Source organism: Nelusetta ayraudi, unplaced genomic scaffold (genome assembly GCF_046127955.1).
Source record: "Nelusetta ayraudi isolate G7.1 ecotype Tasmania unplaced genomic scaffold, CSIRO-AGI_Nayr_v1 ptg000048l, whole genome shotgun sequence".
Lineage (NCBI taxonomy): Eukaryota > Metazoa > Chordata > Actinopteri > Tetraodontiformes > Monacanthidae > Nelusetta > Nelusetta ayraudi.
Window position 1 is genome coordinate 12,699,951 of NW_027466098.1, and position 275,165 is coordinate 12,975,115.

Here is a 275,165-nt window from a genome sequence, read left to right on the forward strand (position 1 = left end):
GTTCAAGGGGGTGTGCGAGAGATTTTAGAGGGATTGTGAGTTTATGTGATTAGTTTTGACATTTATCTCTAAACGTGAGAGAGAGAGATTTCATTTTGGATGAACCAGTGGATTTTTTTTTATTTTTTTTTTAAAGCGCATGCTGAATCCATTCCAGGTAATCCATCCAGCGAAAGAAGTTCATGTGATTTTCTTCTTACAGATGTGCTGCCTGCTGGATTTAATCCTGCAATTTGATTCCATCTCTGATGTTGTAAACTTAGCTCGAAAATCACAACCAAGGAAGGGCAATTGCACAACAGTTTAACATTTAACACCTTCTCTGTGTTCATCAGGCTACTCTAATGAGCCAAATCAGACCAAATCAAACCAAATGAAGACAAATTGGATGGATTGGAATTTAAAGATTGAAATTAGATGGAAAATTTCAGATTGGAAATTAAAGTATTTACACAATAAGCCATCGGCGTGATCGGTATTGTAGGTGTGCATGATCAAAAGTGTTGAAAGGTGCAGAGCAAAGCAGAGGACTGGAGGGCTGAGAAGCAGCAGCAAGAGGGCAGTTAACCTCCAGGCAAACTACTTCAAGGCAGGAACCTCTGGACGCCACAGGTGTTCTCCATTCCTGAATCAGGTGCCTGCAGAGGTTAGTATAGTATAGCGCCCCCAAGAGGACCCCAGGCGCTGTCTTTGTTCAGTTTGTGCAAATTGTACCATTAGTATGAATGCAGAGCGGATGCAGCTTTTGCTTGACTTGTGTGTCTGACGACGTGACACACCACACTGAACACTTTCTACACTAATTGCCAGTTAAAGACCCCCGTACAAAGCCATGTCAAAGTGCCATTAGATTCCAGTGGCAGCTCTCAGCAGATGTTACATTCTTTTGTCGCAAGTGAAAGGAAGCTCATCGCTCATGGAATCCAGCTGAAAACACTTTCAGATGGAGCTTGGCGAGATGGCTGCGAGGGAATCTTGCCCATCCAGCTGCATTGGAGCTGCATCTTGATCGATTGAATGGTTGTGGACATTACAAGGAGAAGCATGTGCGAGTCATTAGGCAGGAAAGTTCCTGCAAATTTGCTCATTTCAGACAATCCGCCGAGTCCCACAAAAAAAAAGGAGAGTCACATTAAAGAGCTTTGGGGTGATGCAGGTTGAGCCCCGCCTCCCCACACATTAAATGGAGTAATCGCACAATCCTGATCTGCACTCTGTCTCGCCCGGCCGCTCTCCAGATGTAATTATCCAGCTGTTTTCAGGCCGTGTTTTCTTTTCATTCAGCTGGAATAATGAGCGCTCTCCACGTCCTTGAGGATGATGGGAGAGTTGGACTTCGACCGAGCTGGGGAACAGGTACAGATCCCACGACGCAACAGTGAAATATACCCCCCCAAAAACCTGGCTTTTATGGCGTCTCTCATTCTACCACGCGGTGACGTTCTAATCAGAAACAGGCCGGGAGTGGATCGGGACCCGCGATGTGGAGGGCCGGATTAGAAAAGCTGTGAACAATTAAGATGCACGAGGGCACTGAGAAAAGGACTAAGGGTATCTGCTTATGTTAATTTCTTTGGATTAATCTAAGGAGCTTTTGAGTGCACTTCAGCGGGAGGGATTCTTAAAGCAGAGTGACTCTTCTCCCACTTTGGAGTCTGTCTGCATTAGTGGAGCCCAATGTGTTTGAGCACCAACTCCCCAGTCTGTGTGTGTGTGTGTGTGAGTGAGAAGTATGGGCGGCAAAACTCCTCCTTCCTCATGTGCCACCACAGGACAACAACTGGGGACACGAAGGGACGAGTGTGTGTGTGTGTGTGTGTGTGTGTGTGTGTGTGTGTGTGTGTGCGTGCGTGCGTGTGTCTGTGGTGTTGGCTGGCGCCGCGCTCGGCCCCGTGGCTGCAGCTCCAGATGTGATTCGTCTCTCTCGCTCTCTCACAGCAGAGGACGGCTCAGCACGCCCAGAGGAAGAGGACGAGGACGAGGAGGGGAGCAGGATGAAGAGCGAGCGCTGCAGGGAAACTGAGACGTGACCTCCTCCTCCTCCTCCTCCTCCTCCTCCACCTCCTCCTCCTCTTCTTCCTCCTCCGCTTCCTCCTCCCCCCGTGCAGCTATGTGACACATAACTCACCACAAGAGAAGTCTGAAGCTTTCAGGGGACGGCACAGAAATTCTCCACTTGGGTGGAGTGAGACTTTTTTTTTTCTCCCCCTTTTGTGTTGTTCTTTGCGAAAAATGCGACGCCCGTCACGCTGCGACCAGACTCCCCTCCGCTCTGGAAACGCAGCCCAGCCGTCACAGTGGGATGACAAAATTATATTTGTGGACGTTATTTTAGAGAGAGGAGAGAATGGGGGCGCTGCGTTGCATTGTTGTCTGTTTTTGTTTTTGGCGTCGACCGCACGGATTTGGCAGGACGGACCGCTGTGTGCCAAACTTTTCTCACTTGTCATTATCCGCTGCTGCGACGCAAGGACAATGTGATTTACGCCCAGGCTGGAAGTGTGGTAACCATCTAGTCACAATGCAGAGATCGGGCTTTGTAATTTATTGTACAAGTATAGCTTTTTTTGTTAATGCTTGCGTAACATTTTTTTTTTTTTTTGCAGTTTGGAGGGAAAAAAAAATCAAGATCCTTTTGAATCCCGCAGGCGTCGAAACCCAAAAGTGCTCATATTTGAAGAATCCAGTGCGGCGTCCGGGTCCGACGCTAACTGAAAACGTTGCGCATTTCTGTTTTCACCTCGAAAACAATTTACAGAGGTTCCACTTTCATTTTGTTTGAGACCATTTCAGCCAATCTCAGAGGGCAGAACGGTGGCCTGCCTGTGAGTGTGGGCGCCACCACCATGGCCCCCTTTGTGACATCACAACGGGCTGTTTTCCAAAGCTTGAAAGCAAGCCAAAAAAGTAAAGGATTGATTTTCTGGTTTCGGAGGAGTTCGTCATGCTGTCAGAAAATGAATGACTTTGAGGATCACTGATTAGGTTCGGCATGGCCGACCTCAGGGCAGAGGAATGTGGACGTGCCCGTGTCCGCTCTAACTACCATTAAACAATGATGTGCGCCGAGCGGCAGGCCCGCTTGGTGACACATATCAAACACACCTTGATGTTACTGATTAACGAGTGACGACACACTGTCAAAAACGCTGACTGCCAATGTGTCAGGAGTCGATGTCCTGACTTACCAGCACACCCAGAGACGTCCAGTCAACTGTCAGGCCTGCTTGTATAAGGGAATGAAGGTTTATTATATAAAAAAATGTTTTTTATGAGATTTTTGTGTGTGGAAGACTGGTAAGATTGGTAACGAACCTGAAATGTTTTTAATTTTCGAAGGTTTAATCACCTTTAATATGCTTGTTGTTTTAATTGGTTTGGACTGCTGATATATAATTTAACGATTATGTGTTTTTATTGTGGCTTTTTTTTTCTTTTGTTTTGTCTGTGTCCACTGGTTATGTTTGGCGAAATGTATTTATTATGTTTTTTATGAAAATGAAATATTGAAAAAAGATTTTTCAGGGTTTTGACTGAGCACTTGAGCTCCAGTGATATCAGACATACACACAATGTGCGGACACACTTGCATATGCTTCGTCACACAATGGATCCTCCCCCACAAAGAAACAAAAAGCGTCACCTAACCGCTTATGAAAATTGACATAATCCTCCTCCTCCTCCTCCTCCTCCTCCTCCTCCCCTTTTTTCTTTTCCTGCTTGATAATTGTCAGACAGTCCCCACAACAAACAGCGTAACGAGCCCAAGTCTCGCTTTAACGATGTGGCGGCACGTTCGAAATTGTAATAAATTCAAAAAGGCCTTGTGTGTGTGTGTGTGTGCGGACACCGGCCAGTCCTGCTCCAGATCCACCGCGCCGGACAGATTTCTTAATCCTATTAACTCAACACTCTTTGCCGGGGGCCAAATATCGCTAATTAACATGCCCAATTAGCAGTGGTGCAGGAGCGAATTCCTGCACGACAATGGTTGTCATGGTCCGAATGGGTAATGCAATTAGAGATGATTGTTTAAGCCTGCCCACCCGATTCAATTACACTCGTGCAGCTGACAATTACTGCCTGGCTGTTTGAGGCGCGCGGCTAACGAATGACATCAGGACGAGCCTCCACCTTGCATTAGCGCGTTCCGGCATGTGTTTTCACAAGTTGGCTGTCGAAGGGACACCGCATTTCTCTCAAGTTGCACAGTGAGTGAGATCTCCGGCCTTCCGGGTGAAGAACAGAAGCCAACGAGATTTATGGCAGATATTTCAGCGTTGCGACTGCCCCGGCGTGTGAATCTTTGACACTGTTTTGAAACAGTGAATAAATAAAAATCCTTCCACCGCTCGCGCCAGGTTATAAAATTTGTAGTGGAACTTGAGGGGACGCGGCTCTCGGCGGAGAAGAATGAGCTCATTGTTTTTCGTCTCCGGCCCTCGGTTGAAAAAGATCACGTCCCACAGCTTCAGACATCCTGGAATCGCGGAGGGATGTGATTTTTATTAAAAGCAGGGAGGGTCTGTTTGTGTATGAACTGCTCAGATTTAATAAAGTCCAAAAGAAAAATCTATTTCTCTCATCATATACGCCTGCGAAAAACCCACAGCGCAGAGCAGCCTGCGTACGGGCTGAATGCGAATGTAGATTTTCTTTTCCCCTCGCTAAAGACGAGATGAAACCGTGTTGAAATCTGCGACTGTGTCCACTTTAGGGAAACATTTCTGTGTGGCAGACCGTCCTCTGTAGTCCTCAGCTGGGGGGGGTGGGGGTCGGAAGGGGGTTGCTGGACCAATCAAAGCACGGCTGCCGATGCACATGTGTTTATGTTTTGCTTTTTCGTCAGAAACTGGAGCATGTGACCCGTCTGCTCCCCGTCGCTTCCTGTAGAAAAAGGAGCAGTTCAACTGGTTTCGTTTGCTGTTCGCATGTCGTCGTCCCAGCAGTGTTGACAGTGAGGGGCCGTGTGTACGTACGTGTGTGTGTGTGTGTGTGTGTGTGTGTGTGTGTGTGTGTGTGTGCGTGTGTGTGTGTGTAGAGAGTCACATTTGTTTTGTTAGGAAATGGGCTCTTGTGTGTCTGTGTCTGTGTCGTTCTCACGGTTCACATGTGAACCGCTGCTGTTGTTGTTACTGCCGCTCGGCTCTACAGTGCAGTGCCACCAAATCCAATCCCAGTCGGTTCAAACGGCATTCGGCAAGATGGTGCAGGATCAACAATACATTGTTCTTAATGCGGTGATGAAAAGGCACATTTTGCGTGTTTATCACCCATCACTGATTCTCATTAAGATGAGAAACAAAAAGATCCTTCCTGGATTTTTATTTATCTTCTATTTTCTTTTTTCTTTTTTTTTAAGGTGTCACCTTCTAAAATCCGAGGAGCAGCTACCCGCCGCCAGTAATTGCCGGCTTTGTGTCAGGGGCAGCTTGGCCCCGGCAACAAAAACATCAATTGTTTCCAATTGGCAGAATTTCCTTCCCTCAGCCGCGGCTGTGGCCAATCAGGGTCCGGCACGGTGGAGACGGAGCGCCGCTCACTGTGGCAACCTCCTCCTCCGTCTCATTTACACCCCTCGCGCTCACACTCAGCCTCCACCTCTCCGTTTTTCACCACTAAACGGTACTGGGGGGGGAGAGAGTAACGCGGAAAAAAAAAAAGATTCCTCACCTGGCCGAAGGAGGAGGATGAAGCGGACGACCTCTTTCTCCCAACAAACCAGGGAGATTAAAGGGTCCGTGTTTATCGCAGAGGATGACGACTGCAAAACCAGTAAGACGCAGAGCGCCCCCTGCCTGCCGGCTGTCCGGCCGGCCGGCCAGGCTGACTGATATGTGGGCGGCGTTGTGCCGTTTTCAATGCCGCTGGGTTCAAAAAGACAAACTGCGGGTTATTTGAGTAACCCCTCGCCTGACCGCGCCGACGCACAGGAACAAACACACTAAACACACGCGCTAACATTAGCATGCAGGCTGGAAGACTGGGAAGCCCCCACACCGTCCCCGCCCCCCTCCACCACCACTACCGCTGCCACCCCCCCCAGTGAGGAGACCTGTTTGACACTGGGCTGCAAGTGTTTATTCCCCTGCCCCTTTGAAATGACTGCGTTTCCACGGTGTGCCTGTATGTGTGTGTGTGTGTGTGTGTGTGTGTGTGTGTGTGTGTGTGTGTGTGTGGTGGGTGGGGGAGGGGGTAGAGGGTAGAGGGAGCAAAGCCATGTTTAGAGGATAATCTTGTCTGGACCATCTGGTCAAGATTTCACTCACTTTTCTTTGATTTTTTTTTTTTTTTGTCGGCAATTTTTCATTCCTTGCAAAGAATGAAGACATTTTGCTCGCAGCCTCGATTGACAGCAAAGAATTTACACGCAGAAGAGGGACGGTGGCGACTCGGACGGCAGCTTGTCCGGCCGCCCCTCAGCGGCATAATCTATACTTACACCATTACTGATCACTTGCAGTTGCCTCTGCCCCATCTGGATGCTGCGGCAATCCCATTGGCCAGCGGGCTTAATCACTGTTGACAGAGGAAATTTAATCTAGATATCTTGGTGATGATGAAAGTGGTTGTAATAGGATTAAAGTGGGCTCGACAGGCTTTGGACATGGCTACAGGGCATTACTGCATGACGACAACGCGGCGCGGTGCGGCGCAGCGCGCCGACGATAATGTGCAACCGGCCGCGCGCTTGCTGCAACGGCCGGCGCTGGAAACCGCGGCGTGCAGGCATTCGCTCGGTCAAATTGAACTGTGAAGGTGGAGCCAAGCCGCTTGATGGACGCCAACTCGTTCCTCAATCGATGAATGCTGAGAGTTTTTTGGCGCCGCCGTCGAGACCAGCTGGCCAACTCACAGTTGATGATTTGAGATTTGAAATAAAAAATGATGACTAACTTTCTAGAAGCACTGCATGCACATCCTATAAAACTGTTGTTTAAAGAAGAATTCGCCCAATCTGACTTTTTAAAAAAAGCACTTTGATTGTTCACTTTCTTCACAGCCCATCTGCTCACTCTTTATTTTTCATCTAATCACTCTGAGGAATGTGCTGCCTCTCCTGCACAATATCCAAAAGTGTCCTCTGCTGCTCAGTATAAAGATGCATCCGAACTGAAACTCGTTGGCCGGTGGGTCTTTTTTTTTGTTGTTGCAGTAAATGAATATCACAGCAAGGTGAGTGACTTTGTCTTAAAACGTCCACACTGTGAGACCAATGCAACAACCAATCAAAGGTTTCGCACAACGAGTTTCCTCCTCCGTGCCGACAATATCATCAGCAACAAGCCGAGATGCTGATTATTTTTGACACAAGTGATAAGAACATCAATCTTGTCGCAAAGGATGCATATCAGCTGAGCCAGTAGCTGCTGCTCAGTCTTCTTAAATGGGCTGTTGAATAATAATAAAATACATTTCTGCAAATAACACTCCTCACATCTGTCCATATGTCTTGGTGTGTCGCTGCAGCCAAACCATCTGAAGTGGGCGTGACAATTTATTCAGAAAACACAGTGATAAAATCTGAATTTATGAGTTAAGTTTCAACTGGACATGTTTTTCTTCCCACCAGCATCAGTGGCAAGAAATACAGTGAACGATATAAATGTAAACTACATATAATAAAAATAAAGCACAAACGTGCCTGGACTGAGCAAACACAGCGTGAGGTTATCAACATTAGCGTGCCAGCATTGAGAGCAAGTGGGAAGTATGATGACGGGCTACAGTAGATGGGGGACGGTCCATTTTGTACCAAAGGCAACTTTATATTCTGACACAAGCTTTAAATGATGGTTATCCTACAAAACGATCAGTTGGACCCAGAAACGAGACGCAAAAATAGACCCAGTGGCCGTAAAAAAAAGTCTATTTTTGTTCACATCTCTGCCATGTGGCCTTTTACCATATGAGCAGATTATGGGTTGGAGCCTCAGAGAGCCACTGCTTAGGGCACAAGGGCTGGATTTGGGCAAGGGAAGAACTCCAGCACATCACACAGCAATCTTTATTAGTGAGAGACTTTGAGTGAGGCATTGAATTGGTGAAATGTGAGCTTTAGCTAGTTTAATTAGCATTGATGTGTGTTTACTTGTTCTTTTTAGTGATTATTTACACATTTTCCCACTTGGCTGTGTCTAATTTGCAGTGTGTTATGTCCCTAATGAAGAAGAAAGAAAGAAAAGCTCTACATTTTTTTTAATCATATCAGCTGCTAAAGAAAATTTCACAGTTTGTGAGCTAAGGTATATGGCACTTGTATATGTTATACAAGTGCATTTATATATTTGTCCAAAGAAAAAAAAAAGAAAAAAAAAAGACTCATCTCTCTCAACTTAGTTTCACAGATAAACTCAATGATTTTTAATTTGGTCATGTCCTTACACATTTAGGATGATTAGGGTCTCATAGTAGAGTATTTTTGTATTTATTCATATACTGTATGTATATTGCATTGTATCTCTTTTTTTTTTTGTTTCATCTAATATATTTCTTTCTGAATGTATCAGCTTGAAATGTTTTTTCGAAGTTGGATTGTTTTTGTTTGTTTTCTTTTTCAGAGAGATTTAATGCAGGATGGCGTCACAACTGTAGTTGGACCTGCACCCAATTGCACAACTCAGATACAAGGTCCGCCAACATTATTTAATCACAAAGTCCAAATTGAAAAAAAAAAACAAAAAACAAAAAATCAACGTCAAAGAGCAAAACAGTCCAACGGAAATGGTAACGAAGAATCTAGTCTGTCATCATCATGTGTGGCTCTGACCGTATGTCCCTCTTTGAAATGATCAAATAAGACTTATTACTAAGCAGCAGTAGGAGCGTGCAGCACAGTCACAGTGACATTCTTTATTGCCCTGCTTCTTTTTTTTTTTTCATGTGGATGAGCAGGAAGCCTGGGGAGGCTCTCATGCTGCAGGGACGATTTGTCATCGTGTCTGTCGACTCATGTAAGCAGCGGCCACTGAGGAGGCCTTTCAGGTTCACCGACTGCGACAAGGTAAACCTCCCGCGCACACACGCTGCACACAGCCGTGCAAGTTAAACATGCACTTATCTTTAAAAAAAAAAAAGCCACTCATTAAAATACCAAACCGTGGGAGAGAACTTTATTCTGGGACATATGCAGAGAAAATGTATTCTCACAGTGAGGAGAAATGTTTGTCCCGAATGAATGTTTGACCTTTGCCCTGCTTTATTCTGAAAAACGCTTCAAGCTATTTTTTTTTTAATTTGCTCACTTGGATATCATGCTCAATACGGAATCCAAGATATTTTTATTCAAATTAAAGTTATTGTAATGCAGGCAAAAGAACATACACTCCTTCAACAAACACACACACACACAACAAGAGAACAGGCTAATGCTAATGACAACCTGCCGGACAAAAAATACAGAAGGAAAAACCAAGGTGAACGCTCTGGCTGCAGTATTATGTACTTACTTTATCACTTGACATTGTCCATATGTCCACAGAGTGGTGGTGGTCCTGGTATGTCCTTGTTCTGTTAAGGTTCACAGCGGAGATTCTGATGGTTGGACAGAAAAGCAGGTTTGTTATGGTTGTACATGTAGTGCAAAAAAATACAATCTAGCAGCAAAATGACATCACATCCTGCCCTTTTCACTTTGAGCAGCAGCAAGGTAGCACCTCCATAGAGGCTGTGACCTTTTTTTTAATATACATTTTACATCAGCAAATTCTAGTAGATGAGTTATGATGCAAGAAAAGAAAATGGAATTTACCAAAACAACATTTTACCTTGCGTATCTACACTGTTATCGTGACTGTTTGCTCAAACGCAGTATAGTAACTAATTTCTGCCCCTAAAATCCTGTTTTTTGTGAAAATAATACATACATCATGTGTCTACAGAATAATCTAATAACCTAACAAATGGGGAACTCTTGTGTGTTTTGGAACCAGACAACTTTACTTATCCCGAAAGCAAGTAAAGCAACCACTGTTACAATCACAAACACCAAGCACAAACTGAAAAGATTACAAGTAAATGAATGAGAGTGGATGGAAGAAATGAAAACAGTGATAATAGTGAATAAGTGAAGCTGTGATTTATGGGACATTCTTTGAAATTGCGAAGAAACGAAACAAAAATAGTGACTTGTTTTCCTCACTGCGGCTGTTTCAGGATCTGTTCCGGTATCTTGGAGCAGAGCCTGACGATACTGGCCTTATTATCAGTCCCTTTAATGCAGCTGCCCATTACCAAGCGTTCTCCTCCAGACCAGTTTGTCAATCTGTTAGAGATTAAGCTGCTGGCAGCTCGCCAAGTTGTCGGAGATGGAGAGATGGAAAGTATCATCCTACACCCTGGATGGACGGCTGCACTTTGCAGGCACAGGATTAAGTCCGTCCAGTAGGTGGCTGATGCTGCCTTCTTCTTTCCCGTTCGGAAAATAAGTCCAGCCTTTCCGATTTGATGACTTCTGTTTCTTGAATTGTGCAGCCAGGACTGTGAGATTAGACTTTATGGTAAACATTTACGACCCGGAACCTCTTGACAGAACCCAGTCTGTGATCTAACACATAAGGTGCTTGGAAACATTTGGAAGGGGTGTGAGTGGGTGGCAGGGGCATCTCCACTATCTGTGGTGTGGAAGCTATTTGATCTACAGTGGCGGAAGTGTTGAGCTGGCAGACCATCAAACTGCTGATGACTCATGTGTGGCCAGACGGGCAAAGTGTTTTATGATCACTTTTTGAGTGATTTACTGTAAGGGCAGGAGTTGAGCACGCTTCCTCGTCACGTCGACTGTGCAGTATTTCAGGTGTGACGCGCGCTCAGTTTACACCTTCACGGCTCTTCTGGCCCGGGGTGGATAAGTCTAATTACAATAATGACTCAAAGCCTGCGTGACTTATTTTTCACAGCTTTTCACCTACGTGGGTTGGGCGAGGTGACACTGCCAGAGGATTAGATTGAAGTTATTCTGAGACACTTTCCAATAGGGTTAGATTACATAATCATCTACCTATGAATGTAGGTGGTAGTCAGACTTACGCAATGGTGACGGTGTCTTAAGCAATCCAATGTACAGTTGGAGTATGACGTGTGAAGTAATCGATTCAATGTGAGAAAGGAATCGAATTAATATCAGCTTGAGTGTTGCTGTATTTGAATACTGAAGTATTGATACCCAGATACTACTTGATTACAGGGCAACACTTTGCTTGTTAAATGATAATCAGTTAATAAACCTACAATGTGTCATTTTACAGGTTGAGTTAAAAGATTGATGGACAAGTCAATCTTAATCATAGTTTCCTTGTACCTCTTCAGAAAATGTTTTCAGTCCAGGAAATATAATATGTGTGACGTCACAAAGGGCACTAATCCCTTACTGGTGACTCCTCATGGTCTCCTTGTTTCCTTCCAAAAATGATGGAAAGTGCATCAAAGCATCAGCGCAAGTGGAGGGGTAAAAGAGGTCACAAACAGAGGGCTAAGCATGATGTTCCCTGGAGATGTGTAGCTCTATTTGGGGTAATTTGTCATGGGAGGCTGCTCCACTGGAGTACAGCATGAAAATAAAGACCTGAACTCGGCTATAATGTGGGAGCCTGACTAAAGATCCTTAACTTATGGTTTGTTTTTTGAACAATTTACACGCAGCCGTGTTCAGTCCCTGCACTGTGGGGCAGAGCTGCATCGCTCCAGGAGGAGGGACGACAACATGGCACCGCTTCACAAACTGCTGCTCCCCTTTGATGTGGAGCCCTTTTCTTTTTTTTTTTTATTCTTCGGTAAAGAAAAAGCCTCATGGGTTGGGCTTCACCACCGCCGCCACTAACACCAACATCTCCTCCTACTCCTTAAACACAGCAGCTGCCTTGTGAATGTCGACATACGCCGACCAAAGGTTGGGCCGAAGCTCAGCCAGGAACCAGGAACAGGAGCAGGAGTGTGTTCGCATACCTGCAGCTTGTTTACCGAGCGAGCCGAGAGCTGAGAGGACAGCTTTAACGCCAGAGCAGAGCCAGAGGGCAGCGCCGTACGGCGGGCCGCACGTGACCCACTCTGCATGGGAAACATGCAGGGAGTTGGCTAACGTGTAATTAGCAGTTGCTATTTTCATGCTGCATCGCCCCGGAGCGACTCCAAAGCTGCCGTTTGAGCACAACATGCCAGGAAAAGGCTGAGAGTTTGTGCGAGGGTCTGAGGGAGAGACGGGATGGGACGAGCCAGGCTGGAGGACCCCTGTCAGAAAACAACTTAATGGCTCTTCTCACTGTGAAGAGAATTCATTGCAGATGCCCAACATCAAGATAAAAGTTGTTTCTTTTTTTTAATGACGTCGGTAAATGAAGTGCGCTGCATGGCTAAACCAGATGTTCACTTCTTGAGTGGAAAAAGTAGTTTGAGAGAAATGAAAAGTCGTCGGAAGATTTTGGCCCCCACGGTCGCGGAGAAAATGAAAAACAGCTCCGTCTTCCTGAGGGACCTCTCGACGACTTTCACATTAAAAGCTTGTTTTCCTCCTGCGCTGAACATCATCCAAACTGCCGTCTCATGCAAACGCCTGGCACGGCTTCAAAGCCGGGCTGGTGTCCGCCTCGCTTCCTCTGCTCTCCCTGGCTTCCTCTCGTCTCGACCATCTTTGGAACAGACTGGGGGGGGGAAAAAAGCGGCCGGGTAGAGAGCGACTTCACCTCTGACCCAGATCACCAAGTGAATGGAGGTAAAAAAAAAATAAAAAATTGCTGTGTTGCGTTGGTCTTGGAACTGGAACACAATCTCAGTTTATTCCGATAACTGATTTCGTTTTAGTTTGCCAACAGCAAAAGCCATCATGTGTAATGTGTAAGGGAATCTCCTGGAGATGCTGTCATATTAATCCAAGTCCTCCAAGGGATAGAACACTCAGTTGATGCGGGGAAGTTGCACTGAACCGAGCCAACCTTCCAACCATTTTTATAGCACTGTTTATCCTGGAGATGGTGCTGGAGTCTGTCCCCATCTTGGGGGAAAAGGTGGGGAACACGCTGGAAAAGTCATCAGTTTTTTTTGTTTTTGTTTTATTTTATGCTGAGAGGCAAACAAACGTCCACAGTCACAGCTATTGAAGACTTGGAGCTGCTGTTTACTCTAAAGTGCACGTTTCTGGACTATAGGAAAAAGTGAATAAGTCAAAGTACCTGGAAAGAATCACAGCCAGACTCAGGGAGCAGAACAGCCTCCACACACACAGAGTCAGAAACCTTCTTGGTGTGAACACTGCAGAGCAGTGACTGGCATGAACTGACCGCAGACGGCGAATTGACAGCGTGTGTTTCTCTGCCCTCACCTTTGACTCCCTGAGCAGGCGCCGCAGCCGTTAGCGCTGTCGCTAGCATGTGAAGCTAGTCCTCCAGGGCCTTTTCTGCATGTTCTCCGTGTGGTTCTCTTCAGGTTCTCCGGCTTCCTCGCACACGACACACACGGCAGGCTGACTGGCAACAGGAAATTGTCTGCAGGTGTGAGCGTGGGTGTGGATGGCTGCTGTCTCGAAATGTGACCCTGCGATGAACTGGCAACCTGTGTGGGGTGTAACCCCGCCCCTAGAAGACTGCTGGGATTGGCTCATGCAGCCACATGAACCCCAAGTGCAGGAGAGATACTGGTAGAAAATGGATGGATGGACATTTTCATTTCTAAAAGTGTTGTTTTAAAAAAACAAAACCAAAAAAAACCCCTGAAGTCTAACAAAGTTATGTAGCATGCTAACCTGCTGACACGCTCACACGTCCCAATTGCAATGACCAGAGTGAGAATCTAGTGACCCTAGTATTGTAGTACTCAAGATTGGACCACTTTTTAAGGGTCACGGTCTTGACTCGGACTCGGAGGCCTATTTACTCGGCCTTGTCTCGGTCTCTGACTGGACGAACTCTGGATTTTTGATTAAGACGGGTCAAGACTCAGCCATCTCTACAATGACAGACAATAAGGGAAAAGAATCCAGCTGATGCCTTTAATGCTCAGTTTGTGACATCCAGAGTAACAAAGCCCCTTATTCCTCGTTTATTTTTTTTAATTTTATGAAGAAAAGTTGTTTTTTTGAAAATGGTTCAAAATAGTTGGCAAAGCAGCAACATGTTCAAGGAAATTATGAAAAGATAGCTTGCTGAAAAGAGATGTTGCTGTTCATTTTGAAAGCAAACTTGAATTTATAAAAGATACTGTCGATTTTTTCTGTTTTGTTGTTATTTTTCTTTGATGTATAAAGTCTTGGTCTCGAACTCTAAATGTCTTGGTCTTGTCTCGATCTTGATACTCTCTAGTCTTGATAATGTCTTGATCTGGGTTGGTGCGGTCTTGACTACAACACTAAGTGACCCTCTGAAGAGATATCCGGACGTATCAAGGACGTGTGTTTGTTTTGGATTGTAGGATGAACTGTCCCTTTAAAATAGCAAATGAGACAATGCCAGCCAGTCAAACTGGTTATGCGAGTGTAAAGTTACCGTCTGGTTTCATGCTCACAGTGGCATCAACAACATTCGTCTGTCTGGTATGAATCACACACCAGAGAGAATATTCTAGATGAGTCACGATCTTTAAACGTAACTTAACTTAACACCCAAGAAGTAGCGTCTATTTCAGGCGTCAAGTTTACTCACTTGTGTTTGTCCAGAAGCCATGAAGCTCCGTCCCCTGCTGTCGCTGTGTGTTCGAGCTTCTCCACAGTCTGTGCTTGCGCCTGACACCACACGCCGACGCCACAGTAATATATGGTATTTTTTTATTTCAATTAAGAAATTGACAAGCACTCATCAATCGACATATTAAAACATTTGCGCCATAAGTAAAGACTCACATGACGGCTCCCTAAAATAAATACTTTAAAGAGGAAATACTCAGAATACAGACAGAGTATGTGAGGCTCAAACCACGAGTACAAACAACTTATCCAAATGTCCAAGAGACGAACGAGTCTGAAAATCTCAAAGTCAACCCCGACTCTCCAATGAAAGGTGTTTGTATAAAACAGCTAAGTCTTTTTTTTTTTTTAAAAATACACAATCTTACAAAAAAAGGTTTTTTTTTTTTACATCTCCTCACTTCTTCCACACCACTGGAAAATATCAGCTGGCATTATGAAAGGAAATCATACATGTTTCCATGTCGAGTAATAAAAAGACAGAATGTGCTTCTGCATTTTTTTTTTTTTTTTTTTACATTAGTATTCACAAACGTAACGATCGTACCCCGACCCATGAACGTCCTCCGATGGCGCCCGCCATGCAGACGGGTAAGTGCATTCAGCGTCTTTCCCCCGCCCCACCACCAACAGTCCGCCATCCAAACCAGGGTCTTTGAACGTCTCACAGCAGAGTGTCCATCGTCTCTTAAGGTCATCTCACCAACAGCATTCACATTTCTTTTGTATACAAAAACAAAATGGAGAACTTTAAAAAAACGAAACAAAAAAAAAAGAGCATCATTTGTTGACAAGTGTCCACTTGGATGGTCCGATAAAGAGACAGAGAAGCCGTCCGTGGGAGTGGGTTTCAAGAATACAGGTTACAGTACAATAAAAAATAATAAAAATGTTTAAAAAAAAAAAAAAAAAAAAGACGTGGTCCAGGTGTTTGCACATGAAGCATGCATGTGTGTTCAAACGCTGCCCTGCTCGGCCCCCTTAGACTCTCATGCGAAGACGTACTTTTTTTTTTTCGTAAGAAAGAAAAAACAAAAGGCCACGTGGCTTTTCCTTCACTGCTCAGTCGTCCCCGCAACAGACAACTGGCCTCTCGGTGCGCTCTGCCCGTGCGAAGACTTTCAAAAGGTGCTTTTCTCGCCCACCCCCCCACCACCTCTCCATCCCCCTACTGATAAGTCCCCACAGTGGACGCGAAGACTCGTGAAGTTTGGTACAGCTGCATGCTCCAGAAGAAGAGTCTTGACGGCCGGGTATCAGACCACCACTGACCGAAAACACGACGGCGGGAGGCCGGGCACGCGGCGGAGAGGCGGGAACTCTGGAGGAACAGTTTGGCATTCGAGGAAGTGGAAGTTCTTGCATCTTGTGCAGAAGAATTACACGGACACAGCTTTTCTTTTTTTTTTTTATGATTTTTTTCTCTCCAACACTGAGCTGCAGCTCATGACATTGTTTTTAAGAGTAAATAAAAAATTGGACAAACTATTTTGTGAGCGTACTCTTGCTTTTAAACATAGAAGAAAAATAACATTACAGTTTGTAGGTTCCACTTCTCATTCTTGTATTTTTTTCTGCTGTTCGCAGCTTCATACTGAGCGGACAGACAGACAGACAGACAGACAGACAGACAGACAGACAGACAGACAGACAATGCATGCATTGGTCGCATTGATCTCGTTCAATCCAGCCAAAATGTCAAACTATTCCCTCAAAATGTGAAAAAAAAAAAAAACACAAAGGTTAAAGCTGCGAGTTTCTCACTTGGGAACATCGATTGGATGTTTTTGCGTAGTCACTTACGGAGCGCTCGCGTTTGTTAAGGGATCAATAGGCGTGTACTGTACGAGCGTGGTAAAAACAAAGGCAGTGAGGCTTGAGCTGGAGTCTGCTGAGCCCCCCTCGCCTGCGGATCCTCGCCGACCAGCTACCAATAACCCCCCCCCCTCCCCCCACCCCACCCAACCCCCCCATCACCCACCGCCAAGCCCTTCGCTCTCTCTTTGTATAGCTTCTTCCATAATCTTTCAACACGTACACTGTGGAAACAACAACAAATATATAACTTAAGATAAACTTTCTAGGCACTGTTTGATTTCCAAGGCTTTTTGCTGCAGACTGTGATAAAAGGTCGACAAACGGATTCGCAAAGAAATAAAATGAAGAAAGAAGGAAACACCGGGTTGAGGGGAGGGGGGAGCGATGGTTCTGCGGCCCAAACGCTCTCGATGTCCTCTGCGATACATCTAGGTCCTCCGAGTCAGCGCACGCCGCCAAACAGACTTGCTTCAAGCTCTTTGCTGGAGAGGCTGTCAGGGCAGAAAGTATCTAAAGGGTAAGTGAGTAGAAGTCGTAAAATGTTAGCCTATCCTTCTCCTTTGAGGGCAAAAAAAAAAAAAGCCCAGACAGCGAGGTCTTAGGACATTATTTTCTGGGGAATCTCTATCGAAGCCTTGACGAAGATGCAGTTGTCTCGGATGTAGTTCCTCTTCTTGATCTCCTCGTGCGAGATGAACTTGGGGTAGCCGAAGCCCAGGGTGCTCTCGTCCAGCGAGTTGCGGCTGCTGCTGGGCTTCTGGAAGTTCTTCCAGTTGGGGTCGGGGTTGAAGGTCTCGGTGATGTGCTGGGGTTTGGAGAGCGACGGGTCGCTCTGGTCCAGGATGGAGAAAGTCACCTTGTAGGAGAAGGGCCACTCCAGCAGGTTGTCGTACTCGCCGGGCAGCACGCGGATGTAGACGGAGAGGTGGGAGCCCTCGCCGCTGCCGTTGCCGTTGAGGAAGGCCGACACCTGCAGCTTGTAGCCGTAGCGGTGGGTGTAGAAGGGCGGGCTGAAGAACTCGTGGTTGCTCCGCAGCTTGGCCTCCTGCAGCTTGCGGGTGTAGTCGCTGAGCTTCCAGATGAGGACGCCGTCGTGGCTGACCGACAGCTCCTCCATCTCCCGCCGCAGCTCCAGGATCTCCTGCCGCTGGCGCCCCACCAGGTTGCACATCATGGTCAGGTGAGACTTGGTGGTGTCCTCCAGGTGACGGCCAATAGCCAGTTTGGGGCACTGATGGAGGAAGAAGATAAGATTTAAATCCAACGTGCAAAAAGATTTTATACGTCATGAAGTATCAAGTACAAGAGGAAGTGATTTTGTTCATTTTTTGATTCCTATATATGTTTAAGACATCTGGATGGCTTCTACTGTGCAGTTTTTAATATTCACATGACATCCATAACATTATACACCTTGTATGTATAGAAATATATGCATATTAAAAATGCATGCTTATGCCAAGACTCCAAAGACAGGAGATAAAGACAGGTAGAGCTAAAGATAGAGATGCACATACTGGAAGAAAATAAATAAATAAAAAATCTCTAAACTGATATTTTGGCTCTTGAAAGAAGAAAAAGAGAGAAAAAATGCCACCGCTTCGCAGACGGCGGAGGTTTTGAAAATCGTCCGATAAAAATAACACTCGTGCAACATCTGCTTCATCCTGGGCTGCAGGACAAAATAAATAAATAACGGGGGATGACTGTATATCTGCGTCTGTTCTTGGTGCACATGTCCGCGCTGAGTCACGCTGATGCCGGTTTTAAAAATAAACGCCCGATGCGCCGCGAGAAAATAAAAGTATCTTTCTCATTAAAACAGACCCTACAGGCGCACAAAGTCTGCTCATAACATCTTGAGCCCAGGACGGCGAGCCGAGCCAGAGGGAACGTGACGAGAACGCGAAGGGAAGCGCGTCTACCGCAGCGGCGCGTCTCTTCGCAGGCCAGGCGATGTTGGCCAATCTTACCCTGTGTTTGCAACCGGCGTCTTTGAAGGGGCAGAGGATGAGCGCGCTGCCGCAGTTGTCCTTCACGTGGTTAGCCAGATCCTCCCGGGCGATGTTGGGCGTCCCGCACTGGTTTGGACACTGGACAGGGAAGCGAGGGCAGTGGTACTGGTGGTTCTGCAATGCATAACATAAGACAGGAGGGAATTAATGTGTGAATAAGTGAAGGAGGGGGCTAGCGATAAAGACACGTTCTCCACGGGGCCGTAGGAGTCAAGAGGTAATTTAGAGCCACCAATTAGCCGACTTGCATTTATATGGAGTGTCTGGTGGAAACCCACACATGCACTGGAAAGAAACATGCAAACTTCACTCTGGAAAAGCAAATATATCAACTCCAAACTGCGCAGTAGAGACCGAATCTGAACTAATATATGTGCCCATGTGAAAATTAAAACGTCTGGGGGGAAAAAACAACACAGGTTTTTTGCATTTCGGGAACACGATGCGGGCAGAGGGTAACTGACAGTTAAGGCTCGGGCCATGCATGTGAGCTTCCACGTGAAAAAAAACCCGACAGCCAAACGAAACTGCAGATCTCACTAACGTCCGGCTGCCAGACAGGGATGCGATGAAATCACGGAAGCTCTCTGTGAGTCGCAAGAGATCCGCACGAGTCCCAATTTCTGAGAAAACTGCTCAGCTTGACGAGTTCCATCATGCCGAAATATAACGAGATCAGCGAGATACGGAGCGGTTGTTCGGGACGTAACAGGGGGAGGCCTGTGATGGGAAGCCGACCTGGATCGTGTCAAAGACGAACTCCTTGCCGCAGTACTTGCAGGGCTGCGTGCGCTTGGGACACTCGGCCATGCTGTGTTGGGACAGTAGTCGACGCATCATCCTCGCCCCGCACTTGTTCTCACAGTAGACGCTCTCCTGGGGACAGACGCCCTGGTGGTTCTGTGGGGAAACACACGGGACAGTTAACACAGGCTCTGCGCAGCTGGTTTACCAGAATTTTTATTTTGCATCTCGAAAAGATTTCATTTCTTGAGTGTTTTTCTTTTCTTTTTATGTATTTCTCATACATTCTTCTTTGATACATTTAGAAATATGGTTTAAATATATTAGTTTAATTACAATAAATTATTTACATCAAGACACGACGGACAAAAAAGAAAAATCAGTGGCCCTTGTGCAGAATAATAACAAAACCTGCATTGCTGAATAAAAAAAAATGATTGTATAACTGTTTGACAATTTCAGAAGAAAAAACTCTGCAAGATGCCACAATATGCCCGTGTCAGTGTTTTCACTGCGAGGACTGGCAGCTGTTACATCATCTAATTAAATCTCTCCATCTCTGAAGGCGAGCGCTCGAATGTCATTCATTAGTGTTGCCGAGATGTTTTTATTTTGTGTATTATTCCAAAGCGAGGGCCAAAAAGGTGGATAAATGGGCCCTTTGACTCGCGTGCGGAGGGGAAAGTGAGAGCTCCAGAGTCAATAAGGGGAGCGGGCAGCGAGAGGAATCCCCAGGGCAGGACAGTCAAACTTCATCTCCTCTCCCCTGCGCACGTGTTATTGCAAAACAAACCAGCAACTTTCCGCAGCACACGTGCACTCTTCTCCCCCCTCCCCGATGCTGCGCACAAAGATTTCTTTCACATAGGTGCTGAAACTGTTTTCAGCACGTTGGGATGTTTTGGGGCCAAGCCGGGAGACGGAAAATAAGAAAGGAAAAAAAAAAAAAAAAGCAATTCTGGTTGGGTGTTTACCTCATAGGCTTCGCCCGTGAACTCACTGCCGCAGAACTCGCACTTGACCTTCCGCTTGGGGCAGTCGTGCTGCAGGTGGTCGGGCAGGTCGCGGCGCGTCAGCTTGACGGAGCAGCGGTTGGGGCAGGGGATGACGTTGAAAGCGCAGGTGGAGAAGTGGCCCTTTAAGGGGGAAGAGAGAGAGAGACAGAGAGGCATTAGACCAGGCGTGGGCAAACTATGGCCCGGGGGACCATATGCGGCCCACTAGGCTTTTTAGTCTGGCCCTCTGAACTTGAAGAAATGATATCAATGGTAAGTATGTAATAAAATAGCTGTACGTCATCCATTCTTTCAGTGTTTTAACAGTCGTTTCAATAAAGAGCTGAACATCGCGGGGCTTCAAAGGGGGGCTGCTCACCTGCAGCTGCTTCATCTGGCCTGTCCAGCGGCAGCCCTCCTCGCTGTGGATGCAGCGGATGGGCAGCGCCAGGATCTGCTGCTCCAGCTCCGGGTCTGGGTAGATCTGGAGACGCATGTGAAGGGAGAACGGTTACAGGGAGACTGCAGGTCACCCTAAACCGTAAGCAGATACATTTGTTCACCGAGGCTCGGCCGATGTATTTTCCCTTCTATAGTTTCGCCAGTGGACAGAATTCCATGCAATAGATACTCTCTGACAGTCATGTGCACCAGTGTAAAGCAGCAAAGAAAAGAAAAAAAACAACAACACACACACACACACACACACACACACACACACACACACACACACACACACACACACACACACACACACACACACACACACACACAAACAAACATGACTTATCATTGTCTTACTTCTTGTTGTATTAAAAATAACTTCGGGCTAGCCTTCCACTCAGCATGGAAACACACACAGCTATGTATTGTCCCTGCTGATTGGCTGCAGGCTCGCATGCATCCAAGTGAGGAGGCAGCAGCAGATGTTGTGGGTAAAACATGATGTTAATGTTGTTGTTTGGAGTCAAAACTGAGCTGCCACGTCTTTCCCGACACATGCATGAACCACGCAGGCAGTATGGAGGCACGTTGTTATGTTACGCTGACTTTTATGTTGGACGCCAGTTGATTAGAATTCTTTCCCCTCCTGTGAAACTTTAGATTTTCCATCATGGGTTAAAACATTTGTTCCCACAAGCCTTACAGCCAAAGACTCAAAACCATGTAAAACATTTCATTGGCTGAACAAAAAAACCTCATAAAGTTCTGAAATACAGGATGTTGGTTTTTTTTTTGTCAACTTTTACACATCAACAGTATTATATTGCATCTCTACTCGAGCATAAGACAATGCTGAGACCCCTTTTTGTGTAACTCCACTACATAAAATCCCCACATGAAGGAGCAAAGTTTTCCATGTCTCACTATCAAACAAATAAACAAAAAAAAGGCAACATGAGCCAAACCATGAGCTTGGTCCTCGCGACTGCGGGACGAGAGCGTTTTTCTCATTGCTCCGAGCCGGCGGAGACGTCAGTGAATCACACAATGGGTGTCGCGCGCGCTCGTGACGTCTTCACCGTCACATAAAAACGTCAGTCAGGCAAAGACAAAGACGTGTTTCAACCAAAGGCTTTGTAATTATCATCATCTTGCACATAAACAGTCCACGGCTCATTAACGATTTGAGACGTGGCTGCTTAAGAACCAAGCGAGTCCACGCGGCCGCCGCGGCAGGAAACAACGGTTTGGTTTGTGATTTATTATTTTGTGGAGGCTTTGAGAGAAACGGTGACGCGGGGAGAGAGAGAGAGAGACGGAGAACAGGGGGAGTTATTTACTCCCCCCCCGGGGCAGATGCGGTTGTGTCGCTTTTCTGCACCAAACACCCACCAAATCCTCCTCAGCGGCCCGTCAGAGCCGAGGATTTACGGCCTCCGACCCTCCCCCGCCCCACGTGCGCTCGCAGGAGTGCAGCGCTGGTCAAACAAGAAAAGCCACTTCCTCAAAATGTCACAACAGCCCTCTTAACAAATAACAGCTCAGTATCGGCCTCAGAGCTCCAGTATCTATTTTCTTTTTAAATCACGCACAACAAAAAAAACATGGTTCAAATTTTTTCCTCTGCGGAAACTAACATATGTTTTCTACTATCGTTCTGGTCCCACTCCGAAAGAAATTGGACCCAGAATGAAATGATTTCTCTAAAACAGAGCAGATCCCGACTTGGAATCTGCAGAAGGACGGCAATACCTGACCTTTTAATAACTTAGTCCCCTGGCAGATAAGGGCTTTAAGCTCTCTGCAGCTCCAACTCTGGGGGTGCACTGCTCTTCAGTCATTGTCAGTAGCAGTACCAGTAGCAGCGCCGCAGCGGCCCAATCCTTTAATGACTGGAACTCCGTGCCCTGCTCAGAGTAGGGTTGCTTTTTGTGTTTTTTTTTTTCTTTCTTCTTTTTAAAAGACAGAGAGAGAGAGAGAGAGAGAGAGCGAGCTTTGGACCACCAAGACGGTGTAATTTGCAGGCGGCTGTGGGGCTTGAGAGGCTAAATCACAACGTCTGACAGGTGGGTTGGGGGCGGGAGGGGTCCTTCCCGCGGGGAGTCCCGGCTATTACAGGCGCCTCCGTCGCTCTGGGCGCGGACCTGCAGCGCCGCGGTTGCAGGTTAATTGCTTCGCGGCTAAAATCAGGCTAATGTTAAGTAAGCGAGCTAAGAGAAGCGCCCCAACCCAGTCGGAATGACGCCCCGGAGCTGCACAGAAACAGAGCTTATCGCTGACTTTTCATTGGCTGATCTGTGAGGGTGGGGAGGGGGGTGGAGGAAGGAGGCCGGTGGCCCTCTTTCACGTTGCAACAGAGACGCATGTGAGCGGAGAGGATGAATAGAAGAAGCCTGCTATCTCCTTCCACCCCCCCCGGGGGTACAATCTGATTAACCGCTTTTTAAAAAGAGCTCGGCTGAAGTGCGGATACACTTCTTTTACGCTTTTCATATTTTTTTGGCGGTGGGGGTGGGAGCAGAGGCAAACTCGGCCTGCTTCCCCGCTGCTAGAGACGTAATAGAATCTCCCTTGGCTTCAAGATTAATGCTTTAACCAGAGATTCATCCCCGGCGGAACTTCCCTTTATTGCCTTCACAGTTCCGAACACAAGACGCTTCACATGCAGAAATCTGCCGGTGAATACTGGGGAGAAGCCGTGATTCAAATCCCCTCCAAAAAATGTGTTCAGCGCTTATCTATTCAGATTATAAGGTCATAAAAGTCGCTGTTCAGCTGAAAGGCCTGCGACTTGCTGCAAGCTTCCAGCTGGATGCAGAAGACGTGATGATGTCATTTCTATCATCTTGACATTGTTTTGGAACATGCGTACTCACTTGTTTTTTTTGTTTTTTTTTAAGTTTTACAGCGTTTAACATCTTGTTGGACGGCGTAAAATGTACCTTGGCATAGTCCAGCGGCAGCTGATCCTCCGGACACTTGAAGACGCCCTCACTGCAACAGAAGAAGAGAGAAGAGCAGAAAAGTTTGGTCATTGTTGGAATAAATCACATTAGGGAGCGGCCACAAGACAAAAAGCGCAGGAGACATTTTTTTTGTAAAATATCACGCGGAGCGTTTCAGTCAGATTAGCGAGTGGAAGCGGAGCTGAAGATCACCGCCGCCTCTTTTGTTCCGTCTCTTCTTTTGCGTAAGAAAAAAAGTTCTTTGACTCGTCGCGCGGCGTGACATCCCGGGACGCGCGCTCGCACGCCGCGTGCACAAGAGAGTCTGATCACGAAGACAGAGGCTTTAATGACTCGGGCTCTTTCATCTTTTATATCCGCCCTCTCTGAGGATCGCTGTGCACGGATTTTTATTACGGCGAAGAACAAAACCGGAAGCTGGAAGCAGATTGGACGCGTGAAGGGGTGACGGAAGATCTCCTTCCCAGTTTGCTTTGACACTTTTTTTCTCTCACAGCGTCTGCGTGCGAATGTTTAATTTCTGGCTGTTTGAATAAGAAACACGTCACGCTGAGAGCGAATCGGTGCGAACCTTCCTCCTCAAGGCCGCCGTCCTTCAGGGGGGAAACACCAACATTTGCACATTTTTCCTTCTCGGCTCGACCCAAACACGAGTTGTTTTCACGGCAGGGCCTCCGTGCCGAGGAAACCCCCGAGTTTTTAGCTCACTGCTGCAGGCCCCTCTCGCAACATCCAAACCCTGATGTCGTCATGAAATATTCATGCTTTTTAAATAATAGAGGCGCTTACAGTGAGCCGCCACACAGTCCGGCGGGCCGCGCCGCAAAAACTCATTGGAAGTGACAAAAAGGTTGCTCGGGAGAGGAGGAAAAACTGGTGGCTGATCTCCCCAAATCACGACTGCCGTTTCCGCATCAGCGGCGTTCGCTGGGACCGTCCGCAATTTCTGGGTTATCAGCCGAATGGTTCCATCACGCTGGACATTTTCTTACCCCCTATTCTTTTCGCCTCTTTGACGCAGGGATTTAAATCCATTTTTGAAAAGCCTCCTGCCACTGCATGGGTTTTTTTAAACGCACATTCTTGACCCGTTAGTGAGATTTCAGATGGACAAAAACGCCTCTTGTTCACATGACACGTGGCCCCGAGGGGTGAGCTGACCTCCGATACTGAGAGGAGAGGACCCTCATCTCAGCCCGACCACAGCTCGGGTATTTTTAAAACTAATTGTAGGGACGGCAATGAGAAAAGAGTCTGCCCCCCCACCTTTTTTTTTTTCTTGGGGTGCGGGGGGCGAATTAATTTAATGTGCTGTGCCGTCACATGACTGTCACTCCCCAGGGACAAAGGGAACATGTGATGGGACGGGAGTCCCTGTGTGTGCATTTCGCCCCGTCTACCCAGCTGCTTGGAAAACCAGGAAGTGTTGAAAAGACGGGGGAGGGGTCGGGGGGGAGGGTTCGGGGGTGGGGTGACTTGATGAAAAGAGGGGAAGGGGGTGAGGGGTTGAGGAGGGGACAGGGGGAGGTTAATGCATGACGAGACAGCGGTAATTCTCCTCCATTAGGGTCACTGTGTCAGCGGGGATGCTGGAGACCAATTACAGCGAGCCGCGGCGGGCTGAAGAGGGTCAATCGATTCGAGAAGGACGGTAGGGCCCGAGTCAGCGGCATCTCGTGATCAGCGAAAAGCATTTTTTTTTTTTTTTTTTTTTTAAATCTATACATATATTTTTTACGGCGCAGAGAGGAATCGACGCCACCGCCTCGTCCTGAAACAAATGGGCGCGCGGACAGGAGAGGAGATGGGAAGCGACAGGTCCTCGCGAGCTGGGGACATGGAGTGGGGAGGGGCAGGGGAGGGACGGGGGTTGAGGTGGCCCGAGGCGCTCAAACCAGCCCGGTCGGTCACCGCGTGTGTGTGTGCGTGTGACGCACAGAGAGGCGGACAGGCGAAGAGAGCGTCGTCACACACTGTCAGGACGATTCCTTCCTCCCTTCCCTCCTCTCTCCGCCGCTCGCGGGGAGGACGAGAAGATTCCCGGCGCAGCCGCGCGCGCACTCGCGAGCTCGCCGGTCTTCAACTCGGCCGCTCGCGAGCCGAAAGGTGAAGGGAGCTCCGCTTCAGAGGCGTCGAGCTAGGCTGACACGACCTGAGTGACAAGTCCGCTTTGCCGTCGTGTCACTCGTCAAACTGACTTGAGTATGACAAGCAAAACTACAAGTTCGCCGTTTAGCCAGTAGCGGATATGACGTCACGCGCTCCGAGTTCTCAGATTCTGAAAACTTTATTTATCTCATACAGACCGTTCAGCTTACAGCTCCCAGTTCACACAAAAGCACAACAACACAGCAATCATTCACTGGCCATACAACTCTCTCTCTGCTGTACTGTATATATACACACACATATATATATATATGTATGTGTATGTTTGTATGTATGTATGTGTATATATAGCGAGATTATCCTACTTGGCAAGCGACGCCCAGAGCTAATCGTTAGCCATTGCTGACGACACTGCTGTCAATAGTATTGATGCGTTCAGCGCGTCGTCTTTACGTACATCACTGGGAGTTCGGGACGTGGGGTCGAGAAAAAAAAACAAAAAACAAACGACCTCGCGCGAACCGCCGTGCCTGTACTCCGACTGCGATTCAAGCCCTGGGTGCCGAACAAGAGTTTCAGGCCCCTGCGGTGCAGCAGGGAAGTGCGACGTCAGGGCCGGACGGCGTACGGTCAACAAGTGGCTCGCTCATTAAAATTTCATCACCTCCTTCTGCCCGTCGGAGAAGCGGCGGAGGCCCTGCAGCTGCTCCGCCTCGGCCACGGCTCTGTTGGGAAACACCTGCAAATTCTCAGTCGTGTCACACCGTCTCAGCTTGTTTTTCTCCCCTCTCAAAACTCTGTACGTCCCTCAGACTAAACAGCTTTTCCACTCTGGCAGCTGCAGCCACGAGGACGGCCGTCGCAACACGCCTCGTCACTGGGCTCCTCGGGGAGACGGGGGGAGACGGGGGGAGACGTGCGCGGATCCCACAGGTTCAATCTCACCGGTGAGAGGCAGGGGGCCGTTTTTTAAGGCGACAGTCGGCAGCCTGCAGGCGACGAGGGGGAGGGGGGGGGGGGGGTGTCGGTGACAGACAGCGCACATTAACCTTCAAGACGACTGTCGAAAACAAGCCGTCACTTCGCCAAGGCGCTGCTGTCGAGACAAACAAAAGTGGCGGCCGACTCGAGAGGAAGACGGAGACGAGTCTTTTCGGTGATCGCTCGGTGCCGCGTTAGCACCTCAAACAGGACGCAGCTGTCGCATGATGCCTTCCTCTCTTATTGACTCGGGATAACATCTTGGGGACTTGACCCGGGAGCTCCCTGCCTGCCTTAAAGTTCATCCCCTGGCTAAGCCCTTTCAGTCTCTTCAAGTTATGACCGGGATTAAGTTTATACACACAAACAGAACCTTGAATTCCAACAATGCCCTTGGTGCGGACCGAGAGCCAAACGCCCTCCTTCACCTCTGGGGGGGGGGGGAGTTGAGGGAGGGAACGCGGAGCTTTGTTTTCTGTCCGTGACATAAATTTGATTTAGCGCATACGAGTCCCAGCGTTAGTGTCAGAGTGCAGAGCGCAAGGCTTTCTTTCAAGCTTCAAACTGTGAATAATTTTCACAGGGTTTTTAGAGCCAGTTCAACGTGTGAGTCATTTATTTCCCCCATGCGTTCCAGCGCTTTTCATACTACAATGGGAAGGTTTATTCATTTATAGCACAGAAAAAGGGCTGCGAGTTCTAAATGATGTGTGCTGTCGGCTGACTCGAGACACGATGAACTGGGATTGTACATTTTGCATCAGTTGTGTAATGACTTTATAATTTGGTGTGAGCAAACATACTTTGCAAGCAGAGTCATCGGTTTCTAATGTTTCTTCAGCCATCTTTTGTGCTGGCCATCCACAACCGGACGGAACAAGGAGAGTAACTATCTATCCAGTACCTATCAAACCACACTAACAATCTAACCCTTCCAGGCGTAACGACCTGAGAAACGGCTAAAATTGCTATTTCTCCAGCCACTCCAAACGAAATACCGTTGAACATGTTTGGACAGTCGAAGCTCTACCCCTCGTTTTCAGGAGTCGCTGGATTAACGCGTTTGTGTGTCTGCCAAAGTAGGGTGGAGGTGAGGCGGGGGGGGGGGCCTGAGGTTGGCCATCTCCACCCCTGGGAAACACGATACGATGCGATCGCGGGCGTCTTTCGCCCACAGGCTGATTTGCCTCTGAGCGCAGCTCTCAGCAGCCCCCTTTTGTTTGCCTCAGAAAATGGGAGGAGCAGCTCCGACTTTCACAGGAGCGCGATGACACATCAGCCCACAGGTGGATTGACTGCTGCTTAACAGGCGTGCTGTGTGGGACGGCCACACGGCATTATACGCTGTGACAGCTCCTTGTGTGGTATTTCAAAAAGCGACAAGATAAACCGTCCGCACTTGTGGTTTGCCAGAGATTACGTTGCGAACAGACACTTTTTGTGGCCGCGGCGACATTCCTTTTTTCTTTTTTTTTTTTTTCGAGGAGGGATTTGTCATAACTGTGAACAAGCCACACGTGAGCTCCTCACGCGTGGACGAGCTAGTAGCCCACCCGGCTAAATACATTGGAAGAATCGTGAAGACTTAATAATTTTGCAGCTTTTAAATATACTAAAACTGCTAAAAGAGTCACAAGCCTGCTAGCAGCTTGTTAGCAAGCTAACATCCATCCTATATAGAGAATATGGAATCCCAGCAGTGGGTTTGGCAAGAAATAGTCGGGTTACCACAAGTGTTTCCATAGATCCCGATAAAGGCTGAGTTCCATTCAGCTCGTAAAGAGATGGTGGCGGTGGAGCAAGTTTTGAAGTGGGGAGACAGCCGACAGAATAAAGAGGCTCGCAGTAACGACTGTTTATGGTTTGCAGTGCCTGCATGCTGTAATAACATTTGATTACGCTCGTATAAATTAAGACTGGAGTCGGCCGATTTACCCTTTCAGCGCAGCTCCTGCAAAGTCAACAAAACTCACAGCTTCTCATCCCTTTTATTCCAAAGTCACTCTAGAGTCAACCCAAAATAGAAAAACAAGCATCTTTGATGTCGTTGACAATTGCGTTCACTTCGTCTCCGTAGCGAAACAGAACAGTTTAGCCTGCATGGAGTTAGCAACTGAGGGTGAGCATTAGCAAAAGTATGTTGCTGTTCAAGTAAAAGGTTGTACGGCATTGTTGTCATCTGTTGATTCACAAAAACCTCCCCTGTAAAGAAAGCAGGCCAGGCCACTTAACCTCTCTGGTGAACACAGTACTGCCTGCAGTGACCTGATGGCCCAGCACACGCCAAAGCCTTTCAGCCAGTTAGCGCGACTTAGCCACAACAACTGCACGTCATCTTATCAATGGGAGCAGGACAATCTGCTGTAAAATATCAGAATCTTTTTCACTCCTCTCCAGAGTATCAATTAAGTGATTAATAATTTTTCCCTTGAAGCGAGGTCATTGGAAATAGTCCAGTGTGAATTAGCGCTTGAGTGCCTAGACGAAAACATTTATTGTGGGTAAATATGAATGCATTGTTTGAGATAACAGACAGAGGGTGAGTTCCAAAAGGGACTTTCTGTTTTTATGTGTACGTGGCTGATAAGCAGTAAGGTAGGTAGTCTGCACAGGATTCCAGGAACCTGACGGCGGAAGACTGTCCATGCGTGACACCTGTAAAATCCCGTCTGACACTGCCGGCTCGTCACCAGCAGCGAGCGGCAGCTGTTTTCACATGAAGCAACAATGGCTGACAGTCTGCAGGTCACGCTTATCAACAGGACAGCGAGTAAATTACATCCGACTCCGTGTCGCGGCCCTAAAGAGACAGGCGAGAAAATTGGGGCCTCTTCCTTTTCTTACTGCACGCAGTCGTACGGACGATTTTAAAAAATAGAAAAGGTGCAGTGCACTTTTTAATCTCTATTTCAACGCTTCTTCATCTCGACAAATATTGTGCTGCGCTGCCAAACTCTCGGGAAAAAAAAAATGATGCAAGGGAAGGAAAGGCACTACTAGTGACTGTACGTATGTGTGGGAGGATGTCTGGCCTCCTTCCCTGGCTTCATCTCCGGCACCTCCTGTAACACCCACCGGGACCAAATGTGGACCAAGATAGAAAAAAAAAAAAAAACTCACTAGAATGAAACAGAAAATGCCAACGGAAGATGGGAGGTTTCGATTCAACCTAGATATTTTCTTTATGTTTGTGCACGTGCGGAATATTCCGGTGTTGATGACACGATCACGCGGACGCCCGCCGTGTCCTGGCGGCCGGGACACCTGGGGCCGTCCTCGCTCATCACTTATGTAATGACATTCATCTCTCCTCACGGTTCACCCCACCGCGCTGACATTTGCGAGCGCAGGCCATCTGCGAACGACTTGCATGCAGCTACACATGAAGCACCTGATTTTTTTTTTTTACATTTATTTATTTATCTATGCCAGCTATGCAGTGACACCAGATACAGAGGAAGTGTAATAGTACATTTTGTTATTTGTAAACAAAGCTTTTCAGGCCAAAATTCTTCAAAGGTCAAATTTCAATAATCATCTTTTTGGCTAATCGATCTCCAAATATCAGACCTGAAAAAAAATACATTTGTGTTTATTGTAGATTTAAAGAAAGTTGCTGAGGCACAACCAGCCTGTTTGGATCTTTAAGCCCTTCTAAAAAATGACTCAGACAGCCAAAGGAGCAACATCCTTGGGCACACCTTGACAGCAAACTTGAGAAAAAAAGAAAAGAAAGAAAATCCACCTGCCAGAGGAAAAAGTAGCTGCGCAGAGCGATTAGAAAAAAGAAGTGGTGAGTAAGTAAGGAAGTAAGGCGAGAGAAGAAAGGACAGGTGGAGGGAGGCTCACAGGCAGCGGGAGCCGCAGCCATCTGCGGGCTGCTCGTAATGCGAAGAGATGCTATAATCCATTCTTAAGTGTGTGAGGAGGGGAGACAACGCCTGCAAGTATTTATAATCTCAAGCAACCCTCCGCCCCCAACCCACTCTTCTAGCCCTCCGCCCTCGCCGCACTGTCTCCCTCCATCAGTGCGATTGGACTTTGACAAAGACTGTTTATCACAGAGGGGAGGGGCTACAACCAAGGGGCCCCCAGAGAGAGTGCGCTGAAGTCAGCGAAGCCAATTTGACATAGTGGTCAATCCGCGGAATTACGACGTCTCACGCTGTCTTAAAAAGACTTCAGGACCTCAGGCTGCGAGAGAGGTGGGCTTTAAACACTAACCTCAGTTTGATTGAAGACTAAATATATGACTCGCGTAAAAAAGTTTTAATGGACATAAAAATGTAGTTCTAATTTAGTACATGACAGTCCCCATGTGCGACAGGCCGGACATTGTGCTAAGCTAACCGTCTCTTTTTCATCAAAAGTTATGACAGACTGAAAATTAAAAAACAAAAAAACAGAAGCAAAAACAAAATGTACATTTCCTCCAATTAAAATGACCTTTAAAAAAAACCTATCTATTTGAATTCCGGGTCTGTTTTATTTCCCAGATTATATACCGCCTGCAGAGAGTCGGGGGAGGGAAAAAAAATCAATCTAATTCATTAAATGCTGCTGATGTGTGCGCGCAGGGTGGGGGGTTGAGCAACGCGCTTCCAATTGGCTGCAGCAGGAGCTGAGCTCATGCATGCAAGGGAGCAGTCACCCTCACCCACGCAGAGGACTGCAAAAAAAGAGACCACCATTACAAAGGTATAACAACACACACACACGCACGCGCGCACACACACGCGCACACACACACACACACACACAGGCGCACACACGGGCCTACGCTTCCAACATTAAAGGGGAGGAGGGCATGAAAGGAGATGCTCCACGTTTGATCTGGTGGAGGGGCGTGCTGAGGAGGGCCGGGGTTGGTGGAGGACTGCCTCCAGAGATCAATGAAAGTCCTGAGCTTTAACATGTCACACGTTTTTTAGGTGTGTGTGTGTGGGGGTGGGGGGGACCTGCTGGTCGGTTACAAAGTGCTAGGAAAGGAAAAGAAGTGACGTCAGTGACGCGGTGGGTGTGAAATACTCCCACTGTCCGTTTCTACAAAGCACCGGCACCTATTTGCGAACACCCAAGTGATGCTAAACAGCAATAAAAAATTTTTTTTTTTAAAGCGGGTCGACAACGTGGCCCAAATGGCAGGCCGTAACGCTGCACGCTATAATTTTCTTCCGAACACGTGCAAATACGAGGCAGATTAATCAGCTGGTCTAATTTTAGCTCGGCGTCACAGGGCAGATTTCTTGTTCAAAGGGGCGGGTGATCTTCAGCGACGGCGGCTGGCTTCGAGGAGCCGCGGCGCTGCCACGCTAATCCTGCGGAATGCCTGCGCGGGACGCGAGATTGCCAAGGCATTGACTGGCCTATTAAAGCGGAGCTGCGTGCCAGCCGTACGCATATGGCAGAGAGAGGAAAAGGCGGCAGCGATGAATCAGCTACGGGAGCCGCCGTGATCGAGACGCGCAGCGTGAAATTGCAGCGCTAATGCAGATTAAGCGCGGATGCTAAGGCGCGCTCGTGGCTAATGTGCGAGCCATCAGGCCGTCGTGCTAACGGGGAAATGGATGTACCCAGTCCTAATGTGCGTCGCCCTGGGAAACAAAAGCCTGCTAATGCGCAGGTATTTGTGCTAATTTCTGCTCTGGAATGACACAATTCTGCGGCCCTCGTGAGATTCCTTGCTTGGAGGTAGATGGAAGGAGAGATGCAAAATAGGTCTAGTGAGTGAACATCTAGTAAGATACAAACGCAAGATAAAGAATGTGCACGTGCAAACTAGTGAGCTTGCTGCCAGAACTTTAAATTCCCTAATCAATGCTAAACAAGCATGAAACACATACCTCACAGTGAGAAAGTAGTCTGACAGCTCATATGAACTTCTGAGTGAGGTGATGATTCCCTTTTGTTTGTCGTGCATTGTTACTCGGACAGATTTATAGCAAAGGTCAGAGGGTTAATGCCCAGGAGGTCGGGAGATTCAGCACCGTGAACCAACGACGTGTGTTGACATGGAATTGCAATTGATTCTCCACAGAAAGATATAATCCTGCACCGTTACCATATACTATTGTGAGTGTATCTTGCAGCAAAGAATCTTTTTTTCTTTACTGTAATGTCTTTACTTGGGTGAGCGCACTGCTCCGAGAGACATAAAAATGTACATCTTTATCGCTGTGGGGAAAACCGGGGGGGGAATACTGTTTGTTGTTCGATTCCAAGCGCTCACAATTCCCGCTGCAACTCCTCCTTGTGGTCTCAACAAGAGGCCCCTTTAACAAACTCTCTCTCTCTCTCTCTCTCTCAAAAAAGAAATCAGCCGGCTCTGTTTCACCAGATCCGAGGGAAGCCAGGAGCGACAGTTTCTCTTTGAAGAGAATTTACTCTGTTCAAGGCCACCAGAGGCAAAGCATCAGTCAGCGGCCGCACGGAGATAAAGTTTCCTGATTTAACAGCACCTGGCATGAACTAGCAGCGACAGGAAGGGAAGGGATGAGAATCTTCCTTCGCATCAGAAGCGGCAGGTTTTATTGGTCCTCTCTCGGTGCCAAAGAGTCACTTTGGAAAAAAAAAGCATGGGAAAATCATCGGCGCTATAAACAAGCAGAGGCAAGTGAAAATATTTGCGAGAGCGGCAAACATTTATCGCAAAAAAAAAGAAAAGAAAAAGGAAGTTGACCTCAACAAATTCTTGCATCGCATTGACGGCGAGGCGAGGCCAGCGAGGAGATTATCTCGGCTCATTTCTGCACCGCCTTCGCCGCTGCGACACGGGGAGCGGCAGGTGGGCCGGCCAGATAATCTCCCCTTGACCAGTAACATCTCATGGACAACAGATCTTTTAATTCATCTGCACCTGTTCCCTCCGTGCAGCCGGTGCAGCAGCGGAGGAGGATATGAAATTGCGGCCGTGCAGTCGACCGTTTACCTGCTTTGACCCGTACGGGGGAACAATGACGGCTCTGCCCGTCGCACTTAAAAACGATTGAGCCGTTTCATAAGGCCCATTTTGCCCATTTTCATACTTTTATTTCCCTTCCTAGACTCCAGTGGGGGAGGCTCACAGAGTCAGCAGGCGGCGTATTTAGCCCTCTGTTTGCAGCCTTCTCACAGATGTTGTCGCCATTGCATGGATTGTGTTCCGACAAACACCTTCCTGATGGAGCTTCATCGATAACCGGGGAGGGGCGTCGACAAAGTCTCAACTCCCCTGGCGACATCACAAAGGGCAGGTATCCAGAACCGTTGCTTGGCAAGCGCTGACAGGCAAACATAGAGGCAGACTTTAGGCAAACAACGTGTCAACCGTCCTGGCTGCACACACACCTTGAACCGCCATGTGGTAATAAAAGCGAGGGGAATGTCGTTATTAGCTTTATCCGTGTGAGTTAATTATTTCAGGACCAAGCCTATCAGGACGCCCGGGGGCGTAACGCCCTGAGTGACACTCCGGTCCTTTTCTGCGATATCGTTAAAAGCGACAATGAGTCAACGCGATGACTCAACTTTACTTAGTTGTTTAACTCAGCTGCCCAGAGACGGAGACAGATAAGCACACTTGTTTCCGTCTCAATCAAACTCTCCCCCAGTGTGTGTGTGTGTGTTTGTGTGTGTGTGGTCACGGTGAGCTGGGGATGGCGCTGGATGGAGGTGGGATAATGACTGGGATCTTCCCTCTGTCAAAGTCTGTGACCTGCCTGGCTGTGATTCAACGTCGTGAGTCACCCTCGCTCCTCTCCGAGCAGAAGAGAGCTTCAAACTCCTCATCGCTTCGGAACTTTACGCCCCCCCTCGATGCCGCTCACCTTCACAAAATGCACTCAAAGTGACGCCTCGCTTCCCCTCGCAGACATTCACAGAGAGACGAAAAAAACAAGGAAACCGTGTTATATAATGCAAACTTCTGCTTTGTGGGGAAAAGATTTTAGCGCTTGAACTTGTTGTAAAGCTCCTTTCGCTGATCTGTCAGCATGAAGAGGCGCGAAATATCACTGGCAGCGACAATTTTAGGCGTTGTGCTTTTGTGTGCCTGGAAACCGGGATGGAAGGTGAGCGTCTCTTTGGCTGTGAGTGTGTGTGTTTTTTTTCCAGTCAGCGCAGACGGAGACACAAGCGCCGATTTGCAAAGAAAAACAAGCCAGAGCTGCTTCTCTTATCGCCGGCTGTGATCGCATCCGCGCCTCCTGTTTTGTCTTATCTGTGTGAACCTGCGCTGAGAACACACAACCGGGGTCCAAAACAATACCTGAAAGCCACCCACAGACCCGCAGTCAAAAACGGCTCCTTTGTATGAAAAAAAAACACCTCGGCTGCAACGTTAGCACGAACTCTCCAACCCGCCCCTGTTGCCGGGAGCGACTAGCTAGCGCAATCTTGTTTGGAGGTAATAAGATTTGCCATGGATTCCTAGTTGGGATGGACACTGTGCAGTGCTCCACTCTAAAATCCATAACGAGTTTTGAAAGAGGGAAAAAATTCACTCAATCAAAGTTCTGCTTCAAATCATTCTTTGAATCTCTGCGTTGTGGTTTTCAGCTCGGATTCAAGGCGGCCAAAGACTATGGAAAGCCATGAAAGACATTGTACTGTGGGAGACAATAACTAGATTAGTCATGATGCACATTCTGAGTGAGTGGAGGCTGAAGATCTGCCTTGTTGGATGCGCCATATGTGAATCGACCGACAGGGTTGACTGATCCAAGCGTGTTTCTCCCCGCTCATTGTGCTGAGGAAGTCCAGAAAACAAGCGCCCCTTCATCCTGAAGATGTTGGCTGGACTGGACGAGCACCTGACCCAGGACTTCCTGTGTCTCCCCCTCACCCTCCTCCTTCCCTGGGATCAATAGCTGGCTTGTGTCGACAGAGGAGGAAGACGGAGCTCCAGAGCATTAACGTGTTGACATAAGTGAAAACGAGCCGCGGGAGCGAGCGGGGGAGGGTGCAGTGGTGGTGGGGAGGGCAGCGTGAGACGCGGCACAAGAGACCCGGTTGTGTTTTGATGGAGTCGCTGAGCTGTTTGGCTTAAGAAGGGACCACCGCGGTAAACAGAGCAGCTGATGAGGGGCGGACGGAAGAGAGAGCGGCGTCGGCAGGAAGGAGGCTTTCATCGCCGGGGGGGGAGGCAAGAAAGACAGGGGGAAAATAGATAAATAGAGGCGGCGGAAAGGCTGGTGGGAGGGAGGAGGGGAAGTTGTGGTGGGGGGAGGGGCAAGAGGGCAATACCCTTAAACATTGATGTGGATAAATGACTATAATTCAGAGGGTGTTCACTTCAAGTGAAGGGCTTAACTGCTCCGCCGGGCACCTGTTGGTCTCCACAGAGGAGCCTTTCACTGGGGACAGGTGCCTCGGCAGAGAGCCTCCCACTTCCCCCAGCTGCTCCCCCAGCGGAACACACACACAACGTGACACACACACAGATTCCTGCCATTTCCGCCGGTCAGCTCGGCAACTGGTGCAGCGGTCGCTCAGTTAGTTGCGCTGCAGCCTCGAGCAGTTGTGAGCGCCTCGCGTCGGAGTCGGAGACTTTTCCGAAAGTCTTAGCTAAATGCTGCGCAAAAATTTTCGGCGAGAGCATTTCCCACCGATCCAGATTTAAAAAGCCATCAACTTGCTGATTTCCTGATCGAGACTTGCTGACAACAACAGCAGCAATGGAGTCTTCGGCGAAAATGTGCGATTTTTGTTCCAAACAATTTACAGCCGACTGTCAGATACCATGAAGCTGAGCGGCTAATTCAGCGCTAATGAGCTCTGATGAGGGGCCTCGTGGCCTCCGGCTCTGCAGTCGTCTGGTCTGTTTTGGAAAACGCCGCTGTCGCTGCTGCCGCCGCACGCCCATTTCATGCAAATCAGCAAAACAAGAGAGCGTCCTGCTGGAATAATTTCTGTGGGAGTATGAACATGTGTGTGTCTGCGTGCGTTGTTGCATATGTGCGCCGGGTCTGCTGGCTCGCTGGCAGGTTCACTGACCTGTGCACAAGGCAAACAGATTGGAAAGCTGGAGGGTGGTGCGGGGGAGGGGGTGGATCCTGAAATATCTGGAAATATCTGCTCTTCTACTGCAGGACCAAAAATTTACAGTAGTGGAAAAAATGTTTTCGGCCACCCGTAAAATTTTACTTGATCCCAATTATTGTCATTAAAAAAAAATGTTGCCAGAGAATTTGCCAAAAATTGTACGTGCCGGGCTCGGGAGTCATTGGGTGATTTAACCCCCCTATTCCAAACCTGAATACTGAGTGCCAAGGGAGGCAATGGGTACCATTTTTACAGTCTTGGGTATGACCCAGACAGGAATCGAACCTACTAACCTACCAGTCTCAGGGCGGACACTCTAACACTGGACCATGAGCTGGGGCATTTAAGACTCAAGAGACTGATTCTTAGCTCAATACAGTACCCCACAAATGCATGAGGTGTCCAATAACTTTTTTCCACCACTGTATGTATACATATATATATATATATATATATATATATACATATATATATATATATATATATATATATATATATATATATGTGTTGGTTACGACCGTCTTTCAGGGTCCAGCCCTGCGGTTTGCGGTGCAACAGTGCTAACATGCGTCGAAGCGTGTTCCTGTAATGATAAATATACCTTTAAGCAATTCCACATAGCATGCATACCCAGGCACGTGTGAGCACTAGCAGCACTTCCCAGATCTGGGCCAACTGGCTGCAGTCCAGCAGCAGCAGCAGCAGCAGCAGCAGCAGGGCTGGGTTTGATGGCTCAGTCCCAGCACGCTCACTGTGTGAGGGACTAGGTGCCTCACTGCATAGCTGGAATGTTTTCCGTCTTTGTTTGGTCCAAAAGCCTTTTTTTTTTTAAAGTAGGTCTTATAGCAGGAGGGCAAGTCAAGGCATGTCCAGCACTGGTACCTAAAGGGCAGCGGAGCTAAACCTAAAGGACAACTGCATTTTCTGCTGTTGCTGCAGCTTATTTGGAGGATTTTTTGTCCCCGCCCAGAAAAAAGGTCAAATATTTGAGAGTTAATCAATAAAGAGCCAGGGTAAACGGCAACATGTGGGGATTCTTTGTCAGTTTGCTTAAAGATTATTGGGTGAATGGAAACTTCAAGGGAGTAAACTGCAAAAAACTGACATGACATGCTGACAAACTAAATTCTTGATAAATCTATAGTGTGTGCGGTGCAGCCCTGCTGAACTGAAGGCATTCCACGGTTGTGCCAATGCAAAGTGACTCACGCTCCGACTTGCTTCAGCTAATAAAAAGCTCAAGTTGGCAAACAATAGTCGGTGTTTTCGCTGACTTGCTGATTTATTAATCAACTTCTGTTGGCGAACCCCATGGTCCAAGAAGCACTTGAAAACTGGCTCGGGATTTTTCAAACCACAGCAATGTTTGAAAAGGCCCAGCGTGGGAGACTTCCTGGCATCTAATGGTGTGGAAGCATACAGCAAACTTTTATCTCAAGGTAAAAAATCATGGACCCCCTTAAATTATACACATTTGGCATAAACTTTACACAAATGTACCCCAGTTTCCACTTTTTCAGCGTAACAACATAAGTGACAACACAATTTGTTGACATCCAAACATTATCCCACAATGACTTTGTCTCCTAATGACCCAAGAAAGCAAAAGTATCAGTGGTGATTTAAAGTAGCAAGTGAAAGATTTAAACCGTTCTATCCACACACTGGTTTCCTCAAGACTTTTGAACACATGTCTCTCAGCTTGTGTGCAAAACAGAGCAATACATTTATATTTTCCCACCCCACTAGCACACCAGATGTATCATTGCCTCATTTGGACTTGACCGGGTTGTCGAGGCTGTTGTGTGATTTCAATAAAACCCTCCACCTCTGAGTCCTGGAGGTGATGAATCATTCCTGCCACTATATGAAAACTCCCTCGCAGGAGACGGACGACCCGGGAGCGAACGCGTCGAGAGTCCGACAACATACCGGCGGTGAAAACATCCCGGCGGTGAATCCGCCTCGGAATTTTTTAACGCGGCCCCTCCCTAGAGTTTTCGCCGCGCGTTCCATTTTTCTTTACATTTTGCGGTGCGCAGCTGTCACAACACGGCGTCTCATCGCCCGTGTTTTTGCTGCGTTGGGGGACCGACTGCAGCTGTGTGAAACGGTCGGGGCCGCTCTGGCTCGGCGATGCGATCATCGCAGCTGCATCTCTCGGCTTCCTCCCTGGAGGTTCGCCGCAGTTATCTCACCGCCGGACGCCGAGGCAAACGCCTAAGTGTCCGGCGAGAGAGGCTCTGCTAACCAGTGAACACGCGGCAACAGCGAAGGTTGTGTGTGTGTGTGTGTGTGTGTGTGTGTGTGTGTGTGTGTGTGTGTGTGTGTATTTTTTTTCATAAGGTGATTACATGCAAAACAAGATCAGTGGATTCATATTTTTTATTATCAAGGTGTTTTGTTTGCGTGCCAAATGAGATATTAAAGTCGCATGGGCTCACCTGTTATGTGTTTTTCATTGTTGCAGATTGGAAATAAATTGGGTTATGTGAATGCGTAATAATCCCTCCCTGGTGCCGTCATGGCAGGCTCATTTCAAACCAGGTTGTGGGTCAGAAGTGGAGCCCCCTTCTTTTTCTCCCCCTGCCAGCTTTTCCAAACAGGGGTAATTACTGGCTATTGAATTGTCAACATCCATTTCCTCGCGCTCATAAAACACTGTGATTTAGCCTCTTTTCCTGTTGTTTGTTTGGATTCCGTCCTTAGGCTTTCATTTTCAGCTTAGCGCGGTTACTTTTATGTGCATCCAAGTTCACCGGCGATGCCGGCGTGGCAACGAGGTGAGGCTGCGTTTCCGAAAGCCGAAATATCCTCCCGAGTGGAACTCAGCTGGGTGTCCTGCCGCTGCAAACCAGAGATCTTTGGCTTAAACTCTTCACTGGCAGCTTACAGATAAAACAAAGGGAAGCAGAAATTAGGAAGACGGGCTGGTTGGGGTTTTGGTTAATCATGTGAGTACGACCCAAATATCTTGAGTTGAGGAACATTCGGTTCCTTTTCCAATCCAGTGGGCTCCACTAGGCTAGGACGTAACATCGAGGAAGCAAAGAGGACGAAGTGCAGTTTCACGGTAGGGGAAAAAAATGCCTTTGCATGACACAGCGTTTCATTCCTCCTCATGCGTCTCTACTTGTTACAATTACTCGTCTCTGTCCGGCTTTGTTGCCCCAAATACATCAGCTGATAGCGGCCGAGTCTGAGAGCCCCGCCGCCCAAAGTGCGGAGCCGAGGGCCCGAGGGCCTTCACTGGAGCAAACACAACATCCCTGTGTGTGCAGCTCACTGACCGCCGTTGTCGCCAGAGAAGGATGCGACAGCGGAGGCCGCCCGGAAAAACAACTCCTCCGGATCTGGGAGCCAGGGAGCCTGAGAGGAGCCTCTCTTTTTTTGTGGTGGTGGGACACCTGCAGGGGACTGTGAACGTCTCTGTGATGGGACCAAGGGACGGGCACGGCCGCGAACACTCAGTCATTCATCAGCCAGCCATCCGTGGCATCGCTCCTGCACAGATACTGAGACACAAAGACCCAGCTGCTCCGACGGCTCGTCGGACGTGAACGCAACACAGCGCCGGTTCAGCCCCGATGAAAAGAAGTAGAAGAAGAGAGGGAAAAAAGTGCCGCTCTGCATCCCAAACCCAGACAAGGAGAGATTCTGCCTCAACACCACACAATCAACACATTATGCTGCGGATTTATTTATTTTTATTTTTTGATGTTGAAGATGTTGCTAATTAACATCTCGAGTCCCGCCGGGTGGATTTTGCCTCAGTTTCATGTTTGCTGGACAGAAAGGAGTTGATTTTTTTTGCCATAAGAATCATTAACATTATGATTAAAAACCTTAAGTATACCCTCACCTCTAATGAAATATTTACTGACAGCCCAGGAGTCACAGGTTGACATTTGCATATTCCCGCTTTCATTTGCATATGGTTGATGTGTAAAAAAAAAGATTTTTACCCGACGCCTCAACACATATTGCAATGAAGATATTTTAAGATGCCTCCTCCCTCGACGCCAAACAATGAACGCAGGCCTAATCCATCTATTTGCAGGCTATTTATGAAGCCATTAAATGCGCATAAAAGATGACTTAATAGAAAACTGTGTGGGTTTTTTTTTTTTTTAATTGCTGCCCACATGTAAGACAAACAGCTTCTGGGGAAAGGAGAACAAAAGACGATGCCGATGACTGTGCATGGGGACGGCCGGGCTGCGAAAGCGTAGGAGAGCGATGCAGGAGCACAAGCAAAAGCAGCGAGTAGCACCTACATAGTTCAGGAGGGAAAAACTGTTACGCACCGACGATGTGTCAAAGTTAAAATGAATCACAGCCTTTTCCAGAAAAGAAAAAAAAAACTCTCCTGGCGCCTGGATGGTGAATAATCGAGCTGTGAAAAAATACTCATATTAGCCCACTTTGGAATTTCTGGTGACTCCGGGTAAGTCAGCAGTCGCCACGGTCGGCGGATGCGTGGGGGCCCGTCAGGAAGACGCTCCTGGAGCCGAATGAACCAATTACACTCTGTCAAAGCGGCGGCGCAGCGCTGCATCATCCCTGCAGAGACGGCGCTAGCGCAGCGCCTGGAATTACTGCTGCTCCCAAACAATGAAAGACAGAAAAAAAAAGAAGACACAGGGCCGGCGAGCCTCGTCATGTGTGGCTCCGCCATGAGGTGCTGATTGTGCTCTTATTATTAAAGAGGCAGTCCAGCGACAACAAAGGCCCGGGCCCCCTTGGTCAGCACGCACAGAGAATTGCTGAGGCATGTGACTCACACGCTGAGGCTCCGAATTCACCAGCGTGTCTCTCCGGATAAGCCGGGGTCGCCTCCAGGGCTGCTGCCGCCGCCGCAGCTCCCCGGTCGGTGCATTCTTCGCACGGTGGAGACAAAAGCCGTGATATGCATGACATGCAAACAAGCCCGCGGTCTGTTTCCAGAGCGGACGGCGCGCTCGAGTGCGAGCGCTCCATGCGTTTCCTCGACAGCCTCGGCGGGGAATGGAAGGTCCCGCCGTATTTTGACAAGTGAAAAGCCGACGTCGAGCCCCTTTTTAAAGGCCACTCATGGGTGACCGAGAACTTGGCCAGCCGGGGACTTTGCTGTATTGACGGCGAAACTCGGCGGAGTTCACGGCAGGTGGTGTATAAAGGAAAAAAAAAAGTTTGTTCTTTTCCACCCCTAGGCAACAACAGCTACCAGCAGACAACTCACAGCCACAGTGCGTTGTGGGTAAAAACAGGGAAGAAGGCGGTGACAGCACTCAGGTTATTGTTTTATTATGCGGGGGGGAAACTTGACCTACATGTATTAAAACTTTTTTTATTGTCCTGCTAAACCTCTGAGGACCATAAACTTCTGAGGTGCATAAAGCCAGAAACAGGCTCCAAACCCGACAGCATGTCGAAATAGTCAAATGAAATCAAGACTGAGCATTCTGCTGCCAGTAGGCAAGCAGAGTGAGACTTTCTCTTTACTCTGATGGAAGCTGAATGTCCATGTGTTTGTATCTGCCTTAACAAGTTTACCTTGAATTTAACCACCCGACACGAAACCTCATTGAAAGCATTTTTTCATTTATTAAATTCAAATCCATTCATTCACAAACAAATCAACCAAAAAGCAAATCATAGAAGTAACTGAACATCAGATAGATTTCCACATTTATTCACACATTTACGATACTCTCAAATGGCAAAGAGAGTTCACGGGAAGAGAAGCATGGAGTTGACGAGGAGCTTCAGTTACGGCTGAGCGGGAGGAGGAGGATGAGGAGGAGGAGGAGGAGGAGGAGGAGGAGGAGAAGAGCGCCGCAGATCTGTCGGCATCAAAGTGGGCAGACGTAGGCGGCAAGCCTGGGCTGGATGTTGTGCAGCTTTCATTAATTACAGGCGGGAGGATCCAGCCCGGTTGCACGAGGAACAAAAGAACCGTCCCGGCTCCTGCCCGTCAACCTCGACGAACCCCCTCCTAACAGCCGGACGCAGGCGGCCGACAGGTGGGGGAGGTCGGACGTGGCCTTGCTTTGTTCATTAAAGAGGTGAAGTGGTGGAGGGAAGTCACCGCCAGCAGCTGATATCATTGGCCATTTCAGCTTCAGTCATCAAGAAATAGCTCAGCCGCGCTCTTCACTGGAAGGTGTACGACTCTTTTATGAGCATCGGTCATCCATTCCACAGTAATTTGCACGCCGACGGGGTCACAGAGGGCCAGACGGGAGGGAGTCGTGCCTCCTCCCCCCTCAGCAGCGCATCACTCAGCAGGCAAAACTTTGAGGAGTTACGCAAAACTTTGCTTCTTTTTTTTTTTTTTTGCGCAATTCCGTCTGTGGGAGTGGAAAGCATAAACCGGAGAAGGAGAAGGTGGAGGCGGGCAGAGCGCGGCAGACAAAGCACTTGGGCGAGAAAACCTCATTGATCAGAGGCGCACGCTGTTCTGCCCCCCCTACCCTCCCTCCCTCGCGCTCTTTGTTCGCCGGAGCTCGTGCCTTTTTGGAGCTGACGAGTTCCGTTGCTGCCGTTTTGGCGAGCCGGCGGAGAGTTTCCCCATGACTCAACCGCTCGCGCCGGGAAACGCACAACGCAACGGCCGAGCGGTGGACGCACGCAGAGCGTGACCCCTCGACTCTCCTCCTCCTCCTCCATCTCCTCCTCCGCCCCCCTCTCTGCACAAAGAGGTGTCTGCAAAGGTTCTACTGCGATATCAAGCCGATATGTTTCGTTTCCCCCTTTTCCAGGCGTCTGTTTTATTTGCCCGTGCGTTTCCCCCTCAGGGCGGCTTCAAGCCTCATCAGGCAAAACGGAAGACGCGCTCAGATCTTTTTCAGTGGCAGCAGAAATTACACCCAGAGCATTTTTTTTTTTTGCAGCTGCAGACTCCATGTCTCATTAGAAATACGGCACATTAGAAAACCCGCAGCGTTCCACGGGCTGTAAAACTGTCTTTTTACAGCTGCATTTTCTATATCGGACTTTAATTGCGAGCTCCGAGGTTCCATAAACTATTCAGACTTTTGCCTCAGCTCCTATTTGATTTAATGTCACCAGCGTGGATGCGTCTGAATGTTGGAAAAACCACCAGCACGGTCAGTTTACAGCTGAACAAACAGTACTAACTTTTGTCTCAAAAAAAGCAGAAATTCATGAGTCACAAGCAACACTCCAGTGCACACAGCGAATGTGATCTGCTTGACATGCTCTCTATTAATTATGCTGTTTGTGAAGGTCCCTCAGAGACCCCGAGTAGTTAAAGGAGACCCCCTGTAAATTAGTAGCCTTGGTCAACCAACACCCAGCAACTTAATCATTCATTTGCACTGCCGCAAACACACATTTGACACGATTCCATCTGCAAAATTTCAACGCGCCAGCAACCCTGACCAGGTTTCAGAAGCCTCAAACCGTCATATGACAGACGTCCCTTTGTTTTCATCTCAATTTTTTAATTTTTTTTTAAACAAACATCAAGAAGGCCGTATCAGGTGTCGACTGCGACGGCTGCAGAGACCATTCACAAGCGTTTTCTCAGCACCCCCAAAAAGACACAACAGAGTGAGGCACTGCATGACCGGGGGTATGGGATTACATCAACAGCTAATGATGACACGAGGAGTTGGCGTTTAAAGGAGCAGTTTGCCCTCACGCTCCGTCGACCCACTGACTCTTTTTTTTTTTCTTTCTGTTTTTAAGACAGCGAGGTCTGACTCGCACACACAGAGGACACAAAGACTTTTGTGCTTCTCCACGCAGTCCTCCGTGTCCGGCAGACCAAGACGCACGCTCAATGTCCACCCTTCACCCCTGCAGACTCAGTCACCCCCCAGGGGGCAGAAACACAGACAGGATGGGGAGTCAGGGAGGGTGGTGGTGGTGGTGGTAGTGGTGAGGGGGGTCTCTCTGCAGAACTGGCATGTTTGCAGGGCAGCGCAGATGCTGCTGTTGCTTCTGCAGCCCCCCTAACAATAAACACCTTCCCCGTCCACCACCATCACCCCCCCACCCCACCAGCAGCACGACAACAGCAGCTCTCATCAATGCATTGCCTTACAGCCTGATATGAGAAGGAGACATAACACCTGCGACTAGAAAAAAAAAAAAAAAAAAAAAAAGATAGAAAAGGGAAAAAGGGGGGAATGGAAAGGCTGCTGTGACCAGGCCCCGGATGTACTGCCATGGTCATAACAATATGAGGGCAGACGGCGGCGGCGGCGGCGGAGGGAAAGGTGAGGAGGACGGCCGGGACACACCTTCGCATCCTTTATTTACTGTCACCCGATCGAAACTCGACGTGGCCGCGTACGCTAGGTGGTGTCGCCTTGCAAGCAGGTTACAGGGGAACACACATATAAAACAAGACGCACACATACACATAGACACAGCTTACCTCAGGAATTCTTGCAGACAGGTGTCACAGAAGCGATGGCCACAGGTAGACACTTGGACGGGCTCCCGCATCGCCTTGCTGCAGAGCGGACACTGGAAGCGCCTCTTGGGCTTCTCCAGAAACTTGTAATCAAAGCCGGGCATGGCTGCCTGCCTGCCTGCCTGCCTGCCTGGCTGGCTGGCGGTCTCTCGGCAGGCGACGGTGCTCGTCGGCGGGGCCTTCCGCTGGCTGCAAGGGGGGGCTTTTTCCCCTCCCCTCTCAAATAGCGTCCCCAAGTCCTCCTGCTCCACAAACCCGAGCAGCCCTCCGGAGAAACGACGGTTGTTTAGCTTGCACTGCCGTTTCAAGCCGGGAGAGGGTTCATTTCACGGGGCTGCTTCCAGCCGGCGACCGATCGGGTGAGCCGAGCCGAGCCGAGCCGAGTCCTCCTCCGAAGCGGGACCGACGAATGAGCAAGCCGGGGTGTCCGGGTGCTGGAAGTCGCGGATCGGGCCAGGTGGTTGCTGGTCTTCAACGCGTCCTTGTATGTGTGTGTGTGTGTGTGTGTGTGTGTGTGTGTGTGTGTGTGTCCGTGCGTGTGTTCGAGCTCCTGCCGCGGTGCTCAGCTGATGCAGCACTGACACTCCAGTGAGCGGCACAATGCACAACCCCTCCGTCTGTTTAGGTGCACCGAGTCCCGCCCCCTCCACCTCCTCCTCCTCCTGCCTCCTCCCCCTCCTCGCAGGAGGAGTCAAGGAGCCGAGAGAGAGAGAGACACTCTCCTGTTCACACCATTTTATCTCTCTGATCTCGCTTTATGGATCTTTAACGGGGCCTTTTGTCCGTCTGCAGCGGCCTCTAATGAACTGCGCCGAGTGTTTTTTGCACGTTCGTGACGAACATTTGGTCATTGCGCAAAGACGGACGAGGCTTTAATGTGGCTGCAAGGCAGACTGGGCGTTTTTATATGCGAGTGTGATTGTTAAAATGACACACAGAGAGGCTTTTAAAGCTCAAGTCAAGTATGAAACTAAATAAAAACGCGTTAAATCTAATGGAGCAGTCAGGTAGAATACGAGGTGACATGCGCCCTCTGGTGGCCAAGCAGGAACACCGGTGATAAAACCTTATCTTTTTTTTTATTTTATTTTTTTTTATTATTTTTCAGCTAAAATTATTTGCTTAATCAATGGCCCAGCAAAATCTAACGAATGCAAACAAGCCGGTTAAAGGGGGGACGCGAACGTTATTTTCCGGAAGAGGGGATCATTAAAGGGCACCTTCACATTTCGGGATCATTTTTTTAACCCGCTGTATTGCCACCGGATTACATCATCATTACATCATCTTAAGGGACAACAATAGTAAACCAACCATGTCCTCGCAGAGGGAGTGGGCACACCTTGCCTCAAAACAAAAGTAGGATTTCAGACAGATAATGGGGTGACTGTATGTTTATCTTAAATAGAACAGAAAATATCAAACAGTGATTACATATATACAACAGTCTCATCAACCTGACACAGATTAGACAGATACTGAGTAATGCTGAGCTACATATGTAGGTTAATTATTCATGTAAAGCGTTTGGTTGTTCCTCTTATGAGCACCTATTAAAACATCTTTTTCCATCAATCTGAAATGAGTCCGACCAGCACAATTTGGTCAGGTCTAATAATAACAAGTATCCTTTTTTTTCTATTTGTCTTTATCTACTCTTATTTGTAATATCATTAATTTTAATTTTTACCAAATTAAAAATGCAGGAAAAGGACTTTGATTCTATCTGACACGTTATATGATTTGAACATTGCGTTATTGTTATACACAGATTATTACATTGTAATTGAAAAAAATAATGTTCATACAGCCACATCAACAAATTCATCCAGTGTGGATGCAGTATAAACAGACAGCACAATGCAATGGGTCATACACAGGAATCCCCCATTGGCAGTTGGTCACGTGTCACATGTAAAAATATGTAAATACACGTGACGAGAGACCTTATTTCCATCAATGTGTTTACTGACTGCTGATCGGTGACGGAGTGAGCAGGTGAATGACTTCACCCTCCACCCACCAGATATGCCGCCCATTGAAAGTGTAAACGTCGTTATGTTGATTGAACTCCGCTGCCATGGCTGACATACGGATTGACGGCCTAATCCAATAAAACACAATGTGGCCACTCACAACGCGATCGAGAATGAATGCGTTTGGTTCATTTGACTGATGAGTTACTTTAACGCTCAAGTGGCTTTTTTCTGTTTCCCTTTCTGTCTGACGCGGCGTTCATTCAGCGGCGGCTTAAGGGAGCTGAAAACCAGTTTGACTTTTTCAGGCCTTTATCATCCTAGCCCTGCATGTAGCCGAGGACAATGGCTCATTCACGGCCTGAAGACTGCATAACGACTTCCTGCAACCCGGCTTCAGAAACGACCTCGCAGCATTCCAGTAAGCTCATCTAGTCTCTGGATACACCTGCTGGAGAAGATCGTGTTTTCCTACCTGCCCCATGATATCAAACCTTTGAAAGAAACAAACATTCGTTCTAAAAAAAAAAGAGAGAGACTGAAAGCGTAGCACCAAGTTGACGTGGGAGGCCGCAGCTGCCGGATCAAAGGAAACCTTCCAAGAGCAGCACAGCTGGGTCTCTGGGAGGAATCAGTCAGAGGAAGCTGTCCTTCACCTCGCAGCGCTGGCAGGCTTCATGTTCTGCACTGCGTGCGTTCCTTTTTTTGGACCGGGTCATCTTGGGACGGGTTCCTCAAGCAACGCTAAGAACAAGGAGAAAGAAGTGGTGGGTGAAGCCAAAAATGTGGAACAAAAAGATGATCTCTAGATTGTCAGTCTGGCACTGCCGAGGGACAGTACTCAGGTGACGCGTCTGATAACACTTTCCTGATCGTGACGCGTTGCAGATTTTTTTTGGTCTTTGTCACATGATGATAATCAGAGTATCTTACGTAAGTGGTTGATTGCTCAGTTAAATTACATATTAGAAGTTATGTCATACTGCTACCCACAGTTTCATGTTCTCTCTCCAATTCTTTCATTTTTTTTTTAACTCATTCTTTTAAGTTTTGGACAATTTTTTTTAATTAGCCTACACTCTCCGAAATGATCTTCTAGTTTTGTTAGTAGTTTCAAACTAACATTTTTTCTTTCCTTTTGATGGTGGTTGACCTCCACGTCTCACATAAAACCATGGAGCCAAAAAGAAGATGCTGAATGTCAGAATTATGATCTGGACTGTTTACTGACTCATACGATGTTCATAGTATCTGCCTTTAATCTCTGGGAGCCAGTCAGTCAGTCAGTCAGTGTTTGACTCCATGTCCTTGTCACATGGCGCAGGTCAAAGAAACATTTTATGCAGCCCTGGAACACAAGGATTAGCGACATCATCGTTATTTATTAAATCTGGATGGAGTTTAATCTTCCGTAAATCTGCGACTATTTTCAATATGCAGAGTGGAGGGGGCAACCTGTGCCTCTGAGCAGAATCAGAGGTTTGTGTCTCCCACAGTGAGAGGCCTCAGATTTGATGTTTTCTGCGTGAATCGATAAAAGCAGCCTCGGCTTTAAGCCTTTAACCTGTAAAGCTCCCAAACTTACAAAATGACTTCTTTCACATTTCAACCTGGATGAAAAAAAAAAAAATGTGATCCTGACACTATCAGGGGAATCTTGTCTCAAGTTCAGGCCGTCTTTCATGTGGGGATTAATCCGCCCTCGGTGAGATTTCGCCGCATCCCGCCGTCTCGCACTGTTTGTTCACAAGGGGGTAATAAGGGAAATATTACGTTTCACCGCCAGCAGACTGTTGCCATGACAACAAGCCACTGATGTCACCGCAAAAGGGTGACTCTCCTCGAGCTGCACCGCCTTCGGTATCCCAGAATCCTCCTCTTTCCTTCCGAGGCGGCCGCGGGCCCCCTTTCCCCAGGTGTACACCTCCCCTTCTGTGGAGAAGCAGCAGAGGAATAAAACCGCTCGCTGTTAGCCCAAATTCGCAGAGCTCCAAATCTCCCGGCGCATTAATCCACACAAATCTCTAAGTGACAGCTCTGTCTCCCCTGTTAGCGGGAGCATAATGGCTCTATCTGTAGGAAGTCGGAGGCGAACAAAGACGTCCCTCGACAAAGAGAAGCCGCAGGCATGACTGGCGCTGCTGGCTCACTCCCCCGGGGAGCTGCTCGCTGGCACAGAAAGACGTCTCACCGTTTTATCCGCAGATTTTAAGAACACAAACTTGCTGAGTAGAGGCGCGAGTGCCAACACACACACACACACACTTTTATCTATCACTTCATCCACTTGTTTACAGAGGTCTAGCTTTTTAGCTAAAATCCCAGTGCAGTTGAAACGACGGAGATCACAGCACCAGTTTCATTTAGTTTATTTTTGATTTAGATGTTTTATTCAGTTCAATGTGAAAAAAACAACATTCTAACAGTGTTATTGTTGTGTTATGTCCCTAAAGTTAACCCTACAACGCACAGTAGCTGCTAACGCTGTCTGGAAACCAGCCGAGGTTAGAATGTCCAACTCTTGATATCCCGGAATCCTCCTCTTATCCTCCAAAGCAGCTAAACCACAAACATCTGAGCGATGCAGTCTCAACAATGGTGCGAGATGAACCCTCTTGAGTTTTTTTTATGCAACTCCCAATTAAATAAGGGATTAACAGTGAGGTAAAAGTTGGAAGCTTGTCCTTGCGGAAAAGAAATCTCTCGAGCTTGGTGTTGATCTCAAAGGCAGAAGCATTCATCACTGTGAATAGCAAAATGATCCAATTATTTTTGAGAGATCTGGCGAACTATTAAGAGTCTGTCTTCCTCTCGCAACTTGAGAGAAGGGAGTGTTCAAATACTTGGCTTGTGTGCACCTAATTATGCCGAGCAGCTGAAAAGGGGTGGGTTAGATTTAATGCAATGGGATTAAAGATAATGAACAGAGGTTTAGTCACACTAACCAGCAAGATTAATGTTTAAATTCCTACGCGAAGCATTTCCTGTCCTTTAGGGCTAGACCTGTATTGAGTCAAAAAAGAGTTAGCCTGATTAAGTAACCTTTTTTTGTTCACCTTATTTCCACAAAACATCCTGTATACCTCTGCTAAAGCTGTCATCGCTGAAAAATATAAGATTAAGCGTGTGAAACTGTGTATGGCCTTTACAACCAGGATTGTACACAAGAGATGATACCCACCGGATCCAATGGCTAAAGTGAAGGCGTCTCCACAGGCGGCCATGGTGATGCCCTGCAGCCCAGACACGTGGAAGGGAACGCGGCTGCTGCGACGCGAGCTGCTACCAATCTGTCCGTGCTGGTTGCTGCCAAAGGTGAAGCACTGACCCTTTTCTAGAAAATAATATGATCGGAGTGAAAGTGGTGCAGAAAATGACCCTGGACAAACTTAAAAAAAAAAACGCCTTATCTGCAATCCTGTAAGATTTTAGATTTAATTGTGAGCAATGATGTGAACTTTACTACCTGTAACAGCCACAGAATGGGCCGTCCCAATGTCTATGTGAACTATCTTCTCGCTGTTCAGAGGAGCTGACTGAACAGGAGTGTAGGAATTAACTTCTTCCACCTGGTTTGAGGGGTTCGGTTCCTCTCCGTCGGATATTTTATCCAAGCCGAGTTTGTTAAACCTGGAAGGAAAAAAAAAATCGAGACGTCAATATTATGCTTGCTACAACAGCAGAGAAGAGAACGTTTATTTAAAAGTGTAACAATGTGAAGCAAATGTTCAGTTGTTTTTTCCACTATCTCCACTCTGCGTTTCCTGCAGGCAGACTCCCTGAACAATGCGTCGTTGACCTAAAATGAATGCGACTCTGTTTACTGTGACTTCTTCCTCGGGTTATTCACGACTCCACATCCTGCCCTCAAGACAGATGAATTAACAATGAGGGAAAAGAGTCACGGAGAATGCTGCCTCGCAGGTTGTGCACCACGGACGAGACTCTGCCCACACCCACCGTCTCCATCAGTCTCACAACATCCCATTCTGTACGCTGAGACAGCAGCGCAGCTAAAGTGAATCGGTTTTACAAATGCATCATCCTGGGAATGATACAGCAATTATTTATTTTAAAAAAAAAAAAGGTTCATATAAAATGTCTGAGCTGAGCTGAAGATTACAACCCTCAGTGGCATGTTTGCAGAAATGAACGGTTGTCGTTTTGCGTGAGAAAAACACAGACTGATTACCGGTTGCTTCCACATGCCAAAATGCTGAAGTGTGTGCTGATGATCATGGAGCAGTCGACTCCACACATCACTCGCTGGGCCTCAAATTCCACAGGTAAACACACCTGCTGCGGAGAGTTGTGGGTGTCTTGGGTGCCCAGCCCGAGGCGACCTTTCAAAACATGAGCAGACGATGAGGAAGCGGCGCCGTGATGCTCCTGCCATAAATCAGTCACCAGGAGGTAACGTAAAGGTAGATTGCGGAACCAGATTGTGTGTTTCGGTGGGGAAAAAACAAAACAAAAGAATATTGCAGTCTACCATTGTCTCCTCGTCCCCAGGCGAATACTTCTCTCTCATTGGTCACAGCCAGAACGTGGGAAGCGCCGCATGAGACCTGGACCAGTTCGTAGCCGAGAAGCGCCTCAACTATCTTGGGCTGGGTGCAAAGTCACACAGAGAAGTTTGTTACTGGATTTAAAGAAATCTGATCCTGTGTAGTTTCTCGCTTATGTTGAATATTTCCAGCTAGGGATGTTAACAATTAATCGATTAGCGATTAATTGTCGATTAAGAATTTAATAGATTAAATTAAATTAGTCGCAATTAGTTGAAAATTTTTTCCACTGGGTTTTTTTGTGGTGTATACCTGAGTATCTTGAACAAGTTACTTTTAAACAACATTAAAAAAAATAAAAAAAAATAAATAAAAAGTTGAAATGTGACCCATTAGAGGTCAACTTGAAGTCAGACGATAAATGTTGTGCCGTGTTTTAACTGGTTTCTAATGTAAAAATGGATCACATTGGACCCTCAACATTCTTTAAGGGTTAAGTAACGTGTGCCTTACATAATTTCCATTGTGAAGTTTAGGTTCTCAGGAAAAATCGCCACTTATCAATTAACCGTTAATCGACCTATAAGGTCAATCAACTAACGATTAATGAATTAATCGATCATTTGCATCCCTATTTCCAGTGCTATAGGATTCATATAATGAATTTTCACATTGACAATTCTTGGCATTATATATTGCTTTCAATTTTACACAGCATATATTAGACCCAGAAGCCAATTCTATCCCTTTGCAAAATAAAATAAGGAAGTGCTATAATGCTTTTGGCTTCAGAAGTGCATGTGGCACCATAATAAATATATTGATTAGGATGCAGGTAAAGGCTCTGCATCAAATTACAAAGAATCATAGGAAAAATATAACATACTATATATCGTATAGAGTGGAGAAATAGTGTATATAATGCTATTCCTTAGTCAGCTCGTACACACACTGAAACAACAGTGGGCAACCAGAGTCTTTCAAGCCACTTGATTGAAGTGCACCAAGAGGAAAAAGTGTGACATGTACCTGCGTGACATCATTGAAGTTACCGTGTCCCAAACAGCCATTGCTGCCACTTCCAAACGTCATGATAATGCCCCTGTCTGCAAATTGAAAATAAAAAGAGAGGGGATGAGAGACACTGTCCGTGGATGAACGTAGGTGTACTCTCACTGGGACAAATTTCTAATCCCCATCCGCGAAAGCTAATCGGTGTCACCGATTTATTTATTTACCTTAGAGCAGCTTCAAGTCTGTGCATGTTTCTGCAGCCCACTCACCTGTCATGCAAGTGGTGAAAAGGTCTCCACAGGAAACAGACTTGATGGTGACTCCAGACTGGCCCTCCAGGAAACGTGAAATGAACTGAGGTTGCATCTGCTCCACCACGCCAGGCAGAGAGGCATCGCTGGAGCCCACCGACGGAGCCTGCAACCATTCGTAACAAATGGCAAAAAAAACAAACAATTGAGGGGATTTAATAATGGGTCAACTTGTGAATGCTAATAGACGTGATAGAGTATCCTTCGTCTCTAGCCAGCAAAACTGAATAGATTAATGGAAATTAGCAAACATCTGCTCCCAGGTTGGTTTTCACTCTAAAATGACTTTGAACCTATAAATAGTCGATAAGAGAATCTGATCTATATAAAAGACTTTAAGGTGTAATTTTTTGGATGGCAAAACGAAAGTTACTGTAGAGTGATGAATAAATAATGGCTGTCATGTGAATGTTTTGAGGACCTAATAGAAAAGCACAAACTAAATCCAAGCCAAATGTCAGAATATTATAAACCAGATGTTAATTGTTCTTATTCAAACCTGTTGTGAAAACCATAGGAACAATGCACCGAGTACAAACAAAGTGTTGCATCAGCACCGACCTCCCATGTAATCAGGCGTCCCGACTTGGTCACTCCCATCTTCTGTGTCCGGCCCAGAGACACCTGCAGCACCTCAGTGTTGAGCATCGGCAGGCGCAGAGGCGCTGAGATTCCACTTCCCCATGTGTAGACTGAAGACAGTGGGAGCGAGTGCAACTTCCCTGAACCTAAACCAACTGATAGGTCTGATTGAAACCAAAACACGAAAAACATGTTTAAAACAAAAAAAGGCAAATAGTTCAACTCAGTCCATCCAAATAAAAAACAGCCTGACCTCTGGACCTGTTTGTCGGAACTCTCCCCCCTGGCCTGCCCTGAGAACCACTCTGCACAGTGGACAGAGGTTTTTCTATCCTGCAAAAATGCCATATGGGATACATTAATGAAATAATAGACCACACATGAAGACAAAACCTCTTAAAAATGAGTGCAATTACCATGTACACATTTAAATGTTACCTGCGCATTTTGACACTGCCTATATCTGTGTAAAGATTAAGCAGGGGTCTTATGCATACGGGAAGAGCCATTATTTCATTAAGCTGAGGCCGCTTGGATGGATCCAGATTGAGCATGTTGAGGATGAGCTGCCGCAGTTCCGGGCTGTAGCGGTCGGAAATTGGCGCAAATGTTCCACTCATGATCTTCAGAACAAGCGCTGGCAGATTCTTAAAGCAAAATAGGGACAACAGAATCAAACTAACTGCAATGCTGCAACCTGGTAAGTTAAAAAAATGTAGTAAATGTTTTACATACAGCGGCCTCAAAGGCTCTTTTAAGGCTTGCCAGCTCGTAGAGCACACAGCCCAGAGCCCAGATGTCACTCTTTTGGTTGTACGGCTTTCCTTCACACAGCTCTGGGGAAATGTAGCATGGAGTCCCAACTACCTGCAAGATATGACAAGCAATTGATTTCAAGATTCAGCATCTTGAAAATTTTTCCTAGCTGAAGTAACCTAAACAATGTTTAACTCACAGTGTAAGCTTTGCTCTTGCTGACGAGGATTTTGGAAATGCCAAAGTCGCCAATTTTGACGATCATCTGGTGCTTGTCAAGGAGAATATTTTGTGTCTTCAGGTCTCTGTGCAGAATAAGTTTGTTGTGGACGTGGTACAGAGCAAGTAAGATCTGCACAAAGAAGTGAAGGATGGTGTCCTCGTCCAGGAGAGAATTACAGCGCTTCTGTATGTACTCAGCCAACGTTCCACCTGCAAAGAAATCATGTCTGGAGTAATTTGCAAGAAACAAGAACATTTTAAGGGTTTCCTTTTAAAAGACATGCACCAGCACATAAAACATAATGTAACGACCCTTTTGTCAATATACAATCACATCTCCCAATACTTCAGTGGGCTTACCTGGTGCATACTCCATGGCTATCATGAGGGCCTTGTCTTCCAGGAAGTTCTCATAGTACTCTATGATGTTTGGGTGGTTGAGGAGTTTCAGGACCTGGCACTCGTTCTGAGCGGCCAGACGCTCATCTCGCGACATTTGCTCCACTGGGATTTCCTTCAGGATGACGAAGGCCCCATCGTTGCGCCGTCGGCACAGATGAACAATGCTGATGGGGGGGAAATGATGAGAAATTAGACATCATATGCTTTGTTCTGCAGTTACACTCCTGTTTAAATTGCAATTCGAATGCTACTTTTCACATAAATTATGCATAATGCCAATTTGGTATTGAAAGAAAATCGTCTTTATTTTCATTTGCCAACAAATGTATGTAAACTTTAAAGTAGAGGAACCAAATGTACTGTAAATCTTGCATTATGACTTTTCGTCGCAAGTTTTGACGACATTTTTTGGCAGTTCGCTGCCTTTAAACAACTTCATCCTTGTGGCTTTTTCAGCCAACCGAATGGGCTTCGTGCAATGTGTCACTTGAAACGACAGTTTAATCTCGAGTTGAAATCTAGTCTTCACAGACTGTAGGCAATATTTCTGCTCGGACACGTCTTCTTCTCGGGGCGGGTTTTCAATGCATTCCGATACATTTTTTGGTTGGAAAAAAACAGGGAGGTCTTTCTTTCTTTCTTTTTTCCGTCGGCATTTTAATTTACGCCTGGACACCGACCAGTCTGTACACACTGTCCGACTCATAAAAACATATAAGCTGCGATAAGTAAAGGCCAAATTTACCCAAAAGCGCCTCTTCCAACAACTTTGATTTTCTCATACTTCTCCATCGCCGCTCGCCAAACGTTTCCGCCGTTTCCTGGCAACCCCAGCCCTGGACTACAAGGAGCAGCGAGGGACAAAAAGGCTAAGGGACGACAGCTAAAACGAGACAGTTAAAATTAAGCACAGACAGTCCGAAACTAAAGGACTGAAAGTGTGAAAGACCACGCCACTTGTTTATGTTGTAACCATAACTAAGCGAACTAAAACGCGCCTTACACAAAACAAAGAACACGGGACGTGTATGTTTCTCCATTAGTCATCGTGACATGACAAATACTAGTCCGCCCACACGCGCAATGCCAGAAATGCAAATATTTACAAAATGGCCAGCGAACAAATGCTCGAAACGTGCACGTGCGCCCGCCCACACATGTACATATGTCAGTGTCAGCATTTAATCTTAAGTAAACTATAACTTCCGGTGAGAGAGGCATACTGTGTCATCTCTGTCATGGAGCAAGCATGTGTGCTGAAAACTGAAATGAGAGGAAAATGTCGGATGAAAATGATGAGTGTGGAGTCTGGAGCATGGACTTCAGATCGTCTTACAGCCAGACGCCTGGTGATTATAAAGCGCCTTCCCCTTGCCTGAGATAAGCAGGAAGGAGGTAGCATGAGTACTGTTTCCAGTCTGCGCTGTGATGGATATAATAAATGCCTTGTGCTGTGACAAAGCCCGGTCTGTGTTGTTCTGCACTACATGCCTCTACTATTATCAGCAAACTGAAATAATGACATTTCCCCTACAAACAGTGATCATCATGTATTTCAACCCTTCCGTTACAATTTGCAGATTTTTAAGGGAACGCGGGAGAAGAAATGATAGCTAAGCTTTACAAACAATATTTTTCACTTTCTCAGGGATATAATGTTTTAGCATAGTACATGAAGGAGCCTGGCAGTCTGTGACTCCTCAGACCAGCTCTGTGACATTGTTGCCCTGTTTATCAGCAGGAGATCTACCTTGAGATGAACCAGTCAGTGAGCTGGAATGCACGGCGTCGCACACTGAAACTGATGCTAAACCCCAAGTATGAACCTGAGCATGAGAAGCCAAAGGTTTGACAGGTTGTGGGTGTTGTACCATCAAAGTAATCCGTCTGCCTCCTTCCCCATAGTTGAAAAGACAGGCTGGGTTCAGATCACACTGTATGTAGGACATGTAGATGTAATCTAAAAAAAAATTACTCAAGTGATGTCGTCCTGCAAAAATATTGTGGCTTAATGTCTAACTTAAATGGCAAAAGGTCATGTTTCATCATCCCCTTCAAAAAAAAATGCTTATTAGTATTTTATCTGTTACCAAAGTTTTTGTTATATAAAGCTTGTTTGTCAATTTTAAAAAATAAAGTCACTACTAAGATTGATACTTGTGCTTTATGCTATCTTTACTCCATTTTTATGTTTTGTACAATCATTAGTAATTACATTTGAACCATGTACAGTCCTTCATCATTAATACATTTACACATTGACTTGATCTGGAAAATATAAATATTGTGCTGTTAAAGAGACCTAGTAAATACCCATTAACCTGGATAACCTGTAATGGGAAAGACATTTTTCTCACCGGAGAAGCTATTGAAGCTGTTATTGTTTTTTCTATTTACCAAGCACTCACTGGAAATCAATTTACCCCTTAGATATGCTCTTTATTGGCTTCTTGCGGAGACACCATTAGGGCACATTCAGACACATCTCAGACACAGATACTACAGAATACAAGGCGACCTTTTGACTTGGATGCAACAGCAAAAAAAATAGCAACTACGAAAACCACCACTGAATGGTTTGGATCTGCTCTCAGGAATGCTGAAGAACTTGAAATTGTAAGTACCCAAATGTTTGGGATGAAAATTCACCAGTTTCTATAGTCCATTACTGTGAGAGCCAACAACTCACATGCAAACAATACAAATTGTTTGTGAGAGAAGCAGCACAAAAGGAAGAAAGAATTTTTTTTAAGACAAAATATCCAGTTACATCCATGTCTTTACTTCAGGGTGTTTCATAACAGAGGACCGTGGTTAACACCAGGGATCCTGTTTCTTGCATGAAGTTATTGAGCTATAAGACATGTGTAAACTTGCAAAATTGCGAGAAAGCTTTACTGAGAAAAAAATCGAGCTGCTCAATCACTCTGACATGCCTACAGGCCTTGGCAATTCTGAAAGATTTTTTTCTCATGTCCCCAAGTGGTGAAACAAAGAACTGAACACTGGATACTCAGCTGAAAAACAGCATATAGGTAGAATGTCATGCTTGCTCTTCAAGTGAGGTTTTGCTGCCATCTGGTTGCACTTGTTATACCCAGCCCTGGCTGGTCTGACCCTGCTGGTGAACTTTTGCCTATTTATTGAGGAAGGAGAGAGGAGCCAGACCTGAACGCTCACAAATACCAAAAGGCAATAACCATCATCATCACGACTTAATGATGGTGTATTGTTAATTTGCTCTTTGCACTAAAAACATTTGTACCACCTGCTAGCTGACTCATTGGTTAACATTCATCTGATTAATTGATCTTGTATTCAATTGTCATATTGATTTACTGTTACTTCTCACCATTTGGTCTCATACAACCTAGTAGGTTATTTAATTTCTGTTTTTATACTGCGTTTCTGGTTTTTACTTCAGTTTCTTATCCATTTTTCAATCTCTATCCTCCTTATATTTCGGAGGAATGTCATAAATTAAGGTTCTTATTTGTCCAAGTGTGGATGGGACACTATAGTATTGCTGACTCAAGCTTGATTCCAGCTTGACTCTAAAGTATAGATGTCACACTTTATAAGCCGTCCATTAAAGACAAAAAACAAACGAACAAAAAAACCTTTAGTTTTATTTTGACAAGCTTTTTATACATGCCAAGTGACGTCTCCATTGAAACAAAAGCACTACCGAGGAAATGAAAGGAGATGAAATTGTTCAGATGTTGGCTGGCCCTTCCATATGAATGCCTGCAGGGAACTTTTTATTTATTTATTTTTTAAAGATCCTCTATTCTTAATATGTTAAGTTGCTGTTAAGTAGGTTGTTTAACACAAACAAAGTAAGCAAGCATGGATGTCATGTCACGAGAAAAAAAAATCCTGTTAATTTGACGAGCAGGACGCAGCAGATCTAATGCTTAAAAAAAAAAAAAAGAAAGAAAGAAAGAAAGAAAAAAGAAAGAAAGCGCTTGTTTTGTTTGTTGTCTGTTGGAGGTGAAAGGCAACAAGAAGATAAGACTCACAATAAAGTGTCGGAAGAGTCTTTTAGACATTAGTCCTCCCTCCCAAAAAACACTCCGAACTCGCTCTTGCGTAACTTGCCAACGCGGCCCCTCCTCGTTTCTATGGTGGAGCCACCCCGCCCCTTCTCGACACCACTCCCTGATTCTCTGTCAGCTCAGACGGGTCGGGCTGGCCGGGAGCGCCGCTGTGCCGCGCCGCGCTGGAATGAGCCGTGACTGGGATTCCCCCATTCTTCAACCAACATTTTCTCACTTTTTCTCGTCGCGTGGCAAAACTTTAGGGACTAACATGTCTCAGCATCAGTGGGGCATTAGGGGCTTTGCAAAAAAGTGAACAAAAGAGGGGGGGGGGGAAGCAGAGGATCAATCACCTCCCTGACCTGGGGGACGCTCCCGCCACATTCCGCGCGCAACTGTCACCCACCGAGGCGAGGTCCCTCTGACAGGAGGAGCGACCGAGTCAAGACAGCAAGCAGCAGGGAGGAGCGAGGGGGGACTGAACTGGACTGGACTGAACTGGAGGTGGACAGGATGGACGACCTCGTCCGTGCGCTGAAGAGACACCCTGGCCCGTCCGTGCTCCTGTACGCTCTCCTCTTCAGGGTGGTGCACCATTTGTTGCGCAGGCTGCCCTTGCCCAAAGTGGTCCAGCACAGCGAGTGGCGCTCCTGGAGGTGGAGGAACCTCTCCGTGTCGATGGTGCACTCGCTGCTCACTGGGCCATGGGCCGTGGCATGGTGAGTAAAGTCTCCATCCACGCCATTTATCCGTGCCCACACGATGACTGAAACATCATTGTCCATTCAGTGTGTGTGTGTGTGTGTGTGTGTGTGTGTGTGTGTGTGTGTGTGTGTGTGTGTGTGTGTGTGTGTGTGATATAGGGAGAGAGAGAGAGAGAGCAGCAGTGACAGTCAGTGGCAGCCAGGCACGTAGGACACAGTGGTATTTATATGAGGAGGGGAAGAGAAATCCCACTGGAGTGTGTCGGAGCCACTCGTTTTTTGCAACCGTGTTGGGAATTTAGCATTTTTCGCATTATGTCACTCACTCCGTGAGCCATCAACCAGGCTGCAGATGTGCATGAACCGGACAGGAAAAACCTGCTGGAATAATCTTTTCTGGGAAAGCATCATGAGAAAGTATTCTTAAGGGTGGTGCTCGTGATTGATTATTCAACGTTAAAGCCCCATAAGTTGTCACGATTACAAGCATGAAATTTGTAATTCTTGCCTTTTTGGAGCCATCCCCTGAGAGAAAGAATGGACAAGTCCAACAGTTGATGCTGAGTACTAAACAGGCAATAGATTCCATCAGGCTTCAGAGTTGTTGTTTTTTTTAATTGTATATATGAGCAGACCAGGGATTGACCCCATGACCTCCCAGTCTCAAGGCCACCACTAGGCCACTGAACTAGTGAAAGTGATCCATTCAAGCAGAAAGCATAGTACATGCAATGATTGTAGCCTTGCAAAACAGCACGACAGGTGGTTGGCAAGAACAGGTTTGCCAGTCAAAACTAGTTTCAGTGACACATGGCGCAACTACCTAAGTCGTAGAGCAACGGTTATTTATTAACCATTTGTTATTGATGTGTTGGGAGGGGCAGCTGATTGAAGCGTGCTCCCCTTGTATCAAAGTGTAAAAAAAAACTTGTGCAAATATGAACTACCTGTGTTTTCTTAGATATTGACATGAATGGAAACCAGATGGCAAATGTAGACCACTATCAATCCTAGATATCACACAAAGAAAGTCTCTGAAGTATGATTTTAAAAAAAGAAAATCATTAACTCTTGATTTTCTGAGAGAATGTGATCAGCATTAACACCAAACTCTTGTTTCCTCTTCCAAGCGTGCTGATCTGGCCAGAGACGTTGCACAACCTCCACTCCTTCCACACCCCACTATCCTACCTGCTCGTCTGCGTCTCAACAGGTCGGTCAACAACATATAGAGACAAAGAGCGTGTGTGTGTATGTTGGGAATTCTTGCCACGGGAATAAACCGTGAAAGTATGCAATTATCCTGCAGTCAGAAGACATTTTTTTTCGGCGGTTGTATGTTTTATGTCTGACTAAGTCAACATGAATCTCGTGCCTAGATTTCATGTGCAGTCAGTATGTTGAGTTCTGATTTATTTGGTAATGATAGAGGTCTTTCAGCACAGGTGGTCTCAACATGTGCTCCTTCTAGCGCATGATTTATACTAAGAAACCCGTTTGGCTGCAAACACACCAATTCACTAATCGTCTAAACCACTTTGTTTACTTATTTAATATACTATCAGGCTAATACGTATGGTTTTCAAACAAAAATGGGGATGTTGTCTTGCAGCAGTTTTCTTATCCGCTCTTAAGCTGCTTAGGGCGCTCCTGTCCCGTGGGCCAAGCCACTCTTTGCCTTTCCAGTTGTTTCTCCCAGGCGTCTCCCCTGCATCACCATGGACACCAGGTCTAAACCTCCAAGGACTCAGAGCCCAGGTTCACCTGCGCAGAATGCGGTTGGACCATTAGGCGTGTGTCTCAGTGTTACCATGAGGACACAAGTCTGTGGAGAACTGCCCTGACAACTGTACAAAACTATTAATCCCACAGAGGGAACAACCATTCCTGAGACTGGAGGCGGAGTGTTTTTGAAAAATGTTGCCGGTTGTCGAGCTGCAGTGTGAGAGCCATATAGGAGCACAGAAGGTTCTCTCGTCACTGGAATACCTCTGGCCTACTCTGTTCAATAACCTGATTTACTGGCTTGACTCATTCACTATTATCTCCCGTCTGAAATCCCCAACATGTCATTGAATAGTTCAATAGTAAAACACACGGGACAATACAACATGCAAAAAACATTTGATAGCTGTTTTTTTTTATCTTGCACAAGATTCCCCGATCCGCTAATTGTATCTTGAAGCAGATATTTGAATGAGTTATTTGGCATAACATCAGCTTCATGCTAGATCAACTACTGGAGTCCCCCAGTCGGTGTGGCTGGACACAGATAGATTTGTCTGCATTACACCGTCAAGCCTTTCCGGCTGACGCTGCCTGAACTGTCTGAACTCATCAGCTCAGCCAGTCTGACGTAAACTTTCACTTTAACCGTGCCCAGCCGATGACAGTGTCACTCCAATGAGGTGAATCAGCTCTACTGTTCAAATGCAGCATTTAATCGTCCTGTCATTCTCACTTTTGCACTTTGCAGTTGGAAACAAATTAAATCATATTTAAAAACTTTCATGCTCAATGCTTTAAAATACACGTTGTATTGGAGAATATTGATTGTTTTGTTCACACAAAGAAACTCAGAATTTTGCACACAGACACAAAACACTGCAGTCTGGGGGAAAAAAAAGCTCACGCTGGAAACACTTGTTCTTCCACAGAAGTCAGCTGCCGGAATGAACACTTGAGATTCCTGAAGTTTTATTTACCTGGTGTGATCAGCAAATATTGTCAGAACACCCAAGTCTGAGCATATTTTAACTTCACATTAACTTCCTTCACTTAAACACAACCACAAACTGGCCGAGAATGTTATTAATCTGATTTTATAAATGACTCACACTGCTGACACTATTCCTCCTCTTTCAGGGTATTTTGTTCAAGATGCAGGTGACATCATTCTGTCGGGCCATGCCAGAGGATCATGGGAGTTCTTACTTCATCATGTTTTGGTAAGACTGCCGGTGGTATTTTTTATCTCATGAAATTGGGATTAGTCCCCGCAGCTGACTTATTACATGAGTGTGTTAAAGTACGACAGAATAAATGAAGGCAAACATTTGAGAATAATTGACCTCTTGCTGCTATTATGGCTTGAATTAACTCCTGTGCTTATCAATTATTAAGCATGCATTCACAGAACAAAACAGGGAGAAAGTGAAGTGAACAAAAACAGAAAAAAAACAGCTTTTTTTACAGCCTGAACTGAACGGAAAACAGCTTGTTTCCATAGAGCTGACAAGCGTAACTCATGACTTCAATTTGTATTATCCACTTCGCTGCGTGTGTGTCACAGAAACACCCAGTTGTATTTATTTTTTCTTCCACCGAGGCAAGGGGGCTTAAGATCGAAGAATTAAAAAAAAAAAACATGTCTGAGAGGACTTTATTTTTCCAAGTGAATGTCATTTTTCTCACTTCGTTAAATATTTAAAGCAAATAGGGCCAGTTGGGAGTGGGTGTGATTAAAGATCAACAAAGACTCCTTTTGTGTTTGTTTTTTTAATGGATAGGATCAGGAATGAGTACATGAGAGGGACAGCACATATTGGGAGACCCAGCCAGAGAGGCCACACTGAGGTGGTTTGCACAAGTACAGAGGAGCGACTGAATGTATTGATAGGATGCTGAGGTCGAAATTGCCCGGCATGAGGCCTAATGTAAGGAGATTTATTCACATAGTGAAAGGGTGAAAGGAGACTAGAATATTATCTGCAGGTAATTAAGCCTTACACTTTTAACAGAATGAGCAGTTTTTGGTTTTATGAAAATATAACTGAACAAATCAACATTGATTCATCTCATCTTGGACAAATGTGTTTTACATTCTGTCTTATTCTGTTGTGTGTAGAGTATTCCACAAAACCTTGCGGGTCAATAGTTTTACAGTATTTATATTTTACACTGCACTAACAGGTCATTTTTGCATTCACCAGGCTTTTTACTTATTCAATGCTGATTTGCTGTTTATCGATTATACTGTTCTTAAGAGAAATTCCGTGAATCTAAGCCTGATTTGTAGTAAAACTGCTCTGTGATATAAATGTGTATTGGACAGGAAAAGCCACCTTCTTTGAAGTTCTAAAATTCACAAGAAGCATGACAGGCACGATGTTACACAATGAAAAATATGTTCCATGGTGTAACACGTATTTGTAAAAAAAAAACAAAAAAGCAAACGAGAAGAACGAGATAATCAGGGAGATTACTGGCCGTTGGATGTAACAACAGAGCCACTGGTGTGTGTCCCTCTGCAGGTGATCTCGTGTTTCCTGTACACCCTGTACACTGAGCTGTACGTAGCCGGTGCCGTCGTAGCCCTCTTCGTGGAGGTCAACAGCGTCACCCTCCACCTGCGGCTGATGCTGAAGCTGGCCGAGAGACAGTCCTCCACCGTCTACCAGGTCAACAAATTCACCAACCTGTTGACCTATGTCGCATTTCGTCTGAGCACACAGTTCTACCTCACCTGGTACATCGCCCACAACTACTCCTGGCTGAACCACGGCGGATACTTCCTGGCCTGCATAATGGCCATGAACATCATGATCCTCATTTATTTCTACCGGCTGCTCCGCGCTGATCTGTTCGCCGGGAAGAAGAGCTCGGCACGGCAGAACGGGACGCAGAACTCGAAAAAGTTTCTCACTGACTGAGGAAGATCTTGAGGAATTTAAATTGTGACATTTTTGTCAGACATTTGTGTTTATTGAAATCTCCATGCTTTTCTCTATTGTGTTCTGTCACTAATAATGCAATCCTAAGAATTTTGGATGTCTTGGCTCAAAGTTGGGAGAAAGATTTTGATATCGCAATTAAAACAAAACTTAACTTAGCTTATCGTAGCATACAGCCTGAAAATTTGGATCACAGCAAGCGAGTCTCTGTGCCATAACTTCATGAAATATCTTTTCAACACAACTTGAATTTTATACCATTATTTTTTAATAATAATAGACTATATTGTCAGCTATGCTAGACAACAGATTAAGCACATTTGTCAAAGATGCATACTAATAATATCAAGAGCAAAAGTTTTGGACTATTCCTAAAATATGACATTAATAGATGATTATTGCTCTGTACCGATTTGAAGCAATGAATTAATAATAATGCTTATATCCCTAAAATGATTTTATTAGCTCTTCTCTTTTCAAAAAACTACTTAAATATTTCTCCTACTAGTGTTGTAATTGTGAGGTTGTGGCATTAATTCATTAATCAATATTCTAATTTTTTTTTTTTTACCTTTAATTGTTATGTGTGGGAAAAACTGAACAGGAAAGTGAAGAGGGTGAAACACTTCATAAACTGCCTAAAATGCTTCGTAAAATGTTGAAACACAAAGTCAAAGAAATATCAGCCAAGAGGTGTGTTGCCAAATCTTGATTGCAAGGTAAGCGGAGCTTTATGCAGGAAAACCTGCCAGCTGAATTTTTTCCCCCCGCATTTGCACTTTGAATTCTGGCTGGAGGGTATCGTGCAGTTGGTTGTGCTGTGTCTCTGTGTTATCGTCTAATCTAGCAAGCACTCACTACTGACTTTTCATTTCCATTTGAGCGGTTAGGACCTGGCTCAAGGACAACAAGTTATTGACAGCTGCAGCAGCTGTTTTTCACGTGGTAACACAAGTAAACAAGTAGAGGCATGATCGGAGGCTCCAAAGCATTCCATAAATCAGTTAAAGACCATCAAGTCTAGCCATTTGGTCAAGGGGAATGGTTTTTCAATTTAACACAGGCAGAGGCTGGCCTTGAACTCTTACCACAGTGCCTTTCATGAAAAAAGAAGAAAACCAAAAACACATTGCTCCATTGAGGAATTTGGCAAGGGTAAAGTGTCAAATGTTTTTAAGTCTGAGTGATTGAATAAAAAGGAAAAAAGTGTTTCAAATGTTTCTTTACAGTATTTTTTTTTTAAGCCTAGTAAGAAAAAAACGTTTTAAAACAGAATCACCTGACAACTATTTAACAATTCAATCGTGCAAACGATAGATAGATAGATAGATAGATAGATAGATAGATAGATAGATAGATAGATAGATAGATATATCACCACTAGAGGGCAGAAGAGAGCACAAAAGGGATGGGAAAGAGAATGCAGGGAAGCGAGTCAGTGTTATGCTGAGTTCATGCGCACCAAGAAAAGCCTGCACTTCGTGAGAGCGCGCACTGCCGTACCTGCCATAATTACTGTTATTCTTGTCCTCATTGCTTGTCTTTTTCGGCCACTTCTTCCTTACAATAACTAATATCGACGCCGGAAGTTGTCGATTTAGTTTTATTTAATTCCACGTTTTATGGTGGCAGGCAGCCAATTTATGATCGCGCGTGGCCGTAACTTCCGGTATTAAATCCCGCGAGGGAGACTGGCATTCACTTAAACGGGTATGCGCACACAATTCACCGTAACACCAGTTCCAGGCTCACTCCAACAGCTACCCCGTCTGAACTTTTGCGGGCCACCTACAAATTCTACAATCCAGAACTCAGCCATGAGTTCGTAGGGTTTTTAATGACAGAAGGAAGCGTCGGCGGAAGGGAAGAAGAAGCCGCATCACCGAAAGGAGTCTGGCACAGCGTCCCGTCTCGGCGAGGTGATTCTGAATTCTGGTAGAAAACTTCTAAAACACGATCCTTCTGTAAAAAAAAAAAAAAAAAAAACTAGACCGCGTTTAAAAAAAAAAAAAAAAAAATCCTGTCATTGTGGTACCGTAGCGGATCAAAGTTCGCTCTTCGAAGCATTACAATGGGAAAGAACGCGGTTTTAAAGGCGAACCTGGTCCGAGTTCTTCGGTGGACCAAAGCGGTGCCGTGAAATTCCTCCTCCTCGGAAGATTTGATGAACAATAGGATTAAAACGGAGTGTGCGCGGATTGACTGCCTCCGTATGCTGATACTTATTATTGCTTCTGTCTCGTTTCTGAGCTTCTCTGAGGTTCGGCTGTTTCTCTGGTCCTCAGTGTTCTGGGTAAAGGGAGTGAAGGAAAAAAAAGAAAAAAGAAAAGAAAACAAAGATGGCCAAGGCATCCCGAATTTTACTGGAGCTTTTACAGTTTGCCTCAGTCTGGACACGAATGACGAGTATGGCACGCGGAGAGAAGAGCTGAAAATGTTTCCATTAAGTGTAATTGGAATGAAGGTGTTGTCATCTTCCCATTTTTCACGAACATAAGCTGAGCGATAAAAGAAATGCTAACAAAGAGAGAATATTTTCATAAACAGTCAAGCACACCAAGCCTGAGGTTATTGTCATCCTCCTCCTCCTCTTCATCATCAGCATCTTTACTATGATTTAGTTAGAAATCCTGCACGTATTTTTTTTCCACTCACATTTGGGAAGGATCTCGTGTTTTCTATGTAAAAACTTGTTGTCACATTAGATGTCGTTTATGAGCCAATGAAAACTGATGTTTAATTGCCAGATTTTGTTCTTCCAAGTTTTACCGTAAGCTGTTTTCAACGCATTACTACTTTTTCTTTTTCTTTTTTTTAAAATCACTTTTTATTGACAACAGAAATGGATGCGAGACTGCACTGCGCTCGTGATGGCTGACTTCTTTTCCCTCTTCCTGCTTTCAGGTTCACACTGAAGCCTGATGTCGGTCCGAGTTCCCGCCATGAGTGTTTTTCCTCCCGTGCGTAAAGACCGAGTCATCACTCAGCTCCCCCTGGTAACTGGCGCAGTGGAGAAACCCCGTCTGGCGTCCTAAAGAGTTTACAGCCTCACGCCTCTTCTTCCCTCCTCTTCCTCAGTATTACAGGAAAGAGGCGGCTCTGCACTGGAAGGAGGATTTTGACAACAAAGTGAAGGTCGCCTGTCAGGAGCAGCGAACCGGCACCGTGGGGTGAGCGAGTCAATCCACAGGATGGGAGGAGGACATTTGGTGTTTGTTTGGTCACTCATTTACACGTTGCCTCTTTCTTTTATTGCGCTTAGCAGATTCAAAATCTCCAAAGTGATTGTGGTGGGCGACCTGGCTGTGGGGAAAACCTGCCTGATTAATAGGTGAGCTCACACGCTCAGGTCTGGCAAGTCAACAAGCTCCACTGAAAAACAAATCAAGTGTCTAAAGTCTAAATCTAAACATCTCAAATCCCCCCCCCCCCCCCCCCCCCTGTTTTTAGGTTTTGTAAAGACACATTTGATAAGAACTACAAGGCGACAATCGGTGTGGACTTTGAGATGGAGCGGTTCGAGGTGCTGGGCGTTCCTTTCAGCTTACAGCTGTGAGTCTCGCATCCTTTTACAATGCATTCGGTGTCAGACGGTCAGTAAACGGAGTGCACCTGAAGCAAATAGAGGTCGCTCATCAGGGTTTCTCTTACAGATGGGACACGGCGGGTCAGGAGCGGTTCAAGTGCATCGCCTCCACCTACTACAGAGGAGCGCAGGGTGAGATATTCACCACTGAGAACAGAAACAAGACAGAATGTCAGCAAGATTTAGTTTTTAATTCCTCATATTTTCTCTTTCTCTAGTTGTGATTATCACATTCGATGTAACCGATATTGCCTCTTTGAGCCATGTGAGGTGAGTTCATGTGTTTTGTGCTATTTTTTTGTGTTGTTTTTTGTATGATGGATGATGGATGGATGGGATTTCACTGTTTTTCTGTCCACAGGCAGTGGCTGGAAGACGCCTTAAAAGAGAACGACCCCACCGCTGTCCAGCTCTACCTAGTGGGGACAAAGAAAGACCTGAGTGTAAGTCTTTGTTCTGTTTAAAGAGCACATTTCTGGGTCTTTGACTGGAGCCACATAGTTGTTTGGGTGAGTGTCAACAGCAACCTTTGTTCACATGCTCAAACCCCAGGAATGCTGCTGCCAATTTAATGCCATTCCTCTTCTCCAGTGCAGGTCTGAAGATGAGTTAAATTACTTTTTTCGATTATACGTCATATATTCTTAGTAATGGACATTAAAAACATATTTTGATATATGTAAAAAATAGTAGTTTAAAACAAGCAAAGCAAAACAGAACAATTGTGCGTTTATGGTTCAAAAGAAATTGATTCACTCAGGAAAAAAAAGTTTTAAAAAATTGTATCCGCGCTGTTACATCACGATTTTTGTTGTCTATTCATTTGATTAATGATTCGTACTAGTGACAGTGATGTTCATATTTAAGAATATACCAGTCAGATCTCTTCACAATGCTGATAACTGAACCGAAATGTAAAGTCATTTTCTCTGTGTTTCCCCGACAGTCTCCGGCTCAGTTCGCACAGATTGAGCAGGACGCTCTGAAACTGGCCCAAGAGATGACCGCAGAGTTTTGGGCTGTGTCATCACTGACAGGTGAGTGCACGTCTGGATTTAACACTGGACTCACACACTGATTCCTCTAGAAAAGAGGAGTTGCTGAAAGACGGTCTCAATCCAACTCTTAAATTTTCATTTTATTTACCTAAAAATGATAAAGCAGTCACATGTAGTTGTGTTAAACCTATTGTAACTCTGCAGCGGCTCTTTGTCAAATCTATTAAAATCGATTAAACATTTTTGTAATAACAATATAAGCATCTAATGTAATTGAAGAGCTGACTGTCATTTAATATACAGAACAAACTTACAAATCACACATTTACAGGGAATGAAAAAATAAAACACGAGCAGCTACTTTTCATAACATCACATTTAGCAGGAAACACTGCAGTCATGCCTAAATGAGCCTGTGGGACTGAGGCAATCTTACAAAATTCTGCAATCAACATTAAGACATTTACAAAGAAAATTATTTAAGTTCATCTGCTATAGATAAGCATGAAATTAAACCTTTTTTTTAAATTGACCATTTCCATCAGTCACTCTTTTTGCTGCGTCAGTCGCTTCCAGATTTTTCAAACTCTTCCGTTCTTCTCCATAATTTTAAAAGATCAATGTTTTTCTTTACAGAAATGTTCTCACAGTTCCTTGCAATGTTTGTCTCTATGCTGTAGGAGAGAATGTGAAGGAGTTTTTCTTTCGCGTTGCATCGTTGGCATTCGAGGGCAGCGTTCTGTCCGAACTGGAGAAGGGCGGATCGAGGCAAATCGGGGATGTTGTGCGTGAGTATCTCTGTGGACACTTATGGAAAAACAAAAACTTGGAAGTGTTCATGCAGTTAGACGCCCAGCTCATCTGTTTGTTTTGTTTTTGTTTTTCAGGGATTAACAGCAATTCAAAGAATCTGTACACAACCACAAAGAAGAAACAGTCAAACTGCTGTCAGTGACGACGACATAGAGGGTTTGAAATTAAAGGTATGGACTGAAAATGAGGGATTTTCTTGGTGGAAAAAGAAGGCTGCTGCTTTTCTCTGGTCACGTCATGAGGTGGGAGGATGGAGTGAGTGTTTTCCTGGAATAGAAAAAAAAAGAAAAAGATTTCCACTGTGGGAAGTGGATTATTGAAGAATGTCAAAGTTTGACTCACAAACTCCCTAAAAGTTTTTATATTGTGACCATAGATGTCTTAAATATTACCAACCTGGTGTTTTTACCTGTTTTGCAGTATTTACACTGTTACGAATCATGTGTTAAATATCCACTCCAAAGATTTTGTCAGAGAAAGGATTACTTGTACTGTATGTATTACATTTCATAAAATCTTTAAATTTCATTAAAAAAAACAAAACTTGTTTTTAAAATAAAAAAGTGTATTATAAAGAATACAAATAAAAGGTCTCTTTAAGGAAGTAAAAATGAAATGTCATTATTCCCTTTTCTCCCACAAACATTAAGAAATGATTTCATTTTTAAAGGGGACCTATTACACTCATTTTCGGGCTTTTGTATTTGATATCTGGCCCCTCCAGAGCAGCAACGCACGATTTTCCGCGCTGAAAGCTTTTTAGATTTGCGTATCTCGCGGCTCGTTTCCTCGGATTTACTGCGTCCCGCGAAAACGCTCTGTTTCACTTCACTCCACCCCAGCCTTGCCGGTGTACGCCCCCGCCCGGGGTCACACTTTTCGTCGCTGCTGAGCCTCACTTCCTCAGTTTGCCGGTGCGGGAGTGAAGAGTAAACGGCAAACTTTACGAAACAGGCACAATTTAAACACTTACCGTCGTGAAGGCTTCACCCTTTAGCCGCTGTTTAGCAGCTCATCCAGCTTCGTACGGACCCAGCACGGGCTGAGTTACGGCCGCAAGGTGGACCGAAGGTCCCTGGACGTTTTTTGTGCCTTCCGTGTCCCAGGAAATATATTTTACTTTGTGTACTGACCGTGTTTTTGTTTTGTATTTTTGCGAGACATCTTAATAGGGCTTAGAATGATTTCATTTCTTACTGTTGACTTGTATCAAAACACTGTCCGAGCAGAGAAAATATGTACGCTGAAACGATCACTTCAGTCATAGAGTCGTTTATGATTAGACAAGAATATCTGCACAACTTACGTCCACATCAAGCACAAAGCAGGAAGAGCTCTATAGAACCCATGTTACCATGCTGGCAGCATGAACATCGCTATAAGGAGTGAAACTTGCGAGTCAAAATCGCTGCCTCTTCAGTTTGGCTGCCAGCGAACACAACACACATAACAAGCAGAGCACGGAGTTAGCGGTGGTGGCTAACAGTTCATCAACACGATTCAGCGGTTGTACGTTGCAAGTAGTCTTAAAACTAATGTTGCTTGAGGTCACAATACGCTCACAGTCCTCATACATGTTTTCAAATATTGCCGTGGCTGACTCACTCCCGTTGCCGACCGGACGAGAGGGGTCTGGCTGTAGACCGGTGTTCCATCGCATCCGCATATTAGGCTGAACAAACCTCCAACATTTTCTCTGTTCGTTCCACTCCGACGGTTGTGGTCCTTGGTGCTTTGTTAGTCGCACGGTTTTTTTTATTTTATATTTTTTAGTTTGCCTGACACCGAAAAAAACATTTTCTTGGAGCAGCACATTGCGGAATCACTTCCGGGACAGAGCTGGGGAGGGCGGAACCAGTCCGAGAGGGTGCCGGACCTTGGCCATGAAAGGAGATCCGGCACACAATTACGTAATTCCGTGCCCAGTGTTGAAAAACAGATCGTTTAGAACAGACCTGGGCAAAGTACAGGCCACGGGCCACATTCGGCCCGCTGCGTGTCTCTGCCCGGCCCGTGTGAGGCCACTCGTTAATCACGCGATCTACCCGTCGATCGCATGGAGAGCGAAAGAGTTGCGAAGATACTTCCGCGGGACTTTAGCGCCCCCCGCACCCCCATCGACGAGACGTTGGCGGGATGTTAGTGCGATTTCACCCCTCCCCACCCCCACACCCTGTCGACAAAACTTCCATGGCCCTCTGACACGATTCAGGTCTGTCAGGTGGCCCGTTGCAAAAAATAATTGCCCACCCCTGGTTTGGAAACATGCCCAACAATTTGCAGGGCTCACGTCCAAATGCATGAACGTCATTATTTAACAATATCGAGATCGTGTGATGATAGGGTTCACTATTGTAACAGTTTTTAAAGCTCAGAAAAGTGGAAAAGCATCATAGGTCCCCTTTAAGCTCAGTTGTGGAAACCTTTAAAGGAATCAAGATGCTTGTGGTCTATCTGGCTCTGGAGCTCCTCCGGGATGCAGTGGGAGAATTTATAGTTGTCTTTAATCCACTTTCCTCCCTCCGTGTTCTCGATGGCCACGGCCGCTACGCCTGCAGCAGACAGCGGGTTGGTTTAAATGAAGAGGTGTGGGAAAGGAGGGAGGGAGACACAAACACCTGAACGTACCTACGACTGTGGCTCCCAGCTTCTCCAACAGTTGGATGGCAGCTTTCATTGTGCCGCCGGTCTCAATCCACTGGTCAACCAGCAGCACCTTCATACCTGCAGGGAGACAATAATTGCATCCGTTCATAAGACAAAATATATTAAGAAAACTGTAGGATTCTTGGTGTGTTTTATAAATAGTATCTACTGTGTAAAAGAAGGCGAAACAAACTAAAAGCTTCACTTTATTCCCCTTTTATAATCCTTTGCAATCCTTATTATTAAAGTATTTTGTTTGTATCAATTAATAATGGGGCTCCTCTAATGCCACAATACACTACTTACACCACTAGAGGGTGCTAGTCAGTAACTAGCCAAAAGATCCTGTGGTCTTATGACGCTTTCAATGTTGTGGGTTGTTTGATTTTGGAGCTGGTAGTTGACAAGTCAGTAATGTTACAAAGCAGCGAGATAATTTCATCCACAAGGTTTTCAAGGGTCTTTACAATAACAGCTGCTTTACTCTAGCTCTTTACAGTTGGAGTAAAAAAAAAAGCAGCAGGTTTACCTGGCTTCAGCACGTCCAGTCGTACTTCCATGGTCTTTTCCCTGCCAGTGTAGTCGCTGTAGCCCTGATTGTGCGTGGGGACACACAAGTGTCCGGCCTTGCGGATCGCCAGGAAACCTTTCCCAAGAGTGGTGGCAGCACATGCTCCTGTAAACAAACACTTAAAGGGTGAGACACACTGACACAGTTGCCGTAAAACAATTGTGGCATGTAGATTGTAATGCTTAGGGAGCAGAGTTTTGAGGCAGCAGAAGATCTAAATTTAGTCTGGGCCATTGGGGTCAGGTTTCCTGACTGAAGCGCAGAGTAACTGCATCTGGAAATAAAATTAGGGATATACCGACTGGGGTCGACCTTTACAACTCTTCACTTGACTTCTTGAAATTAGTTTTTTTTATTTATTTATTTTTTTTATAGCTGCTTATACCTAGGATGAATCCCATTGCATCGATCCCAGCCACCAGGTCAATGGTGTCATTGAGGAATGGCGCGAGGAGATCACTGGTACAGTCTGCAAGAGCCTGGGTCCGGCGCAAAGCACAACAAGTATGCAGTTAGTGTCTACACACGCTGCTTGCATTGTCTATAGTTGTCGGTGAGACTGAACACAGCCGAGTGGTTTGCTTTTTTGGAATACCTGAGAGTTGCAGTAGAGTCTAGACGGGTCCAGCCAGGCGAATGTTGGTCCTTTCATGTTTGGAGCCATCAGGGCCAAGTACCATCCTTTGTGTCTTGTGTCTCCGGGAAGAGAAAACGCATCCATTTGAAGAAATAAAACTTACAGCAGTTTGGACAGAGAGACTGAGCTGAATGGACGTGACTGTGAATGAGTGTCAGAGAGAGAGAGAGAGAGAGAGAGAGAGAGAGAGAGAGAGAGCAAGAGAAGGGGCGAGTGGTGGGTGGGATGTGGCCTGGAGAAGCCTGAGCTAGTGTTACTGACTTTCTCGTAAGTGCTGGAACTTTAAGTCAGCACCATGCATGACCTCCAGGAGACTCATGACAAATGTGCTGCAAACTGTAAATCTGCAGATATTTTTCAGTATTCAGTTTTTGGTTTTTTTTGTTGTCAAAAACTACTTTTATTTAAATGACAACACTGTGTCATTTAGAAAATAAAATACAACTGAATATGACATTTGCATCTATCTGTCTTCGAGACAATTGAATTGCCTTTTCCAACTAAACCTGGAGACATTAATACATATGTACCAATAGGAAATTGTGTTTGCAAGTAAATCCTTTCTTTGCGTCAAACCAGCTTATTTTAAGTGCACACAGGTTGGTGAATTAATATTTTCTTGTATGCCCTAAATGCTCCTTAGATTTATACTGTCATTGTAATAATGAGACCCTAAAACTGCAAATTTCCCCGCAAGCATCTCTTTATTGTAGCTGCTTTAGGGTCAGAATGAGAACCTGGACACTGTTGGAACCGTCACCTGAGTGTGTTCACAAAATATTCTCACACTGTCGGGGAGATGACGATCACGTTAGACTAACAGATGTAATATCAGAAGAGTTCAAGCTGAGCCAAGAACTGCCAGCAGGATCTCCACAGTCCCACAGTCTTGACTCTGACACTTCACACCGGCTCATTGCTTCTAGTTGAACAGCATAGTGCAAAACTCCCAAAGCCTCGAGAAGCTTTGAAATTGGAAAAATTTGAGGAGAAAACATGCAGTAACATATTTTAGCCACATGATGTCAGGACGGTGTTGTTGAAAACGGGAGATGGGCTGATTAGATTCGAATGATTTTGATTAAAAAGTCAATGATCATTTATAATGACAGCTCATGTTTTGTATTATGTATTATTGATAATAATACATAATACAAGCTTTTTTTTTTACAGCCGAGCCTTCGAGCCTGCACTGTCCCTGAATGATGTTCTCCACTAGGAGGCACTCTGTCCAGTCTGTGGCTGGCTGTGGATGAGAGTAAATTGAGCCTGGCCGCCTGCAGCCCTTGCGGCAGCGGCCCTTCAATGTTTCATCAGTTTCACCTTTCTGCTTCGCTGCCGAGCCTAAATCTTTCCAGGGGATCACCGGGATCATTTGGCATGGCCCCTCCTCTCCCGCCCTCCTCAAATTCCTCTTCCCGCCTCCACATCTTGTTTCATGGGAAACGCTCCTCGCTCAACAATTCGCTCGGATGTTGCCTCTGGTGATTTTACATCATTTCTCTCCGCCCTCCAGAAATCGGATTGCAGCGCTCTGGGGAGGCAGGACCTCCGCCGCTGGAGCTCCTTCTAAGACGAGCCATATGACAGAGCGCTGGGCTGATTAGAAATCTGACCCGACAAGAGGGGTTTTCTTCTTTTATGGACTCCCGGTCACTGGGGCCGAGGGCCGTTGGCACCGCGGGGTCAAAGGTCACAGAGGTACCGGTCAGATGTCCTGAAAGGAGTTCTATCAGCCGTCGAACGAACACGTGTTTTAAAGCGTCGGTGCTTGTAGGTTTAGCATGAAGTCGTTGGTGACTGTGTCAGTGAAGTGAGCTTTGCATGCGACAGCGCCAACCTTTCTCCACATTCCACAGTGAAAGGGGTTGTTCTCTGCCCACAATGTGATTTATTTAGGTCATCGCCGATTCAGTGGCAGTTGAAAGATGTCCAATCCTCCCAGGCTGGCACAGTCACGCCATGCCCGTTACCATGGGGAAGCCGGGCGAGCTGAGACCTCCTCTGGGCGTTTTTTGGTGAAGTAAATCTCCACTCTGCTGAACCCAGTGGGGGAGGGATGTGGTGGTGGAGATCCAGGAGGTAACTTGCGGTCATTGGCCCCTCCCCCCATCCGATGTGTGTTGTCAAAGATGCTGGAGGTTCACGATTTGTCAAGTAACAGCGTACAAATACTTAATTATTGTTTTTATTTCTCACATTGGAAAAGAAAAACATGATTGTTTCTTTTATGTTTAAAGGTCTACCAATGATTCACTTAAATATTTTTAGTTGTTGTTGCTTGAAGTGGAGATATTTTGAACTCTGTTTTGAACTGTGATTGCATCGTTAAATATAAAGAGAGGGAGATTTTTTTTTTTTTTTAAAGTACAGCTTTTGGGTCACTGTTGAGTACACAGCAAAATAAACAAACAGGACATGACATTGGTTATTGCTAGTAAAATTGTTTTTTTTGTTTTTTTTTTTAAATAGATACATTGTTGACTTTTTACATTTCAGAACGCATCCAATGTTTTTCTTGAGTGAAGGAGTTGAATCAGTACTTTTACCACCATTTTTACACAAGTACCCTTACTTTTACTTAAGTACAGAATGTGAATACTTTTGCCACCTTTGGTGAACCCTCAGAAACAAGCACTTGGTGAAAACAAACAAACAAACAAACAAACAAACAAACAAAAACCTGTCAGGCTGAAGAGCTGGATCCAATTCTCAGCTGTCAGTTCCTCCCTAGAACAGTGAGTCGCATTTCAGCCCATACATTTCCCTGTTCATCATGTAAATGTACCAAAATCAAGCTTCATCGTCATTGTTCCTGAGGCCACCTTCCTCTGAGATATTCTACAAAGCACTGTGGGGATTTACAGAACATACCAGTGGCGCCAGGCTACTGTACCAAGGTTGGAAATCCTACAGAGGTTAATTCTGGTGACTCCTCCCAGCGTCTCCATCCATCGTATTAATGGTCACCCCACCGGAGCGTCGCCTTAAAAAGTGGGAGGGTGCCGCCGGAGCGCAGAGGGAAGGAGCGAGGAGCTGTCTCCGTCACGTGTGGTGCTGAAAGTGCCACATCATGTGGTCGGTTTTCTTCGTCTTTCTGTCTTACCTGGACAGAAACTTCGTCAGGGGCGACTTCCCCAACACGGCTCTGGACGCCGAGAAGGAGAGCAAAGAGGCGCTCTTCTTGCTCAATTTCACCCAGTGCGTAAAAATGTCCACCGGCGCGGAGGGACTCCTCCTCTACCAGGTGTCGGACGGCACCGCGGTGGTGAGCTCTGCGGTCAGTCCCGCCGGGAAGCTGCTGGGCTGCTCGGTCGTCGCCAGCAAGGCGGAGGTGAAGTCCTTTACGCACGAGTGCAGGACGCAGGCGACAGAGCAGAGAGCCGGGCACGAGTTCGGCGCACGTTACGCGCGCATGGATGAAGCCAAATCGGCGTGCCGGGAGTTCCAGCGCAGCGCGAGCAGCAGCGGCGGCGGCGGCGGCGACGACGAGCCTGGACGTCAGGAGGAGGAGGTTTTGCAGAGATCCAAGAGAGGCTTCACCTACCCAGGAACCCTGTGGTGCGGAGCCGGAAACATGGCCGATCACTACGACCAGCTGGGTGCGTTCTTTCACTTTAGTCGCGTGTTAGGGTGCGAGTGAGTCCTTTACTTACCTAACTGTCCACGCTGCTGCAGGGGAGTTCGCAGAGGCCGACAGCTGCTGCCGCGTCCACGACCACTGCCCGCTCGTCATCCACGCCTTCTCCTCCAAGTACGGCTACACCAACTTCAAGTGGCACTCCATCTGCCACTGTGACTGCGACGAGAGGTAACGACGAGTCCTGGAAGAAGTGTTACACCTATGCCATATAAACGTTTCTGTTTTATGTGATCGCTTGGTAAAATGAGCACAGTTGAGGAAGCGAAATCTTAAGACATCGACCACTGCCAGCGGCGGTAATATGTGATTACTGATTCCAGAGATTTTCAACATTACATTAGCCATTACATTAAGAATTGGAGCCATATCAGATACACAATGAAACAATGCAGAAGTCTCAATCCAAAATCTTACTGTAAGGTTAATTGTTAAGCAGGGAAAAGGGGCCTGGTATGGTAAGTACATAAAATGAAAAATTCAATTGATAAATGCATTGCTGTTGGAGAAACCGTGACATCTATCTATCTATCTATCTATGTTTTTGTGCTTTCATGGAGTGATCAACATTTTGCAGGTCAGATTAAGATTCCTTACAGAAAAGAGCCTAATTTCTGTCCTCTGCCTGTCTCCCCCCTCCAGGTTGAGGTCTTGCTTGAGGAGGGTCAATGACACGGCCTCCAGGGTCCTCGGTCAGGCCTTCTTCAACGTGATTGGCGTGCCATGCTTCGTGTTCAAGTATGAGGAGCAGTGCACGGAGCGCCACTGGTACGGCATGTAAGTATCGTGCGCTGGGGTGTGAAATTCTTCAGCAGATTTGCAACACACTGATCTGTATTACTTTGCTTCAAATCCTCACATGCGATCTCCCCTCCGTTCGCCTTCCTCTCAGCTGCAAACGCTACGAGAAGCTGCCCATCGCCGTGCTGAGGGAGGTGGTGCCGTACGACTTCGGAGGCATCGACATCATCGACGAGCTGCCGCTGCCGACTCCCAGGAGCCCCGGGGAGCACGACGAGGGGGAGGCGGAGGCCGCGACGCAGTCCACCATCCCGGAGCCCTCGCTCACCAACGTGGTCACGGCCGCGGAGGATTTCATCAAGGTCCTCGCCACCGTCTCCAGCTCGACGGCGGACACCGACAAAGGCGAGTCGCAGAGCTCGGAGAAGAACAAGAGGAAGAAGAAGGAGAAGAAGAAAACGGGCAAGAAGCAGAAAGGAAAGGGAAAGTGGAGGAGGAGGAAGCAGAAGGCGGAGGGGGCTGCCGTGTCCACCCCCGGCGGAGGAGCAGAAGACGTCAAGGCTCTGAGCAACTTCATCAGTGAGTCACAGATGCGGCACCGGTCGAGCGAGAAGGCAGAAGTCGTGGACGTCGGCGGCGGCGCCCTCGAGCTCGGAGGAGAGGAGAAGCCCTTGAACGAAGTCATGAAAGACGAGCCTGCGGCGGAAAAGGAGACGGCGTCCACGTCACCGACGGCCGTCCAGAAGAAACCAGAGCCGGCCGTTTCAACGACGACGGCGGCGGGGGGCCCCCACAGAGCGAGACCCAAGCAGCGGAGGAGAGGCTGGAGGTCGAGGGGCGAGGCCGCCCACCCTCCTCTCTCCAAGGCGGGGCCCCCTGGAAACACCACGGATGCCCCCGCAACAACCCCTGCGGCAGGGCCCCAGGAGCGGCTGCGCTCTGGGGGCGATGGTGGAAAGGTCAAACAGAGCAGGTCAAAGGAGAGGCGGGTGAAGGTGGGCGGGAAAAAAAGGAGGAAAGACGGCAGCGGCGGCGTTCCCCCCACGGCAGCCGCTCCCCCCACGGCGGCTGCTCCCCCTGCTGGAAGCTTCTCGGTGGGCTATCTGGAATCGATCCCACTCACTGGGACCCCCACCGTGACGACGCTGTCGCACAGGCAGGACGCTCACAGAGGGAGGCAGAGGGCAGAAGGAGGAGGAAATGAAGGAGGAGGAGGAGCTCACAACTCGTCCTTGAGCCACCCGGAGCAGCGCAAGTCCCAAAAGAAAAGACTGAAAGGCAGCAAGAGCAAAAAGGGCCCCTTCCTCCCTCCATCACCAGAGAGCAGCAGCCCCGCAGCAGAAACAGACACTGTGACTGAATGGAGGCTCTATGCCACAGCCACACTGGCCCCCTCTGTCACGACAGAGATGCACACGCAGACAGCCGGGCAGCAGCGGACGAGGAAGAGCAGGAGGAGGAAGAAGAAAGACAAACCCTCCTCTGCCGCCACCGCCGCAGCCCTTCAACGCAGCCCACAAACGCCGGCAAAATCCCAAATCCCCCACGCCAAGGAGATCCGTCTACCCGATAAGGCCCCCAACGCGACCACCTCAGCAACTCCCACCATGAGCCCACGCCAGTTATCTATAGAGAGAGCCAAAGCACAATTCAGCAGGAAGAAGAGGAGGAAAGCGGCGCTTTCCAGGAGCCGAGCGTGAGCCTCTTTTCTTCTGCTGACACGGCAGAGAGAGATCCATTCACTTGATATATAGAAATACATACAATATGGTTATTCTTCTGGGTCGGTACCAGAATCATGAAAATTGTCCAAATCATCTTTGTTTGTTTGTTTTTTTTTTCAACTGTGTTCTGCATGTGAGTAATAAAATATTCGACAATTCTTGTGAAAGTATGTGATCAATGAATATTAATACATTTAATGGCAAAAATATTTACAGCTAGCTAGCTAGCTAGCTAGATAGATAGATAGATAGATAGATAGATAGATAGATAGATAGATAATCCTTTTACTTTACATTATGTTTCACCCTTCTTTAAATCGTGCTCCCCTACTGTGCTCCTTTGTTCGGCAGGACTTTGGCCCTGCAGCCACTCAGAGTGATTTAATGCAGGGTCACATTCTCCACACAGATTAGGCGCTCACTTTGCGCATTAGGACTACTTTCAGCTCTTGCCGAGGAGGGTTGTAACACCCTGTGAGGAGGCCAAAATCCCTGTGGTCAGCTGCTTTTCACATGATTGCATAAAACGGAATTTAGGTGGATGAATTTGAATGGATGAGATATCCAACCTTAAATCCCTGCACGACAAAATTGAAACTGCATTTTCCCTCTCCCTCGGTCATTGATAAAACCCCTCGTGTGCAACATTTTTTTGCACATGCAAAATCTGAATACAAATTAAAAGTGTACAATTTTTAAAATTTCGTTGGACTACCAATTTGTGAGACTACCAATTATAAGAATTCAGCCATTCAATAAAATCGGATTCATTATGTATAGGGTTACACAAGCTTTAATTTACACAAGAAATTAATATAGTATTTAGATTATGGTGATCCGGCTTCTTAAGTCCTACCAATCAGATTCTGAGGATAAAGACTGATTAACTCTTAATTAACTTTAATTAGGTCAACATTCACATACCTGCATGCGCGCATGCACGCACGCACACACACACATGCAAAGATGTAGAAACCATGCAACAAAAAGACAACATCACCTGCCGTGTCGTCTCATTAGCCAAAAATCCAATATTTAATTATGTTTCCCCAACACAGGAGGGAGATTATTGATTTGCAGAACCTAACCTGGGTTTTAATTAGCTGGTCTGCAAATGATGAATGAAGCATAGCTCCTGTACTAACAAACAACACCCGCGCCCACGATCAGTGGCTCCCAACAGCTCCCCACTTAAGTAGTGCAATATTTATATATATTTCCAACAATGAAGCGCGTGGGTCAGAGATTACTGAAATGACTATTACAAATACAGGAATGAAATGCAACGTTAAAAAAAAAAAAAAAGAGCCATAAAGGATTAGCTGGTCTTTCCATTAAAAGATCTTTCATGGTTCCTGGAAGTCATCATTAAACCAATTTTCTGCTGACGGTGGAAATAATCCCAGCAGCACATCTGAGGACATGACAGGGCCGAACCCCGTCATGTGACCCTTGGCCGCCTCTCCAGAGGTCTGCCTTGGTGCAAACATTTTTGTTTCTAAACATAAAAATGGTATGGAGAAGAAATTAAAGGGAAAATACTGACAATCAAGTATTTTCTTTTCTATCTGCAGAGATCTTATTTTCTTTCCGTTGGCCACAACTCAGTTGAAACTGACAAAGAAGAAGCTCAAACACTGAATTTAGCAACGTGGGATGAAACTATATTCACCATTAGAACCTTGTCCTTGAATGCATGATTTAAGCAGAGCCTCTCTGTGGCCTTATGGAGCTGTTTGTTCATTATAACGATAAAAGAAAACGGTTATTTATTTTACTTTTTTCAACTGACAGTTTCATCATTACTAACTTAAAAAAAAAAGAAAAAATTTAAATCTATTTGAATGACCTTTATTACTGCCTCAGATAAAAGTAGACCAAGTCACAAAATATACAGGAAAATTAGATTCTTTTTTTTTTTATTATAAAATATTTTAATTAAAGCTTCCTAAAGATTCAAACCCGCTATCTCAAGAGCGCAAGATCATGTCAAAGAATGAAGGATTGAATGAATGAAGGATGTTTGTTGTGACCTCTAGTGGACAGAGTCTGTATTACATTACTCAAGACGTGCCCGTTGTAATTCAACAAATTATTTGGGATTTTCATAAACATAAAATATACACATATATAGATGACTGAAAGTATTAACCTGCAAAGAAATGTAGATTAAACGAGGCAACGTTTCAGACAAATATTTTAGCGTTTGCTACGTAATTAAGGCCAAGTGTGATACATATGAATAAAGGAACAGCGCTAACAGTCTTTACTTCTACTCCTGTCAGTTTGTTAAGTGTTCAATTCATCGACGGTGGAGGAGGGGGTGGCCACACTGTGTCACAACTGTGCTGTGACACTGATCAATAAGCTACTTAATGGAGGCGTTGAGTCAAACATCAGAACAGCAGAGATAAGCTAATGACAGCAAACCGTATCTATACACCATGCTAACTCCTGTCGAGTATTGATGAATGAAGGTGGGGTGAGGTACAGGCGCGATAGCTTACGGGCAAGCAGTTAATCACAGGTGGGAAGAGGAAGTGACAACGAATGTTACTTATTAACTACAAATGATACACACCTCCCTACTCTCTCTTATTTTACTCCACATTCTTGATTTATTTGTTGCCATATATTTTTTAAAGCATTTCAACTGCAAATTTGATGTTTTAACCTTGTTTGTTGTAAAGTGTCTCTGAGGACTTTGAAAAGCGCTCTATAAATTCAATGTATTATTATTGTTATTATTATTATGCATTGTATGTCTTATCACTCATTCGAGCCCATTAGTCAACGTTGGCAATTGTAGCCTGCAGTTTGATACTTCAGGCTACTGTGTTTAGGCTCGTGCTCTACACATCACCAACTTCACGTTTGTCTCGCTTTGCTGTATTTTTTATTTATTCACATTAATCGAGAAGACAAACTTGGCAGTGCTGAATGAATAACACTGAATTATTAATACCACTCACAATGTCTGTCTGCACCCTGGCAGAGATACACTGGTGTTTATGACTTGCTGTGGGGGTGTATGTTCAGCCAAAGTGTTGACAATGGTGCAAAACAGCAACAGAAGACACCTTTCAATGAGTAAAAAAAAAAAAAAGAACGTTGAAGAAAGCTCTTTATTCTCTTTGTTGAAAATCTGAGATTTATTCCTGCAGTTGGAAAATTACTCTGTAAAAAAAAAACAAAGCCTTGCTTTCCAAAGAGGCAACATTAGGACACCTGCTCCACAGGTCGCATGTGGATGTCTCCAATCTGAGAGAGAAAAGTTGATAAGGTTATCTCACTGTGCTATGAGAACCTGGGCTCAACAGCAAATAGCTGAATTTGACAGCAACGTCAATAAATCCAAACAACAAAGGCCAGAATGAGCACACAAAGAGGGCAAGCAACATACCTGCACGTGTGGTGGAGCGCTCAGGACGTACACAACTGAATTTGCAATGTCGATTGCTTCCAACGGCTGAAAGAAGTAAAAAAGAAAAAAAAACCAAAAACTGTTCAGATTCAAATTCTCCACATTCTCCTTAATATTAGAGACATTTCTGGAACTGATTTGCTACAGTAAAGATATTGTTACCTTGATTTTAGTGTATGTAGAAGCAGCTTTCTCAGGATCGTTACTAAAGAGTCGCGTAGCAAATTCAGTTTGCACCACACCAGGAGAGATGCTCTGCAAGCAAACATTCGAGAAACGAGTTGGCGTCAAATGAAATACTGCGCTCTACACGTTACCCACGTGAGTGGAAATTGTGTTTCTGTCACGCAGGATTGGGCGGTTCCCTTGAGGTGCTGTTGCATCAACGTGTGTTCAGCGACGACTTTTTGGCGATTTGGCAATCGCACAATCCCGAACATACAGAAGACACAAAGTGGGTCTCACTGTGGCTCTGATGTGAGTGTTGGCCTCGCGCAGCTCCTGCCTCAGGCCCTCCGTCAGCGCCGTCACGGCAAACTTGGTGCAGCTGTAGAAATGGGTGTCTGCGCTGTGGACGACGCGGTGTCCGCTCATACTGCAAGTGTGAACGTGAAGGATTTATCAGGCTGGCAGACCATACATAAAAACAGGAATCTTCGGCAACAGGATATTTTCTTTGTTTACTTGCCGGGACGATAATAAAACCGCACCTGTTTATGTTTATGATCTGAGCGTCGTCAACATTCCTCTCTTTCATCGACTGATAAGCTTCACGTGTGCAAATGCTCAGCGCCAGAACGTTGACCTGTGAGACGGCCCAGCAAAGAGAGGTGGGTGGGTGAGTTGACCCTGAGACGACCGTTTATGACGCTCAGGCGAAGACCAAGTCACTCCGTTTGAAGCGCTTACGTCCAACATGTTTCTCCAGCCGCTGGTTTTGCCACTCAGCAGCGACTCTGGATGAGCCAAGCCGGCGTTGTTGATGCAGACGTCCACGCCGCCATGCTGCTGTTTGATAGCGCCGAACATGGACACGATCTCTTCCTCGTTTGTCAGGTCGCACTTGAACGGCAACAGGATGCCACTGAGGCCTTCGCCAAGGCACTCTGACGCCAGTTTCTGGAATGGAAACAAATGCCACTTTTTTATTTTTTTTTTATTTTTTCTTCAAAAAACAAAAACATGTTTTATTTCAGGAAACTCAGAAATGTTACCCATTTAACAGTTTAAGTAGTTACTGCTATAAAGATAATATTGCACATGCATAAGAGTGACTGTAGAGAACGTTGTCAGTTTTCTATTTTTTAAATACATTTTATCTTTAATTGCATCGGAAATGGCTGGTACAAATGTAGAATTATTAGCACAAACCACAAACTGTGCAGTGAGTACTGCCATCGCGAGGCGAACAGGGGAGTGGGGGGGCAGTGGGCAGCATGTGGCCCGCGAACCGAACCTTTGAACCCTCTGGCCTTTTAACTGTACATTCAGTGGAAACCGGAAGCTTTCAAAATAAAACTTTGGTGAATAAAAGCCCGCTAGAAGAATTGCCGTCATGGGATCTCGGCGTGTGAGGAGGAACTATTGCAAGTGTTTAAAGTGCGTCAAACACAGCGAGGCGGGTGAAAACTAGACGTCACACACCTTCACTTTCTCCACGTCCCGAGCGCAACCCGCCACCTTCATACCGTGACGGACCAGCTCCTTGGCGATGGCCGCCCCGATTCCCACCGAGGCTCCGGTCACCAGGGCCACTCTGCCCCTCCAGCGCTCCATGACAACAGCGACGAAGCGAGGCCCGCTCAGGTGAACCGCTCAGACGCCGTGAGAAGACGAGAGGTGTGCAACAGACTCAGGCGAAGGAGGACAGACGCCCCCCAGTGGACGGAAGTGCGCCTGGCATAACGAATTACGAAAGGCTGTCCCCCTCTTTCTTTTAAAGAATAAACAAACAAAAAACATCTAAGAATATACTTTGGTGATTTCTGATACATTATGCGCGGAAGTGGAGAGAATTGGAACGTTTTGATGAAACGTCGAAGAGCTGTACAGCGGAAGTGACGCATATCTTTCTGCCGATGGCAGCATGCTGAGAACAGTGCACAGAGCAACCACAAAATAACTAATGTGGCAGCGGTAACCTAGATTACATATAAAGGTTATATATGTTACAGAAATGTAATGTTTTAATAGCCCTTTCATTTGTTGATTTGGTTATTAGCTTGAAGTAAAGTTTCCTTTATTTTCGTAAAAAAACAAAAAAAAAAACAAAGCAAAAAGTGTTTTCTTAATGATATTACTTTTGTGAAGAAAAATATTTCACAAAACAAAATGTTATTGTATGTTATGTTATATTTAGTTATATATATTATGTAAAAAAAAAAAAATTTTTCAAAAGAACATTTCCTAGTCGTTTTTGATTAATTATGAAAACACATTCACAAAGCAGTCACTGCCATGCCATAAATGTTTGTTTTTGTTTTTTAAAGAGAGTGAGCCACACACAAAACGGCCTTTGCGTTGTAATGCTTCATATATTTACGTGCCAAAAGTACCTGAGTTTATAACAAACAATATGATATTATGCATAATATTATATGGCATTTTTAACCAGGTCTTTGCCCAACTACAGCTTCTGTGTGTGTGTGTGTGTGTGTGTGTGTGTGTGTGTGTGTGTGTGCGTGTGACCAAACCCTGTAATATGGCTTCAGGCATCTCTCCAATTTCCTGCAGTCAAGGACCATAAATCCAAGACAAGCGGAGTGGGTGTGATTGAAAGGTGGACCTACCGTCACTATAAAAGGCTGCTTTATGGCTAAACGGATACAGATATTTTAGAGCACCAACAATGCAGGCTGCACTTATTTTATTTTTCTTTGTATCATTTTGGGCTGAGGCTGGAGCTGGTAAGTCAAAACTTTGAGCTTGCGTACATGGCCAATTATTCATACTTGTAGCATTACGGACTTGTTTTGGTTTTCTCACTGTCTCACTGTATACATATATATATATACATATATATATATATATATGTATATACATATATATATTGCACTTTAAACACTTGCAATATATGTATATATATATATATATATATATATATATATATATATATATATATATATATATATATATACATATATATATATATAAAACAATCTGTGCATTTCTTTGACGCCTACATTTTTATACGTTCAGGCAAGTTAAAAGCCTTTTTTGTGTTTTAGATTGGTGCTTCCAGTCCCAAGTCAGTTGCAATGGCACCTGCCAAGGTAATTATCAACACAAACAACGGAAGGATTGCACGTCTGAATATAAGAAAAGAAAGAAAATATTGAATATTCTGTATTTTGCCTTTATAGGTCCAGAACGATGGGGAGAAGTTTCTGCGCACTGTGATGGTCAAGAGCAGTCTCCAATAAACATTGTGACAAAGAAAGCCCAAATAGATATATCGCTAGGTCAATTTCAACTCACTGAATATAATCACATTTTCAATGGCGCCATCAAAAACACTGGATATTCTGGTAATATTTGGCATTCTTTATGATAAAAATGTAATATAATCCATTAATGAATAAACTTATTTGTGACTTGCAAATGTTCCAAAGGTCACTGCTTGTAAAGGCACAAGTAAATCATATTATAAAAGTGGAATATTGCCAGAAGCAGATGGATGATTCACGTTCCTGTGATTTGAAAAGACAAAAGAAGGAATTTATGATATTTAATGTAAACATGAAAAAAACTAACTTTTGAAAGACACATCAATAAACCTTTCTGAAGTAAGATGTGGACAAGATAATTGTTTTGTTTTTTGACACATGGTTTTATTATTTCACAGTTTCACTGGATCTACCCAACACTACAAAGATCAGTGGGGGGAAACTGCCTGCAACATACAAGGCACTTCAGGTTCACTACCACTGGGGCAAAGATGGAGGTCCCGGGGCTGAACACACGATTGATGGAGAACAATATCCGATGGAGGTAAAAAAAAAAAATACGGCAGTTTAATGTCACCTTTATGTATGTTTTGCATGTTCAAATCAATAATGGGAGTATTTTGTGCTATCAACAGATGCATATTGTCTACATAAAAGAAGAATATGCCGATCTATCCCAAGCTGGGGCAAACAGCAATGGCATAGCTGTGCTTGGATTTTTGTTTGAGGTAATTATGAGAAAGAAATTATCATAGATAGCTAAAAAATAAACAGTTGAATGGTTAGCTATGTAAAAACATTACTTTGAATTCCAACTAACTTTCTATTCTTCTATTTCAGGAGTCCCAGTCTGACAATAAGCACTATGAAAGATTGATAAATGCTCTGAGAAATATCTCTCAACCCAGTAAGTCTTGCATAACAAAAAAATAAATAAATAATGAAGATATCAGATATGAGTGAGATGAATGAAGTGCAACTAGAGAAATAAAACAATGAAATACATGACATTTTACTGTCATAAAACAATAAATCAAATTGAAAAGAGTTATCGCTTTGAACCTTGGTCATCCATTAATTTTTCTCTTCACAAATAACCTTATCTCCTGTTTGTCTTATCAAACCAGCAAACAGCAGCATGCTGTACGGCGTGTCTCTGGAAATGCTCTCACTGCCTCAGGGGGCCATGGCAAGGTACTACCGCTACAGTGGTTCCCTCACGACTCCGGACTGTGCCCAAGCTGTTGTCTGGACTCTTTTTGAGGACCGCATCCCCCTCAGCAGGACACAGGTGCCTAACTACACTCACAATACTGTCACACCTGCGTGAAGGAGATGAAACTGCGGGACGGAACCTCACCAGAGCTGTGCTTACCAAAAAACAAAAATACAGGATGCAGGATTTACATTGTTGACTTCATTATTATTATTATTATTATTATTATTATTATTATTATTATTATTTACCATCTGTTAACTGTGTTTTTGTGTCCCCCTCTTGCAGCTTTCAGCTTTCTCCCAGCTCCAGTTTCCTGATGGGGAGCCCATGGTGAATACCTTCAGGCCGTTGCAGCCTTTGAACGGTCGGCAGGTGCAATACTCTGCTTGTCACGTGCCTCTGGTGAGTCTAGTGCTACTGATGGTGTCAGTGCTGGTGTCGAGTGCACTTTAGATATGAGAAAGTAGATAACGGCATCCCACAACTGGTGTGCAATGCTCGTATTATATGAAAAAATAGAGCATTGTAGAGTGAGTTACGTGTGTACGATCTATCGCAAGCCCTCTTTCTTCATAAGACATTTAAAGACAACTTAAGTGGGTCAAGTGTCATAAGTGTCTTGGATCAATGTTTTATATTTACATTTTTACTATTACTACTGTTGTATGTATATATATATATATATATATATATATTTTTTTTTTTTTTTTTTAAACATGCCAACCATTTCCTTCAGCCACAGTTCAGGGAATTATTCAGATGATAAAAAAAAAAATCATAAGACCTTCACGCAGACTTTTTTATACAAACATAAAACAGACAGACGATTGAAGTGTGTGTATCCAATGTTATATTTTCTGTTTTATGCGACCATTGTTCTCTGTGAAAGCTATCTTGTGTTTTATTCATCCTTTGTAGAGTGATATATTTTAACAGTTAAACTAGCAGGTTAACTTCAAGTCTTGAGTGCTTCTGGCCGAATCATCAGCCTTTCAAAAAAAAAAAAAATAAAATAAACTTAAACTGGGAAAACATGGAATTGTTGACTTCATTTGTTCATGTATGCTTGACTGACAGTCGTTTTGCCTAAACTCGCAAAATGAACAAGAAAAAGCATTTAAAACAAATTGATATCATCAGATTTATTTAACCAAGGAATTTACCATTTTGTTCTCCCTGCCTCATGCCATTCATCCTCAATACCATCAATGTCCACTAGGTGGGAGCACTGAACAATCTGTCGTTGTTGCTTTCCTCAGAAAAGTGAGTGCCGAAAAAAGGGGCGTGGACTAATTTGAAAATTCTGTTTCTGACAGTCCCTGTAGAAGCTTTGTCTCTCTGTCTTGTGTGTTTGCGTGTGTGCTAAATTGCTCAGCTAAATTCAACATGACCTTTTCCAATTATGTCAGTATGTAGAAGCTGACAGATTCAGTTAAGTCCTTGCACAAAAATGGGGAGCAGTGTACGAGTGAAGTGCAGGATGAGGAAGTGAAAAATCCATGGCAACTCTGTTGTATATAGAAAATTAAAAAGCCTTTATTATGGCATGGCTACACAGATTGAAAATGACTGGACTTGCGTGTTCCAGCTCTGTGCCTTCAGTAGGGTGAAAGTCCAAACAGTCATGAACACATCTTATACATACACAGAGACTTCAATTAGTAATCAATTAGAGATCATGGGACACAGCTGTGCCTTACTAATTGCAAACAAACACCCATCCATGTATGCTGCATTACAAATAATCAACCAATCAAATCTGCAGAGGAATGAATCATTCCAAAAAACGAGTGCATGTGTCCATATATAGTATCGCAGCAGCCACTCTGCCGTACGCTAACGGGTGAGCTAACGGCAGCTCCACTCCCCTTTTGTGATCAGCAGTCATGCAGCAGGTAAAACATAATTCAATCAGCCCCGAGCGGCAGGCCAAAGAGGATAAGCCTCCCGTGTCATTAGATGCTGCGGCTGGTTTTTGGCACCCTGACGCTATCTATATCACGCTAAGCAGCCGAGGGGATCACACTGGTTATAATCCCATGTTGCACAGAAATAGCCGTCTGATGCAAGCACCTCCTCCTCCGCCGAGATGGCGAGACATGTGCAAGGTGCACAGTCATGGTGCGGAGAGAGCACTCGGCACCCGGCCTTCTCAAAGAAGACTCGGCGTTGAAATTATTTTGCCCCGCTCACTTGAACGTGAACTTGGCGGTCTTTAGCTGCCCCCCCTCCCCCCTTCTCCCTCCACCTCCACCACCACCACCCCTCCTCTCTCTTTCCGTTGTCTTCTTCTTCAGCGCTCACAGGACATCGCTTGACTGTTCACGCTTGCCGCCCATCCCCCACTTCCTCTTGACTCACTTTGGTGTGACTCTGAGGTTTTGGTTGACGTGGCAACAGAGGTGACAGGCCCCGACTGTTCTATTTGCAAAGTTTCTGTTGTTGCAAGCATATTGCGCACAAGCTGCTAGAATGGAGAAGAGTCTTGCAGCAGCAGCACCCCCCCCCCCCCCCGAGCCCCCCCCCCCCCCCCCCACACACACACACACACACACACACACATACACCCCTACACACACACGCACGCATCTAGTGCAGTCACATGCAGGCATCACTGTGCTCTGAGAAGCAGTACTCTGTTCCTGTACGTTGAGTTTTTCTGGGTGGGGAAATAAAATGACTTGTTTTAAATGAGCCAATGCCTCCACTGACATCCAGTTCCAGTGCTCCTAATATGAGATCACTTATTGGAGTGGAAAGAAGAAGAAAAAAACCCACTCTGGCAGCAGTGTTTTAGTCGTCAGCACAGCTGTTAGGCCGAGAGCTGCTTCAGCGCCGGGCGTTTTGTGCTGAGGGAAGCTGCGCCCATGAATAATGAATGATTGCGACTGATCAATAGCAATTTGCAGAAGTGTCTTCAGACTTTTTTTTAAAAGCAGGTGCGCCCCTAAAAGCAGCCTGTGTGCTCCAGGGCACGCATACATCAAAACTATACAATGCTCTTAAAGTTTCAATATGTTATACAGTGCTTTGTATAATACGTTTTGGTTCAACTAATAAGTTTTACTCATGTGGCTCTCTCTGTCCATGTTGTATTACCACATCTTACACAAGCCTGCTATCCTTCTTGTTTTTTTTGGTTTTGTTTTGTTAAATGTACTCTTCACTTAAATTAACTTCACTTTGAAACTGTGGTTACTGTAGCACCCTGGGATCCCTTTGACTTTGTCATTGCTGCCATCAAATAACTCTCCTGGTTTTTAAAGCACATTACTTGTACTTGTACCTACAATACAAAAACGCTTCACTTTGGCCGACGGCAATATGTGAAAAGCTGTTTTCTTTGTGAATCAAAATGTTTCTTCATGTTTCTATCATTATTGACGAGGTGGAGGTGACTTTTGGAACGCTGGGTGCTCCTGCCGAGAGACACTAAGAACATGTTTGCGGGAATCAGTCTGTGTGAATTTTCACACTGCATATATTTCAGAGGCAGTCACCAATGCTGCGTGTGTGTGTGTGTGTGTGTGTGTGTGTGTGTGTGCGTGTGCGTGCGCACGCACGTGTGTGTGTAAGAGTGAAAGAGACTGTTAGAACTCTTCCTGTGTGAACCACGTGGCTCAGACAGGGTTAATAAAGGGATCACGCTCACTTCGGGCTTTCTCACTTCGTCGGAGTCCAAATGCAGGTAAGACACAGACAGCAAAGGATTGACTAACACAAACTCAATACAAGTTCAATTCCCTTAATTGGAACAAAGATAGAAACTCATATCTAATACATCAAAATGGAAAACTAATATAATGTGTCTGTTTTTAGCCATGTGCAGTTGATTTTGATGTGTTTTTTCTTTTTTTTTTTTTTTTTAAATGTTAAATGTTTAAAGTTGTTCTTAATCATCCTTGTGTCATATTCAGTGTGTTAAAATCTACTTTCACTCAAGCCTTCACACCTTCGGAGATTTCAATGGAGCAACCAGGACCTACTGATGTACAGTGCTGTCACCCATAAAGTAGAAAGCACTACTAAACTTCACTGCACAGTGTAGTGTTTCCTACTTTATGGATGAGTGTACTGTTGGCTGCAGAGACTCGAAAGAAGAAAACGGCAAACTCTCAATGATTATAAAACACCTCATAGCTCAAACTGTTGTTCACTGTTGTCAGCTGATTTAACTTGTTATGTGTTGATAAATATTGATTTATATATGACAAATTCATTTCAATAACCTATATGACTTTTCTCACCATGCTAACATAATGCTTTATTGTAATAGTGTGTATAAATGAAAACAGGTGAAGGTTGTTACAACTCATGAAGTTTATTTCATTTTCTGTTTCACATTGTGATTTTTGTTCTTAAGCCCTGATTACAATATTAAAGTAAGTATGAGTATTTTTGCCGTACACGATTGAGTATTTTTTTTTAACTGCATCCACTCTCCCGCAAAAAAACTCAAACACATTAATATGAAAAAACGGTCGACAACTATGAGCCACTTTTTTAAAACATACAAACAGGGTGTAAGGCAAATAAGGAGGAACTATGCTTGTACACACTGCTCGGCCGTAAACTGAGAATATAAAGTATATCATTAAGGCTACAGTAACAATTGCATTACATCGCAATGTTAGCATCAGATGAGTTTGAAGCATTCACAATAATAATATGATTAATATGTTTGTTTTTTAAATAATAAATATAATAAATAATGTATTATATTCAAAACACATTTCTGTGTCTTTCTATTTAAGCAAGTTCTTAATTTCTTGTTTCTGGTAATTTCTTTCAACAAACATTAACAAGTAAAATAAATAATCTGGCAGAAAGCATTTTGCTTCTTGGCATCGAAATAATGTTGCTAACCAAAGCAATCTAGAGTTGAAGCAAGTTCCTTGGTGTTGAAAAATAAATAAATAAATAAATAAAACACTTGGCTGATATATTATGAAAAAACGCTGAGTTCTCACTGCTTTTTGAAGTTGGCATTGGTAGCAAACACAGGCCGACGGCGTCCGTCAGTCCCATGGCAGAGGCTGCAGGAAGTTCGACGGCACCAAACCTCGCCGGCCGCACAGATCGCCCTGGAATCCAGATAAAACCTCTTACAGCTAAATGTAAAGACGTACAATACAAGCAAGTCTGATGGTGCTGTGCTGCCGCTTACAAAGTAGAATCCGTCCTGGTCCATGTCGCCCAACACGTAGATGATGTCTCCCGACCGGAAGCCGAGCTCGGCCTTTAGAGGGCAACAGTTTCATTTTAAAAACCAGCACACATTAAAACGTAATGCGGTCTTGCTGTTTGTCTGCACTCACTTCGGTATCTATGTTGGGTGAACTTTCCCATGGATCGTAGTCAAATAAGGCAACCATCCGTCGAACAACAACATCCTCTGGGATGCTGGCCACGTCGCTCAAGGCTGGAGTTAAAGACATGCCTGCAAATTATTTCATTCTAGTGGATTGTTTGTTTTCTCTGTGGCATTATAGAAGCTTCAAGAATCTTAAAAAGACCTCCAATCCCTAAAGACTTATTTTTTTTTATCAACATGACTTCAAGTCTTATTCTTTTTTTCTGATAACTTCCTTGCTAATAAAGTCAAGCCGACCTCAGACTATTCACCCTTCATGAACAGGGTGTTGTGCCGTGTGAAGTCAGCGGTAATACCTGAGGGCGCGTAGTCCACAGGGAGGAAGCCCTGCTGCATGAGCGTGTGCTTGAGGTACTCGTCGTCCACGGGGATTTCAGCCACCATGTTGCTTGGCACGTAACCAGAGAGCCCGCCGGACTCGCCGTGGTAGAAACCATCCGAGTCCCTGTCACCTGTGACCTGAAAGCGTTGGAAGGTGGCTCGCTTGAGAAACTTTGCATAAACGATGTGGAAATTAAATGTTAAGTGTGGTAGCAGCAGTGGAGAAATTGTGGCTCCTACAGTGAGTAATTGTGACAGGAAATAGAAAAAAAAAAAAAAAAAAAAAAACAGGTTGAGAACACACCGCACGCTCTGCTGGCCTTGATGAAGCTCAAACAGGAAACAGGAGGTGGAAATACAAATCATTTGTATGAATTAAGAGTAATGTGCGTAGTTTCCACGTTAAGTTGAACCTAACGTCCTCCAATTCCCGACCACCGCTTCTCCTTCACTCAAGCGCCATTAAAACGCAAAGACAGCACCGTCTCTCACCTTGATGATCTGGCCTGGCACGAAAGGCAGCTCCTCTGCGGCCGTGTCGTAGTTGGGAGACATCGCGGCCGGGTTGTATGGGTAAAGGGCCACGAAGAGTCGCAGCGGGGGCAGGGACAGCTGACTGGCAGTCTCCAGCTCCCATTCGGAGAGTTCCTCCGGCGTGGGGACCCTCACCTCATCTGGGAATATCAGGACGTCCAGCTCCAGCCTCGTCTCCATTGACAGCAGCCCGAGCGCTCGCCTGTCCAGAGACAGATGGCCTCTGTGGACGGCAGACCTCTCCTTACCCTTATCCTAATTTGAGGTAACGAAGCTCAGCAGAAGGAGCCGTAATCCTCTTTGAGGCGAACGGAGAGATCCAATAGTGCGGGCTGTACCATGGGGAAGACATGGCACAGCCGGTACGTGCAGCGAGCAAAGTTTCTGTTTGTTTCTAAGTGCGGTGGTAAAGGTGAGCTTTTTTCAGCTAGGGCTTCTCGCTAACGTCAAGCCCTTCTTGTCCCGAGCTGACCTCGTTAAAGGCCACCCAGGCCTTCGTCAGCGCAAGGGTCGGCTTCTGCAACGCCCTTTACGCTGGACTTTACCATTCTCTCCTCAAAAAGCTCCAGATGGTCCAGAATGCAGCAGCACACCTTCTCTCAAGCACCTCCAAGCACTCCCACACCACAGAGTGGATTTCAAAATCCTCCAGTTTGTTTTTAAGGCCATTCATGGCTTGGCCCTGGCCTACCTCAGCGAACCGATCACTGTTCACTGATAAGATTTTAACGAAATAAAAATAACCTGCTGTGCACTGAAAAAGGTATATTCGTTGTTTAAACAAGAAGTTATAAAGACACTGAGAAATGTTTGATTTTCCTCAACAAGGTGAATCAGAAATGAATTGAAACTCTCAAGCATCAAATACGATCAAAACATACATTTTTTAAAAGCATTAAGATACAAATTGAACAGAAATTGTGACAATTGTTGTAACTGTGACAACTCAATCTTCTTCGCAGCAACACTCCTAAGTTCGGTGTTGGCAGGTGTCTGACTGTCTGACTGTCTCCAGTGTGACTCCACGCACCCCCACCTTGACCCAGTTTATACGTCACTGAAAGTCAACACTTCCTCTCTTTACCTCTGGCCAGGTCAGCGGCCGATAATCTCCTGCGGAAGAAACACAGATTAACCAGTTCTGCATGTGTTGGTGTGTGAGACTGCAAAGAAAACAAACACTGGTGCTTGCATGACAAATGAGAATATAAATGCATAAGAGCCACCGTATTTTAGATATTTTGGCTTCATGTTTAGGTTTTTAATGTCGAACCCTAGCCAAGGTAGTCAACTTGAGATGCATATGAAGAATTTCTCAGCTGATTGTAGCTATAAACTGTGAGAATACAAACAGGATAACTCTACATGATCCAAGAGGAATAATCATCATGCAAAAACAGCAGAATGTCTGATTCCATTTTATCAATTCCAAAGTCTGACGCAGAAATCTCTGAGTGGTTTACCAATTTCCTGTTTATTAGAACGATTTTATATATAATTTAATTTTTATCAATGTCCACGTTAGCTAATGTGACAATCAGCGAAAGCATTCAGGCAGGACTACAATAACAAAAACAATAGTGAAGTCATTCTTTAGAACACCTTCTCCTTCCTCCTCCAATAATGTGTGAAATTTTCCATACCTGTGTTTTCCAACACAAATATATCGCTCGCCAATCTGTGAACTTGCAAGAAATTACTTTGAGTTCCCTTCTGAGGCTCTTCAGTAGAAGCGCTCTACTGAAATCCAGATGAATAATAAAGATCTTCAAGTGGTGGCTAATTTTCTCTCGGGGTTTGGGTCTTCATACACGTGATACTCCCAACCGATTTGTTCAGTTAAATTCTTGACCAGCAGAGGGAGCTGTATACGGCCTCCTGAGCTCACGCTGCTGTTCCTGCACTTTAAACACGTATCAGGAAAATACCATTTATTCTAAACCTAAAGATCTCACTGGGCGCAGTGTGACGAGTTTAAAGAGGCTGTGATGTAACCGTAGCGTTTTTGGTGAACGTTTGTTAAGCTGCACTGCATTTGCTAACTCTGCAACCACGTATTCCCACCCAGCATTTGGCCTTGAAGACAGGAAATGGTGCATCTCAGATTACAAGTCAGAGACACCTCGTGAACTGACTGATGTCAGGATGAGAAACCTGGCCAAGAACAACATATGCACATAAAATAAACATGGAATTCAAAGAAAATCAAATCAGGATTTAATTTGATGTTAATTTATGTGCATATTGGGTAGTATCGAGTGACAAAAACAAAGGAATCAGTCCTTGTGGGTGGCCAGTGAACCAGATTTTCATTGTAACCATGTATAAAGTTTCAGTCAACATTTAATCATGATAATACACAAATCTTTAAATGCGGCAAAGAAACAATTTCCAAATATGGTTATGCGACATAGTTTTGACAAAGTCAGTAGTGATTGGCCATACTTAGATTTGCATAAGAACGACAATAAAATAACATAAACACCAGAAAATAGTTTGAGTAGCGCACAGTGATTAGTTAGTTTAACCTTTGACCTTACAGAGAGAAAGCAGATGTCCTTACCTTTTAAGATGATTGGTTGTTGTTTTTTTTAAGTTTTAGTGACGTGGACCCTTTGAGGATGATGACAATGGGACATCCGTCCACCCTTTTTCAATAACCGCTTCTTCCTGAGCCCAGGGTCACAGAGGTCTGCTGGAGCCCCTCCCAGCTGTCATAGGGCGAAGGCAGGGTGACACCCTGGACAAGTCGCCAGTTCATCGCAGGGCCACAAAGAGACAAACAAACAACCAACAACAACAACCGACCATCACACTCACATACACACGAACCCTCGACCTTCTTGCTTGTGAGGTGGCAGCGCTAACCACTGCGCCACCGTGTTGCCTACAATGGGGCATAGAACTTGACAATAACCAAGTAGTTCAGTGTGTTTCTGAAGAGGATGTGACAATGGAAACCAATCGTAGTGGCGTGATGGACAGGCCAGTTTACCTGAGGGAAAAAGAAAAAAGAAAAAATCTGACTTTGATAAGTCGCGTAGATGTGCAGACGGCTTACATCAACCCCATGCACATACAAATATCCTTTAAATAAATATATAAAAATGTAAAAACTTTAGCATAGCCAGCTAGCTAGCTAGCTAGCTTTCCCGAGTAAACGCGGACGGGTCACGGTACCGTGTAGTCTCGATTGAACAGTAGCAGTCTTATTGATGTTTCATTTGTGTCCAGGAGAGGGCGCTGTCTAGGTTATGACTGTATTGAGGGCCTCGACTTTGATGCAGCTCTTTCTACAGCATGAGTAGCAACTTTGGTAAACGGCTGCGGAGCCACACATGTTTAGCAAGGGTTTTGAGCTGATTCGGACGCAACTGTTCAATCCACTAGGATGTAACAAATAAAGATGGTAAATATGGGCACAGAATGGGACCCCCCCAAAAAAGAGTAAGAAATATGCATGTACTGCAATGAGCATTATTTCTAAGAACATACGAATTACACAGATACTATCTGGAGTCTTTCCCTGCACCTAAACCAGAATATTCACATCCCACATCCCACATCATCCATCACGGCACGCCATCGCCGCCTCCTCGTCCTCCTCCTCACGTGGGACTACATTTCCCAGAAGACCTTTCGCTCGCTCGCCCCATCCCACCCTCATCTCACTGCCTCCCCCTCTCCTTTCCCATGTATGTAGTGTTACATCATTGGCACAGACACCCACCTTTCCGAGCGATGACGGAGCCCGGGGAGAGAGTGTGAGGAGGAGGAGGGGGAGGAAGGGAGGAGGGGTGAGAGAAGAGGGAGGGAGTGAGGGAGGGAAAAAAGAGGAGAGCGTGCCCCGTCTGCACGGAGAAACGGATAGACAGCAGGGAACAGCTGCGGCATTGAGGCTCGCCCTAGGATTTCACTGCATTGCGATTTCGAAAAACGAAAAATTATCAATCATCTCATCATCCGCAGAGCACCTCGACGAGCCACCAAACATCTGCTGAAAAATGGTTGACCGCGAGCAGCTGGTGCAGAAAGCCAGGCTGGCCGAGCAGGCTGAGAGATACGATGACATGGCCGCGGCGATGAAATCGGTAAGTCAGTTACAATTGGAAGTGATATTAAAAAAATAAAATAAAATAAAAAAATTAATGACAAAAATGAGCCGTTCGATCATGTCCCACCTCTTGGGTGTGTGCGATTGTCTGTGCGTAATTCCTGCGTAAAAGGCGCGGTGCCACGCCGGCTTTACTTTAAGGGCACTCAGTTAAGAAATGACCACGTTCACTCTCTAGATGGTTTGGTCGCCTTTACATGACGAGCTCGGGGTCTTTTCCCCCCCCTTCCCCAGCCTGTAAGCCCGGTCCGGACCGTCTGCTCCTTTGGGCGGTGCCTTCCTGTCGGCGGTTCAATGGGAGAATATTAATACGGGATACCAGGGCTTCATCTTGGCTCCGTATCACGCGTCGACTCACTTCTTCTACATGTCACTGCCTTTGGCCACCCCACCCTCCGCCTCTCCTCCTTTTTTTTTTTTTGCCCATTTTTCTTTTTTTCTTTTTTTCTAAATTTTAAAAGCTAGCCCTTTGCTGCTGGGAACCATGTGAGGTTGCTCGGAAAAAGCCCATCAAGTGCTGCTGCCCCCTCCTTTTCCTCCTCCTCTGTCTCCTTTAGTCGTTCTCACGTTAAATCAAAATAACATATACTTTTGAAAATGTGGTTAATTGTCAGTTAACTCTAAACGATGGACTCATTTTCTCCACGATTGCCTTGAATTGAGGAGAGGGTGGGAAAAAAAAGAGCTTCTCGTCCTGCTCTTTCCTTCAAACACACGTAGGAGGCAGTAGAATCTCTCCAGAATATTCTTTGTCGTATTGCAGTGAGTCAATATGATCAGATTTGTTGCTTGGCTTTGTTTCCCTCCCCCTTGATCCCAACCCCCCAAACCTGTTCCAGGTTCTGGGCAGGTTCCTGCTGGTAATCCAGCAGCAATTTGAAGTAATTTTGGGTGAACGGCCCTGATTAGGTGGAGCGTTGCAGGATGCAAAGAGGATGTGATGGGTGGCTGACCGGCCGGCCCGGCCTCTCGGGAGCTCTCCGAGCTCCTCCTAGCCTGCTTTGAAGGACAGAGCCTTTGTCTGCTTTTGTTTTTTCTCCCCCCCCCCAACCTTCTTAAAATTCTTAAAATTCAGCGAGCTGGCAGCGGCCAAGGGGGGGGAAAAAAAAACTGCTGTGTCACACCACTTCACCCTGGAACCAAAAGCATCCTGGGAGTTTCGGAGGGGCCTGTCCGAGCGACGCGGTTCTATATTCTTTTAGAGGAGGAACATTTAGTGTCTCGCGTGCCTCGTGGGGGTTGGAGCCCCCCCCCCCTCCACCCTCCCCACCTCTGGACTGTTAGTCATGCAGGGTTTCTGGTTGCAGGAGGTGGGATGGTGTGTGAGCAGGGAGGGATTCCTTTCCCTTTAAACAATCTGCTATGTCAGTGCAGTCCAAACAGGGCCTTATTGCAGGGGTGTGTACTCTCGCTCTTAAATCACAGGGAATCCCTTCTAAATGCAACCGCAAGTGACCGAGAGCAGAACACGTTTGGATTCCTCACCGACAAAAGAACCCCTTTTCTTTTATTTTAGATCTACATTTTCTTGATGGTTATATTCGGAACCGTAGGTCTGACACAGTTTAGGCACATTTTGAGTCGGCGCACGTGAAAGAACATTCTTTACTAGATTGTCATAAATTCAAAAAAATCAATATATCCAATTTATAAGTGAATTGTTAACAATTATGTAGCCAGAACTCATCTGAAATATACTTGAAATATGAATAAATTCATATTTTTACTTGGACTGGATTGATTAGAGGGTGTATTTTAGCCCCGGTGTGCGGATTTATGTCGTTGTCATGGATCCTAAACACCAACACAGCGTATTCAGCATGATGACCTAGTTCTATATAGAGAAGCGACCTTATGCATCGCACATCATTTGACATACTGTAATCGTAATACTCGATTCCGATCTTAAGTCGTGCCCAAGAATTACTGTCATGTATGCACACACCGTTATTTATATATTTCTCCACCTGCAGTTATTCATCTTGCAGCAGCCACGTTCCAATACCTTCTTCCCATTACCATTAAAAGAAAAAAAAAAGAAAAAGAAAAAAAGTCAAGCCGTCGATTGTCGATTCGTCAGTCAGGCCTGGAGTGACGTCGCCGCTCTGAGTTTTTCGGGCAGGTAAAAGGTCAGACTCAGCTAGGGAGAAGGTCAGGCCGGACACGTGAGCTGCCGCCAGTGCAGTGCGGGGACAGTTTTTGCTTACAGTGCAGCTGCCCCGCAGTGCTCGTGGGAAACGTCGTCATCTCCAGCCTTTCCCAGCCCCCCACAGCCGCCGACTATCTTCGGCATTTCTCCCAGGGACTAGCAATACGCTTGTCAACGTGGCAGCCCCATCAACCGATGTGCGGAATGAGCTCATCGGCTCAGAGGGGTGTTGCTGTAATTATTGAGACCGGTGAAAGCTGGTGACTAAGGAAGTGTAATAGCTAATGCCTTTTAATGCAAATTTCAGATCTATCTATCTATCTATCTATCTGAATTCCTCTCAATTAAATGGAAAACCAATGGGATTTTCTTTTATTGACGTTGACCCGTTCCCCCTTCGGAGAACATCGCTTTGCCGTGCAGATCGGGCGACTAAGCAGAGCTTCTACCTCCTTCCAGGTCACGGAGCTGAACGAGGCCCTTTCCAACGAGGAGAGGAACCTCCTGTCCGTGGCCTACAAGAACGTGGTCGGGGCCCGGCGCTCCTCCTGGAGGGTCATCTCCAGCATTGAGCAGAAGACCTCGGCCGACGGCAACGAGAAGAAGATCGAGATGGTGCGGGCCTACCGGGAGAAGATCGAGAAGGAGCTGGAGGCCGTGTGCCAGGACGTGCTCAACCTGCTGGACAACTTCCTGATCAAGAACTGCAGCGAGACGCAGCACGAGAGCAAGGTGTTCTACCTGAAGATGAAGGGCGACTACTACCGCTACCTGGCCGAGGTGGCCACCGGCGAGAAGCGGGCCACCGTGGTGGAGTCGTCAGAAAAGGCCTACAACGAGGCGCACGAGATCAGCAAGGAGCACATGCAGCCCACCCACCCCATCCGCCTGGGCCTGGCTCTCAACTACTCGGTGTTTTACTACGAGATCCAGAACGCCCCCGAGCAGGCTTGCCACCTGGCCAAGACCGCCTTCGACGACGCCATCGCCGAGCTCGACACCCTCAACGAGGACTCCTACAAAGACTCCACTCTCATCATGCAGCTGCTCCGAGACAACTTGACACTGTGGACAAGTGACCAGCAGGACGACGAGGGCGGGGAGGGCAACAATTAAAAGGGAAGCCACGCTGCGTTACAAAAAAGAAATTATATATATATGAAAGGGCCGGTGGACTTTGGCAGCAGCTTTTGCCGATGATGCTACCGCAGCAGCAGTTCTTTATTTTTCCATGTGTTAAAAGAAAAGAATCAAAAGGGAGAGGTGGGAGTGGAGGTTAAATCTTAGTTTAAATATATATAGAAATATATATACAGTTGAAGGGGGCCTCCGTCTTCTTGATTTTCTCTTTGACATTTGCCAAAACCACTGATGTGTCAGTCAATCAGCCAGAAAGTGGTTGTTGTTGGGTTGAAACGCGGCCTCACACTGGCATAGGAACTGATCTGGTTCTGTCGAGATAAGCTGCTTAGTTAGGTTTTTGCGTGATAGAGATGCATTTTGAGTCACTTGGGCGCGCGCGAGAGAGAAAAAAACGCTTGAATGGGAATGCCTCACAAAACTAGTTTGCATCGGTTCCAGTTGTAGTCTTGGTATGAGATAAAAAAAAAAAGAAGAGAAAAAGGAATTAAAGACCCGAAAGCCATCAGAGTTCAACGGTGAAGACCGAAAAGAGTTTTGCGATGAAACACGCACACGTGCACACACTGTGAAAACACACAAAGGTACCCAAAATACTAAATTGATAAGTTGTATTGGAGTAAAAGAAGAAAAAATAGGGACTTATAATTGTATTGATATTGATTCCCCCTCCTGTCTGAAATGTATTTGCATCTCACAGATTAGTCTGTTGTGTCACTGGAACCATAGATTTATTGGAGGTGAAGATTACAAAAGGCAGAGACTTAACAACTTAAAACAAAAATAACGGGAAAAAAAATTAAAATAAAATGAAAAAAATAAAGCAGCTTCAGAGTTTGTGGTTTACTTCTGTGTTTGTTTTATTAAATGCACTTGCCTACTATACTGTTTCTTCAGTGTACGATGATGACAACAATAATATCGATTATTCAATATTGTGCATGCTGGTGATGTATTTATATACAGTAGCTTGACTTTATTAACTTATACTGTGGGTGTTAAGTATTCATATGATTGAGAAAAAAAACAGGCTTTGTCTGATGTTGATTTTTCTGATTTCTAATTTATTTGGTTTTGTTATGGATTTTTTTTTTTAATTTGCTATACCAAAATAGTGAACGTAAAAATTTGACCTGTAATGGGCGTGGCTATAGTGACATGCAAATGTGTGTATTTCATTTGTTTCATGAAAGAAAAAAAAAAAGGAAGATAAAAGCTCACCAGTGGTCACTTAATCTTCTCAGCTGGTGTTTGTCACATTGAAGTTATGATTATGATCTATTTTGTTCTTTGAACGGTATTTAAGTACCTTTTTTTTCTGTCATGCTATCCAGTTTTAACAATGGTGACGTTTTCAAGGCTCAATGTCTCTGTTATGACTTCACGACAATGGACCATGTTTTATTTCCGACAGTATACCTTCTTTTTTTTTTTGGTTTGTTTGTTTTTATACATCTTAGCTGTTCCTGAGTGACAAAATATCTTGAATGTGAGTCATTATGTAGCAGTTGCACAAGAAACCGAAATAATAGCTATGATAATAATAATAATAAAAAAAAGGATATGACAAAATGATACAGGCGCCATTCACCTGGTGGTCTAGTGTACTGTTGTATTGTCACCCTCGAGGGGGGGGAAAAAAAGAAAAAAAAAAGTTGTTCCCAAGCTTAATCATTTTCACAGAAGAGCAACATTTTGTTCAAACGGTACAATTTTGTGTGTGTGTTCCCATAATCATTATTATTCGATGTATCTCTATATTGCAGGTTTTGCAAGCATGTGTGCAAGACGAAAAAAAAAAAATATATATACATGTGTCTAATGGTGATGCTTCCTATACGGCACCTAAATATAAATATAAAACACCAAAGCACTAATAGTCACGGAGAAGTTTCTTGCTACTGGTTACTATAAATGTTCAGAATCCTCACCTTGAGAGTTAATATATACCGAAGCTGCTTCAGAGCTCAGGTGGGGTTGGGTGGGGGGGTGGGGGTGTGGGGGGGTTGGGTGGGTGTGGGGTTGGGGTTGAATGTGATTAGCTTAGCGCCGCTGGTTGTGTAGATGGGAGTTTTTGGCGACTTTATCGGGGAGGAAACCGAAAGCCTTAAGGTCAGTCAAGCAACCTCATTCACGGCCAGTTATGTCAGCGTCATGAGTCAGCCTCCATGAGCTCCCTTTGCACTGTATGTCACAGCTGCTGAGGTTTATTTTTAAACAAGGTATCGAGTCAGTGTTCATGACCGCTCACCGGACAGAACGCATGAGAAATCCTGCTGCCGACCTGCACCGCTGCTCACGCATTTCATGACTATTTAGGGTGGAGTCGAATCATACATTTCAATTTTCATTTTTTTTTTTTTTTTTTTTGTGCGTGCGTGTGTGTGTTTAAACAATTGTACTTTTTCCAGATCTGTTTTCATTGCCAAGAATATACTTTTTGTGCTCCTTTTTTTAAGAAAAAAAAGCTGTGTTCTTTTTTCCCTCTGTTATTCTTTTGCTTTTGCTTTTTTTTTTTTAATTTGGATTATTTTGAACTGTTACAGCAAAACAGGAGAGAGAATCACATTCAAAGCGGAGATAAAAGTGAGGGATTAACAAAACCCGTTAGTTAGCAGGAGCAAATATGGGAGAAACACTGTTTGCTTTCAGGAAATATTTTTGTTTTGTTTCTGTTTTTTCAGTTGCCATGCCTTGCCCATTAAAGTTATTTGTTTGTCAGTATTACTCCTCATTTTGATGTCTCTGTATCGCAGCCAGTCATGCCAGACAAACGCCACACTGCATCGTCCCATCCCACATCTATAAAGGCCGTTCGTTACTGCGGAGAAGGTTTGCTCTAGCATTTCTTCTGGTTTCCACGTGAGAGCAATTTGACCTTAGGCAACCTTTTTGGGTGGTCTACGACAACAGGTGTAAATGTGTGTGTGTGTGTGTGTGTGTGTGTGGGCGCGTTTGTTTGCGCTTGTGCATGGGACATAGATGCAAGCGTGCACGTCTTTATCTGGATGTGTGTGCTGGCTGCACGGTTGCTTGTGTTTTAGTGTTTGCGAGCAAAAGATGGAGTCCGTATTAGCTGCAGTGCAGAGACGTTGCCAGCACGCACACACACACACACACACACACACACACACACACACACACACACACACACACACACACACTCTGTCTCTCTCTCTCTCTCTCTCTCTCTCTCTCTCTCACACACACGCACACACACGCACACACACACACACACACACACACACACACACACACACACACACACACACACAGGGTACAGTCTCCTCTCAAGGTTGCTCCCCTTATCATCGACTAAATTAAAAGCTCTGACTAAAAGAGGACTGCCTGATCAAGACACCAGATTTAAGGAATCCATGGAGTGAAACATTGAAATAAAACCTTTGCAGCAAAAGAAATGCAAAAGAAAAAGGCGGCTGAGCTCCTCTTTGACAATAAAAAGCAAGCAAACCCTCTAAAGCTCAGTTTGCAGTGGCCGCGTTCATCCGTGTGTGCGTTTCCGCACTGATTGACAGGCTGAAGTGACCCATTGCTGGACCCCCCCCACCCCCACCACCACCACCACCACCACCACCACCACCCACCACCTTCAGACTGCAGCCCTCTTGCTGCAGCCCTGCTGCACTGAACCTTTCACGAGATGAAATTCTGTGCTGTGAGCCGTCCTCAGCGGCAGCCAATGGCTGGCAGGCTCCCTCTCTCCGCAGCCGCCAATCCCGCCCCTGTTGCTAGGGCTATAATAAGTATCCTGCTATTAGCTTGGCTCCTCGCTGCACTGCTCAGACACCTATTGCATCCTGTAAAAAAAAAAAAAAGAAAAAAAAAGGAGAAGGGGGGTGGGTTAGAAAATTGAAAGCACAAAGCACACGGGAGGCATTAGGATTCAGCACTGGTCTTATCTTCCAGCCTGTGTTTTTAATGCACTGCTACACACTCTGGGACGCTGGTGTCATCATTACTGGTGAGTGTTGGTGACATTACATCCCAGAAATAACACTGGAGGGTGCAAACTGACACACTTGTAATTGGATCTCCAGCAGCTTTAACTTGAATTGAGCTTGCGTAGTGGCTGATTCAGATGAAAAGAAGTACTAGAAAACACACTGCATTAAAAAAAACAACACGTAGTTCATGCATGAGACGCCTCCCTGCAGATGATTCCATCGCGAAGGTCAGGTCGGCAGGAAGCGCAGCAAGCAGAAAGGCGCTCTTCCGCGTTTCGCTTCCTCGTGCGCCAATGAATCACTGTCTGTCCGATCACTTTCTTCACATGAAGTGCTTCAGAGGCACGAGTGATCACGGAGCCATAATTAGGCCACACAAAGGTGGACGGCCTTTGAGTCATTGCATCCGATTCATCGTTAGCATCGGTGCGAATTCAGTCCCGGTGAAATCAATAAAGAAATTCATCCTAAATAAAAAAAAGGTGGTTCAGCTTTAAAGGTCCCATTTTGTAGCCATTTTTTTTTTTTTTTTTTAGATTTTTAGATGAGATTTTATCACTCCAGTGGAGCAGCCTTGTGTGAACAAAGAAAAAGAAAAACAAGCCTTTGCCGACTTCCAGAAAATAGCGTATTTAGCGCTATGTTTATCATCTGTTTATCCCCACGGAGAGTTCACTGACAGTCTAGAGACGCCGACTATTGAGGAAACAGTGTTAACTTTGGCTTAAAACGGAACGTGTAAAGATGAACAGAGACAATGGCCATTGAAAATGTGTATTTGTAGATATCTGGGCAGGCTGCATTTGTCCTTGGTTGCAGAATTCTCATCTATAAAACTGTAATAAATGTTCAACATGGTATCATTATATATATCACAGTGCACGTGCTTCAGTGTTCACAGCAAGTTAAGGTAGGTATGAACAATAAATATGTATAATTTATCTATTCATGACTTCAGACTTTAAAAACCAAGTTATATAAATGGTGCTCCAAGACTTGAGGTCAGTTCTGTCCACTGTCCAGTTTTGTCCTGGGCGACTAGCGCAGCATGTTGACGTCGGCAAACACCCCCCCCCCCCTGCAATTAAAGGCGTTTAACCTCCCGTGACTTGAGGCACGGCTGAAATGTTCAGCCTCAGCCAAACCACACGGCCACTTTTTTGCTGCTCGTGGGCGAAAGTGGCAGCTCAGTATCCCAGACACTGCATCAGCCTGAGGTTTGAAGCTTCAAGAATTTTTTTTCTTTTTTTTTACTTGTTTTCAGAAACAGTCTAATCGCTGACTGAGCACAATCTGAATAATTCGATCCACGTTAAAGGCCGGTTGCTGCTCCTCAGCACTGTTACCAAACATGCAGACGTTTATCTCTCCTCTTCAATTGACCGGCTGATGAAACAGAGGTGCCAGAGGTTTGCTTTTTGTGAAAGTTTAGGATGCGTTCCTTCGAGCGATTTACACCTCAAAGATGCAAAGAAGATAATAGTCGCAAAGCTCCAGAAATATCAAGCCATTAGAGGGAGGGAGGAGGGGAGAAAGGAGAGATGGAGGGGAAGAGGGGACCGATGTAGAAGCCGAGAACAGAGACAGATCTATAAATAGGCCTCCCTGCAGCCTGTGAGTAGACAGTGAGTAGACCGGAGACATCAATGTGACAGCATCTCCACTATAGAGACTTTGTGCCTCTGTATGCACGGGGAGGGTTCACTTCCTAGGTTAAGACACACTGATTCATCAGTTTTGGTTTGTTTTTTTTGCCCTGGCTTGGAAATCCTACAAATAATAATAATAATAATAATAATAAACAAGCAATGGCCTCCGTTCTATGTTGTTTGTTCTACTGTGTTTTTTCTTCTTGTCCGTATTTCTGCTGGAGATGGGACAAAGAGCTGCTACTGCTGCTGCTGCTGCACCCTCTCTCAGCCACAAAGACAGCTCTTATGCATGACTGCTGCAAAAAATAAATTATTCAAACAAACATTTAGACTTTGTATTATTTATCAAAAAGTGCCACGATGCTCAGCCAAAGGGTTTTAAGGGACTATTTTTAGGGAGCACTCGTCCCCAAAACATCGCAGGGGCCGCACAGAATCCAATAGGACGGCCGGGAACAGTGTCCTCACGTGTTGTTCTACCGCGGAGCCTCGGCGGCTGGACGTCCGAGCAGCTTCAGACTGGCCACCGTCCGCTGATCAAACCGGCTCCTAACTGAGCCCGATGCGATTATTCATAACTACAGAGGGCCGAGTGATGATCAGAAGTTTTTGAAAGCTGCGTCTAAATAAAGTCCCCCTCGCCCCACCCACCCAGCCCGTCTCACGGTTACGTCACTCTGCAGGTTCTGTTTCAGGCCTCCTGTCGCCGACAAGTGAGTGACAAAAAATCGGAATATTTACCCTTAAATGGACAGAGATCCCAAAATGTTTGTTTCTCATCCAATATCTCAACGAGCATATTCACAAATGTGGAAGCGATGAATCTTTCCCCAAAGTGCATTTTGTTGCCTACTTGTGTGTGTGAAGTAAAGACCCCCCACTGAACGACCACCTGCTAAGATCAGCAAGCGCAACATTTCTGCCACCCGAAATAGGAAACTGGTGACAAAACTCTGTTCATGCATTGTAGAATAGCGTAGGCTGGCTACTTCCGTAGTAGGGCATGAGGTGAGGAAAATATTCTGGAAAATATCTGTAATACTGCTTATTAATATATTTGAATGTTGGGATGCGCTGGCAAAAAAAGCTTTTAATAAAATAAGCATTTATGTGATAAATAAATTGAGATCAACCTAAAGTACAGAAACATAAATAAATCTGTGAAGCTAACAAGGGTTGCCAACAAGTGAAGAGTTGATGTGTACTGTCAGCGTAACAACCTCAGCATCTTATTTCTTCTTTTAAATATGCAAAATGTATTATTTCACATCAACGTTTTAAGGAGATCATGTTTTATTCCTGCTTCTATACTCAGACTGACTTGTGAAGTACAGCTGCAGACTCAGCTCGCGAGAGAAGAAGTGAAACCGGCCACACCGGCAGAGAGGGGTTTTTTTTTGAGAATAGAAACAACATGGACTTCTGTTTTTGGCATGAAATGTGTCTGTGTTGTATTGGGGGGAAAAAAACAAGTCAAAATCAGCAGAGTGTCGGGGGGGTAGTATGGCCATCATCCCAGGTCAGCTGACTGTCAGCAGAGGAACCTGTCAGAGTGACCTTCCCCTGTGGGTGAGTGAGGTCATGAGGGTCTGAATGAAAGAGTCATTCAGACCCTCCGTCACAGAGTCGAAACTTTATTGATATCTGTCAGTGCTGAAACAGGTAAAAGTGAGATGGATGAGAGTCTGCCGAGAGCAGCCTGTGTTTTCCTCCTGTTCAAGTATATTTCTGTGATTATTATCTCATGCTAAAGAATTACTAAGTCCTGCCGCCGCCCCCCCCCCCCTCCCTTGTTTTTTTATGTTTTTTTTTTTTTCTTCTTTAATCTGCAGTGAAGGATTCCAGTGTGCACTCCGGAAGTGGCGACCTGGCTGACATACCAGCCACCTTCCACTGTTTAGCCTCTCTGCCTGACAGTCTGAGCCGGTGACTCATTATGTATGTGGGCACCAGGGGGATTTCCCGACAGAGGCAGGCAGGCAGGGTAGACCTCCTCCTTCCATTTTCCTGCCGCAGCCCGCGAGGAGACGAGCAGCCGAGCTGGCAGCGGGTCAGCTGCGACGGCGACGAGAGGGAAAGAGGCGCGGCCTGACGCCGAGCCAGGCCACCCGCCAGCTGAAGGGGCCGATACGTGGCGTGGTTGAGGGAGTAAAAGGTGAGAGAAGAAGGTCAGCGTCTGGGTAAACGTCCGAGGCTGAAAGCACTGCTGGCTCCGGCCTCGGAAAATGAGGAGAACGTGGGCGTGGAACGGGACACTGAGGCAAGAGTTCCACCAAACAGTGACACCACTCAAATAGAACGGGGACCCGTTTTTCTTTTTTCTTTTATTTAAAAATTCAGATTCAGATTCAAACATAACGGAGCGCTGCAGCAGCAAGTGAGCTCAGGAAGAAGAGCAGCCCGCACGCACGGTGAAGTTACTCGCCTGTATAAGCGCCGTATTGTGCTGTTGCATGGCAACAGTTTCCAGAGAAATCTTTGGTCAGGAGCACTTCTGACTGGTCCTCACATCACCGCAACCACGGAGAGACAGGCAGGCTGCAGGAATACAAATGCTCTCATGAACCATCCCACCTGTGAGAAATACATGAACTGTGTTTTCCAGATGAGCTGTTCATACTGCCAAAAAAAAAAAAAAAAAAAAGTAAGGTAAATCCTTTTTGGAGCTGAAGACTACAGGTGCAAAGTGGACGTTGATTAGCTTTACCCTTGACTTAGCAATGGATCAGAAAGCAGTGGGAATATAGGCTGTTTCTCCCGAAGACGCAGTGACATCACTCCTGCAGTTTTCTTTGAAAGCGAGCTGGGAGCTCAGGAGGCAAAGCTACAGTCGCCAACTCTCTGCTTGTCTCAAATTAACGTTGTTAATGTGATGCAATTGCATCTGTTGTTGCCTATACACCATAAAAAGACGCTCAGTTATGAACAGTGGGGGTGTGATGGCTGTGGCTAGCTTAGCAGGAAAACAGGCTTGTGTTGCTGTGCTTGAATGTACAGGATGGACCCACTAAGTAATATGTCACTGTGCACACTGCTGGCTATATGTCACCTTTTGAGGTGGTGGAGAAGACAAGCACATAAAAAGTGTGACAAAAGGAGGGGATTAGCTCATCAGCTAACAGCTCAACAAGATGACACAGCACTTATACACTGACATCCTCTCCTTTCTACCGTTTTCCTGTCACACACAGGGCCAAAAAAACAATGATGTGACGGCGTTTTAAAGGTGACGGAAACCAATTCTGGATCCCCAGCAGTGCAGTGACATTTTTAACAAGAGAAATCTTAATTTTGCTGCTACTGGGAACCGACAGGGGATCACAGAAATGCACGTCATCTGTTCTTGCACATGGGATTATTCTTTATGTATTGTGAGGAATTTACTCGATAACGTGGCGGTTTATGCACATTCTGATCCGTTGGCGTTTCGGCCCACATCTGTCTGAGCTTTAATAAGAGAACACGATCTCGAAAGGAGGGCCTGCGGGTCGCTAGTCGTTGTCCTCTTTTGCAACAGAATGCGTCCCTCTAGCGGCCAATCCTCTGAATTGCATTTCAAACTCGGGCGGCGATTAGTTTCAAATCCAGTTTAGAGATTAAAAAAAAAAAACTCTGCACAGGCGCTCAGTGTGTGGAATTTCTATGTACCACACTGTGTATTTTTTATGCTGTTAAAGCAAAAATAAATTTAAAAAGATATATATTATAGAAAGACAGATAGAAAGAAAGAAAGCATTGGAACAGTTAATGAAAGTATGTAAAGCTTGAAGTTTTATTTTCTTATACAGCTGTAGGAAAATGTAAAAATATCATCTTTATGTAGCACATTTACATTTCATTTCAATAATGCAGCGTAAAATAGATCAGATTTGATCGGTAATCCCATCATTATATCATTGAAATGTAATAAAACAAAGAGTTGGGATGGACAGAAATCTAATGTGACTGACAGCATCGACAGTGACTGAAATAGTCTCGGTGCACCGCAGCGAGAAAGGCTGACAAGTGCAACCAGAGGGACGTTAGAATTTAGGCGAGCGGTAAAGACATACAAGAGATTAATCTGTGCTCTCTGTGAATGCGTCGTCCTCGTACAGGTCCTCCAGCTCCCCGTCCCTGCTCCCCTCGTTGCTGGCGTTCCTGCAGGCCACAAAACACCTGATCACGCTGCCGAAGGCACTGGATGAGGTAGCTGATGAGTGTTTGGGGGGAGGGGAGGGGACGGTTGGCGACAAAGAGGTCGTACATATGTCCTCCACACAGCACAGCTCATCACTTCCTGTCCACATCGACCTCGAAAAGGACGCGGGTGAAGGACAGGGCGGGACAACAATAAGTAAGAGTCGGACAACAGGCCGGTGCGTCCGGTTATTTTAGGGAAAGCTTGTTGTGTTGTTTCCCTGAAATCCTCTTACGGAGAAAGAACAAAAACGCTGATGAGCTGTGCTGCGTATGACACTATTAAGGCTCAATGTGAGTTCTTTGTTTGAAATAAGAAATAAAAAAAATTACCTCAAGGAAGGGTGAACATGTTGCGAAGAGCCCAGTAAGCCCCAACAACCTCTGCAAGAAGAACATGAAGAGGAAGAGGTCAGGGTTTATGCTCACACTGTTGCACAGCCACCGATTTCATTGTAAAAGCAGTTACCAGCTAAAATGAAGCCCTGGACTTTATCACTTTTTGCAGTTGGCTTGACAACAAAAAACATATGGTTTATGACAGATGTGGTACCAGGTTCTAGGCTCCTACTCAGGGTTCAGGTTATGGATTGCTTTCTTTCAGATGCCCAACTGTGACTGACTTATGGACTGAGAACATTACATAATGTATACTGTATGTGATGAACTGAGTTTATTCATGCCAAAGGAAAAAAGCATACGTGACATTGCATATGTCTATGCAATTGTATTTCTACATGTCAATTCAAACCAATCCGCAGCTTGCTATGCCAATTAAATGCTGCAGTAAATAGTTAAATAAAACCATTGCAGTGAAGTTTTTAGTGTCTGTGTTTACAAAAGGAAGTGATATTTAGATTCAATTTTATTGAAATTTTTTTTTTTTTTTAATTTGACTAAAAATGTGTTCTTTTTCTATTTTACTGCTGAATATTAAACATGCTGGATGTCGGTTGGGGTTGGCCTGAAGCGTCGTATTTTATTAACAAACGACGTGGACTCACATCCTGTAGACGCAGGGTGTGAATGTAATATATTCATAATGAAACATATTTGTAGTCATTGCGTTGGCGGGAGAGGCAGAACTCTGTCACATATATCCCAAATACAACCTGACAAAAGAATCCAATAAGCCGGTGGTGAAAAGCGAAAAACATCTTTAATTAAAGGATATTTTAGACCTCCGTGCACAAACACACCTGCTCTCGGTTTCATTTGCGCACTCTCCTGTGTCTGATTGTGTGGGATGGGGGTTCTGCACTCGTGCCGCTGCTGCTGCCTGGGCAAGTGTGGAGGAGGCTGCAGCTGCAGCTGCACTGACTCTTGTTAATGGTTAAAGAGAACCGGCGCATCAATTACTGGCGCTGCGGCAGAGGCCGTCCATCCATTTAGATAATCAGGAGAGCGCAAAGCGCTCGTATCGGTAAACTCAAAGAGCAACAACAAGCAAACAAACAGTTCATCAGGATTGAGGGGACCAACGGCCCCGGGTGTGTTGCAGGATTAATTGATGGGAAAAGGCTTCACTCAGGACGTACTGTATGTTAAGTGACCGGGGTTATTTCTGGCCAGGCATCTGCTCAATGCTGGCCCGCATTGTTAGCGAGCCTTTAATCGCAGAGCTGGCAGGTTTGGACGTAGCAGGATTTGCGGAGGCCACTTACGTAAGAAGACCTCCAGGGGCAGACATGGACCTCTCCGCCCGTCTGGCCTGACACTCGAAGGGATTACTGAAAGAGCGCTTCCTCAGCATGGACTTGACCAGAATCTGCAGCGGACACGAGAACAGAGGCCTCTCAGAGACAGCACACCACTTTCTAATACAAGACAGTAATGTTTTGTAATGCCAATGCTTAGGAGTTCAATTCAAAATAGAAGAAAAAAAACAACAGTTTTTTGCTTTGAGAAAAACAGTTTTCTTCCTCTTGTGCGTTTATTGCAACATCGTATGGGCAAGCACATATCTGACTAATTTACAGAAAAGATTCATAACACAAAATACATTTGTCAGGCTAGCCACCTCTTCTAATCAATCATTTCCACCTGCCCCTTATTTGAGCAACGTAACATTTTGTCAATTTATGACATTGATACCCTTATAAATACATCTGCTCTTCACATTTGTTTTTTTCTTTTTTCATTTGAAGAGGGGAGTTTGAAAGCAGCAGTGACTCACCACAGCAGAGATGCTGGTGATGAGCTTGACGCTGTTCTGCAGCTCCTCCTCCGTGATCTCCATCGCTGTGCAGTGCTCCTCCTCCAGAGGGAGGGGGTTCGAGCCGCCCTCCGTCACCCAGGGATGGAGCTGCAACCACAGGGACGCACGTAATCGCAACCGCAAATTAATAACGGCAATTTACACTTGCCGTTATCTATTTGTCTTTTGAATGTCACCTTAATTTCTGGGACGGTGATTCTCGTTTCAGGGTTTTTATCCAGCATCCTTTCAATGAGCTCCTTCAACTCGTTAGTGATCGCGGGCCTGAGAGGGAAGCCGAGTTTACAGGTTATTGAAAGAAGAGGTTGGGAAAGAAAGTGGTTAAAAAAAAACAACCTTTCTGTCAGTATATGCTTTGACTCAGCAGACAAACCAAAAATTCTGGCTTTCCTACTTTCTATTGTCAATCTCACGCATCACATCTGGCAGAACGTGTTGCACATTAGTAAGACAAGTGAAACACTTTTCGACTTCTCACACCAGTAAAAGGAACAAATAAGGTTTAAGTCACAATGTTCTTGTCTTCTGCAAAATCTTCACTAAAAAAACCTCAATAACTACATTTAAAAAATAGTCATGAGACTTAAAGGTCCAGTGTGTCACATTTAAATGTATATATTGGAAGATGTACTGTATGTGTATGCTCTCAGAAAAAATAAATACATATACTATATAGACAATATAGTTCATATATACATATGCTCATACATACAAATTTACATTTCACCGATATCCTGAGATCCATTTGCAAAATAAATGAATGAATGAATGAATGAATGAATAAATAAATAAATAAATAAATAAAGCTCCACCACTTATTTACAGTAGGTCATAACATGGATCTGCTCAGGCTTGTGTGCTTTAAACCTCACATCCCAGCTGGCGTAACAAAGATATGAGATTAAATGGGACATCATAAAAAAAAGCGGATTAGGATTAACATTGTTTGATGTCCCACCATCGGATGCTGCTAAATGTTACACACAGGGCCTTTAAAAGCATCTGCTGAGTAGTTGCACCACACCGCAGCAGTTAACAGCGTGTTGCCTCTGCAAGTCTCCGCATTAGCCAGGAGGCGAATGCGGTTCTTGTTTATCTGCTTACTTCTCGGGAAACTCCACGGGTTTGTTCTTGATCTTGTTGTGCAGAGAAACAATGTACTCGTCGTAAAAAGGACACTGCGAGGAAAAACACAAACCACGTGAATACCTCCGTGGCTCACGTCCCCGAGTCGCTGTTTTTTCTCAACTCCCCCTTCTGACGTCTCTCACCTTTCCATACACAAAACAGTAGAGCGTGACTCCCATCGCCCACACGTCCAGCGCCTGGCAAACAAACACAGTCGTCACCTCACTGCGCCAAAACCCCCCGAGACGCGCAATTATGCTTTTTACTAGGTGATTCACAAGATCGTCCCGCTGTCGGTCGCACACCTTTCCAGTGAAGCTCTGCTCGTCCTCCGTCATCATCTCGGGGGCCATGAAGGCCGGCGTCCCGGCCGTGCACGACAGGAGGGCGTCAGTCCCCTCGAACTCCTTGCTGACGCCAAAGTCGGCGATCTTGACGTGGCCGTCGTCGCCCAGCAGCAGGTTGGAGGGCTTGATGTCCCTGTGGATGATCTTGTGGTAGTGCACTGAGAGGGAGAGAGAGAGAAGTCTGTCTTTCATATCTCATCTTCTTATTCTTATATTAATAAAATCAATCATATTTTGTTTGTTTGGGGTTTTTTTGGACTGCATGCATCACTTGTTTTGGGAATGTCAACATCTGTTAATAAACGTCCATCCATCCATCCATCCATCCATCAATACCTGCTTCTTCCTGCACTCAGGGTTGCATGTTTCTGCTGGAGCCTGTCCCAGCTGTCATACAGTGAAGGCAGGGTGATACACCCTGGACAAGTCGCCAGATCATTGCAGGGCCACATAGAGACAAACAACCATTCACACTCACATACACACCTACAGACAATTTAGAGTTGCCAATTCACTTCACATGCGTGTTTTTGGACCGTGGGAGGAAGGCAGAGAACCTGGAGAGAAACCCACACAAGACACAGGTCCCAGGCCCGGAATCGAACCCTTGATCTTATTGCTGTGCCATTGCGCCATATGACTTGACTTGCTTTGGCAATGCCAACATTTTTTATCCCCATACAAATAAAGTTTTTAAAGATCATTTTATTTTGTTACATTTTTTGTACTGCATGCATCAGTTGCTTTGTCAATGGCAACATATGTTTGCTAAGCCAATAAAGCTCTTTAAATTGAAACTGAATTGAATTGTGAGCGATAGATCTGTTTGTGGAGCAACTGTACAATGATTTGCATTCGTACCGTAGAAATCAGCGTTTGCAATTCAGTTCTGTTTTGTGAAGGAAACAGCATTGTGAGCGTCTGTGGCGCGGTACTCACAGTACTCTATTCCCAGCACCACGTCCCTGAAGTAAAAGCGGGCCTGCTCCTCCGTCAAAGGACTGTCAGTGGGCACCTCCATCACCGGCCTGGTGGAAACGGAACGCAGTTGAGCGGTAAGTCACAGGCTCAAAACGTCATCGCTGTTCAGGATGTGTGAGAGAATTTCAAAATGAAAAGCAAAATGCGGAAACGTACCCCTTTGTCATTAACTCAAAGGCTTGCGGACAAATGAGCAAAACAACATGATGAATCCAAACATTGTAACTGGACACAGTGAGATGACAACATGAGGCACGACTGACTCTCACCCATGTGAAGTCCGTCCTCGGCAGGATCATCCAGCACCTGCAAGACGTTCAGATATTTCCATTTGTTTTGCACACGTTGAACTAGCAGTTGTTAGTCTATACCAGTGTCATAACCCCAACTATGATGAAATATTGTAACTCCAGATTGCAGCATTTTATACATAAAGGGCATTAAAAAATATAACTTTTTTTCACGGCATGTAAAACATTTAAATATGATAGATAAGAATGTTAAAATAAAATAGAACAAAGTCACATTTGTTTTGCATTGAACAGGCATTCTTTGTAGCATCACATCACAAACACGCAGTGTGTTCATCAGCCAGAAATTAGAAAAAAGCACACAGCAGGAATGGGTCGACTCATCTGACTGACCTCCACCAGCCTCACCACGTTGTGATGGTCCAGTTTCTTCAGGATGGCCACCTCCTTGTAGATCTTCTCCAGTGGCAGCGTGGCTTTGAGTGAAGTGGATCCCTGAGGCGGCAGGCGGCCTGAAATCACACGGCAAGAAGATGCCGATTCTACCAGAGCGGCAGCCAAAACGCATACGACTGAACGCAGTTTGTTTTTCCACCTACGTAAAAATCCGTGCTGCCTCATCAGCTTCTTCTTTGACACCACTTTCATTGCCTGACGGATGGAAGATCACGGTGACCACGCAGCCTAACGGGGGTAAACGGTGTGAATGCAGATGTCTCTACTTACGTAGTATTGTTCGGAATCTTCATTGTAGGCTAACTTCACCACTCCGTATGAGCCCTGCAAGGCAGAGAGAAAAGTTGATGGTACTTCAGAAGTTCTGCAGCACTTTCTTCAACATGCTTCCGTCATCCCAGACCGATCACCTTTCCAATCTCCCTGGCCAGCCGATACTGGTTGAGCTGGACAAAGTCCTGCAAGCAATCAAAAGGAGAATTTCACCCACAGATTGTTTGATTCGCACAGTTAGAAATCCAACAACTCGTGAAGTTTCCTCACATCGGCATCTGTGATGGACACCCGCTTGGTCTCGATGGTGGGCTGCCGGGCGATGCGGCTTCCCCTCTCCTGCAGCGACATCTTCCTGTCGGAGAGTCGGGCCTTGTGGCCGCCGGGGCCCCTGGAGGGCCCCGACCTGTAGCCGTTGGGCGGGGTCATGCGGTTGGCGGCCACGTTCATGGCCGCCACCAGGTCGGCCAGCTCGCCGTGGGGATCCAGCTCCGCCTCCGGCCTGCAGGCGGTGTCGGCGCTCATGTCGGGCAGCTGCGGCGGTTCCCTCAGAGAAGGACGTCCCAGCTGAGCGGCAGCATCACGGCACTGAGTGGACACACGTGGACGGAGAATCCCACTGGGAAGGAGACATGCAATCAGTTGATCTGCAAACTATACGGAATGTTCTTGTTCACTATGCGGTACATAATTTCATTTTCATGTTCTTAAATATACAATGCCATGAAATCTCAAAACAGACGACTGATGAATAAAAAGACAAGTGGTTTGTTCACAATAACCGACTTTATTTATAATCCTGGCAGCTCTTTTTAGGAGTTTTACTATTGAGTCTAAGTTTTTTTTTTTTATAGGTGTTTCCCCAAAACACCTATAAACACACTTCTACAACTGACACCTGGAATAATAATCTTAGTAACAAATGGACATGAAGAGAAAGAGATTCTTAAATTGACTTCATGGGTATTGCAAACTCAAAATTTCCCAGCATTGCTGACAGATCTTATCTAACAGAGTGGTGAACATCTCTTACAAATTGTTTGTGTGCATTGTGTTTGTAGCAGTGTTTGACTTTCTGCACTGAAGCAACGCCTGCCAAGAGCTCTTGTGCTCTTATGTAACACAGTGCGCAAACCTTGTGTGGCAATCGTGGGTTTAATGAAAAGAGAAAAAGCGAGGAAAAGGGCAGCAGAGTGACACCTGGTGAACACACCTCACAGTTAATTATGGGGGAAAAAAAACTGTGAGATTTCACAGCTCTCACAGAATACACAAAGAAACTGCTGCTAAGATCTGCCAATTTAATTTTCATGTCATGTTTTCCTACCTAAGACCTGCCAGCTAAAATCAAAAACACGAATCGCTCTGTTCCAGACAGTTTAGAATTTACTAGTCGCACAGTGTAAGATTAAAATTGTTTACTCACACGTTGACAATGTCCTGCGTCCGGGGCTGCGGCGGCTAATCTGCATGCTGCCCCGCCGCTCCCTCAGGTAAGTAAGTCCTCTGCGTCTCAGTGCAGGACTTTCACTGGCGAGCAGCTCTGCAGCGGCCGTCTTAAGGATTATCTGAGGCCACATATAGCCGAGTTATTCTGAGAAAAGTGCCGGCTACGGCGGTGGCGGGGCTGTCAAACCTCGGTGACAGGACGCCAGTAACACAGGTCTGCGGTCATCAATCACAAGGTGAATGCAAGGTGAATGCTCGGAACATCAGACCTTTTTTTTTAAAGATTGTGTATTGTGCAAAAGTTCCCTGATATCTGTGGCAGTGACGTGTGTGTCTTGCCTTGCAATTAGGAACATTCTTATTTTGCAGCTTGCCTCACTGTTCTCTGCAGTGCACAAACATGCAGCTTTAGAGATGCAGCCCTCCAAACACGTGGCAGGTTCAACAAGGCATCACTTCTAGCCAGAAGGTAATATCGGCATTGTTGCAGGAGGTTGTAAACAGATGGCTAAATATGCTGGTCTAGGGAACAATTAAAGGGTTTTGTTGTTGTTGGAGATTTAATAATGCAAGGCTGCATCATTGGAGTCTGGGATGGAAAATAAATATCTTAAAACGGGAGGAAGAATGAATCGTTAAAATTCAAAATAGACCACGAGGACGACAAACAGCTGCACATTATACAGAATCATAATTTGGATTCTGTGCGCCACATTTAGGAGGATATGTTAAAATTTGCAAAGCAGCTTAAATTCATTCTGTTGAAATACATTCTTCATTTATCTGCTAATTATCTGGGTTATGAAGCCTTGAACAGAGTTCTGTAAAATGTCCTCCTTGACTGTTACTATTGGACACAATCTGACTAGATTTACTTTATATAGATTAACTAATAAATATTGACTGTTCGCCCATGTTGTGGCCAGACTCGCAAAAAATGCCAACACAAAAAGAAGATGTTTGACCTTATTTATGAATGAAAATGGGTTTTTGTATAAAATACTCAACATTTCAGCATTGCTGCCTTGGGTTCAAGGTTGTACAGGTGAAAAAGTCACATGGCAGTAATATCCTAATAAGATCTCTTATAATCTTGCAAGTCAAAGTTACCTCTCTTTGCTTTACCTAATCACCTAAAGTTAGCTTGTCACCCATCCTTCAATAAGTGGAGTTAAAATTGTCTTGTCTTCAATAAGTGGAGTTAAAATTACAAAACAAAATGATTTTAAGTGAATTAAAAAAGTGTAAAAGTTGACTGAAACTGAACCTGAAGAAACTATGAGGAGACTCTGATACCAGTACTACCAACTGCACACCATTTTCATTTCAAGCATCCTTTGAAAGGTCACAAGGTCAATCTACCCTGCACTGGCAATATTGTGAGATCTGCTTTAAATATGGCACCAGATGTTAATGGACAGACACATTTATCATACACAATATTTCTTTCCAAGTGTTTTAAGCACAACATTTGTCAGCATCCACTCATATTTCACATTGTGCGAGTGCTTAATCCTCACATTGTCCTCCAGAGTGGACATGCAAACAGGGGATTATGCGGCTGTGAGGGAGCCATTCAGAGAAGTCCGCATGGAGTTACCTCTTGATTCAACACAATTGGATCGCCGGTGCTTTGACCTTGGTTGACAGTTGTGTCGGCCGTCCACCTGCCCAACCTGATCAATGGAAAAATCTCTGCCAGGCAGGAGATTGACAGCAGGTACAGAAGAGCTCTGAAAAAGTTGGTCCATGTGTAATAAAAACGTCACCCTGCTGCAATGTGAATGTAAATACATCCATTTAAATTCTTGCTATTCTACCTGTAATGTAAATGTCCCCACTGTGGCATAAATAAAGTCTGTCTTATTTGTCTTAAAACACTCAGAGAGTGGGGAGCGAAAATAGGATGACAAACTTTTATAATTGCCACCTGAGCTTTTGTCAGGCAGGAGGGGGAGAGGGGCTGCTTTGAATCATCCCCGCCGACAGACTGATAACTAACTGCCTTCTCTGCAGATCCTCTGCTGTTTTCCAACTGAGGGCAGACAGATCGGGACCTGCAGCAGTCATTAAGGTAGACGACCAGCTCATCAACATGTGATAAAAGTTCCGCATTCAGGCCGTCTCAGGTCACCTCAGAAACCTGACGACGGCCCTCTGGATCTGCTCGTAGCTCACAAACATCACGATGTTCCAGGAGCCCAAGCGAAGAAACGAGGGCACGAATCTGCCAAGAGAGAAACAAAACCGAGTTAGATTTAACTCGGGCGATTCTGCTGAGTATGTATTCAGTGGAACAGGTGCCGTACCCCTTGTAGAAGGCGGTGGGACCCTCTTTAAGCAGCATCGTCATGGCGCAGTTCAGGGCGCCACAGTACTGGCCCTGCACCGAGTTCATGTAGCGCGTTTTCACCACGTCCACCGGAGACGCCACCAGGGTGGTGCAGAAACCGGCGCCGAAGGCGGCGGTGAAGTGGCAGGGCATGTTGTCTGCGGGGAGCAAGACATCTTACTCAATTAACAGAAGGAAAAAAAAAACCAATAGAGAAAAGATCCTTGAAATCCCCAGGGATCTGCAGGGGAATGTTTGCGCTCGCCTGTCATCAGCTTGTGCGTCAGGATGAGCTCTTTGATGATGTCGTAGGTCACGAGTTCGGCGCAGTTAACGATGGCGTTGCGAGCAATGTTAGGCAGACAACCTGGAAAACACATTAAAACGCTTATTATTTTTTATATTTTACTGTGCGTATCACAACCCCTTGTGATGTCACATGGGGTACATATGTCTCTCCTGGGTAAGTGACAACACCCCCAGCCAAATGATGGCTCCGTCCTCTGACGCTGCCTTGTTTTTGTTCATGTCCAAACATGTTCAACGTACAGCAAAGTGCGTTCGCTGGAGGCCTGTAAACAGAGGGCTAATAAGCTGTTGCCTGGAGATCTACGGGATTTTCTGGGTTAATTAAATCCTATGAGAACCACAATGAGTATATATTTGGGATATTGATTTGTTTCCTCAAAGTTTTTTTTTTTTTTTTACCTTTCCAGAGGCCTTTGATGCCCTCGTCCCTGGCGATGGTCCTGTAGGCCTCCAGTGTGCTGTTGTACCTCTTCACCCCACCACTGTCTGGAAGACGACCCTGAGCCTGGAACCTGACTTTGACCACGTCGGTGGGCTGGGCAAAGGTCACGGCCATGGCTCCCGTGGTGCAGCCCGCCAGCAGCCGGGCCCCGATTCCCACATCTGTAGTGGAGACGACGGAGATACACGAGTTCAGGCGGTGGACGGGAGTATCGTGTTGGTGCGACAGTGACTGGGTGAGTGATGAGGGGGCCCTTTAAGAGATCCGCCAGGTCTAATACATAGAATCTTGTTCGCAGAAAGAGGAATCTGAACTCCGCCCTACAGCCTGAGGCTGCATCCCAGTAGAAACAAGTTGGGATAATGAGCCTCTTTGCACTTCAATCACGAGTGCAAAGCCGCAGCTCAACTGATGACTGCAGTTTTCTCTGCTCGCACAGGCAGTAACGTAACGCTGGAAAACATCTCCTTCAACAGAGTGGCTGTAATTTGATCTCAGCGGTTATTGTTGGAGAAAGGTATGCCACTATAGGGAGGACATTTTCCAGTTATTTTTAGGTAAACATTTTTTTCGGTTGGGTTCTGACAGCCCAAATCATTTATCATTTGTATTTGTTATTTATTACAGATTTATTTATAATATGATTATAATTACTAATCCACGTAAAAGGACTACAATGTATAGAGCAGTAACGGATTGGAACCCACTTCCACCACATTTAACCATGATAAATAACAAAGTAAGATTAAAAAATAAATGAATAGTAACAGCACTTATTAAGGAAGTCCGTTTCTAGTTGTTTGATTTATTCTGAAATTCTCACTGTGTAAAATGGAATCATCTTTTTGTTGTTTGCTTCTGGTTGTTTCAACAACTTAAGGGTTGAATTCCATTGAATCTCAAATAATTTTTGCCTTGATTTAGTTAGGTTTTATTGTATTATGTTAGTATTTTATTTTTTTAAGTTTGAAGTTTAAAATGTAAATCCCCAGGACCCCAGGAAGGATAGCCATCACCGCAGTGAGGACTAATGGGGGATCCATAATAAACAAATAAATTTGTAGTGAGTCTTGTTTTATCGTTGTATGCAGTCACCACATAGCAAAGCATCACGTGACCGCTGTAAACAATCCTTCACGTACTTTCCGAGCCTCGGGTGTAGAACTGCTTCATCGTGTCGTACAGACCGATACGGACTGAGGCGAAGCTCATCTGCCTGTGCAGACCGGCCACCAGGCCGCTGTAGAGGCTGCGGGGGCCCTCGGTCTTCACCATGGTGAAGATGGTGCCGAACACGCCTCGGTATCTCACCTTCTGGCTGTCGAGCGTGGATTTGGATTCGCCTTGAATCTTGAGGAAGGAGGAGGTAAAGCAGATGCCATGACAACAAAAAAAGACGAACGTGTCATCAGTTTTTCTCGGACTGTGTTAGCATGGAATTCCTGGTATCCTGCAGAAGGGGACCTCACACGTAAGGCTGTACATTCCACCAGCACAGCGACGACGTGGCTATACCCTGAGGAGGTGTGCATGTGGCACAAAGCTTGAACATGGTGAGTTGTTGTATAAAGCTGGTGAGTTTGGCAGAACGACTGAAGTCATAAGAGGGGGGAAAATAAATAAAATAAATAAAGCATCTTTTCTACCCTGGCCTTCAGCAGAATTTCACAGAAATATTTTTAGAAGCAATTTTGACTGGAAGGTCTGCCTGAATGTGCCTGCTGGTGAAATACTATGTGCGTGTTTATTGACCTGCGTCCAGGTGACCCTCACCTGCAGTCTGACTTTAGCTGTGTCCAGGGGGAACGTGACCAGGTCGGCCACACAGCCGGCCGTTCCCGCTGAAAACACCTTGACAGCAGCCGAGCGGGGAGGATCCGCAGTTCTTCCTGCTGCCATGATCGCTGACGAGCGGCCCGGAGTTTCCTAATCCACACGCTCACACATTCCCCCCCCTCCCTGGTTGAGAAGTCCTCATCAAAGAGTTGTTATATCCTCCAGCCGGAACGTGGGAGCAAAGTCATCGTACGTCCCGTGGCGGGAGGTCCAGTCGAGGTCCAGATCCGGTTAGAGTTGAAAAATGGCTTTTGGGAATCTTTTCGCTGAGCCATTGGCCCCCCCTTTTGTTTTGAATCTTCTGCAATGTTTTCCTCTTTAAGAGTTTAAATGAGAGGCCAACCCCTCGCCTCCTCAAATAACACACACTCACTGCACAATCCACAGCCTGACGCGCCGAGCCCAGCCTCCTCGGCTCTCTTGTTGACTCTTTTAGGAGGAGCCGCGCTCGCAACGCCTTCAGCTGCAACCTGACACAAAAACACCAGGAGGTCCACCTGGTTTGGGAGTCAGATGTTCTTTAAATTAAATTCTAAAGGAGCAAACAAACGCAGCAACAGCTGCATAGTATTTTTCCTTTGCATTCATTCAGACAGACACATATGCATGCTTCTGAGCTGTAATGACTTAATTGCATCTAATAGATAAAAACAAACTGAACAACTGTGATTGTTGCTACTGAGGCACGCAGGTAATCTATGAAAACATAAGAAAAAAGATTTAATGTCACACAAATGAACTCATTTAAAATGGTACAAACTGCTCTGAGCAGCACTGGTGCATACAGATATATACGATACATACCTGCGCTCGGCAGCTACAGGCTGAACAAGTTTAATGTGACAACCAAGTCAAAGTTCAGTGAGCCGACCAGTCCTGTTCTTCCCTCAGCCTATTTCTTCCTTCCTGTTCGTGGTATAACAGCTGAATCTTCACGAAGTGCAAGTCGAGGCCTCCGGTGGCCAGAGCAGTCAATTATTGCTTAAAACACAGACGCAACGTTTAATTTACATGATGTTTTCACAGTCTGAATGAGTCCCACAGGGGGATCGAGGGGAATTTGTGCAGGCTTATTCACTGTCAGTAAAATGTGCAGAAAATATTTTGGCTATTCTTTGGGTTTCCTTCCTCCTGGAGGACGGCGACATGTCCCGAAGCTGCCGAAGACCTCTGGGGAGAACAGGCGAGGGTCTCTCCTGGAAGGAGCACAATTAAAGTCAGATACGAAGTCTAGCTGCCAGTCAGACGACTCTTGGTTTTTGTTTGTCTGAATTTTACTGACAAGCCGATTAGTGTGGACTCAAAGCTGTGTGTGCACATGGCGTCATGTGGATAAATATGTTCTACATGGTGTGTACAGTGCAGGCGTGTCTTTGGTCACTGTTCGTGTTAGCAGGCAGCAGGCAACAGGCTCAAACCGGTTCTTAGAAACGGCGGCAGAGCAGGTGGCCTCCAGAGTGAGTGGTTGAACTGGATCCTTCAGACCAGTGACAGAGACACCGTGAGAAAGAGAATGAAAGAAATTACCTATGACTATGAGTATGGTTTTCTGTGTGCAGGGCAGAGGAATGCTTTTTGTTTTTGATCTTTTGGAGATGTAACGCAAAATTGGAGATGACAGATGGAATGCAAATGATTTCTTATTTGATCTCTCCCTCGACTGTTCAAACTACTTTGTCAAACAGCTGAGTCCAAAGTACATAGACTGAACGCACAATGAGCACAGCAGTGTTTACAGGTAATGTAAACCACAGCTAACGTCACCCTGCTTTAGGTGCGTACATACCGCCTACGTGAAGTAGGTTTGATACAGGGCTGACCTATTTTTCCTCGCACGTACTCATCGCACGTCTTATTCGTTAACAGCAGTCAGAGCCTCACCTTGTCAGTGGTCGCGTGGGAGAAAGAGGCGGCCAATCGTATTGCTTTCATGGACGCCTCCAGTTGGTGAGAGGGTAGGAAGAAGTTGGGGACGTCCACGGTCTTGTTGCTGTATGTTTAAATGTTAAGACAAATGAACGCTGTGTGACGATGACGATGATGACGCGCCGCAAGGATTAAACATTCATGAGCTGATTCTCATCAGTTACGTTCAACTGGATGTAAAACTTAACTAAGAAACAAAATAAATAATAAAATAGCAACGACAATTTTGCACCTTTGTCGAGATCCTTTGAAACAATATCATGCCTTACTGGGTAATTGGAGATGTGCTCGGTATAGAAAAAATGTACTGTTTTATTGTGCAGCTTCTGCAACTGCACAACATGCCAGCAGTGACTCATTGTTTTGATCTATCCTGAATCTTTGATTGCAATCTACCTTTCAGAGCATATCAATAACAGATTGCAGGTACTTGGGAGTAAACTGAAAAGATACGCCTGCTGTGGACTGTCTTGGGAACCTGCGGCTCTTGGACCCTCCTCCTCTTCTTCCTCCTCCTCTGAGAGCTCTTCAGGGACATCTTGCAGAGTTACGCCCTCCTCGCTGTCCACGTCTGAAGCGTCTTCCCCCGAGCCGAGGAGACTGTTGCTGTCTTCTTCTCCAACGCGTTCCCGTTTACTGCTGCCGCCAGAACTCTCCAGATTCAGATCCACCAGATCCTCCGCTGGTTCCGCACTCTCCAGAGAAGCCAGGTCCGGGTCTGAGAGGACGCTGGTCCAGGGACTGGTCCTGTCTGTCATAGACGTCACCTCGTTCAGAGGCGTTTGGTTCACGACCACCTCGTCGTAATCTTCGTCGTCGTCCTCCACGTCCAGTCGGTAACACCTCACCTCCTCGTCCTCGTCTCTGTCTCCACTGTTCTCCGGCTCAGGAGCTCTGAGAGGATTTAAGTCCTTGTTTTGGCCTGGTTCAATGTCTGGAAGAACTTCAGGCCTCTCCGTTGGTAGCGAGGTCAGAGATGTGACTTTGCCTTCATCACCTCTGAGTGGACCGAGGAACTCCGTGATGGTTTGAAGGTTCTCCACGACAACAGGAGAGGACATGGCGCTGCTGCTCTGCGTGTTTGAGGCAACGGTTTCATGCTGATGTTCTCCTAGACCTGTTCAAAGAGAACAGCAGAAGTCAGAAGACTGAAAAGAATCATTTTCACCCCTATTTGATGACAAATGGACATAATAAATTAGCTTCAATGTTGATTTCCAAACACTCTGCTGGCAAAAACAAGAACAAGAGAAGAAGAACAAGACTGGACACTCCCAAAATGACAACGAAAATTGTAGAATTTATCAGCTGGTACATTAAGCAGCACACGGTCGTAGTTATTAATGTCTCTTCTTAACAGCTGCAGACAGGACAATAAACTTCAGCTCACCAGAGAAGATATTGTTGACTTCTCCCACTAGCTGCCTGGACTGCAGCAGGAGCTGACGCGTGTCCTGCTCCCCCTGCTGCTCATGCTTGGCGCTGCAGTCGTCCTCACTCACGGACTGAAAGGCGGTGGCTGAAAGTTTACGATTTAAGTATCTCTGGATGCTGTCAAGCTCTCCCAGTTTCTTCCTGTGAAAAGTTGTAAACATTTGCTCGTTATGACCGTGTCATAAATGCGGTAGAACCAAAGTGGGTTGTCCGTGTGATACCTGAGTGCCGCAAACAGGAAGGAGCTCGACGGATCCATCTCCCCAACGTTGCTGCTGCTGCTGCTGCACGCAGAGTGACACGCCGCTTGCTCCTGCAGGCTCTGGTGGAAAAGACGCACGTTGTCCATGTGCTCCGCGTGGCGATCGGCATCACCGGACCTGCACGGTGGCACAGACACAAATTAAATGGGATGCAAAACCAAAGATGGCTATTTTAAGGCTTTAAAAAAAAGGAAGAAACTACAAACCCTTCGGAGAACAGTCTGCCAGTGCGGTCCGGTGACGAGATCTTCTGCTCGGTGTAGCGGCTGATGTGGGAGGGGAAGCTGCTGTATGTGGCTGAGGTTTGGTAGGTGACGGGGAATGCCTGAGACGGAGCCGGTCATTGAGACATTTACTGGTTATCACAACTGCTCTCAGCAAAATGTGCAAAATATCAGACCGGAAATAAGAAACCTTTCTTACTGCTGACTTTATGGCAGTTTCTTCAATCAGAGACTTCCTCTGCCCTCTGAGATCATGGAGCGGCCTCAGAGGAGTGACCGACACTTTCAGCTGGCCGTGGCACTGACCGCTCAGGTCGGTGATGTTGTACCAACCACACACTGAATGGAAGCCGGACAGCAAGGGGGAAAGGTCCACCGAGGCAAATCCAATCACCCGCTCCACGTCTGTAAAACAACTCCAGTGAATGAATGAAGGAAGGGACAGATCAACAGATCAACGTGACATAAATCCTTCAGGCAGAAATGCTCTAACCTCCTCTGTGCCAGACTTTGAAGACCAGATATTCTTGAGGAGCAAGTAACAGCTGCTTTGAAAATCTGTAAAATAGGCGACAAATGAGCCGAGCATCACAGAGAGCCTCAATCAGGTAAAAGCTTTATTGGGAAATAATGACAAGAACACGAAAAGAAAATAATTCCTGAATTAAATGTAAAACAATTTTAGAAAATAATATCTATAATAATAATATACGTGGCCTTTCGTCTTACTCCACCTGCACTGGTGCTGATGGTTCCACACAGGGCAGTCGCTGTTCGCCGTGACAGCTGTGGTCATCGGCTCGGTGGCGTCGGCGGTGACGTACGAGACGCAGCAGCACGGCAAACTCTCGCCTCGCTCTGCCAGAGGGCAGCCTGCAAGACCGAGCCAACATTGGTTTGATTTGAAAGACAGACGGAAGAAAACTCACAAAACTTTTGCAAACTCACCGTTCAGATTGAGGTGCATCGCCTGGTCCACGGCGACAGTGACGGGGAAAGACTCGTCCTCGGTGACGGCCGCTCGCTGCACTGCTGTGAAGTCTGGAGTCGCTCTGGTCGTCTTGCAGTCTGGCTTCGCCTCCGTCTCTTTGGGAGATTCAGTTGAAGGGATGGGATCTTCTGCTTCTGCCTCCTCCGACATGAGATTGGTCCCCTCTGGGAGGCGCTCCGTCCCCTCTGGGAGGCGCTCCGTCCCCTCTGGGAGGCGCTCCGTCCCCTCTGGGAGGCGCTCACCCTCACTGTCAGGGTCCATCGGCCTTGCGGATGCGTCCCAGTCTTCCTCGGTGAAGACGCCAGTGATGTGAACTCTGACAGCGGCTCCTTGTAGGTCTGCAGCGGACCGTCTGAACAGCGGGTACACCCCTGTAAAGACACACACACACAAAAATAGACACGTTGATTGATGCAGCCAATCAGAAGTCACTTTAATTTGACACGGCTGAATCTTTTCTCACCGCTGAGTGTGATTTTCTCCTTGGATGCGTTTGCCAAAGCAGACAGATCAACAAAGGCCGAGCCCACCAGTCGGTCCGTGTCTCTGGGTCTTTGGGTTTTGTCCTTTGTGAAAGCAACCCACACCTGCACCTCCAGCTTCTCTTCCTGGAGATACCACACGAGGGGCTGCGTGCTCCTCAGCTCCATTGAGCTGCTTCCCTGGAAGGTCACCGTGGCCTGGCCGTCCTGGACGGATGGATGCTTCATCTGGGAGCAGAAGGCCTCCTGGTGGTAGAGCTTGTACCTGAAGTAGCAGTACGTGGAGCGCTGGAGCTCGCCGTGACCCGGCAGGAGCAGACAGTGCACCGGTAACCACACCCGAGGCATGCACACCGTCAGAGAAATGATCTTCCCACTTTCTGTCCAAGCGTCCTGGCGCTCCTGAACATCATTCCAGACTGTTTCCCAGCCGCCGGCCTGAGCAGCCTGTGTGACTCTGTCTCTGTCCGAGTGGTGGGTGAACCTGATGGAGATGTTAAGGGCCCCGACCAACACGTGCTGGTACTGAGAGGAGCAAGCTTCCTCAGGTGGCACCACTCCGAACCATCCGGAGATACCTTGATGTTTAAAAGCGGAAGTTTCAAAAAATCATTGAAAGGTAAAACAATTCAGGATTACAATGAAAAATGATTACTGATATTCTGGGTTCTTCTCTTGTGGTATCTTATGGTTTGAACAGGATAGGCAAAAACCAGTCTCAGCTTCAGTCCATACTCCTTTTTTGGCTACACAGTTTGTTAAAAAATACAAACTGTTACAGATTTGTGTGCAAATGTTTTTTGCCAAAGTTTAAGCGTTGTATATTGTAACCGAAATAAACTACTCCTTCATTCATTCTTTCATTCATTCAAGAAAAGCAAGTGCAACGGTGAAGAAGTAGAATGTACCTGTTCTTTTATGGATGAGATCAGCCAGTGGTACATTCACTGTGCCCAGTATCACATCTTTAGGCTTGATACAGAGAGCGGCTAAAAAGAAAGAAAGAAGTTCAAAAAATGTTTTCTATACAGAATATATATAAAACAGCATTGTGTATTTGTTATTGCTGCCATGACTCAAAAGGAATGAAAATCTTTTTCTTTCAAACCTTTTTGAGTGTCTCTGTTCCACACGGTGAAGAGAACAGACGCTCCCTCCAGTTGCTCGGCCAGGCTGCGGGTTTCGCCGCCGCTGCTCCGAAGCAGCAGGTCACACGGAACCTCCATGTGGTGGTCGAACTCCGGGCAGTAAGTCTCGCCGGCTATTCGGGTGCAACCTCGCTCACTTGCGGGCAGGAACGACAGCTGCACCGTGACGTACGTGTTGAGGGCGGCGTCGGCCAAATGGCCGAACCTTTCATCTCGTTCGGAGATGAACCTAAAACGTAAATGCAGAGGTGCAGCGAGGAACATAAAATTGGTATGACATAAAATGTGAATAACAACAATATAATATTAGAAAACGTATGAAAAAAAAAAATCAAATTTATCACCGTCATCTGCTTTATTGTCGCAAAAACCCAATAAATGACACATTTCCAGGTGAGGATGTACGGAACTACAGCCAGAAGGACAGCAGTGGTAAGGTACCTTGCAGCAGCCTGAAGACCCGACGCTCTGTGCACCTGAACCACGAGCGTCACAGAAGGAGAAGCTGCTCCTCCACCCGGCTGCACTGCGGTCCTCACTGGTCTGTGCTTGTACCGAATGCACACGTCCAGCAGGCCTGTGGAAAATGAAACAGACAGACACAGCGTTTCAAATACTGGATACGTTTGCGAAGTAATATTATAGTTTTGGGAATGTGTTTTATTTTTGCCTGAAGGCCGAGGCTGAAGCTCAGTTAGACGATCTGTTCTGGGAATCAGGGGCAGGGAGAAGATCTGAGGCTCATCGGGAAGCTGCCACTGCACTGTGACCATGGCGCACAGCTTGGACAACGGCAGCGTTCCTTTGGCCACCAGTTGATCCCGCACATTTGGATAATAATATCTGATGAGAAAAAAAAAACAACACAAAAAACTACAATCAATGATCAGGCAGACTGATCAAAAACCCAAATCACTGGGGCCTTTTAGATATTAAAACCTATTACTTTTCTATCTTTGCGACCACACACCTGCACCACACTTCAAACTGAACGCCACCGCCGTTGCTGAGTCCCTGGGTGGACAGTGAGCTAAGCAGCAGCCTCTGGACAGGAACATCCTCAGGGGCCACCAGCACGTGAGTCTCAGTGTGACCAAACAAGGGGTCGGGGACACACAGTGTTGTTGTGGTTCGAAACATCTTCAGGTTCACACCTTGAAGGCGAGAAGAAACTGGTTGGGCGAATCCATTATTTCCCCTCTGGTGATGTCAGTAGTGTTTTTGATAAGAATAAATTTCACTCACCTGTCTGGATGAGATTTTGGTCCGCTGGTGCAGTGCAGTCGCCCTCCTGGTGTGGGAAACTGTACTGGATGTAGCAGTCTGCCTCGCCCCACACTGTGGACTGCAGTGGTGTCAGCCCGTTTACTTTGTCCACCCGTATTATGAACAAATGCTCTCTCATCACTGCCTTAGTCGTCGCTATCGCCTGGGGGGAAATATAGCAAGAGAGAACATTCAGCGTATTTCATACTCAAACCCCAACTGGAATATAATTTTAGATATTTCTTGTGCACATTTGTACACTGTGACTCTGCATTAAATGGTGCATTTGTTTTTTGAGCTGCAAGAAAGCGTGTGAGTTTAACGTCAAGATCGGGCAGAAGGCTGACGCCTCCGAAATCAAAACTGACTTTTGCGCCTGAGTGAGGCAGATGATCGAGCAGGTGAACGGGTCTCGTGAGATGAGGCGCAGAGTCACATTCTTCGGCCCTCGTGCGCTGCAGAGAAATTATCTGCTCCCATTGTCCCATCGCCAGAACCACCCTGAGATTTCCTTTACATCTTCCTGAGAAAACATCCACGACGGGCATGTAGCCGTCCACCCCTAGAACAGGGTACTGCGCCTGCAGCAGGAGGTGGGCAACCTTTGCATCCCTGAGAGAAAGAGAGGATGAGTTTTAGATATATCAGTCAAAATGTACAATCTGTGCACACTGACAATGGTGCAACTTGCCTGAAGGACATAAAGAACTGGTGAAGAGGCAGTTTGACCAAGCCGAGCAGCTGATCCTCCACTGAACTCCCCATCTTTTGCCACACCTCGATAACCATCATGTTGTTCTTCATGCGCTCCATCAGTTTAGATGTCAAGGCAACAGGAGTCACCTGAGAATGGATGACGTGAGGTTGAGTGAGTCAGCAGCGTCACAAAAATGAGAATAAACGCAGCCGTGTAAACAACTGGACAGAACAGGAACACGAACCTGAATAAAACTGAAGGTCGGATTAGTTTGACCCCAGCTGACGACTGATCTTGCGATCTCATCGCACCAGAACAGTTTGCAGTTCAGGTACACATTTGGAGCCTTCATCAACCCACAGCTGAAGTTCTTTCCATCCGGTACCATGAGTAAAGTGTGCAACAGGATTTCCGAGTCCTGCTCCTCCTCCTCTTGATGCTGCTGCTGCTGTAATCCATGAGATGTTTGGAACTCAGGGTGGGAAAAGGTTTCCTTTGTTGGTTCTTCAAGAGTCCAAACAGGAAGCCTTGAGTCTTCAAATGATTCAGCCAGTAACTCCTCGCCGCCACTGTCTAACTGTTGGGTCCTGGGGCTGGTCTTACATTGTGGACTAAGAGCCGCCTGCATAGGCGGTTTGTCGCTCAGAACCACTTTCTTTTTATTTCTTTCCGAGGAGAAGTCTCTGTTGGGAGGAAGAAGCTCGAGAGACACCTGCAGAGGAAGAAGAATGTAGACAGTCAACAGTCTACTCAACAATTGAAATAACTCATAAATGATATTTCCAGTTAGTTAAATTTAAAAAAAAATGTCCAAATACATGGTAGTATTGCCCTGATAACAATCACATTCATGCACTGATTCAATATATTGTTCTATTAGACACCTTGAGCAACAGGTCTCGGGTTCTGCTGGGCCTACAAATGGTTTGGCTAATAATATTTTCCAAGATAAACATACGTTACCTTAAGAGGTCCCACATCCACATCTGTGTTTCCTTCAATGCTCTGTACAGGCAGGACAAGTGACTGGCTCAGCTGCTTACTCAGCAGCAGACAGTGCAGTGGGTGAACTGCCTTACCAATAGGAACAGGCTGAGTGACAGGCAAATCCAGAGTTAGCAGTTGCAATGACTAAATATGGGCAGAGCCCTTCAGACAATCAGTGATGGTTAGTCCAAACACACTCACTTTCTTTTGGTCGCCGTTTCTTGAGTAAATCTTAAAAATTAGATCAGTTTCTAACCACTGTTTAGCTGCAGCTGCACTGAGGTGAACAGGAACCACTGACTGATGGTCAAACTTCACCACTGAAAATGAAGGGGAGCACAAGTTTAAAAGGATCAAAGTTCATCAGATTCTGTGTTTCGTGCAATCTGTTTTTATCAAAGCAAAAACAATACAATGTGACAGTTCATACTTCCTCCAATGCTTTTTCTGGAAACAACTCTGGTTAGGCTGCAATTTCCATTTTCACTCAGATCACGTCGATTTGAAGCAGAGCTCGCAGGAAGTGCGTATTCTATAAAATATGTGCTGGGAAAAGAGAGGAGTCGTCCATCACGATACCAACGATATTTTTGAAGGTAACAGAAGAAAGCAAAGGTATTTGCTTACCATTTTTTGTTGGCAGATGCTGGGGGTTTTCCTTTACTCGACTTCTTTTGAAGTGTGGTGGCTGAGCTGCTCGCTGGAACAGCCAGCGAGCTGATGGTCACTCGTGCAAGTCGGATGGAACTCAGCAAAGACATGTGCTCTGCACTCAGCACAGGAGTGGTAATAGCCACCTCTGTACACTGCTGAGGCTCCGGGTTTTGCCTAAACACAGCCAAGGCGCAACAAACAACTGTTTTTCTTGGACAACATACTAATTTTAAAATGTTTAGATTTTAGGGTGCAAGGAAAAGTCCATACCCTCCACGCATCTTCAGTCTAGGCTGCTTTTTCCTTGAAGACGCCTTTTCTGGACTCTTCTTCTCACTGTCACTTGGTCCCAAATCAGACATCTGAAAGAAAACAAAGACTTTATTGAACTTCTCATGGACACCAATTAATAATAGAAATTAAGCAGAAAGTTAGAAAATAATCTACTCACAGGGGTTTTGTAGAACAAATTTTCAAGTAAGCTTTGATCGTACTGCAAATCTGTCAGGTCGCTGTCCCCGCAGACACTGCTGTGGCCGGATAGAGACTCGTGCAAGAGCTTCTCATCGTCCAAAAAGGGCAAAGAGGATGAGTTTAAGCTGAAGAGAATATAAGAGAGAATGATTAGTGCTGAAGAGGGAAAGAAAAATAAATTAATAAAAGCACAACATACCTATTGAGGAGCAGATCCACAACCCTGGTATCCAGATCAGCAGGACAATGTAAAGCACACTCAGTGACATCTGGAGTGTGTTTAAGCAGTGAATCATCATGAAGAACGTTTTGAAGGAACATCACAGATTGGGAAGAAATTGGCCTGAAAACACAATAGTAAGATAGTTTGTTGAATACAAAAAAAAGCTGATTATTAAATGATTAAAATATGTATACAGAAATATCTTTGAAGACTAACCTCGGGAGTGGAATGATATTATCCTTTGGGAGAGGCAGAGGAGTATCTTTCAGAGCCTGAGCAGCATCTAGATCTCCCTTTAAAGCTGATGCCACCATGGCATCTCTCAACTTGTTCCCACGTTCTAGAAGAACTGAAATAGGGAAATAATGTAATATTTGACAAGGATGGAGATATTTTGCACCAGAGTCGTCCTCAACCAACCTGAGAGGATATCATTGCTTGTTTGATCACTCGGCTCCTGGCCTGAGGAATTTATAGCCCGTTGACTATCGTGAGATGTCTTTGCTGCCACCTCCTCATTCTCATGACAGTGCTCGATGTGTTTCCGGGCATTCTGGAAATATAAGTGGTCTTTCCCTCTGCAAAAATAATAGATGAAAAGAGAGATATTTTACTCCTCATGTATCTTAAATATGTGAATCAAATAATTTTTTTAATAATAGTTATTGATGCACAGGCATCAACTGATATTACTTTTAGTCAATTTTTAAATTATAACTGATTATTTGGATAAATAATACGCAAATGATGGCTACCATTCATTTCTATTAATGGTTGACTGAAAACTATATCGGTAATAGCTTCAGACCTTGGTGTGCTTCGGCCACTGCCTCCAGCTGACTCCTTTTCACCGCCAGCCAAGTGTGATCTGGGTGGTACTGGCAGACTCACAGCGCTAGCTGGAAGTCTCATATCTGAGTTTAGAACAGAACCCCTGGAGTCATACGCTTCAGTCAGAGGCTCCAAACGAAGTGAAACCTGAGAGTAGAGTAGAGGAGATGAGAAGAAACTTATAGTTACTTACATATATCTGCTAAGGACATGAACTGAACATATTGACAGGTATACCTGAGCAGCTATTAATCCCTGCTGAGAATATGTATAATTTATTTTCACCTACCTGTAACTCTCCCAGTTTGTCAGACGAGGGTGACACGAGAGTGTAAAAGCCGCTGATGGGTTGGTTTAGCGAGAGCTGAGAGATGCCTGCAATCTGTGCTCGTGCAATGGGCAAGTGTTCCGGTTTCGTCAGCACTTCGAGCACCAGAGAGACCATGTCTGCATAACAGCAACTGGTTAGTGGCAGATTCCAAACGCGCTAGAAGGCACACGTCAAGTCACTTCTTTCGTTACCTGTAAGGTATGAGGTAAACTGCTTTGGCCCACAGCGGATAGGGAAGCGAGCTGTGGTTTTTACTGTCTTCTGATGTGGTTGCGATGCATCCTTTGGAAAGAAATGTGTCCCGTCGGATGACTCTCCCCACCAGCGCAGCCTCACAAATGTTGCAGACGGAGGCCTCTGTACCATCCATTCTACCTGGCTCACTGTCACCCGCAGGAAGCATCTCAGCTGGCCCTCAACTAGAGGGGGGAGGCTAGTAGAGGGGACCACATCGCTCTGGGCTGCAGAGATACAGCATACTTTGCGTTTTTATTACAATACAAATCTTGGCGTAATAAAAACAAAGTGGAATATGTCAGAAAAGGTCAAACGTAAGAGACATTCTGCAGGAAAAAAGGATATGATATCACAGAAAATAATGTGTTAACACATAAGTAATTGTAGCTGTCACAATGATGTATATTTAATTATATACCAGTAAAAATGTGTAATTTCAACGACACAAAACAGAAGCCCAAATCATTGTGAATGAGCTATTAAGAACGTTGAGTGTTGTGAACAAAAAGCGAAAACAAACATCATCTTTAATACACAGCACAAACTGTAAGTAGCGGAAGAAAGTAGGTCCGAATACTCAAGAGCCGAAAACGTACTTTAATGTAGTTTCGAGATGCTCCAGTATTTCGTGAGAACAATTGCAGGTCTTCTTAAAAAACTAACAACAATAACAACACATTCGAAGGATATTTACCGAGGATAAAGCGTGAGCGTAGAGGCTACCGCTAGAATTATCTACGAAGCCGAAGCGGGATTGACAGCTGACGCTAACAGCTAATGCTACCTACTTAGTGTCACTCGCAAGAAGTTAAGCTAACAACACTTTACCTTTTCTTGTGGTATTTTCTGCTTTTGCGGAACTCTGTTTTCTGCTCTTCATCCCTCAGCTCCATGAATTAGAATGTCGGGAGTTCCTAACTAACCCAAGGAGGGCGAGAACCGATAACTGGCGTCATGTTAATCACAATAACTGAGCGTGAGACACACATACACAAGCACTCGTACGAACGGCAGCGCGCAAAAACGTTTCCGAGCAACGACGCCCGTCCCCGCCTCCGCGGCCTTTCACAGGCATTATGGGAAATTGAGTTTTTTGTTGTTGTTTTTTTGACGCAAGACGCGTTCGTTTCTGTTCATGTTCTTTACTACCCACCACATTTATAGGTTTTCGGTACAGGACAGTTCCTAGGGCCAGTAAATAGCTTTTGCTTTTGAATCTATCTGAGCCTGTGATGTAAAGGGACACTTGCCCACAAGGAAATACACATCAACAAAAATATATACCAAATTAATTAATATGCAGATCAAAGTGTTGGAAATTAAATTCCACAGTCAGAACGTTATTAAATAAAGGTACATACCAAAAGCACACATTTTAAGAATGAGTTTTGAATGAAAAAAAACAATTTTTTTTTTGGCAAGCAATCTTTAAAAATACCAGCAGAAGGCAGCATTTAGACATATTTGTTTCAAGGCGGCCACTGACTGGGATTATCTCCTGACTGTATGACCCTAGCATTTAAAGTCAAGCGTTCATTGTCTATAAAATCAATATTTTTTCACTGGCTGTAGAACGTTTTTAATCTCCCAGCATCTTATTTTGCTATCTGTCCAAGCCAAAAACTACAATCAAGTTCACACCGCCTTGTGTATGAATGGCAGCCTGTTAAGGTGGGCCAACAGCCCTGGCATGTATGCTAGAGGTAGTTTTGGTATGCCCTTGCATAGCAACAGCTCCTCTTGAGGCATGTTTATTGTGGTGATCATGGTAACAGTGATGACACGTGACAGTGCTGGTGCTTCAGAGAAGCACTTTGTGAAACTCACTCAGCCTGTTAGCGGTAACAGGCGTGTTTCTTTTTTAAATCAATATTTCAGGCTTTAAGAAGACCGACGAAGATATTTTGATATCAATAATTTTCATTCCAATGGGAACACATAAATAACACTCTTCTCTCTCATTGTTTATTCCAAAAGATTCCCCCCTAAAGGTCACATGTGGCAGTTCCTCATCAGTCATGCTCAAACACTGAGGCAGTTCAACCTCATTTAAAAGATATTATGACCCACTTAGTTCAAAACATTTAATTTCAGTGGAAGCTAGTCTCTGCTTTCAAGCAGGAACAGACAGGTGACCAATCAGTGGGCAGGAAGTAAATGACGAATCATCGGCTTACAAAAAAGCTGAGGAATGCAACCGATGTGCTTTATTAGACTGTTGAACACATTACATTTTTTTCCAGCTTGGTATAAACTTGCTCTCTCATACTGACTGGTTCGTGTGAGTCAGGGCACCAGTCTGAACAGGAACACCAGAGGTCTGACGTGATGACCTACAACTGAGAAACTCCAACCCAGTTCTCTACTGAATCTGCACTTTGTCATCCAAATGTCAACACTGACTGCAAAACATCCCAAATGTTCTGTCTTTAACCTCTTGAACTCAATTTATCTCCTTCAAGTAATTATTTTTGAAGTGTTCCACTCTTAACAATGACTATTCCTCTGTCAGTTTATTGCACTGCTGTTCCAGTGTTTTACTGAAAAATAGTTCTGTGGGTTTTTTTCCAATTCAACATTAGGGGCTATTTGAACAAAAATTTTGTCTGTCATGGCAGAAATCTGTGTAAACATCTGCATAAAGATGAGAAATAACACTTCTGAACAAGTTCCGTTGTGCTGATTTGATTTGCGATGGCTGACCCGACAGAAGGGCCAGTGTAGGGTAGACGGTCCATATTTCAGGTCTCAGGAGGAACAGAACCCTGCAGAGTTAACTGAAACCAGCCCTGTGTGCGGAGGCAGAGACCTCTCTCATTCTGCAGGAACCGGCCTGCACGAGCCAGAAAGCAATTGGCCTCTGGGGCTGATTGCCAGTGGCCCCCACTGGTTCTCCGTGACACCTTGAAGCCTTGTGCTATCCATCTGCAGCAGACTGCCGCTGCACACCTCAGGTTCCCGGGGGACCGCGGGCTCCAATCAGAGATGCGGGCTCTCCCAGTCCTCTGCCTGCATGTAGGCACGGTTTTCTGGCTCCCAGCTTTGCTCTGCATGCCTCTCTCTCTCTCAGGCTTGCAGAGGCACAGTTGTCCGTCCAGGTCACTCATCAGACTTCAAGCTGCAGGGATGCAGGAACTCTTGGCCATATTCATGGATCCACTTATTTGCCACTGGAAGACAGAGAAGAACACTCAAACAGATAAACAATGTCTAAATAAGCTTAGTCTCTACATTGATTTCTAAAAATGGACATGCATACTAGTAAGAATAAATTGAAATTAGCTGCTCTGATTTAAGTGTGTCAACATTTGTTCCATGATTTGATTGTCTGGGTCTATTAGGAGCAGATGTTTGTCCCAGAAGAGCCCTCGGCTTAAAACCTGCACTCTGTGCATCACTTAATGTAAATTTGCTTTGGTGGAATACAAGAGATGAATCCTGGATGGCTGTGGAATCAACCAATGGTTGTAATGCAAAGCTGTGTCAAAGGCAACCTCCTTCCTAGAGTTTTTGGTTGCTGTTGACATAACTGGACTCTTACCCCATTTGTCCCCAATAAGCACCGGACAGCCAGCGTGCAACGTGTCCTCATCTCCCTGACCATTTCTGTGGAGGTTCCACCAGAAGATGGCAGCGTTCTGTTGGATGAAATGTACGGTTTAAATAAATCACAGATTATTTTCGTGACAAACTTTTCTTGAATTTAATAGCATTAATCCCTGAGTCATTTGCTCTGTGAGTGTTGCTAAATAGCAAAATGAGCCAGCAAAGTTTCCTACAGGTCCCCAAGTGTTCTGTTTTGTTTGGCAACCTGTTTCAGGGAGCAAAAACAAACACATTTGCAATTTAGCAACTTAAAGGCTCAACTTAAATACCAAGCTTTAACATATTACATTATCAAGTGAGATGATTTGAATGATAATGCTGAATGAATGATTTCATGCTGGATCTGGGGAACTCTTCACTCCTGCTCAACTATGGACAAGCCAAACACAATAGACCACCAAGGATCAGCTATACAATAGCAATGCTGAAAGAAAACAGGGGCTCCCTGTGCAGAAGTATTTTTTTTTTTTTTTTTTTTTTTTACATTTTAACAGCTGTGCAAGAGAATGTGAGAGTGAGAAAAGTGATCATGCATGGGGGGAGGGGGCGATAGACGAACAAGGCTGCGCTCAGCTTCTCTTCACTCAAATTGTACCTCCATGACAGGAACGCTGAAGTTGGCGTAGATGAAGGCTGTGGAGCCACCTGCCTCGACAGAGGTGAGCTGTGGAAAAGGACATTCCATCAGAGTTCAGTGACGGTGTCTCCTTCGCGTGCAGAGTTTAGAAGCGACTTCTCGCTAGTGCACGTTCCCCAGAAGGTCTTATCTTTATCCAAACAAACTAAAACACTGCAAACCTAGCTGTAATGAAAGCAGATCAGATAAAGACTCTTTGGATTCAAAGATGTGTAATATAGTATTATCACAATCAGAAGAGCTTGGTTTGAGCTTGCGGTTTTTCATAAGAGGACTCTTTCAGTTTATGTCAAGATGTCAGATCTAGTTTCATTTATGAGGCGGCTTCCGCCAAAAAACTGTCCGCCTTTTGTGTTTTTTATTAGGGCTTTGGAAAAAACAGGAAAGGGAATCTGGCAGCTATCTGGGTCGTGAGATGGTTACAGCAAGACTCACATATATCATAAAAGTTGCAATGCGGTTCCCAGTTTTCAGCTTGTACACAGGACTTGACGGTGACTGGAAAGAGGAAAACAATGAGGGGTTGCTGTCAGCACAGTTTTAGCCATGAGAACCATCCAATCAATTTGCACAGTCAACTTACCGTAGCATGATCAAAGTGGGGCTCATAGTGGCCTCCGATCCCGTAATTCACCACTTGGAGGTACTCGCCATATGGATGCTTCACATTGAGACCTGTGAGCATGGAGATCCTGTGGTCCAGCTTCCCGACCGTGGACTCTGCTGCGCCCTTCAGCCATGAACTACAGCGCCAAGACAAATCAACGCACAACAGATGTAACCTTGCAAGGCAGATGGATCACAGAGGTTTTAAGTCTGAATTCATGGAAATATGTGAGATAAAACCAGTTCATCTGCATGAAATACAGCTGAATGTTTTGAAACGCTGATACATGATTATTATAAGATTCTACTGAGGCCACATCAGTTGCATGCAAGCACATAGCAAGCAGAAAACTGCACTTTCTTTACCTCTTGCTGATGCGATACTCTGCTGAAGCCTGTTTCACTCCAGATGCCACCACGGACCGTCTCAACTTGAAAGCAAAGAGGGTATTTTACACGTGTCCAAGTGTGAGGACAGCAAGGCACCATGCATGAATCACTTTGCCCAACATTAAACAACTGAGTCGAATTAAATGAGGAATTTGTTGTTTTTTTTTGGCAAAACACACTTGCCACAATGATGATCTCATTCAAAACACTCTTCCAAAAGACAGGACATGATATCAAACAATCAGAGAAACAAAAGAGGAATCACAAGAAAACTAAAGTCACAAGGGTTTCAAAAGAAGAAAAGGTTTTGGAGTAAATCCTGAGCGCCTTCATCAGTAAATTCTGCTCTTGGTGAGCAACCATATTTGCCGCTCCAAAATGACCAGACCCTGTTTCCAATAAAACCACAAACGGTTATTATGATGAAATAAGTACATGGTTCCCCATCTCAGCAGAGGATGGGAATGGAAAAGCCATCAAACAATGCCAAAACCACACAGAAACCATAAGGCACCAATGGATTCTGCCCATCCTCCAAAGTAACTGAGTCAACTAACAGCAAGCAGTTCCGAGAAAGACACAGCAACTTTTAATCAAACGAGAAGAAAATGTAAATTTGTTTCCAGACAGATACAGGGGCTCAGTGAGAGAGGAATGGAGTTTTACTGGGGCAGCCCAGCAGGGTGTTTTGGACAGTCTGAGGTGCACGGCAAAGTTTTCACAGTAATGTATCCCTCATTCCTGAAAGCCTCACTAAATGCCTGGAAGCAGACCAACTCATCCTCCACGAGGGCTCCTTGGGATATTTGCAGTGAAAAAAAAAAAGGTACTCTGTTGGCCTGCACCCCAAAGATCCCATCACAGAGGAGATTAATATGCCAGATTTCTTAAAAGAAAGAAAGAAAAAAAAGCTATATTTCTTAAATTGCAGGTACTTGGCCCTATCCTAGATTATTTGAAAGAGACTAACAGGTTTGGTGCTTGCATAGGAATAAAATTGCCCTGTATGAACAAACATATTTTCTAGAATACAAAAATCTGCATATTTAGCCCTCTTAACTTTTGCTTCCTGCAAAAACTTCCTGCCAAAGACTGTCCACATGTTTGCAAGAGAAAATAACAAGTCAGTTGTGGCAGTCTTAGGCAGTTGGCTGGGGATGACATCACAGAAGAACAGAGCGGCGGTCAAATAAATTTGTCGCAAAATGAGTCCTTTCAACATCGCCTTTTCTAACATTATAAAAGGTCTAAAACGAAAAAGGCACATGGTTAAGTTTTTCCCTTTAAAAATAAAATTGCTCAGTTAATAGCAGCTTACCCCCGGCTGGGCCAACTGCTTGATTTCCTCCGCCTCAGTGTCAGTGACAAAGTTGTGGTACAGAACCACGTACGGCTGCAGGCTCAACACCTCACGCCTCGCCGGCTGCAGCACGAGCTCAGGATGGCCGTTGGTGAAGTAATCGCAGAAGAGTCTGGGGTTTTCAAAATGCCTTGGCTGCCGAGACAAACAGATGGAGTCTATTAACTGCATAGAGAAAAAAAAGAATCTCTTTTCATCTGCAAACGGAACAAAAAAAAAGTGCTCTGCCCACGTGAAGTGAAGCCAAGACAAAAAGTCAAAGTCAAAATGATTTGAGTCCACAGTGGCCGAGACAATGCAAACAAATCATGGTTGCGATATTTCATTTTAACAGTTTGTTACAAATATAAGGACTTCTTTTAATGATAATTAAACGGCATGTATATACTATGGCATGTATATGCTCCAGTGAAAGAACACTTGATATCTATATATTCTGATTATTACCTGAGAGCCTTGGGTCTGACACAGCCTCTCATACGTGTCCCTGGTTCTTATGTATTGGGAGGTGGGTCTCTTCAGGCCATCTGCCGCTTTGGACGGAAGAGAACCCAGCAGTTTCTCATATTTTTCCACATTCTGTAGAACTCGTCCGTTCTGTGGATCTGAGGGTAAACATGCACAGAAATGATACATGTTTGGCTCCATAATCACAGAACAGGATTCAATTATGACAGAAAGCTTGTACAACGAGTATGAAAAACAGGTTTCCTTCAACGAGACAATACCGTAATATAGCAATTCCTGAGAAAGGCTGAGAGCCAAGGAGACGTTTCCTGTCTGAAAGAGAGAGGAACTTTATGTCAGTGCAACACGTTAGACGACTAAACACGGATCCCTTCCTCAAAAGTCCCTCGGCCTACTTTAAAGTGAGAGAAGGCCAGGTGATCCAGGGCATCCTGGAGAGTGGCTTCGTTCTCGGGGCTCCACTGGCTTCCCGTCCCTCTGAAAAGTCTCACGGACTCCTCCAACCACTGCACCGAGTGGTAGTAGTCTTCCTGCTCGTAGGCCACCTGTGTCAAACACAAAAGTCAAACATCTGTTGACAGACAAGTTCAACTGAATTGTCTTTGTTGGACAGCAACACCAGCCAGCACTGGACTGACAGATTTAGTTCTGTACTCCCTCATGGAGAGCACCTCTACAATGTTCAACTAACATCTGTGAAGATGAAACCAGTAGATTTTGTTAGTATTCTTATTAAATTTCCAATATGTAAATAATTGACAAATAGATATCCAACCCAAACAGACTTGGCTGGGTTTCCAATAATGCATTTTCACTGTATCCCGCTCATCTCACCCATGACCGTCTCTGGTCATGAACACTGGCTGCAGTGTGTCTCCTCAGCTCCTCATAAAACTGCCTGTCGCAGATGTGATATGACTGAGTGGGTGCTGACGACACGTCTGACAGCATCAACCAACAGGCTCCTGAAATCACAGGCTGTATCCACGGACCGATAAAGGACACTTACAATAATTTCAGCATGCCCTGCACCCCCTAAAAAAAACACTCTCACTCTCTCCAAATACTCGCACAGTTCATCACATCACACCCAGTAATTTGGGAGCTATTAGCCTTTAACGAGACAGTAATCCCTCCTGAATGAAGAGTAATCTGCAGGAAAATAGAGGCTGATGTCATTAGCATTAGAATTTCTCCAAATGTCGCTGGCAACCGCTGCTGTTTTTGAGGAAGTTTTTTTACTGCCCCATAAACAGAAATTCTTACGATCGACAATGTATAAAGAAAACAACCATGTTGTTTACGGGTCGTCTCAGGCCCTGGTGCACGTGTAGAGAACTCGCTGTGACTGCAGCATGAGATAATGTCTTTTCCATACACCAAAGTGTCTCTCACACAGTGCCCTGCCTTACACATCATCACTTTATATAAATAGTGGAATTTGCTGTTGGGAAATCTTTTAAAAAAATTTTTTTTTACCCTGGTCTCATAGTTGGTTCAGAGTATATTTTCCCCTCACAGAAAACAGTGAAACCTAGATTTGGGTGTCTGTCTTCAGTCTCACCACAGTATTACGAGTGACAGGTTCAGGATGGAACCATTTTCCAGCTCTTTGGATTCACTCACAAAAAATGTATTTCTATAGTTCGTATTTCTTGAGGAATAGTTGCATTTTCAGACATTTTCAACATTTCAATGGCCTCCTCATGTTTTCTGCCTTCTCCAAAAATTCTAGTTGTATATTCTCCATATTCTTGTATTTGTTCTCTTTGTCGTAAATCTAGGACTGACAGTTTTAAAAAAGCCCTAGCATTAGCAAAAAACATCAACAACAACAACAACTTATGGTTTGTACCTTTCCCACTTGAAAGCAATCATCGCCAGAGAGCGGGATGGACACAGTGGGCAGGCAGACATCGGTGGGCTTTCCATCAGCGACTCTCTGGAAACGTCCTTTGGCCAGACTCCCAACCTGGAGAGCATATACGTCCTGCAGCCTCATCAGCCCCCTGGCGGCCCCCTGGAGGTCTTCCAGCTTGGGAAGATCTGCCTCTTCCTCCTCGTAACCCGACCTAAGGGCTGGACAACAGTGGGGGCAAAAGGTCAACGTGTGTGTGTGTGTGTGTGTGGATATATGCGATGACAGCAGGGAGGAGTGAGTGTTCTTTTTTATCACCAACAGATGTGCGCGTGAGGAAGCCAACCTTGCAAGTTCTCCAGCGCTTCGTCACTGTAGACAACGTTCAGCCACTCCGAGTGCAGCCTCTTGATCAGGGTGAACGCCACCAGCGGGTTGGCCATCGCCGCCGCGGGTGCTTTGTAGTGGTCGGCGTGGAGGCCGGTCACTTTTGCATAGAAGCTGCGTGGACGGGACAGAAGCAGCCTGTTATGTTGTCATGGAAACAAACGCTTGATTGAGGATTTCCGTTCTGCATTTGATGTAAGAGAATCCCGATTGTTGAGATTTTTGCTTGTTTGGTTTTTTCAGGATGAAATGATCTCAGATCAGAAAATGTGTTTTCTTCCGTTGGTCTCAACCTAACAGTTAATAAAATTTTAAGAAGTGATAAAGGAGCCCATAAAATAACCATTCTCTTCTTCTTCTTCTTCTTCTTCTTCTTGAGAACTTTATAGTTCTCCAGAAAACAGCCTCTTTAGCACTCTGTTTACAGTCAAATTAGCTGTTAAAAACCTTCAAGCCTTCCGTATGTTTGGAAAGAGACAAAAGAAAAACATTATGAACCCCTGAGAGTTTATCAGTGTCCTTTGTGAAGTCACAAAGGATAGATCTTCTGAACTGTGGGTTTCAGTGCCCACTTTCTAAAAAGTGGAGCCAGCTAAAAAGAAGCAAAGGACAAACTATTAATTTCAGTTCATTGACATGTTACAGACGTTGTTTTAATAGGAAGACGCATGTGCACTATTAATATGTACTGTACATTTCAATTCATCTTTTTTCCCTTCACACCATGACAGACACGATTTCAAGCTGCGCTCTGTCCAAGTTTTGTTTAACAGAGCACATTCTAAAAGAAAACATTGTCAACCTATTACCACTGTCATCACAGAGGCCGTGCTAACACGAGCCAAGACATTTACGCCGCAAATTCTCCAAGCTCACGTGTCAAACTGGCCACAGTCATTAGGCTGCCGCTTCAGCTTTCATGGTCAGAGCGGCTCGTCTTGGACACAGAGAAAGTGGTGAGTCATGACCATAAAGTGGCAGCACATTTGGCTTTCTGTTTCACACCAGTCACACTGTTTCCAACCTACAGCCTCACAGCTGCAGCAGTCCAGTCTGGCTTGACCAAATGTCCCATGTTCTGGCTGGATGGAGGTGCCCTCACTGTGGGAACTCTCCACTTGGGATTTGTAGTTTCTACCATCATATCACTTTACATTTGTATCTAACTCTTCGACAAAAAAAAAAAAAAAAAAAAAAAAAAAAATATATATATATATATATATATATATATATATATATATATATATATATATATATATATATACATATATATATATATATATATATATATATATATATATATATATATATATATATATATATATAGAAATAACAATAAATTAAATGGGCTTTCTGGACAGAAAGTCATACAAAAGACATGTCAGTTGGAGTTAAAAAATAAAAATAAAAATAATTGAGCATTAAAAAAAAGACGACTCACGTGACCTGTTTGTAAAAGTGTGTTCTCAAGTGCGAACGTTTACGTTACCATCCACCATCCTTGAACTGCACAGCGCCCGAACTCTTCGAAACAACGAACTGCACTATGTGTCTTGTGTGCGACCCACCGTCTGACGTCATCCAGCCTCTCCAGCTCGTGGTCGATGTAGGTCCTCAGGTGTTCGATCAGCCGGCGCTCCACCGCGATCGCCTGCTTCACGTTCAACAGGGACGTATACATTTCGCCCACGCACGCCGGCATCACGGCCACAGCCATAAGGCTCCAGCAGTAGTACACACACGTCGACCAGTTCATCTGTGAAGCCGGCGCCGCCGTCGCTCCGCCGCTCCTTCTTCTTCTGCCTCCTCCTCCTCCGTCCACTGCAGTCGATCTGAGTCTCTGCCCAGTCAGTGAGGTCTCTAGTAGCAGAAATTGGGAGGTTCTGCCGGACTTTCAACCCGAGATCGCAATCTCGAGTTTCCCTCTCCAATAAAACACTGTCAGACTTGATTGCGTCGTGTATTACTTTCCTTACTATGTTACAAGCAGAACAATAAACTGAAAACGAATTAAAAAAGTTACAGCGTTTTTTCCCTACACCATGAGTATTCTATTCTATTCTATTCTATTCTACTTCAATTAATGCCACTTTTTTTATTTTTAAATCAGGCGCCAATGCTAATCATCATATTGTCACGTGTTGGACACAATTTTGGAGTGGTGCGACATCTGCAGGTTAACGTTGGATATTGCAATGTTAAAGCTTCAGGGCTGCAGGGTAGATTTAATCATGAGGAGACTGAAAATGTAAATGAAGGAAACATTAGTTTTGGGTTAAGGATTTGTATTGCATTAATGTGTATGTGTGTAATGTGCATGACAAGGGCAATACATAAAATATTGTCATATGTGGTAACTGCATGATATTATTTTTGACACAGCATTTGCTTGTGATATGGTGTAAATTGCATTTGTAGTTGGGATTAACATAAAACCACACATTTTTCTCACAAAAACATAAATAAGTGTTTTCTTATTAATTTATAAAGAAATCCACAAGAATTAAAAAAAAAAAATGTTCAGTGTGTCTTCGTTCCACCATATATGTGCGTGTGAAAAGGAAACATTTGTTATAATTGCTTATTGTTTTTCCATTTGTGGCAATATGATTCACTTTCAGTATGTATTTACTTTTAATCATAACTGAGAGCATTGTACAAAAAATTTATTTGATTTTCTCATTTTGTAAGGGAGCAAAGGCAGGTACGTAAACTTTACAACAAAAGCCATTATGTTAGAAAATCTATTGAAAACAGATAAGAAACACGGTGTTGAAACACTCACACTGCATGCATCCAAGTCTTGTGGTAATAATAATAAGAAATTATGAATTCCCCAAAAATGGAGGCTGAAACAGTTATTTTCCTTTAACAACTGCAAGAGATTTTCTTTTATTAATGCTGCTGGCACAAGGACACAACCACTGTATAGTTAATGTTGTTGTTATGTGAAATCAGGAAACATTTAACTCAAAGTGAAATTATCTTCATTTAGAGCACGCAATAGAATTTTAACTTAGAAAACAAAAACACAGCTGAAAGCATGTTGACTTTTAAAGAGCTATGAATCTGAACAGCTCTGATGGAAAAGCACCTGTGATGTCCCAAAGCTGGCAGGTCAAACAGTGTTTGGCTCATTTTAGATGGCAGACAAATGCTTTTGCAAATTGGGGTGGATCTTCAAAGAAAGCCTTTCCTAGATCATGCATATCAGCCTTTTGTGATGTCATATAGGACGCTGATACCTGTCAAAGGTTAACTTGCTCAGCCTTTCACCCTCTGAGGCCACATTGCTGCTGCTTTGTTTTGTCCTATTCCAAACATGTGGAACATCCAGCAGTATCAGTTGAAGCAGGTAAATAAACCAAGCATGCAGTAGGGTGTAAACAGAGGGCTAAATTATGAGTTCTGTTTCTCTTTTTGCGCGCACACCTATGTGTGTGTGTGTGTGTGTGTGTGTGTGTGTGTGTGTGTGTGTGTGTGCATACATATGCAATCAATAGAAATTGACAGTGTGAGCATGATGCAAAAACTCATTTAATTTCTTTCATTTGTAATTTCTTTTCATTATACTGCATTTAACCCAGTATAGTTAAATGACAAGAAATCCCGAAAGACCAAAAATGGAGGCTGAAACAGTCCTTTACTTCAACAAGTATGTAAAAGCAAAATTTACTCATGCTGCTGGCACAAAGACACAACAACTGCATAGTTAATGTTTACCAGCTAATCCACTCAAGAATACCTGCCAAAAGGTTTTGGGTTGAAAGAGAAGGTTGCTTAATTAATTTGAATATGAAATCAGGAAATATTTAACTGCACGTAACATCATCTTCATTCTGCACATGTAATGTGATTGTCCATTAAAGAGATACACAAACAAAATCACAGCTGAAAAGCACCTGAAATGTCCCAAAGCTGGCAGGTCAAACAGTGTTTGGCTCATTTTAGACAGCAGAGAAATGCTTTCCCAATGTAGCCCCTTAGACTCTGATCCCGGAATCCGTAGATGAGCGGGCTGAGCAGCCGAGGGGTCAGGATGAAACAGAAGTAGTTGAAAAAGGCAATGTCCTCTGGTGGCCACTTGGCGTGCATCACTATGAGGGTTTCGGTGATGGGGATGGAGAAGGCCAGCATGGACAGCAGCAGCTGGCAGCCGTGCAGCAACACAGTGTGCATGGCTTTGCTCACAGATACGCTGTCTTGTCTGAGCTTCCTGGTTTCAATTAAGATTCTCATGTACGTGAAGAGGATGATGACAGCCACTGCTGCAAAAAAGAAAATGCTCTTAGCAGCATTGAACAGGATCTGGATAGGGGATAAGTTGAGTAGTATTGGTAAGCACAAGACAGGAGTGGTGAGGGGGGATGCCAGGGCAGGATTGGGCTCCCCAATCGAGGCGTTAATGACCACCACCATGCAACTGAGGAGCCAAAGGGACATGATGATGATCCAGATACGATCAGATCGCCACGCAGCCGGGCACTGCAGAGGATAGAAAATGGCAACGTATCGCTCCAGTGACATAGTGGCCAAGATCAGTGGTGTGTTCTGGTAAGTGACAGTGGAGATGAACAGGAGAGGAACACAGAAAACAATGGCACTTTTCACCAGGCCCATGACTAAAAGGAAGAGCAGCACAGAGGACAGGAGCTGCAGGGTGTCATTGATCAGCATGTGGGCAAAGAGAATGTAACGTGAGGAGTCCAGGTACCGCCTGTGGCATGCAAACACACGCAGCATGACGGCTATGCAGTAGAGGAAGATGCTGAATACGGGGATGACCATGCACACCTTGATGACCACAGGCAGTCTGCTGTGGGAGGAGGAATTACTTGGAAAGTTAGTCACATTTTGCATTGTCTGAGCATGTAAATAAAAGCAAGCCTGCAAGCAGAAACGTGCAAAGGAATCAATTAAAATGCAATTTTCAACACAAACACATCGTCAGTCAGCACACATCAAATTCTGTTCAGTAAAATAAAAGGGAGCTCTTTTCAACTACAGATCGATTTCTGACTCAGAGGAGCTGATCATGTCTATGCTTTCTGTTCCCTTCACAGCAGAACATGTCTTCTGTGAGCAGCTGTGGGAAGCTCTTTGCCTTTATGTAGTCTTTGAGTGACGTCTTCAGTGTTACATTATCCATGCTATTAGCATAAACCATTACGTTTCCTCAGCACATTTTTTTTGTAATGACATTACCATTTATTGTTTCATGGCAGCTGAAATCATTGATGCAAGTATGAAAGAAAAAATATTTCTTAACAATAACAATATTTTTCAAAGTAATATTTTTCTGTGTTTTGCTGTTTTTACTCTGCAGCATTTTGAAGAAAAAATGTTTTTGGATGACAACAGAGGTATATATAAAGAACCATTAAAGGTCCTGTATTTACCAAATTCACTTCAACAATGGTTTTGATCAGTATTTTGCTTCTTTAGCAAATTGGGGTGGATCTTCAAAGAAAGCCTTTCCTAGATCATGCATATCAGCCTTTTGTGATGTCATATAGGACGCTGATACCTGTCAAAGGTTAACTTGCTCAGCCTTTCACCCTCTGAGGCCACATTGCTGCTGCTTTGTTTTGTCCTATTCCAAACATGTGGAACATCCAGCAGTATCAGTTGAAGCAGGTAAATAAACCAAGCATGCAGTGGGTTGTAAACAGAGGGCTAAATTGTGAGTTCTGTTTCTCTTTTTGCGCGCACACCTATGTGTGTGTGTGTGTGTGTGTGTGTGTGCATACATATGCAATCAATAGAAATTGAGAATTTGAGCATTATGCAAAAACTTATGTAATTTCTTTCATTTGTAAGGGAGTGAAATCACTTGCATAACATTTGAAACAAAAATCTTTATTTTAGAAAATCTTTTAAAACAGAATAGAAACATTGTGCTGAAGCAATTATACTGCATTTAACCCAGTATAGTTAAATAACAAGAAATCCGGAAAGACCAAAAATGGAGGTTGAAACAGTCCTTTACTTCAACAAGTATGTAAAAGCAAAATTTACTCATGCTGCTGGCACAAAGACACAACAACCGCATAGTTAATGTTTACCAGCGAATCCACTCAAGAATACCTGCCAAAAGGTTTTGGGTTGAAAGAGAAGGTTGCTTAATTAATTTGAATGTGAAATCAGGAAACATTTAACTGCACGTAACATCATCTTCATTCTGCACGTTATGTGATTTTCCATTAAAGAGATACACAAACAAAATCACAGCTGAAAACATGTAGTCTTTTAAATAGCTCTGCCAAATCAAAATCACTCTCAGTGAAAAGCACCTGAAATGTCCCAAAGCTGGCAGGTCAAACAGTGTTTGGCTCATTTTAGACGGCAGAGAAATGCTTTCCCAATGTAGCCCCTTAGACTCTGATCCCGGAATCCGTAGATGAGCGGGCTGAGCAGCCGAGGGATCAGAATGAAACAGAAGTAGTTGAAAAAGGCAATGTCCTCTGGCGGCCACTTGGCGTGCATCACTATGAGGGTTTCGGTGATGGGGATGGAGAAGGCCAGCATGGACAGCAGCAGCTGGCAGCCGTGCAGCAGCACAGTGTGCATGGCTTTGCTCACAGACACGCTGTCTTTTCTGAGCTTCCTGGTTTCAATTAAGATTCTTATGTACGTGAAGAGGATGATGACAGCCACTGCTGCAAAAAAGAAAATGCTCCAAGCAGCATTGAACAGGATCTGGATAGGGGATGCGTGCACGACTTTTGGTATGCACAAGACAGAGGTGAGGGGGGATGCCAGGGCTGGATGGGGCTCCCCAATCGAGTAGTTAATGACCACCACCATGCAACTGAGGAGCCAATGGAACATGATGATGATCCAGATACGATCAGATCGCCACGCAGCCGGGCACTGCAGAGGATAAAAAATGGCAACGTATCGCTCCAGTGACATAGTGGCCAAGATCAGCTGCGTGTTCTGGTAAGTGACAGTGCAGATAAACATGAGAGGAACACAGAAAACAATGGCACTTTTCACCAGGCCCATGACTAAAAGGAAGAGCAGCACAGAGGACAGGATCTGCAGGGTGTCATTGATCAGCATGTGGGCAAAGAGAATGTAACGTGAGGAGTCCAGGTACCGCCTGTGGCATGCAAACACACGCAGCATGACGGCTATGCAGTAGAGGAAGATGCTGAATACGGGGATGACCATGCACACCTTGATGATGACAGGCAGTCTGCTGTGGGAGGAGGAATTACTTGGAAAGTTAGTCACATTTTGCATTGTCTGAGCATGTAAATAAAAGCAAGCCTGCAAGCAGAAACGTGCAAAGGAATCAATTAAAATGCAATTTTCAACACAAACACATCGTCAGTCAGCACACATCAAATTCTGTTCAGTAAAATAAAAGGGACCACAGATGTCAACCACAGATCAGTTTCTGACTCAGAGGAGCTGATCATGTCTATGCTTTCTGTTCCCTTCACAGCAGAACATGTCTTCTGTGAGCAGCTGTGGGAAGCTCTTTGCCTTTATGTAGTCTTTGAGTGACGTCTTCAGTGTTACATTATCCATGCTATTAGCATAAACCATTACGTTTCCTCAGCACATTTTTTTTGTAATGACATTACCATTTATTGTTTCATGGCAGCTGAAATCATTGACGCAAGTATGAAAGAAAAAATATTTCTTAACAATAACAATATTTTTCAAAGTAATATTTTTCTGTGTTTTGCTGTTTTTACTCTGCAGCATTTTGAAGAAAAAATGTTTTTGGATGACAACAGAGGTATATATAAAGAACCATTAAAGGTCCTGTATTTACCAAATTCACTTCAACAATGGTTTTGATCAGTATTTTGCTTCTTTAGCAAATTGGGGTGGATCTTCAAAGAAAGCCTTTCCTAGATCATGCATATCAGCCTTTTGTGATGTCATATAGGACGCTGATACCTGTCAAAGGTTAACTTGCTCAGCCTTTCACCCTCTGAGGCCACATTGCTGCTGCTTTGTTTTGTCCTATTCCAAACATGTGGAACATCCAGCAGTATCAGTTGAAGCAGGTAAATAAACCAATCATGCAGTGGGGTGTAAACAGAGGGCTAAATTATGAGTTCTTTTTCTCTTTTTGCGCGCCCACTTATGTGTGTGTGTGTGTGTGTGTGTGTGTGTGTGTGTGTGTGTGTGTGTGTGTGCGTGTGCGTGTGCATACATATGTAATCAATAGAAATTGAGATCGTGAGCATGATGCAAAAACTCATTTAATTTCTTTCATTTGTAAGGGAGTGAAATCACTTGCATAACATTTGAAACAAAAATCTTTATTTTAGAAAATCTTTTAAAACAGAATAGAAACATTGTGCTGAAGCAATTATACTGCATTTAACCCAGTATAGTTAAATGACAAGAAATCCCGAAAGACCAAAAATGGAGGCTGAAACAGTCCTTTACTTCAACAAGTATGTAAAAGCAAAATTTACTCATGCTGCTGGCACAAAGACACAACAACTGCATAGTTAATGTTTACCAGCTAATCCACTCAAGAATACCTGCCAAAAAGTTTTGGCTTGAAAGAGAAGGTTGCTTAATTAATTTGAATGTGAAATCAGGAAACATTTAACTGCACGTAACATCATCTTCATTCTGCACGTTATGTGATTTTCCATTAAAGAGATACACAAACAAAATCACAGCTGAAGACATGTAGTCTTTTAAATAGCTCTGCCAAATCAAAATCACTCTCAGTGAAAAGCACCTGAAATGTCCCAAAGCTGGCAGGTCAAACAGTGTTTGGCTCATTTTAGACAGCAGAGAAATGCTTTCCCAATGTAGCCCCTTAGACTCTGATCCCGGAATCCGTAGATGAGCGGGCTGAGCAGCCGAGGGATCAGAATGAAACAGAAGTAGTTGAAAAAGGCAATGTCCTCTGGCGGCCACTTGGCGTGCATCACTATGAGGGTTTCGGTGATGGGGATGGAGAAGGCCAGCATGGACAGCAGCAGCTGGCAGCCGTGCAGCAGCACAGTGTGCATGGCTTTGCTCAGAGATACGCTGTCTTGTCTGAGCTTCCTGGTTTCAATTAAGATTCTCATGTACGTGAAGAGGATGATGACAGCCACTGCTGCAAAAAAGAAAATGCTCTGAGCAGCATTGAACAGGATCTGGATAGGGGATGCGTGGATGATTTTTGTTCTGCAAAAGACAGAGGTGAGGGGGGATGCCAGGGCTGGATTGGGCTCCCCAATCGAGTAGTTAATGACCACCACCATGCAACTGAGGAGCCAAAGGGACATGATGATGATCCAGATACGATCAGATCGCCACGCAGCCGGGCACTGCAGAGGATAGAAAATGGCAACGTATCGCTCCAGTGACATAGTGGCCAAGATCAGTGGTGTGTTCTGGTAAGTGACAGTGGAGATGAACAGGAGAGGAACACAGAAAACAATGGCACTTTTCACCAGACCCATGACTAAAAGGAAGAGCAGCACAGAGGACAGGAGCTGCAGGGTGTCATTGATCAGCATGTGGGCAAAGAGAATGTAACGTGAGGAGTCCAGGTACCGCCTGTGGCATGCAAACACACGCAGCATGACGGCTATGCAGTAGAGGAAGATGCTGAAGACGGGGATGACCATGCACACCTTGATGATGACAGGCAGTCTGCTGTGGGAGGAGGAATTACTTGGAAAGTCAGTCACATTTTGCATTGTCTGAGCATGTAAATAAAAGCAAGCCTGCAAGCAGAAACGTGCAAAGGAATTAATTAAAATGCAATTTTCAACACAAACACATCGTCAGTCAGCACACATCAAAATCCTGTTCATTAAAATAAAAGGGACCACAGATGTCAACCACAGATCAGTTTCTGACTCAGAGGAGCTGATCATGTCTATGCTTTCTGTTCCCTTCACAGCAGAACATGTCTTCTGTGAGCAGCTGTGGGAAGCTCTTTGCCTTTATGTAGTCTTTGAGTGACGTCTTCAGTGTTACATTATCCATGCTATTAGCATAAACCATTACGTTTCCTCAGCACATTTAGTTTTAAATGACATTACCATTTATTGTTTCATGGCAGCTGAAATCATTGATGCAAGTATGAAAGAAAAAATATTTCTTAACAATAACAATATTTTTCAAAGTAATATTTTTCTGTGTTTTGCTGTTTTTACTCTGCAGCATTTTGAAGAAAAAATGTTTTTGGATGACAACAGAGGTATATATAAAGAACCATTAAAGGTCCTGTATTTACCAAATTCACTTCAACAATGGTTTTGATCAGTAATTTGCTTCTTTAGCAAATTGGGGTGGATCTTCAAAGAAAGCCTTTCCTAGATCATGCATATCAGCCTTTTGTGATGTCATATAGGACGCTGATACCTGTCAAAGGTTAACTTGCTCAGCCTTTCACCCTCTGAGGCCACATTGCTGCTGCTTTGTTTTGTCCTATTCCAAACATGTGGAACATCCAGCAGTATCAGTTGAAGCAGGTAAATAAACCAAGCATGCAGTGGGTTGTAAACAGAGGGCTAAATTATGAGTTCTTTTTCTCTTTTTGCGCGCACACTTATGTGTGTGTGGGTGTGTGTGTGTGTGTGTGCTTGTGCGTGTGCATACGTATGGAATCAATAGAAATTGAGATCGTGAGCATGATGCAAAAACTCATTTAATTTCTTTCATTTGTAAGGGAGTGAAATCACTTGCATAACATTTGAAACAAAAATCTTTATTTTAGAAAATCTTTTAAAACAGAATAGAAACATTGTGCTGAAGCAATTATACTGCATTTAACCCAGTATAGTTAAATAACAAGAAATCCGGAAAGACCAAAAATGGAGGTTGAAACAGTCCTTTACTTCAACAAGTATGTAAAAGCAAAATTTACTCATGCTGCTGGCACAAAGACACAACAACTGCATAGTTAATGTTTACCAGCTAATCCACTCAAGAATACCTGCCAAAAGGTTTTGGGTTGAAAGAGAAGGTTGCTTAATTAATTTGAATGTGAAATCAGGAAACATTTAACTGCACGTAACATCATCTTCATTCTGCACGTTATGTGATTTTCCATTAAAGAGATACACAAACAAAATCACAGCTGAAAACATGTAGTCTTTTAAATAGCTCTGCCAAATCAAAATCACTCTCAGTGAAAAGCACCTGAAATGACCCAAAGCTGGCAGGTCAAACAGTGTTTGGCTCATTTTAGACAGCAGAGAAATGCTTTCCCAATGTAGCCCCTTAGACTCTGATCCCGGAATCCGTAGATGAGCGGGCTGAGCAGCCGAGGGATCAGAATGAAACAGAAGTAGTTGAAAAAGGCAATGTCCTCTGGCGGCCACTTGGCGTGCATCACTATGAGGGTTTCGGTGATGGGGATGGAGAAGGCCAGCATGGACAGCAGCAGCTGGCAGCCGTGCAGCAGCACAGTGTGCATGGCTTTGCTCAGAGATACGCTGTCTTGTCTGAGCTTCCTGGTTTCAATTAAGATTCTCATGTACGTGAAGAGGATGATGACAGCCACTGCTGCAAAAAAGAAAATGCTCTTAGCAGCATTGAACAGGATCTGGATAGGGGATAAGTTGATTAGTATTGGTAAGCACATGACAGGAGTGGTGAGGGGGGATGCCAGGGCAGGATTGGGCTCCCCAATCGAGTAGTTAATGACCACCACCATGCAACTGAGGAGCCAAAGGGACATGATGATGATCCAGATACGATCAGATCGCCACGCAGCCGGGCACTGCAGAGGATAGAAAATGGCAACGTATCGCTCCAGTGACATAGTGGCCAAGATCAGCTGTGTGTTCTGGTAAGTGACAGTGGAGATGAACAGGAGAGGAACACAGAAAACAATGGCACTTTTCACCAGGCCCATGACTAAAAGGAAGAGCAGCACAGAGGACAGGATCTGCAGGGTGTCATTGATCAGCATGTGGGCAAAGAGAATGTAACGTGAGGAGTCCAGGTACCGCCTGTGGCATGCAAACACACGCAGCATGACGGCTATGCAGTAGAGGAAGATGCTGAAGACGGGGATGACCATGCACACCTTGATGATGACAGGCAGTCTGCTGTGGGAGGAGGAATTACTTGGAAAGTTAGTCACATTTTGCATTGTCTGAGCATGTAAATAAAAGCAAGCCTGCAAGCAGAAACGTGCAAAGGAATCAATTAAAATGCAATTTTCAACACAAACACATCGTCAGTCAGCACACATCAAATTCTGTTCATTAAAATAAAAGGGAGCTCTTTTCAACTACAGATCGATTTCTGACTCAGAGGAGCTGATCATGTCTATGCTTTCTGTTCCCTTCACAGCAGAACATGTCTTCTGTGAGCAGCTGTGGGAAGCTCTTTGCCTTTATGTAGTCTTTGAGTGACGTCTTCAGTGTTACATTATCCATGCTATTAGCATAAACCATTACGTTTCCTCAGCACATTTTTTTTGTAATGACATTACCATTTATTGTTTCATGGCAGCTGAAATCATTGATGCAAGTATGAAAGAAAAAATATTTCTTAACAATAACAATATTTTTCAAAGTAATATTTTTCTGTGTTTTGCTGTTTTTACTCTGCAGCATTTTGAAGAAAAAATGTTTTTGGATGACAACAGAGGTATATATAAAGAACCATTAAAGGTCCTGTATTTACCAAATTCACTTCAACAATGGTTTTGATCAGTATTTTGCTTCTTTAGCAAATTGGGGTGGATCTTCAAAGAAAGCCTTTCCTAGATCATGCATATCAGCCTTTTGTGATGTCATATAGGACGCTGATACCTGTCAAAGGTTAACTTGCTCAGCCTTTCACCCTCTGAGGCCACATTGCTGCTGCTTTGTTTTGTCCTATTCCAAACATGTGGAACATCCAGCAGTATCAGTTGAAGCAGGTAAATAAACCAAGCATGCAGTGGGTTGTAAACAGAGGGCTAAATTATGAGTTCTTTTTCTCTTTTTGCGCGCACACTTATGTGTGTGTGGGTGTGTGTGTGTGTGTGTGCTTGTGCGTGTGCATACGTATGGAATCAATAGAAATTGAGATCGTGAGCATGATGCAAAAACTCATTTAATTTCTTTCATTTGTAAGGGAGTGAAATCACTTGCATAACATTTGAAACAAAAATCTTTATTTTAGAAAATCTTTTAAAACAGAATAGAAACATTGTGCTGAAGCAATTATACTGCATTTAACCCAGTATAGTTAAATAACAAGAAATCCGGAAAGACCAAAAATGGAGGTTGAAACAGTCCTTTACTTCAACAAGTATGTAAAAGCAAAATTTACTCATGCTGCTGGCACAAAGACACAACAACTGCATAGTTAATGTTTACCAGCTAATCCACTCAAGAATACCTGCCAAAAGGTTTTGGGTTGAAAGAGAAGGTTGCTTAATTAATTTGAATGTGAAATCAGGAAACATTTAACTGCACGTAACATCATCTTCATTCTGCACGTTATGTGATTTTCCATTAAAGAGATACACAAACAAAATCACAGCTGAAAACATGTAGTCTTTTAAATAGCTCTGCCAAATCAAAATCACTCTCAGTGAAAAGCACCTGAAATGACCCAAAGCTGGCAGGTCAAACAGTGTTTGGCTCATTTTAGACAGCAGAGAAATGCTTTCCCAATGTAGCCCCTTAGACTCTGATCCCGGAATCCGTAGATGAGCGGGCTGAGCAGCCGAGGGATCAGAATGAAACAGAAGTAGTTGAAAAAGGCAATGTCCTCTGGCGGCCACTTGGCGTGCATCACTATGAGGGTTTCGGTGATGGGGATGGAGAAGGCCAGCATGGACAGCAGCAGCTGGCAGCCGTGCAGCAGCACAGTGTGCATGGCTTTGCTCAGAGATACGCTGTCTTGTCTGAGCTTCCTGGTTTCAATTAAGATTCTCATGTACGTGAAGAGGATGATGACAGCCACTGCTGCAAAAAAGAAAATGCTCTTAGCAGCATTGAACAGGATCTGGATAGGGGATAAGTTGATTAGTATTGGTAAGCACATGACAGGAGTGGTGAGGGGGGATGCCAGGGCAGGATTGGGCTCCCCAATCGAGTAGTTAATGACCACCACCATGCAACTGAGGAGCCAAAGGGACATGATGATGATCCAGATACGATCAGATCGCCACGCAGCCGGGCACTGCAGAGGATAGAAAATGGCAACGTATCGCTCCAGTGACATAGTGGCCAAGATCAGCTGTGTGTTCTGGTAAGTGACAGTGGAGATGAACAGGAGAGGAACACAGAAAACAATGGCACTTTTCACCAGGCCCATGACTAAAAGGAAGAGCAGCACAGAGGACAGGATCTGCAGGGTGTCATTGATCAGCATGTGGGCAAAGAGAATGTAACGTGAGGAGTCCAGGTACCGCCTGTGGCATGCAAACACACGCAGCATGACGGCTATGCAGTAGAGGAAGATGCTGAAGACGGGGATGACCATGCACACCTTGATGATGACAGGCAGTCTGCTGTGGGAGGAGGAATTACTTGGAAAGTTAGTCACATTTTGCATTGTCTGAGCATGTAAATAAAAGCAAGCCTGCAAGCAGAAACGTGCAAAGGAATCAATTAAAATGCAATTTTCAACACAAACACATCGTCAGTCAGCACACATCAAATTCTGTTCATTAAAATAAAAGGGAGCTCTTTTCAACTACAGATCGATTTCTGACTCAGAGGAGCTGATCATGTCTATGCTTTCTGTTCCCTTCACAGCAGAACATGTCTTCTGTGAGCAGCTGTGGGAAGCTCTTTGCCTTTATGTAGTCTTTGAGTGACGTCTTCAGTGTTACATTATCCATGCTATTAGCATAAACCATTACGTTTCCTCAGCACATTTAGTTTTAAATGACATTACCATTTATTGTTTCATGGCAGCTGAAATCATTGATGCAAGTATGAAAGAAAAAATATTTCTTAACAATAACAATATTTTTCAAAGTAATATTTTTCTGTGTTTTGCTGTTTTTACTCTGCAGCATTTTGAAGAAAAAATGTTTTTGGATGACAACAGAGGTATATATAAAGAACCATTAAAGGTCCTGTATTTACCAAATTCACTTCAACAATGGTTTTGATCAGTAATTTGCTTCTTTAGCAAATTGGGGTGGATCTTCAAAGAAAGCCTTTCCTAGATCATGCATATCAGCCTTTTGTGATGTCATATAGGACGCTGATACCTGTCAAAGGTTAACTTGCTCAGCCTTTCACCCTCTGAGGCCACATTGCTGCTGCTTTGTTTTGTCCTATTCCAAACATGTGGAACATCCAGCAGTATCAGTTGAAGCAGGTAAATAAACCAAGCATGCAGTGGGTTGTAAACAGAGGGCTAAATTGTGAGTTCTGTTTCTCTTTTTGCGCGCACACCTATGTGTGTGTGTGTGTGTGTGTGTGTGTGTGTGCATACATATGCAATCAATAGAAATTGAGAATTTGAGCATTATGCAAAAACTTATGTAATTTCTTTCATTTGTAAGGGAGTGAAATCACTTGCATAACATTTGAAACAAAAATCTTTATTTTAGAAAATCTTTTAAAACAGAATAGAAACATTGTGCTGAAGCAATTATACTGCATTTAACCAAGTATCGTTCAATAACAAGAAATCCCAAAAGACCAAAAATGGAGGCTGAAACAGTCCTTTACTTCAACAAGTATGTAAAAGCAAAATTTACTCATGCTGCTGGCACAAAGACACAACAACTGCATAGTTAATGTTTACCAGCGAATCCACTCAAGAATACCTGCCAAAAGGTTTTGGGTTGAAAGAGAAGGTTGCTTAATTAATTTGAATGTGAAATCAGGAAACATTGAACTGCACGTAACATCATCTTCATTCTGCACATGTACCTTTTTTCCCCCCCGGACTATAAACCTCTACTTTTTTCCCACGCTTTGAACCATGCGGTTTATGCAAAGGTGAGGCTTTTCTTTGGATTTTACTTCACCCGTCAGGGGGCGCTTTAGCAGGAAGTGCAAAAACGAGACAAGCGCATGAAGAAAAAGTGACAGCGGTTCAACGTGTGTTCAGTGGGTTCAGTGTGCAACTTTTCTGTTTTGGCTCTCGTCTGTATGTTCTCTTGTCTTTATGTGCTCTGTCTTTGTGAGTTCCGGTGCGTCGCTGCCTCGAGTTCTGGTCTGACTCCATACCAATTTACCGAGGTGACCAGCGGGACCCCGCAAACAGGATCCGCGGTGCTAGTCCAGAGTCAAAGGCTTGCAGCGCCGAACCAATCCACTCCGCGGACCCGTTTCCTGACGAAACACCTGCGCCTTATAATCCAGTGCGGCTTGTATATGTACACATTTGTTTCCCCCCCTAAATTTAGCTGGTGCGGCTTATATTCAGGTGCGCTTTATAGTCCGGAAATTCCGGTAATGTGATTTTCCATTAAAGAGATACACAAACAAAATCACAGCTGAAGACATGTAGTCTTTTAAATAGCTCTGCCAAATCCAAATCGCTCTCAGTGAAAAACACCTGAAATGACCCAAAGCTGGCAGGTCAAACAGTGTTTGGCTCATTTTAGACGGCAGAGAAATGCTTTCCCAATGTAGCCCCTTAGACTCTGATCCCGGAATCCGTAGATGAGCGGGCTGAGCAGCCGAGGGATCAGAATGAAACAGAAGTAGTTGAAAAAGGCAATGTCCTCTGGCGGCCACTTGGCGTGCATCACTATGAGGGTTTCGGTGATGGGGATGGAGAAGGCCAGAATGGACAGCAGCAGCTGGCAGCCGTGCAGCAGCACAGTGTGCATGGCTTTGCTCACAGATACGCTGTCTTGTCTGAGCTTCCTGGTTTCAATTAAGATTCTCATGTACGTGAAGAGGATGATGACAGCCACTGCTGCAAAAAAGAAAATGCTCTTAGTAGCATTGAACAGGATCTGGATAGGGGATGCGTGCACGACATTTGGTAAGCACAAGACAGAGGTGAGGGGGGATGCCAGGGCAGGATTGGGCTCCCCAATCGAGTAGTTAATGACCACCACCATGCAACTGAGGAGCCAATGGGACATGATGATGATCCAGATACGATCAGATCGCCACGCAGCCGGGCACTGCAGAGGATAAAAAATGGCAACGTATCGCTCCAGTGACATAGTGGCCAAGATCAGCTGCGTGTTCTGGTAAGTGACAGTGCAGATAAACATGAGAGGAACACAGAAAACAATGGCACTTTTCACCAGGCCCATGACTAAAAGGAAGAGCAGCACAGAGGACAGGAGCTGCAGGGTGTCATTGATCAGCATGTGGGCAAAGAGAATGTAACGTGAGGAGTCCAGGTACCGCCTGTGGCATGCAAACACACGCAGCATGACGGCTATGCAGTAGAGGAAGATGCTGAAGACGGGGATGACCATGCACACCTTGATGATGACAGGCAGTCTGCTGTGGGAGGAGGAATTACTTGGAAAGTTAGTCACATTTTGCATTGTCTGAGCATGTAAATAAAAGCAAGCCTGCAAGCAGAAACGTGCAAAGGAATCAATTAAAATGCAATTTTCAACACAAACACATCGTCAGTCAGCACACATCAAATTCTGTTCAGTAAAATAAAAGGGACCACAGATGTCAACCACAGATCAGTTTCTGACTCAGAGGAGCTGATCATGTCTATGCTTTCTGTTCCCTTCACAGCAGAACATGTCTTCTGTGAGCAGCTGTGGGAAGCTCTTTGCCTTTATGTAGTCTTTGAGTGACGTCTTCAGTGTTACATTATCCATGCTATTAGCATAAACCATTACGTTTCCTCAGCACATTTTTTTTGTAATGACATTACCATTTATTGTTTCATGGCAGCTGAAATCATTGACGCAAGTATGAAAGAAAAAATATTTCTTAACAAGAACAATATTTTTCAAAGTAATATTTTTCTGTGTTTTGCTGTTTTTACTCTGCAGCATTTTGAAGAAAAAATGTTTTTGGATGACAACAGAGGTATATATAAAGAACCATTAAAGGTCCTGTATTTACCAAATTCACTTCAACAATGGTTTTGATCAGTAATTTGCTTCTTTAGCAAATTGGGGTGGATCTTCAAAGAAAGCCTTTCCTAGATCATGCATATCAGCCTTTTGTGATGTCATATAGGACGCTGATACCTGTCAAAGGTTAACTTGCTCAGCCTTTCACCCTCTGAGGCCACATTGCTGCTGCTTTGTTTTGTCCTACTCCAAACATGTGGAACATCCAGCAGTATCAGTTGAAGCAGGTAAATAAACCAAGCATGCAGTGGGGTGTATTAGACTTTGTTCAGACTGCAGGCAAATCTGATTCAAATCAGATTCTTTCTCAAATCCAATTTTTAGGGCTGACTGTCCACACTTTTTTTGGAAAGTGTCCAAATGGGATCTGGCTCTGTTCAGACTGGGCCACATTATTGACCGATCTGACAGTTTGATGTAGCAACGACTTTGCAACGGAGGCGTCTTCCAGTCCGTGTAGAGTGTGACGTCATATAATTGTCCCTGTGTCTGCGTGGGTTCTCTTCGGGTCCTCCGGTTGATAAAGGCCAAATTTCAGAATAAAGATATACATTTTTCTGGAAAGATAAAACTGCAGAGGAACCTCACCTTCCCGGAGTCGGACTTGCAATTCGCAACTCTCTCATAAGGTTGCACAATCTGCTCCCTGTGCACGTCAACGAAAGAATTCCAACACTTCGCATCCCTCTCCAAAATGGTCATTTTACCATCATCAGTGCCTATGACCCCAGTCTGGACTCAGATGATCTTTCTATGCATCTTTTTGGACAGTCCTTTCCTCTGTGCCCCTGCAAGACAAACTGCTTCTCATGGGAGATTTTAATGCACGAGTAGGGAAAGACCATCAATTCTGGCATCACATTGTCGGGAACCAGGGAATCCGCAGCTGCAGTGCCAACGGCTTGCTACTTCTCGGATTGTGTGCAGAATGTAATCTTTGCATAACTAACACCATCTTCCGACTCCGCACTAGAGACAAGACCTCCTGGATGCACTTGTGCTCACGCCAGTGGCATCTGATCGACTATGTCATAAATCGAAGGAAAGATCTAAGCATGGTTCTGATCACTAAGGCCCTCAGAGGAGCTGACGATTGTCGGACTGACCATCGTCTCATGTTCTCCTCTCTGCATGCAAACCCTTTCCGAAAGAAGTTTGATGTCTCAGCACTCAAAGATCCCGACACATGAGCTGAATTCTTCTCCTTCATTTAGCATAGTATAGTATACTATAGTATAGTATAATTTCAACAAATCTGTACCAGTAAGACGTGTTGTGCTATTACCAGCTGGCCACAACAGTGACAAAGAACTCTGACGCTCAGAACAAGAACAAGTGAATATTCACCAAGTTTTGAAACTGTCACATAACACCTTGTTTTTTGTTTTGACACAGGTGATGAAACACAAAACAAAATGTTTCTATAGGTACGTGACATGCACAATGAGGGGAAGACAAAACTTAGGTTCAGAGTCTCCAGAGCAAAAGCAGAGCAGCTCCTGTGTCCCCTGCTTAGTAATTACCAGACTGGCTGATTATTAACTTAAAGCTCCTGAGTCTAATTGTGCAACCTGAACTCTCCATTTGTTTTGCAAACAGGTTGGCACTGCTGAGAGCCGCTCGCCGGGACCCATTGGGCTCCTTACGCAGAGTGTGCGTCAGTAATCAGGACTGCAGGGGATTGGACCATAACTTGTGTCCAAAACAAACTCTGCCTCTGGACCCCTGGGTACACAACCTCAGCAAGATACTGTTTACAGCATATCAGAGCAGACTTGGCAACAAGGCCATGATGAAATATTTATTTATATTATATCAATAAGTTGTTTTGTTAGCGTGATGTTGTGAGACTAAAATTTTGGATGTATAATATATTAATAGGACAGTAAAATTGAAAATTGAATTTGAATTTGATATTAACAAACTCTTCTGCATTTTGCAATCAAATTATATTAGAAGGTCAAAAATGAAAATAAAACCATATGTTACATTTGGGCTTCATGCAAAGTGTTTTCATTGCTTTAACCAATAGTTGACGTTTTAAAGCAACTCTAAACCAAGGCACATTGCTAGATTTTTTTTTTTGGGAGTAACGCACTTCTAACAGGGAGAGTGACACCACATTCCCCTTCCCCCATTGCCACAGCGCCCACAGCTGACCAAGTGTATGACTGTGTATGACTTTGGTTGCCTACCCAGCATCCTCTTGTGAGAATAGGCCTTTCCAGTCTTTGCTGAGCTTCTTCCTCTTTCTTTCCACCTGCATCGTTTCATTTGTACCTCTGTTTTTTTGAGTGAGTCAGAGATGAGTGAGTCAACTCGAGGAGTAGATGTTGGCACTTAAAGAGTTGCAAACAAGCATGCTAACCTTGTGGGAGGATTCAACCACAGCTTTATACTGTCTTGCTTGTCCAGTCAGGTGCACTTTCTCTATATCCCGTTCTGCAATTTTCCATAACACCAATGTATTATGGTAATTTTGAAGGCCCTAAGTTATTCAAGGATCACTACTGGCGAAACATGTGGCCTATTTTTAAGTAGGCTGCACGCTGAATTCAATTTCTGCAATGTTTTACGTACAGAGAATGTATTGTTTTTTGGGGTGCCAGAAGTTGTCAAAATCCTAACACGAAAAAGAAAAAAATGTGTTTAATTATTGATTATGGTTTAATGCGATACACAAATAGATGTTTCCTTCTTGCAATACATTTAAGTAAAAAATCTAAGATGCAATAAATGGTGTAAACCAAAAAGACATGAAATGTCAGTAAATACCAGTAAAAACCACTTTATCTTTTAAAACTCGACTTTGTCCAGAAACCAACTGATCTGTTGAAAGCGTACGTAATATCAGCCTCCGTGCACTTGTTCAGATAAAGCCATATACGCACATTTCCTGGCAGAGTCAACAGATCAATGGCTTTTACGTAATTCGGCAATGCCTGGGGTCTTACAAATACCAGCAGAGCTTCACACTAGGTCATCGTCAGGCAGTCTGAGAGCATCGAAAACAACGATCTGATCCCTCCAGAGACAAGGCAGCAGAACAGCAGACTAAAGTTTAACTTGCAGGAAGTTAAGTTAAAGTTCAATTTTCAATCAGCAAGTCAGTCTTCAACATGCAGGTTGTTCGTCAGTGTTCAGCGTGCGCCAGCCGCACACATCTTCGAAACCAGAGTGACATTTCACTGCTGCGGGCCGAAAGGAGCATACTCAACAGAGGAGCAGCCTGCATCAATTTCAGAAGGTATGTAATGCACACTGGGCAGTCCTTATGCCTATGCAAGTGAGGCAAGTTACACATATATATGTTTTCAAGCATTGCAAGCTCACAAATACTCAACATTATTATGATTATCTTCCAGCGGTTCAGAAAGAGTCCTGTTCAGTAGCAGCCAAAGTCTCCGGGGATGGAGAGACTCCATCCAACAAAGACATCTGAGCAGCGGGTCTCATGACTTCCCTTTCACACAGGTTAGTCAGTCTTTTCTGTGGAAGATGGTAAAATAGAATCCAAGCAACAACCTAATGGATCTCCTCTCTCACCTGTTTTAGGTCGAAAACCTGTCTCGCATCTCCCTGATCAGAGGAGCAGCCTCGCTGGTCACCGACAGTTCCAGCACTTTCCTCTCACAATCCACCTACGCCTTCACAGACGCCCTTTCGGACTACTCAAAGGTACGCTGGGTTTCTGCCATGTTCTGAAATTGTGGCGAGCATTCATGCTTGCTGGGAGAAATATCTGAGGAACATCTGTTCTGAATTCCCTGACAGGCTGTTCATGCACGCATCGCTGTCCAGAGAAGATATTTAGTGTCTCTGGGGAAAATGACTGCCACAGAGGAAGATTCATTCCAGCAGCTGATCAACAGTCTGCGTACAAAGGTATGTCAGTGCAGCTCCGTTGCAGATGCAATTTTTCAGGAGCTGCAGCAACTTCTCAATGGCAAACGTTTTCCAACAGTATAACCGTTTCCTTCTCAACAGACTAGCGACATACTGGACGAATGCAAGCGATTCGAATCAAGTTGGATCACTGCAGTCAACTTGTGTAAAATGGCAGCAGGCGCAGCCCACGCCTCAGGTGAGCTCAGCGTTTGACCCACAGGCTCATTGCTTCACAATTATTATCCTCAGTTAAATAAACAAATTAAATTACTTTGACGGTGATGATGAAAATAATTTGTGTTGCCCGTTTGTGTGTCCAGGAGCTGAGCAGGCGTCCATCACGGTGAGAACTAACATCCAGGTGGCCCAGTCACAAGTGGACGCAGCGCGCAAACTGTCAGCAGACGCCGACAAGAAGCTGGCTGAGACGAAAGTGGAGGAGATCCAGAGGATGGCAGAATATGCTGCATCCCGAGAAAACAGTGAGGAGTACGAGGTGCATGAAGCCTATCTGCGAGAGGACTAGGTCCAGTGGACACGCAAAATAGTGCTTATTCTCACCATCAGATGTTTGTAGCTTCAAAGCTTTGATCTTCTTCTGCAATTGCTGTTTTTATTGCTGTCACTTTCCCTATGGGACAGCAGTGAACCTTTTTGGCCTCCATGTTCATACAATCAAATCGGTTCAATCACACTTTTAACAAGTAATTTAATGCATTGTTGACAAATGAAAAAGTTGTCCCACTTGTTTAAATCCTCATTTCATTATTTATTTATTTGATTTTGATCTTTCATTTGTTCTGAGCACTCATTAGAGTTATGTCAGTATATTATTTATCTTATCTTTTAGCGTTACCATGAATTGTGTAAATGAAAAAATATTGTTTTATATTGCTGTAAAAGGAATACAATAAATACATTTAAACCAAATGGTATGATTTACTTTGTATGGTGGAAAATAAATAACTCTACAGGGCAGCGACAGAGCAAAATAAAAAAATAAAAAAACAAAAAAACAAATACGCTGCCCCTCTTCTAACACTTCACTGAATAACCAACGTGGAGATGATTGTGGGAAACCAAGCATATAACAATGGGTTTTAACCTCAATAATAATCCAAACACAACATTTTCTGTTAATGAATTGGCCTTGTGATGAGACCACGAAATCCAATATCCAACTCAGTCTAACTAAATTGAATAATAAATTAGTTCAACAGGAAATATACAATAAGATTTTAATCATAAATGTCATAGTTTTGTGGTGAGTGTACATCCAAACAACTGGCTCTGCACGCAATGTGATCTTAAAAAAAAGTTGAAAAAAAAAAACAAAAAAGAAAATTGAGAGGATGGATGGCCTTCTTGTTCCTTTTTTCTTTTTTTTTGGAACGCATGCTCAGAGCTGTTCTGCAGAGAGATTACAACATATTAGCTAAATCACATTGTGTATATATCTGACTGTGGCAACCTACTGCTCCACTTACAATAGTAAGTCCTCTCACTGCCTCGAGGAGATCAATGGGAACTTTCTGGGCTCAGGATCATATAAACACTCGGGAGGTTTGAGAAAATGTCAAAATAAGTATTTGGATAAATAAGACTGGTTACAACCGTTTATAGGCAATAACTGGCTGTGCAATGTTGCTAACTGAAAATGTGATTGATTTTGCAGTTCTGGTCTTGTCCTCGGTGGGTTAACTTGCGACTTGGATACAAATGGTTGGCAATACATCTGCAAATGCATCAGTGCGAACACAGATCAATTGGGAAGTGATTTTTGTTCAGATTCTGGTGTTTGCTTTCCTCTGTATAAACACAATGATGATTCTGACATTTTTTACAAGGGCTTATTTCTACACAAACATACGTTACATCTTATTTGCTACCAGTCTGCTGTCTGATTGTCTCATGTTAATTGTGACAAATGCGCTGCTTATCTTGAGCTATTCCCGCACCGCTATGCCGTTATCTCTGTGTCTAGTTTTTTTTGTGGTGTCGTCTGTGTACGGTTTTGTCACACCGGTTACTCTGACAGCAATGACTCTGGAGCGATATGTGGCCATATGCATGCCACTCCGCCATGCACAGCTATGCTCCAAACTCAGAGCTCTGTGGTGCATCTTCATAATTCATGGCATCAGTTCGGTGCCCTGTGTCCTCATTCTGTTGTCCTTCTTTGCACCTGCCACGCAGAACCTTCTCAGAAAATTCCAGATCTGCGCTGTTCATCAATTTACTAGTCAAACCTGGCAGATTGACCTTAGATTAGGCATTAGCCAGACTTACTTCCTAATTATGTGCCTAGTTATTATGTTCTGTTATGCAAAGATAATGAAAGTGGCCAAGGCTGCATCAGGAGACAATAAGAAATCATCAAGGAAAGGGCTGAGAACTGTAATTCTTCATGGTGTTCAGCTGCTGCTGTGTCTCACACAGATGTGGTGTCCGTTCATAGAGGCCGCTGTGTTGAAGATTAGCTTTGTGGCGTTTAACACTGTCAGGTTCTCTAATTATATATTGTTTTATCTTGTTCCAAGATGTCTAAGTCCTCTCATTTATGGTCTTAGGGATGACAAGTTTGTGCTTGCACTAAAATACTATGCTCTCTGTGATTTTCGTAGGAACAAATCTTTAGATTTGACAAGGTAAAAGCACAGGCAAATGTATTTTTGTGTTAAGGTGCCTTTCTAATATAAAAAGTTTCAGCTCTGCACTCTTGATTACTGATCTGTATGTCTTTTCTGTATCTATTACAATGAACTTCTGCAAGTATGTAAGGGTGAAATTAAATATCTCACAATCAAATATCCTTGTGGCCTGTTTCTTTTGCTGCTATCAGCATGTTCCCACTCTACTCCGAATAATTACCTTCAAACAGTGACCTTTAAACTGACATTGTGTGATGACATCACCACAAGTCACACACTCACATACATGTGTGCGCATGCATAAAGCAATCAAAGATGTTTTGACATTGTTGGCTGGGTAAAAGGAAAAATGGTAAACCTGCTGAAAATGAGAGTGCAGACAACGTGATGATAAGCAGGTGAGTTTGATTGCTGAGGCTCGACAGGTGTGGAGGGAGGTAGACAAGCAGAGCAGACTGGGCTGACTGACATCAGACAGACAGACAAACAGAGGCATGCCGAGCCTGGGTTTGCTGCACACTGCAACAACTAACATTGGAAAGATACAATGTTCCACGTGTGACCCTTTGAGGTCAGCAGATGCTGTAGCTCTCTTCATAACACTGACGCAGGACGATTCTTTTAAAACGGGCGTTTATTCATACTCTTGACGGATCAGCACGTTCGAAAGGCGTCAACATCAAAACTGCATATACAAACATATTACTTCGTTGGGCTGCTAGTCATGAATAGAGGCTTTAAGTATGCTTTGGAGGAACAGTCATGTCAAAAAGAAAAAGAAAAGACACTTTCTGCTGTCGGTAAGGCCACCATGCGGTCTCAAGAAAAATTGCACGTCAAAAGGTTTTTCCCTATGCAACAACAAAGAACGAACTTTGGTTCCTTCTTGTATTTCAACAAGAAATTAAGTATAGTATATAGTATATATTAAGTATAGAACAATGGGTTTTAATATACATAATAATCCATACACAACATTTTCCATTACTGCATTGTTGACCCAGAGAGATGATGTGTGTGTGTGTGTGTCTGTGTGTGTGTGTGTGTGTGTGTGTGTGTGTGTGTGTGTGCGTATCATAGGACAAAAAAGTTGTCCTTGTGCTAAAAACCTTTTGAAAACTTGAAAAAGGCATGAGGTAATTACATAAATGTAGAATGTTGAAATCACGCTTTCACCGCACCTAAAGTTTATGCTCAGGGGTTCCCCCTAACGATCACAAGGCAGCATTGCAGACATATTGCAACTGTTAACGGTGAAAATGTGGCACGCAGGTGACCTGTGCCGTCACGGACGTAATTTGGGGGGGGGGGGGGGGGGGCACTGGGGATATGTCCCCCCACACACACACACACACTTTTTAAAAAGGCAGTTTCGGTGCCGCGCAGTTTTTACTGTCCAAAAACAATGTTACGCTATATTAAATGGAGACTGATGGTGCACTAGGACCCAGCGGAAAACGGCCACTCTAGCTGAAAAGCCTGTTTCCCTTGAGACCGCCCCCAAGCTCTTCGATTGGCTCTGCCGTTTCTTGCTAATAATGTGTGATTGGCTGTCCCCGCTGTCACTCCATCTCGTTGGAAACAGCGCCAAGACGACTTGCTCTGCGGTGGAAAAAAAAAGAAAAAGAAAGGCGTTGCTCATCATCGCTAGAGTCCGATCTGCTACTGTCAGTTGTTGACATGTTGGGCGTTTGTTCTGCCTGGGTCACGTCAGGTAGAAGGATTTTGATATCAGAGGTTTCATTTACATTTACATTTGAATGTGTGTCTGTGTGTGCGTGTGTTTGTGTGTTAATTGGTAATTAGGCGCAACCAGGTGGCAGGATGTCCAAAAAAAAGAAAAATGGACATAAGAGACTTCTTTAGAAGTCAAAGTGTGAGTTACTCAAAGGAACACATTACACTCCGGCCCTCTGGAACTCCTCATCCATCAGAAACTCAGACTCACTCACCTCCTTCAAAAACAAACTTAAAACCCACCTTTTCAAACTGGCACCTTTCACTTATAATTACTATTATTATTAGTCTACTAGTAGTAACAATATTATTTTTTTATTATTATTGTTTTATAACTTTATGATAAACTTTCATTCATTAATTTTCCATACCCGCTTAGTCCCGAGCTCAGGGTCACGGGGGTCTGCTGGAGCCTATCCCAGCTGTCTTAGGGCGAAGGCAGGGTGACACCCTGGACAAGTCGCCAGTTCATCGCAGGGCCACATAGAAACAGACAACCATTCACACTCACATGCACACCTACGGACAATTTAGAGTGTTCAATTGACCTCACATGCATGTTTTTGGAGTGTGTGAGGAAGCCGGAGAACCCGGAGAGAACCCACGCAGACACAGGGAGAACATGCAAACTCCACACAGAGAGGTCTCAGGTCCGGGCCCCAGAATCGAACCCACAACCTTCTTGCCGTGAGGCGGCAGCGCTAACCACTGCGACACCGTGTCGCCTATGATAAACTTATGTATTGCAATTTATATGTTCATATTATGTAATTGTTTGATTCTTGGAGACCAGTCTTCTGTAATCTTTCCATTTATGTGCCCGAGTGTAACTATAGTCAAAGTATTTCAGAATTTCTGCTTATTTTTACTAAAAAATGAGGTATAATTTTATGTATATGAGGTCAATTGACCATACATACCAAAAAAGAAGTGTTGGTGGTAATGGTGGCAATTGGAAAGAGAGATTGAAAGAGTTTGCGATTTAATGAAAAGTTGTTTTTTTTTGCATGTGAAATTTCTGTATGACGACTTTGTATGTAAAAGCCTCTAGGCTGTGGTTGTACACATATTTTGAACTTTGTATTGCTTTGAGGTGGTATCAGCCCCCCACCCCTGCTCTGGCCAGTTGTGGCCCCCCCACCTCACCTCTGAAATCAGAATTCTGTCCTTGTGTGCCGTCATCAAGTTTGGAAAGGTAACTTTAACTGTGTATCTTAGGAGGATATTATGTCATCTTGAATTGTTTTTCATCACATATTGTTTCCCTCATTGTATTAATATGAAGAAGCTCCTTGTTTTTTCTATGTACGTTAACAACATCCAGTGAAACTAATTAAGAAGTTACATTCAAAGTTAAAGTCCCACTGACTGTCACATCCCGAAGGACGCAAAAACTGTCCTCCACATTTGACCCATGCTCTGGGGGAATGGTGAGCCAGCTAATGATGTCATTAATTATTCAGAGTGCTCTATTTATGATGGCTCATGCAATGATTGCATCTTTAATCATTTGCTTTTGTCCACAATTTCTTATGCTACTCCTTGCTTCTACCACAAAGATTCAAACTAGTATTAAAGGGGTAGTTCAACATTTTTGGAAATCTACCTCATGCTACACAGTTACATGAGAAGGTACATTCCTTTTAACAGGAAGTGCTCACAAACGAAATGGTGAATGGTACAGGTCTGCCACTCTCAAAACTCATCAAATACACAATCCAACTCTGTGACCTGCACATTCAACATTCAACATGCCAGAAAGACCTTTCACTGCAAGAACTATGAAAAAAAATATTGTTTGAAGATCCAGACTGTCTACTGAAACAGAGATCCATTATGGGACTCAACTAGACAGGAAGGTAATAATGGAGCAGCTATAGATTGCTCTAAAGTTAAAGTCCCAGTGATTGTCACATCCTGAAGTATGCAAAATTTTACCTCCGCATTTGACCCATCCCCTGAGGAAGCGGTAAGCAGCTGCAGCGGCGCTGCACCCGAGAATCATTGAGTGATCTTAACCCCCCAATTGAAACAAACATTCAATTCACAGCCAACATCTCTGGTGGACATTCCTGAAGTCAGCATGCCAATTGCACGCCCCCTCAAAACTTGTAACATCTGTGGCATTGTGCTATGTGATTAAACTGCACATTTCAGAGTGGCCTTTCATTGTAGCCAGCCTAAGGCACACCTGTGCAATAATGGCGCTGTCTAATCAGCATCTTGATATGACACGCCTGTGAGGTGGGATGAATTATCTCAGATAATCTCAGAATTAAAACCTCATATGTGAGCAATATTTGAAAGAAATGGTTATTTTGAGTCATGAAAAATGGGAGCAAAAACAAAAGGGCTGCGTTCATATTTTTGTTCAAGAAGAAAACTAAAGACTCAAATAATGGAAAAGTACTGGGGCTAGGTCGCTCTCATGGGGTGTTCCAAAACATACTTAAAGAGTCCCAGAATAAATAATTCTATAGGACAGCTACAGAGTAAAAAAAACAAAATTAAAAAATTAAAAAACACAAATAAATAGACTACCCCTTGTCTAACACTTCATTGATTAACCAACATGAAGATAACTATGGGAAACCAAGCACAATGGGTTTTTAATCTAAATAATAATCCATACCCAGCATTTTCTGTTACTGCATTGGCCTTGTAACGAGACCATGCAATCCAATATCCAACTCAATCTATTTAAATTGCACAATAAATTAATTCAACAGGCAATATGCAACATGATTTTAATCATAAATGTTATAGTTTTGTGGTGCATGTACATCCAAACAACTGGCTCTGCACGCAATAGACTAAGGAACTCTTTTCCTCAGTCTATTGAAATGCTAAATAAGTTTAGTATAGGATCTTGGAGGCACCACAGTCACTTTCATGTTTTGTTTTGTTTTGTTTTGCTTTGTGTAACACATTACATGTCTGATGTTATGCTTTGTCTGATGTTATATCTTGCTTATGGTTCTGTTTTATATGTTGTAATTTTGTGGCGATTTGCTTTGTGGGGATTTCTTGTAAGTTAAAGAAACAGGTGTCTCGGATGCAAGACAAATATCAAGAGGAATTCTGACAATAAGAGTACTCAATCAAAGTGACCCAAAACAAAATGCAAATGAGAGGATGGATGACCTTCTTTCTTTTTTTTTGGAACGCATGCTCAGAGCTGTTCTGCAGAGAGATTACAACATATTAGCTAAACCACATAGTATATATATCTGACTGTGGCAACCTACTGCTCCACTTACAATAGTAAGTCCTCTCACTGCCTCGAGGAGATCAATGGGAACTTTCTGGGCTCAGGATCATATAAACACTCGGGAGGTTTGAGAAAATGTCAAAATAAGTATTTGGATAAATAAGACTGGTTACAACCGTTTATAGGAAATAACTGGCTGTGCAATGTTGCTAACTGAAAATGTGATTGATTTTGCAGTTCTGGTCTTGTCCTCGGTGGGTTAACTTGCGACTTGGAAACAAATGGTTGGCAATACATCTGCAAATGCATCAGTGCGAACACAGATCAATTGGGAAGTGATTTTTGTTCAGATTCTGGTGTTTGCTTTCCTCTGTATAAACACAATGATGATTCTGACATTTTTTACAAGGGCTTATTTCTACACAAAAATGCGTTACATCTTATTTGCTACCAGTCTGCTGTCTGATTGTCTCATGTTAATTGTGACAAATGTGCTGCTTATCTTGAGCTATTCCCGCACCGCTATGCCGTTATCTCTGTGTCTAGCTTTTTTTGTGGTGTCGTCTGTGAACAGTTTTGTCACACCGGTTACTCTGACAGCAATGACTCTGGAGCGATATGTGGCCATATGCATGCCACTCCGCCATGCACAGCTGTGCTCCAAACTCAGAGCTCTGTGGTGCATCTTCATAATTCATGGCATCAGTTCGGTGCCCTGTGTCCTCATTCTGTTGTCCTTCTTTGCACCTGCCACGCAGAACCTTCTCAGAAAATTCCAGATCTGCGCTGTTCATCAATTTACTAGTCAAACCTGGCAGATTGACCTTAGATTAGGCATTAGCCAGACTTACTTCCTAATTATGTGCCTAGTTATTATGTTCTGTTATGCAAAGATCATGAAAGTGGCCAAGGCTGCATCAGGAGACAATAAGAAATCATCAAGGAAAGGGCTGAGAACTGTAATTCTTCATGGTGTTCAGTTGCTGCTGTGTCTCACACAGATGTGGTGTCCGTTCATAGAGGCCGCTGTGTTGAAGATTAGCTTAGTGGCGTTTAACACTGTCAGGTTCTCTAATTATATATTGTTTTATCTTGTTCCAAGATGTCTAAGTCCTCTCATTTATGGTCTTAGGGATGACAAGTTTGTGCTTGCACTAAAATACTATGCTCTCTGTGATTTTCGTAGGAACAAATCTTTAGATTTGACAAGGTAAAAGCACAGGCAAATGTATTTTTGTGTTAAGGTGCCTTTCTAATATAAAAAGTTTCAGCTCTGCACTCTTGATTACTGATCTGTATGTCTTTTCTGTATCTATTACAATGAACTTCTGCAAGTATGTAAGGGTGAAATTAAATATCTCACAATCAAATATCCTTGTGGCCTGTTTCTTTTGCTGCTATCAGCATGTTCCCACTCTACTCCGAATAATTACCTTCAAACAGTGACCTTTAAACTGACATTGTGTGATGACATCACCACAAGTCACACACTCACATACATGTGTGCGCATGCATAAAGCAATCAAAGATGTTTTGACATTGTTGGCTGGGTAAAAGGAAAAATGGTAAACCTGCTGAAAATGAGAGTGCAGACAACGTGATGATAAGCAGGTGAGTTTGATTGCTGAGGCTCGACAGGTGTGGAGGGAGGTAGACAAGCAGAGCAGACTGGGCTGACTGACATCAGACAGACAGACAAACAGAGGCATGCCGAGCCTGGGTTTGCTGCACACTGCAACAACTAACATTGGAAAGATACAATGTTCCACGTGTGACCCTTTGAGGTCAGCAGATGCTGTAGCTCTCTTCATAACACTGACGCAGGACGATTCTTTTAAAACGGGCGTTTATTCATACTCTTGACGGATCAGCACGTTCGAAAGGCGTCAACATCAAAACTGCATATACAAACATATTACTTCGTTGGGCTGCTAGTCATGAATAGAGGCTTTAAGTATGCTTTGGAGGAACAGTCATGTCAAAAAGAAAAAGAAAAGACACTTTCTGCTGTCGGTAAGGCCACCATGCAGTCTCAAGAAAAATTGCACGTCAAAAGGTTTTTCCCTATGCAACAACAAAGAACGAACTTTGGTTCCTTCTTGTATTTCAACAAGAAATTAAGTATAGTATATAGTATATATTAAGTATAGAACAATGGGTTTTAATATACATAATAATCCATACACAACATTTTCCATTACTGCATTGTTGACCCAGAGAGATGATGTGTGTGTGTGTGTCTGTGTGTGTGTGTGTGTGTGTGTGTGTGTGTGTGTGTGTGTGTGTGTGTGTGTGTGTGTGCGTATCATAGGACAAAAAAGTTGTCCTTGTGCTAAAAACCTTTTGAAAACTTGAAAAAGGCATGAGGTAATTACATAAATGTAGAATGTTGAAATCACGCTTTCACCGCACCTAAAGTTTATGCTCAGGGGTTCCCCCTAACGATCACAAGGCAGCATTGCAGACATATTGCAACTGTTAACGGTGAAAATGTGGCACGCAGGTGACCTGTGCCGTCACGGACGTAATTTGGGGGGGGGGGGGGGGGGGGCACTGGGGATATGTCCCCCCACACACACACACACACTTTTTAAAAAGGCAGTTTCGGTGCCGCGCAGTTTTTACTGTCCAAAAACAATGTTACGCTATATTAAATGGAGACTGATGGTGCACTAGGACCCAGCGGAAAACGGCCACTCTAGCTGAAAAGCCTGTTTCCCTTGAGACCGCCCCCAAGCTCTTCGATTGGCTCTGCCGTTTCTTGCTAATAATGTGTGATTGGCTGTCCCCGCTGTCACTCCATCTAGTTGGAAACAGCGCCAAGACGACTTGCTCTGCGGTGGAAAAAAAAAAGAAAAAGAAAGGCGTTGCTCATCATCGCTAGAGTCCGATCTGCTACTGTCAGTTGCTGACATGTTGGGCGTTTGTTCTGCCTGGGTCACGTCAGGTAGAAGGATTTTGATATCAGAGGTTTCATTTACATTTACATTTGAATGTGTGTCTGTGTGTGCGTGTGTTTGTGTGTTAATTGGTAATTAGGCGCAACCAGGTGGCAGGATGTCCAAAAAAAAGAAAAATGGACATAAGAGACTTCTTTAGAAGTCAAAGTGTGAGTTACTCAAAGGAACACATTACACTCCGGCCCTCTGGAACTCCTCATCCATCAGAAACTCAGACTCACTCACCTCCTTCAAAAACAAACTTAAAACCCACCTTTTCAAACTGGCACCTTTCACTTATAATTACTATTATTATTAGTCTACTAGTAGTAACAATATTATTTTTTTATTATTATTGTTTTATAACTTTATGATAAACTTTCATTCATTCATTTTCCATACCCGCTTAGTCCCGAGCTCAGGGTCACGGGGGTCTGCTGGAGCCTATCCCAGCTGTCTTAGGGCGAAGGCAGGGTGACACCCTGGACAAGTCGCCAGTTCATCGCAGGGCCACATAGAAACAGACAACCATTCACACTCACATGCACACCTACGGACAATTTAGAGTGTTCAATTGACCTCACATGCATGTTTTTGGAGTGTGGGAGGAAGCCGGAGAACCCGGAGAGAACCCACGCAGACACAGGGAGAACATGCAAACTCCACACAGAGAGGTCTCAGGTCCGGGCCCCAGAATCGAACCCACAACCTTCTTGCCGTGAGGCGGCAGCGCTAACCACTGCGACACCGTGTCGCCGATGATAAACTTATGTATTGCAATTTATATGTTCATATTATGTAATTGTTTGATTCTTGGAGACCAGTCTTCTGTAATCTTTCCATTTATGTGCCCGAGTGTAACTATAGTCAAAGTATTTCAGAATTTCTGCTTATTTTTACTCAAAAATGAGGTATAATTTTATGTATATGAGGTCAATTGACCATACATACCAAAAAAGAAGTGTTGGTGGTAATGGTGGCAATTGGAAAGAGAGATTGAAAGAGTTTGCGATTTAATGAAAAGTTGTTTTTTTTTGCATGTGAAATTTCTGTATGACGACTTTGTATGTAAAAGCCTCTAGGCTGTGGTTGTACACATATTTTGAACTTTGTATTGCTTTGAGGTGGTATCAGCCCCCCACCCCTGCTCTGGCCAGTTGTGGCCCCCCCACCTCACCTCTGAAATCAGAATTCTGTCCTTGTGTGCCGTCATCAAGTTTGGAAAGGTAACTTTAACTGTGTATCTTAGGAGGATATTATGTCATCTTGAATTGTTTTTCAACACATATTGTTTCCCTCAGTGTATTAATATGAAGAAGCTCCTTGTTTTTTCTATGTACGTTAACAACATCCAGTGAAACTAATTAAGAAGTTACATTCAAAGTTAAAGTCCCACTGACTGTCACATCCCGAAGGACGCAAAAACTGTCCTCCACATTTGACCCATGCTCTGGGGGAACGGTGAGCCAGGTAATGATGTCATTAATTATTCAGAGTGCTCTATTTATGATGGCTCATGCAATGATTGCATCTTTAATCATTTGCTTTTGTCCACAATTTCTTATGCTACTCCTTGCTTCTACCACAAAGATTCAAACTAGTATTAAAGGGGTAGTTCAACATTTTTGGAAATCTACCTCATGCTACACAGTTACATGAGAAGGTACATTCCTTTTAACAGGAAGTGCTCACAAACGAAATGGTGAACGGTACAGGTCTGCCACTCTCAAAACTCATCAAATACACAATCCAACTCTGTGACCTGCACATTCAACATTCAACATGCCAGAAAGACCTTTCACTGCAAGAACTATGAAAAAAAATATTGTTTGAAGATCCAGACTGTCTACTGAAACAGAGATCCATTATGGGGCTCAACTAGACAGGAAGGTAATAATGGAGCAGCTATAGATTGCTCTAAAGTTAAAGTCCCAGTGATTGTCACATCCTGAAGTATGCAAAATTTTACCTCCGCATTTGACCCATCCCCTGAGGAAGCGGTAAGCAGCTGCAGCGGCGCTGCACCCGAGAATCATTGAGTGATCTTAACCCCCCAATTGAAACAAACATTCAATTCACAGCCAACATCTCTGGTGGACATTCCTGAAGTCAGCATGCCAATTGCACGCCCCCTCAAAACTTGTAACATCTGTGGCATTGTGCTATGTGATTAAACTGCACATTTCAGAGTGGCCTTTCATTGTAGCCAGCCTAAGGCACACCTGTGCAATAATGGCGCTGTCTAATCAGCATCTTGATATGACACGCCTGTGAGGTGGGATGAATTATCTCAGATAATCTCAGAATTAAAACCTCATATGTGAGCAATATTTGAAAGAAATGGTTATTTTGAGTCATGAAAAATGGGAGCAAAAACAAAAGGGCTGCGTTCATATTTTTGTTCAAGAAGAAAACTAAAGACTCAAATAATGGAAAAGTACTGGGGCTAGGTCGCTCTCATGGGGTGTTCCAAAACATACTTAAAGAGTCCCAGAATAAATAATTCTATAGGACAGCTACAGAGTAAAAAAAACAAAATTAAAAAATTAAAAAACACAAATAAATAGGCTACCCCTTGTCTAACACTTCATTGATTAACCAACATGAAGATAACTATGGGAAACCAAGCACAATGGGTTTTTAATCTAAATAATAATCCATACCCAGCATTTTCTGTTACTGCATTGGCCTTGTAACGAGACCATGCAATCCAATATCCAACTCAATCTATTTAAATTGCACAATAAATTAATTCAACAGGCAATATGCAACATGATTTTAATCATAAATGTTATAGTTTTGTGGTGCATGTACATCCAAACAACTGGCTCTGCACGCAATAGACTAAGGAACTCTTTTCCTCAGTCTATTGAAATGCTAAATAAATTTAGTATAGGGTTTTGGAGGCACCACAGTCACTTTCATGTTTTGTTTTGTTTTGTTTTGCTTTGTGTAGCACATTACATGTCTGATGTTATGCTTTGTCTGATGTTATATCTTGCTTATGGTTCTGTTTTATATGTTGTAATTTTGTGGCGATTTGCTTTGTGGGGATTTCTTGTAAGTTAAAGAAACAGGTGTCTCGGATGCAAGACAAATATCAAGAGGAATTCTGACAATAAGAGTACTCAATCAAAGTGACCCAAAACAAAATGCAAATGAGAGGATGGATGACCTTCTTTCTTTTTTTTTGGAACGCATGCTCAGAGCTTTTCTGCAGAGAGATTACAACATATTAGCTAAACCACATAGTATATATATCTGACTGTGGCAACCTACTGCTCCACTTACAATAGTAAGTCCTCTCACTGCCTCGAGGAGATCAATGGGAACTTTCTGGGCTCAGGATCATATCAACACTCGGGAGGTTTGAGAAAATGTCAAAATAAGTATTTGGATAAATAAGACTGGTTACAACCGTTTATAGGCAATAACTGGCTGTGCAATGTTGCTAACTGAAAATGTGATTGATTTTGCAGTTCTGGTCTTGTCCTCGGTGGGTTAACTTGCGACTTGGATACAAATGGTTGGCAATACATCTGCAAATGCATCAGTGCGAACACAGATCAATTGGGAAGTGATTTTTGTTCAGATTCTGGTGTTTGCTTTCCTCTGTATAAACACAATGATGATTCTGACATTTTTTACAAGGGCTTATTTCTACACAAACATGCGTTACATCTTATTTGCTACCAGTCTGCTGTCTGATTGTCTCATATTAATTGTGACAAATGCGCTGCTTATCTTGAGCTATTCCCGCACCGCTATGCCGTTATCTCTGTGTCTAGCTTTTTTTGTGGCGTCATCTGTGTACAGTTTTGTCACACCGGTTACTCTGACAGCAATGACTCTGGAGCGATATGTGGCCATATGCATGCCACTCCGCCATACACAGCTGTGCTCCAAACACAGAGCTCTGTGGTGCATCTTCATAATTCATGGCATCAGTTCGGTGCCCTGTGTCCTCATTCTGTGGTCCTTCTTTGCACCTGCCACGCAGAACCTTCTCAAAAAATTCCAGATCTGCGCTGTTCAACGGTTTACCACTCGAACCTGGCAGATTGACCTTAGATTCGGCATTAGCCAGACTTACTTCCTAATTATGTGCCTAGTTATTATGTTCTGTTATGCAAAGATCATGAAAGTGGCCCAGGCTGCATCAGGATGTAATAAGAAATCATCAAGGAAAGGGCTGAGAACTGTAATTCTTCATGGTGTTCAGCTGCTGCTGTGTCTCACACAGATGTGGTGTCCGTTCATAGAGGCCGCTGTGTTGAAGATTAGCTTAGTGGCGTTTATCACTGTCAGGTTCTCAAATTATATACTGTTTTATCTTGTTCCAAGATGTTTAAGTCCTCTCATTTATGGTCTTAGGGATGACAAGTTTGTGCTTGCACTAAAATACTATGCTCTCTGTGATTTTCGTAGGAACAAATCTTTAGATTTGACAAAGTAAAAGCACAGGCAAATGTATTTTTTGTGTTAAGGTGCCATTCTAATATAAAAAGTTTGTAAACCGTAGATGTGGTCTTAAATGTGAAGTGGCCAGTTTCTGTTTCCCAATATAATAAGCATCAGCTCTGCACTCTTGATGACTGATCTGTATGTCCTTTCTGTATCTATTACAATGAACTTCTGCAAGTATGTAAGGGTGAAATTAAATATCTCACAATCAAATATCCTTGTGGCCTGTTTCTTTTGCTGCTATCAGCATGTTCCCACTCTACTCCGAATAATTACCTTCAAACAGTGACCTTTAAACTGACATTGTGTGATGACATCACCACAAGTCACACACTCACATACATGTGTGCGCATGCATAAAGCAATCAAAGATGTTTTGACATTGTTGGCTGGGTAAAAGGAAAAATGGTAAACCTGCTGAAAATGAGAGTGCAGATAACGTGATGATAAGCAGGTGAGTTTGATTGCTGAGGCTCGACAGGTGTGGAGGGAGGTAGACAAGCAGAGCAGACTGGGCTGACTGACATCAGACAGACAGACAAACAGAGGCATGCCGAGCCTGGGTTTGCTGCACACTGCAACAACTAACATTGGAAAGATACAATGTTCCACATGTGACCCTTTGAGGTCAGCAGATGCTGTAACTCTCTTCATAACACTGACGCAGGACGATTCTTTTAAAACGGGCGTTTATTCATACTCTTGACGGATCAGCACGTTCGAAAGGCGTCAACATCAAAACTGCATATACAAACATATTACTTCGTTGGGCTGCTAGTCATGAATAGAGGCTTTAAGTATGCTTTGGAGGAACAGTCATGTCAAAAAGAAAAAGAAAAGACACTTTCTGCTGTCGGTAAGGCCACCATGCGGTCTCAAGAAAAATTGCACGTCAAAAAGTTTTTCCCTATGCAACAAAAAAGAACGAACTTTGGTTCCTTCTTGTATTTCAACAAGAAATTAAGTATATTATATAGTATATATTAAGTATAGAACAATGGGTTTTAATATACATAATAATCCATACACAACATTTTCCATTACTGCATTGTTGACCCAGAGAGATGATGTGTGTGTGTGTGTGTGTGTGTGTGTGTGTGTGTGTGTGTATCATGGGACAAAAAAGTTGTCCTTGTGCTAAAAACCTTTTGAAAACTTGAAAATGGCATAAGGTAATTACATAAATGTAGCATGTTTAAACATTTATTTTGATATTTTATTATTGCTTATTATTATATATTGCATGTGGCAATATGTGTCTTTCGCATGGATGTGACAACCCCTATATTTTGCTTTGGTCCCATTTGATTTGTCAAGACATAATTTGATTGCCTCTGCAAACTGAATTGTTATGTTTTGTTTTGTTTTGTGTTGTGTTTTCAGGGAACTGGATATCTGGAGGAAAAAATGCCTTGAAATCACGCTTTCACCTCACCTAAAGTTTATGCTCAGGGGTTCCCCCTAACGATCATAAGGCAGCATTGCAGACGTGTTGCAACTGTTAACGGTGAAAATGTGGCACGCAGGTGACCTGTGCCGTCATCAAGTTTGGAAAGGTAACTTTAACTGTGTATCTTAGGAGGATATTATGTCATCTTGAATTGTTTTTCATCACATATTGTTTCCCTCAGTGTATTAATATGAAGAAGCTCCTTGTTTTTTCTGTGTACGTTAACAACATCCAGTGAAACTAATTAAGAAGTTACATTCAAAGTTAAAGTCCCACTGACTGTCACATCCCAAAGGACGCAAAAACTGTCCTCCACATTTGACCCATGCTCTGGGGGAATGGTGAGCCAGCTGATGATGTCATTAATTATTCAGAGTGCTCTATTTATGATGGCTCATGCAATGATTGCATCTTTAATCATTTGCTTTTGTCCACAATTTCTTATGCTACTCCTTGCTTCTACCACAAAGATTCAAACTAGTATTAAAGGGGTAGTTCAACATTTTTGGAAATCTACCTCATGCTACACAGTTACATGAGAAGGTACATTCCTTTTAACAGGAAGTGCTCACAAACGAAATGGTGAACGGTACAGGTCTGCCACTCTCAAAACTCATCAAATACACAATCCAACTCTGTGACCTGCACATTCAACATTCAACATGCCAGAAAGACCTTTCACTGCAAGAACTATGAAAAAAAATATTGTTTGAAGATCCAGACTGTCTACTGAAACAGAGATCCATTATGGGACTCAACTAGACAGGAAGGTAATAATGGAGCCAGCTACAGCTACAGAGTAAAAAAAACAAAATTAAAAAATTAAAAAACACAAATAAATAGACTACCCCTTGTCTAACACTTCATTGATTAACCAACATGAAGATAACTGTGGGAAACCAAGCACAATGGGTCTTTAATCTAAATAATAATCCATAATAATAATTCTGTTACCGCATTGGCCTTGTAACGAGACCATGCAATCCAATATCCAACTCAATCTATTTAAATTGCACAATAAATTAATTCAACAGGCAATATGCAACATGATTTTAATCATAAATGTTATAGTTTTGTGGTGCATGTACATCCAAACAACTGGCTCTGCACGCAATAGACTAAGGAACTCTTTTCCTCAGTCTATTGAAATGCTAAATAAGTTTAGTATAGGATCTTGGAGGCACCACAGTCACTTTCATGTTTTGTTTTGTTTTGTTTTGCTTTGTGTAGCACATTACATGTCTGATGTTATGCTTTGTCTGATGTTATATCTTGCTTATTGTTTTATATGTTGTAATTTTGTGGCGATTTGCTTTGTGGGGATTTCTTGTAAGTTAAAGAAACAGGTGTCTCGGATGCAAGACAAATATCAGGAGGAATTCTGACAATAAGAGTACTCAATCAAAGTGACCCAAAACAAAATGCAAATGAGAGGATGGATGACCTTCTTTCTTTTTTTTTGGAACGCATGCTCAGAGCTGTTCTGCAGAGAGATTACAACATATTAGCTAAACCACATAGTATATATATCTGACTGTGGCAACCTACTGCTCCACTTACAATAGTAAGTCCTCTCACTGCCTCGAGGAGATCAATGGGAACTTTCTGGGCTCAGGATCATATCAACACTCGGGAGGTTTGGGAAAATGTCAAAATAAGTATTTGGATAAATAAGACTGGTTACAACCGTTTATAGGCAATAACTGGCTGTGCAATGTTGCTAACTGAAAATGTGATTGATTTTGCAGTTCTGGTCTTGTCCTCGGTGGGTTAACTTGCGACTTGGAAACAAATGGTTGGCAATACATCTGCAAATGCATCAGTGCGAACACAGATCAATTGGAAAGTGATTTTTGTTCAGATTCTGGTGTTTGCTTTCCTCTGTATAAACACAATGATGATTCTGACATTTTTTACAAGGGCTTATTTCTACACAAAAATGCGTTACATCTTATTTGCTACCAGTCTGCTGTCTGATTGTCTCATGTTAATTGTGACAAATGTGCTGCTTATCTTGACCGTTTCCCCAATCCCTATGCCGTTATCTCTGTGTCTATTTTTTTTTGTGGTGTCGTCTGTGTACGGTTTTGTCACACCGGTTACTCTGACAGCAATGACTCTGGAGCGATATGTGGCCATATGCATGCCACTCCGCCATGCACAGCTATGCTCCAAACTCAGAGCTCTGTGGTGCATCTTCATAATTCATGGCATCAGTTCGGTGCCCTGTGTCCTCATTCTGTTGTCCTTCTTTGCACCTGCCACGCAGAACCTTCTCAAAAAAATCCATATCTGCGCTGTTCAACGGTTTACCACTCGAACCTGGCAGATTGACCTTAGATTCGGCATTAGCCAGACTTACTTCCTAATTATGTGCATAGTTATTATGTTCTGTTATGCAAAGATAATGAAAGTGGCCAAGGCTGCATCAGGAGACAATAAGAAATCATCAAGGAAAGGGCTGAGAACTGTAATTCTTCATGGTGTTCAGTTGCTGCTGTGTCTCACACAGATGTGGTGTCCGTTCATAGAGGCCGCTGTGTTGAAGATTAGCTTAGTGGCGTTTATCACTGTCAGGTTCTCTAATTATATACTGTTTTATCTTGTTCCAAGATGTCTAAGTCCTCTCATTTATGGTCTTAGGGATGACAAGTTTGTGCTTGCACTAAAATACTATGCTCTCTGTGATTTCCGTAGGAACAAATCTTTAGATTTGACAAAGTAAAAGCACAGGCAAATGTAGTTTTGTGTTAAGGTGCCTTTCTAATATAAAAAGTTTGTAAACTGTAAATGTGGTCTTAAATGTGAAGTGGCCAGTTTCTGTTTCCCAATATAATAAGCCTCAGCTCTGCACTCTTGATTACTGATCTGTATGTCTTTTCTGTATCTATTACAATGAGCTTTTGCAAGTATGTGAGGGTGAAATTAAATATGTCACAATCAAATGTCGTCATGGCCTGTTTCTTTTGCTGCCATCAACATGTTCCTGCTCAACTCTACTCCAAATAATTACCTTTAAACAGTTACCTTTAAACTGACATTGTGTGGTTACATCACCACTAAGTCACACACTCACATACAATTGTGCACATGCATAAAACAATCAAAGAAAATTTGACATTATTGGCAAATTTTATTTCGGTGGCACTAATTTCAGCACTTTTTGTTACTTTATTGTTGTCACAGTATTTGTTTATTATAATTTTGTTACACAACGTTTAATGAACCATTGCTTATAAAAAAAAAAATAGTCCTGGTGATGTGTTTTTGAGGGAAACTACGAATTAATGTTGGAAGAGATTATTTTCACCTTGCAGTGGAAAGCACACAACAGACATCTATAATTAAGATCAGCACTACCAAATTACTTTGTCACTTTCACCACGAGGGGGCAGCAGTGTGCAACTAGAATCCACTGAGGAACCTTCAGCGAGAAGGAGAAAAGAGGGGAAGAACATTAAAGGCGGACCAACATGGTCGGGCTTGGAAGAGTAACGACTTACTTCCGCCTCTTCAGGTATGGCTGGTAATTGTTTTTCTTTTAAAACTGAAAATTTGCCATTTTTTTTAAAAAAGAAGAAGATATTTAACATTTTAGTAAATAATTAAGTCTGGTTTCGTCAATACTTGGAATGCTGAAACATAACCCTGAAAGCTGTCCCCAAAATTGGACTTTCGTCGCCTCTCTTAGCCCTGATGTGTCATATGGTCTTGTTTTCGTTTTGATTCAGTGAAATAAAAGGTAGTTCCACAGTATGCTATGCAGCATTTGTATCGATGTGTGCAAACCCTGGTAACTGGTTAAACAACCCGTTTCGCGTTATTACCTTTTTGTTATACCTTACAACTTTACGTAAGCAAAACACGCGTACGTTTTCTAGTGCTGAAGAAATCGTGTGTGTGCTGTGTGTTTACAGGAGGTCGGCGGCTGTCATCTTAGGCGGCAGCAGGCACCTTGTAGCCCGTAAACCTGGGAAATGGAAACACATCCTGTACTCAAGCCTGGCGTCAGTCACCTGCGGCGGCGCCCTTTGTGCGATACCTTTCAGACAGGCGAGCACACTGACCCAAAATTGAACGTGCCTGCGATTTTCATCTTTAGTTTTTGCGGGTCTCTTATTTTGCTTGCATGTTGTTACTCTGTGGCAGGCAGATGACCTGTCCCATGACTCTCTCATCAAACGAGCTGCGTCTCTGGCGACAGACAGCTCCAGCACCTTCCTCTCGCAGGCCACACTCGCTCTCATAAACGCCATCACAGAATACTCCAAAGTAAGTTCTCTCACTGTTCCTTCGCAGTATCTTCGTTTATTTTTTCGATGGACACCGTATACTTGATTAAAGGCTTGACTCACTTGCAAAAGTAATTTGTCATACATGCGTATCACACTGCATCCACTGCTATGCTTTGCATTTAGTTATTATTTATTTTATTATTGTTACCATTTTATTTTGGTGGTTCTCGCAATGAAATGATTCTGATTTTTAAATAGACATTAAATACCTATAACCTGGCTTTTCTCACTTCTTACTCAGCACCTGTCTAAATTGTGAGACGAGCAGAAGGGCTGTGTTAAATTATGTTCTAGCACATGTATGCGTAAATGTGGCCCACTAAGCTTTCTAACCCGGCCCACTGAACTTGAAGAAATCTTAGTAATAGTAAGTTAGTCATAAAATAGCTGTATTTCATAAATTTCTTTAGTGTTTTAAGAGTAATTTTAGAACCCATTGTGGCCCACGAGTCAAAAAGTTTCACCACCCCTGTACTGGAATATGGTGAATGGTTGAGTTGAAGTTTTGACGGCAAATTGTGTCTGACTGTCTTCTCTGTGACAGGCTGTCCACACACTCGTTTCTCTCCAGCGACGGTACTTGGACTCTCTAGGAAATCTGTCCCCGGCAGAAGAGGACACAATTTGGCAGGTGATCATTGGACAGCGTTCACAGGTTTGTATAAGCTGGAAAACATATGGATTTCTAACCCACAAATATGTCAGCAGATTGTGACATTGTCAGTTCAGGGCTGCGTGGGAACCAAAATGGTGTTCCATTATTTTCCTCTATCTTGACAGGTCAATGAGAGACAAGATGAGTGCAAACGTTTTGAGTCAACCTGGGTCAGCGCAGTCACGCTGTGTGAAGCGGCAGCAGAGGCGGCGTACACTTCAGGTGTGTGTGGAGGGGGGAATGTTTTCAGTTGTGCGGCAGTGTGAGCTGCTGGGATGACATGTTGTAATGTTGAGGCAGGTCTTCTCAGGGCTTCTGTGAAGATGAATCGAAGCGTTGTGCCCTGAATCATCTCCCAAAAGCTTTTAAAGTTGATGTTTATTACTTTTCCTCTTCAGCAGCTGTCAGTGTTACACTTTCCACAGTGTCTGGATCATTTACTGTCACTCTGTAAGCCTATGTGTAAAGCCAAAAGCAGATGATGGACACGAGTGCCTTGTTAATGACCACACCTAATGTCTGGTCTCGAAGTGATATTCTGTCAACCTTAGAAGTTTTATTTTTTTTCTTGCATCAGTTTGACAGAGGCTTTGTTTTGAATGTGTGTGCAGGAGCTGAGCATGCGTCCATCACAATGAGGACAAACATTCAGCTGGCCCAGACGCAGGTGGAGCAGTCGCAGAAACTGTCAGCTGATGCGGACAAAAAGCTGACTGAGACCAGAGTGATGGAGATTGAAAGGATGGCGCAACATGCTGCCTCCTCAGATGAAGAAGAAGTGCCTGATGCTTATTTAAGAGAGGACTGAGTGAAAACAAGTATTTGAAAAAAATTGGGAAAGTGATTATTGAGATGTCATCCCACCTTGTGGTTTCTTTTGAGTCATGTGACAGTTATGTTGGGTCACACTTTTGAAAAGGGGAAAAAATGAGGCACATAATCCACATTGACTGTCACTTCCATGTGTCAGATAAAGTCAAACGATTATGTACGTATTCTGTGCTTTGTTTCCAACTTTGTTCCCTCTGTGTTGTTTTAGTTGCCTTTTGTTTAAATTTATTAATACATACTGGAAAAAATGTTTGGCAAAAACACTGATTAAAAATGTTTAGTGTTGCTAAGTCTGGATTTTACATTTTATATTTTACTTGTGTAGCTTGCCACAGTATTGCTGCGATTATGGTTGTGTGCGTCACTGTATCCACTTGGTGGCAATGTAGCACTGTCACTGGGAGCAGACCAGCAGCAGCAGGAATGAAAATGATAGGCTAAAATTATAATAATTATTGTTTAAAAAATAAAAAAGACAAATACAAAAAGTACTTTAACTTAAAAACGTTAACTTTCGAGCTAACGTTTGACCAATTTGACCAGCCAATAAGTTAGCTAAAGACACTTTTACTGTGCATTTTTTTTGAGAAGACATACCTTACTTTACTTTCTAACCTCGTTAAGTTTAAGCTCTGTTAGTATTAGCAAACGTTAGCTTTCTAACAGCCGTATCAGTTAGCTAAGAAGGTGCATTCGCGTAGTTTACCTTTCTTTGTGGGTTTTGTAGTGACGGATGAAATTGGAAGTTGTGGTGGTTGTGTCACTTATTTTCGAGCTGCAGACCTTGCATACTGCTGTTATCTTCTTCAGAGCGTCATCGACAACTTTATCCTTAAAACCAAATTGAATTATTCTTGGTCTAGCCACCTCTCTGACTGCTGCTCATGTGTTGATCTGTTGACCACGGTTGGTCTGCATGCAGCGTGCATTGCGCTGTAATCTGAAGCGTTATCACCCGATCATATTTCAAAATAAAACTAATTTTCCAAAGTAATCTTAAAAAAAAAAAGTTGCAAAAAATGCAAATATTTAATAAAAAAAAAAAAAAAAAGTCAAGTCAAAGTCACGTTGAGTCTTTTATCAGTGTTTATCAGTATCAGTCAAGCAAGCCTCAAGTCATGTGACTCGAGTCTCCCATCTCTGCCATGTCGGTGCTGGGTTGAACCTTTTTTTTAGCCCTCAAAACTGATTATTTGTTGCATAAATTTAAGAAGGTGCTGGAAACATTCCTTTGAGATTTGGGTCCATGTTGACACAACATTGTGCAGTTGCTAAAGATTTATCAGTTGCATGTCCATGATGCCCTTCTCCTGTTCCACTACATTCCAAAGGTGCTCTAGTGTGCTGAGGTCTGGTGGCTGCGGAGGCCATTTGCTCACGTAATTGTAAGGAGTAGGAGTAAGTGTGCCAGGAAAATATCCATTTTATTACACCAGCAGCACCCTGAACTATTGGCACAAGGCAGGATCAATTATTTCTTTTTTTCTTTTTCTTTTTTTAGACACTTCTCTGTAAACTATAGATATTGCAGTGCACTAAAATTCCATTTGAATGTTGGATAGATACATGTAAACATAGTTACGCAGATTTAAAAAAAAATAATAATAATAATTTTGTTATGCTGTTGAGTTTGTGTTATTTGCCAAGTGCCACTATGAACTGTGTTCTCCTCCTGGCATTTCAAGGTGTTTCTTGACTTGTTATTTGTATCTCTTTCTCACTCAACAACCAGGCTTTCACTGCAAATTAGCCATGCCCTGACTCTCAAGTAGAGCTTTTAAGCCATACCTCAAGACCCTGCCGTCATCACATCATTTTTTAGTGTCACATCCTCCCACACTGACAGAACTGAAACAACTATTGCTCACCCAGCTTGAATTTGAATTGGTTTATTTCCTGAAACCTATTTAAAGCAGTAATGTGGTTACAGAATGAAGCAAACAAGAAAAGAAGAACAAGAACAAGCAGCATGCTTTTTGTCCTTGGGTTACGATTCTTCAGACTTTTCACATGGAATTTAACTTTGATAAACCTAATTAAAGCCTTCCACCAGATGGCATTACACGCCCATTACAGTGATTGTTGTTTTTTTATTGATACTGTTAAATGCTGCCTATGCAGTTATTGGCCTTGTTTTTACCACTAGTCACTATTTTATGTGGTGTTTAAAACTGGTTGTGCTAAGGACAAGGTTGATTTTTTCTGTTAGTTTTATAAGTACGATTTAAGGAGCCACTTTATCATTGCTTAATGTTGGTGCTTATTCCTACATGTGCATTGCGCATGAATAATTTTATCTCTAACCCAGTGTGTGTACATTAATGCCGACACGTTGTATTTAATGCAATGCTTTGCAAAACTTAATTCTCAAACCAAGGTCATTTAAATACTTGTTAATTCCCCACAAAAGCACTGTAACCAGTACGTTCTACCCATTATCTTAATATGTACCTCAGAAAGGTCAGTGCGCACTGCTGAGGGTTGTTCAAAGGGAGCTCATTATGGGGAAGACCTATAGTGCTCCGAACACAAAGTGTGTAGCATCAGCAGTGAGGTGACCTCTCCCTTCTCGACATGGTCGAGCTTTGACGGGGGCTAACCAGTGGGGTCTGGTGGGGGCGAGGGTTGCGAAGAACGGCTCACCAATGTGACTGGTCAGGAATGTTGTGCTCAACAAAGGCTGTTTTCACAGACTGTAAAACCAAACGTCCCAGACAGTCTGTGAGGATGCGCACCCACTGGTCACAGGGGAGGTGGTGCCAGTGCACCCCCTTGCATGTCTGCATGGGGGAAAATGCAATAGTGCTTACACTCAGTGTTTTTGCAGCATAAAACCTCGGTGAGGTAACCGTAATTACAAAGGTCATGGGCCATAAATGCTCATAAACTATTAAGCACCACTGCAGGGGAGGTGAGGGTGCCGAACAAGCGTTGCCTGTGATGTGGAACAAATCATCTCGCTGGAAAAATTAAGAAAATAAATTGGTAACGTGATTGATATGTTATATGCATTTTGAAAGAAAACGATGAGATTTGATGAATACATGCAGGGTATGTCGTCTTGCAGTGCTAAACGGGAGACATTGATTGGTGAAAAGGGCAGCAGTAGGGGGTTTACAGCTCTCTGAGGGTATAAATAAACAACCGGAGGGTATTGAGGCAGGGGGTATAGCGTGGCAACACATTACAGGTCAAGATTCAATCACAGAGAAGCTGCACTGTGACGCAGGGAGAGGGAGACTCCCTGAAGTTTGCGCTCCCTGCATGAGGACAAAATCATGATCTATGAAGACGTCACTGCAGAGGAGGAAAAAAAGCTCTGCACGAGCGACTCGCATTGAAACGGGCATTTTTGCTTATCTCCAGGGAGTGACTATGGTGTCCGCCTGAAAGTGCTGAGGGAGCATGTTTATCAGTTCAAGCTACAGCGCTTGATAATAACACTGTGGCGCGCTCAATGCCAGGTTCCTGAATGTGTAAAAGCTGTAATTATCTCAAAGAAAAGAACAATGCGAGAGAGTGTCCCGTTACCTCGCTGCTGCAGAACAGAACTGTCACAGTGGTGAAGATGGGTGATGCGGCAAAGAGATTTTTTTTTGTTGTTGAGTGATTTAAGGCAAAATGTCCTTTACTAGCTCATCTCCTGGGTTTGATATTAGCTTTAACATTCCCGCCCTTCCTGTTCCCCTACATAGTTTCCGAATACCCCTGAGCCAGGTTACATACATGACCCCTCACTTATTCAAACAATAGGGTAACTGAGCTAATTACATATTACATAGTGAACACTCACACAAAGACGCCGTTGAAAGAATGGCAAAAAAGGCAGACGGAACTGAAAAATGTTTCAAGTGAAAACATCCACATCAGTGTGCAATTCAAAACCCCCATCTATAAATAGGCTGGACATGGTGATTAGAGAAATGACAGTGTAACCAGTTGCAGTCTGTCTTAAGAAAATCTGTGGAGCCTTGCCAAAAATGGATCAAGGTCCCCTGACTGCCAGGAAAAAAATAACAATAAGCTTTTATCTATATAATAAGGGCTGTGAATACTGTCAAGGTAAATACTTATTCATTCAGTTAATGGCCTAGTGTGTGCAGTGCCAACTTTCCCAAGTCTCCTTTAAGTTCATGGAAACCGTTTGCCGGCAAGGCTTAAAAAGACTTAAACAGAAAAGACCTTTTGGATGAAAGGTGAAACATCTTGAAGAACACAGAGGAAGTGCAATTACCACAACTCAAGCATTCATGACCACCTCAACATTTACAGACATACTGCATTTTGTCCACGAATGTTCCTGAGGACAAAAAAAACTCTGTGGATCTTGTCATTACCGTCATTTTATCCTTTTGCATGCACCAAAACTAATACTTGCTTTAAACATCCCAGTTTAAGCAAAATTCATTTTCCCAAGAAAGTGTTACAAGGCCACAAACAAATAACCTTTATTGTTTATTTTGTATCTGTTTTTCTTCTTCTGAGACCTAGAATGAAAAAAAAAAAAAAAAGATCTGGCAATGAATATAATATTTGACAATATATGATGTTAACACCCCTTAACAATTAATTATGGTTAAATAATGAACACAAATCAATTTCTACAGGGTCGGTACATAACACCACTGATGGGATCTGTCACCTTTAGCGGTGGAAGAGCTTCACTTTCAGCCCTCAGTGGGGCTTTTAATATACGGAAATACCACTTCTAATATCACAAGAAAAACAAACGCTGTTTCCTAATAACTGTCTTTAGTGGAATTTCCTTCCATCCCATAAGTGTTACCGGAGACGAATCAAAGGGGATGGGATGAGGGGGGGTGGGGTAGTGGGGACCATGTGTTTGAGTGCAGTGCAGTGCAATGCAGTGCACGCGTAGGCCACTTTTCTCCCCTCCTCATCACCCTCCTCCTCCCATTCCTCCTCCTCCTCCTCTCTCTCTCTCTCTCCGTTGTCCTGCAGAGGTAGTTCAGCCCACGCCGGTTGGTCCAGTGAGCGAGGCAGCCACAGCGAGGAGCAGGCACACGAGCTAAGGAGCACGGAGTGCCGCGGCGGCGCACCAAGTCACTAACTAACGGGACGGGAACCATGGAGAGAAGACGGCCGCGCCGGAGGACTTTCCCATCCGACGGAGTGCGACTTTACGCCACATTTCTCGCCCTGTGCGGACTATCCTGTGAGTTGTCGCTCTTTTCCTCACCGCCACCAGCCGCTCCGTGTCTGACTTACCTCCACCCACCTCGCCAGCCACGCTTCTCTTTGGAGAAGTTGCCGCTGCCCTGAGTTTCAACACTCACAAAAACCAGCCCGTCTCCCCGGAACCGGGCCGTGTTGTTCCGTTCATTAGCAAAGCTAGCTCCGTTTTAGCCGCCGGGGTCGTGGCCGAAACACGAAAGTAGCGCACGTTCACCGTTAGCCAACGCCGTCCCCTCCTTTTGTTTTTACGACTTGGATCCCGTTAACTACGACATTTTCCACTTCTGCCCGCTGCTGATTCCACGCAGCGGCAGCGAGGAGATTTTTCTTCTTCTTCTTCTTCTTCTTCTTCTTCTTCTTCTTCTTCTTCTTCTTCTTTGCGTGTCTCGTTTGGCAAAGATAGCGCACTTTGGCCAGGCGGTAACTTTGAAACTCGTTGCAGAGTTAACGGCATTAATTCCCCTCGAGTGCATTTCTATCGTCGGTTGAAGTTTGTACGTCGCATCATGATTGACACGGCTGCCCAGCAGAGGGGCAGCCTGGGGGGGGGCAGGGCTGTCTCCGACTTAATCGCACGAAAAGCGCCGAGCAGCAGCAGCAGCAGCAGCGTGGGGGAATTGCGGCGGCACAGAAATAGAAGCGAAATTGAGTATCCCGAGTGTCACTTATGGTGAGCAAAAAGAGGAACGCCTTTTGTGAAAAAGTTCGCTAAGTGGTTGGACTCTGGCGGGATGGGGTGGGGGTGGGGGGATGGAAGCGACGCAGGGGGACAGGACAGACAGACAGACAGGCAGAGGAGAGGAGAGGAAAGACAGTCTTGTCCGCTCCGGGGCGTGAGAGGTGGCAGGAGGGGGGAAATGAAGACATATTTCAGGGGGAGACACTGCAGTCACGCAGTCTCTGGAAGTATTGACCTGCATTTTGGGCTCCATGCCAACCCAAGAGAACCCTCCAGTCACTGTACCGTCCCGGGTAGTGCAGAGCTCTTGCTATGTCCTCTTCCAGAGCTGGGGATTACAGCACAGGCACACGGCTGGAGAGTAGAGACAAATGATAATGGATGCTGAAGTAAATACTGCCTTGGAGTTTGTTATCCCATTTCCTCCTGTGATTCATAGCAATACCGGCAAAAACCTAAAAATAGGGTCGGTGGAACCTTGGGTGCATTTCTGAAACTGCACAAAAGTAATAAAGGGGAGGGGAAATTAAGTCATGTTGTTTGCATCTTTGGCATTAGCTTTTAAGTGATGATATCACAAAATATTTTGATTTTGTTGAGTGCATCAGTATTTGTTGCGCCTTTGAAGGCGACATGTCCTGTAAGTGCAACCACTATGTTAAAACATCAGCCTCCTTGGTGGAGACTGTTTTACAATGTGTTCAATGTGCTCCCAGTGTAGCAGGTCTTCTGTAGCACGATTCCGGCACATGGGTGGATAGCGGATATGGTCACGTCTGAAGCAAGCACTGTTCACAGCTGCAACCAGTTTCGCCTCTCAGTCATGATGACACACAAGAAACACAGACCTTCCTCTATTATGGAGCTTTTTCTGTCATTACCTAAAAACCTGTTTTTTTGTTTTTTTGTTCAGAAATCTACAAAGGAACCGTTAATGTACAGTTGCTAACTAAGCTGATTCAGAAATGTGATTTATTACATCTGCTTGTAGTTTCATTGAGCAGTCAGTGTCTTCCATAGGGAATTAAGCAGATTGTTCGCACAACGGATAGAGAAGGTTAGCGTTGTTGGTGTAATGTTTAGAAAAGAAACGTGAGGAGGTTTTAACTGTCAGCAACATATGGTTGTGACCCATGTGGTCCAGGGCCAACTGCTTTGTTTTTTTATCAGAACACAAGTGGGCAAGGGGACTTGGTGGAGGGAGGTGAAAGGGGGGAGGGCACCTTTGGTGCCGTTTTCCTTCACTGGGACATTTTTAGATCCCTTATAGTGCAGACGGTCTCCTGAGGAGGGGATTCGTTGAAGGCGTGGCCACTGGCTGCAAGGTCTGTAATTGTAGACCAAGTTTTGAGGTTTCTGCTCTTGGGGCCCGCATGATTTATAATATAAATAAATAATCGAGTAATGGAGCAACCCAAAATTACAGACTTACACAGAAATAGATTTTCAGAACGCAGTGGATTAGCTGAACAGATTTGGTCCTGGTTGAGTTGAGGTGCATCACTGGTTAATAAGTGTCAACAAGATATTGTCAAGAAAGAAATGTCTGTGTTGGTAAGGTGCTTCTATAATTTTAAGATGGTTAAGTTGGTTACTTTGGTGTAAATGAAAGTAATACTTCTGCTGCATTCACACCGAGTCAAGTGTTGCGTTGAAATGTCGTAGGGCCGTCTTACCGCGTTAACGTTACTGGATCCACTGTCTGACATCGAGTCTTGCGCTTTGCTGTGTCACATCTGTGTGAAATTGCAAAAGAGATTGTGATTGGCAGCCAGAGTGTGATGCAGACTCTGTATCAAAAAGCTAAGCTGGGCTCAGCGCCTCGTGCCAGATAAATCTGCGTGGAATTACTACATCACGACTGGATGTGTGGACCACCTGTGCTGTGAACACAGCCTGGTTCAGCTCACTTGATGTCTTTGTATTGTCCAGATTCCTAAAACAACTTTTGAGCTTAGTGCGTGGCTTTACAAAGCATTTCCGCTGGGGATGCAGATGCAATTTTCAAAGATGACTTATGTCAGCTGCAGTGAATACTTAATTCATTATTCAGCATTGGAAACGCTTAAAGTGGATTTGAGCCTGGGCAGTGTGTCCGTGGGCTGCAGCTGTAGCCTTCATCAGTTGCACTCTGTTAGCAGCAGACTGAAAACTCTTAATCACTTTAAATGGATGCACTGTTTTCTTTTGGGGAGCAGATGAGCTGGCCGCTTTATTGTGGGTCATTGTGGCTGTGTGTGGGGTTCAGGGAGCTGGCTGTGGTCACCGGCTTCTGCAGACTCCACCCTTTGCTTCCTCCTCACCAGCAGATGTGACTGTCGGATGCTTTTGTATGCGTTCGCTGGTGTTCCATCAGTAAATTCGGAGCGCTCGGCTGCAGTAGCGCACCCCTGCACTTGATTACTGTCAGCCGGCTGCTTGCACAAGTCTGGTTTGGTTGTTTTGCAGTTTGCGGGCATCATGTCATTTTCACGTCAAGCATGTCATTTGCGTTCCCCTCAGATTGGGTGCATAAGAATGCCCGCAGTCTATCCTCAGTGGCTCACTCTGTTAGTCCCGGCACTGGAGAAAACAAACAACCATAGGTCAAGTAGCAGGATGATGCGGTTCTTACCTCCTGCTCATGCTTTTCAAGCTCAAAGCTCAACCCTCTCGTTTCCCCTAAACTGCGCATTTTTTTTTACCAGAGCCTGCTGATTGCTGCTTTCACCAATAGCCTATTATTTCTGTGTTTCAGCGGGTTCATAGAAACCATGAATGAATGAAACACCTACTCCCTTGCCGTTGTCCTGAAAATAGCAAACTGTCGGTTCCAGTACACACACAAACCTGGGTTTAATGAATCTCCTGTACTTATGAGTAACAGCCCTCCACATTGCTGGCACCACAAATACTAGCTATTCATTCATAGAGAATAAAGTAAGGAAGAGGAATTTAGTTTTGGGCCAGAGTGCTACAGACAGGGCAGGGAAGTTGAAAAACATTTCAACTAAAAAAAAACAACCCTAAAATGTTTTCCATGTGATCTAATGATAAAACAAATCGAGGGAAACATCCTGCCTCAAAGTAGCAAGTTTCCGTGTTACTGTGTTATTTTGTGTTAAATTCTTACCAGACCGACTTTGGGAGTTACCAGTCATTAGGACTACAGTGCGCTGGTAATCAGCCATTTCCTCCCAAAATTAGGGAGGGAATGGAGGACCAAGCACAAAAAAAAAACCACAGACATGTTAATATTAGACCTGTTTTTGTTTTACTTTGTCTTTTATCTTGTAGGTTTAGCAGAGTGAGAAATTTACAGATTGACAGAAATCAACTGATTTGAATGATTGCATTTGTAGGAAAGCGCTCTCTAAAAATGCCTCCCGGCTGCTTCCATGGTTAGTTAGTGTCTGTGAATGCACAGAGGGAAACCTTGCAACCCGTTTTTTGCCTGCTGTTTTCACGGATTTTCCCCGAAAGAATGAGTCACAAGTATGCGACTGTGGTTAGACCCATTTGGCTACACTGTGGCTTCACAGTCCATATTAAAGAGGTATACATGCATATTGTGCACAGTCAGCAATTGAATCCCCCCAGGAGAGAAGTGCCAGGGTTATAGGAAACAGGTGTGGTTGCTTTTCACCACTCGGTCTTATTTGTTTCACTCATTCTGTTGGTGGTCAGGTGGCTATGATGTTTGGGAAGAGTACACAGTTGCTTGTATGCACAGACACCCCACCAGCACCACCCAAGTGGGAGGTTAACACCCACCAGTCAAATAAAAAGCATTGTTGATTGTTGCAACCAAATGTTCGGTATTATTGTCCTGTTTGAGGGATCAGATATCTGAAGAATATCAGTGTTGGTTAAGACCAGTGCAGGCCCACGCTAACAGATTGCCAATTGAGTCTTCATTGTTGCAATTGGTTGATGTAGCTGCCGTCTGTTAACCAGTGGGGTAAAAAATTAAGCGCAATATTTTATGGACCGTAGCAATTGTCGAAATCTCAGTCATTTTGAGCTGTTGTCTTGTGTGTTATTGGCTACGATAACAACACTTGATAATGTGATGTAATTTAATTCACCGTGTAATTTGATTTTTTTTTTTAGTTTAACAGCAGTTGTGCAGAACAAACAAACATTTCATGATGTGTCGGAAAACCATACAGGCCATAGAGGGTGAAAACTCTCAGGGCATGGTTTGCTACTCTGCGGGCACAGCATAAACATCAAAAAGGGATTACTAAACTGTGGGAATAGTTTACTAACTCAAAAGCCCAATGTTTCCCGTGTATTTAATTTTGCTTATGTGGGGGCAGAAACAGGATGCAAAATGGTTACAGTGTTGCTCCTCTTTCTTGAAAAAATGCCCTGGCATACTGTGTCAGACGTTTGGGTGCTGACAGTTATCAGGAGCCGCGTTTGGATAAGTGCTAACTGCTAACAAACACGACGGCTCGTCGGCGATTTGCTTCTGCTAAGATTGTGATGTGAGCAGGTCCAGCAAAACAAGCGCCACGTTCTAATTTAAGAGCACAGACATCTCGTTCTTTAAATATAGACTGGACTGCTTTACATTGTAGTGAAGTTTAACCGTTCACTTTTTTTTTAAGCCATATAAATAGGGCACTGGTGACTGGTGCCAACTTTGGTTCATACTGTTGGAACACTATGTCAAAGCTAACATGTAACCTGAGTCCCAGCAGGCTTTCCAATGGACTTTTTCCACAGGGTTTTTCCTTTTCTTTTTCTTAAATCCAAGAAGTGAGTTGTCGCTTCTTTAAATCCAGCGCATAGTTTTGGATGTTGTGCATAATGTCGTTCCAAATGAAACACTTTAGCTAAATACTTCACTTACCAGCTGAAACATGTTGTTTGTGTTCTGTTGTGGGATCAGTATAGATGTGTTTTCTGGAATCAAATTTTCAAAGTGGGTGGTAAGAGTGAATCAAGACTATTGCTTTTAATCTGTTGCAGACACAGGTTAAGAGTGTGTTCCAGAAAATCCTCATGTGATGAGAAAATTAGCTGCGTCTCACCAGCCCAGAGCTGAAATGCCACACTGACCATGCCACTTACTGTTCTTATTGACCACCGGATGACCACAATGCAGAGACCGGTTTTGGTTGGACGGCACCACGTCCGTCTGGGTTGTGAAGTGGTGATAAGTGACGTCTGCAGTGATGCAGATTGCTCAAAAATGTTCAAAACAAGTTTGTCCTATTTGCCTTGTCATACTACACACGTCCTTATAAACATGAAGTCGATAGTTATAAGGAAAGAAACAAAAATGTATCGTGACTGTATTAGTAAAAATAGATTTCAAAAAGCAAATTCTTTACTGTAATTAACTTGACTCCATGCTACCTACCAGCAGCTTTAATTGGGAAAAACAACATTGAATCTTGTGTATTTCATGCCAAAATGTTCTCGTTTTTCACGCCACAAATCCTTTTAAATCTTTTTACTTTTCCTGAAACCGCCATTTGAATGACTAAAATTAATAAGTTACAGTCTTAATGCCTGTAATATTCAAATCCCTTGAAACAAAACAGTGTTGTTAGTGGGTTTTTTTGCTGTAACAACTATCGGAAAATCTCAAATGGCACAATTATGGGAATCATTAGAAAGGAAAACAATCAAAGTCCCTTTGGGGTCTATGCGGTGTGTGGGGAACTGTTTTCATTGTGTTGGATTAGAGTAATAAAAGTGCACTAGTGTATTTAGAGCCAGTCTGCAACCGAGGAGTTTATCATGAGCACTGCATCATCACCATCGTCACTCCATCCAGCCCCCAGATGTTGATCTCTTTTTGTCAGAAAACATAAATCTCAAGCTTGATTTGATGAAGTTACTGAACTAAAGGTTAGTAGGATTATATTTTAATTAAATAATTATTATTATTAATTTTTTTTAATTGTCGCTTTTGATGTTTGAGGCAAATGTGGCGGCTTTTCTTCTTCTTTTCCCTCAGCTTAATGGTAGTCGGAGTGAGTGGTGTGAATAATTTATCACGGGTATTGGCCAACCATAAAACCACTTGTTCCAGACGTGCTGATGATTCAGTTGTCTTTGTGTGGTGTCAGACTAATTGCTTCAGTTAGTGGATGTCCAAACGCTTTCTCAGAGCTGTCACACTCTTCAGATGAAAAGACTCTTTTTTTCCCCCCTCATTTTTAAATTGTTATCGCTCAGCTATCTGAAAAGGGACTGGACAAGTAAGTGCACGTTTCGTGATTTAGTGCACCTCGATACGACCGGCATCTACCCCCCAAGTCATTTTCCACACAGACCCTCAAGTAATTTTGGCGGCGATTGCAGTTAACTTGGTAATGGCATCAGCATGTCAGGGATATCATACTTGAGCTCTAATTGAGAAAGACCTCCTTTGTAGTAGGCTCCAAGTGTATATACTCTGCACGGCAGGGGAAAAAAAAGGCCTTTGTGGTAATTTTCGGACCAGTATACATTCAGATATAAATTTAGCCTTTTCTTTCAAGTTTTGAAATGGAAACATTTCGTGACACACTATCTGGTGCACGGAAAAATAACAATGCCGTGCCTCCGTGAATCCAAAGCACCGCGTGTGCATACCTCAAGCCCCCACCACCGCAAACAAATCCCACACAGCGGAGCAGGATGCCGTAGGAGTGTTTGTGTTTGGTGTTGCTTTGATAGACGGGGGCAGGCACTGCCGTTCGCGGCGAACGGGGTTGCAGTTGACGAGCAGTCGCAGCCGACCGCGACACTCACTACGCCGACGATATTGATCTCTCGCGATTACGCGCGGGTCTCTAATGAGACGTCAATTGGATGAGAAGGGCAATGCGGTGCCGCGGGGTAGCAGCAATAAGGAAAGACTTTCGAGGAGGACGGTGACATGTGAAAGAGTTCCGCCCGCCCCCCTTTTCAAGGGCCTGTCAGTCTGTGTTTGTCTCCACTATGAATTAGCCCACTAAAAAAGCCTCCCGCCCTCACAGGATACAATGCTAGGAAGGAAGGGGGTAGATTGGAACTGGTGTACGACTCGTGTTTTCGTCGCACTGCACAAATATTTCTTACGATAAAGGCGCGCCGTAAAGCAGGCAATTCACAACTCGGCCCGTCCTGTCTCGAACTGATTAAGACACTTGCGGGCCACTTGATAATAAATCACCCAGAGGGTGTGGAGGCCGTGTATTGTCTGACCTCTTTTTTTTTTTTTTCACCTCTTTTGAGCGTAACAATGGCTCCACAGTCCCCATTGACTTCTTTGAGTTTCTATTGTCCAAAGTAACGCAGAGTTAAAGAAAAGTTTATCAGATGTTGCCGTTCGTCCTTGCCAGACTTCGGTGCCTGGAGGTAGAAATGAAAACTGCTCCTTTGAACGTGTCCATCGTCCACTCACCTAAAAGTGAATGACGCTGGAATGTAGTCAGTTCGAGTATCCGCATTTTAAAGTTTGGCCGGTGTCCTCGGAGAACCACTGTCCCGGACACTCCCTCCATTGACTGTTGAGGAGTGGTTCGTGTGAGAAAAGGAAACGCAATATAGCTCTATTGTCGTTGCTGTTGTTGTGTTTGAGGCCTTAGCACTGTTAGCGCTCCTGATCATTTGCCCTTGCGGGACTGAAACTGAGTTTACTGATTAAACATCTGTTTGGCAGCGCGATAAACAAACGTGACATGTGAAGTCATGCTATACTAATGATTAACACTGTAGGGCTGCCGATTTTCATGTCTTTCTCATTATGGTGTATATCGTCATTTACTTGTCTTTGGCCGCATTAGACGTATCAGCGTTTGAGAGTGTCAGCAGTTGATTTGTGAGTGATGCAAGTAATCACAACCAATAAAAACTGTGTGCGGGGCATAATAAAATGTGTGTTAAAACGATTGTAACATCAGCTGCCCAAAAATCTATTTAAATTAACCATCATGCATCACTATTTTTTTTTTTTTTTTTTTTTGCTTTTGTGATGTATTATGACGTACGAGCAGCCGTCTGTTTTTCTTAAACCATGTTTTTCTTGTATGTCGCTAATATCTTTGGTCTATCTGTAGCTGCGTTTCCATTACAGTTTTTCGCAAAATAAAAGCGATATTTCTGAAATTTCGACAAAGTGCAATTGCGTTTTGCAGGGGTTTCCATCGAATGGTGCGAAGCGCCTAAGCCGTAATTCTCATATAGTCTTGTCCCACAAGAATTAAGTTTGCTTTTGTTTGTTTGCGTTTGTTTGCTGTCAAGAATGGTTGTTGAGTTTTTCTCTTTGATTACTTGCAAAAAATATTCCGTCTCCTCCTCCGTCCAAACACAACGCAACATTTTCACTTTAAGTGAACTGGTCACGTGACCCGCTTAGGTCGCATCGGGTGACGCGTTTCCATGTTTCCATGACACTTTTGCGACATACCTCTATATGGATACGTCTTAAAAACCACCTCCTTAGAGAGTAAAAACCTTTTAGCGACATTTGAGTGGCTTTTCGAAGTTTAAGCGTTTCATTGCGATATTTAGGTTTTGTGCAATTCTAGGGGTAATGGAAACGCAGCTTGTGTCACCCTCAACGCTCTTTGCTTCTTGCTTCTTGCGCTTGTTCATCCTCACTTTCACTGCAGTCGATCCTGAATGCTGAGCCCTCAGAGTTTCCTCTTGCTTTAGTCCTCGACCACAGTCCCACCGGCACAGATCTCGTGTCTGCATTCTTCTCCTGTGAGGTCTTCAGATCAGCCCCTCGCGAGCGCCATTTGACATTATAATCTATGCGCAGAGTTTGTCTGCATAAACATTACATACAGCCCAGCGCATATATTGCCTCTGAAAGCACTCTGGCCGTCGATGCCGCCCGTTTCACACTGTCGCGGCGTGCAGGCTCAGATGTCAACGATCTCTAGCCAGGAGCGACTCGTCCTGTGCGGATGTCACGGGCCGAGGCGGGGTCAGATCGAAGGAGGTGGAGATTTTGGCTCATCGAGTGGCCGACGTGGAATGTTTTAGCCGGTTACCAGGCAAGGAGGAATGTTTTGATTTACCAATGCTTCTTCTCGCGCAGCTTGTCGCAATTAGTGATGTCAGGAGGGAAAGAAACAAATATGAAGCATTTCTTCAAAGAGCGAGCATAGCCTTCCCATGAGTTCATTCTTTCCTAGAGGTTCTCAGGGAGAGAGGGGGCAAAAGTGCAGTGTATTTCTCTTCGGACGAATTAGGTCTCGCGGACCTCTTCCTGTTCTACGGGACGACTTTCCCACAGAGTTTGGAAGCCAAACCAAAAATAAAAAAAACCCCAACCTCATGTTATCGTTTGTCCTTTAGTATTCTCCACCACAACAGTTTGGCAACAGTGGCAGTGCCAACGTATGGGTCGTGCCTCAGCCCTGCAGCAGTACCTGTGTACTCTATGATACCGTGATGTCGGTGCAGCTTTTCAGAGAACGGGGTTCGCGGTCTTCTCACAGCGAGCCCCGGCTGTGTTCTTCACGCTCTCGGCTGCCGGTGCCAAGTTTCCCCCGCTCTCCTACTGGCTGAAGGTATCCCATGCAGAGGCCATCTGTCTCCCCTCCACTCAGGGTGGAGTCGCCTTCAGCACTTCCCTCCTCCCGTCCACCCTCCCTTTTTCCCGAGTCACTCCCGGTTGCTTACTGTAAAACAAACTGCATAGCGCAGACGGCCTCGTGTTTCTTTGTGTGTTTTGACAGGTCTCGAACTCGACATGCTGAGATCGACAAATTGTGGCGCGCTAGCAGTCGCGGCGGCGGGTCAGGTAGCTGCAGTATGTAGGGCACGGTCGAGTAGAGCGTGGTCTGCCTGTGTCAGTGCAATCCGACGCGTGCCACGCTTCTCGGTTTACTAGCGGGATCACTAATAGTTTTTACGATTTCACGAAGTATTTTATTCACTGTGCGGCCGTCGCGTGTCAGTGTTTATCGCTTTGTACCGTTTTAATGAAAGAATTGGAGACACATAAATAACCGACTCGCTCTTTGAAAGTTGGCAACAAAACAGCTGTTGTGTCGGTTCAAATGGTCCTGGCGTTCGCTAAAACAACACAGGCCCGACCTTGATTGTGCGCCCGCGGGACTCGGACACAATGCAAACACAGGAAGACGCACAATGCAAGCATATCACAGCACTACTCATAGCATTTTAAAGAACCAGGTTCTTATTTATTGTCTTTGTAGTCTTGAGAAAATTGTATTTAGAGCCTATACTGCATTTATGCCGTGTGACAAAGACGGTAGGTTTCCTTTAAGGCTTCAGATTATCCAAGATTGAAAAGAAAAGCTAAACATAGTGAACAAAACTGAACTTGGGCTGAGACGGCCGTAAATAAAACAAACAAACAGGGAAGTCAGAGAATTATAACACGACAATAGGCAACATACATTTAAGACGGTTTAAATAAATACATGACTCTAACAAGCATCTCACACTTTTATTCCTTATTTTGGAGGAGGGAAACTCTCCCTCACTGTGTTTTTGTGTGTGTCTGCGTGTGTAATCACTAAAATTACAGGGGGCAAAACGGAGCTCAGTGAGCCTCTGCCTTCTTTTGGATTTTTTTTCCTCACAAACCAAGATAGCATTACTGTGGGTTACCGCTCACATTCATGCCAAGGACTCAAAATACCGGCCAGTGGACCTTTTTTTTCTGTCTTTTTTTTTTTTTTTTTTTTTTTTAACAAGATTTACTCCATACACATCCGCAACCATGTTCAAAGTAGAGCTTTATGACTCCCAAACATAGCACACTCTCACTCCATCCATGAGGAAAAGATGCACATCTACATCTGCAGTAACTTAAAATGAAATCAAACTTTTTCACAAGGATTATTAAATTCTCTTCAATTTTCTTTGGGCTTTACAATGCTGAACGTGTTAATCAGCAACTCATTTCTATTTAAGCTCACGGCAAAAAACACCACTGTTAGCCACTTTAAAGTCATATTTTTAGTTACATTTTTTTTTTTTTCAAAATACTGTACTTTCTTTTATTTTGCCTCCATGTTGTCTCTCTTTTGTCAACAGTGAATCTCACATTACTCTCAGTGCAGCGTGCAACATTTGCGCCAACTCTCTATAGTGTTATTTTCTACTTTTTTTCCTGGAACCTGAAACTAAAATATTTGCTGTCCTGCGCTTTTTGATCAACTCAAGTTGCTTCCACCTTCTGTTTTCTCCATAAAACGAAATAGTCACCAACCTCTCGGCGTTAACACGATACGTTAGTAATTCATCCAAATATTTTTTGCAGACAGACTGACTCCCGTCAAACTTGGACAATAATCACAGTTCAAGCGGGCAAGAACGCTCGCTCGCACACAATGTTGAGGTTGCCTTTGAAGAGCTTTAAAATTAGCCTAAGAAAATAAGACTTCTGTGTGAAGTACGAGCGTCGTCGGCTCAAGCAACTGTCTAAACAGTTGACTCTCCAATGCTCCTTCTTAAAGCACCAAGGATCTTTTCAGAGGAACAGCTGGTGTGGGTTCACTCCAAACACTTGACCCAACTTTAATATGAAGAGCGAACACAACCAAATATAAACTGCTGAAAGGAAGAGTGACCATGCCGTGGCCAAGTTTTTAGGACTCTGAAGTATCAATCAGGGGGCCAGTAAGTCTTCCAAAAAAAAAAAAATAATAATAATAATACATCAACATGCACAATAATCCAAATGAAATTCTTTCTTTGGCTGCTCACCTTACATCAGTATAAATGACTTATTGGAACAAATGAATTAAAAAAAAAAAAAAAACCCCAGTGGCAGGTTTTAACTCAAATTAAGAACCCCATATAAAAGTGAAAGTAATAAAAATGCTGACTCGCTCTTGTGTTCCATCCCTTTGCACTGGGTTGTTTTTTTCCCCTGCTGGTTTTAAAAAGGTGCTGATGATGATTTGTGACTCTCTTTTTTTTTAACCCCTGAGCAGATGCAGATTAGTGTACCCTATTATTGGTTTTCATGACACGTTGTAGATGATGTTGATAAATGCAGAATGTAAATGCTGTGGCAGCGTGTGAAAAAGCGAATCAGTAGTTAAATCCTCTACTCATTGCCGGTTTGGCGAACGCGCGGAATGCCGTGGCTGCTGCAGCACATGCAGAAGTCGTAAAATGTGTTCTGGTATCCTGGCTTTCACAGTGGTGCAGTAAAAGTGACAGTCGGAGGCGCAGAATCGAGTTATGAATTCTTTTTTTCCCCCCCCAAAATCCTCGATACCAAATGTTATTTTTCTTTCGTCTGTTTCCATCAGGGGTCGCCGCAGCCAATCAGCTGCCTCTTTAATGTGACACGCAGACAGTTACGACACGCTGCTGGTTTTGTATTTGAAAGGCTTTCTCTCTCCCCCCCCCCCGTTCGACAGGTGTGAGCTGCAACCAGCTGCTGGTCCCCGACAAAGTGAACGCCGTGCTGGGCAGGAACATCACGCTGAGCTGCAGGATAGACTTCGGCTCCAACATCACCCTCACGCAGAGCTCCTGGGACCGCCGCCTGCCCTCGGGCACCATCACCTTGGCCGTTTACAACCCCCGGGACGGGATCTACATCCCCCAGGAGTACGCCCGCCGCGTCTCCTTCGTGTCGCCGTCCGCCCGGGACGCCACCATCGTCATCGCCGGAGCCACCTTCGCCGACATCGGGACGTACATCTGCAAAGTGTCGACGTTCCCCCTGGGCATCGACCAGGCGTTGACCACCGTTGATGTACTAGGTGAGGCACAGCGTCCCATTGTCTCTTTCCGCTGCTGCTGCTGCTGTTTTTCCAAGCCGACCGTCGTTCGTGATTAACTGACGTGACCGCTTTAGGTGTTTTTCTTTTTTATTTCCTCGAGGGCAGGGCACCGAGCTTTGCAAATTACTGCCTGGACAAAGACTGCGTAAACATTAATCCCCGTAGGGATGCGCAGCTGTGCAGAAGCCTTCTAATCTTAACCGAGCCAGAAGGGAAGAAGAGATGCTGTCCTGGGCCACTCATTCACCAAACGGCACCAACATATTAACCGTGGCACAAATGCACACTGGAGCTTTCTCTCCCCCCCCCCAAAAAAAAAAAAAAAAAAATCAAACACAAAAACAAGCGGCACACTCCCTTCCCGACGCTCCTCGATGCACGACACAACAAGTTAATTGCAGGGCGCGAGGCTGCGCCGCTCTCGTGACGTCCACTCGCGTTCAACCCGAGTCGCATGAAGGAGTTTTATTTGCGGCGCCCTGGTGCTCGGAGCAGCGGCGAGCAACATCTACTTTCTTTGCGGGAGCGAGGCTCGTCGTTAGTTCCGTTAGTTACCCTAATTACAAATCTACCGCCCCGACGTCTGATTCAACCACATTCGTGGAGTCCTCGTTGGCTTCAGGCTGGAAGACGACAAATCCAGTAGTTTTTTTTTTTGTTTTGTTTTGTTTTTACCCGTAATGTAATCTGCAGAAGTCATCTATATCATTCATCCTCATGTAGCTTATTTTGTGGGTTTGAAAAAAATGAACAGCGATCCTCATTGTCTTTTTATCCAAGAATACTTGAATGTACTCATGCTTATATAGTCTTCTGTCTGAGCTATGGATGCACTGATGCCACTTTTTTACGGTATTACGGTTTTTACAAGTACTTGCTTTTCACTTCTCACTGAGACCAAGTACCCAATAAGGCCGCTACACATTATAGAATTACTTTACATGGATGTTCTGTCATTCGAACAACATTCCTCAGCATGTTTTCCAGAACAGGGTGATATTGCGTATATTTTACGAGTACGAGTAAAGTACTCAACCCAGGTATCGGTACCGATACCCGATGCTGGTATCGGTGCATCCCCAGTCTATGCACATGAAATACGCCCTGTCTCCTGCTCAGTGCACACAAGCTGGTGCTCTAAAGCCCTAAATGGCCGGTTGGGAGAGGCAGCCTGCAGTGTAAGCAGTAGTTTCTCGTCTCCCCTCGGAGAGTGAAGATGGGTCTGATGACTAATAAGTAGTACTTGAAGGGCGGCTGTGACAGCCACCGTGTCTGGGACCTCGGAGTTAACTACACCTCTCCCGTCCGGGCGGTCGCAGGGGTAAAGCTCCTGCAAACACATACATTCGCACCCTCCCACAATACATTCGGAGTTCTGCTTTAAAATGAGGCCGTCGTTATTAGCTGGGTTTACGTTACAGTTTTTCGCAAAATAAAAGCAACATTTTGACAAAGTGAAAGTGCGCTTTGCAAGTGTTTCTCGTCAAATCTCGTCTTGCGGCATTTTACGAGAATTACGTTTGCTTTTGTTTGTTTCTGTTTGTTTGGTTGTTACAAAATGACTGTACTCTAATGAATATGTTCGTGCTATGTTTGGATATTTTTATTTTATTCATGGTATCTTATTTATTCACTTTGTTCATCTCAACTTAATTTTCACTTTGAAAAAGTCCTCAGTTTTGATTCGTGTGAGCTTGAAAACTTATAGGACCTCTTGACTTTGTTTTTCTGTGACCTTAGATGAACTCAGGTAGAATGAAAAAAAATCAAACCTATCCACAAGAGGAACTAGTCTAGAACGACTTCCTAATGATAAACAGGTGCTGTTAGAATTGACTCAGTTTCAAAGGCAACACTCCCGACAACGACGTCTTCTTTTATTTGATCAGCATCATTTGATACTCGACACACTATTGGTCTTGGCCAAAACACCTCGTTCCCTTCTCTTCATCCGGGTGTCTGCAGTCTCTTAAATAACGGAGCCAAGCTTTTCAGAAAAAAAAAAAAAAAAAAAAAAAGTCCAACAGGAACTTTGTTGCGGCACGCGAGCCAAAAAGTCCCGGCCAGTAAGCAACAGGAAGGAACCGGAGGAGGAAAATATGACACATAAAGTCACTGAATTAGAATGACCCTTTGTTTGAAAGCGCTGACAAGTGAATAGAAGGACGTAATGAACTGCAGTTTGTGTTTTTGCGAAAACAAATTGTTCGCTCACCTAAAGTTGGCCAGGTTGGCTTCGCTGTTGCTGCAGATCATTTCCTGCCTTTTTGCACTTATGTTCATATTTATCTTTATCCTCCAGGCCTGTACTGCGTTTTTTTTTTGTTTTGTTTTTAAAGTCGCTCCATCATTTGGCAGTTGGTTCAGCAGTTCTTGTTTAGGCTCAGTCGTTCATTTGAAAAATGATCTCCAGAGAGACGCTGGAAGTGGCCTGGAAAGGCACGCAACACTGAACGCGTGATTCTTTCTGCAGCGAAGGAGCTCTGGCGAATGACACAGTATTTCCCCCACTTTATCTAAAGCATATCAGAGAAAATTATATTTTGCCTGCGCGGTGGCGACCGTCTAATTATCATACTGGAGGTTGAGGCTATCGATCTTCGCTGCTCTGCCGTGTTTCAGCGTGTTAATCACTGCGATCCCGAGCTCCATATTTCAGCAATCGCGTCGGAGACCTCGGACAAATTACGGCTGTTGACTTTTTTTTTTTTTTTTTTTTCTTAGAGCCACTGCGGCAGCGAGTTGTACTCTTTCTAGTGGCTCCCGCTCTGACGTCCGTGGCTCCCTCTGCACATGTGGCTGAGGGTTGGAGGGGTGTGGGGGGGCCGTGGGCGGGGAAATCCTTTATGCAAGCCACTTTTGTGAAAGGAAATCATTACCCGTTCCACTAAAGCCTTTCCACTCCTCTCATCTCTCCACCTCCACCCCCCCCCCCCCACTCCCCTCCCTTCCTGACAGCGCTCCAAATTAACACGTCTCTCTGATTTAGTTATTCTGAGGCCGTAGCCAAGCCCCCCCACCCCCCTACCCAACCCAACCCCAACCAGCCGCTAACAAAGCTGCTACTCTTTTACCGTCCGAGGTTTTGCGGGGAGGGGCCCCGAGGAAAGTGAGCGAAGAATGCAGGAGGTGCAGCCGCTGCAGGAGACGCCGGGTTTTATTTTTGGAAAAGGAGAGAAAAAAAAATAAAGAGGAGGGTGCCGAGAGTTATTTGGTTGTGTTTTGGGAGGGCCGGGCCGGCCGGGTGGGTGGCAGATGTCTTTGGAAGGTGACGGCCTCGTGTTGCGGGTCGGGATGATGTGTGCCCGCACGTGCTGCCTGTAAAACTGTCGCCGTTGCAGTAAGTGGAACAGCTGTCGGTGTTGTTTTAAGAGCCTGCAGACGGCGGGACGGAGGACGCGCAGCACCAGGGAGGCCAGCAGAATCAGGACGCAGAAGGAGCTCCGGTGGTGGGCGGGCGGGCGGCCGTGCGTGAAACTTTACCCGCGAGCTCACGCGGCCAGCTGATGCCGTTTCCCAGCTTTGTGCGCAACCTTCGTCTTGGATCTCGGACGGTTTGCGACGCCGGGCCAAAATAAATGCATGATCTGCTCCATTCAAGCCCGTCTCGCATTATTTATTTAAGCCTTTGTTGAAATAAAAAGGAGGGAAAAAAAAAACCCCAGATGTGTCTGAAAAATCCCTGCGTCTTTCTTTTACTGTAAGTCAGTGTAACGTTGCAGCAGCTGCACGTTGCCTGGGAGTGTTCAGTTACTCAACATCTCATCTTCCTGAGCAACATGAAAACAAATCGAGTGTTTTGCGGTTCGGGGGCCTGCTGGACTTTGTTGTTTTAAGGAGTTCTCCCTTGAGATCGGCGACTGATGAGCAGAGTCTTGCAGTCGGGGAAGTTTCATCAAGGAAGACAATTTGTCAAAGAAACTTCTGACTAACTGGAATGCCCGTGCGATGGACTGCGGTTTATCAATGTTTAATGTGCTAATGTCAAAGGGAAGAAGCCGGCCTGGTCAAGCGTGCGAGAGCCACTTCCTCTTGTCCGTGCACTATGTGAAAGCATTATTTATTTATGTCCATGCACAAAAGATCAATATTCATTTTGTAATCTTTCTCCTTGTTATCTCTTCCTCCTCCTCCTCCTCCTCAGTGGAGCCGAAGGTCTACGTGTCCGCGGGCCCCACCGCCCTGCTGGACGGCGCCAACGAGTCGCTGGTGGCCACCTGCATCGCCGAGCGAGGCCGCCCCGCCGCCGAGGTCTTCTGGGATTCGGAGCTGTACGGCCGCAGCGAGAAGCAGAGCCACGAGGAGGCCAACGGCACCAGCACCACGCACGTGCGCTACCTGTGGCAGCCGCAGAGCTACGCCCAGGGCAAGAAGCTCACCTGCGTGGTGCGCCACCCGGCCCTGCAGACCGAGTTTCGCATCCCGTACACGTTGAACATTCAGTGTGAGTCTCCGCTCGGCTCGGCCGTCGCCCCCCCCCCCCCGCTCCCACCCACAGGTGGCAGAATGTTGCGGTTCAGTTTCATCGCTGTTGCACTGATCAGATTGAAGGCAACTGTATTTTCTTTTGCCACTAATTGTTTTTGCAGGTGCTGAAAAGGCTTTTTCTTCTCACCTTTTAACCCTCCCCGGGCTCACACTGCTACTGCTGCTTTGTTAGCGTTGGAACACAGTTGTTAGAATATCTGCCAGCTGAAGTCTTAAAGCACAAGATAAACTGTGTCGAGACTTGTGCACATTGTGCTTTGATTCTAGTGAGAATGCACTTGTTCTGAATTTTGGAATTAGATGTTTGCTCAAAGTTTCGTTTGCAAGATGTCGAACAAAGTTCACTCTCTTCAAAGTGCAATGATGAAAAGTCATAAGCAAGCTTATATGTTCGGAGGTAATAATTATCATGGCTCTAACTGTGCATTTGTAATCGGAGCGGTGCACCTAGCCGATGAAACCCTGTGCTAATAGCATGATTTATGCATAGCTTACTCACTGGCTCTCCCTATTTGCCCGTAAAGGAGCCCTTTAAAGAGTCATCCTAACGTTAATACCATTGATGCGCGTTCCATGCCTGAGCGGCATTAGGATTTGGTTTGTGTTTGGACCGTGAGCGTGGGCTAATGAAGGCGTCTTATGAATTATTGATCAGGTTTTAGCAGCAAGCGCTGGTGGGAGGACGCAGCCGGGGGCAGTGGACGGAGACACGGACAAATCAGGGTTAATACAGCAAGAAAGTGACTCTCCGCCTCAATAAATCATGTCAGATGCGCGCAGGCAGGGGATTTTAAGTGCAAAAGAAGCACAATTTTTGCCGCGCGAAAGGGGTCAGCGGACGCGGTCAGCGAAGGCGTCTTCCCGCGTCGCTGTAATGAGTTCCTCATTTGTCCTCAGGAGAAATCAAAATGAAAAATTGGATATCCAAGGCTGGTGTTTGTCGTGTTTTATTACATGTCGCATGAGCCGGGCTTCATTTGGCCGACCTCTTGCCTTCTTTTGTTTTTCGTCTCTTGTCAAGGTGAAGCCGGGAGTTTATTATTAGCTGCGGCACGTCTGTCTGTCATTTTCTGACTTGCCACCAAAACCGAGGTCATTTGTTTGCTCACTTGCCTCCGTTTGCCGGCAGATGCCGCATCCCGCCGCTCTCCCGCGCAGCCTTTGTTTTTCTCATCACTCGTGACTGTACTTATAATGCACGCTTTTGTTCCTTCTGGAAAAAAAAAAGAAGAAAATAAGAAAAGCTCATTTGTCACCAGGCTACCGGGATCACAGCGGCTGATTGTTGGGGTCTAGACTTGAAATGAAAATAAAACCTATTTCCAATTTATTGGAAATTCATCCAAAAAAAATAGATGTTAAAGTTGTAAATAATGCAGCGCTTTAACTTGATTTTTGTGTTTTTTTTCTTGCAGTTGCACCTGTGGTGTCAATAGTGGGAAACGACAAAAACTGGCACGTGGGTCAGGAGAATGTCAAGTTCATCTGCGGCGCCAAAGCCAACCCCTCTGCACACCTTTTCACGTGGATCAGGTCAGTATTCACAGCACTGTCACCCTGAAAAGAAACCCTCAGGCCTGACCTCGACACCCCTGCAGCTGGAAACACAGCGTTTTAATGCCGGAGGTGTGGAAAGTTTGGATTTATCCTCGACGTTATGAGTGAGCGGCAAACGCCGTGGCCGCTCGCTAAAACAAACAGGAGGGGTGGGGGGGCTGCGTCAGAACGCTGCGTTGGTGCCGTCTTAATGTTGGAACATAAATCCCCTCGCCGTATTAAAGTAGGGGGGGGGGGAGAGAGAGAAAAAAACCCAAGCACTGGAAATAAATGGTTGCACATTTTCCTCAGAAAACGAGGCGTTTATGTGTGGTAAGCCATGCTAGGGTTGGACTAAGAGAAACGATTGCAATAAGGTTAATGATGCTTTTACGGCAGCCTGTAATTTTTATATTTGGAAGCAGGCTTAATATTTTAGAAGAAGAGAAAAGGGGAGTTCAATCCATTCTTGCATCGCCACTTGAACTCCTTTCACATTGTCAGATAAAACTTAAACTTTAATTGTAATTCGAGATATAATTTAGTGATGTCCTGCATCCTGCTGCACGAATACACACTTTATTTCTTCTTCTTCTTTTTTTTTTGGCAAATACAGCAACAGTTTAGTTTTGCCGTGCATTCGCATTGGCCGCCACATTCCGGCCCGTATTCTGCAGCAGCTCTCTTTGTCCCGCGTTCATGGGACATAACTCTGCCTTTTGCTGATGCCACCAGTGTCAGAGTTGTTGGAGATACACTTTGCTGAATCTCCAAATCGACCAACATTAATTACACGACGTAATCATAATCCATATCATTACTTTAAGCCAGTAAAACACCCTGTTCTTTTCAAGACGGGAGAAGAAATGGCTCAAAAAATGCGTTCAAGTAAATTACGCCTCCCTCAGTTAGATAGGCTATAATGAAACACAATTTAACATTGGTATTTAGCTCCTGCGGCTGCAGCAGAGGCATTTTGGTTACACTTAAAATGTTGCTCAAACTGGCTGGAGACATTTTTTATGCCTTTCTTTCATCACCGGGCACAAAATTAAACAGGGAATTGAGAGCTAAATTTTGATCCAGACAGACTGGCAGACTGACTGCTTTTCTTTTTTGTTGTTGTTTTGTTTTGTTTTTTTTACCGTTGGTTAGATTGATGACGAAATTTACAGTTGATTAAATGACACGGCGAGTCTGCTGCTGTTTGATTCTCCTGGACGTTTATTACAACGTGTCTGCTTGTTTATCAAACTGAAACAATTAAAAGAAGGTGCTCGTCCTTTAAAAGACCACACCCACCGCCACCACCTGTGATCACTGGTGGAACTTGGGTGACTCGGGGCCAATGTCTCGGACCCGGATTGGACAAACACAGGTTAAGTGCCGTTTCGCGGAGGAGTCGCTCTATAAATTGCCTCAGACAGCGCGGACACTGGAGCTGTCAAACGCCCTGCTGCCCCTCAACGGGACTCGCTGCTATAAATAAAAGATTCCAAATGGTTCATGCATCAGAGCCGCCACTGGTCCTTTGGCAGCTCTTTGTCTCCTCACTTTGGCAACAGGAAGTGGTTTCGTTTAGCGCGGCACTTCTCGCAAGGTCAAGACAGACGCGCTCTTCCCTCTCTACCAATATGGTGTGTACCCCCATCGTTAGAGGACAAGTGCGCTCGATGCGGAAACCTTTTGTTGTGTTCTTTAAAAAAAAAAGTTGTGGTAGTTTGGTGTGTAGTAAAAAATTTAAGTTAGCGGCTGCGTTCAGACTGCAGGCGAATCTGATTCAAATCAGATTCCGTCTCAAATCAGATTCTTAGGGCTGACTGTTCACACTGTTTTTAGCAAGTGTCCAAATGGGATCTGGCTCTGTTCAGACTGGGCCAGACTTCTTCTGTCTGCTCCATTACGTCACAGCTCTGCACCTCCAATGGCGTTCTCTGGTCTGGTGCATTTGGTCTTGCGTCGCGTTGAGTGACGTCACGGACTGTCAAAACCCAGTGGTGTGTTTGAAGCTGTTCACACTGAGACGCATCTGTCCAAATGCGACTTGAAACTACCTGCTGAAAGTGGTTTCAATACGTTTTGCGCAAAAATCAGATTTCATGCGATGTGACTGCTGACAAAAGAGCCATCCAGTTTCAATCTGGATGGGCTAAAAATCTGATTTTGCCTGGCAGTGTGAACGCAGCTAAAGTCACCTCCATAAAAAAAAAAAAGGATTTCTTTTTTATAATAAAGATCTGAATATTTCTGCGTACACTTTTAACACACGGTTTGTTTTTTGCGCAGGTTGGACGGATCGATGCCCGAAGGTGTGGAGATCTCCAACAACACCTTCACCTTCAACCGGCCCCTGGAGCGCAACGACTCGGGCGTCTACCGCTGCGAGGTGTTGAACGACATCGGTCTCCGCAGTCAAGACGTCAACCTCTGGGTCCAAGGTGCGTTGATGCCTCCGCTCCGCTTCGTCACATACAACAAGTGCTCCTTTTAAACTAAGTAAATATCGCTTGGCATCCGAGGTTAAAAGCAATCGATAGAATCCGTTCCCCATTCATCGCCCTAAGCGGCCCTAAGCCTCAAAACAAATGCCCGCGACCGGATCCACTTTCACACATTCCTGGCAAAGCGGCAGTACAAAGTGCAGATTAAGAGCACTGAGCACTTTTGCTGTTGTGGTTTTGGCAACATTAGATTTCATAGATAAGGAAGTGGGTGCGTACCCTTGCTTGTTCCACAATGCATACACCCATGTAGACCTTTGCTTTGGTTTTCTTGCAGGGGGGTGGGGGGGGGGGGGGGAGGTTCACGGTGGGTCGTGGCTGTGCAGTATACATGCATTTCCTGCAGTTTGATCCTAAACATTTGATTGTTCCCAAAGGGTTTTGTCTGGATGAATTACAGTTAAACGCTGCCCAGATTCAAACCCGATTAGCCTGAGATGGGAATTCCCTGAATTAGTGGGGTTTCCCTGCTCCCGAGTGGGTTAAACGCCGACTGCTTAGCAGCGTAAAGCCTCCTCAGGCAGAACTGGAACAGGTTTGAAAGCGTCCTCTGCCTGTCTACAAGTTTATTATTGTAAAGCCAGGGCGTGGCTCCCTGGGAGCTGAGCATCGCTTCTTTTTTTCACTTCTTCTTTCCCCTCTCATCCCGTTCCAAACAAAGCAACAGCGGCTTTAAAGAGATGTTGTATTTCTCACTGTCGAGCGGCAAAGAGTCAGAGAAGCCCCCCCCTGCCTTTACCCCACCCAAAGGAAAAAAAAAAAAAAATGCCTGTCAAGATGCATCTGCGTTAAAAAAAAAAAAAAAAAAGAAAGAAAAGAAAAAGGCCCCCATTTGGACTTGTGCTGCAAATGAAAGCACAGCTGACATCCTGTGCTGGACGGACCTGCACCGGGCAATTATCTTGCCCAGCTTGTCAGATACCGAGACTTTGGGCACGCGGCGTCTCACTTCCTCCCTGTGGAAATCGTCCGGTCGAGCTCGGCTAGACCCCCCACCACCGCCTCCGCGCCTGCTTGGCGGAGCTGCTTCATCCTCGCCCCCACCCCCCTCTTCCCCGGGCAGCCCTGTGGTTTTTGGCAGCTCCTCGCGTGCGCGATCGCCTACGTGGCTGCAGATGTTGGTAACCCGTGCGAGGTTAAAGTGTGGCGCTGCAGGGGTGCGACACACGACCGACCAGAGGAAGGCAGATGCCAGCGCATCAGTTTGCTGACATTGATCCGTCTTCATTGTCCTCTCTCGGGCCTTTACCTTCAACCGCGATGTAGAGCCGCGGATAATGAGGCTGCGGATCCATTCCGCCAATCAGTGGAATTTGTTCTACGCTGGCACGCCACCGGAGCGTTTCCTGAATCCTTTGACTCCTCTGACACGCATCCGCCTGGTGAAGAGCCCGCGAGGAGCATTTGAGGAAAGCTTGGAAAGTGATTGGACAAACCATCTGTTTGTCACATTGGAAAGGACTGGTTACAGTTGTAGCCCGGTCGCTACAGCTAAAGGCTTCCAATTGGTGAATGATGTGACATAATCCACGTGTCCCCACCCCAGTGGTTGGCTGCCGTGCACCACCACACTAGCTGCAGTTCCATTACCCCTGGAATTGCTCAAATCGTAAATATCACAATAAAAAAAAAGTTAATGGAAACACCTAAACTTTGAAAAACCGCTCAGATACGGCTAAAAGGTCTTTACGCTCTCATGAGGTGGTTTTCCAGGCGTATCGATACAGAGGTGTATCGCGCAAGTGTCATGAAAACACTTTCGCAGTTACAGATCTTGCAGGACGAGAATTTACGAGAATTCCGGCTTATATTCAATGGAAACGCCTGCAAATCGCAATTGTACTTTGTCTAAAGTTTCGAAATATCGCTTCTATTTTGCGAAAAAACTGTACTGGAAACGCAGCTACTGTTTCATGGCACTATTGCCAAAACCAGTCCAAAGGGACGAAACACTGTTGTCTACAGAGAAAAGCCTTCATTGTTGTTTTGATGCTTTGAGACATACTATTTAAAAAAAAAAAAAAAAAAAAAAACTGCCGCTATAGCCGCATCCACGGTAAACTGTGGATCACTGTTTAGAATTTGCAGTAGCTTCTTCTTTTAGTCTCTGGTATTTTTTCCAGATCACTCTTTGCTTTTTTGGGCCATCTTGGATGGGCGCCTTCTTGCTGACGCTGACGATGAAATCTTAAGACTAAAAACGCTGTCTGTTGAAAGTTGGCAAGGCGAAGAATGCAAGAATCCACGGTGCCAAGCGAGAATAAATTTGCTTTCGGTCGCTGCTGCCCAAAACGGCTTAAAGACGCAGCTGCTCCCGTTAGCGGGACTTGAACGTCGCCTCCGCCGTCAAGACGGCCCCTCGATGTGTCTGAGCAGGAATCGACCGGCGGTGTCGGGCTCCTCCGAGCTGCCGGAGCCCAGAGGTCAAAACGGAGACGCTTATCCTGAGCGTAGTGATAGCTCGGCGCTGCCCCTCCCCCTCCCCTGCCTCCAACCCTGGCAGGCTCCTGCCACCGGAGAACAAATCAGATGCAGGAAACTGGAATCGATCACGCAGCGTTTCATCTTCTCACATGACTCGGCCACACCGGGGGGTTCGGAGGGAGGAGCCGGTCACGCTCACTCAGACGCTCGCGGTGCACGTCTTCTGTCGCTCGATCGCTCTTTGTCTTCTCTCTCGCTCTCTCTCTCTCTCTCTCCTCTCTCTCTCTCTCTCTCTGTCTTTCTTACACACACACTCACACACACACACACATACACTTTGAGTTCCAGTGTGGAACCTGTTTCTGGTCCTTTCCCTCTTTTCTCGCTCCACTGCAAAACTTTCAGCGCTGCATCCGGAGAGGAATGTCTGCGCTGCAGCGCCGCAGTGTTGTAACAAATGAATCGAAACACCATTCACACTCGGCCCCCAGTCAGTCAGTCAGTCAGTCAGTCAGTCAGTCACTGCAGGACGTAAACTCCAGTCTCCTTCCTTTTTACGGCCCTCAGCCCGTCTCTCTCCCTTCTTTCCTCCCCCCCCCCGCTTAAAAGTTTTCCATCATATTTTTTTGTCGCCCCGCAGATCCTCCCCCGACCACGTCGGCGCCCAGCACCACGCCGCCGCCCGTCCACGGCACGTCGCGCGCCGGCACCGCCGCCGACCAGAGGAAGTCGCTCTTCACCTCGCCGACTCTGGCCTCCCTGCCCGAGAGCAGCCTGGGCACCATCGTGGGCGGCGCCGTGGGCGGCGTCCTCTTCCTGGCGCTGCTGCTCATCCTGGGCGGTGCCTGCTTCATGCGCAAGCGCCGGACCTTCCGGGGCGACTACTACACCAAGCAGTACCTGGGGCCCTCCGACATGCAGAAGGAGTCGCAGCTGGACGTGCTGCAGCCCCACGAGCTGCAGGAGGTGTACGGCGACAAGACCAGCAAGGGCAGCCAGGACCTGAAGCCCAAGCTGGGCGGCGACATCATCTACCCGGACTACACGCCCGAGCGCAAGGACCGGGACGACTGGGCCGACCGGGGCGACCCGCACGCGGGCCTCAAAGAGGGAAACTACTACCCCGACCACTACAACACGCAGAACATGCACCCCTGCGGGCCCCCCGTGCACAGCCCCATGGTGAACAACGGCTCCCCCTACCTGCCGGAGGACTGCTACGACAACGGTACGGACAGCGACTACGTGTCCCACCTGGACGGGTCCGTGATCTCGCGCAGGGAGTGGTACGTCTGAGGGGCCGGCGCGGACCCCCGCCCACCACCCATCCCCCGCCCCAAATCAACCCACCCGGCCACCGGCGGCGGTAGTTTACGGAGCGGACGGATCCGACCGTCACCAAGGGTCGATTCAGCTCGAGGACGAAATACGGTTTCCTCGCTCAGCTTCTGCAATTGAGCATGTCCGAAACAACACTGCTCTGCCTTTGATTGTAACCACTTTAACCTTAAGGACACGAAACGTGGGTCACACTTTTTGGTTTTTTGGGGATTTTTTTTTTTGTTTGTAGCGTTTCAGGAAGCTACAACCGAGCTGGAATGCCTTTGTGACGCTGCCCAGCTGTCGTGGACAAGGTTTTCACTTTTGCGCTCACACCCGTCTAGCACAGTTCAGAGGCCGGGCCAGCCGGGCCCGCCGGGCGTCGGGACTCGCTCGCTGTGACTCTTGTATTTAAAACCTGGGAGTGGACGAACTCCGCCGCTCCCGTCAGAACCTCGCAAACATCTGGGGCATTTTTTTTTTCAAAAAAAGAGAGAAGAGAAAAAACTTTCTGTTGTTTGCTCGCGACGTTAACATGACGTACATGTGAAATGTGATCCCATTGCTGCCAATCAATACTTACAGCGCAGTTCCATCGCATGATGAATTGTCGAGGCAAACCGTGTCGGGAGGGTAAAGGGAAAAGTTTTTCAATCACGCAATGAAAAGGGAGAATCACACAGGCCGAGGGACATACAAAGCATTTGCACAATAACGGACACACTTCCTTTTTATTAAACCCTGCGAGGCTGAGGACGCTGTTCGCTAAATGCAGAGGCCATCACTTTAAGTACAAAGTCTCATTTCATTTTTCCCTGAATGGAACTGCTTTTGATATCCGCTTTAGTTTCTCGTACTTATTTATTTTGCAGGCGTCTCTGTTCCCAACGTTGTTGCTACTAAGATTTCAGCGCCGACCCATTGGCACTGCCACTGTGTCGTTGTGTTGTACAGCAAAACTCCAGCAGCGTTCGCACGCAGCGTTCGCACGCACCGCAGCGACGCTTCCTCCCAGTTCCGAGGTTTTGGGGACGTTTCGCAAAAGAAAGTGAAACAAAAAAAAAGATGCCACACAAAAACAAAAAAAATGCCAATGTGACCGTCTCGCACTGACGACGGTCTCAACAGTGTTGACAACAGAATAACCTGCCAGTAGAAAATACGGGGGATATTAAAAAGTTCCTCGGCGTCTGCGTATTAAACAGCAGATTCAGAATAAAGAAGAAAAAAAAAAACCCATTGCTGGCTGCAGAGGGAGATTAACTGGAGGATTCTAACTATAACCAGCAGTCTGTTATTGCTGTTCGGATGTGTTAATCTAGTCACTTTCCTGCAGTGGGAGAAAACCCGACTCTGTTATTATTGCACATCAAAGGGGAGCCAAGCGGGCCTCGGCCTTCTTCACGTCGCCATGATAACAGGCTGCGCCGCTGCTCTTTCCATTTACCCTCCTCTGATTTCAGTCTGCGCACCCAACACTAATCGCTCATTATAGTTTTTTTTTTCTTTTTGAAATTTCAAACATAGGATCAAAGAAATGTGTTTCATAAGGACCAGATGTGAGTAACGCAGCTGCCATCCTCTGACATTATGTGGCTCCTCCAACCGCCGATGGTTTTAAGGCACCGCCGCCGCCTCCGCCGAGAACACGTCGGTAAATAAAGCGGGATACCGGTTGGGGGGGGGGGATGGCAGAGCGTTAATAAATCCGTCTTTCGCCGCTGCGCGTTTGAAGTGCGACGGGACGGAGGCCTCGCGCGGTGTGGCACCGACACAGAGAGAGAGAGAGAGAGGTCCTGGCTCCTCCGAGGATCTCTGCAGCCCCAGTGGAAAGTCGACGAAACTCAATCCGCGAGTCAGTTTGGCGGAAAATGAAGAATAAGAAGAAAAAAAGAAATGTGTTTGAGAACCGTCAAGCTGAGCCGTCTGCGGAGAGAGAGACCACCCCCCCCCCGACGTAATTTTCCTACAAACAACAAAACTCGGTGACGTGAAGGTTCGAAACGGCCGAGCGGGACGTCCGTGATCTCATCGCTTGCGCCTCGATTTGACCTTCCACTTTTCCACGTAGCCCTCCCTTACCCCCCCCCCCCTTCGGTTCCCCTGGTAACCGGCGCAGAGCCTCGCACCAAAGGAAAACACACTTTACATCCCTGTGTACTCGGTCAGAGAGTTTGTTGCTGGAGGAAAGCGGAAACCCAGAATCGGCGCTCGTCCGTTATCCGAGCTTCGTTTCTCTCCTGTTGTGAGGTTTCTAATATAAAACGACTGCCCCCCCACCACCACCACCACCACCACACACACACACACACACACACACACTCTCTGCTTTCCCAGGCCGAGGCTCCCGCTCCAAGGTTTGGATGTCTGAGAATAAACTACTTTAATCTCGCTCTCGTCGCATGCACGCTGCCAGCCGCCACACAAATACACACACACACACACACACACACACACACACACACACACACACACACACACACACACACACACACATCTGCCGCTGCGGCCCCACGTTCAAGAGAGATCGGCCCTTGGTGTGTGTGTGTGTGTGTATGTGTGTGTGTTCCCAGACTTGTGGGCTTTCTAATTAAATTTTTCGCGGTCTTTTTCCCTCCCTTTCACTCGGCGACTCAAGCGCTGCAACTGTAGGTGATTTATGGTTTAAAAAAAAAAGGCCATCAGCTCGCACTCAGTTTTTCAGAGGGTTGATGTGCGGCGGAGGCGGTTCGGCAGTGGCAAGCGAGAAAGTTGATTCCCACAAGATTGAAAGTTTGAAAGTTCTTCCCCATGTTGGGTGCCGGTTCTCCTCCAGGTATGGCGGCTCCTCCCCCCCCCCATCGTTGGAGTGCGAGTTGGGAGTGCACGTGCCTGCGCACACTCCCCTCGGCTCAGAGACAGCTGGGATAACCTCCAGCGACCCTCCCCGTGACCTCTGAGTGCAGGATAAGCGCTGGTGGTGGAGGAGGAGGGACAGAAAGAGAGAGAGATCTCTGGCTGTCAACATGCTCGTTCGGTAACTGCTGTCTCCGCTCCTGAAACAGTACATGTGTTGTTTTGTTTTTTGTTCTCCTCTGAAGGCTGTGTTGACAAAAGTTTAAAAAAAAAAATGTATTAAAAAAAAAAAAATGACTGTTCTGATTTAAGTTTTGTCTGTAAAGTTCGTCTCAGAAACTCGGTGGCTTGTAAATTAAGTTATTCGCCGACGTCGCGGCGGATTGTTTCTCATCACCGGTGTTCATACACGTGTACATAGTGCTTCCAGATTAGCGTAGGCTTGGTTTAGCGGTTTGAGCTTTGTCCTGGACCCCCCCGCCCCCTGAACCCGACCCCTCCCCCGACCACCACTGAAGTCGGTGCCTTAGACGGGCAGCGCAACGCACAGAAACTTTTGAGATGCGACGATGATCCAGAGCGTTAATATAAAAATAAAAAAAAGACACTGTCCACTACCACGTCTTCCGTCGCAATATTTATGAGTGGCCGTCGGTCCAAAGGTTTGAGAGAAGACAAAAGGTTGATCGTCATGCCTTATACTCTTTGAAAAGACACATGTAACACTTCAGTTACGGAGAGAAACAAAGCAGAAACCCTTGTAAGGAGGAGCTTCATTTGGGAAATTGAGGCGAGCCTGGTTCCTAGGAAATATTGTTGTGTAAATATGCAGGCTTTTTTATTGTTATTATTATTATTATTATTATTGTTATTATTATTATTGAAGAATCTTATTTTTTTGTATGAGGTCTGTAACTTTCACAGAGTATTAGTTTGACTTACAAGTGTTACAGGGAGCCGTAGTTTGCCGCTGTTCGCGCTGCATTTTCTATTTGTTCTGGGGAGTTTCTGACCAATTATTTTCTATTTGTACGTACGTCTGTCTCGGAATGATTGATGTCTCGCAGGAATCGGAGATTGAAAGTGCGGTAGATTGTATTTTTGTTTCTTTGTTTGCAATAAAAAAAAAAAAACATCATTATTGCACCCAAATGCTTCCTGGAATTTGTTTTTTTCGGCTTTTCACAGCCAGGCCTTAATTTTCTTATTCTATGCTGCTCTTCACGTTTAATGGATCTGTATATCAGGCTGTTTTGTACTTTGCTGTTTCAAGCATAAAAGCTTCTTGAACATTAAACAACTGGCAATTTGATTAAAAAAAAAACAAAAAAAAAAACGTTTTATTAGACCACGAAAAAAAATTAATATCAAGTTTTATAAATTAAAATCTGGTGAAATCAGATTTCTGAATTTCTGATTTCTTCCATTTCTGCCAGTTTGAAAACGGAGTCTTACTGTATTGACTGGCAGTGTCCGTAATACTGTACATCAAACCAACAGGACGGCACAATGGACTCATTGGCCAATCAGAAGCCTGAACACTTTGCCAGACACAATGAAGCTAATAAGAGGTTAATGGCAAAAAGAAAAACACCTTCTGATGCCTCTCGCCGCTCCGCCAGCAGGCCAGTGGTAGTGTCCTCTGATGTGGACACGTGCAATATTCTGCTGGAAAAAAGTTAAAACTAGCAGCAGCATTTTGCCAGACATTTATCCCTTTATCCAAGAACATAAACACATGTTGTACACCAAAGATGATGTCAAACAGAAAAGAACGGGCCAGAAAAAGAAACCCAAACAAACAAAACCCTGTTTCCTGTCTACACCACCCAAACAATAAACTGCAGTTTTCAGACATTTTTAGGACACTTTCAAGATGCTCACGCAGCATTGCTAAGTAAAAGCAATTTCTTTTTAGCGCCTTATGAAGAAATCGTTAACGCGAGTCACAGAAGATGGATGTCTTCATGTCCCATACTGTGCGAAAATTCATTTTCCTTTTATTTTCTAATATTAACTTGTGTGTCTCCAGTCTGTCCGTTTAAAGTTTGTTCTATTGTTGCTTGTCCTGTTTTCATTTTGGTGGCTTAGCGCATCTTTGATGATGAGGCTTTGCACGAGGGTCAAATCACAGAACCCACAGTAGAGGATGATGACATCCTGTCGTCCTGATCTGAACCAGCCTGAACACTGGGCCTTCCACAGTAGATGAGCGACTTTCACATACATTTCTGCCAACCACTGAACTGGTCTGAAGGCCACTTTGCTTAAAATGTAATTGTAGAGTCTGTTGCAGGCATGGGTTAACTATGGCCCGGGGGTCGTTTGTGGCCCATTAAGCTTTTTAATCTGGCCTGGCGAATTTGAATAAATTATATTAATAGTAAGCAAGTAATAAAATAGCTGTATTTCATCTTTTTTTTGTGTTTTAAGAGCTCTTTCAATAAAGGGCTAAATACCGTGGGGCTTCAAAAGACACATTTTGTTGCAACGCTTTCGTTAATTTTCAATTGATATCAAAGGACATGTTTTCTATCACAAAACACTCCCTCAATCTGCTCCTGCTCCAGCCCCTCCGTCAAATTTCAGAACCCACTGTGGCCCCACCAACAGGCAGACACATTATGCTTTTATTGTTTTGTTTTGTTGTGTTTGTTTAGGGATTATTTCATTGGCTGCTGGTGTTGCCTCGACCATCGCTCTCTGTCACCTTCGCCTCTTCCACTGTCCTCACCTGTGGTCGTTAGCAACTCACCCATCAAACGCAGCTTCTTCGTTCCGTCCAACTCAGCACCCTCTTCATCAGCCGCTCACTGAGGGGGGGAAGTCACGATACCTGTTTTTGTGTGTGTGTGTGTGTGTTTTTTTTCTGTCACACCTGCACCAACTGGGCTGATGGGGCTGGTCTCCGACCACCCACAGCTTCCTGGTATCAGTCGCCAGCCCCCCAGTGAGGAGAGCGCGTCCTCCTCGCACGCTGCTAATTTATCCCAACGAAATTATGCCCTCGGAAACATTTACAAAGGAATTTGCAATAAAACCCCCTAATTTGAGGCCGCCCACTCTGAGTGCCTGCGCGTAATCCCCCGGCGTTAACCTGGCTTTGGAGGTGATGTGGACACTATCAATACGTTTTGTTCCCCCCCCGGGTGACAATCGTCCCCTCTGGTCCAGATTAGAAGCCGGAGGAGAAACCAGATACCTAATCCTCTGTGGCATGTTGGGCAGAAATCTCCCCTTCTTGGGCTTCACTTTCATCACTTCACGTCCACGTCGCCCCGGTCCAAAAGCACTCGCTCAATTATCGCGGTGTTGCCTGACTGGGATAACCTCGGCCCTAATCCATCACTGCTACCAGCTGCATGTTTGTGCAGGCACTGTGGGTAAATAACGCCATGCTGGTGGGCTTGGGTTACCGCTCCGTTTGCCTTCCTTTAGTTTTGGGCAGATGGCGATGAGGGGCATTTTTTTTTCACACTTAATGAATCCGTCAGCAAATGTGTTTCTTTGTTGTTGCCTCGTAAAAAAAACAGCAGTGGGCCCCTTTACTTCAGACCCCACCCCGAGACGTCCAGGTTGGAGATGAGCATCAAAGTAAAAAAATAAAATAAAATCTTTCCAACTTTTTCCCATGTATCTACATATGCTGCCATCTTTTTAGTTTGTATTTATTAACCAACACTAACGCCACTTTTAGTTTGACTCCTCCCCCGCCCCGCTCCTCTGTGCTAGCGCTGGTCGTTAGCTAATGAGCGCAAGCGCAGCAGCAGCAGCACCGGGGAGTTCACATCAAAGGCCGCAGCTGACTTGAGCCGAGCAGACAAATTGTTTGAGCTCGTGGGTTCGGAAATAATGAAATGCTGCAGAGGGTGGGAGAGTGCGGAGCAGTTACAACAAAAATGTTGTCACATGGCCCGCGGCCCTGCTGCCTCTCGTCTGAGTGTGAAGTGTGTGAGGCTTCGGGGCAGCGTCCACATAAAGGCTGAGACAGTGGTGGAAAAGAAATGAAATCTCTGGTCTGCTCCTCTGATGAATGGTTCGTTTGTGGAATTCAACAAAAGGCTTCCATTTTCTTCTTGAATTTTTTTTTTTTTTTTCTTCAAATTCTGTAACCCCCAACTAGTTACTTCAAGCCGCCAACATCCGTATTTCATGGTAACACGGAATAATAGGAAGGGAGTTGCCCACACCAGAGATCCTACAGAGACTGACTCGGCAGTTTCACACAGCTTTACAAAAAACCTGCGCAGCAACTTTCAGCTCATTAATTTTTGTTTGAACTTCTGCTTTCATTCAATCTCATCTCACTCATCAGTGTTTTACTGCAAAAGAAAAAAAAAAAGTCCTTTGGGAGAGGACGGATAGTTCGGTATCTTCCGCTGCATGCTTAAAAAAGGACAAAAGCTGCCTTACAGGTATACGGAACCTTTGAACTGAACGAACAGGAAATAGGTAAATGGATTTATTCGCCCCCCAAAACCCCCATAAAGACAAATGCCAGTCTTAACAATAGAGCTAGCAAAGACAGTAAGAGGCATGAATAGCCTCGGTCGCACAACGTCCAAACCGTAGACGCACAAACAGACAAATAAACATTCCATTCTTCTTTGGAAGGCTGCAAACAAACATAGAATATGGCGCGAGGAGGCACTCCGCCGCCTCCGCTCCGTCTGTTTGCGGACTGTCACTCTTGCGCTCGGCCTTTTGTGATTTACAAGACGCAAGTGAAGGTTTTCATTGTGATGTATAGTGGGCCGTCTGAAGGATGCAATATATCATCGCGTGTCAGTCACACGCAAAGCATTCCGCCTTGCGCTGCTGTGTTTTCCTCTGGAAAACCTCCCCAGAGGTATGGATTTGTACCACCGGGGGGTGGCAAAACAATGAATCATCAGATTGATGCAAGAGTGAAACTCAGCACTATTTCTTAATATATCTGTCGGATCTCCAGCATCTTTTTTTTGCCACGTCACTGGCGGATTTTGGACCGGGGTCACGGCGTTGACGAGTCCGACAAAGACGAGAGGTTGCGACACAAACCCTCCATTGTGCAGCGACTCCTCTGAGGACGAGCAAGCAGACAATGAAATGAGCCTCGCTGTTACCTTAGACCGCATCGAGTGGCTGTTCCCGGATCAGTTCCTGTCATATACTGTGCCGCACCCGGGGTAGCGAGCTTCTCAGAAGCAGTGTGAGTCTGCATTTCTCCCTGCTGACTCAGAAGGTTTTCCCTGAGACATCTTTTTAAAACAGAAAGAGCTCGAGAGGCCTCATTGCGCAATGTGAAATGAACTGGGGATTGAGAGAGGGTTTTCTCCAGGGGCCAATAAATAGAGTCTAAACATACAAATTGGGCCGTGCGGATTGTCGGAAAATTGCTGCTCTGCCCTCGACTTGTGTTACTGGGCTGTGACGGCTGCAGAACCGAGGCCGGCAGGTCCTTCACGAGACGAGAAACATGCACACGTCGGAGTGCACGGAGCGAGCAGTGACATACGAGAATGGGAGTTTTTCTTATGGATCAGCCTCTAAACGGGCTCATGGCATACCACAGGCTCTGATCGGAATGGGTGGGCAGCCATCGTAGTGGGAGACTCCCACGTCCCCCCGCATTGTTCTGCAGTGTTGGAGCAGATATAATCTTCAGTGAATTTTAATCCCTGCAAAACAATGCAATGTACCCTGGGAAATGTCCGTAGGGTATAAAAAATAATGGGGGGGGGGGGGGGGGGGACGACAGTCAGTTGAGTGAAGCGGACTTTGGTTTAGCCAGAGCTCGACTGCTGAACTGCTATGAGAAGTTTTGAGTGTAGCATTATGCTAGAATCTCCGCACAATACATTTTTGCATGGCCGCACACAAAAAAGATTTCTTGCATTAGTTATAGTTAAATTAACGAGAAATGTATAACCGAACTGAAAAAATATTTTTTATGCACATGATAAAAAGTTATTCGCCCAGTAACAAATTCGCCCTCGCCTGATACACACTTCCAATTTGGAGAAATTAGCAGACTTGGACGACAGAGTTCGAAAATTACACCATGAAACTGACGACCACTTTTACATCTTTCACACTAACTGGTTGAAGGCCTTGATATCCTTAGGCTTCAAAAACTGTTCAAAATGTACAAGAACCTTATTTTTTTCCTTATGCTGTTCCTTATTACCCAGTTTGTAGGAACGTCTTGTTGTAATTGTTAGTTCACAGGACAAAGCTTGGCGCTGAACGCATTATTTTAATGAAAGTTTTAATGAAATCCATTTAATATCGGAGGCCTTCGCTCCAAAACAAATGTGGTGACGCAGCAGTGGCAGTATGTATTCTTTTCGGGGGGGGGGGGGGGGATAAGAGGGGTCACCAACGCACAAAAAAATGCCTCCAACTGTTGTCGAGATATTTCAGTCTCCAGCCGACACGGATGGCACACAGCTCGAATGGCCCAAAGAATTGAAATGAATGTCGGAACTTCACCATCTATCACAGCTCGTCCTCCGACTGCCTGCCTGCCCGTCTGCCGGCGTCTACCTCCCGGTATTTTTAGCGTCAAGGCTCCCCTCACCTGCCCGCGTCTATCACCCGGCCGGGCCAGCCAGTGGCATTTAATCCGGCCGACCAGACACACACCACTCCCTCCGCATGCTTCCCCCTAACAGTTGGACGCACTCTGACAGTCCGCCTCCGGCCCGTCCGCGCTCGTCGCTCCTACCGCCGCGAACGGCGCACGTGACCGCGCTCGTCATGTGACGGCAGCCGGCCTCGGTGTCAGAGCCCAGCGGTCGGCGAGACCACCGTCGGAGGCTGTCGTTTTCACTTGCAAGTGCTTAGAGCAGACGAGTGCACATAAGACCTCGCCTAGCATTTGGCCCCCGGCGGGTTCGGCCGAGCGTGAACCACCAGCTAGTTTTGGGTTTCTTTGTGTTTGATCATTTCTTTTCATTTTTTTTTTAAGCCCGGATAAGGTTTTGCCGGGTGTGTTTCTCAGCCTCTCCTCTCCGGGCCGGGACAGATGAAGCTGTCACGCTCAGCTGTTGGCCCCGGTGATGTATCGCCGTGGCTCAGGCTCACAGTCAGGACGTGCGCTTTTTTGTTACAACAACATCAGCAGAGCCTTAACTCACCTGATTTATGGGCCGACTTACCGCAGGGGCAGCCAGACAAGAGCATTTACATCAGAGCAGATAAAGAGCGATACATTGTTCTCTTTATGGCTTTATTAACGTAGAGGGTGTATGTCACTTTGGCTGTTCACGTCGCCTGGCCCTGCCACAGGATTGTGTGAATCTGACTCAGAGATAGAAATCTTTGAGTTTTTCAATTAAATGTAAAAAAAAAAAAAGAAAAAAAAAGGGGGTTAGGACTGGGATTGCTGGCTGGCGTTTGGGATTGCGTTCGGGTTGCTGAGGTTGGAGTTGGGGTTGGTTTTAGAGTTAGGGTGACGGTTGGTGCTGGGGTTAGAGTTGGGGGGGTTAGGTAATTTTTGAATGGAAGGCCATAGCCAGATGAGACAAAGTTCTGCCTCCCCTAATGTGACCACAGGCTATCCCATAGTACCACACACAAGTCTGTGATGAATTATGGCTCCAGAGATACTGCAATATGAAACTATTCTATTTCTTTTGTATCTCCGCAACGGAAAGTCAAAGAGAGATGGGGGTATCAGCATGTTCAGAAGAACATGATTCAAGATAGATTTTTTTTTTAAAATAGTAGTTGATTAGTGGTGCCACAACACAACAAGGCCTTGTGGAAGGCTTCTTTAAGTCTGTAGGCTGATAAATGTTTGAACATGTTGACCTCACAACACGCATTCATCCTTCTTACGTTTGGTTGTCAGAGTGCATCGATTCTTGCATTGACTGAAACTCTATGAATGAATTGACGTTTTCAGCAGTGGTCTAAAACAACAATGAGATGGTCCTAAAACGAGAATACAGCCATTTAATGAGATGCAAAAGAGAAAAGACAAATTACATTTTTCATCTTCCGGGTGTTTTACAAAAGTCTTCCGTGATGAGCCACTTGACTCTTAATCATCCGTGGCTTTGTCCGTGGCAGAGTCACTTCTGACCCAATTAAACCCAGCCACGATCAGGCACAGGAGCCGAGATGACAAGAGCAAAGGGAGACAAAGGAAGGAGACGAGCTCCATTGTTTCACCACAACACTGGGCGTGCGTGGCGGGAGAGGCGAGGATGAGGTGAAGCACAGCGCACGTCAGTTCGGATAAATTTCCCCAAACGAGGAGGGACGGCCGGCGGCGGGAGGCCCACTTAGAAGCTTTTAAAGTCCACCAGCGTGACGTCTTAATTACTGGGACTTAGCACTGGCCGGCGCTGCGCTCACGCTGCGACGGTCAGGAGTTGGAGGCCGCTGCCGCCGCAGCAGGGCTGCTTCTAAAGGAAGAAGACCAAAAAACTGAATACAAAACAGGTTTTTCCGCTGCGTCTACCGGCAGGTTGTGTGTGGTGGGTGGGAAATCAAAAGCTTGATTGCATTTCGTATCATTTCTGGACTGTTAGCTAAACGCAACTCAGTCTGCTTCCTGTTTTCCACTTGAGATGCGTTGGATGCCCAACAAATCGCTTTTTACACCCCCCCTCGTCAGACGTAGCCTTCATGCGCACTCTGCCTTATTGCCAGTAATGATCCCAGGTTACTCCCTGCTGACCAATCACATGTTAATGCTCGCTGCCCAGATCAAGAGGGGACGGCATGGTTTCCTGGAAAAGGAGAGGCTCCGTTGCCATTAGTTTAAAGGTGTGATGGTGTGAATGAGAATGAGGATACACGTGCTGACCTTTGACTTTCACTTCCTGCTGCGATGTCAGGATTGGCCAGTGACTTCCCAACCCCAGCAGATAAACACGTGGGCTTAAATCTCTTAATACCAAACTAGAAAGTATAAACAATATTTTTTCCAGTTTTCATTTTCATACAAATAAAAATCAAGGAGAAAATATTTTTTAAAGAACAAAGACAGCAAAGTGTGTGTAATTGCAACGATCTGCTGAGCTACTGAGATTTGCCCATATGCAGATGACACCCTCATTTACAAGTTACTCCCTTTTATGGATTTAACAGATGTAACTGAACAAATTACACTGTCAACTACATTCAGTCATGACATTTTGGCCTCGGTGGAAGAGCTGCGGATGATCAGTCGGGCCCAGGTTGGTGTTCAGCAATGTGTACTGGGAGCCAGTTCGTCCCAGCTGCCCTCCTTCTTGCCAAACCACGTTGCTCTCTGGCACATCCTGGGACGACGCGAGACGGAATGATCATGTTTTGCAGTCTATAGTGGAGATTTGACAGCAGACGTGAACGGTGCCAGTTTGTCAGCCAAACTGGATCGTCAGTCAGCCGTAATTTTCAAGGAAATGTTGAGCTCATGGGAAGATATAATTACACCGCGAATGCAAGGTTTATAAGGTAGCAATCTGAATGCTATGTGTTATTATTTTGTAGTAATTGCACTGCATTCAGCGTTTAGTTTATAATGGCACATTAAGCAGCTCAACTAGAAAGTATGAATCATTCCTTTGCCTCCGGCGTATCAGAAATGTGAACAGCATTCTTTATTGTTGAGCGCTGCTGTTGCTTTGCTGAGCAGTTTTAAGGCATCATCTCTTTATACCCCTGTTCAGTTGTGTCAGCTGTGTTTGTAAGTAAATGACTGACACGTTAAGGAATTTTTAAACAACAATCTGCAAGAATCTGCTATTTTTGGCATGTTGTTTGAAAGTTTCACTGCAGCTAAACGGATCTCAGCTGATTCCAGCAGCGTAGCCAGTACTTTGTTTCCTCATTAGCTGAATGTCCAGGTGTCTCTTGCAGTGGCATCATAATGACGACTTTGACAGGCCAGTCTTTTTTTGGCTTAAGAAGAAAACATGTTTGCTCTTGTAAAGGAACCTCCTGGGGCTGTGTTACCTTTAGAGGTCAAACACTGGTGTCCCCCCCCCCCTGACAGCCTCGGGGATCAGGGGTCTGGTAGCCATGACGATACACTTGCAGTTCAGCCATCTAGTAATCCCAGAATGCAATAAAACTGTCTGGCCTCCGTGTCTGGCTCCAACTCTGCTCACAAAAACATTGAACGCTCCCGGTTTTATTAAGCAGAGTGTAAATTTCAGAATTCAAACTCCTCGTCCCTTTTATCTGCTCCTCCTGAGTTGCTACGAAACAGCTGCTAGCTGAGGGGAGAGTCGGTAATTATACAGGGGAGGGAGTCACATGTGTTATAATGAGGCAGCGCATGTCAACCAAAGCAAGACACCAGCGGGGACAGAGGTCACTGCGCTCCGGTCAGCCCGTGTTTACACTGGCCAAGGAGTTGCAGCTGTGAGCAGAAACTGTGTCTCAGGCCTTAGACATTATCTCACAGTTGGCTACGGTCGACTTTTTGAAAGCAAACTAATGGCTTCTGTGTTGTCCCACCTTGTTGTGCATCATAATTTGCGCAAATAATTACCGGCCTCAGAGGATATTTTACCTTCCAAAAGGAAAATAGATGGGGTTGAAGGAAGTTGTAGCTCATCGGGGAGATACGTTGTTTTCATTGAAGCCATCCGATCCATGATGACGCTGACAAGTCACTCCGCTGCCCCACCCTTCGCTTCAAAGCACACAGGATTTATATGGAGGCTGCTAGAAATGCAACAAGGTTCCACTCCGCAGGCGATGTTTGGTCTGCTGGGGCTTTGGTTGCTGTCTGGTGAACCTTAAAGATGATGTAACGACCCTGTCAGAGATTACTCGGCAGTTGAAGTCATGATAAGTGTTGGCTCAAGAAGTAAAATAAACTCTGAGATCTCTTATGCAGTTTGTATATTTTGAAATAAAAAAAAAAAACGAAATAATTTCCATGTGTGCCATTGTTTTTGATTCGCCAGACACACAAGACTCCGCCCCAGTTTATCATTTCCCAAATCAGTACAAGATGGCTCAAAGAGGTGACATGTTTTACTTTCAAAATAAAACAGCGAGCAGCGCAGAGGTCAGGGTGAGGGGCGGGTCACTCGCAGGGCAACCAAGTTCCATTTACAACTTCTTGAGAGATTTTCTGAGCCTATGTGCAAATTGCTGCCGACACTCTGGTGATACTTTACAATTCAAACAGTGGCGTCAGGTGGTTGAAGTCTTGGGACACATTAGGAGAAAGTCTTGTTTGTTTACTGACATGTTACACCTGAGGACAGCTTGCACAAGAAGAGTTGGGGAATTAGGAGTGTTTTCCACAGAAACGGCGGCAAATAAAGGAAATTAGTTTCCAAAGTGCTTTGTCTCTTTGCATCATGGCTCCAAGCATGCAGCACTTCTTTTTGGTTTGTTCCTTTGAAAACTATTAAGCATATTGAAATGTATCTGATGGTGGCCAACTAGATCAACGGCACCAACGGGTGTCATGTTATTGCACCAGAATCCGCATGAGTGAATCGTAATGGCAAAGAGGGGAAGCTGGGGAAGACCAGAGTAAATGATTCATCGTCCTGCGAGGAGTAGAAATAAACTTCTGTCTTGACCAGAGAGGTTGGAAATCTGACCACTGTTGCTTGAACTGGCAGCGCTGCTAAAACAGCAGCGTTTCCTCATTTTAAATAGCTTCAGCTTTTCCTATCCCTGAAGTTACATAAACCTCACTTATTTCTGTCAATGTAGGAGCTTAAAGTGACTCATTCAATTTCACAAATTGATGGATTCAATGTTAACATGCAAAGATATGGCTTTTTTAAATTATTATTAATGTTTACTCTTAGAGGTTTTTTAATCCACTTAATGGAGTCACTTCCTAAAAACAAAGTGGCATTGAAAAGGGGTTTGTCAAGCTCTGAAAAAAAAAAAAATATACATCATCCATCCATTGTCTATCACTGCTTATCCTGCACTCAAGGTCTATTGATCGAAGGCCATCCTATCCTATTAAAAGGGTTTTAATGCCCCACAGTATGCAGACTTGTTGCTTATCAATAATTGTTCAACTTTTTTTTTTTTTTTTTGAAGTAAACGGGAGCGTCCAATCAGTGGTGCCATGCAGTTGGGATCCTCGGGATTTACTTTGTTGTTGGGAGGATATTGGACAGGGCGTCACCGGCAGCATAATCACTTAACATTTAGCGGAAAATGCTGAGTCGGTGTAGTCACAGTGAAGGTCAGGCTGAGTGTTTCTGGCAGAGACGGCGACAGCAGTCACTCTGGGACACCGAAGACGCCTCGAGCTATTGATAACTGCGGGCAGATTAGATTTCGCCCTGTTGCAGGCTAAAAGAGTGGAAATGTCCCTTTAGATTCCGTTGTCGCCGATGAAACAAGCATTAACACGGAGCAGGCTGACAGTGTGATGCTGGTTAAGCAGTTCATGAGACTCCAGGAGGCGCCGTGGGGATGTCTGAACGTGTATGTGTGTGTGTGTGTGCGCGTGTGTGTGTGTGCAGGTGCAGGTGCAAGCTTTCCTCAAACACATGTAATCAACTAGAACACTCGCAGTCCTATATTCCCTGAAAGTGTGTGTGTGTGTGTGTGTGTGTGTGTGTGTGCGTGTGTGTGTGTAATTGTCTATCTCCGCACGTCAGCGTACTGACCAACAGGCACAGTCTCTGCCCACCGCACAGCCTAAATCAGAATCAGCTGCGTGAGATCTCATCCTTCTGAAATACCGTTTTATTTTTAGGGTGACATGAGCAGCCGTTTATGTGCTGTGTTGACATTTCTTTATGCTTTTTTTTTTTTTTAATAACTCCTAATCTCCACTAATAACACACAGTTTTAATGAAGGGAAGCAATTAATAATTGTCTCTAAAATGATAGTCATGTTAATCTTGTGAACCTCTCCAAGTAGCTCTGTGCTGATGCTTCAGTCCTCAACCTCTAGCAAGATACCACATTGATACTGATACACTAAAAGTGTGAGAAAATCATGGAAACACAAAAGCAACATTGTAATGGGGGGGAAAAAACAAACATTCCCTACAGTTGAGCAGAGTTCTCAGAGTCCTGCCTCTTCTCAACAACAAAGGTGTAAAAATGTGTCACTTGTGCCCATAGGTGGCAGCCACGAGTTTCCTTTATTTTGCAACTGAGGCCCAAATGATCTGTCTCTTTCTTTCTTTTTTTTTTTTTTTAGATGAACCCAGAAAGTGAAATAAAGTGGAGCCGGGAGGGAACTTCATCTTGGCTACTGTGAGCCAACGTTAATTTGCTGCATGCCTTCGTGCACGCTCTGTGCTCAGCCGTGCCACAGTAATTTGTCCCTCCAGGTCTGAGGTTGCATGTGAATTTTCTGTCGCGTCAGCCGGGTTTTAGTGCGGCGCATGCTCGGGAAGAGGTGAACTCTCATCACCCCGCCCGCCGCCGCTGCTTTAATTAAGAGCGCCGTGTCAACAAATATGGACAACTTCAACTCTTTGTCGCCCCCGTATCTGCAAAGAGCAGGGTCGCACGATCACATCTGTGCATTATATGTATGTGTATATATATATATATATATATATATATATATATACATATATATATTTATATATATATATATATATATATATATATATATATATATATATATATATACACAGTAGAGTGTGCGTGCAGTTGTTGGTAATTATACATGTTCAGCAGGTCATTTTAGAGGCTGTTCAGTAAATATGGGGTTTTGCATGACACCGGTCAATACCGAGGCATTATCAATGCTGTTGGACAGCAGGAGTGTCTGCGCTCGCGCGACAGCCATGCATCAAATTACAATACACACTTTGCGGTTGTTATGCCGTGCGGTAACAGGAGAGGGGGACAGCATTTGTGTTTCTCCTTTAAATTGTCATCACATCACATCGCGTTGCTGTCCAAGAGTTGGATAGGCAAACAGAATCAGTGAGCCAAGTGAGAAGTAAACGTGACGCAGGGAATCGTTTGGACGTGACTCTGAAGTTGAATGTATTCTCCTCTTCCTCTTTGTCAATTGACTCGCAGATACAAAATTTAATTAACTTGTGATAGTAGTATTTCTTTGATCCATCTTTTTTTTTTTTTTTTTTAAAGCAAATCATTGATCTCTCCTTCACAAGTTACAAGCCTGAGATCCAAAATGTCACATGCAAACGTGCTTAAGTCTTTTCTTGATTTGAAGAATTTATTTTGGTACCTGTAAAGAACAGTCAAGCTTTTCAGCAGCCATAATTGATGCTTAAAGTGTCATTTTAGAGCCTTTTGCGGTATGCGCTGACTCTGCTGACTTTTTTTTTTTTGGGGCTCTGTGGTTGCAGCAATAAATAGGTTGAGGTTCACACGTTGCTCCCTTAATCTGTTTTTTTGTTCAGAACCAACCGAGCACTCAAGCCACCGTACCCACTCCCAGACCTGAATTTCACCGTCCCGGACTTGAGCAGAGCAGGCACGCATGATTAATCGTCCAAATTAACCTCTATTGATTTTGGAAAATAGCATATTGATCCCGGAAAACAGGCCTTTTTAGCCCTCTGTTTACAGCCTCCTGTCCAAATGCAAGGTTATAGCTCTGCGCTAAAAAAAAAAAAATGGGTGCTTTGTTGTTTGGAAGGCTGGAGCAACCGCCTCAGTTAGGTTCCCTTTGTGACATCACAAAGGTTTTTTTTCCCCACACGTTTTGAAAATAGAGTGAGCAAAAGGAGTCAAAAGCATGAACTTTTCTCTTTGTCTCTTGACATGTGACAGTCAGAATGTGTTGCTAAAGATCCTTTCGTGGCTCCTGATTCATGGCCTGTGGAGGATTTGTCTGTGTCAAAGGGACCATTTGGTTGGATTTGCTTGGGTGGCTCTTCCCCTGTCCCCCCCGGCGGGAGTCGTACACATTGTATTAGGACAGACTCACGGCCTGCTGCTCCAGGAGCCCTGTTGTGGGATGGAAGCAGGACGGTTGCCAGGTCTGGAAGGTGCACAGCCATGCTCAGCATGTCCCAAACAACCGGTGCACGAACCAGAGCCATCTGCTGTCCATTTCACTTACATACTCACTTGAAGCTCTGCCAGCAGCTCCCCTCCTGACCGCCCCTTTTTGCCCCTTCAAGGAAACTAATCCTCCACCATTCACAGGGCCATGGCCACCAGAACTCGAGGGTTCAGCTGGCTGGACACATGGTTACTGAATTTTGCCTGAAAAAACAATGGACTCTTACCTTCCTGAGTCAGGTTTCATGGCTGGAACACTCATCACAAGCTCACTGCTGTTCGCTCCATCCTCTGCTTGCAATGACTTCTTCTACTTCTCAGGAGCATGATGGAGTCACTTCCATTAACTGAATAACCATTAAGCACTCTGTATTCCAGCCTCAACCGTTGAAATACATACGGTAAATGGCTCGTGCGGCCAAGCCTCCGATGCATCATCTTCACTATGGCCACAGTGCTTCTGAGTAATTCCCACCAACTAAAACACCATTAAGCACTCGGCAATCGGTCTTTCAACCATTGAAGCTCACAGTAAAGAAAGAGCACAATGAGAGAACTGCTGAGTCACTCAGAGAAAAGAATGAAAATGCTACAAGAGCCATTTGAATTCCATTTAAACCCTGGTTGTCATTTTTTTTTTAATTCTATATTGTACATGAAGAACTTCATTGCACTTGGACAGTTTGGAAATAAAAAGGTGGAAGCCTTTCGGGATAAAACTCTTGCAGTAGATATAACAGGCTGAGAACTTTCATTGTATGCTTGTGTTTCATTTATAAGTAAGGATTCATGAAGCACGCATGATGTTTTACATGGTCTCAAAAGACCCCATCACGTGATGCACGTGAAAAGAAGATCAGAGGGAGTTTCAGATGAACTTTCAGTGTGACTCTGCAGCGCGGGGGGAACAAACACACGAGTAGAAATGCCCTGCTGTCAAAGAGCAAACAGAAAGTTCACGAGACCTGATATGATGACTGAGAGCACCTTTCAGAGGAAACGTTGTTTCCTAGCTAACTAATGTTATGGCTAACCTGCATCAAACTGCAGTCTTTCTTTGCCAACAACAAACCCTCCGTGAGAATTCTGCTTCTGTGTTTTGCAAGTGAAACTCGTGTGTTTGCGCTGATCTGAAGAGATGGTGTCGCGGCCCTGCTTCGATTTATCTCTGCGGTGGTGTTCTTTGGGCCTCTGATGGGTGTGTTCAGAAAACTCACACTGCTCCGGCAAAACTGAAACCTTCTGTACGTGACTTTTCTCCTCTGGTTGACCCTGAGATACGTTGCCGACACCCATTGCTGGCACTGTTTTGCAATTGCAAAGAAGGTCAGGAAGAGAAGTCACCCTCGCAATAAAGACTTCCGTGGAAAGGAAACGTCAACTGACCCATTTCAAAATCCACTTGAGTTTCAGCATTTTAAATTGCGAGCTATTGAAATATAGAGCGCTGATATTCTGTCTGTCAGCCTCTGCTTGAGGCCAAGGCAGATGTTTCTGGCCTGTGAGCAGCAAATGAGCTGCTGGCCTCTCACTCAGGAAGACACTCATGAGGGACTCTCTCATGCTTATTCACCTCTTGGCAATAAGATCCAGCCAACATCCCCTACCCTAGAGGGAAAAAAAATCAAACTTTTGTTGTCTCTTTTGAAAACAAAAATCCAGTCAAACAGGGTTAATCACACATGCGGCACGTTCGTATCTTGTTCTGTCTCATAATGAAGACACATTGCACGTTAAGATCCAGGGGAGTGAACACGAGCTCGGAGATAAGAAGGCCTTTGAGGCGCGACTCCTGCGCTTTCCCCGCAGAGATTACACCACGTCATCCAACCACAGCAGTGGCCGAACTGATACGTCCACCTTTTGTTCTTCATTTGTCTCTGTGCGCGAATGCCAAAAGTGTCACAGGCCACTCGCGGTATGCGACTCGGATTGATAGCGACGAATCAATCAGGGTTTCCCGTCAGTGTGGAATCTGTGCGTGCGTGAGTGCACGCTGAAGTGTTTGCTGATGACTCGGCTGCAAATGAATACCAGAGGTGATTCAGTGCTGTGATTCCCCCCCCCCCCCCCCCCCCCCCCTCCAGGGAGAACAACGGCGAGTTACATTTTACAGCAAAGACAGGTTTGCACACTCGCACTGTTCCTGGCCCGTCACCAGCTTCCTGTTTCCAGCTTGACTTCCGTGTGCGTGTCCAATGTGGGAACAATAAAGAGAAAGCCAGAGGAGTGAGCAAGAGGGCTTCCAGTGGTACATCTGCGATATATATAAGTACACGGCGTGTGACATGTTAAAATAGTCTGCAGCCGGTGAAACGCATCAGCTGAAGGTTTCCACGCTCCCTTTTTTCCGGAGGTGTTCCTCCCGAGGGACCACCACTTCAGGCAAATTAATCAGCTGGAAAAATCAAGTGTGTGATCAAATTGGCCGTTCGGAGATAAGCTCCGCTTTGCGACAAGTGCCGGCCCTGTGAATCAAATGGTGCAAGTGATTTTCAGCGTGGTGCCAAATTTTCCGCAGACGTGGCCTCGCACTGGCTATGAAATCAGCGTCTGGAAATAATGAGGGCCTCAGTCTTGCTTATCATGCAGGCAGATGCCCCATTTATTTAATCAGTTTCCACCTCCGGTGTAATACCGTCTTTAATTAACACAATAACCAGAAAACTAGGGGTTATTAACACTGGACCAGTGTCTTTGATGAGCCCTAAAGGGAACCTAAAAAGTGAAATTCAGATCATGCTCAAGTAGCGGCAGACAAAATATATGCTTTCCGTTTCCAAGTGCTAAAATTTGAAGTGCATTTCAGTGCCTGGTGCCCTTAATGCAAACAAAGATGCATGACTGAGGTTTTATATTCCGCATTTTACAGCAGACCTGTGCACGCGGGGCCACTCCAGGCTTGTAAACGTTTGTTTCTGCAGCCCGAGCCCGGCTGCTTTAGTGAGTGTGAGAAAGTGTGAGAAGTTTGGAAGGAGGGAAAGATGACGCGGCTGTTTTTCTCTGCGTGTAAAACACACATTCGCAGGTCGCAAAGTGTCTTGCGGTGGCTGCCAGTTTCCTTGCAGGTGATTCAGAAAACTGCTGTGGGCCCGTCAGCAATCGCATTATGACTGTTGCGTCTGAGATGTTGCGCTTTTTTTTTTGTTAAGTAGCGGGTCAGGTTCATTCACTGGCAGCCAAGTGTGGCTTTTTGGTTAGTCAGTTCCGAAATGGATCAACCGTCACAGCAAGTTCTTAGCCAGACTGGCACAGTCTGAGAAGATTCCAATCTGGTGGTGCTCTTTGATTTGTTGAGTTTTTACTCACATCTCTTAGTTTGCAGTTTGTCTCAGGAAATCGGAGCTGAGCGAGGCCAGCTGGATTTAGAATCTGTGTCATGAAAAAGGATTCTCATGAACGACTCCGAGTGATTTTGCCTCCATGCATTGCACCCTCATGACACTTCTCAGTTATTTCACATCCCTTACAAAACACGAGAATCACTCTTAAGTCTCAGAGTGCTTTTTCTTTTCGTCCAGTCACCCACAACCCACACGCTCCTTTCTGCATGTGTACTTTTACACCCTGGTCAAAACTGGACGTCTCAGCAGGATTTTTTTTTCTTGCTGGTTAACAGTAAACAAACCAAAATGCATTTGCATTTCGTTAGTAAACAAACCAAAATGCATTTGGATTTCTTTTTTCCCCCATTTGATGCAGCCTCACGTTCTGAAATGCATATATTATATTTCATGATAATATTTGGAACGGTCTAAAAAATGTATGGAGTGTCTGACAGCTTTTACTACGGCTTTACACGAACACAGACTTTCTTTGGCTGCTGGGTGTTCATAAAAAAAAAACAAAACAGGAGGGTTACTCAGGGCCCCTCTCTGTGCAGGATGACCTGTTGTGCATGAAGTTCAAAAACAATAGAGCCATGCAAATCTGAAAAAACTAAAGAGGCCAAGTTATCAGCCCAGGAAGCAAAAGGGAGAAGTGGTGCGTTCATGCCTGTACAAGGTTTGGCAGCAGTGGAAAAAAACCAAAAAAGAAAAACCAAATGTGCTCAGTGCAGCATGCAGAAAATGCTTGAGGATGTACGGGGTGTGTACCCATAACCATAAACCACAGAATACTCACACGACACACTTGCGCTGAGACACAGCGCCGATAGCCGACAGTGAATGACAACATCATGGGATGCTGTGTGCTGCTGACCCTGGGCCTGGTCCTGGCTGTCGCTCACTGCTCGGAGTTTCCAGGTGAGTCCGCGGGGCTGCACTTCTTTCTGTGACACTTCACTTCTTTATGGGCCCATTTACTGGCCCCTTAAGGTTCTCTTTAACTTCACACTAAGGTTGTCTTCAATGATGGATCCAGGTTATTGTCGCACGGAGCCAACAAAGCCACATGCAGGATCACGCCTTAAGGATTCCGAATGTACTTTCCCTCCTGCCTTATCTTTGCCAATGGCAAGCCGGTATTGATTCCACTGTTTATTGTCATCGATCAGGGGCGCCGCCTGGAGCCACGTGCGTTTCTTTATGGCACTTTAAAGCTAATATATGATGGTTGTTAGCTTTGTTCTTTGTGTAAGGGGAAAACCCTCGGATCTTTAAAGATCCCTCTCCGCCTTCGTTTCTGCCGACTCAAAGAGGCTTCCAGCGGGAGATGAAAGCTTAACAGTGTGAACTTGAAGAGACTTTTTTTCAGAAATGAAACTTCTATTTGTTTACCACATCCCCCGTCTGCAAGGGCAAGAGCCGCGTCGCGCCACGGCTCATTGGTTGTTTTCTGGTGAGGAAAAAAAAAAAAATCCCAAAACAAAGCAGGGAGCCTCCATGGACTCAGGAAAAGTGACGCACGACACGAATACCTGATGTCTTTCCCAGCTATGACTGAGTTTCCGTCCTCAAGGTGTGCTTGGTCTGCACTCGGCTCAGATTTATTCCCGCTACAGCCCCGCAGGGTTGAATGAATTATGGAGCCAGAAGGCATAATTGAAGCCATACAGCGTGTTTATTTCTCTCCCATTGTGTTCTTCCCCTTAAAAGACTCCAGAGGCTCCACATTGTTTCTATTTGCTGTGATGTATAGCAAGACCGGCAGCCTCCCCCGGCTAATGGCTTTTAATGCACAGAGATCCAACTGCTGCTGCTGGTTACTCACAAGCCTGCACGCACACACACACAGACACACGCATGCTTTCAATGCATGATGGGGTGCAACAGCAAAGTGTGAAGTCAACTCCTCATGTACATTTGAGTGTGAGTTTGTGAATTGTGGGAACCAGCAGAGCAAACAGTGTCCTCAGGTGCACTTTGACAGTCAGCAGTGTGTGTGTGTGTGTGTGTGTGTGTGTGTGTGTGTGTGTGTGTGTCCTCGCTCCAAGTGCTAAAACCTGTCAGCCTCTATTAAATGTCCTCTCCTCTGATGCACCCCTCCCCCTGCTGGAAGCGGAGGTCATCAGCGCCGAGGACGGATCAGGGTGTCACTTTTGGACTGTTTACATTTTATCAACATAATGGAGTCGGAAATGGCACATTTGCTGACTGTTTGCACAAAGTCTTGTCCAGCAGGGTTCCGCTGGTGGAGATTTTATCGGACCATGTTTATTACAATGCCTTTTGCAATTATTCTCCTTTATTGCTTTTATTTTTTGGGCTGATATTTCGTGTACCCTTGCTGAAAGAATCTGACAACTGCCAGAGAGATTGTGCGGCTTCGATTTTAAATGCTGCAGCCTCCCTTGTCAAGAGAAAGCATTCTCAATGTGTGGTGCGGAAACCTCTTTCACACATTTGTGATAGGCAGAGAGTTCATCTCCATATGCTTGCTGGTTATCTGGTTATTTGTTCAAATGTAAATGTGAAATGTCTGAAGCATATTATAGTTCAATAATCTCTTTCCACATGACGCTGATGCTTTGATGTCACTGTGCTTTTCAAGTAAACCTCGGTTAGATGGAAGTTCATTTCAATTCTTGGCGACATAATCACTTTTTAGCCTAAAATGCCTCTTATCAGCATTTTCTCCGGTGCTTATTAGCTGAAGTTTACATCCAAGTGCACTCAAGCGACGCGCACTTCCGCGCCTTCCGCACGTCAGCATCTTACTCGTCGTAATTGCGTGCATGTAGAGCGCGACACCGTCGAGCCCCGAAGCCGAGGTAGCGTGACGTCGGACTCTTTGTCTTTCGTATTGATTCAGCATTGGCACGTTCTAATTATGATGAAATGACTGTGAAGCTTATGACCAGTGAGCTGGTCGGCCCGGCTCATCCATCACAGTTTCATCGGAGCGCCGAAAAGACAATAGGACGCGTGGAATGTCAACGGACATCTATCAGCTCAACGTCCATGCTTCCAGCGGGAGGGAACAATCACACTTCCCCTCTTAAGACATTCCTGCTCTGCTTGTGCTTGCACTTTTTTAAGACCTCCTCCGGTTAATCCACGTCCTCATTGTCTTCCTCCCACGTCCAGGTGTTGAGTTCACGCAAAATGTCACAGCCTTCCTGGGAGAGGAGGTCTACCTGAGTTGCAGATACCTGGGAGAGGAGAGCGACCTCCAGGGCGCCGAGTGGAAGCGCCAGATCAACTCCAGAGGGCCGTTCAGGCGACTGGCCGGCTTCTTCAACGGGAGGACGTTCAACCGCTCTGGCTTCTCGGAGCCCGACTCCATCACCAACCTCACGGTGGTGGCCAGCATGGCCAGCTTGGAGATGGAGGGGGAGTACAAGTGCCAGTTCGCGCGTGAGGAAGATGATTACATCTACAGCGTGTTCGTCACCATAGTAGGTGAGGCCCAATGAAGGTCGGCGGCCCCCCCGAGCATAACACGACACGCCCGATGGAATGTCAGGCCATAGAAACACAGAAGATGAGGAGAAAAATAGAAGAAGAAATAAACTAGGAGGTGATCACGATTCAAAACAGGCCAATCCAGGTCGTCAGAGTTTTCAGAGTTCATAATAGCCAAAGGGTGTTGGTGCCATTGGTGACGCCCCATGACAGACCGCAGCGCACTTTGATGTTAACTCAAAAGTGTTTCGAAGTCTGTGAGGAGCTGAACAAAACTATTCGAGCTTTTGCTCGTCTTTAAGAAGAAAAACTTCACTATCCTCGTCACAGCTAGCATCACTTACAAGCGAGCAGAGGCTCTTTGTTTTCGCTCGTAACTAAACGCTGACCGAAGCTGCCTGTTCGGTCATGTCGTTTTCTCAATGTGTTCCAATCACAATTTAGATTGGAACCTGGAATCCTAGAGAATTCCATCTTGAAATCTCAAAAGTTTGACTCCAACCCTACAGAGGGTGTTGGTTGGGGACTGCTGATGAGCTTCTCCACATAACACTTTAACAGCTTGTGAATTGCATGCTTTATTAAAGTACCTTCACATTCGCAGCTCGCCCTGAAATCCTGATCCAGTTGAACACCGAAACCCTGGACGGCGTCCACTACCAGTCGGTGGTTTGCTCCGCTGTCGCCGGCAGACCTCAGGCTCAGATCAGCTGGTTGGTGAAAGGCGTCCCCGTCTCAGGCGACCCCTTCACTGTCGACGTGAGCGACGCGCAGCACTCCAACGGAACCTCCACCGTGAGCAGCGTCCTCCGCTTCCCCACCCACCTGCAGGGCGAGGACAGCGTGGCCTGTTCGGTCCAGCACCCGACGTTCCAAGAGGACAAAGTCACCGCCGTGACGGTGGAAACTTACGGTAAGATCGCACTTTGCATAAATGTGCACCGAAGTGGAGGTTGCAAAAATGCGATTGCGACCTCCGAACAGAAGAGGCTCCCTCAGCTGATCGATTAGCGCCGTTGCAAAAAGATAAGAGAGAGAGAAAGAAAAACGCATCAACAGGAAAACACTGAAGAATAGAACGTGAAGCGTTTCCAGCTTGTTTGTGTAACTCGCAGCCGGCCAGATGATGCAGATAAAACTGAAATACGCAACCGCAGGGGACAGACAAACGTTAACGCCTCAAACCAAAGTGATGCAAAAACATCTTTGTGTCGTGAGTTGTACGTGCGCAGCAGGAAAAAAGAAACAAAAACAGTCGGCCAACGACCACATTCGTAACCCACACGTGGGCCTTCTGATGTTCCGCACAAACAGAGAAAAAAAAAACAGAGGGCGGCGCTACAACCCAATCGGTTCAGCGCCTCTGCGTGCGGCGTGACGTTATTCAACTCCACAAACTGAATTTTGTGTTTGCCTACTGTGTGGCGATCCTATTAGCGCGAGACATGCAATTATGTCACGCGATTGCAGTGGTTAAACCCACGCTTAGCCAAAGTGCATTGTTCCTTTCAAAGCCTTCCCCGGCCGCTGAGCCATAATGAGGCGTTAGCTCGCGTCTCCTACTCATTTTTGCGCTGCATCGCGACTTTAATTTGCTTGATAATAGACTCTGATCTCCGCTGATTCCCACTATTAAAGAGTGCGACTCGCTCAGCTCTGGTTCGGACAGCAGCTGGGCCAGACATCTGCTCTCAGCGCCGGCTCAGCCAACAGATGGGACAGGTGATAAGCTGGAGTCAGCGCTAAAAAAACCCACGCCGGAGCCCCTCGCGGGCCTTGTGTTTAGCCACCGTTCAGCCCAGCTCATCCGGCTGCTGCTTCCCTATTTTACCAAAACACCCAAAGCCCCAATTTTACTGTCTGACTTTTTAATTTGTTGGGAAAAATAAACAACAACAACAACTTGGGGCCCCAGGAAAGACAATCTCTGCTTTGCCTTTCTTCCTGCAGCAAAGCCAAATGTGACCATTACAGTAGACATGGAAGAACTAGGAGGACGTGATTTCTGGGTGGTCTCTTGCATCTCGTCCGGAGGTAGACCAGAAACCTATATCCACTTGGAGCCAGCCACCGATGAAGATGTGCAGATTGAGACCGGCTCGGATTCATACACTCAGAAACACACCGTCGTCCTCCCGGCAGCGGAGTACCAGGGGCAGCACGTCACCTGTGTGTTCCAACACCCCATATTCTCGCACACGGAGCAGCGGGTCGCCACCTTGCCGTCTTTCTGTGAGTATCGCCTTTCTCATTTGGACTCTCGAGAGTTTGCGGAAGAAAACACAGATGTGCTTTCTTTCCGGTTCTGCAGATTTGTCCGCGGTCCAGTTGTGGAGCTCAGATCCGGGAGTGAGCTCCGACTTCCAGGCTACAGACTCATGGGGAATGCAGGAAGGACACGAGAGTGACGTCGTCATCGGCCTGCAGGTCGTTGGAAATGTGCCAGGTTATAACGTTTCCTGCAAAAGGTAAGGAATGCACGGAGAAATCCATGCAAAACGAAAGATCAAGCGGCGATTTTCCACAAATCACTCTGTGCAAAGCTCTCTCTCTCCCCCCCGCCCCCCTTCAAACGTCTGCTGGCTCCCAGCCTGTAATACCTAGAAACAAAGAGTTTAATCCAACAACAAGGGTAATTTTTTTCTCACATGCATTACTGAACGAAAGCAACCTTATACGTTGTGTACGGGATGTGGTTACACCATCTGTGGCATTCAACCACAGGTGACAGACACAGACAGACAGACAGACAGGAACCAGATTTAGACACTGCTGATCACAAATAATGATTTACCTGCACCGCTTGCCTGAACCCATGCACGAACCTCCTCTTTTGGTGCGTTTACAGAGACGGCGAGCCTTTGCCTGATGGCGTGGAGGTCACTGGAAGCAGCCTCACAGTCCGGGCTCCAGTGGCGCTTCGGCACGGCGGCCAGTACGAGTGTGTCGCCTCCTATCACCACATCCAGGCGGCGCTCAAGTTCAACATCACAGTCAGACCTCGCGTCACCCTCCTCGGTATGCCTGGCTCTCTCTCTCCCCCGCTTCTTTTTTTTTTTTTTTTTTTACAATGACATCATAAAAAGTTTTACGTGCGGCCCGAGTATGACACATTGAATTGGAAACTCGCTCTCACAGTTCCTCCGACGATAGCCGTTGATTTGCGGACCGAGGACGGACGTTGGCTGATGGAGTGCTCGGCAGCCGGGGCCGTTCCCGCGGCCAACGTGTCCTGGCTCCTGCCGGAGGGCGTGTCCGCAGCCTCCTGGTTCAATTCCACTTCTCGTAATGGAAGCCACTCCGTTCGGGGAGTCCTGCTGCTCCCGGCCTGCTCGCCCTGGGAGCTCACGGCGCTGTGCGTGATAAATCACCCAGCCTTCCAGGCCCCGCAGAACAGGAGTGTGATGCTCCCCATGTGCGGTACGTTCGACTAATCACTCTATTGGTTCTCTGCGGCAACACGCATTTTGACTGTGCGAGCGTCAGTAGTGGGGGGAAGTAACACAGTACTTGAGTATTTGTTTGTCGAATTACTTTTTAGTTTTACTGCCTACATTTGTACACAAATATCTGTACTTTATTATTCTTGCATTGAAAATACAAACAAACAAACATGCTCGCTGCTTTTGTGTTTAAAAGTGTTTAAAATCTATAAATTCTATTCAAAATAATCCACTTATCATCGTTGCTGTTGCTTAAAGTGGAGCTATTTGAACTGTGCAGTTGAGCAGTTGAACATAAAAGTAGATGATACTCTATTGGGAGATTATTTTGGATCATCTCGAGAAAAATAAAAATGTAGAAGATAATATTGGTTATTGTTATTGAAAGTGTCAACATGCAATAATGGCTCATTGGTCTGTAACCATTAGCGATTACAGCTTGGTTGTGCAGCAGTTGAAAAAGAATTTTTTTTTTTTTATTTTCAGTACATTTTAGAACCTTTACTGTCTTAGCTGTACTTAAGTAAAGGAGTTGAATCAGTACTCTTTTTTTTTTAAGTATCTGTACTTTTACTTTAGTACAGAATGTGAATATTTTGCCAGCTCTGGTGAGAGTGCTGTAGATTTTTATCTTGCATCCAGACAGAAACTTGTCTATTTTTATCCCACGCAGCCCCTCTGAGCGTCACCTTCCACTCGGTCTCCAGGTGGGGGGACGACAAGGAGTACACTAAGGCGGACTGCTCGGTGGAGAGCGAGGCCCCCGCTGCTGCAATCACCTGGCATGTCGGGAAGAACGACAACAACAGCAGCAGCAGCAGCAGCAGCCTGGGTTCGGTGTCGGCGACGGAAGACCTGAGTGACGGTCGGGTTTTGGCCCGCAGCTCCGTGCGCTTGTTATCGTCCTTGTACTCAGGCCAGGATCTGACCTGCATGGTGCAGCATCACAGCCTGAGGGCGCCGGAGAAAAGAACCACACGCATTCCTGAGCAAAGTGTGTTCCCCCCCCCTTTTTTTTCACAGAACTCTTTCCTCGTGTCACACACGCAAAAAAAAAAACCTTGACCGGCAGCCTTTTTGTCCTCTTCCCGTCACCCCCGCTGTTGTCTTTCCCAGAAGCCTGTCGGCTGAGCGTGCGCGGGGAGAGAGAGCGCGACTCCCCCCTCTGGCTTGCCGTGTGCGAGTGCAACGCCGGGACCAACCTCGCCTGGGTGCTTCCCGACAGCGCCAGGGGTCAGACGTCCATGCAGTCCGAGTACAAGGGCCACGTGCTGAGAGCCCGACTGACGTACAGCTTCAGCCTGGCCCTGCACGAGGGCCAGAACCTGACCTGCGTGCATCACTACGGGCGTGGCACCAGGGAGGAGAGAACCGTCCAGATCCCCAGATACTGTAAGTCGGGCCGTTCTCGCGCCGAGCCCTGGAATCGGTCAGCCAGACGTGAAACTGAGAGACGCTGCGTGGATCTTCCGCAGACATCTCCGCCGTGAGAGTCGTAAACTACACGACTCCTCTGCAGAGCCGCCACGACCGCCAGCTCGTCGACGTGCGGCGGCTGACGCTCCAGGAAAATCTTCGCAACCAGAGAGTCCTGCTCCAAGTGGAAGGCAACGTGCCAGAGTGCAACCTCATCTGCAGAAGGTATCTTCTGTCGTCACACACACACACACACACACACACACACACACACATAGGAGGCACCTGTGTGCTGTATTCTTTCCCTAAAAGACTCACTTCAAAAATAGATTCCTTCCCATTGCAATAAATAATCTGAACTGTGAACGATGAGGACGAAGCACGGTCGCTACGCATTATGAAATGTGTTGGTCTGCGTGTAGATCTTTTTCCCTCTTGTCCTGGCCGGCTATCATGACAAGCAGGAAGGGCTCTGAACGTCTTTATGATGGCTGACAGATTTATCCTCAAAGGTGGAACGTGAGAGTGTGAACCAGACAGTTCGGTTCAGCGACTACCTGTTGAGTGACTTTATTATATTGGTATTAACCTGAGTGATAGGGAAAATAAAAGAGGGAATGTTTCATGACATTTCAGACGACAAATGTGTCTGTTTGCAATATATATTCTATTCCTGCAGCAAATTCTGCCCCGGAGCCAGACTCTGAATTTGCTCCAACTTTGACCTCAGGAAGAAGTAATGGCTCTTTCAAAGAAAACAAATCAGTGTCACGACTCGTGTGCATTTTTTGAAATGACGCTGTTTCTATTGGCTTGTGGCAGACAGGCTTGGAATCATACGGCCCGATAAATAATACCAAAAAAATATATAAGTCAATCGGATGTAAAAAGAACATAAAACAAAACACGCTCACGCTAAAATGTGCTTCTGTGTCAGGAGCGACGGCACGGCGGTGCCGATGGAGGAGTCGGCCATGGTCTTTGAGGAGAAGGTGAGGGAGCAGGACGCGGGCGTGTACAGCTGCCGGGCATCCTTCTATCACCACACCGCCACGGTCAGCTTCCTGGTGGAGGTGATGAGTGATGAAAAGCTGTTCGGTGAGTGTTTACACCTTTACACTGGAGAGAAACGTGCCGAGGCCTGCAGCCACCCTGGCAACCGTCGTGACCAAGTGACGTCTTTCTCTCAGGGTTGGTGACCATGGTGGGAATCTCCTCGGGCTCGGCCGTCCTCATCGTCCTGCTCGCCGTCCTCTGGGTGTGCCGGTGAGTCGCGGAGCCTCGGCAGCTCGGCTGGCAATCGAGGGCGAAGGTGCCCAAAAAAAAAAAGAAAAAGAAATATAGTACGAGAAAAACAGGATGTGTGAATCACCGAAGCCCCAGAATTGTAGAAAAACAGGAAGTGGTATCGGCTGTAACAGACAGGTGCGTGTGTGCCACCGCAGCAGTCGTGCTCGTCACAGACAGGTAGCAAATATCCTCCCCGCTCCCCCCTCCTCCACCACCACCTCCCTCTGGTGCTGAGAGCCTCCTTCTCTTGACTTTTAGCACTGTTTCTTCTGGCACTCTGTCAGGGAGCTCGCTGCGATCTGGCTCATTCTCCCGACTTCCACGTTTTAGATCAACAAAGGTAAAGGGGTTCAGCAGAATCCACACCTTCCTAAGATCACGGCTCCGAGGAAACTCTGACGGCCATTAATCAGAGAGAATGTTGAGTTCATCACTTCGTTCCCCCACTTTACGAGCGTCTGTCGCGTTTTCCTGGCATTTTTTTTTCGTCCCCTGCCGGATTTTTGCTGCACGCAGGAATGTTGGTCAGGGTCACGATGATCGCAGGCAAATGCACTTTGTAGCACAGCAGTCGTTCAGTGTGAGGTTATTCAACAAAAAAAAAAAGAAAAAAGAAAAAAAGAAATCAGTCAGATGGTTTCGGGTGCCGTTTTGCTCAGTGAGGCCTTCTGTTTCATTATCGCTCATCCGCGGGGAGGCCGCTGTCAGGCTAAATGTGGAAGGTCAGTCTCAGTCCGTGCACAGGAGCACATGACTTCCAGGGATCAAAGCTATTTTTATCAATAACCTTGAGGGGTGGAGCGCATCTTCAGATTGTTGACGTCGCCGGGGTCGTAATGCACAAAGTCGTGTGCTGCTCCTGAGATCACAGATCAATGACGAGGGCTCGGGTCAACGCTCATCCTCTCAAATATTCCCGTCACGTTTCGACAAAGCCACATTCCTCTGAAGGTGGCTTGGCGTGTCAGATTTGGCCACAGTGCCATCTAGTGATGCATTTCAGCATTACAAGTTTATAAGTAAAAGTACTTATGCCGTGGGGGAAGAGTGCGCTAATATCGTTTTCTCTATTGCAATGTGCAGGAAAGGAAGCAGGAGAAGACAGTACAAGGTTAGTCCAAATTCACTGCCTTTCATCGTTTTGCTCTTTCTTGATCCCATCTTTCTGATTGTGAACTCTTGACACGTCAATGAAAAGCTGCACTCTGACCCAGGAGCAGGAGGCTTTGGCAGCTTTGACGTCTCTGATGCAGCAGCCCGGGTCCCCTGAGGTGAAGAAGCCGCCGGTGATGACAGGCGACGGCGACTTCAGTTACGCCATCGTCCTCGACGTCAAGAGCTCAGTGTGAGGACGAAAGGTGATTTGGGTTTAAAGGTTCGGTGAAGACGGACGGCCATCGTGTGTCAATGATGGGAGTTTGTAATGTTCCTTATTAACATTAGCAATGCAAAAGTGTTTTGTTTTTTACATTACGTGTCATTTCCGAGTGATTATGCACTTTTTTAAATTTTGTACTGATGCACATTGGATTGCTGTTATATAAAATCAAAATAATAAAGTTTTTTTCTATTACAGTCTTGTTCCTTGTTGACTGTTTGGCAGCAGTTCCAATTATATTCATACACAGACAGTGAACCTCTTCGCACTTAAATTGGGACTACAGTGACATCCTCACAGCAAAAACTAACAACTAACAACAAGTTATTTTTTTTTGTTTGTTTAAAAAACTTTTTTTATGAAATGAACAAAATACAATCAGATTTTTTAAAAAACAAAACAATTATTTTATGTTTTTCATATTTCCCCACACGATTACAGCTGTGTGACAAAGAAAACCTTATGGAAACAAGTTATCAAGAGTCTGTGATTAGAAACAAAAGAAATCACAATGTATCCATTCACAGCACGTACAACTGTGCAAGAACCGTGTGAAAGTAGCAGATACAGAAACAAACACAGAGTCCTTTGTGTGTATTTATCTTTTCTTGTAGACACAAGGTTTCAACTCCAGGCCAAATTTCTTGATATTTTCTGGAGCGTTCCCATTCTTCACGAAGTCGAAGGAGAAGAAGTGGGTGTTCTCTGTGTCCTAAAGAAAGAGGACAATAAATGTCAGTAGGTTTGTCATTTACAGGTACATTTTGGGACCTCACTGTTCTGACGTCTCTTCATAAGAATCCTGTTCAAAACAGAATCTTTAAAAAATAAATCCACCCTTTGTGCCAGCACGAAGAACAAACAAACAAAAACAAAACTTAGGTAAAGCAAGAATGAGCAAGGAAAGAAAGTTAGAGCTGATAAAGTGAAAAATGTAAATGTGAGAACATCCATTTATGTAATTATTTATGTCATTAGTCTTGCCATTTACTGACTGCTCAGTATTTAACCATAGTCTTTTGGGAGACAGAAATTACTTCTATAAAAACCTGCAAAATTCTCACAGATGATGCCATGTTTTTGTGGTTGCTGTTGTTATTGTTGTTGTTGTTGCCTCACCTTGGAAACCAACTTGAAGCCCAGATTTGCCAGTGCAGTAGTGAAGCTCCGCTCATTCTCGAACCTGCTCGTTACTTCTGCTATTTTAAGAAAACCCCTACGATAAAAAAAAAAAAAAAAGAGCACAAGTGCACAACTGTAACACAGCGTTATATTTGATAGCCCAAAAAGCAAGAAGAATGAGTACAAAAAGTTTTACCCCATCTTTAGGACACGGTTGGCCTCTGCCAGAAAGTCCGCCAGGTTGGTTCCCATGAGTGACAGGCAGAACACTGCGATGTCCACGGAGGCGTCGCCGAGCGGCACCTGCACCGGAGAGGAGCGCGTGTGTGTCTGATTTCCTAACAATTTGACAGAGTTGCAGGCCAGATGAGCAGACAGGAGAGAAAGCCACTCACTTTAGCCATGTCGCAGACGGTCACCAGCTCGCAGACGGCCGCCAGGTCGAAGCTGTGCACCTTGTTCTTCACGCTGCGTGCTATCTTACAGTCGCCGCAGCCGAAGTCTGCGACCACCAGAGACGGAGGCCTGCAGGGAAGGAGATGTGTGACTTTACGGCTTTATATTAAGATGATCAATTGTTATTTGCATGCATACAATAGCTGATAACCCACAAAAAGCCCAGCGTTTGGGAAAAGATTTTGAAGTTGTATCATTGGAGGGGACTCAGAACTTACTGTCACAAACAGCATTTCCGTTGTTGTAATTGTATAAGAACTAGTGCAGTGCCTGCAGCAAGCACATGGTTTGGCAGGGAGGTGTACAACCGCAGCGCTGGTGCACTGCCCGTAGTGGCCGATATGACTGTACGAGAAAACCCCAGAGGTCTCGGAAGGTCACACAGTACAATACGGCCTTCCGGGCTTTGGAACCGCAAGAGCAGAGCATGGAAAGGCAAGATACAAGTTCCCAGTATCGCCAGAGGGACGCACAAATGCACATACACACACATGAAAACTGCATTATATGAAGAGCTGTCTCTCTAATCGTATCAGATTTTGTCTTATCACTGGGTTGCTGCTTGCTATCTTGTCATAGATAAATTACTCCTCTGTTCTTCTTCACAGATCTGGGTTGCCTTCAGTGTCAGCCTATAGACACCAGAGACTCCTGTGATGATGATGTAAATATTTTGCGATTTTCGGCTGTTATAACTGACTAAAAAAAAACCTCCCTCCTTGCCCCCATCAGATTAATGGTAGAATATTTTGGGATTGGGATTGCCTCGGGCCTGACAAACATTAGGTACAGTGCCACACGCTGCATGTCAAGGTTCTGGAAGCACTGGTATAAGCGCCTTTTAAATGGGGGTCGCTAGACGAACCCGTGCTGTTTGTTTTTTTGGAAACGGTTGTTTGTCTTTTTGTCTCTATGTGGCCCTGTGATGAACCGGCAACTTGTCCAGGGTGTCACCCTGCCTTCGCCCTAACACAGCCTGGCATAGGCTGCAGCCGACCCCCGTGACCCTGAGTTCAGGAAGAAGCGGCTATTGAAAATGGATGGATGGATAAATGCGTGTTCTCACTTTTGCTGGATGAAAGAGATGATCTTGTCCACCGGGTTGTCGGGCCACCTCTGGACCTGGGCCGTGTAGCCTTTGTGGTACACGCAGAAGGCCTGCGGGTCCTGCCTGAACATGCGCTTGGCCTCGCCGCTGGACGAGGTGTACAGCAGTTCGTTGATGTAGCGGAAGCGGGCCGACTCCAGCCGCTGCTCCATCCGGGACCGGAGGGAGGCGGAGCGGTCCGGCGGCGACTCTTCCTCCGGAGCGGCCGGCTCGTCTTTCGCCTCCGCCAGACTGTCCCGCTGCTCCGCTTCCTGGCCGCGCAGGATTTTCTGCAGCTTCTCTTTAAACAGACGCTGTTTCCTGCTCTGCTCGGGTTTCAGTCCTTTCGTGGGAGGCTGCTGCTGACCGTCTGTGATCTCCAGAACTCTCTGTCCCGATCCGTCAACAGATGATTCGGTTGCGCGTTTTTTCGCTCCGCCATCTGTTGTTTTTTTCACCTCCTGAATCTGCTTCTCCTCTTTCGGCGCCTTTGTTTTTGTTGGACAGGATGCATCAGTGTCTCTTTCGCTGTTTTTCCGTTTCTGCGGTTTACGTTCTCTTTCCTTTCTCTTGGCTGGTGTCTGGCTGATTTTCTCAGAGCTGTTGTTGCTGGATGACTCCGTTCTGACCTCTTCTTGGGCCCCGAGTCCCCCTGAAGACTCTTTGTTTTTTCCTGCTTCCTCAGGCTCATTTTGTCTGAATTTATTTCTACTTTTCTTCTTGTTCTTCATTTTGTTTTTCCACTGCTGCCTGCTCAGTCTTTCAGTGTTCTCTGGCTCCCCTGTATTCTCCTTGGAAGATTGTGTAATTTTATTATCTTCTGTCATGTTTTCAGAGATATTTTTTAACTTTGCTGTCCCAAAAGAGAGAAAAAAAAAAAAATCAACTTGATTTTATACCTTTCAACAAGTGAATAAAAAACAAAACCTCATGCCAGTGAATTACTCACCATCTTTGTTTAATTTCTTCTTCTTCTTCTTTTTGGCTTCAGGTTGTTCTTCCAGCAGGCTTGCTCCCACATCTGCATCGTCTGGCTGCTCCCCAGCACTTTCCAATGGCTTTCTCCTCTTGCTTCGTTTCTTCTTCCTCTTCTTCTTGTGTACTGGAGCCCCTTCAGTCTCGCTGTCGCTGTCCTGCTGGTGATCTTCGCTCTTCCAGTCTGGAACCGAACCCAGAGTCTGCAGCGTTCGCAGCAGACTCTTCTTTTTGACAGTCTTGATCTGTTTGAGGAGATATTTAGATTACGATTTTAGCCTTTAATTGAAGGTATGAGACCATTTCCCCCCCAGAAAGGGCAATATCTAAACTCTGACAAAACAAGACTCAGCGATGTTGAGATAATCTAACCATCTTAAGTGTTGTGGATACATTTTTTTTTTCCAAATCCAAGCTACAAATCTGTAACAAAGGAAAACAAACTGTTTATGACTAGCAGTGATGTCTGTGGATAAATGAAATGCTAGCTTCAAAGCAAAATATATCTACAAAATAATTATTATGTACACACCAATGTGCATGCCCACATCATGCCATTTGGAAAGGTCACCACTTGGCATTTAATTTACTTTAACTGTAAACAAAAACTCATCAGAAACAAACTTAAATTAGAGGAGCAGAATTTTAACTGATCCTTCAATAGCATTTTTTGTGGTTCATTGTCGTAGATAGTTCAATCCTACTGAAGCCACAGTGTCTACTTTTAAATCCCTTCAAAGAGAGGCACTTTGGGAATATAATTAAATGGAAACAAAGTTGTAACTGTATTACTATATAACTAAGTACATGAATGATGTGCTAAGTTTTCCAGTGGCATGAAGTAAAGTTAGAAAGCAGAATCAGCTGGAACTCATGCAATGAAAGCGCAGTGGTGTGTACTAATTGTATTTACATCCTACCACTTTGGACAGTGATGCAGAGCGTCATTGTTTAACATGGTTTTACTATAGTTTATCTTTTCTCTCTTTCTCTCCCTCTCTCTGAAAGCTAAACCTGAGCTTTCCGCTACGTCATTAGCCACTGGATGTGCTTTTACCTTGACATTTGTGACGCCGGTCGCCTGCTGGATGCTGTTGGTGACAGTTTTACTCAAAGGCTGCTCCGCATGTTCGTCATCCCAGTCTTCGTTTTCAAGAAACATGTTTTCACAGACTGTGGAAGCGAAGAACACAGACTTGTTAACTTACTGTTGAGTTCACAACCCCAGCAGTGACGTCCCGTTTCATTTATCTTCTATTTCTCCACACAACACTTACTGCTTCGCCCCAGGGAGGCGGGAACCTGGAAGATTAGTCGGGAGGTCCCAGGTTTCGTTGTTTATCCAAATCTAGTGTATGTAATAAACCGGTTATTGCGTTTAATGGCCGGAGAAAACGGCAATAGCCACGTTGGTTGGTCTCATGTGCGTGAGGGAAGCAAAACAGAACTACAGGCGCACTTTGATGACTCGAGGGCAACAGAGAATTGTGGGACACGTAGTTTTGTAGCCATACAGGCACGCATGCGCGCGCGTATCTTAAAACTGGCATAACTTTGCTTTAAGTCGAGCAGCGGGCAAAACAAACATACCATTATGGAAGGTTTGTTGACCACAGAGTCAGTCACGCTTTCAGTAAGTGAGGCGTGACTGACTATGGTTTAACTTTAGGTTCAACCTTTGCTCCTCTGACAATTTAGCACCGTATTTTTACAGTCGTCAAATAAGTATTCTAAACTAGAGGAGATATTACTGGAGATACTGTAATTTTATTCATTTAATTATTTAATCTCTGTACTGTATCTGTCTATCTGTCTTCACGATGTATTCTTGTCTATGTCTACATGTGTATTTTATTGAGGAGTCTATTAACACCTGGCAAGGGACTACCGATGAAAATTTGCCTTCAGCTAACTCGGGTATGTTTACTTTCTCATAGAAATGTTGATCAATGTACTTTGTCCATTAAAAAAAAAAAAAAACATAAATTGAGAATTTGAATGTGAAAGAAATTAGAGGTCGTTAAACTAAAATTATTAATTTTCCTGTTTTTATATGCATGACTCACATATAAAATATAAAAATACGAGTGATGTGAAATTACGCTTCTACCGTCTTCATACATCGGACCAATTACCTGGACAGAAGAAAAACTGCGCCCTGAGGGGCTGAATATACTGTATGTCTACTTCCTGCAGTTCTCCCTTTTTTCGCAGGGGGGCGGAGCAATGTCTTCCTCCCCTCAACGTTAGCACGTACACTGAGGGTGTGGACGTCCCACTGCTTTCAATCTACTGGAGATAACAACGCCGCTACTAAGTTCTCCTTTGGCCAACTACGTTGTACGACATTGCGCTGGCATACTCACATACATAGGTAAGTTTGTCGTGAAGCTTGGCGACCGTTTGACCAGTTCCATCTACTATAGTGTGGTTTTATTCATGATTACCTCAGTCAAAGCTGCGTCAATTCAGGGGGGAAAAAAGCAGTCCTGTGGAAGGTAGCTAAACGGTTAGCTCGTTAGCCAAACATGCCTGTGTTTCATTCGACCAGCTGAATGATGCGGGTTTGTTGGTGTAGCTCTATTAAGGTTTTTGTTTCAGTTTATAGACAGTGATGTTAAAGCGATAAACTACCGCGAAGAGATTACGGTCCAGTAGCACGGCCAACATTTGCTCCCCTGATGTTGGCCATATAGCACTGTTGCTATCGTTAATGAGACCGCTGTAATGACAGAAGCATTCCTGGGAATGTCGTTGGGACACTGGTTTCTTCTTACTAAAAAAAGAAGAAGAAAAAAAAAAAAAAACTTTCTGCTTGATTTGAAGCTGCAGTGATATAGCAGTTATGCTGAACCGCAGCTATAACCGTGTTATGACTCAACTATGCTTTTTCAGCTTCACATTTTTTTCTAACCATGTACTCTTCTAAAAAAAAAAAAAAAGAAAGAAAGAAAGAAAGAAAAGAGGCAAAAATATTCTACTGTCACTGCTCGCCACAACGTTTTGTAATTCGTGGTTTTCAAAGTTGGAAAGCCTGCAGTAAAGTCTTTGTGGTGTGTGAGCAGATTGAGACTGTTGCTAAAACATGTAGAAACAGATTCAGAAGATCACACCTTTTATTGCCTGTTCTGTTTGTTCATTGGTGCAAAACCTTACATTTCTGAGTGTGTTATGACTTTCCTGAAAAATTAATTGGAGTCCTTAACCAATTCCATTAAATATAAAGTGTAACATCTAGGACAAGAATGTGTATGTTTCCTGTTGCAGGTAACATTTAACAGCAAAGAGTTGACTGACGGTGTCCACAATTACATTTCAACTCACTATCAATGCAAGTGAGATTTCCCAGCCCTTCTGCTTGTGTGGAACGGAGAAAGTTTGACTAATCTTCACATTTTCTCTTTTCCAATTCCATTTTCAGGCTAGTGAGAGTTGCTTCGCAGCTCTGATCTCATCCGTCACCCCCCCCCACCCCCAAATGAGGAGCTGATGCTGGCCAGAACCGAACTGAAACCCTCAAGCTGCCTCCATCGTATACTCCAGTTTATTTACAAATTTGCTCAGAGAGGTGCGCCATAACAGGAGAAGTGAGCAGCGGCCGAAATGGACGATATCTTCACCCAATGCCGGGAAGGCAATGCAGTAGCTGTGCGATTATGGTTGGACAATACGGAGAATGACCTCAATCAAGGGTGAGCCGTGGTTTATCCATCTGTTAAAATCTTACCTTCATCCAAAATGTACAATTTATCACATCTTTATTAATGAAGAGTCATTCAATGGTGCTTTTTGAGCACCCGTATTAGCTCTGCATCTGGATCCAGAATCAACAAATGATGATTAATGTGTGGCAGATAATGGTATTAAAATGTAAAGTTGATGTCACTTCCTCTTTATTTCCTCAGTTTAGACTTGTATGATCGCGCCCCACTTGTCATCTACGGAAATGGGCCGCACGTTTTTTGTCGTCCCGGGAGAGATTGTGGCCTGGGATTGAACTCCTCTCCTTGTGGCTGCATATTTATGTCATTAGGATGACAAGATAATCACTCTTCGGTCTGATCTGACATGTTTACAATACAAAATATGACACTAAGGGCCACAGAGCATCGCTCAAGCGCTTCCTTCCGTATGTGTTCGTTGGCGCTCAACAGTAAAAAGCAGAACTTGGCCATTCCGTAGCAATGACCAACAAGAAAATTTGTTATTTTGGTCTATGCTTCAGCTGCAAGTGTTTTCAGCGCAAGCTTAAAATAGGAAAGTCATCTTCTTGTGTAATTCCCTTCAAATCCAATTGTTTTTGGTAACAGTTGAAGCCTGCTTGGCTTGAGCAAGTCATTTTAAATACATGCACCCATTCAAGCACAAGCACAGCCCATGACCTGCCCATTAGCTGATTACATGCCAGGTTCTCCTTTCCAGTTGATGTATGTCTCCTATTGGGTGAGCCACACTGGTTTGTTTTTTTCCCCCTATTCAGCTCCACAGTGATCAGGGTGAATCAGGAAATCACACGTTATCGTAGCCCATCAGTAGTACGTCCTCCATGATGATGTGCACTGTGTTTACACTGACGTGTCACCCACACTAGGAGTAGTTGTGGAATGCTGAATGTCCTTACAAGGAATAACACATAGGCCTCAAGGGAACCATCCACCACCCCACAAATACCAAGAGAGTGGGAGGAGATTAAAAAGGGACTGGAACAGAGAACCGTGTGTGTGTGTGTGTGTGTGTGTGTGTGTGTGTGTGTGTGTGTGTGTGTGTGTGTGTGTGTGTGTGTGTGTGTGTGTGTGTGTGTGTGTGTGTGTGTGTGTGTGTGTGTGTTATAGCAGAGCTCATCACCTCCCCCACGTCTGCTTATTTGTTTCCGGTATTTTAGAATTTGTCTCCCAGTGGTATTAGATAGTTCCACTCGTTTCCCCTCAACATTTCCTCCAAGTTGAGAGGACTGAATGGTAACGTTGGCAGGAATGTGCAGGATTGCTCCTCAGTGTTTTTTTTGGTTTTTTTTACATAGTCATTCCCAGTAGGGCCTTAGTAGGGAGTGAGAGGGAATGAAGTGGATTGGAACGGTTTTAGACATTTTGTTTTCAAATGAAGAGCTTCTTTTGGGTGACAGGGTCTTAATTCCTGCATGGACACATTGCTGTTTTGTTTACAAATCTTGCATTACTAACACAAAATAACCACAGTCAAGCGCTGTTACTCTAAATTTAAGAAAGGTAAAGGCCTGGATAGATGAATGGCATTTCAAGCCAGGCAATACAGTAAATGTGCTTGATTTGCTGACTACTTGCCTTCAGTTTAATTAGAACACTTCACTCTTTGCTGCGGTTAGCAATTCATTACTCTCCAGAGTTGCATAAGCAGACAGTGGCCGCTCTCCCATGCCTGCAGTATCCTGCTTATCGCATATCCAAATCAGTCTTCTTAGATCTTCAGTTTTATTAATATTCAGGCGCTGCTCAGCATCAATAAATCCAAATATTTTGTGGCTGTTTGGAGTCAGAGAAGAAACATATTATGCCAAGAGATCAAATGTGACATTATCTCGCACTTTGTGCCGAAACATGGGAATTCATATTTATTTTGATGCTTAATTTTCCATCTCATTTGATACAGCCAGTCTATCCTCCCCTCATGCCTGCTATATAAACGGGTGGTGATGTCAGGGCAGAGAAAGCGTGCAGACAGGGGCTCTTCCTTGGGCTTTCCCATCTGCCAAACTGAGCACTGTTGGCAGGTGGAAGTGCCTGAAATAAATGGCTGCAGCCACTGAGGAGGGGGCGAGCAGTAGCATTCAAGTGCCGGCGGGGTTATGGTGGATAAAGTGAGCTTAAGGCCCAAACCTCTTTAATATAAAGGAGTGCAGAGTGACTCTTGCTCCAGCTAAAGGAAAAGACGGTCCTTTTTCTTTAACCCATGCCTATTGCCTAATGTGTGTTGCTGCATCACAAAATGAGTCACGCCAACCAAATTCTGCAGCTGCTTGTGCAAATAGACCTGGTTGATTGCTCGGACAGGAGACACTGTATAGAGTCAGAGCGCCAAACGTCAAGTTGATCTAAGCCTAATCCAGAGCTGTGGTGTTATTTCACTGCGCTTTTTCCAGTTTTAACATATTTGCCAAACAGCTTTATAAAGGTTTCTCATTAGAGTGAACTCCTTTTAGCCTGAATGACGGTAATGTCTGTACTTCCTCTTTCCAAAAGACCAGGCAGAAAACTGCTGGTGGTGGTGACTCTCAACGCTGGCTCCATCGTAGCTTGAAGCCAAATAGCCTCGTAGCATTTGGCCTTTTTGCTCTCAGAGGAAATTGCACACGGAGCAGATGTGTTGCTGGTGCAACAGGTCGCCCAGATACACAGCTCGATGTGTGTGTGTGTGTGTGTGTGTGTGTGTGTGTGTGTGTGTGTGTGTGTGTGTGTGTGTGTGTGTGTGTGTGTGTGTGTGTGTGTATGTGTGACTGAGGGTCTCTGTGCGGCCGCTCTTAAACAGAATTGCATGCAGCAGGGCGTGTGCATACAGGCCGGCGATGTGAAGTCTGGCGCGGGCTTCAGATTCCTGCTCGTTTATAATACGCTCTCAGTCCTCCCATCGCATTATTCCCTTGTCTGCCCACTCGTGGAGCGAGTGCGTCGTTCATCATCTGCAGCATTACGCCCAAAAGAGAGAGGCTTTATGGAAAGTAATGCCGCTCATAAATACTGCCTGCATCTCTAGTGGAACTGGGAGGGAGGGGCAGACATGAATTAGAGGATAATTGAGAATTCTGGTGCGAGTGGACGACAAAACACACACACACAGGAGCCAGAATGTGTATTTTAGTGTTGTTTGTATGCGGCGTTGATTAAAGAAGTCTACAGGGAATGTTCAGCCTTCTTTTGCGCTTCTTCCGATAGATTCCCTCAACCCCCCGCCCCCGCCCCGTCCCCGGCTTTTGCAAACGTTATCTTTTTCTGCGAGGATGTACAGCATCCGTCACCCTGCCATGTAATAGATGCCGCCGCCCATTGTGTCCAACGTGTGTCAGCTGCCAGTGTCGTTTAGGCAGGGAGGAATGATGCGCACCTTGTCTGAGCGCCATCGACTTCCTGTTGGGGAGGAAGGGCACGTATGAGTGAACTTCCCCGAGAACAGGATGGCACAGCGCTCAAGAGGCTGGCTCGTCTGGACGCTGCTAACGTGACAGTCCTAAATTCGACAAGGTCGCTGTGCTCGTTTAGTTTTGACACGCTGGCTGAAGATATCTGGCACTGGGGTCAGTGTGGTTAGTCGTCTGTGGTTTGCGAGACTGCTTTCGTGTTTGTTCGAGCACCACAGGTAGAGAACGATACTGGAGAGAGACGTTTGCTTTACGATGTCAGTTCTCTGTGCAACACCGTATTGTGAATGGCAAATTTGTCAACGTTGAATCAGTTATTCTCTAAATAAGTTTCAGCTGAACACATTTCTTCGAGAAAGTATTTTGTTTTCCTAACAAAACACACATGACAAAGTGTGGTATCAATGTCATACAAACTTTAATAACTGAGGAACGAATTCTCAACAAAATCCCTGATAAAATGGAAATGTTTTGTGTTGCACAGAAATTTATTTTTTGATTGTCAGATGATTATAAATTAAATTGCTGTCAGCCTCTGTTTTTTATGACCCCTGGAGCCATTTTACCTGTCTTGCTGTTGTTCCAAGTCAAAGGATTGTCAGCTCTTTCCAAAGTTGCTGGTCGGTCTGTTTGTTTAGGAAACTTTTATGTCTTGCAGCTGACCTGTTCGACCTCTGCGCAGTCATTTCAAAGCACATTGTGAAGTTGTCACCCCCACAATGAAGTTTGGCATATTTAAGACGTTCATTTCCATTTTCCAGGCCAGCGTGCTTTTTATTTGTTTTCCATCATTTATGTGCAGCTATAGAAGCTGATGTCATTTTTAAAAAAAAAAAACCTTGGTTTGAATTCAGTCTGTTGTCAGCTGCTAGATTTTTCCTCGTCTGGTCGAGATGTTAAATGTTTTTTTTTTATGTGTGTGATTACTGTTTTGCAGAGATGACCACGGCTTCAGCCCCCTCCACTGGGCCTGCAGGGAGGGCCGCTCCAACGTGGTGGACATGCTCATCATGAGAGGGGCGCGCATCAACGTCATGAACCGAGGCGACGATACACCTCTGCACCTGGCCGCCAGCCACGGACATCGGGACATTGTGGGAAAGGTGGGGTTTTGTCTGCACACCTGAGTCTTGTTTCATTTGACATTAATTGCGAAAACAGAACCAGCTCAAGTCTCGCTCAAAAATTCTCATTTTCTCCAACCCTGTCTTCATCACGAATATGATACAAAAAGAAGATTGGACGTTACTTGTTATTTCTGTTGCGAGTACGTGACAATGCTGCTGTTTTGTATAATCTTTATGCGCAATTGTTTTGCAACAAACATGCAGTGTTAGAAATTGAGTGTAAACCTAACCCAAGACTGTTTGCTTCATAAACACAGACAGGATATTATGAAACTCTGTATGATGTCATTTGATTTGCAGTTTTAAAACAGTGGGCTTGTCTGTTCTTGCAGTTCAACCATCAGTAAAGTTAAAATGAAGGGAGGTAACTTTTTTCACTTGAAATAAATATGATTATGCAATACACTTAATTGTGCAGCTTGTATAAAGTCTTCAAAACAACTTAGAATTGAAAGTACTCAATTTGGTAATAAAACACCCACCCACTGCCTTTGCCTATTAACTGATGTTGATAAGCAACTTTTATCCACCAAATCTAATGAAAGGTCTTTCTTGAAATGCAAATTGCATGAAGTTATTTCTTTCAAAGAATTTGGGTAATTGTTCATTTGTTACATGCTAAGACAGAAAATAAAATTCAGGTCTCCTTCATTAAAGATGCATCACATGGTTTCACTGTTTTGTTTTTTTTCTTGCTTGTTTACTGACATGCTTACTCTTGGAGATGTGTTGTGTTGTGGACATGTAACTATGACAAAATGTTTTTGTGCTGATGGGTGCCTGATTCAGAATTGCTGCAGGGCAGAATTAATAATAGGCATGTCCCAATACCTCTGCTATGTTTCAAAAGCCAGGATAGAACCTCCTGATTTTAGTCGGCAGCATTAACATTCATCCCTGTATACAACCCAAACAGGCCCTTTTTAAAATGTAATCCATTGTTTTGGCTTCTCTGCAGTTGATCCAGTTTAAAGCAGACACCAGTGCAGCTAATGAACACGGAAACACGCCACTCCATTATGCCTGCTTCTGGGGCCAAGACCAAGTGGCTGAGGTTTGTGCTCCCCCTTGTGGATACAAGTTGTCACGCTCAGTCTCTGTGTTACAATGTCATTCTGATTTCCAATTTTCCTTCAGGATCTTGTAACTAATGGGGCTCAGGTGAGCATCTGTAACAAATATGGGGAAACCCCCCTGGACAAAGGCAAACCTCACCTGCGTGAACTCCTCCGAGGTATATTGACTTAGATTAGAATGCCATATTTTGTGATTAAAAGTAGTTTTGATGGTCAGTTTTATACAAATTCTTCTTCCCAATTCACCCAAATCACAGATAAGGCTGAAAAAATGGGACAAAACCTGACAAAAATCCCTTTCAAGGACACATTTTGGAAGGGCACCACTAGAACTCGACCACGTAAGTCTGTTTAATAATTTCATAGCTGAGCAATGTTTTTTTTAATTCCGGCAAAGTACTGCGTCAAACTTTTTTTTATATCTAGATTTTGAATTTGTTTGAATTTCCACTTCTCTGCTTGTTTTCCGCTAATTCGTCCTGTGTGTTTTAGGCAATGGTACTTTGAATAAACACGCAGGCATTGACTTCAAACAGCTCTCCCTGCTGGCCAAATTAAATGAGAACCATTCTGGAGAGGTACTTTGCATATTTTGTAATACACTTTCACTGTAGAGCTGCTCATGATTGTTTGTTTTTTTTGTCTCATGTCATCAGGTTTTTTTTTAATTAATAATATTTTGTTATTTATTTTTCCCTCATTGTAAGTTGTGGCAAGGGCGCTGGCAGGGAAACGATATCGTTGCTAAGGAGCTGAGAGTCCGGGACTGGACCACTAGGAAAACCCGGGACTTCAACGAGGAGTATCCTAAACTCAGGTAATTATTGACTCCGCGCATTCTCTCCAGCTCTCATGTCTTCTGTCCTGTCGGGTCACCATTTCCGTGTTTGCATTGCGTTGAGGCAAAGTTTATATATTATTTCTTTTCGTTGCATCTCACACAAATTGTCTGTTTCTGTCAAATCCACTGTGGGTTTGCATCTTTTTCGTGTGTCTCTCTTCCCCGTCCTTCCCTCCCCTGCCCACCTCCCTTGGGCTCCATCCCAGGATATTTTCCCATCCGAATGTCCTCCCTGTTTTGGGAGCGTGTCTGTCTCCTGCCCCTCACCCTGTCATCATCACACACTGGATGCCTTACGGCTCCCTCTACAACGTTCTGCATGAAGGCACCAGTGAGTACTTTCACTCTGGTCACAAAACCCGTATTTCTGACCAATTTTGTTGTTTTAAAGGGATTTGTGTGTCACACCTCATGTTGTTGTCACACTTTGGAACTCCATAATAATGTTGCCCGGGCTGTGTGTCATTATCCTCACCTGTTCAAACGTCTCTGTTGTCATGTTGTCAGACTTTGTTGTGGACCAGACGCAAGCGGTGAAGTTTGCTCTGGACATTGCATGTGGAATGGCCTTCTTACACACACTTGAACCAATGATCCCGCGCCACTATCTCAACAGCAAGAGTGTGATGGTAAGAATCTAACATAGATATCTGCACCCACAGGACCTAAATGATCTAATAAATCTATGAAAAATATTTTTTTTTCGCATGAAAACAGAAAAGTGCAGAATAAGTTAAAGTCTTCCTTTTGTGACCACAGATTGATGAAGATATGACAGCCAGAATCAGCATGGCAGACGTCAAGTTCTCTTTCCAGTGCCCGGGCAGAATGTACTCGCCGGCGTGGGTTGCCCCCGAGGGTAGGCATCACTCACACAGCCCGCATCCACAGTGGCAGCTGCAGTCAGTGGAGTTCCACTCTGACTGATGCTTGCACTGAACTTCAGACAGCTCCAGGAAACAGATGTAATCTACAGATGACTTCTGACAGTGTCACAGTAAAAGCCATGGAGACAGAGCATCAGAACTGGCTCAGAGGATGTGAAAATAACCAGGGAAGCTTTTCAGCAGCAGAGGCAACAAAAGACTGTTTGCTGTGTTTAAAAATAAAGCTAGCGTCTGCGAGGATAAACAAGATTTTCTTTGCTTTTGGCTATAAAAGCGGCCATATGGTAGACTTGCACTTCCTGCTTGGATAAATCTCTGCTGTGGTTGTGATTATTATCACTAAAACATTTGCATGACCTTTAAAGTAATCAGTAAAGTCATTGAAGTTAATTGCTGATGTTGTCTACTTGTGTTTCTGTGGCTGAATAGATGGGGGCCTCACCACTAACTGGCTGATAAGAATTTTGATATTTTAAATTCAGATCGTAGGCATAGGTCGAAACATCTGCCATGTAATTAGGTTGACCAGTGCTCAGCCTGGGCTCTTACAGTGTTAAGATTGGAACCTATACGCAAAAGTGACTTTTCCTGGTTGAAGTTTTATCTGCAAAAAAAAAGAAAAGTAAAATACCTCCCTATAAATGAATTCATTGTATCACGCTCATCTCAGCCCTGCAGAAGAAACCGGAAGAGATCAACCGTCGGTCATCAGACATGTGGAGCTTTGCCATCCTGTTGTGGGAGTTGGTGACCAGAGAGGTTCCATTTGCCGACCTGTCCAATATGGAAATTGGCATGAAGGTTGGCTGCCCCCCACAACACCCCCTTTTTGACTCATCCAATTACATTTAAAGCCTGCTGGAATTGCTTTTCAATTGCACCTTACCTTGTCTTGCCTGCGTGTTCTTTCAGGTTGCCCTGGAGGGCTTGAGGCCCACCATCCCACCTGGAATATCGCCACATATTTGCAAGCTTATGAAGATATGCATGAACGAAGACCCAGCGAAGAGGCCTAAATTTGATATGATTGTGCCAATTTTGGAAAAAATGCAGGACAAATAAAAAAAACAAATCCTTCCGTGCCCTCCTGTTCTGAACCAGATACGACAAATGGTGGTGTGGTGCTTACCAGTATTGCCTTAAAATCTTACTCTGCTGCTGCATTCAAGGCCACTGTAGCTTCAGCTTCTGAAAGAAATTCAGCAGCAGCCACATCTTTTATATATATATTTTATTTTTTTTTTAATTGTGATATCAGATTCTTATTTGTGTCTTTGTGTCACTGATTTGCCGTCTACACCCTGGAACTACGCGGATAAGTACAATCTTCTCATTTCTCGACTGAATAACCTGTGGATGTCGGCATGGACAGTCTGCGTTGCTTTGCTGAATGTCAGGCTGCGTCGCGCATTTGCTCACCTGCCATCCCTGCCTGGTAGGAACAATGTGGGTTGACATTAATCAACAGGCTTGGCTTCAGTGGAATAAAGTTGATAGCCTCCACAGAACTGTATGTGGTTGACCCAGCATGACAGATGACAGAAGCTAAGCATTTAAACAAACAAAAACTGCGTGTACATGAATGTCACTGGGAGTACCTTGCCGGGGCAGTGATGCACCTTGCAGCTTTACTCGAGTGTAGAACTTGACCTGTTGTGAGAATTTTTACAGCCTGCTGACAAGAGTGTAACACTGGCCATAAAAACATTCTTTACCTGACATACAAATGATTGATGCCATTTTGAGAGAATTTAAAAATTAAAAAAAAAAAGTGCATCGCAAGGTTGACAATTATACTATGCACAGTATTACTCAAGTTGTGATGTAATCCAGTTCTATCATCATGTCTTCAATGTGGTCTTTATTTTTAATGTGCTCTGTTGATATCTCTGTTCAAGGAAATTGCTGTTTTAAGATGGCTCTGTGATTCTGCCCAATTCAAGTTTTGTTATAATTTTTTTTTTCCTTTTGCGTAAGCCAACATGTAAATGGACGAGTACTGGAACTCAGACAGTTATGTATTTGTGGGTTTTATAGGTACTGTTGTCTATGTTCAGCATGGGGGCTGCTTTTCCTTACAGCTTCATGGCAGCGTCACAAACTGCTGCCAGCAAACCTTTTGCAAGACAATAAGAGGGATTGTTCACGTCCTGCACTCCACCATTGTTTTACTTTTCATTAATAGTTCTTTGATAACTATTGACTTTATATTTGTGTTGTGTTTTATGTTGTCCAAGTCTTTCCTTTTATAACGTGCCTCCACCAGCTTGCTTGTGCTCAAACTGTCTGAAGCCAAAATCAAGAATGACATAAATGTATGTATTTATATATAAGTATATTAAAGAGGACAAATATGTGGAAATTGAGCATTTTTGATACTTTCATTACATGACTGGCAGTGTTAATCTGACATACTACATAATTATAAAGGGATAACAAATGAGGAACATTGATATTTTCCCACTGCTCACACTTTATAGAATCAAAAACTTGGATTCTGAACAACACTCATGAAAATAAATGTACTTTCTTCTAGGCAGTGTTTTAAGTTTAATTTGTTTTCATTTCATTTTAAAAGCCAAGCTTCGAAAAATGTACATATCTGACTAAATAGTTAATGTCTGAAATATTTCTCGGTTCCACAAGTGATCCAATCAAGATAATTTAAGGACGTTCTGATGATACTGATGCCACACCGCTGTTTTAATGACAGCATTCCGGAAGCTCTGCCTTAAAAAATAATAATAATAATAATAATAATCAGAACAATGTCTAATACAGTCGTAAAGCTTTCACCCCCACCTAAAATTGTATTACAATACTAACCCTCTCCTACTCTTTCCTGCTGGGTGGTAGCTGGAGACGAGTGGTGGCAGTGTGACGTTAATCCGTGACGCAGGTTCGCCCTCCATCAATAGTCGAGCCCACTGACAGAAAACAGCACTCAGAAACGAAGCGAGCTCTCACGATTCATGGAAATATGTAGCCGAAGTAGCTCGCACCGTTTAATATTTCGACGACAGGCGACCTGGGGGAGTTGGTAAGTATTTATCTTGGTATTTGCTTGGTGAATATCTGCCGCAGTGGTTGGAATGATTTCCCAGTTCGGGAACGTTAGCCAGCTAGCCGAGGAGCTAACGTTAGCCTAGCCAAAATGACGACGAGATGATGGCGGATGAAGCCCGTTATTTCCAGCTGCTGTGTTGGCATCCATATATTGTGCCTCTGCTCGACAGACCGAATCATAGCGAGCAGGTAATATTGTATTTCGATGATTGCCGGTGTACTGCTTAGTGTCTAAAAGGCGAACGTCGTGCAGTTGAATGCAAGGTGACTATTGAAGTACGTTTCACATTCGGTTGAAGCAGCAACCAGTGAAAGTATCCGCAGTAAGCGCCAACCCGGCAGGTACCAGCAAGAAACAGACTTCAGCTAAATTTGCGCGACCCCAATTTAGCATTTTCGTCACCTTTTAGTGCTACCGTAAACCTTTTACCTGAATATACTGTATGTATTTGTAGTTAGTATGTGCAGTATAGTTTGAAGCAGTCTTGTCTTTAACGGCGAACACCAAATGAGTAATTACTAGCTAGCCTGCTTGCTGCCATGAAATTAAATGTCCACCGCTTCTGTTCTCGCCACAGCACTTTGATGGGAAGTTACCATGGGTGGGCATGATGACGAAGACATGGCATATGTTGTGAACAAACAAAAACAAGATGAGGAGCTTAAGAACAAGCTGAACGAGAGCAGCCACTGGTGCGACCAAGACACCACTGGCAACAATGCCAAGTGGGTCAAGGAAGGCCAGAACCAGCTGCGGAAAGTGACGGAGAACCAGCAAGACCAGGACCACAACTGCAACATCAGCCAGAATGGGAACAAGGAGGACTTCCCACATCAGACCAACACTCAGGATGAACAGCAGGGTAAAGAGGAGCAGACCAAATCTCCCAAAAATGCTATGACCCCTGCTCTCAGTCAGGAGGAGTCCAAGAACATCCTGAATGAGCCACTGCTCATCGACACCCTGGAGTCCACCGAGGAAAAAGACAAGGAGGCCGAGGAAGATCGCAAGGAGAAGGAATCCGACGGAAATGAAGATACAGCGGGAGTGGCGGAACAGCAGAGTAACGCTGAGTCCCAGAGAGAGGGAAGTGTCCTGGGGAGGAATGCCTGCCTCCTCTTCTCCAACCTGAATGGGTCACCGGTTGATGAGGAGGCCAGCTGGCCCTCTGTGTCTCAGGACAACACAGCTGACAGCTCTCCAAACGACAACAGAGGTAAACACAAGTACAAAGACTTTATGGTTGGTCGCATTGGGCAGCTACATAAACCTCTGCAGGTTGATGTCAGAGATGATACATAGACAAAAATCATTACAAAACAATATAATGATAATATGAATATAATATTAATCCATAAAATTGAAAATATCAAACATAATGACCTAATTGTCAAACTGAAGACCCTAAAAGGAATTTATAAGCTGGTGCTCGCTTATCAGTATTCAAACCTGAAGGCTGATAACCAAAAACAAATCACATTATAATACTATCAAACAACTTGTTTCTTAATTTCACTTTTGGAAAATATTATAATTGTTGAAAAAGACTGTAACCTTCTGCACCTTTAAACAAGTAATATTCTTAAATCTGTTTATATGTAAAACTGTGATGATGTTATGAGAACGTTTGTTCTATCTGTTAATGAGCGTCGTGAACGCAGAGTGTTTGTCAATTCTTTTTTTCTCATTTTGATAGATTTGGTTGAATTTATTAGGATTTGGCAGGATGCATTAAACAGCTGTGCAGGTATCTTTCTACATTGTCACAGTGCTTCAAGCCTGAACTGTTTCCTCCTTCCCCTGTCTCTCCTGTCCCCAGAGTCCTTCTGGGATTCCAACGCCTTTGAGACAGACACAGACCTGCCTTCAGGATGGATGAGAGTGCGAGACACATCTGGCACCTACTACTGGCATATCCCCACCGGTACCACGCAGTGGGAGCCTCCGTCACCTCTCGGCAAAGTCGGCAGCTCCATGATGTCCTCTTCCATGTCCCTGGAGACGACTCCCTGCGAGGAGCCCGAGGTGAGGTTCGCCACGCTGGTTCGCTGAGATCGAAGGGCACGCAGACACTTATCTGCACTGTTCAACTTTCCAGGAATCATGGGCTCAACTCTCTGGCACCGATGAAGGCACCAGCGAAGGGGAACTGTGGAGGGTGAGTGTTGGGGAAAGCAATTGAGGCTCCTCAGAATGAAGATGAGTGTAATGCTTCAGTTTTAGCGACATGTTTAAAGCAAGTTTAATCACCCATAGTGTATTAACTTTTGTAAGTGTACTTGTTTAACATCTGCCGGCTGCAATACAAAGACTCTTCATCGAATCACTTCATCTTCCATGTATTTAGGAAGAGGCTGAGGTTGCATCTGATCAAAGCTTGAAGGAGTTTGAAGGGGCAACTCTTCGTTACGCCTCCATCAACCTGAAGTACGTTTTGCTGAAGCCCATTAAAAATCATTTCGCTTTTGATTGACTCTGAATTTGTTTTTAATGGTCTGCGTCTGCTTTGCTCGACTATCACAGTTACAACTGCTCTCTGTCAGAAGACGAACAGAAGGCTGCTCCAATGTGTATGGACATAGAGACCAAGGTAATGTGCTGGATGATGAGCTGAATTTTTGTTCATAAAAGCAAAGAAATTCCGTCAGGATTGAGCCATTGGTTCTTTTCAATCAATAAACCAGGAAATTGTATCTTGGATTTCATAAAACTCTCGAGCAAAATATTCCTTACTGCTTGTGTACCAATTCCCTTCAGGAATGAATTGACTCTAACACTGATTTGGAAGTCTAATGGGAAGGAGACGACGAACAGCCTCCTCCGCCCCGTCTTTACATCCCCAGCACTCGTCCTGCGTGTCAATGTTGTGTTTTGTTTTCCTCTCTGCTGGCAGTGTTTCGCCGTGCGCTCCCTGGGCTGGGTGGAGATGTCAGAGGAAGACATGGCTCCTGGCAAGAGCAGCGTCGCTGTCAACAACTGCATCAGGCAGCTGTCTTACCACAAACACAACCTTCATGACACTGCCGGTATCTGGGGAGAGGTGAGACGAAAAGCCTCTGTGTCTTGCAACTCCCATAAACCTCCGAGCGTTGTTTTCAGTTGCGCAGACGCCACGACATCAATGCTTTCCGCCCTTTAAGTTCTTAATCACCACGGAGGCCTGTGGCAGAGCGCGATTACATATTCATTGCAGCATTAAGGCTAAAAACAAATGAAGCTGAGCTTGTGTGTCGCGACAGGGCAAAGACATGCTGATGGTCCTGGAGAACGACACCATGAACTTGATTGACCCTCTGGGCCAAACTCTGCTCCACGCTCAGCCCATTGGCAGCATCCGTGTGTGGGGTGTTGGCAGAGACAACGGCAGGTCAGTGTCCGAGCACCCAGGTCCAAATTGGGACGGGGCTCCAACCCGGTTCGCTCCTCAGTGCGATTAGAGAAGTGACAGACGGCCCTCTGTTGCTAATTGGAGAATTGGAGTCGTCCTCGATCGCTGTGCATGTAGCGACTGATGTGTCGCCCTCCTTTTCTTTCTTTCTTTTTTTTTTGCGTGACTCAGAGGTTTGGCATTCTTTGGCGTCTGTCCTGACAAGCACAACCCTCTCTTGCATGAGCGTGTTTGTTGTACGCTGCTGCCCTCTCCTGGATAGTTAGGAACATTGCAGACAAAAGAATGCCGCTTCCTGTGTGACTTCTAACATTTTCTCTTTTCCTTTCATGCTGCGTACTCTGTCTTGAACAGGGAAAGGTATCTATTATGAACTTTTTACATTTTGTTGCTGTTGAATTTTTCACTGTCTTGACATTACACGAATGTGACCAGCGAGTGAGTGCTGCAGAATACAAGAATATAAAAATATGACCCTTGTTGAATTTCACCCTCAGGGATTTTGCTTATGTGGCTCGTGACAACTTGACCCAAGTTCTGAAGTGTCACGTTTTCCGTTGCGACTCACCCGCCAAGAACATAGCAACCAGTTTACATGAAATGTGTTCAAAGGTCAGTTGCTACCGGATTAGCAGTTGTTGTCATGCTTTTTTCTCAATAGTTTATAATCAACAAAACATTTTCTACACGAAACGTAAATGCACTTTTATCCTTTATGTTGTGGTCTGCAGATAATGATGGAGAGGAAGGCATCGAAGCGAGGCCTGTGCAGGCTCAACTCTGACTTTGGCAGTGCTGTTGTACCTGTTGAAGGTAATGCAAAGGATTGTTAAAATCCCCCATAATATTGTTTATTGATGACTAAAGAGATTTTGAAATTCATCTTGGATTGTTTCCTCTGTCTTTGTAGAATTCCCTGTTCCAAAAAATGAGAACTTTCAGCACTTCCATGTGTATTACCTTGGATGCGAGAATGTGGCAAAACCAGTTGGTAAGAAGCTGATACTGACAGTTAATACATGAATCACCCAGCCGTTGTTCCCCTTTAATGTTATGTAGGAGACTGTTGTTGTGCCCTGTGACCAAGGTTGGAATTTATTACAATGAAGGTCGCTGATCGGTGTCACATGACTCTGTCTTCTTAGGGATGGATGTGATCAATGATGCATTGGAGGCGGCGGTGAACGCTAAAGATAAGAGTGAGTGGACTCCTGTGTCTGTGAACGTGGCTCCAGCTACACTCACCATCCTTTCCAAACAGGTAAGAGCAGCTGCGCTTCACTGGGACTTCCTGTCCTCCTTATGTGAACATAAATCCATATAAAAAAAAAATGCATCCAGATTAATTTCTGACTATATTTATTTATTTTAACTTGTTTGAGATTAACGTGACCTTACAGCTCTTTTCCTTTCTGTGTCCGACCGCAGGATGAGGAGGTGCTGTCAGAGTGTCGGGTGCGCTTCCTGTCTTTCATGGGCGTGGGCAAAGACGTGCAGACCTTTGCTTTCATCATGGCAGAGGGGCCGCGGGATTTCTCCTGCCACATGTTTTGGTGCGAGCCCAACGCTGCCAGTCTGAGTGAGGCCGTGCAGGCGGCCTGCATGGTGAGTCCCGACCGAGCTCAAACCAAAACCATCTGCGTTTTTTTTTTATTTTTTAAATCCACTTGTGTTTTTAATTCTGTCGCAGCCCAGACCAGAATGTCAATCTGTTGTCGATCCCTTTTCCTTCTTCTTTTAGCTTCGCTACCAGAAATGTTTGGACGCGCGTCCGCCCAGCCTGGCCTCCTGCCTGCCGACCCCGCCCGCCGACTCGGTGGCCCGCCGGGTCAAGAAGGGGGTGCAGAGTCTGCTGGGCAGCTTTAAGAGCTACCGGTCAGGCTCCCAGTCCCCGTGAGTCCAAGTCCAGATGATCCACAGTCCATTAAACACACACGAGCTCCGTCACCACAGACCCTCGTCCGTCTCACTCCTCCTCCGTTCACCCCTCCACCACAGTCTCCGCCTGAACTATCTCCCACTTGTCCGTTCACCTCTACACTGCGTGGGGTAGTTTGTGGGCAAAGTTGATGAAAAGAAAGAGAGAATTTGAATGGCTTTTACGTTGACTTGCGATTTTAAAGTGGATGAGAGCTCTCATCTCTCTTTCCGTCAACCTGATTCTGATGAGTCGTGAGCAGTTTTTGTTTTCTTACCAGATTAAATGCTATGAATGTTGCTTATGGATGTAATATGATTTACATGCAGACGCTAGACTTGCTCCAGAAGGATGCTTATTACTCCTTACTTACTACA

General features: G+C 44.9%; 30 protein-coding genes across 41 annotated transcripts in view; 14 read left to right on the forward strand and 16 right to left on the reverse strand.

The window, feature by feature from the left end:
• Positions 1–15,286: 15,286 nt before the first annotated feature.
• traf4a (tnf receptor-associated factor 4a) lies at positions 15,287–45,784 on the reverse strand. Its single transcript, XM_076036405.1, has 7 exons — positions 45,150–45,784; positions 23,627–23,678; positions 20,620–20,724; positions 20,220–20,381; positions 19,240–19,401; positions 18,460–18,615; positions 15,287–17,717 (listed from the first exon to the last, which is right to left on the reverse strand). Exons 1-7 carry the CDS (start codon positions 45,290–45,292, stop codon positions 17,085–17,087), a joined length of 1,413 nt encoding a protein of 470 aa, XP_075892520.1. The 5' UTR covers positions 45,293–45,784; the 3' UTR covers positions 15,287–17,084.
• Positions 45,785–46,567: 783 nt separating this feature from the next.
• On the reverse strand, positions 46,568–56,005 carry nek8 (NIMA-related kinase 8). Of its 2 annotated transcripts, XM_076036406.1 has the most exons (15): positions 55,705–56,001; positions 54,918–55,123; positions 54,535–54,767; positions 54,315–54,446; positions 54,018–54,226; positions 53,833–53,912; positions 53,559–53,743; positions 52,956–53,103; positions 52,702–52,778; positions 51,657–51,774; positions 51,357–51,507; positions 50,631–50,794; positions 50,346–50,498; positions 48,938–49,096; positions 46,568–47,908 (listed from the first exon to the last, which is right to left on the reverse strand). In XM_076036406.1, exons 1-15 carry the CDS (start codon positions 55,749–55,751, stop codon positions 47,880–47,882), a joined length of 2,091 nt encoding a protein of 696 aa, XP_075892521.1. In that variant the 5' UTR covers positions 55,752–56,001; the 3' UTR covers positions 46,568–47,879. The 2 variants fall into 2 exon arrangements, with proteins under 2 accessions (XP_075892521.1, XP_075892522.1); XM_076036407.1 differs by lacking the exon at positions 48,938–49,096 and having other exon boundaries at positions 55,705–56,005.
• A 2,296-nt stretch (positions 56,006–58,301) lies between these two features.
• tlcd1 (TLC domain containing 1) lies at positions 58,302–65,585 on the forward strand. 2 transcript variants are annotated; one of them, XM_076036409.1, is made up of 5 exons: positions 58,302–58,332; positions 59,428–59,718; positions 60,834–60,916; positions 62,569–62,651; positions 63,957–65,585. In XM_076036409.1, the coding sequence occupies exons 2-5, from the start codon at positions 59,513–59,515 to the stop codon at positions 64,353–64,355; spliced, it is 771 nt and encodes a 256-aa protein (XP_075892524.1). In that variant the 5' UTR covers positions 58,302–58,332; positions 59,428–59,512; the 3' UTR covers positions 64,356–65,585. The 2 variants fall into 2 exon arrangements, with proteins under 2 accessions (XP_075892524.1, XP_075892525.1); XM_076036410.1 differs by lacking the exon at positions 58,302–58,332 and having other exon boundaries at positions 59,361–59,718.
• Positions 65,586–65,990: 405 nt separating this feature from the next.
• LOC142895407 (ras-related protein Rab-34-like) lies at positions 65,991–70,389 on the forward strand. 5 transcript variants are annotated; one of them, XM_076036423.1, is made up of 12 exons: positions 65,991–66,295; positions 66,417–66,507; positions 67,281–67,372; positions 67,455–67,546; positions 67,639–67,707; positions 67,827–67,928; positions 68,030–68,094; positions 68,181–68,232; positions 68,324–68,405; positions 68,909–68,999; positions 69,641–69,748; positions 69,848–70,389. In XM_076036423.1, exons 3-12 carry the CDS (start codon positions 67,298–67,300, stop codon positions 69,913–69,915), a joined length of 804 nt encoding a protein of 267 aa, XP_075892538.1. In that variant the 5' UTR covers positions 65,991–66,295; positions 66,417–66,507; positions 67,281–67,297; the 3' UTR covers positions 69,916–70,389. The 5 variants fall into 5 exon arrangements, with proteins under 5 accessions (XP_075892538.1, XP_075892537.1, XP_075892536.1 ...); XM_076036422.1 differs by lacking the exon at positions 66,417–66,507 and having other exon boundaries at positions 65,991–66,311; XM_076036421.1 differs by lacking the exon at positions 66,417–66,507 and having other exon boundaries at positions 65,995–66,295.
• A 1,792-nt stretch (positions 70,390–72,181) lies between these two features.
• Positions 72,182–73,798, reverse strand: LOC142895054 (adenine phosphoribosyltransferase). Its single transcript, XM_076035781.1, has 5 exons — positions 73,586–73,798; positions 73,376–73,469; positions 72,949–73,095; positions 72,402–72,497; positions 72,182–72,325 (listed from the first exon to the last, which is right to left on the reverse strand). Exons 1-5 carry the CDS (start codon positions 73,709–73,711, stop codon positions 72,183–72,185), a joined length of 606 nt encoding a protein of 201 aa, XP_075891896.1. The 5' UTR covers positions 73,712–73,798; the 3' UTR covers position 72,182.
• A 9,041-nt stretch (positions 73,799–82,839) lies between these two features.
• Positions 82,840–85,019, reverse strand: LOC142895408 (dehydrogenase/reductase SDR family member 11-like). The gene is made up of 7 exons (XM_076036426.1): positions 84,801–85,019; positions 84,066–84,275; positions 83,867–83,961; positions 83,622–83,751; positions 83,319–83,411; positions 83,136–83,201; positions 82,840–82,993 (listed from the first exon to the last, which is right to left on the reverse strand). The coding sequence occupies exons 1-7, from the start codon at positions 84,930–84,932 to the stop codon at positions 82,952–82,954; spliced, it is 768 nt and encodes a 255-aa protein (XP_075892541.1). The 5' UTR covers positions 84,933–85,019; the 3' UTR covers positions 82,840–82,951.
• An 865-nt stretch (positions 85,020–85,884) lies between these two features.
• ca4b (carbonic anhydrase IV b) lies at positions 85,885–88,791 on the forward strand. Its single transcript, XM_076035716.1, has 8 exons — positions 85,885–86,062; positions 86,384–86,428; positions 86,519–86,683; positions 87,001–87,146; positions 87,238–87,330; positions 87,443–87,509; positions 87,730–87,893; positions 88,107–88,791. The coding sequence occupies exons 1-8, from the start codon at positions 86,005–86,007 to the stop codon at positions 88,272–88,274; spliced, it is 906 nt and encodes a 301-aa protein (XP_075891831.1). The 5' UTR covers positions 85,885–86,004; the 3' UTR covers positions 88,275–88,791.
• Positions 88,792–92,289: 3,498 nt separating this feature from the next.
• LOC142895409 (RIMS-binding protein 2) lies at positions 92,290–95,540 on the reverse strand. Of its 2 annotated transcripts, none has more exons than XM_076036428.1 (5): positions 94,009–95,540; positions 93,492–93,654; positions 93,140–93,243; positions 92,989–93,060; positions 92,290–92,905 (listed from the first exon to the last, which is right to left on the reverse strand). In XM_076036428.1, exons 1-5 carry the CDS (start codon positions 94,228–94,230, stop codon positions 92,840–92,842), a joined length of 627 nt encoding a protein of 208 aa, XP_075892543.1. In that variant the 5' UTR covers positions 94,231–95,540; the 3' UTR covers positions 92,290–92,839. The 2 variants fall into 2 exon arrangements, with proteins under 2 accessions (XP_075892543.1, XP_075892542.1); XM_076036427.1 differs by having other exon boundaries at positions 93,140–93,261.
• Positions 95,541–97,858: 2,318 nt separating this feature from the next.
• ywhag2 (3-monooxygenase/tryptophan 5-monooxygenase activation protein, gamma polypeptide 2) lies at positions 97,859–103,028 on the forward strand. The gene is made up of 2 exons (XM_076036429.1): positions 97,859–98,141; positions 100,773–103,028. The coding sequence occupies exons 1-2, from the start codon at positions 98,055–98,057 to the stop codon at positions 101,427–101,429; spliced, it is 744 nt and encodes a 247-aa protein (XP_075892544.1). The 5' UTR covers positions 97,859–98,054; the 3' UTR covers positions 101,430–103,028.
• Positions 103,029–110,663: 7,635 nt separating this feature from the next.
• camkk1b (calcium/calmodulin-dependent protein kinase kinase 1, alpha b) lies at positions 110,664–117,653 on the reverse strand. Its single transcript, XM_076036430.1, has 16 exons — positions 117,174–117,653; positions 117,041–117,088; positions 116,901–116,954; positions 116,774–116,825; positions 116,568–116,686; positions 116,193–116,229; positions 116,080–116,101; positions 115,882–115,970; positions 114,901–115,100; positions 114,739–114,792; positions 114,572–114,645; positions 113,644–113,731; positions 113,426–113,554; positions 112,914–113,017; positions 111,583–111,633; positions 110,664–111,210 (listed from the first exon to the last, which is right to left on the reverse strand). Exons 1-16 carry the CDS (start codon positions 117,426–117,428, stop codon positions 111,129–111,131), a joined length of 1,458 nt encoding a protein of 485 aa, XP_075892545.1. The 5' UTR covers positions 117,429–117,653; the 3' UTR covers positions 110,664–111,128.
• A 1,654-nt stretch (positions 117,654–119,307) lies between these two features.
• On the reverse strand, positions 119,308–124,191 carry LOC142895414 (dicarboxylate carrier UCP2-like). The gene is made up of 7 exons (XM_076036433.1): positions 124,076–124,191; positions 123,209–123,768; positions 122,578–122,785; positions 121,393–121,596; positions 120,950–121,051; positions 120,662–120,842; positions 119,308–120,579 (listed from the first exon to the last, which is right to left on the reverse strand). The coding sequence occupies exons 2-7, from the start codon at positions 123,332–123,334 to the stop codon at positions 120,483–120,485; spliced, it is 918 nt and encodes a 305-aa protein (XP_075892548.1). The 5' UTR covers positions 123,335–123,768; positions 124,076–124,191; the 3' UTR covers positions 119,308–120,482.
• A 39-nt stretch (positions 124,192–124,230) lies between these two features.
• c2cd3 (C2 domain containing 3 centriole elongation regulator) lies at positions 124,231–136,463 on the reverse strand. Its single transcript, XM_076036431.1, has 32 exons — positions 136,268–136,463; positions 135,394–135,663; positions 135,161–135,318; positions 134,849–135,018; positions 134,461–134,618; positions 134,257–134,389; positions 134,017–134,160; positions 133,795–133,942; positions 133,614–133,705; positions 133,317–133,517; positions 133,120–133,235; positions 132,891–133,009; positions 132,666–132,794; positions 131,947–132,414; positions 131,697–131,848; positions 131,374–131,617; positions 130,985–131,168; positions 130,710–130,893; positions 130,181–130,582; positions 129,700–129,968; positions 129,500–129,580; positions 128,573–129,169; positions 128,067–128,480; positions 127,853–127,991; positions 127,612–127,676; positions 127,318–127,523; positions 127,101–127,219; positions 126,853–127,011; positions 126,588–126,772; positions 125,651–126,314; positions 125,153–125,261; positions 124,231–124,467 (listed from the first exon to the last, which is right to left on the reverse strand). The coding sequence occupies exons 1-32, from the start codon at positions 136,317–136,319 to the stop codon at positions 124,342–124,344; spliced, it is 6,657 nt and encodes a 2,218-aa protein (XP_075892546.1). The 5' UTR covers positions 136,320–136,463; the 3' UTR covers positions 124,231–124,341.
• A 1,161-nt stretch (positions 136,464–137,624) lies between these two features.
• On the reverse strand, positions 137,625–146,668 carry p4ha3 (prolyl 4-hydroxylase, alpha polypeptide III). 2 transcript variants are annotated; one of them, XM_076036435.1, is made up of 13 exons: positions 146,320–146,668; positions 144,711–144,865; positions 144,362–144,585; positions 142,902–143,051; positions 142,767–142,818; positions 142,486–142,643; positions 141,997–142,173; positions 140,655–140,719; positions 140,266–140,425; positions 140,118–140,180; positions 139,641–139,709; positions 138,981–139,077; positions 137,625–138,609 (listed from the first exon to the last, which is right to left on the reverse strand). In XM_076036435.1, exons 1-13 carry the CDS (start codon positions 146,505–146,507, stop codon positions 138,539–138,541), a joined length of 1,629 nt encoding a protein of 542 aa, XP_075892550.1. In that variant the 5' UTR covers positions 146,508–146,668; the 3' UTR covers positions 137,625–138,538. The 2 variants fall into 2 exon arrangements, with proteins under 2 accessions (XP_075892550.1, XP_075892549.1); XM_076036434.1 differs by having other exon boundaries at positions 142,486–142,818.
• Positions 146,669–148,693: 2,025 nt separating this feature from the next.
• On the reverse strand, positions 148,694–149,611 carry LOC142895040 (odorant receptor 131-2-like). The gene has a single exon (XM_076035767.1). It carries the CDS (start codon positions 149,609–149,611, stop codon positions 148,694–148,696), a length of 918 nt encoding a protein of 305 aa, XP_075891882.1.
• Positions 149,612–150,595: 984 nt separating this feature from the next.
• Positions 150,596–151,999, reverse strand: LOC142895110 (odorant receptor 131-2-like). Its single transcript, XM_076035888.1, has one exon. It carries the CDS (start codon positions 151,997–151,999, stop codon positions 151,085–151,087), a length of 915 nt encoding a protein of 304 aa, XP_075892003.1. The 3' UTR covers positions 150,596–151,084.
• A 1,511-nt stretch (positions 152,000–153,510) lies between these two features.
• Positions 153,511–155,179, reverse strand: LOC142895041 (odorant receptor 131-2-like). The gene has a single exon (XM_076035768.1). It carries the CDS (start codon positions 154,423–154,425, stop codon positions 153,511–153,513), a length of 915 nt encoding a protein of 304 aa, XP_075891883.1. The 5' UTR covers positions 154,426–155,179.
• Positions 155,180–155,915: 736 nt separating this feature from the next.
• LOC142895043 (odorant receptor 131-2-like) lies at positions 155,916–156,833 on the reverse strand. The gene has a single exon (XM_076035770.1). It carries the CDS (start codon positions 156,831–156,833, stop codon positions 155,916–155,918), a length of 918 nt encoding a protein of 305 aa, XP_075891885.1.
• Positions 156,834–158,320: 1,487 nt separating this feature from the next.
• On the reverse strand, positions 158,321–159,238 carry LOC142895044 (odorant receptor 131-2-like). Its single transcript, XM_076035771.1, has one exon. It carries the CDS (start codon positions 159,236–159,238, stop codon positions 158,321–158,323), a length of 918 nt encoding a protein of 305 aa, XP_075891886.1.
• Positions 159,239–161,230: 1,992 nt separating this feature from the next.
• LOC142895494 (odorant receptor 131-2-like) lies at positions 161,231–162,161 on the reverse strand. The gene has a single exon (XM_076036598.1). It carries the CDS (start codon positions 162,159–162,161, stop codon positions 161,247–161,249), a length of 915 nt encoding a protein of 304 aa, XP_075892713.1. The 3' UTR covers positions 161,231–161,246.
• A 3,532-nt stretch (positions 162,162–165,693) lies between these two features.
• Positions 165,694–167,531, forward strand: LOC142895416 (diablo IAP-binding mitochondrial protein-like). Its single transcript, XM_076036436.1, has 6 exons — positions 165,694–165,960; positions 166,079–166,187; positions 166,269–166,391; positions 166,488–166,598; positions 166,701–166,797; positions 166,922–167,531. Exons 1-6 carry the CDS (start codon positions 165,833–165,835, stop codon positions 167,125–167,127), a joined length of 774 nt encoding a protein of 257 aa, XP_075892551.1. The 5' UTR covers positions 165,694–165,832; the 3' UTR covers positions 167,128–167,531.
• Positions 167,532–168,301: 770 nt separating this feature from the next.
• LOC142895417 (odorant receptor 131-2-like) lies at positions 168,302–169,301 on the forward strand. The gene has a single exon (XM_076036437.1). It carries the CDS (start codon positions 168,321–168,323, stop codon positions 169,251–169,253), a length of 933 nt encoding a protein of 310 aa, XP_075892552.1. The 5' UTR covers positions 168,302–168,320; the 3' UTR covers positions 169,254–169,301.
• Positions 169,302–174,147: 4,846 nt separating this feature from the next.
• Positions 174,148–175,462, forward strand: LOC142894997 (odorant receptor 131-2-like). The gene has a single exon (XM_076035723.1). The coding sequence runs from the start codon at positions 174,482–174,484 to the stop codon at positions 175,412–175,414; it is 933 nt and encodes a 310-aa protein (XP_075891838.1). The 5' UTR covers positions 174,148–174,481; the 3' UTR covers positions 175,415–175,462.
• A 4,903-nt stretch (positions 175,463–180,365) lies between these two features.
• On the forward strand, positions 180,366–181,810 carry LOC142894993 (odorant receptor 131-2-like). The gene has a single exon (XM_076035718.1). It carries the CDS (start codon positions 180,663–180,665, stop codon positions 181,593–181,595), a length of 933 nt encoding a protein of 310 aa, XP_075891833.1. The 5' UTR covers positions 180,366–180,662; the 3' UTR covers positions 181,596–181,810.
• Positions 181,811–184,508: 2,698 nt separating this feature from the next.
• On the forward strand, positions 184,509–185,998 carry LOC142894992 (odorant receptor 131-2-like). The gene has a single exon (XM_076035717.1). It carries the CDS (start codon positions 184,846–184,848, stop codon positions 185,776–185,778), a length of 933 nt encoding a protein of 310 aa, XP_075891832.1. The 5' UTR covers positions 184,509–184,845; the 3' UTR covers positions 185,779–185,998.
• Positions 185,999–186,472: 474 nt separating this feature from the next.
• On the forward strand, positions 186,473–189,119 carry LOC142895418 (diablo IAP-binding mitochondrial protein-like). The gene is made up of 6 exons (XM_076036438.1): positions 186,473–186,570; positions 186,971–187,106; positions 187,203–187,325; positions 187,893–188,003; positions 188,129–188,225; positions 188,615–189,119. Exons 1-6 carry the CDS (start codon positions 186,527–186,529, stop codon positions 188,809–188,811), a joined length of 708 nt encoding a protein of 235 aa, XP_075892553.1. The 5' UTR covers positions 186,473–186,526; the 3' UTR covers positions 188,812–189,119.
• Positions 189,120–193,724: 4,605 nt separating this feature from the next.
• nectin3a (nectin cell adhesion molecule 3a) lies at positions 193,725–222,750 on the forward strand. Its single transcript, XM_076036439.1, has 6 exons — positions 193,725–194,010; positions 207,033–207,380; positions 211,546–211,845; positions 213,305–213,422; positions 215,712–215,863; positions 218,991–222,750. The coding sequence occupies exons 1-6, from the start codon at positions 193,923–193,925 to the stop codon at positions 219,644–219,646; spliced, it is 1,662 nt and encodes a 553-aa protein (XP_075892554.1). The 5' UTR covers positions 193,725–193,922; the 3' UTR covers positions 219,647–222,750.
• Positions 222,751–241,508: 18,758 nt separating this feature from the next.
• Positions 241,509–251,933, forward strand: LOC142895421 (uncharacterized). 2 transcript variants are annotated; one of them, XM_076036446.1, is made up of 14 exons: positions 241,509–241,668; positions 243,892–244,206; positions 244,814–245,122; positions 246,160–246,441; positions 246,521–246,677; positions 247,058–247,227; positions 247,348–247,629; positions 248,326–248,646; positions 248,769–249,044; positions 249,128–249,293; positions 250,006–250,166; positions 250,259–250,334; positions 251,442–251,469; positions 251,557–251,933. In XM_076036446.1, exons 1-14 carry the CDS (start codon positions 241,602–241,604, stop codon positions 251,626–251,628), a joined length of 2,682 nt encoding a protein of 893 aa, XP_075892561.1. In that variant the 5' UTR covers positions 241,509–241,601; the 3' UTR covers positions 251,629–251,933. The 2 variants fall into 2 exon arrangements, with proteins under 2 accessions (XP_075892561.1, XP_075892560.1); XM_076036445.1 differs by having other exon boundaries at positions 241,510–241,668; positions 251,573–251,933.
• A 184-nt stretch (positions 251,934–252,117) lies between these two features.
• rrp8 (ribosomal RNA processing 8) lies at positions 252,118–256,822 on the reverse strand. The gene is made up of 8 exons (XM_076036451.1): positions 256,654–256,822; positions 256,434–256,549; positions 255,351–255,621; positions 254,381–255,254; positions 253,254–253,383; positions 253,055–253,161; positions 252,856–252,952; positions 252,118–252,448 (listed from the first exon to the last, which is right to left on the reverse strand). The coding sequence occupies exons 2-8, from the start codon at positions 256,536–256,538 to the stop codon at positions 252,335–252,337; spliced, it is 1,698 nt and encodes a 565-aa protein (XP_075892566.1). The 5' UTR covers positions 256,539–256,549; positions 256,654–256,822; the 3' UTR covers positions 252,118–252,334.
• A 769-nt stretch (positions 256,823–257,591) lies between these two features.
• LOC142895424 (scaffold protein ILK) lies at positions 257,592–268,771 on the forward strand. The gene is made up of 13 exons (XM_076036452.1): positions 257,592–257,754; positions 258,803–259,068; positions 263,422–263,587; positions 264,570–264,665; positions 264,749–264,845; positions 264,945–265,028; positions 265,180–265,265; positions 265,395–265,504; positions 265,735–265,859; positions 266,036–266,157; positions 266,288–266,387; positions 267,086–267,216; positions 267,328–268,771. The coding sequence occupies exons 2-13, from the start codon at positions 258,980–258,982 to the stop codon at positions 267,475–267,477; spliced, it is 1,356 nt and encodes a 451-aa protein (XP_075892567.1). The 5' UTR covers positions 257,592–257,754; positions 258,803–258,979; the 3' UTR covers positions 267,478–268,771.
• Positions 268,772–269,301: 530 nt separating this feature from the next.
• apbb1 (amyloid beta (A4) precursor protein-binding, family B, member 1 (Fe65)) overlaps positions 269,302–275,165 on the forward strand; it is an 8,068-nt gene continuing 2,204 nt past the window's right edge. Inside the window, exons 1-14 of one of the 3 annotated variants that reach the window (XM_076036447.1) lie at positions 269,302–269,455; positions 270,060–270,698; positions 271,302–271,507; positions 271,581–271,640; positions 271,830–271,909; positions 272,006–272,072; positions 272,376–272,522; positions 272,722–272,855; positions 273,368–273,482; positions 273,602–273,683; positions 273,781–273,861; positions 274,016–274,131; positions 274,299–274,475; positions 274,612–275,165. The exon at positions 274,612–275,165 is cut by the window's right edge and continues 2,204 nt beyond it. In XM_076036447.1, the coding sequence (XP_075892562.1) occupies positions 270,080–270,698; positions 271,302–271,507; positions 271,581–271,640; positions 271,830–271,909; positions 272,006–272,072; positions 272,376–272,522; positions 272,722–272,855; positions 273,368–273,482; positions 273,602–273,683; positions 273,781–273,861; positions 274,016–274,131; positions 274,299–274,475; positions 274,612–274,767 (2,040 nt within the window). In that variant the 5' untranslated portion in view covers positions 269,302–269,455; positions 270,060–270,079 and the 3' untranslated portion in view covers positions 274,768–275,165. Of the gene's footprint in view, positions 269,456–269,487; positions 269,671–270,059; positions 270,699–271,301; positions 271,508–271,580; positions 271,641–271,829; positions 271,910–272,005; positions 272,073–272,375; positions 272,523–272,721; positions 272,856–273,367; positions 273,483–273,601; positions 273,684–273,780; positions 273,862–274,015; positions 274,132–274,298; positions 274,476–274,611 lie in introns of those variants that run through there. The other 2 variants (XM_076036450.1, XM_076036448.1) reach the window with 2 other exon arrangements.

Bases quoted from the DNA above. Each gene is read 5' to 3' on its own strand.
- traf4a (XM_076036405.1), bottom strand. From the start codon at position 45,292: ATGCCCGGCTTTGATTACAAGTTTCTGGAGAAGCCCAAGAGGCGCTTC. The intron at 20,725-23,626 runs GTACATTTTACG...ATGCGTCTCCAG, and splicing joins TGCCGCTGGACTATGCCAAG to ATCTACCCAGACCCGGAGCT. The intron at 20,382-20,619 runs GTGAGCAGCCCC...TCCCCCTTAAAG, and splicing joins GCCAGATGAAGCAGCTGCAG to GGCCACTTCTCCACCTGCGC.
- nek8 (XM_076036406.1), bottom strand. From the start codon at position 55,751: ATGGAGAAGTATGAGAAAATCAAAGTTGTTGGAAGAGGCGCTTTTGG. The intron at 53,104-53,558 runs GTCGGTGCTGAT...GAATGGTTGCAG, and splicing joins GACGCCTGATTACATGGGAG to GCTCCGTCGGTGGGCTCCAG. The intron at 47,909-48,937 runs GTAATATTTCCC...CCTTGTTCTTAG, and splicing joins CAGTCTGCTGGCGGTGAAAC to CGTTGCTTGAGGAACCCGTC.
- tlcd1 (XM_076036409.1), top strand. From the start codon at position 59,513: ATGGACGACCTCGTCCGTGCGCTGAAGAGACACCCTGGCCCGTCCGTG. The intron at 59,719-60,833 runs GTGAGTAAAGTC...TCCTCTTCCAAG, and splicing joins GGGCCATGGGCCGTGGCATG to CGTGCTGATCTGGCCAGAGA. The intron at 60,917-62,568 runs GTCGGTCAACAA...CTCCTCTTTCAG, and splicing joins GCTCGTCTGCGTCTCAACAG to GGTATTTTGTTCAAGATGCA.
- LOC142895407 (XM_076036422.1), top strand. From the start codon at position 67,298: ATGTCGGTCCGAGTTCCCGCCATGAGTGTTTTTCCTCCCGTGCGTAAA. The intron at 67,373-67,454 runs GTAACTGGCGCA...CCTCTTCCTCAG, and splicing joins TCATCACTCAGCTCCCCCTG to TATTACAGGAAAGAGGCGGC. The intron at 67,708-67,826 runs GTGAGCTCACAC...CCCTGTTTTTAG, and splicing joins AAAACCTGCCTGATTAATAG to GTTTTGTAAAGACACATTTG.
- LOC142895054 (XM_076035781.1), bottom strand. From the start codon at position 73,711: ATGGATGCGTTTTCTCTTCCCGGAGACACAAGACACAAAGGATGGTAC. The intron at 72,498-72,948 runs GTAAACCTGCTG...GTCTCCCTGCAG, and splicing joins ACTGGACGTGCTGAAGCCAG to GTATGAAGGTGCTGCTGGTT. The intron at 72,326-72,401 runs GTACGTTCAGGT...TGTCTGCTGCAG, and splicing joins GCTGGGAGCCACAGTCGTAG to GCGTAGCGGCCGTGGCCATC.
- LOC142895408 (XM_076036426.1), bottom strand. From the start codon at position 84,932: ATGGAGCGCTGGAGGGGCAGAGTGGCCCTGGTGACCGGAGCCTCGGTG. The intron at 83,962-84,065 runs GTAAGCGCTTCA...GCCGTCTCACAG, and splicing joins GCTGGAGAAACATGTTGGAC to GTCAACGTTCTGGCGCTGAG. The intron at 83,752-83,866 runs GTGCGGTTTTAT...TCACACTTGCAG, and splicing joins CAGATCATAAACATAAACAG to TATGAGCGGACACCGCGTCG.
- ca4b (XM_076035716.1), top strand. From the start codon at position 86,005: ATGCAGGCTGCACTTATTTTATTTTTCTTTGTATCATTTTGGGCTGAG. The intron at 87,331-87,442 runs GTAATTATGAGA...CTTCTATTTCAG, and splicing joins TGCTTGGATTTTTGTTTGAG to GAGTCCCAGTCTGACAATAA. The intron at 87,510-87,729 runs GTAAGTCTTGCA...TTATCAAACCAG, and splicing joins GAGAAATATCTCTCAACCCA to CAAACAGCAGCATGCTGTAC.
- LOC142895409 (XM_076036427.1), bottom strand. From the start codon at position 94,230: ATGGAGACGAGGCTGGAGCTGGACGTCCTGATATTCCCAGATGAGGTG. The intron at 93,655-94,008 runs GTGAGAGACGGT...CAACGCTTTCAG, and splicing joins TGCCAGGCCAGATCATCAAG to GTCACAGGTGACAGGGACTC. The intron at 92,906-92,988 runs GTAAGCGGCAGC...TCTGGATTCCAG, and splicing joins ACCAGGACGGATTCTACTTT to GGCGATCTGTGCGGCCGGCG.
- ywhag2 (XM_076036429.1), top strand. From the start codon at position 98,055: ATGGTTGACCGCGAGCAGCTGGTGCAGAAAGCCAGGCTGGCCGAGCAG. The intron at 98,142-100,772 runs GTAAGTCAGTTA...ACCTCCTTCCAG, and splicing joins TGGCCGCGGCGATGAAATCG to GTCACGGAGCTGAACGAGGC.
- camkk1b (XM_076036430.1), bottom strand. From the start codon at position 117,428: ATGAGCGCCGACACCGCCTGCAGGCCGGAGGCGGAGCTGGATCCCCAC. The intron at 116,102-116,192 runs GTGAGAGTCAGT...TTTGTCCGCAAG, and splicing joins CGAGGACGGACTTCACATGG to CCTTTGAGTTAATGACAAAG. The intron at 113,732-114,571 runs GTAAGCAGATAA...CTTCCCTCTCAG, and splicing joins CCCGTGGAGTTTCCCGAGAA to GCCCGCGATCACTAACGAGT.
- LOC142895414 (XM_076036433.1), bottom strand. From the start codon at position 123,334: ATGGCAGCAGGAAGAACTGCGGATCCTCCCCGCTCGGCTGCTGTCAAG. The intron at 120,843-120,949 runs GCGAGCGCAAAC...TGCTCCCCGCAG, and splicing joins GACGCACAAGCTGATGACAG to ACAACATGCCCTGCCACTTC. The intron at 120,580-120,661 runs GTACGGCACCTG...CTCTCTTGGCAG, and splicing joins CCCACCGCCTTCTACAAGGG to ATTCGTGCCCTCGTTTCTTC.
- c2cd3 (XM_076036431.1), bottom strand. From the start codon at position 136,319: ATGAAGAGCAGAAAACAGAGTTCCGCAAAAGCAGAAAATACCACAAGA. The intron at 127,677-127,852 runs GTGGAGTAAGAC...CCTATTTTACAG, and splicing joins AACCATCAGCACCAGTGCAG to ATTTTCAAAGCAGCTGTTAC. The intron at 125,262-125,650 runs GTATCTTTTCAG...TTAAACATACAG, and splicing joins CAAGACAGTCCACAGCAGGC to CAACAAGACCGTGGACGTCC.
- p4ha3 (XM_076036434.1), bottom strand. From the start codon at position 146,507: ATGAACTGGTCGACGTGTGTGTACTACTGCTGGAGCCTTATGGCTGTG. The intron at 143,052-144,361 runs GTACAAACCATA...TGTTTGACACAG, and splicing joins ATTGCTTTCAAGTGGGAAAG to GTGGCCTACGAGCAGGAAGA. The intron at 140,426-140,654 runs GTAAAGAAAGTG...TTGGCGCTGTAG, and splicing joins GAGTATCGCATCAGCAAGAG to TTCATGGCTGAAGGGCGCAG.
- LOC142895040 (XM_076035767.1), bottom strand. From the start codon at position 149,611: ATGCAAAATGTGACTAACTTTCCAAGTAATTCCTCCTCCCACAGCAGA.
- LOC142895110 (XM_076035888.1), bottom strand. From the start codon at position 151,999: ATGCAAAATGTGACTAACTTTCCAAGTAATTCCTCCTCCCACAGCAGA.
- LOC142895041 (XM_076035768.1), bottom strand. From the start codon at position 154,425: ATGCAAAATGTGACTGACTTTCCAAGTAATTCCTCCTCCCACAGCAGA.
- LOC142895043 (XM_076035770.1), bottom strand. From the start codon at position 156,833: ATGCAAAATGTGACTAACTTTCCAAGTAATTCCTCCTCCCACAGCAGA.
- LOC142895044 (XM_076035771.1), bottom strand. From the start codon at position 159,238: ATGCAAAATGTGACTAACTTTCCAAGTAATTCCTCCTCCCACAGCAGA.
- LOC142895494 (XM_076036598.1), bottom strand. From the start codon at position 162,161: ATGCAAAATGTGACTAACTTTCCAAGTAATTCCTCCTCCCACAGCAGA.
- LOC142895416 (XM_076036436.1), top strand. From the start codon at position 165,833: ATGCAGGTTGTTCGTCAGTGTTCAGCGTGCGCCAGCCGCACACATCTT. The intron at 166,188-166,268 runs GTTAGTCAGTCT...CACCTGTTTTAG, and splicing joins ATGACTTCCCTTTCACACAG to GTCGAAAACCTGTCTCGCAT. The intron at 166,392-166,487 runs GTACGCTGGGTT...ATTCCCTGACAG, and splicing joins CCCTTTCGGACTACTCAAAG to GCTGTTCATGCACGCATCGC.
- LOC142895417 (XM_076036437.1), top strand. From the start codon at position 168,321: ATGGTTGGCAATACATCTGCAAATGCATCAGTGCGAACACAGATCAAT.
- LOC142894997 (XM_076035723.1), top strand. From the start codon at position 174,482: ATGGTTGGCAATACATCTGCAAATGCATCAGTGCGAACACAGATCAAT.
- LOC142894993 (XM_076035718.1), top strand. From the start codon at position 180,663: ATGGTTGGCAATACATCTGCAAATGCATCAGTGCGAACACAGATCAAT.
- LOC142894992 (XM_076035717.1), top strand. From the start codon at position 184,846: ATGGTTGGCAATACATCTGCAAATGCATCAGTGCGAACACAGATCAAT.
- LOC142895418 (XM_076036438.1), top strand. From the start codon at position 186,527: ATGGTCGGGCTTGGAAGAGTAACGACTTACTTCCGCCTCTTCAG. The intron at 186,571-186,970 runs GTATGGCTGGTA...GTGTGTTTACAG, and splicing joins ACTTACTTCCGCCTCTTCAG to GAGGTCGGCGGCTGTCATCT. The intron at 188,004-188,128 runs GTTTGTATAAGC...CTATCTTGACAG, and splicing joins TCATTGGACAGCGTTCACAG to GTCAATGAGAGACAAGATGA.
- nectin3a (XM_076036439.1), top strand. From the start codon at position 193,923: ATGGAGAGAAGACGGCCGCGCCGGAGGACTTTCCCATCCGACGGAGTG. The intron at 207,381-211,545 runs GTGAGGCACAGC...CCTCCTCCTCAG, and splicing joins GACCACCGTTGATGTACTAG to TGGAGCCGAAGGTCTACGTG. The intron at 213,423-215,711 runs GTCAGTATTCAC...TTTTTTGCGCAG, and splicing joins CACCTTTTCACGTGGATCAG to GTTGGACGGATCGATGCCCG.
- LOC142895421 (XM_076036445.1), top strand. From the start codon at position 241,602: ATGGGATGCTGTGTGCTGCTGACCCTGGGCCTGGTCCTGGCTGTCGCT. The intron at 247,228-247,347 runs GTATGCCTGGCT...TCGCTCTCACAG, and splicing joins ACCTCGCGTCACCCTCCTCG to TTCCTCCGACGATAGCCGTT. The intron at 250,335-251,441 runs GTGAGTCGCGGA...TGCAATGTGCAG, and splicing joins GCCGTCCTCTGGGTGTGCCG to GAAAGGAAGCAGGAGAAGAC.
- rrp8 (XM_076036451.1), bottom strand. From the start codon at position 256,538: ATGTTTCTTGAAAACGAAGACTGGGATGACGAACATGCGGAGCAGCCT. The intron at 253,162-253,253 runs GTGAGTGGCTTT...TCTCCGGTGCAG, and splicing joins CCGTCTGCGACATGGCTAAA to GTGCCGCTCGGCGACGCCTC. The intron at 252,449-252,855 runs GTGAGGCAACAA...CTCTTTCTTTAG, and splicing joins GCTTCAAGTTGGTTTCCAAG to GACACAGAGAACACCCACTT.
- LOC142895424 (XM_076036452.1), top strand. From the start codon at position 258,980: ATGGACGATATCTTCACCCAATGCCGGGAAGGCAATGCAGTAGCTGTG. The intron at 265,266-265,394 runs GTACTTTGCATA...CCTCATTGTAAG, and splicing joins ATGAGAACCATTCTGGAGAG to TTGTGGCAAGGGCGCTGGCA. The intron at 266,388-267,085 runs GTAGGCATCACT...CGCTCATCTCAG, and splicing joins GGCGTGGGTTGCCCCCGAGG to CCCTGCAGAAGAAACCGGAA.